Here is a 243793-nt window from a genome sequence, read left to right on the forward strand (position 1 = left end):
TTGATTCTTGCGTGATATTATGTGAATGGAAATGTTAAAAAACAAGTCAACTGAGTACATTTTAAACATCTTACTGACTTTATTCGATTCATGAATCAGGCGTCATCCAATCTAGCAGCCAGAGAGGAGCTCTGAAAGGCTTTGCATAGGAGAAAGGAGCTGGGACAAGGGCTTTATACTAGGCGAAGAAGGCGGGTGGTTATTGCAAAATTCCTTTCCTTTAGGGGCTGGCCGATTGCCTCACTGGTACTCATCAGGTGATTCCTGCCTGGCTGGGAGAACTGAAACTGTAATTAATGTAAGTCTCGGTTTGGTGACATGGGGGGCACAGCATAAGCAACTCCATTTTGGGCCTGTTGTCTTATTTTCAATAGAAGCTTGTGTTTGTTGGCCAAATGAAAGAGGCAGAGTGAGTTTCTTTGTTTGTTTTGTTTTTTGGAGAGGGAAGGGGTGTTTTTTGTTGTGTGCAGTGGGGTGGGAGGGAGTGCTAAAAGGGAAGAGGAGAGAATGGGGCAGTGGAAGGTATGGTGAGATCTGGGCCCCATCTAGTTGAACTAAAGGAGTAAGTCAGGGCTGGAGGTTATAGAGGTCCCGTCTTTGTAGGAGCCGGGGCGTCAGCTCAGCTCATAAACCGTTCTCCACTCCCTTTCCTACCCCACCTGCTTGGTCCCAAAGCTGCTTTAGCGCCCCGAGGTCTCACGGTGGCCGTTAGCAGCGGGAGACAGGAGAGGAGCGTCACCTCCGTTGTCTGGCTTTAGCAGACGGGTACGGGATGATGCCACTCAGACGCATGAGAAATATGGAAGGACGAGCAAGTGTGAGGGGCACGTGATGAGTCACACACAGAGACTGTTCACGAGAGGATCCCCCTTACTGTGTGTGACAGAGAGAGGCTTGGGCAGAGGGGAAGAGGGGTTCCCCCGGTTCCCCTGACAGGGAGCATGCTTCTAGGACTCGTTACCCTAAGAGTCAGGACCAGAGGCTGGAGCTACAGACAGATTCACAAAAGACCGGGAGGGCCCAGAGTCGGGAGAGGCAGAGCAGAGGGGAAGTAGGCAACATCGTGGCAAGTTTAAAACAATAAGAAAGGCAACAGAGTTCTCTGGAGGCACATTTTTTACCTGGAGCAGCGAAACGCACACACTTACAATCTCGGGTTCAGAAGCTGGCTGCCTTCCACTAAGCCGTACAGTTCTAAGGACAGGCTCAATGTCTTATTCATTTCTGTATGACAATCTCTAGCACAGTGTTTAACTCAAAGTTGGTGCTAAATCAATGTTTGAAAAAAAATCAGCGATGGAAACGAATGAGCTTGGAATGGTGTTGATGTTTGCTCTGCCCCCAAGCTAGAATGATTCATCGAGCTCCCTCACTTCCATGTTGTTACTGTTATCTGGTGACTGTTTATATCGCATGTAAGAAGTCCCTTGTTCTCTCAAACTTCAGGAAAATGGAAGCCTCCATTGAGAGGGACATTTTCCCTTGATTGTTGTCTGTGGGAAGTCACCCTCAGGCACATCTGGTGTCTCCAGAAAGTCTTCATTGCTAATGGGATTTTGTACTTTTCCTTCTGCCCGCCAGACGTAGACCTTAGAGAAACAGACTATTGCCATCTTCCCATTACGGGGAAATTTAGTCGCATCTAGACCTTGTCTGGTTAGGGTCCTGATTGTAGGTGGGCAGAGCAGACTTGAGCAAAATAAGCAAGGCAGAGAGGGGAGAGCCTGGGGCTAGAAGGAGGACTGAGCATTCCCTGTAAACCTCATCTTGGAGACTTCACTTGTCTGGAATCTATCAAGTGCGGGCATGAGGTCTGCCTCACCAGCTTCTTGGTCTCTCTTCACGGTCCCTCCAGAGGTCTCTGGTCCAGATTTGCTCCCATTCTTCCCAGGACTTCGCTACTGCTTCTCTAGCCCTAAGCCACGTTCTTTCCACTCCACATCCTGGCCTATGGGTTTCAAACTTATGATCAGTGACAGGCTGATGCCCTTTAAACAATGTTCATTCTTTCAGCAAACATGGATTGAGCCCCCAGTCTGTATCAAGCACTGTCATAGGCATTGGGACTATAGCTGTAAACAAGATGAACAAAATTCCTGACTTCATACAGCTTATATTCCAATGACGGGATTGCTACAGTATTGCTAAACAACGAACATGCCCAGAACTTTCTGGAACAGTACGCACTGAGAGTCCCTAAGCCAGGATTGTTTACTCTGACCCCCCTCTCACTGTCCCACAACTTTAAACAGGGAAAGCCTGGCCCACGTGATTCCCTGTAACACTAACCACCACACCAATACCCAACAGTGGAGGATGGCCTTGCTGTGCGCCCAGCACTGGGCAAGTTGTTCACGTCTACTGCTGCCTTTGGGCCCCTCGGACACACGCTGGAGGACCCAGGTGTTACAGTCGTGTCACCGGACCCTCCAAAAAGGTCCTCATTCAATAAAGAGCCTGGCTGGTTGTGAGAACAGTCAGCACTGTGATCCAGGAGGAAAGGCTCCGCCCTCCCATGACCCCAACCTCCCAGTATTGACCACAGGGGCTTGAGAAAAGCCAGGAGTGGGCAAGGGGCTTTCAGGATCTTTGAAGTGGGTGGGCCGAGTACACAAAACTGCCCGGGGCCACACGGTGTTTCAGAGAGGACAACTCCCCTCTTCCTCGTTCCCACTCACACCCCGCAAAGCGCCCTTTGTCCCTGGGTGTCCACTTTTTCTCTGAGGTAATCATTGCCTAAGTTTAGAGGTTTCATACGGTCTCCATTCTCCTGCAATGACAGGTCAACACAGATAGCCCAGTTTTTAAAATGGACAAAAGATACAAATAGGTGCTTCCCAAAAGGCATCCAAATAGCCAATAAATATATCAAAGATGCTCAACATCATTAGTCATCAGGGAAACGAGAGTGAACACCACAGCGAGATACCATCATGCCTCCACCAGGACGGCTGAAATGAAAAGGCTTGACAATGCCAAGTCGGGAGGCAGAACCACCTTCTGTGTTGCTGCTGGGGCTGTAAAATGGTCCACCTCTTGGACAATCGGCAGTTTCTATGGATGCTAAACATACGCAGTCATTCTCCTCCTGGGTGCATACCCAACAGAAATGAGTGCTTGTGTCCACAAAAACATAGAAACACACAGACGAGAATATTCCAAGCTGCTTTATTCCTAATAGCCCAGAGCTGGATCCAACCCAGTGTCCATCACAGGACAGTGAGCGAATAAATATTTTGAGGCATAGTCATATATGGCAGCGTCACTCAGCAAGACAAAGAAGCCTGCGATGCTGCAGCACACATCAGCCTGGATGGATTTTACGTAGTGTTGTGTGAGGGGAAGGCACACACGAGATTACAGACTGCACAATCCCACTTCAGTGCGGTTCTAAAACAGGCAACACTGGTCTATGGGAATTGAAGTCAGAGTAGCCATTTCTTTGCGGTATTGTGGGGCATTTACTGGAAGGAGGTGCTGTAAATGGTCTGTATCTTGATCTGGTAGTTACATGGGTGTGTGTGTGTGTGTGTGTGTGTGTGTGTGTGTGTGTAAAAGATTATCTGGTTGTACACTTAAGATGTTGCACTTAAGATGGCATGTAAGGAGTCCAATACAAATTTAAACCAAAGAAGGAAAAAAGGAAGGGATGGACAAATGAAAGAAATACCAACAAAACTCTGCCCTCTCCAATGCAAAATGGTATAGCCGTTCTGAAAAACAGGCAATTTCTTAACAAGTTAAACCTTCACCTCCCACGTGACCCAACAGTCCACGTTAAAGTATTTATCCTAAAGAAATGAAAACTTATTTCACCCAAAACCTGCATATGAATGTTTACACCAGCATATTCACAATGGTCAAAAATTGGAAATAACCCAAATGTTTTTCAATAGTGAATAAACTGTTACAGCCTACAATGGAATACTACTCAGCAATGAAAAAGAACAGACTTCTGATCCAAGCAGCAGCACAGGGGTCAGGGGGAGGGAGGATCTCAAATGCATCATATTGAGAGGAAACCCAGTCTCAAAAGTTTACATTCCATTTACATGACATTCTGGGAAAGACAAAAATATAGGAACAGACAACAGAGCAGCAGTTGCCAGAGTTTAGGGAAGGGAGAAAGGTCTGACTACGAAAGGGGCAGCACTATAGAAATCTGTGGGGTATAGGAATTGTTCTGTATCCTGTCTGAGGGGGTGATCACACGAATCTATACATGCATAAAAATGCATAGACTGACACCAAAAAATGTGGCTTTTACTGTATGCAAATTGAAGTATTTTTAATAAAAGCCAAAAAAAAACCCAAAACCCAGAACAACACTCTGCCCTGTCCTCCTGGCCCTGGTCACTCCTCTGAGCTCAACTAGGAAGGGCCTATGGGAGAGGCTTTCAAGGACTAGGATGGGGCCCGGCTCAGAGCAGACATTCAGGAGCTTAGTTTCCTACCTTACTGTTCTCATGCCTTCGGAATTATCACTGTCCTGTGAAACACCGTTTGCTCGTTGTCCATTCCTGTGTGTTTGTTTCTTCATCCTTAGACCTTACCACTCAGAAACAGCTGAGCCACCCCCACCTAAGGGAGAATTTGTTCTCCAAGGTCATGGCCAATGCAGAGTCCCTTTGGGGGACATAGGAAAACTTGTCACCTACTACATCCAGGGCTCCTCCCAGCGGCCGGGGCCAGGCCGTGAGCTGTGAGAATTGTGGGATAGGACCTTCACAGTCAGTTAGCCTTGATTGTGCAGAATGCCCCCCATTCCCCACAAGGTCATGTCCTGTCACCCCTCAGTGCATATACTGCTTTAAGACCCTACTCCAGTGCCACCTCCTCTGTGACACCTCCCCTGACCCCTGCCCTCCTCCTGTCTCCCCAGGAACATTCATCGTCTCAACAAGTAGCGACTACACACCTACTTGCTGGGAATTAGGGCTATGAATAGACTGGGAGGGACCCTGCCCGGGCGGAGTTAACCTTCTCCTAGGGGCGAGGGCGCAGGGATGGCCGTGGAGGCCTCGCCAAGGAGATACCACTTAAGCAGGGGCCGTAGGGAAGTCTTTCTCCCTCGCCTTCCTGAGCTCTTTGCATTCTTTATGGTCTCTGCTAGGAAGGACTGCCAGATGTAGCAAATCAAAATATCGCATGGGGCATACTTACACTAAAAACTATGCTTTATTCATCTGAAATTCCAGTTGAACTGGCCATCCTGTATTTTATCAGGCAGCCCGACTCCTGGGGTCTCCCTGCCCTGTGAGTTCAGGGAAAGAGGATTTGGGTACCCTCAGAGCCCAGCGGTGTGGCTGGCTCACAGTCGGTACTTGATAAACCAGGAAAGACTGATTCAGTAAATGGATTAATGAGCAATACTCCTTACCTTGTACAGTCACCCCCCCTTATCCTAGGGGGGTACATTCCAAGACCCCCAGTGGATGCCTGAAACCACAGAGAGTACCTAGCCCTATAGCTATTATGTTGTTTCCTTACATGCATACCTATGATCAAGTTTAATTCACAAATTAGGCACAGTGAGAGATTAACAACAATAACTAATAACAAAATAAAACAGTTATGACAATATACTCTTTCTCTCTCTCTCATAACCGAAACAGCTACTAAGTGACTAAGAGGTGGGCAGCAAATGCCATGTAGTTACGCTGGACAAAGGGGAGATGCGTGTCCTGGGCGGGATGGAGAGGGGCAAGATTTCATCATGCTACTCAAAACAGCGCACAATTTAAAACTTACGAATTGTTTATTTCTGGAATTTTCCATTTAATACTTTCGGACCAGGGTTGACCATGCATGGGTAACTGAAACCATGGATAAGGGGAGGCTGCTATCGTGCATATTTTATTTGCGTAGTGACTCCCCGTAACACAGTAACCTGCTCTGCAGTGGGGGAGTGGGGGATACCACGCTTTGTGCCTAACGCAGGCCTGGTTATGTGTGTGTGTGTGTGTGTGTGTGTGTGTGTGTGTGTGTGTTGGGGTGGGGAGGGCTTTAGCTGCCTCCTACATTCTCCACCAGTGCCCCCCCTACATAAGAAGAAGAATATTATTTTAACTGACATAATATGTAATATAGAAAACTGATGTTTTCTCAGTCATATGTACATGAATAAGCATCTTTGGAAAACATTGCTTTATTTACCAGTGTGCCGTGTACAATCTAAGAACTGTTCCATCAGTTCCCTGCCTTACCCTCTTCCAACCAAATAGGCTCCCCTAAGCCTCTCTTCTGTTGAAATTGTGGAGCTGGCACAACTAGCTGGCGGGTAGGTGTTTGTTATATGAGCCAGCAGCCCGAAAAAAGTCTTGATTCTGGGTGTACCTGTCTATCTCCTCATGGGACTAGTGCCCTGTTCCCAGGCCTGGCTCAAGGCAACAGCTCAGGAAATGCAGGTTGAAAGCCTGACCATCAAGAGTGACAGATCATACCTGACATAAAAGCATTCACCTCAAGTTGCTTCTGTAATGCTAAGGAAGGCCGCTGAGGAAGCGGACCCCATATTGCCCTCTGGAGGTCAGTGATCCCGCTGAGGCCCAGCCTAAGCCTCCGGTTCTTTAAGCTGCAGCCCAGAAAGGGTGTGGTCTGACTGCTCAGCAAGTTCTATGAATAAACCCAGTCTTCACTCACGTTCGTGAAAGGAGCACTGTTCCCAGGCCGCCTCAGCCCTGTTGGTTTCAACTTGAGCCTCTTTTGAGTTTTAAGAAAGGACAAGGAAAGGCACTGTATAGACTGCTGTACTTCTGACTTTTTTTTTTTCATTACTCCAAACCGTTGGATGTTGAAAACCTTGCATTTACTTGTGAATTGCCAGTCTGTGTTTGTGCATGGAGGAGGGTAAAGACTTGAAGGGTCAAAATTATTTTCATGTTCCTTGTGAAGTTTTTCCAGAACTTAGCTGTCCAATGAGCATCCTATACTGATTTCTGTGTAGGTATGCCATTATTTGGGTGTGTTTTTATAACCGGAGATGCTGAAAGCTGCTCTCCCCCACGGCATGTGCTGAAGTCAGATAAGCCAAGATGGCAACACAGCCCCCACCGGAAGTTAGGGCCCAATTTATCGATGGAAGACGGTCCGGATGAGCTAGGAGACTGAACACAGAAACATTGTTTGCATTAGAGACAGCTCAAAGACACCACATTGTTACCACACTATTTACTTGCAAGCAGGGAAAGCCAACAATAGATGTATTTCGTATATCAAAGGCAAAATTAGGAGTGAAATGTAAGCTAGAGGAGAAAGGAGAGACGGAAAAACTGAAGGCACGTTGAAAATAACGAACTTTGCCTTTTCGTGCTGATTCGCAGGCAGCCAGCTAAGAAGGCAGGCGGGATGTTCGGCCCTCAGCATCGGGATGGGGCATCGAAGAAGATAATTCCAGTAGTTCATGAGTGCTCCAGAGCCCCTGGGTGTGTCAATGTGCCACGTATGTGACAAGCTGCCTGTTGTGTGGGTCTGCGCCACAATCCTTACACAAATTTCTCAGTGGCAAATGAATGCAAACAACCTAAACACCCGACCAAGGGAAGCCTGCTAAAATGAATTACAGTGTATGTATCCCAGTACAAAATACCAAAGATCTTTTTAAATGTTGTAGCAGTTTAAGGAAACGTTGTAGTAAATGAGAATGTAATAACGTGGGAAGTTATGCCTGCAATACCGTGAAGTTGAAAATAAAAAGTAGATTTTAAAATAATATTTACAGGGAGTTCTGAGTAAAGATGGCAGAATAAACACGTGTGTATGCTTTTTTGGTTCCTCTTCAATCCCTACTAAAACAACAATAAAAGGAGTTTTTCCCTAAATAAGCTCTTTATGAGAATCTTAGCAGTGATATTAACAAACACAGAGTCTCCACAATTATAACAAATAAATGAAAATGTGCTTTAAAGCAAGACTAAAGAAACATAAACCTGGGCTGTAACTAAAGTCTCAAAGGGTGTTTTTTTTAAAGGCATACATATACCTGCAAAGACAGGGAGGAAGAAAGAGGAGACAAAAAGGACAAAATTTGGAAGCACATGGACAAAATGTGATCCACGTAGGAGAGTCCGCGGAGCTTTCCAGCATTATGTGAAGGCAGGCCAGGCACAAGAGGCAAAAAAGTCTACGTGGGAACAAGTCAGCAAGCTCCAAGGAAGGATTTGTTAAAGGAGGTGAAATTGTTAAAATATATGTTTCAGTTTGTAGGGAGGAGATAGAGTCAACTGGCAGAGCTTTTTGGATTGAAATAATAATAATAAACCTGAACAAATGAAACAAAGCAGTCATTAACTCCAAAAAAAAAAAAAAAAAGAAACAAAAAGGTAATCGGAAAAGGACTCTATCCATCAGGACCTAATCAGAAAATAGAAACTAGACAGTAATTTGAAAAGAGAAAGTTGAATGCAAAGAATTATTAACTGTAACCACGGATTGGCGTAAGGAGAGATTGGCTAATGAAAAGTGAACAGAACTCTCTAGGACATAAAAATAGCAGATACGAGGGCCAGCCACCACCCTTCCAGCTGAGACAGAGTGCCAAGGCTGAGATCCAGATGGCGGGAGAGGGCACAGTCGTGGCTCGCTGAGTGACAGAGAGTCGGGGTGATGCGGCCATGGAGGGACTTGCTGGAAATCTCCAAACTTCTCAAAATCCACCCTCTAGGATGCTAGGGAAAGCCATTTGTGGAGCAAGGTCTCCCTGGAAGTCCCAGGAGGGGTGCGGGGGGATGCAGCTGGCCCCTGTGCCCTACAGGACCCTGGCCACCTGCCAGCGGCACACCAGAACCAAGAAGGAAAGACCCCTTCCTCCTTGCATTGCCTCTCCAGCACCCTCCGCTGGCAAATCTTAACATGGTGCCATCCAGCAAAGGAAAACAATCTAAAAGGTCCAATATGATTTTCACAGAGCCAGCAATAAAGGGTGAGTTGGAGCTGAGAGATCATAAATTAATAACCGGCCCAAAGATCTTAAGATTATCATGAGAAATAAAATGAGGCAATAGATGTGATGCCCTTAGCAGGGCTTGGCAAACAAAACAAGTTCTCATTTCATGGTAGTTACTGTACTGGGTGGTTAGTTGGCTGTCAGCCAAGAAGGCTTTCAGTGTGTTCTTGGGCAGCTAAATGGACTATCAGAGAAAACAATGTCAGTTGTTTTCAGATAATCTTGGAGTCCTTAGAGTTCAACTGTGAGGTACACGTGGCAGTTAACACTGTGGCTGGAATGAAGAGTAAAATGGAGTGGGGAGAGACGAGATGAGAAAATCCAGCAGCAAATTACTGCCATCGTCGAGGAGATAAATGAGGCAGGTGTCAGTGAGTGGTGGCAGTGGTGATGACAATGGGGGAGCCTCGTGCCACTCCCTAAGGAGACACTAAGGCTCTGAAGACTGGCCTTAGCCATGGCGGTGGGTGACCCACGGGTCAGAAGGTGGATGGCCTTTAAAGGAAAAGTACGTTTCAGAGCAAAGCACCCTCACCTCCCCTCGTAAGCTGCCTTACTTGGGACGCTCGGACTGCATGTAGCAGGGACTCTGACCAGCCATTCATTCCTCAGACACGCTCACAAGTTGGAAGTAGACGGTTCCAGGTTTGGTGAGTTCAATGGCTCAGAAAGGATCCAGGTGGCAAGAATGTGGAGCTGCTGCCATTCTTATGTTGCTGGTATGTGTGTAAATTGGTGCCACCCCTTTTGAGAAGGGGCACTACTGCTAACGCTGAACATAAGCATATCCGGTGACCCAGCGGCAGCTCCACTCCTAGCTAACCCCAAACATTCTTGATGGCACAAGAATGCTCATGGCACCACTAGTTGTAACCGCCTCCCACCCCCACTCCCCCCAAAAATCTGGAAACTACCCACATGTCCATCAAGAATAAAACTCAGTCAATAAATTGTCACATAGCCTCCCAGTGGAATTCTGCTCGGCAGTGAGAATGAATGATCTCTAACTACACATGACATGGGTGCATCTCACAGACATACTGTTGAATGGAAGACACCAGACACAGAAGAGTACTATGCCTTTGGGAAACGACTTATTGGGCAGGGTCCAGTCAGGTTCCATGTATATGAGGTATGAAAGCAGGCAAACTTGTCTGTGATGTTAGGTGTTGGGACAGTCTCTACCTTTGGGGGCAGGTGGTGATCAGAAGGTGCTAGTTACCCAAGGGTGTTCAATCTATGAGATTTCATGGAGCTGCATGTGTGTAATTTTCTACACATGTTATACTTCAGGAGCTTAAAAATGCAAAAAAAAAAAAAAAAAAAAAAAAAAAAAAGAGGTACTTTCTAATTTTCCTTTCCGCCTTCTTCAGAGGGTTGGCCTCGTTTTTAGCTTCTACCGCATGGTTGTAAAGCAGCTGCCAGACTGCATACATAACCTCTTCACAGAGCTGCAGCCAAAGGCATTTTCCCTTGTCACTCTCCTTTTACTAAAAAGGACAACCTTTTCCAGAAACCCTCCAGGTGATTTCTTCTCAGGTCCCACCAGCTGTGTGGTGGGTCACGTGTCTGTGTTTCTAGCAGGATGGGAGGCTGGAAAAACACGTTCTGGCACTTCCAGCCCCTACCAGAGGCTGGAAGGAGAAGGAAGGGTGAGAGAGTGCTTACACGGTGGGAAACGGTGTCTACCCCATAGAATCACGCCATGCATACTGCTGAAAGAGTTAACCACTAGCCAGACCCAGAGACAGCTTCTTTCTGATAGGGAGGGCTAGGTGGGGTGAGCAGGTGGTCCCAGCTCCTCAGAGAACCACGTCCAGTGGGTGTCACGAGGCCTGACCGGACTTGGAATCCAGTCTCGAGTTCTGAGTCTACTTGAACGAGCTGGGTTCCTCTGGGCGGGTTACTCAACTCTGGACCTGTTTCTATGTCAGCAACACGAGGAGACTGGCCTAAATCCAAGGTCAGTACATCATTGCATGAGACGTCACTACTTTGAGGTCCTTGAAAGGAGGACATTGATCTGCTTTTGTTGGTGTTCTTGAGGTTGGTTTGCTTCCTTCTGTAAGCACTTCTTAAAAGCAACGTTCTCATAAAAATTCTCGTAAAATGTTCTCATAAAAATCTACCGTCCTGACAAATTCTCCATTCTCTCTCTCTCTCTCTCTCTCTCTCTCTCTCTCTCTCTCTCTCTCTCTCTCTGCCCCCCCTCCATCTCTCCTTCCCTCCCTGTTGGACCTAACTAGGGGGTAATCCATCCTCTACTACCCCCCACAACACACCATGTGAGCATCGAGTAGGTACTAGAAAGGGCCACCAGAATCAAATTTTTTTAATGTAACTAATACTTTCCTTGAACTTATAAAGAAATGGGATTTGCCTGAGAATAACTTACTAACCTACCAACTGGCTTCACTGAATAGGTGTACAAGTATCACCGCTAATGATGGTGTGAGTTTAGTTCAACCACCGATGTATGCCTCCTTACTCAGTGCTCCTAGCAGGGAACGAAGGGACACGTGTGCTCCTTCACTCACTAATCTCTTGTGACTCTCTCCCAGGCGCCTTAGCACCTTGGAACAGCATGAGCTTCCCTACAGCTCCCTTCAGCTTTCTTGATGTAGAATTCACTTCATTCGTTTCAGTAGGATCCATCGTCGTGGGTGTATTTTCTTAACAGAAGGAGGGGTCGTATGCTGTGTTTTGCGTTCGAGCAGGCAGGCATCTTGAGAGGATACTCTCCTTATACCTTGGGGATGGCTGTCCCGGGGCTTGACAAATTGTCAGAGACTTGGAAATTCTGAATCAGCTTAAGGAAAATGCTTACTATGATGACAGGACCAAGAACAAAGCCTCCAGGGCTCCCGATTTCCCATGTCTGTGGGACCTGTTCTCCTAAAACTTCTCTTTTGAGTGTTGAGTGTCTACCATGGACCATGCCCGGTGTTCGTGCTACTGAAGATGCAGATATGAAGAAGACACTGTCCTCAGCCTCGAAGGGCTTATAACCCAGGGGAAAGGGTCAGATATATCCCCAAAGATGTCAATACAAACCATATTGCAAGAGAGGTACAAACAAAGTACTGAGTCTCAGAAGCCCAGTTAAACACCCACAGTTAGAAAAGTCAGGAAAGGCTTCATGAGCAAGTGGCATTTGAGAGAGATGTAACCTTTTCACAGGTGGAGTTGGAGGGGGAGGTGGGATTTCCAGAGGAAGATTGTCACAACCATGGGGGCAGGGAAAGGGGACGGCCTCATAGAGCAAGCGAGCCCTTTAGGGTGGAGGGTAAGGAATTAGCAGAAAATGGGCCTGGAAAGGTGGACTGGTTGGAAATTCCAAGCAGTGGAGTTGCCATTGAATTCTTGAGGCTGTGGACAAGCCACTGGAGAGTCCTGCAGTGGGATTTCTCTGCTAAGGATGCGTGTGTGCCACCCTTGGCTGGAGGGGGACAGCCAGATTTCTGCTCTGATTTCAACTCGATGCACTTCAACACATCAGTGCAGAGAAGGGACCTGCATGAGGCAGGCATCCCCCAGGGGGAAATAAAGCTGAAGCGAAGTCAGACTGTGTCTTTTCAGAGCCTGGCAGTGTGGGGACAGGGAAGAGAGAGGCAAAGGGGGAGGTTAGACAAGGATATCTAGAACACAAGACATCCCGCGAGTTGTGAAAGAGTTTCATGGAAGTCTCGGCAAAATGCTCAGACCATCCTAGTGGGGCTCTGCCTGACCTTCCATTCTGTTGCTCAGTATTAGACTGGAACCTTCTCCAGGACGAGAACCAGGCCTTCTGGGTCTAGCTCAGTGTCGGGCACTTAGGAGCCGTTCACTGAAGGAGGGAAGGGGGGGGAAGGGAGGGAGGGAGCGAGGGACACCTCTCCCATCGTGTGTCCTCTGCTGAGGACGTCTGTCTTAAGTTCACATAGCACTGCTTGACTTTGGTTCATATTGTCCCTCTCGTCTCCCACCCGTCTATGCTCGCCCCACTCCTCCCTCCCTGGACCTGGATTCTTTCAGCGATCACAGAGTCTGTGCTGCGTAATTGAAGCCTCCTGTATTCCTTGCAGCTGTTTCCTGTGTGCTAGTCATGTCAACTCTTTGAAGGCAGAGTCCCCGTCTTACCTGACTGCATCTGCCACACTACCTAGACTATACTGACTGTTGATAGGTTGGGAAATAAGGCCCATCCCAGGAGGAGAGGACAGTGACTGACATCCTGGAGTGTCAGGCGCTGTGCTGTGTGTACTTTCCCAAAGAGCCTGGATCATGTGGCCTCGTGAGGAGAAAACTGGAGGACAGAACAATTTTGTCATCCGAAAATCTTCCTCTGATGTCCTTAAAGATGGGAGAGGCAGGGGAATCACTAGGAAACTGAGGCAGCGGGTGGCGCTGGCCCTCTCCTCGGCAGTTACAGTTGGACAGTCCACCCTTGCTGCTCTTGTCAGTTACAGGCAAGAAAGGAGAGGCCTTTGGGGCAAAGCATCTCAGGGGAACTGTTGATTGGCCCTTCAGCTTTATGACCTCCTGATCATAAAGGTTCAGGGAGGTTAGCTGACTGTAGGCCGGGCCGGCCTACCGTCAATTATTTCAATAATAATTGAAATAATCCAATTATTTCTCTAGGATCTCCTGATAGTAAGTGCTCAGTAAATACACACATGAGTAATAACTAACATTATATAATAATTTGCAAGTCCTTTCCACACATATTCCCTCATTTAGTCGTCACAACAACCCTGTGAAATAAGTACCATGATTAACTCTCATTTTCCAGATAAGATACTGTGAGCGGTTAAGTGGCACACCCAGTATCATACAGTCAGTAAGCTCTTTCCATGACACACTGCGGTTTAAATGAACTATACAGGCTGGAAAAGAAGTCAGCTCCATCTTTCCTGCATCACACATCTTATCCCACAGAGCAACGTGCATTACAGTGTTTCAGGGACAGGTAAACTTAAGTCCAAGCTTAGTATAGGGTGAATAAATGAACAGATGTTTTATACAGTGGCTGTTCTGTGTGGAGTCAATGGAAACAGCTTCAGGGGAGGGAGAAACTTTCGTTCAAACCATTTACAGGGAGTCTACTGTGGTCTGGTATTAGAGACCCAGACACGACTGCCCTGTCCTCGTGGGGCTTACAGTCCATCTCAAGAGACAGACATTAAACAACTGATATTGCAGTAAAACTAATCACAATTTTGTTACATGCAACTAAATGTCGCAGGGGGCTCTGCTCTGGTCCGAAGGAGGAGCGATTTGTGCTCACTGTGGGAAGGCTTGCTTCTTCTGCGCAAGGAGATGCATTTAGATAGAAGCAGATATTGAGGGAAATTAAAAGGGCAAAAGGAGGAGAAAAATTGCTTCTGACAAATAGAATTTGACCTGAGGGACCCCTAAATCTCCAGTCCCGCTACCTAGCTGCCTACATACCTAGGGAAATCAGGAAAAAGCGAAGGTGGGAAAGAAGTGAGAGCTCAATTTCTATGGGCGGGGCGGGGCGGGGCTGGGCTGCAGGAAGAAGGTGAGATTAGAGCCCGGGTGGAGAAAGTTAAGTGGGGCCTGACAGGAACGGAAAGGGTTAAGGGGGCGGTCCGGAGCCGAGCCGATAGGCCCGCCCATCGGAGGGCGGGGTCGGTGGGTGGGGCCTCGCGGAACGAGCCCTCGGATTGGTCGTGGGGTAGGCTTTACGCTAGGACGGTACCAACAGACGGGAGACGCGGAGGCGGGGGGGTGGGTGTGGGACAACCGGCTCAGCGCCGGGAGAGGTGGCCAGGGAATGGCTGGGCCAGGGGTGGGCGGGAGCCGTAGCGGCGGCGGCGGCGGCTGCGGCTGGGGGAGGTGAGCGCGGCGTGGGGCGGCCCCTCCCCGGAGGCGGCGGGGGCGGCCGGGGCCCCGCCGCACCGCACGGCGCGGGAGGCCATGGAGTGAGCCTAGAGCCCGGCAGGTGAGTAGCGTGGGGGCGGGGGAGGGTGCGCGACCCTCGCCACCCGCGCGGCGGGCGGGAAAGTGCGGCCGGCACGCGGGCTGGGCGCGGTGCGTGGCCCGCGCCAGGCAGGGACCGCTTTGGGGGCGGGGCGCATCCCTGAGGGGCCGGGGACCGGTGCCCCTAGACGTCCCAAGCGGCCGCGGGCGGGTCCCAGACGGAGAGCGGCCCGGGCCTCGCTGGCTACGAGGCCGGCTCCTGCGGGCGGTCGCGGCTGAAGGGACGCGGCCTCGGCCCGCGCCTCTACGGCCCGCCTGAGGCGCGGGCCTTACCTGGGGACGCCTCGGGCCGTCTAGGGTACTTCTGGTGACCAACCCTCGCTCCTGCATGCGGGCCCCTGAGGCGACTGGCCCCGGTACCGCCCTTGTGGCTCGCTGGGCGCCCTTTGCAGCGGCCCGGGGAGGATCGCGCGCCCGTGGGCCCACCTCGTGGCCCGGAAGCACGAGTGACCGGCAGGCCCCAGGCGGGAGGCGGGGTAACCGTGCCCCGGGGACCGCGGTCTCCTCGGGGCCGTGCCCCCCGCGCTCGCGATCGGGAGCGACTTAAGGAAATGATACGGTAGTCCAAAGTGGGTTGCGCTGGAGATTTTATTTCCGGGTGTGATGGCCCTGCGATTAAGAATCGAAACGTTCATTAATAATGAATGCGAGCAGTTGTCAAGCTGCGTCCTTGATTGTGGGATCTGATAAGAGTTTCATTCTAATCAGGCGTCTGATACCTGCAAGTCTTCTGGTTGGAACAGGAATAGAAACAAGTTGGAGGGGAAGTGGAGGGGACAGGGCATGGTTTGTCGTTACAAAACTGTTAGCCCTTTAAATGATCATATCATCACTTGGATAGCTGAAGAGTTTCTAGTCTGGGAATATGAGAGATGCGACTTGAATCTAGGGTCAGGTATCAGAATCGTCTCCACCCAGCCAGTTTCTCTCTGCAGGTTTGATTTCTCACCTTGAAAAGAAGGAATAGGAATGTGGGAACCTTTAGGTTTTAATTTGCAGCACTTTATAATATGTAATTTAGTCATTGCGATTGCTGTTTACTAATTATTCCTGTTCTCCTTGTGTTGTAAAGTAATGCATAAATTTCATTGGGGTTGATTTTTTTAAATTGGATTTGAGAACTGTGTGCTTATGTATTATTAATTCAGACGTTCAGTTGAGTTTATGCAGGACCTTTGAGCCAAGCCTTAGAGCACTTAGATGACATATTGTTTTTTATTATCGAGATGCAATCTTTGAGAAACTGAGGTACAGATGATAAAGATGCTAAATTATTTGCCCAGATTCAGAGCCAATCTAACATAGACTTCAAATTAAACTGTTTTGTGTTAAATTAGTAAGTTTTCTGAAGTTTGTGAAGATGATGGACTTTGGACCCTAGAACCATACAGTGGAATCAGTCAACAGGCGGGTCTTCCTCATTTGAAAGTGCTTTTCAAAGGATAAAAAAGTATAAGTATTCAGACTCAGCTTCACAATCAAGTGCAGTGATAGAAATGGATGGAAATAAAAGATGATCGAGAAATCTTGGCGCTCGCAGCTTTCCTCAGTGTGGCTGGTGAAAATGTGACAGTGATATATTCTGTTTGTTTCTCTGGAACCAGTAGAAAAATAGCTATGATTTGGTTAAAGAATGAAAATTTGAAAACACATGCCCTGCTTTTCTTTCTGGGTACTTTGAATTAGGGAACAAACATCACTCTTTACTGTTTCTATCATCTAATCCTTTATGTCATAGAATTATGTTGAATTGATAATTCCCTGACTTTTAGCATGTTCTTTTGATTTGCATTTGTAGACTCCAACTCTTTCACATAGCCCTAAAGCTGCTTTTTATCTTTTCTGAGTTTTGAATTTCTAAATAAAATTTTTCTTTCTTTACTTACAGGGCAGACTTCAGCTTCTTAGAACACTTTGTGTGACCGTCATTTCAGTGGTGTAAACTCTGAAGCCAGATACTTCAGCTCTTGAATTGATACCATGTTTCCCTGAAAATAAGACCTAGCCGGACCATCAGCTCTAATGATTCTTTTGGAACAATAATTAATATAAGCCCTGGTCTTATTTTAATATGAGATCTGGTCTTATCATATAAGACCCGGTCTTATATTAATTTTTGTTCCAAAAGACACATTAGAGCTGATGGTCCGGCTAGGTCTTTTTTTCAGGGAAACAGGATAACTTTTTAAAATGGTAACCAAAGTGCTTGTCTCTTAATGATTGCCATAATCACATAATAGAAGCAGGAGGTTGCTCTTTGTATTCTGTGGCCATATTTGCAAGCAAGAAAAAGGAGATGGTCTTCTGAAGCTGATGTCAGGTCACGCTGGGGCTAAGTGCCAAGTGGTTTTGGAGATGGAGTGGGGAGCGTAGTTGCAATAAGGAAATATAGTTTGTTGTAATAGTGATGATAACAGGTACTTTTTTCTCTGCGCCTAACACACAGGAAATACTGTGCAGGAAATACTGGGTGGTTGAATGGATGAATGGAAAACAGTATGAAGGTAGGGAAATATTCTAATGCATATACTAAATTGTTTAGTTTCTCTTTTTGTGGGGGGGAAAAAAAGCCAAGAAAAATGTGTCAGATTCCTGTTGAAAATATGCCGTTGAGATGGGTATCTGTAAAGGGTGTTACTTGCTGGAGCCGCCCTGAGATTTGATTGTGTGATTGTATGGTGCTCTAGCAAACTGCAGCCTGGGAGCAGCCTGTGTTGCTTCCATCAGGTGCAGCTTCCCAGACTTGCTTCTGCAGCCTTCTCTGCCTAGGCTAACTGAGCAGTTCATTGGTAGTCGATATTTTTGCATTAACAGAAGAACTAGAGCTCAGTAATGACCATGTCAGTATCATTGACCCTGATGGTCCATCTTCTCGTCCCCTGTGTTGATGGTGGGAGAGGGGCACCTCTCCGAAGTGCTTTAGCAGCTCCTCATTCCACACCTCTCTCTCTTTTCTCTCTTCCTTCCTTGAACTGCCTCTGTATCCCCCAAGGATTAATGGATTCATCAGCACAGACCTGGAGTACAGAACACAAGACCTTACTTTGCAACTGAAACTAGTTTCTGACCAACTAACAATGTCAACGTGACTGGTAGGAGCCATCTAGGAGACAGTATAATGCAACCATCGAACTTGACGATTCTGTCTTTCTTACCCAAAAGCAAAAGAGGAAAGGCCTGGCACTGAACCTGCTGAGTTTTGGGGTGCATCTGTCATCCCAGTATGAGATGAGAAATGGAGGCTGACATAGAAAATAGGTATTAAGCTTTGGTGTGTTTGGGCCTCTGTAATTTCTGGCAAGGTAACAATCCTAATGACGGGAGGATGTTAATTTTGGTACATTATATTAGGTTGGTGCAAAAGTAATTGTGGTTTTTGCAATTATTTTTAACCTTTTAAACTGCAATTACATTTGCACCAACCTAATAAAAGGAGGTCAGGGAATGTGAAATTATGAATGTGTAACAGAACCAAGTACAGGTGAGGCCATAAGGTCTTAATCATTCATTCCATGTTCTCAAATGCTGACTTTCTGCTTTATGTATATAGCAGTGCGCCATTTATCTACTATTGTTAGGGAACATATTATAGTATTGTGTGCAAAATTGTTATTTTAGCTATACTGTTTGTGGAAAAAATTTTTACAATGTATTACATGCTTTGTTTGCTTTTTAAACAAGATAGTTTAACCTTTGTTTTGTTGACTCAAGGTCATTACCAGCATCCATTACTGACAGAAATCAAGAGGGGCTTTGAGGCCATTGAGATATGTAGGTTGCCTGCCCCCCTGATTTTTGAATTCTTGAATATGCTTTTAACAGCCAATCTGTCTCTTCTTTCAGAGGTGGGAAAGCTGTACTTTTGTCGTTGTTAGTGTCCCTGCCGCCCTCTTTTTAATTTGCAGCTTCTGATCTTCTGTGGAGTAGCAACCCAGATAACTCTGCTTCCTGAATTTGACTGTAACAGCTAAATAGATCTAGTGAGGGTTTACATCTCTTCTCTGTTAATGGTTGATTTGGGCTGACCAAAGTCCTGTCGTTTATTTCTTATTCCTCATCCTTGGTTTAGATGGTGAACTTTGCATTCTGTATAAGTGTATTTATGTTCCTGTAGTCCTTTGTGTAGAAAAAAGAGAATGATATGGAAGTAAGTACTGGTGTTGGTTCTCGTTTCAGAAAGCATTGCCAGCGATACTGGAAGCTCCAGTTCCAGCCCTGTCTGTGTCGTTCTTGGGCAGTGTCTTGGACCATCTCCAGTCTTCTGTTAGCATTTCCAGATCATCTTTATGCCCAGTCCCAACCAATGCCAGGAACCAGGCTGGCAATAGCATTGCCTTGAAAGCTGGAAGCAGGGTATACAGAAGGCAGCAATTTAAAATTGAGCATATAAAATTGGTATACATAATTGATATTTCCGTGTTTTCTACTGTACTGTATATCTGAATCCATCCATGATAGGACTCTGTTTCCCTGTATCTGTAAAAAGAGACCATCTATAAACCAAAGAGCTGAAAAAATTCTTATAACCATAAAGATCACTCCCCTTGCTCTTCACTCTTTTTATTCACCAAGCACTTAGGGAGCACCTCTCAGGTGCCCTGCTCTGTGCTAGCTTACTTGGGGGCACAAAGAGAGTAAAACATATCCCCTGTCCTTGAAGCACTCAATAATACTCGTATAGTAAAGGAGATAGGCACACCAAAAAAGTGTGTGTGTGTGTGTGTGTGTGTGTGTGTGTGCGCGCGCGCGCAAAGGGATCGGGCCTAGAGCCACTCAGCTATAATTCAGCACAGACCTGCTTGAGGTGCTACTATTTCTAAAGTGATCTGTGGACTGTCTACTTGACACCCCTAGAACATAAGTTTTAAGAATGTGAAGTGTTATCGTTGCATAAAGTCTATATATCTTTTTAAGAACTGTAGTGAACTGAACAGTAAAGATGGACAATATGAAAATCTGAAGGAAAGTGTTATATTATTTGAAATGTGATATTTCCACACTATATAGGAATTACATTCTACAATACAGCCTTAAATGGTTATACTCGTATACTGACTCTAGAGCAGTGAAATACCTGATACTTGGGAAGGTTCATTATTTCTGGCCCATTTGAGACAGAATGCAAATTCTTAGGCATTTCCAGAGTTTCTAGATCAGGGAACACTGCCTGTGTTGATCTTTTTAGAACAAATCTCGCTAACAGTATGAGCTAAAGATTTTTTTTCTTTTCATTTTTCCAGAAAGAGTTAGAGGGTTGCCCTAAATCAAGGTTTAAATGGGACAGGTTGCAGGATTTGATTTTTTTTTTTTCAAAGAAGGCGCACACGTGATTGCCTAGTTCATTTTCACTATCACACCCATGGAGAAAGGCTTCCTTAATGCTTCATGAATGCTGGTGATGGTTTGAAGTTGGCTTCCTTCACGGGGAACTGTTAGAGGATTTCACCTACAGGATTCCAAATTTACAGACAGGAATAAATGTTTCAGTGGCAGTGAAAACAGGAAAATCGAACACTCAGACCAATTTGGGCTATATGGAAATGAGATTTTCTTTACCTGTAACTTTTAAGTTACTCTTAAGGCTTATCTTCAGAACTTAAAAACATGCAAAGCTGTCATCTTTACAACACAGAGCTGATTTTCCAAACTGAAGAATATTGTGGAAGGCTTTCTTCCAACCTTTTTTGTGAAACAGAATAAGTTCACTCTTCTCATGTGCCTCACTTACATCGAATGTGGTAGAATTAAACTTTGTGGAGGAGAGAAACGGGTTGGTCACTTTAGTGCCGCAGCCTCCCAGTCTTCTGCTTCCCATGGTACCACTCTGAAGATACCTCTTGCCTACAGTCTTAGCTGCTGCTCTAATTTAGGAAAGGATTTGGTTGAGGGATATAAGACTATTTGAACTCTTAGTGATACAATAGGTGTATTCAGCCCCTGACTCTGTAACCCGGAAGGCTACTGACCAGTGAAGGTTATTTTCTTTGTCACGCTTTCTCCTCTCAGGAAGTTGTCTTTCGGGGTTTGATACGGTAATAACGACTAACAAGTGATTACTGTGAATTGTCCAGGCGCTAATTTTAGCACAGTACTTGTGGTAATGTCATTCATTTGTAAGAACCCTGTGGGTTAGGTAACAGTGTTCTTACTTCATTTTTCATATGAGGAAACTGAGGCCCAGAGAGGTTCAACGTTCAGCCACTTTCCCAAGTCCCGCAGTAAGTGGTAAAGCAGGCAGACATTTAGGCCCAGGCATCCAGAATCCAGAGCACACACTCTTAATCCCTCTGCTACAGAAGAGTTTATATTTAGAATAAGAAGGTGAATTAAGAAGCCATTTCTTAAGTGGAGAATTAGCAGGGAAAGGAAAATTATATGTAGACTGATTAATGTTATTATTTGATTGTTTTTGTTTTAGTTGAAGATGACAAAGAAGTACAATGTGCGATTGTGGTGAGCAGCTGGTGGCAGTGCAGGGTAGGCGGGTTTTCCGGGGATACTCAGGGTTCATTCAGGTAATAAACACGGTGCCATTTGGTGTTGGAGGTTTTGACTTCCTGGATCGAAGCACAGTGCAAAGTGGAAAGGTTTCTGAATGCTCTTGATTTTACTTACGGTAATTGCCACTAACAATCAGGAGAGACTGCATTTATTTCTAGGGGGCAGCTAATAATAATACAGCATAATGCTCTAATGTCCCTGCCAATTAAAAAGCAAAAGGGCGGTATATCAGACTTAGCCCAGGGTGTGTGTTTCTAGTTTTTTTGTATTAAAGGGTTTTCATTTTTGCTTTTATTTATGCTTTGGCTGAAGTACAAAGGTTAGGCTTCATAAACTGGGTATGTGGGGTTGTGTGAGTTTGTGAGTGTGTAAGGTTAGCCTTGATTGCTCTAAAATATGTAAATAGAGTTCAGTAAATGAGCCAGTGGAGGCTTTTTTTTTCTTGTATTACCTTTCAAAGTTCTTAATTATGTATCTTCCTAAACATATGCCATTCCTAAAGAAATGGCATATAACTTTCATAATGATTTTATTACTCCATAGAAGGCATTAATAATCATTTACAAATAAGACCTAACAATTTATTGATTCAGTATTTATATTTAGTGGTGAATTTAATCTTTTCCCCTCCCTGAGAGAATTGTTTTTAGTTACATAATCTATTTCCCTATGTCTTCTCCCCCAATATTTTTAACGTCCCAAAATAGTTGATATGGACAGAATAGATGTGAGAAGGTTGGATTTTACAGACTCCCCTAAAATTTAGTGGCTTAAGACAATGATTTGTTATTTCTTATAATTATATAGGTCAGCTGGGCTCAGTTGGTTGGTTCTTCTGCCCACGTGGTCTAGGCTGGGGTCACATGTGTGGCTATATTCAGCTGGGACCTCAACTGGAACTGCAGTGCCCTTGGTGGCTTTATTTCTGTGTCTGGGGATCCAGAATAGCTAGGGGCTGACCAGGCCTCTCTCCACATAGGTCGCTCATTTTCAGTAGTCTAGCCCGAGCTGCTTTACACAGGGGCTTGGTCCCAAGTGGAAGCTGCAAGGTCTCTTAAGACCGAGGCCCAGAAGTGGCAGCCCAGGCCCGTCCACAAAGCCGGCCCAGATTCAGAGGGAGGAAAATAGGTTCCACCTCTGGGTGGGAGGGAGGACTGCTTGTTGTCTGTCTTTGTAGACAGTCAACCAAAAATGCGTAATTAAACTCAGGTCTTACCTCTTCTTGTACTCACCAAACCTTCAGAGGTTTGCTGAAAACAGCAAGTACTAAAGAAGTTTGTAAATGGGTCCTTGTAATTCCTATTCAGGATGAAGGGCGGGGAGCTCGTGTGAGTAGATATGATCGTATGCTAGTTATATAATAAACCCCACGCCCTTTGCCACACGTCTCCTTTGTTAATCACCCTCTGGATGAAATGTTCATACTGAGCATTTTCTGTATGGCACCTTACACTCACAAGGCACGTTACAGTCCATTTATGTGTTAAGAACTTGATTTGACCATTGAATTGGAAACATATAAAAGGGTTATTACTGAAGATTGCGCTTTCAGTTGCTATGAGCAAAGGTTAGAATTTCTCCTCTGTGATTTTAGGAGAAGTAGTCTGAGGTTGTCACTTGATCGGAGGGAGATTCCAGGGGCACTGCTACTAAGGAAGCTTGGAACCTCACTGGGAGCTTGTGGGAGCCCCCAGCAAAGTAGTGGGGTCGGGCCCGTTGTTCTCATGTTCCTCAGCAGCCACATACATTGAATTTTATCACATGATAGTTGAGAGACCTTGCACTGACGTGTTTTTCTGTATATGTTCCTCCAGACAGAGCCAGATTCTTGAACACTGTGGTAACCTCTCTCCTTTATACTAAGGGATTATACTAAGACCTCACTTGTTTCTGTGGAATCTATATCTCTTCTCCCAAAGCAACTTACTAGTCCTAAGATTGCATAAGACATTTATCAAACATGTATGATGTGTGTGTGTGTGTGTGTGTGTGTGTAGAATGAAAGTAAATGGAGCCTCCATAGCAAGCCTCATTTAGCTGATGGAACTGAGAGAGAAACTAGGGTTCAGTAGGAAATTTCCTTTTAAAGGCCTACCTTCCAGAATGCCAGTCTGGACGTTTATGCCAGCTTTTAGTGTGAAGACTTCTATTTGCACTGCCTCTTTTATATTTAACTTTTTTTGAGTTATGTTATTACCTTGAGTTATTTGTTCTTTGTGATAGGCTCTGTTCCACATAACAGAAACATTAAAATAAATGACCATAATATAACCTCACAGTGTTACACTGTTGGATGCATTTACAGGAGGAGGTGAAGGCATGAAACAGAGCAGTTAGTCTTCTGGGAATGCAAGTGAAGTTTTCATGAATATATACCCAGTGATACTGCTTTCATTTCCTTAGTATCTGAAATGGGAATCTTAGCAAGCCAGGTAGCAGTGTATATATAATATGCTGCTGTCTCAATAAGAAAAGAAGATAACATGGAAACCTTGTGTTGGGCAGCCCCCCCCCCCAAGGATGCAGGAGTGAAGTATACCCTCATTAGAGGATGGAATTATTCCGTATCGTGCATCGCATACCTTTTTCTGAAATAGGCACTTTAACAAACTCATAGACGTTTTGTAGAAATTTTGCTATAATCTCTACATGGTCCATTTCTTAAATATGTTTGTGCTTGTCCTGTGGTCTGAAGGAGTTGCAGCTTTCCAGCTAAAAGAAAACCTCAGTATCAGTAGCGTCGGTAGAGAAGTAGATTGGCAAACACAAGGATGGCTGATTAAGGATAGCCAGCATTGAGGTGCCAGTTGATACACACTCGTTTAGTACTAAATACCAAAGGAGAAGAGCACCAGAGTCTTAAGATACTTGCAGAGCCTCATTTGTGGTAGTTTGTTCGGTTGAGGTGAATAAGGCATCTACCCTTCCTATGCTGGGTGCTGTAGGGAATGTGAAGATAGTCAGGATCACTAAGGAGCCAAGATTGAGAGGAAGTAGGAACTGTATACAGGCAGGTACTGGACAAGGCCGAATGTGGTTACGTACTGGTCTGAAGGGGAGCGGTGTCCATAGAGTGTGAGGACGGACCAGATGGCTTTGGAGACGGCCAGTGGAAGACGGATCCGCCTTTAAACAGAAGACAGGAAGAAGGGCTAAGAGCAAGAGGAATTTTGAGGGAGTTACAGTGTGAGAAATGACAAGGGCAAAGGTCAGCCACACTTGAGGAGGGGGGTCCAGACCATGTTCATGGTCCGTTTGGTTGAAGCTGAGAAGAGTGACACCGAGCCCCGTACATTGGCTGAAGCCATTTAAGGTAGGGGTGTAATGCCTTTTAAAGGTATCTGTAGAAATCAGAAGAGGTGTGTGATTAGAAAATGGAATTTGCTGCACTGTCTAGTCTGCATCAGAGAACGTGGGGGCCTGGAAGGCAGTTCCTTCAATGATCCAATAGAAGCACTAGATTAGGTTGGTGGTGTGGGAAGGAAGGGCCGTTGTAGGGAACAGGGCCAAATTGTGATCCTGTTGTTCCGGATGTGGTGACTAATCACAAACATGACAACTTGCCTAGCCTCTGCTTTAAACCCGCCCTCACTGCTCATCTCCAGAGGAAAATTATGAAATAATCTAACAGCTGAACTCTTCAGTTCACTTCATAGAAATTTCTATCCTAGTTGAGTGGATGAATTGTTTGCAGCCCTGAATTGGTGAATGTTTTCTTCTGAGGCCTATTCAAAAGGTAATGAGGCTTCAAAACTTAAAAGCACATAAACTCGGATTGCAGAGTTGGAGTTCTGTCTGAATTTTGGAGCTGCTAGAACTTTCTATTGCGTTGGTGATTTAATTAAAAGAAAAAAACCCTCAGTATCCCTAACCTTTATTCTAAATGTTTAGAAGTGATTTGTTTATGTAGCATGAGGGAAGAATTTCTGTTATTCTAAATGAAATGAGCAGCACCATTAGAAAAGTGTGGGTTAACCAGACTTGGGTCCGGCAGAATGTTTTGTAGGAAGGGAAAGGCCGTTCAGCTGCCCCCCGGGTGCGGGAATTGTACCAGGACGGCAGGGAATTGCAGCTGGGGTCCCAGGAAGCCGGTGCTGACAGATTTCCCACTGCGGCCTGAGATACACAGTATTTCAATGAACAAATAATTGAAAAAGTTGTGTGTTTTAGGTCACATTGTGATTAGCAAAATCTCTTCAATCTGCTCTCCCAGCATTGCTCTTACCAGTCATCACAGGAAACTGTTTCACTGAGTTTCACCCCAAACTTGATACCATCACAATTTTATTTTGGATGCACTTGAATTGCCTTTGTTTCAGCTGATAGAGTTCTGTACGCCCTGGGAGATGATGACGATGGAACCAAACAGGTGGCCGGAGATAATTAGAATTAGAATTTGACTCTGACTTTCCACTTCTTCGTGGAAACTAATTGTTTAACAAAGAGTGGTTGGGTCTCACTAAGAATGAACTGCATGTCAGGGGGCTCACCTGCAGGGGTTGCCCGTAGAGCACGCTGTTGCTCTAGTAGACTGTTTTTGGATGTGTTGCAGCTGTTCTTAGGGGAGCAGTCTCCAGTTTGCATGGGAGGGTCTCAGCCTGGAACGTTTGCCCTATCTTGTATTGGTTTTATTTCTTCTGTTAATGGTGTGAGTTGTTCAATGGCTTAAAGAGTGCAACAGCACCCTGTTACCTCGTCGTCTTCGTCTTAGCCCAGTGCTGTGCTATAAGCATAGAGCAGAGCAAGCTGGTGTAGGCTTTTAAATGACCCTGTGGAAAGCAACCTGTCAGCATGCAAATGAGACTGAATTGTGTGCATGTTCTTGACACCCTTGCAGGAATCTTCTATTTGGAATATCGTAGCTTGAGAATTGGTCAGAGTGTGCTCGCTTGGCTGCACGCTCAGTGTCTGTGTTATGCGCCAGACCAGTCCAGACTTCATCGTGTTGCTATAGTACCAGGTTTCATTCGTTTTCTGGTCATGTTTTACTAATAACCAGATGGTATAGGGATATGTTTTCCTTTACTTAATTTATCCAGATTTGATTATCCATGTTTTACAGGGATTTTAATTTTGAAAAATAATTAGTGGGAAGCTGATTAAGTAGAGATACGTGTCTAGGTGTTGTATGTAATTACGTGAGCAGCAGATATGACACGTTCTGGATTGCTGTGTACTTGGCTTCAGAGAAGGAGTTATTATTATTCTCTATTCTCTTTGGCATTTTTAGGAGTTCCTGTCTTACAGTGTGTTATAAAACTTACATTTGGAGACGAGAAGAATTGAAAAGGTTGCAAATATTGGTGGTTTTGGGTGTTCAAAAGTCTTTTATGGATTTTGAAAGGTGAGATGAAAGTTAAGGAGTTATGCAGATCTTAATGTTTTACTTTTGTTGTTTTTTCTCATTGTTTGGTTTTTAGGAGTTTGTAGCCGTTCAAATGGCTCTTAGATGGCTCTGCACCCTGTTCAAACAGGAGTATTTGCTTTTCAATTTTCATTGTACCTGGCTCTTACCTGTTAAGTCCTTCCCCAGACTAGTTCATTTTAAATTAGTAGGTCTCCTCAAGCATGGGCTCAGCAAGGGTAAAAGGATACGTGATGTATCTGAGGTTTGCAAAAGCTTCAGGCGTGGAAGGACGGAATTCCTGACTGAATTTTGCTTTGTGCTTGGGCTTGCAGGAATTGTGGGAGGCGCTTCCGTGAAGAAATGGACCAGCGTGTATGATCATGGGATTTCCTTGCTAACCATCAATCACCACCTGCTTGCTCTCCTTGATAAGGGAGAGAGAGTGGGTCACGGGAAAAGGAAAAGAGGTCAACATGAAGCTAAAGCAGCGAGTTGTGCTGTTAGCAATTCTTCTTGTCATCTTTATCTTCACCAAAGTTTTCCTGATTGACAACTTAGATTCATCAGCTGCCAACCGGGAGGACCAGAGAGCTTTTCACCGAATGATGGCTGGCTTGCGGGTGGAGCTGGCGCCCAAGCTGGACCACACCTTGCAGTCTCCCTGGGAGATTGCAGCCCAGTGGGTGGTTCCCCGGGAGGTGTACCCTGAAGAGACACCAGAGCTGGGGGCAATCATGCATGCCATGGCCACCAAGAAAATCATTAAAGCTGATGTGGGTTACAAAGGGACACAGCTGAAAGCCTTACTGATCCTTGAAGGAGGACAGAAAGTTGTCTTCAAGCCCAAGCGGTAAGTCTTCATCTTGGAAGTTACATGTGCTAGTTGGTTGATGTGTGTGATTTGGGATTTGTATACGAGTGTTCATCTCCTCTTGGTTTTCTCTTCCGTAAAATCAGAGGGGTGGACTCAAAGATCTCTGAAGTCTTTTCCAGCTCTTAATGTTCTGTGAGTCTTTGAGGAGGGGAAATGTATAGGAACATGTTTTGGTACCGTATAAAACTGAACTTTTTATAGTTAGAGCTATCCTTGATTTCTGAATTTACCAAATGTCTACTGTGTGCCAGATTGGACATACAGAATGAATAGGTTGGGAACTAAGCAGTTAAAGTCTGGATAACCACACGTCAGGGATGCTGCAGAGTAGGGCTTAGCGCTGAAGCTGTGATTCTTTCATCTGGGTTTTGTTTTTGTAATTAAAAAACTTTCTTTTTTTAGCAGTTTTTGGTTTACAGAAAAATCAAGGGGAAAGTGCAGAGTTCCTGAATATTCCTTTCCTCCGTTCCCCAGTTTCTCCATTCTTAACATCTTCATTTGGGTAGTACATTTGTTACAGTGGATGAGCCAGTATTAATTTATCAACTAAAGTCCATAGTGCCCGTTAAGGTCCACTCTTTGTGTTGTACATTCTGTGGGCTTTGATAACCACGTAATGACAAGTGTCCACCATTCAGTATCATCCAGAATAGCTTCCCTAAGCATCTCCGTACTGCACCTCTTCCTCTCTCCCCCGAACTCCTTACAACCACCGATCTTTTATTTTTTTTTTACTGTCTCCATCGTTTTGTCTTTTCCAGAATGCTATATAGTTGGAATCATACCTTTTATAGCGTTTTCAGATGGCTTCTCTCACTTAGCAATATGCACTTAAGGTTTCTCTATGTCTTTTTGTGGCTTGATAGTTCATTTCCTTTTGTTGCTGAGTAGTAGTCCATTGACTGTATGTTCCACAGTTTGTTTGTTCATTCACCTACTGAAGGACGTCTTGGTTGCCTCTGAGTTTTGGCAGTCTATAAACATTTATGTGCAGGGTTTTGTGTAGATGTAAGTTTTCCCCTCATTTGGGTAAATACAAAGGAGTACACTTGCCGTATCACATGGTGAGAGTATATTTAGCTTTATAAGAAACTGCCTAACCATCTTCCAAAGTAGCTGCACCATTTTACATTCCCACCAGCAACGAAGATTTCCTGTTACTCCACATCCTCACCAGTGTTTTGTGGCCATTCTGATAGGTGTGTAGTGATATCTTGTTTCTTTTCCCACTGTAAGCAGAGAACTGGGCCATTTTAGTTACCTCGATCCAAAATTCGAACTGGAGAGTGGATTGAATTGTATGTTACTAGGCAGTGACCCCTTTGGACTTCTAAGGATTTATAGAGATAATTCTATAGTATAATTAATTTTTTTAAAGTTTTCTCTGAGTATATGAATTTGAAATAGGTTAACATGGTAATTCATATTCTTTTTGCCAGGAATTAGTTACCAGTGAATTTTTCTCAGAGTTTGTAATTTCTGAAATTTTCTGTGTGCTAACCTTTTTTTTTCATTCCTCAATGGAGCTTTTGAAAAAATTATAACACATACCTGTGGGTCTCCTACTGGAGTGGGAGAAGAAATATGGAGTAAAGATGTACACAATTCAACTGTGACCAGAGCAGTTGGCTTAGCTCCCTTTATTCCCCAACTCTCAGTAGATACCCTGTTTCCTCGAAAATAAGACCACCTAGCCGGACCATCAGCTCTACTGCATCTTTTGGAGCAATATCTTACATTAATTTTTGCTCCAAAAGATGCAGTAGAGCTGATGGTCCGGCTAGGTCTTATTTTCAGGGAAACACGGTAATAGATAGGCAGCCAGAGAACTAATATATTAAGATCCCAGAAATTGAAGTCATCTGCTTTTGTCTGGAACTGGGAAGTTTATGATGGAAGATGTGGAAGTTAGGACAATTAAAAAATGCCATAGGCATTTGGAGAATAGAAAAGTCCAATTGGCAGGTAATGTGGAAAAGTATGGTTATGTGGGCCTTGGGACCTAATTTCCATTGAATGCACACCATTCGCCAGGCATTGCACTAAGTGCCTTTGTATCTGTTAATGCCTGGACCCACATCACAACTGTGGACAGTTACAGTTCTGTCCAGAATAAGAAACTGAGGCTGAGAGAGAGCAGCTAACTTGAAAAGGTCACCCTGCAGTAACTACTAGTGGAGCGGCGTTTGGATCTGTCGGAGTGTGAGCAGCTGGTGGTGTCCCACACACGTGTAATTCTCTTCAGTTCTTTTGTTTGCCTTCCTGTAAGTGTGATGCCATGCCATGCCCATCATCAGAAATTGCTAGTTTAGTTTTGAAATGTGGTCCTTGGACCTCATGGTTTGTAGCCTGAGAGATGAGCAGCAGAAGCAGCGTGACAGGAAGGAGGCAAACTGGAAACAAAACTACGTGTGTATGGAAAGAGATGAGACGTTGGCATTTTGTGTTAAGTAAGAGGATATCCTCTCACAGCCACTGTTCGTACACTGGAGAAGTGGGGGTGAGATGGGACCACAGGAAGTGTCAGAAGCCAGTTAGTCCTGGGAGTGTGTCAGTCCAGGGGCAGTGTGGGTAGGCCTGCAGTGTTGGGACAAGGCCTAAGTCGGGGGAGGAGAGGCCAGCCTGGTGACTAAGGGAGGTGGCAGTAGATAAATGCCCCAACTAACCTTAGTCACTGTTGCTTCATCTCCTATCTCTCACTGCCATTGCAACCTTCCCATTACCTTCCTCTTCCAGACCATCCTGAAAACCACTTTCGTTCTTCCCCCAAATACCTACATGATCACTATGCTGCCCAGGTTTAAAATACCCAGGGACTTCCCATTGCTCACCAGACAAAACCCAGCCTCCGCGTCCTAATGGTCAAGCCCCTCCCTACACCCAGCTCTTTATGTCTGTCACACTGGTCCCCTACTCCCTCACCTGCCCATGTCCACTTCAGCTCCAGGGGACCCTCCTCCCTTGCCCCACACGCTGTCTGGGCCCCTGCACTGGGCGATTGTGCTCTTAGTCACTGCACACGCTGACCTGTGCTGATGACACCTGGCTCTGTCAGGCTCGGGGAGGTGGGTGTGCGTTTAAGTGCTTGTAGAAATTGACTCCGGTTCTGAAACACCCAGCAAATTGCTCTTCTGACCTGGGGGCCGTAGAGGCTATTTAGTCCTAGCGTAAGTGCGAATTAATGTCCTTGGTCCGACACTGATGTCCTTCACCAGAAAGATGGGAGGGATTTATTGGCAGTTACTGTGTGAATTTTGCTGCTGTGTCAGTGACTGAAGATGGATCACTCTCTGCTGAGAGGAGCGTCTGCGTTCTCACTGCCAAGGCGAGACATGCGCCTTCGGTAGCCACTCGTGGGCTCAGCACTGCTGGATCCTGCCTGTCCGGGTCCTCCTCTCACACACGGGAGGCAGACGGAATATGTCGGAACACAGTGACGCTTTTGTTTACAGGTTTTGCTGTACATTATAAAAGTGATTATTTTCCAATATAGCTGTGTCCATCTGGAAGAAAATTGATTGTCACAGGCACAAACTGCAGTTACGATGAGAAAGGAACAAGATGGCAGGGCCTGGGAGTGGGTAGACATGAGTGAGTGGTGTTAGGAAGTGCTGGAAGGAGATCAGCTGGTCCAGCTCTCGTCTTGCACGTGGAGAATGAGATCCAGAGCTGACTGGCCATAATTCACAGCCAGAACGTGAGCTGAGGATTGGGAGCTTTTGACTCCGTGCAGTTCTTGCTTTTTGATTCTTACTCTTTTCCCCATTGCTTCCCTCCCTTCCTCTCCATCCCGCCCCAGAGTCCCTAATTCCTTTAGGGTCTTACATTTCCCTGCAAGCAGCCTTTCGATAGATTGGAAAGCTCTCGGTTTCACTGACAGAAATGGACTGCATATGGTCGGTCACGTAGCTTCGTGTGGCTCCACTGGAGTCCGGAAACATCAAGTATTCAAGGACTGTCCCCCAGCTCTATGGGCAGCCTACAGCTGTGGTGGAGATAGAAGTGTTTGAATAGCGTCAGTTTCTGCTGCAGTCCTATTTAAAAATTGAGACTTCTAAGTTGGAGGTAGCCAGTATAATTCTAGGTAGCCTACGTAATGCTTTGATACTAGAAACAAAAAAATACATTTGAGTATATTGACCATGCTAAGAAGAAACTGGTGTCCAACCAGGTGGTGATGCATGGCTGTCTTCCAGCATAAATGTTTCATCACTTTGCCTTGAAAATGTGTTTTGTGGACATGGTTTCCCTTGCTCTAGTCCAAGGTCATTTATGTTGACCGTCGCTGCCTGCCGTTTCCCACTTCCCCACGGCCTTTTCAGCATTGGAGAGCCAAGTGTCCTTAATGAAGCAGCTCCTCTTCACTTCATTGTCAGCTTATTTCTGTCCTTGTAAAGCCTACTAGGTCTCCTTTTGATTCAGGAAATGCAGGTGAGCAGTAGAGGTCATAGGTGAAATAAGTGTCTTTTTCTTCCCGGTTAACAGGTTTAAGTTGTCTTTCTATGATTAGTAGAAAGAAATATGCCTGTTTTCATTATCTTTTGTTTATGTCGTGCATATGATGTACAATCATCAAATGCAGTTTGAGATGAAGCAGATCTTAGCAGTGTCCTCCCAGGCGAGCCCTAATATTGTAGACAAGGAATCTAAGACCCAGAGAAGAGTTTTGCTCAAGGTTACCCAGGTCAGTAATGACAGCTATGCCTAGCTCTCACTCCAGTCCGGTATTTCTTCCACTATGTCATCATGAACTTAAAGAGAAAGAGAAAATGCTATGCAAACAGCATCTTTTCAAATGCACTTTGCCTACTCATTAAGGCGTATCAGGACTGGTTTTTCCCCCAAGAAATTTAAATTTCTCTTACAAGCCTGGCCATAGCCATTCTGGTAAGCAAACATTTTAATAACACATTTTTCTCCATTTCTTCAGTTCAGTCTAATAAACATTTTAGTAAACATTCATTAAGTACCAACTGTAGGCTTAGCACTGTTTTGGACGTACAAAGATGGTCCTTGCCTTCCAGAAAATTACCTGGTAGTTTTCCTTAAACTCCATCGAAAGTCTTTTAGACGGGTGAAAATAGCATCTTCCGTATTTTTCTCATAGAATGACTGCTGAGGTAGAGAGAATTCTGGTTTCCTTCTCCCCTTGGTCACCACTTCAGCTCCCAGTGATGCGTGCTGATCCACGATGGCTCGGGGTTGACGGAGCAGGTGTTACAGAGCAGAGTCAGGCTGCTCGGGTTTCTCTTGTGCTGTCACCTCTGGTACCGGGGTGATTCACGTCTGCGTCTGTGCCTCCATTCGCTCTGCAGGTACAACCGAGACTACGTGGTAGAAGGGGAGCCGTATGCAGGTTACGATAGACACAACGCAGAGGTAGCAGCCTTCCACTTGGACAGGTACGTGTACTCAGTGGGCTGCGCTCATTTTGTTTCCGTTTAACAGTGTCTCGGAGACGGCCTGTGGACTCTTTCTCAAGGGTGCAACTCTAATAACTTTGCCTTGTCACCTACTTTGGATAGTTGATTGACTGATGCTATTACATTTCTGTGAGTCCCTCATAATTTTGGTGGTCCCAGGGATCCCCAAGTAAATTTCTCAACTCCAGGCTTTTTTACATCGTTTCATTCTGGTATGCCCTCTGTCGTTATCATGAGTAAAAATGTCCTTGGTAAGTAAAATGGCAGCATGAAAACCAGAATTCGAACTCAAATCCCTAAGTTGAACTGGTCATTCCTTGGGCCTGGCAGTAATGTTGTTTCATTTTTGTTTCAAGTAAGTACTAATACTGACTTATCCCTGTGTGATAGAAGCATACAGCATAACATATATAATGACTTGTGTTGTCCTTCATACGAAACATGCACAGCTTCAATAAACAGAATAATTCCAAAAGAAAAATAGGCATGAATAGTATATTTGGGTGGTACTAGGAAAATTAAGTTAACTAGGAAAATTAATTTTTTTTCAGCAGGGTACTAGTCAGGAACCTTGTATAACCCGAACTGTCTAGTATCCCAGTTGCTTTTCTGATCACCTCTTTTCATGAGGGCATATTGATAGACTTTTAAAGAAATATCACAGTATTTTTTAAATGAATCTCTAAGGAAACCAGAAGAAAATTAAGGTGAGTTTTTTGTCTTTTCCTGAATTAGGAAGGATTTTCTAAGTAAAAAGCAATAATTTAAAAAATCACAAAGAGAAAGCTCAATAGACTCAACCAAATTTAAAAAACAACTCATATGTCTGGAAACATCAAACAAAATTGAAATGTAAACAAACTAGGGGAAAGTACTTGAATCTAATGGAATCTAAGCATTAATAGCCTTAATGTAGTATAAATGTTTATGCAAATCTATACATATGCTGAAACTCTAGTAGAAAGTGGTCTGAGGACACAGTTAACGGAATACAAATTACTAATTGCTAATAAATGCGTCAAGGGGAGTTCATCCTCACCAGTAATTGAAAAAATCCAGTTGAAAATGGGGTACTATTTTCTCCTGCTGAAAAGACAAAGATTTTTTTTCTAATAATAAATACTTTATTGGCAGGAATACATTGAGATTCATATGCTGCTTCTGGAATTGTAAATTGGTTCAATCTTTCTTTTAAGAACGCTGGCTTTGTGTGTCAGAAACCTTAATGTTCATACCCTTTGAACCAGCAACTATCTTTTTATGCAACATCTAAGATATTTCTAGGAAGATATTTTGAGGAAGTACCCTAGAGAAGTCAGAAATTCAAAGATACATGTACCACTATTTTAGCTGTAGCATTTCCAGAAGTGAAAAACCGGTAGCAATCTAAACATCTAATGCTATGGGAAATGTTGAATGAATGTTTGTTCACAATCCCATGGATTTTTACTGCCTCTTCAGACCTAGTGGGAAAGAGTTGGGTGAATCATACCTCTCACTTGATGGGACACTAGAATCAATCTTTCTGAGACCTCATTTGGTTCCCTGTTTTCTTCATTTCCAAACCCCTGCCTTTTTCCCCATTGACAGCTACCAGCAGTGCATGAAGATCATTTCCCGTATCCATACCAATATTTTGTATTATCCAACATACTAATTTTTGTTAAACTAATCTATGTAAAGTGGTATCTCATTATTTTATTTTTTATTTCCCCAATTATTAGCAAAATTTAGTATCCTTATCTTTTCACAGCACAACACCTATTTGTTTACTTAGCGTGAGTTGTCTTTGTACAGAAATAATTACTATTGTGTTAATTAAATATAATGTTTATTTAAATATTATGACTTAATTAAATATTATGATTTGTCCTCTGGGGGTCTTGTATGTAGAAGTCCTTCCCTACCTCAAAATCTGAAAGACACTCTACCCAGTGCCCTATCCCATTAGCTCACTGCCACCCGGCCAGGCCCAAGTGCCTGTGGCATGGCTCCTTGGCACTAAGCTGCCTGCCATCTTGGCCTGGCAGTGGTCAGTGGGGAGAAAACATACTTACCATCTTTCTTTCCCATCTGCGGCTCCTGACACTTTCCTGTTCTGGGTTGCTATTTCTCTGTTACATTAGAATTTGACCACCTTCTCTGGCCACAGGAGGTTCTCTCAAGTTTTGTGTTATTTTGACAGAACTGTTGATCTCTTTGCTTTTGTGAGGTTGCATTTAGTACAGTCAGAAGCCCTGACCAGTGGATTATTACATGGCCATTTTTAAAGGCTTTCTAATGACATGGGAAAACGCTCATGATATAGTGATCAGTGAAAAACAGGTTATAAAACTGCATGCTGTGTGTATATATACACAAGAGTGAGTGTTTCTGTGTACATGTAAAGGAAAGATGCTCGTAGGCCAAAATGTCAGTGGTTATTTCTAGGCTGTGGAATTATGGGTGATCTTTATTTTCTTCATTATAAAATTTCTGTGTTCTGAATCCTGCCCCTCCAACTTCAGTGAATGTGTATTTTTTAAACAAGAAATTTCATTTTTTTTAAATGATTGTGCTCAACCATAAGGTTGTACTTTTAGACCATTAGAGAGAAATGTCTTCCAATGTATCTGTATTTAATTTGTCATGGTGGTTTTTCCTTTTAGATTTGCTCTGTATAATTTTCTGTCAATGTGCTGTTTTATCCAAAGTTTTGAACCCAAGTAAGGGTTTAGGCCCAGTGTTTTTTAATGCTTTGTTAAAATTTATTTAAAATTTTTATTATGAAAACTTCCTAACAAACAAAAGTAGAGAGAATAATATAATGAACCCATTACCCACTCCCTGGAACAAGCAGTAGATTTGCCTTATCCTTTTTGCTGAAGTGTATATTAAAACAAATTACATACAGCTTGATGTTAAACTCATAAATAACCTCTAAAAAATAGTTACTCACCTATCAACAAGTCCTTTACACATCTAACATGCTTAATCATAATTTTTAAGACTACTATTTAAAATATATCTCCAAAGATTTTTCTCTCCTGTTCTTCATCCTTCCAAACCAGGATTCTGGGTTTCCGCCGAGCCCCCTTGGTGGTTGGCAGATTTGTTAATCTGCGGACAGAAATCAAGCCTGTTGCCACGGAGCAGCTCTTAAGCACCTTCCTAACTGTAGGTAAGGTTATAGATGGGGGTAGTTTCTAAGTGAAATGGGGCGTCATTGAAAAAACTGGTTCATGACTTCTAGGAATTGAAGAACTCAGGGGAGAACAGAAGCAAATCAGGCAACTTGCTCTCAGGTTACTGAGGGAAATGGATCGAAAGGTAGATGGCAGGAAATTGAAAGTTTTCCCTAAGGTGTACTTGGTTGTGTCTGTGAGGTAGGAAGTGAGATCAGTTACTGATAGTTTAAGTAGCTGATAACTTTATTTCCTTCTGCTTGATCTTAAGCTAAATATCAAACTCAAATTCTGGCCTAAATCTGTATTGTCTGTATATCATAGGCTTGGTGGTTTTTTTCACATGCATGTACTTTCTTGGGAACTGTATCCTGTCTCCTTACAACTGAGGAAACCTTAAGGCAACTCAGTAAGAGGGTCAGAAATTCCCTTGTAGGGTTGCATTTCGGCCCGGAGATCACCACTGCCGCCTCCTACCCTGCAAGGGTTAGCCCAGAACTCGTGCGTGAACTGGCTACAGTCCCTCTGGCTTCTGCTCTGTTATCTCACTCCGAGGTAAGGGACCTGAGCTCAAATTCTTACTCCTGTTCTTGTGTGCGTAGTGAGAATGGGAAGAATCCAGAGGTGCTGTGGTCCCAGCCTCTTCATGGTGACATTTTCAATGACACAGTGCTCGGCATTATATGACTTGAAACAGACACTGTGAAATGAACTTCACCTTGCTTTGCTGGAGTGAATGGATTTACATTTAAAATGAGGTGAAACTGAATATTGAAAAGACTTGTGACAGATTCATCAGAGTTTAAACTTATAAGGCTGGGCTATGCTGTTCTTAAAAATAACCAAAAGCATGCAGTGGCACTGATTTGTTTCATGTATTTTCTAATCACGTTTGCTTGTTCAGTGTTATGCTCAGGCAAACATGGATTCCTGATGGATGAGAGGAGGCCACGAAGACTAGGCCAGAGTCCCTGCTCTCTAGAGATTCAGAGAGTAACTCTCATACAGTGTGTGAGGTGTGGGAAGGGGAAGGGCCAGAAAAAGGTTTGTAGAGGAGGCTATTAACACGGGGGCTGAGTATTGGAGAATCAGTAGGAGCACCCAGGCCGTAAAGAGGAAAGGGCATTGGGCAGAATGATAGAACTAGTGGGCATGAGACCATCAAGGCCTAAAAGCACACAGGATTGGTGGGTACATCTGGGGAATGAGCTGGATACACCCGCAGCGTAGAGCTGTGTCTTAGTTCAGGCCACTGTAACAAAGTATCGCAAACCGTGGCTGGAACAATAGAGATTCATTTCTCACAGTTCCGGAGGCTAGACGTCCACGATCAGGGTGCTGGTGTCTTTGGGCTCTGGTGAGAGCTCTCTCCCAGGTTTGCAGTCAGCCGCCTTCTTGCAATATCCTCACATGGCAGAGAGAGAGAGGTCCTCGTCCTCTCATGTCTCTCCCTCTGAGGACGCTAAGCTATCATGAGGGCTTCTCCCCAAAGCCCCGCCTCCAAATGCCAACACACCAGGATTAGGACTTCAGCGTGTGAATTCCGGGAGACGCTAACATTCATCCATAGCAGGCAGGGAGAGCTTTGGCTGGAAGTAGGTCTTAAATAATGGGCTGGCCTTAGCACAGTGTTTAAAACATGTACTACTAGGTCCCTTGATAAAATAATAACAAATTCTATGTATCCCTTGCAATTTGACAAAGCACTTTCACACAGTTGCCTTATTTGATCCTCTTGACAAGAGTACAGTAGATAGGGGACATTTAGCCACGTTTCATACCTGAGAAAGAGGCTTAAAAGAGTTAAGTGACTTTCCCAAAGTCACAAAGCTACTATTATAATTGTTAGGATTCAAACCGAGATTTTAAGACTCTAAAATACTTCATTTGCTTATATTCTTTTATATTCATTTATTCAACAAAATTTCATTTCCCTTCTGTGTGTCAGGCTCTGAGCTAGATGCTGAATATACAGAAATCAATGAGACCGTCCTGTCTTCAAGGAGCTTTGTCTCATGAGGGAGCCAGACATGGACAGGGGGCCTCTGGGAGTGTGGAGGGGACGGGGATGGCCTCGAAGTCAGGGCCAGGGTGATAGTGAAGGTGATAGGGTGCCCGAGTCTTAAAGGGAGTGCAGCAACCCCGCAGGAAGACGCAGTGGGAAAGCAGACTCCTCACCTCTGGTGCCGGAGGCTCCTGTGGCAGTCCAGAGCAGCCTATGGATCCTTTCTCAAAATACTGTTTTCAAATACATAAGTTATGAAGCCAAAAATATTGAAGTATTTTGTTATTGAAAATTATGAAAAGCAAATTTGTGATGCAGTCACAAGTGCTTCATTATTTAACACATTAAGTAACAAGAACTAGTAGTGATCTTGTAACTACCATAATTTGAGACTGAATGGAAGTGTGCTTTATAATATTTGCCACAGTGCTACTATGGTATGAAAAATCGGTGATTCTTCTGGTGAAAAAGTCAAATAATGCAATACTGCTATGGTTTGCTCCTTACCATAGTAATGAAAGGAAATGCTGTTTCAGGTAGAAGTTAATGAAAATTAAAATGTGGTTTTGTTCGCATCCGGTTCACGGGCTGACTTAACCCTGTCCCATGTGGAGAACAGCGCAGACCAGGGTGATGAGAAGAGACTGTGTAGTTTAGCTGCAGTGAAGGGTGCGTGGGGAGCTGGGAGTGAGGAAGGCAGTAGTCAGGGCAGTGGCACGAAGGGCCTCGGATGCCATGCTTACAAGTTGAGACTTTCTCCTGAGACACTGGGAGGCCCCTAAAACAGTTTGAACATGGAGAAATCAGGCTTGAATTTTAGAAAACGAATTGCGGCAGCATTGGGAAGGGAGAATTGGGAGATGAGAGCACTTGGGCTATTGTAGTAAATTCATATGCAGTACGAATCAGAAGTAAAGCAAGGACGGGATAGAAAGAGTTAAGAGATAACTCTAGAATGGAGAGAATTTGGTGAACATATTGGATAGAACATTCCAGAAATAAGCAATTCATAAGGTTTGAATTGTGCACCATACAAAATAGCATGATGAAATGTCGCACCATCCTGCTCCATCCAGCCTGGGACGTGACTCACCCCCTTCCTTGCCCGGTGTGTCCACACTGTAGATGCTCCCCACCCTCCCTGCACATGCCCCCTCTCCCTCCTCTGGGTGCTCTGGCCGAGATCTCAGCCCTGACGGAACAGAAGAGGACATTACTTCAAGCGAGTTCAGAAAGATTCTTATTACAGTAATGGACTCCTGGGAGCGAGATTGGATAGAAGGGACAGAGAAAGGGAGACTTACTTTTTCATATATCCTTTTGCACCTTTCAAATTTTTTTTTTTTACACCATGTGCTTTTATTACCTATACAGAAAATAAACAGATGTTTTAAATGTAAGTTCAGAATCTTGGTTTTCACAGTATCTGTTTACTTCTCTCTTCTACATTGTTTGGGGAGAACTTGGAATCTTCCTTTTTTCCTTAAGTGTATTTGGCTCCTTTCTCTCCTCTAGGAAATAACACTTGTTTCTATGGAAAGTGTTATTACTGCCGAGAAACAGAGCCAGCTTGTGCAGATGGAGACACAATGGAGGGTTCTGTCACACTTTGGCTTCCAGATGTGTGGCCTCTGCAGAAACACCGACACCCGTGGGGCAGGACTTACCGCGAGGGCAAACTGGCCAGGTAAATGCTCCGTGAGCCACGACCTGATTCACTCCTGTGCCTGGCTAGGTGCCAGGGGTTCTGTCTGAGACTGAAAAGAACGGTGGGGGGTTGGGCAGATCTGCTAGGCAGGGACTTTGTCTTCTCTGTGTTTACACCGATGGTTCTTGGTAAATAACCCTGGTGATGCCACTTGCCCTCAGGTGGGAGTATGATGAGAGCTACTGTGACGCTGTGAAGAAGACGTCCCCTTACGACTCCGGCCCGCGCCTCTTGGATATCATCGACACCGCGGTCTTTGATTACCTGATTGGCAATGCCGACCGCCATCACTATGAGAGTTTTCAAGATGATGAAGGCGCCAGTATGCTCATCCTTCTCGATAATGCCAAAAGGTAGGACCGGCAGGGCCACGCTGGTCAGGTAGGGGTTTCTGTGTAGACGAGAAGGACGTTTCTAAGGTATCCTGGAAAAACCCAGAACACACTTGACGAAAGGTCCTTCCCATTTCTGCTCAGGGTCTTCGCTGTTGGCACCTATACCTCTGTCTTATTTTGGGTTCTGATTTTTGAAAAATGGAAAAGTGGTTTTTTTCCCATAAGCCAAAGGCTTTTATGATTCTCTTTATAGACAACTGGAAACCAAGGTCATTGATTTATTACTACTCACATTCTTTCTTGACTGTGGTGTTTAGAATCTTGAGAAATACATATTTAATAGAACATGAAATTTGATTACTGTTAAATTTATTCTACCCAAAGGTTCACGCAATTTAAAACATTAATTTTTTGATAGGATGTTTTGCGTTTTTTTTTTTTTTTTTAAGATTTTATTGGGGAAGGGGAACAGGTCTTTATTGGGGAACAGTGTGTACTTCCAGAACTTTTTTTTCCAAGTCAAGTTGTTGTCCTTTCAGTCTTAGTTGTGGAGGGCGCAGCTCAGCTCCAGGTCCAGTTGCCGTTGCTAGTTGCAGGGGACACAGCCCACCATCCCTTGCGGGAGTCGAACCGGCAACCTTGTGGTTGAGAGGATGCACTCCAACCAACTGAGCCATTCGGGAGCTCAGCGGCAGCTCAGCTCAAGGTGCCGCGTTGAATCTTAGTTGCAGGGGGCGGAGCCCACCGTCTCTTAAAGGACTCGAGATGTTGAACCGGCAACCTTGTGGTTGAGAACCCACTGGCCCATGTGGGAATCCAACCGGCAGCCCTTGGAGTTAGGAGCACGAAGCTCCAACTGCCTGAGCCACAGGGCCAGCCCTGTTTTGCTCTTTTTATAGCAGACTTTTTGCTCTCATGAGATGAAGAGGAGTTGCTTAGTGGTTATATATAAACACAAGTTACTTTTATTTTTAATAAGATGTGTGGACACCACTGTTACCCTAGTTGTGCTTCAGCACCTTGCAGTATCTTGGCAGGAGAAAGGATCCCTGTACATGATTATAGTGGTTTGATGCTATAGTACAGGATGTTAGGAATCCTATGTCTAATTGGTCGTGCCCTGTTTGTTTTTAATTTTAGTGATTTGAGCTGAGGGAGCATGAAATTATCTAGGATCATATTTGGGTTTCTTACAGAATCTGCTTTTGCTTTGCTGCTAAGAAGGGAACTGGTGCTTCCACCGAATTCACTAAGCTTTCATTTCATTTTCAGCTTTGGAAACCCCTCGCTGGATGAGAGAAGCATTCTTGCCCCTCTCTATCAGTGCTGCATGTAAGTTACGCACATCAAACGCATGCGCCTGCATTGCCTTCCTTTCTAGGCGCAGGTCACAGTGCATCAGTTTTCTTGACCTTAAAACTTCCTAATACCTGAGCAGTGCTTTTCATGCTTTTCCAACCCAGAACCCCTCAAGATCCTGAGATGAGGGATCAGGGAAAGGTGGAGACAGGTAACCCAATACTCAGAATTCATTTCGAGTTTTATATGAATAGAAATTTTCAGTCTGTTCAATAATGTATATCCATCTTTGTTTTGATATCAGATTATAGTCCTCCCCCCCCAAAAAAAAAATCTAGTGCCCTCTGTGTCCCTGGTCGCTGCACTGTGTTTACCTTGTGGTATCAAGTCTTGTCATCACCACAGACATTCTGTGGTTTGCATATCTTAATTTGAAGTTGCATAAACCACAAATAACGTTTCCCATAGGTATTTAGTACCTGATTTTTTAAAAAGTCTGTGTTAGAGAACAAAGAAATTAAAAAGTAAATCAAGAAAATGAGATAAAGACTGGGCTCTAAGGAGCTCCTTTTCAGATCATGATTGCTGGTAAGATTTTAAAGTGTGAGCACTGAGTCAGCTGGGATCCACACAGCAGTGCAAGTCCAGGGGCATCACTTCTATTGGTCCACTCCAGACACACTGGGACCATGTAAGACTGCCCCTCCTGGCAGCTGGCCTTCTCTTCTCTCTTCTCTCCTCTCCTCTCCCCTCCCCCCCTCCCCCTCCTCCATTTTTTTTAGTAGCTATAATGTTCTGCAGGAAGTGTTTACCCAGGCAACCCTTAATTATCTTCATTAATATTGGAAAGCTGATACATACAGTCAAAAACCGTATCTTTGAAGGAGGATGTTTTTGTATTGATATCAATCTGGTCCAATCAGGAGAAAGAAAGGATATGATGGGTTAAACAGGAAAGTTTAGTATAAAGAATTAACTGTGATACAAGAGTGACTATAAAATAAAACTAGGGCTGAGAACACCCAAGGAAGGACAAACTTGTAAGGGGACCCCCTCCCCAAGGCTGGGATTTTGACCTCCGTGCAGCAGGTGTAGTTCAGCCCACTGGATGGCAGGTAAGTTTACAGGCAGGAAGGAAGCAGCTCTCCACAGTGCAGGCAGGGGACAGGCGGTCACCCATCCCGAGTGCAGGCGGGGTACAGGTGATCAACCATCTCGAGTACAAGTGGGGTACAGGCGGTCACCCATCCAGAATACAATGGGGTACAGGCAGTCAACCATCCAGAGTGCAAGCAGGGTACTGGCAGTCAGCCACTGGTGTTCATATGGGAGGGACAACTCAGTAGAAACGCTCTTGGCTGTAGGCAGGGCACATTTGTGGGTCTGCAGAGGAACTCGGACACCAGAATGGGGAGGTGGTTTTGGGGGCACTGGTTTCCATGTCAGGAACGCCTCAGGAAGGTTTTCACCAGGCCAAGCCTGCAAGATCACCAGGGCCTGCCCTGGGAATGTGGCCAGGGCAGCGCTCCATTTGGTGGCCTCCCCCACGCTCTGCTGGCCCACTGTGCTGCACCCGGAAGTGGCTGGAGAACCCCTTCCTGAGAAAGCTTAAGAGGAGAGATGCTTAAAGGAAACTTGTCCATTATAGCAGGTCATATATGAGCAGTGAATTTGGAGCTGAGAGGTGCTTAAGTGGTACCTCAGTCACACACGGGAAGCTCTGATCCTCTGGACGTTTGTAGTGTATTAGAATAGCGGAACCACACTGCTTCTGTGCTTGTTTGTCTTGCCCATGCTTTCACCAAAGATCGATCTTTCTAAATAGTTGCAGAACAGGCTGCCTTTTTTAGAGTCCAAGTTTTCTGCATACCTAGTAATTCCCACAGTACCCGCAGGGAGAGCAGTACTTTTCTTCTGAGAAAAACAAAAGGTCCTCTTTAGTTGGTGAAATAATTAAGGAAAATAGGTGGCCTTACAATAAACTTTTCCTATTCATAATATTAATGGTAAAAATTTTTTAATATTCAGAAATAGAAGAAAATTAAAATTACCCATTAAGATGTAAGGATAATTTCTGTTAACATTGTAATGACTTCATTCTAATTGTGTGTGTGTGTGTGTGTGCGTGTGTGCGCGCGCGTGTGTGCGCGCGCGTGTGTGTGTACACATTTTCTTTTCCCCACAGACTTGGAGTGAAACGGTTTTTTTTGACTCCAACGTTTCCCCCCACCCAACATTATATTACGGACATTTTCCCATGCCACTAAATTTTCTTAACTGTTTTTAATGTCTGTGTGGTATTTCCTTGAGTAGATGAGCCATACTTATTTAACTACCAATTGGTGGACATTCAGATTGGGTCACGTTTTTCCTGTGTAGCACAGTGAACGTGTGTGTAAATCTTTGTATGTATCTCTGATTACCTAGAAAAATTACCAAATATGGTAATGTGACGTACTCGTAATGATTTCTTTAGTCGAGATATTTTACCTAATTATTTCTTTGCTTTTGTTTTCCAAGCAGGCTTTAAACTCTATAGTGAGAGGTTTTAAACTCAATAGTGAGAGGTTTAACGTAACCTGTCCTGAAACTTTTTCTTCCAGCATCCGGGTTTCCACCTGGAACAGGCTGAATTACCTGAAGAACGGCGTGCTGCGCTCTGCCTTAACGTCCGCCATGGCCCATGACCCCCTCGCCCCCGTGCTCTCCGAGCCGCACCTCGACGCCGTGGACCAGCGGCTCCTGGGTGTCCTGGGCACCGTGAAGCAGTGCACTGACCAGTTCGGGGTGGACACTGTGCTGGTGGAAGACAGGATGCCTCTCTCCCACTTGTAATCTCAACACAAAATCAGTGAAACTGCTTTTTACAAAGATAGAGAAACAGCACAATCAATTCCAAATGGTGTGAGACGGACTGGAAATGGCCAGCAGCAAGTTGTGGTGTTGGGGGCAGGGTGGCCTTGGATTTCTGTGGTGTTTTCTGGAGTAGAAACTAAAGCAAAGACTACAAGTTCCGGCCACGGAAATGTTCCTGCTGAATCACCCAGGGACTTCCTTGGCACTGCCCATTCTAGCAGTGGGCATCAGCGTTGGTCAGTCTGAATTCTCATGCCAAGGGACAGACCAGGGTGCGACGTTCGGATTGGTTCTGGAGTGTGTGTTTTGAGTTCATCCTTAAAGTCCTTTTGCCACACCTGTGGATTTTCTGAAAACACTTTGCGATCTCCTGAGTCCTTTTTTACCAGGACTAGTCAAATTGGGAATTTTACTGCCTCCTGAGGAGTGGCAGCAAGTAGAACCTGGCATTCTTTTGAGCTAAAAGAGCATGCTCTGTTGGAGGGGATGTGTTTTCTAAGATAGAAGAAGAAGGAAGGACAAAAGCAGGAAAGATGTCTGGGCTTTTAAGGAATCCGGTGGTAGTGCTTCTGATCATTCTTAGAGGCGGGAAGGAGAGAGACAGATCCACTCGGGAGAACTGGAACTGGGGAGAAGACCGAATTAGTGAAAAGCAGGTTCCCTGTATTCACATTCTTAAGGTGTGTAAGAGTCAGTGTGACTTGTACCTAAGTCAAGTCTGCGTTCTCACAGTTGTGTCAAGATTAACCAAAAAGTTGTCTCTAGAGAACAATTGTTACAACTCAAACACGATTCTCTTATAGAGACTTTTTTTTTTTCCTTTTGCCCAAAGGAGGCAAATCCTTTCCAAATTAACAAAGCAAACTGAAATAATACCTTGAGTAAGAGTTAGGGTGCCTGTGATCTTTGCCATCCTGATTTCTCTTCTGGAATGAATTTCCACCTCTGCCTTTAAGGCATTTGAAGCTGCTGTTCCCAAGAGATTGGCAATCCTGTTTGTGCCTTTCTTCTGAGAAAAGCCAGCTCCTCCTCCAGATGCTAACGCACATCCTGCTGGTGGCTGGACCTGTCTTAAGATTTGAGCCATGCGGAAGACTGGAAACAAAGATTTTAAGCCTTCTGAGCCTTAAAACGAAGGAGGTTGTACCAGGAAGAGCCTTAAGATTTTGACTTATATCAAACCCTAATTTCATCATTTGAGCTTGTTCGGAGTTCTGAACCCATGATGTAGTACTGTTCTTATGTCTCACGTTGGCACTCCCAAATTTCAGGTTGCTACAACACAGGCTTAGTTCTGGGCTCTGGCCAAGAGATTTGCCGTGTAAGCAGTTGCAGCAGAGTATCGGACCAGAGGACGACAGGCCTGTGTGCCCACTCCCTGTGCTCCGAGCTGTGTGCTCTCATCCCGCATCTTGTCGGTGCTGTTCCGGTGGGTGCTTCTGTCAGGCAGAGACTAATATTTAAACAGTGTGGTTGAAGACATTCAGTGCCAGCCACTGGAGACCAGTTTTAAGCAACCACCTTTTTAAACACAGTTTAGAAGTTATGCCCCGATGTCCTGGCATTGAGAGATAACTGAGTAACCTGTAAGTACTTTAAAATAGCATGAAATTAGGATACTTTTGTGCTTTGTATATACATTTTGAGATGTACACAAAAATGGGCTCAGTTATAAAAAAAAAATGTATTGAATTTAAGAAGACAGATACTAGCACAGAAGAGTGAAATTGTGTTAAAAGGAGGCATTGATTCCAACTTTAAGCCCACATACTGCGTGTGTCCAGAGATTCACAACTGAGCTGGAGGATACCTTAGTGTCAGGGAGCTGGCTAGCAGGAGACGGGAGGGTGTCAGTGCCTCTCTCCTTGGTAAGTGTTAGTTGAACTAAATTATGGACTCATGTTCTTTCAGACACTTCATTATGCTGTAGTGGAATGAATGAGAACCGTTCTCAAACTGGGAGCTTTATTCGTAATGCTAAAGGCAGAAAATTCTTTTAAGGAAAAGAGCGGGAGAGGAAGCCGCTTTGGAAATGTCTCATCCTTGTTTAAACCATTGCTGAAAATGGATCATTTCATTCTCTTTCCCTATTGTTTTAAAATTCAGGATCTTAAAGGTGTTCAGATCTATAGTGGTTAAAGTTAGAATTATGCTAATAGAGTGGTGTGAGATGGCACTAAGCATATACATTTATGTTCTAAGTCAGGATTGGATTAAGCTGGAAAAGTATGTTTAGGTGAATCTTGCAGAAAATTGACCGTAAATATATAGCCCTAAAATTCACAAATGCTAGATTCGGTCTGAAAAAAGAGGTAGATATCTTTTTAATAGATTTGTAACACTGTCCTCTTTATGATTTATTTATTAGAATCTAGCACTATTACAATCAAACAACTCACTGGAAGGGTTTTTGGTCATTCCGAAGTAGGGTATGCCTAGCTAGTATCTAACAGTTGGTGTGGATACAGCTTAATATTATAAAACTAGGAAAATCAGAACTGGCTGCCATGTCTTGTCCTCTTACTTCTTAAATATGTTAAGTCCAGAGTTTGAGTGGGGAAATACAAGTACAGAGGTTTCATTCTAAAACTGCTTTAATATGAGGCTATATTGTGGGTTTGCCCCAAAATAATTTTCTGTGCAAAACACATTAATAGGCAGCATCTGATTTGCTCAAAGTATTGTTCAGTAATACATTAGTAAGGCAGCTCTCTTTGTTTGCACTCAGGATTAATACGTCAAATGAAATTTAAGAAGGAAATGGGAGAATTTGGGTACATTCATTGCATATTATTTTGGGAAAGATGAATCCTATACATGGCAATTTTTCAATGTCACCTGAGGGCAGCATGTTCTTCCAAAGAAATCCATCTTTTCTGAAAAAGAAGAAGGCTTTTGGCTTCCCCGTCCCATCTACCATATTCCTTCAACCTCCCTTCTCGATGGTCCCTGTATTGTTTGACCAGTAAATGACCACACCTCGATGATGGTAAAACAGCGTCTGTCAATGAGCTGTCTTGGATGAGTGAGCTTGAGTTTCAGGAAACGTGAGTAAAGCTGTATGTATATATATAGTCATATGTATTTTAGCAAGAAAAAACATATTTATTTTGACACAGGGAAACATTGACTTACGTTGCTGAAGAACTTGAAGCTGGCAAAAGGTTCTCAGTGTCCGAGAGTGGACCCTTAGTGACATAAAGACCATTCCTTCAGCAGATGCCTGCTGAGCCCTGGCTACGCACACAAATGAGCCAGGGCTGACTTCGTGCATCCTCTTTACAGGGAAGGCCAGTTTTTCTCCCTCCGATTCCTCAAGTCTGGGTTGAAAAGGTAGGGGCTGGGTACTATACTGCCACAGGTTTTTAAGGAACGAAGGTGTTACAAATACAAAACGTTTTGGGGGGAACTAGGAATAACTTACTGGGAAGCTAATTTATTTGCTTAAAAGAGAGGTTTAAAAACCACCACCCTGTTTTGGTCTGCCAAGGATTTCCTCTCAGAGCTGTTGCACAAATAGAGGTTGTGCTTGGCCAGATACCAATCAAGACAGATGTGCACCTAAATTTCTAATGTGTTCCATGGTTTCAATTCTGAAAACAAGATGAATAAAGATTTTAATAAGTATTGATGTACATGTTTTCCTCCTTTTTCCCCCATTTCAGGATATTTCCAGTATTTTCTACCTGTTTTGTTGGGGAACAGAAGATTACATCTTCTGCACCCATTAAACTTCCACAGGGACTGTTTCATGGTATCTGATGAGTAAGGCCCTTACGCTTCCCCACAAGTCTTCAGAAAGCCCATACCAGCTTTTGACCCGACTAGAATTTTCCACAGGATAATTCTTGGGTGCTTTTGTGTATTTACTGTGTTTCCCCGAAAATAAGACCTAGCGGGACACTCAGCTCTAATGTGTCTTTTGGAACAAAAATTAATACAAGACCCAGTCTTATTTTACTATAAGACTGGGTCTATGTAATAATACAGTTTAATATATATAATACCAGGTCTTGTATTAATTTTTGCTCCAAAAGATGCATTAGAGCTGACGGTCCAGCTAGGTCTTTTCTTCAGGGAAACACAGTAGTAGTGACTCCATTCTTGCAGCAGCATTTTTATTTTATTTTAAATTTTTACTGGGGAATATTGGGGAACAGTGTGTTTCTCCAGGGCCCATCAGCTCCAAGTCGTTGTCCTTCAATCTAGGTAGTTGTGGAGGGTGCAGCTCAGCTCCAAGTCCAGTCGCCGTTTTTAATCTTTAGTTGCAGGGGGCGCAGCCCACCATCCCATGTGGGAATTGAACCGGCAACCTTGGTGTGGAGAGCTCGCGCTCTAACGAACTGAGCCAACCAGCCACCCTCTTGCAGCTTCTTTAGAGGTAAAGAATTATGAATCCTGAAGAACTTGTCCGCACAGTATCATCGAGGCACGGAAGAGAAGACCAGGTGCCCTGATTATGGTTGTTAGGACACCCAGATTTTCAACTTTTGAAATGAAACTCTAGCATCATAAACCTCAACTAGACAACTGAGCAGATTCTGAAGACGTTTTTAGTTGACGGGTAGCAAGCACTGTTGTGTGCGCCGGTTTCTGGCATTCATACTTGAATACTGATGGGAGGCTGAAGAACGTTCTCACCTACCACATCCCATCCTTTTCCAGTCTTCATTTGCTTCTCAAGCATATTAGAAAGACCGCTATTAAAGCTTGAAAAAGGCAGCTGGGAGTAGGGGGAAAGGTGTGATTCCATTGGGGACAAATTTTACCCGTGTATTTACCTATAACAACTGATTTTTAGCAGCCTCTGTATTGGGAACTAGACACCAGAGTGGTCATAACCGCTGGTGTAGTACGGGTGGGTTTTGTAAGGTTAGTTGCTATATAAATCCCAGGGGATAACAGTACTAAGTCACAGTTTGTAAAGTATTTGGTCTTCAGCAGACATTTGGGCATTCATTGCGAGCTGTGGTGGATGTCATCCAGATGGTAGTGACTGTCCCTTTCCTCAAAGAGCCTGTAGTCCTAGCAGAAGAGAACTGCTTGTGAAGCACCTAGTGCCTCGGGCATAATGTAAGTTAATTACAGTGGAAATAAGGGGCAGGTAAGAGTCCTGGGGATCTGGAGCGTGAGAGGTAGGCAGGCCCTACACCGAAGCAGCATTTGGCCCAGGCTTGACGTGTGTGGGACCCCTGACTCCAGAAGCAGAGCCTCTGGGCCGGAACTCTGTTGTCAGCACCTGGGTCACCAGAAAAATCGGCGATTGTGCCGTCTCAAGAGCATAGTCTCATCTGCCTGCCGTGATGGCCTCTGCTCTGTGGCATGGATGTTAAAGGAGCTGTGAAACATTCATTTTATGTTTTTAGACTTTGCTTTTTAAAACATGCCAAGTTTACTTGGAGATAAAGACTTCCTTTTTACCCCAAGATTGTCTTCAAGGCAGGTGTGTTCTGACTACTTTCAGCAGGGCGGGGAAAATGTCTCCTGCAAAGATAAGTCCCATTCAGATGACTCAGTGAAGGTGCTGGGTGGCCATTTTCTCTTAGAAAGACTTCGTTACAATGCATATTGTGATGGAGTGTGCTTGGGGCCTGAGATTCTGCATTTCTAACAAGCTCCTGGGCGGTGCCTGTACTGCTGGGCCATGAGCAGCACAGATGGGGACTGTTTGCAAAGGAATGATAGCTGCTTGTCGTTTTCACAGCTGCCGCTAGGTGTCCCCATCATCCAGGACAACTGCTCTTAGAGTTCCAACCAGCAGCCTCCAAGCCCTGAGAATGAAATGTTAACAATTTATTGAAACTTAGAGGCCCCTCTAAAAACTAGTGTTTGGATTCATTGTTTCCATGTGGGACTGACTCTGGTGAAAAAAAAGTTGACTCTTTTAACACGTTGCGTACGACGAGGTTTAAATCCCTCATACCCCTCTGTTCCAGCAGGTTTTTAAAAGAAACTACTTTAAAATGCACTCTTCTCTTTAAAGCGTAAATGCTTCTATGTCATTTATTATTTTTCTATGAAATTTTTTAGGATTTACTCACCTATGATGTTAGTAATCCCTCCTGGTGTGATACTGCAGAAAGCAGCTTCTTTTGTTATTAACGAAACAAATAATTCAATAAAATGTGCAAAGTAAAAAGAGTCAACAGTAAAAACGAGAATTCTCGTTATCCGTCCTTAACGCATGGCTCAGAAAAAAAACACACGAAGATTCTCGTGATCCGTACGCAACGTGTTAAGGAAAAAAACGTCTTCTTGGAATCAAGTTGATGCCCAGGAATTTTCCAGCTACGTACTTTATTTACCATGAAATGCAAAATCAAAATCAAAATACCTCAGAAATTAGCAGTTAACTCTACATGAAAGTTACAGTAGACAGAATTATTTCCACAGTCTTGAAACTTGGAGTTTTAAAAGAAATAGTGTTAATACTATTTTACCACCATCAATTCACCTGTAAACTTCACTAGTATAAATAAAACCATTCAGGCCTGCTGCTTGCTTTTCAGTGTAACACTTGAGGTCTCCTAACTAAGGTACTCACCTGATTTCTGTAGCTGTGTGACTGAAGAGCAGATCTGGTGAGCTGTTGAGGCCGGAGCAGAGACCGGGCGGAATGGGTGACGCAGTGTGTGATGCTGAGACATGGCTCGAGGATTCACTCTCCTGTCGGGAGAGCCCAACCTCAAAGCCACCGGAGCCTGTTGTTACCTCGGTTCTTTGTCTTGAAGGAAAGAATTCAGTCAAGAGACAGAGTTTGTGCAGCACAGGACAGCAAGAAGTTTATTAGAGCGAGTACACTCCGACATGGAGTGGCTGACCCAGGAGAGGGAAGCAGCCTCTCCTTACATTGTGCGAGAGTTTTTATGTCTACAGGTAGAATTGTCTCCGCCTCTTCCTCTGCAGTACCTCATTCTCCCCGCTGACGTGCCTCGTTCTCCTTTCTTGCTCCCAAGGTTGTCTGAGCTCAGTACAATGGCCCTGAGAAGCAGGGCGTATATTCTGATAAGCAGGATGGTTTCTCTCTTTCTAGCTTCTAATAATACATCCCTTTGATTAGGGGCATGTGTGAGCCTGGACTCCTGCTGGGCTACTAAGGCCTCAGTGCCTCAGTTGGAGCTGCCGCAAGGGGCTTCCTAACCGGCCTAGGTCTCTTCTTCTGCTCATTTCTGTCTGTCTACCTACCCTATCGAGATGACAACAGTCAAGGCCCATGACTTCCAGACAGCAGTTTCTTCCTAGGACAAGATGGCTCTTAGGTCAGTGGCTTCAGTAACGCATGTGATTTAGAAGAAAATGTACTAAGTTCTGAAACCTGCCAGCCTGGTTGCATGCTCATGTTAGGAGAAGGGAGCCCTGAGAAAAGGCCAAGTCTTGCCAGTGGTGTCTGAGAAACTGCTGCGGCCGTAAGCACGTGAAAATTGCAAATACGGACAAGAAAGTGCACACGCTACCTCGCCTAACTTTTAAAGATGATTACACTTACATGAAACCTTAGGATTTACCCATGACTCCGTGGGTTTCCAAAACCCAAATCTCTCCAGACTGGAGCCCACCAGCTTCCTCTTGTTTTTGGTGGACTCGAGCTGTGGGAACTGCTGGTGATGTGCTGTCGTTTCGTTTCCCTTCTCAGGGCCTCCCTTCCACTCCGCGGGCCCCGCCTCCTGGTGAGGTGATGGCCGGGTTTCGTCTGGCAGGTTGGCCGGAAGTTGATCTGCCGACCTGGGCGGGGCACACATGAGTGTCATCCGGCGGCCTCGGGTGGGCCACCAGAGCTTCCGGAAAGTAACAGCCGGGTGATGACAGTGGCCATTTCAAGACTTTACCTCTTTACACCCACAGTCACCCCAGAATAGGCTCCCGCCCGTGGGGTGGGCGGCGCCTGCACTCGGCCTCGGGATGCCCTCCGCGCCAGCCTGGGTTTCGGTTCCGGACAGGTGCCGCCTCGCCTCGGTCACGTGAGGCCTGCGGTTCCCGTGGCAACGCCAATCTTCGGCCAGAAGGGGCCGCGGAGGCGGTGACACTTGCTGGCCCCGGATTTAGAGCCGAGCGACTTAGAACCGGGCGAGGCCGGGCGGCGGGTCAGGCTGCCTGCCCGGCCATGCCTCGCGGCCCGCGGCGTCCACTCTGGCTCCTGCCCCTGCTGCTACTGCCGCTCGCGGGTGCGTTGGGTCGTCGCGGCCCCGCCGGGCCGAGGGAGGCGGCGGAGGAGGCAGGCTCGCGACGGGCCTGGCCGGCCTTCCAGGGTCTGCAGGAGCGGCTGAGGGCGGCTGGCGCCCTCCCCAGACGGTACTGGACGCTCTTCAGCTGCCGCGTGTGGCCCGAGACCTGTGACCAGGACGAGGAGGCCTCCCCGCGGCCCCTGGGTAAGACCCGGCCACACGGCGAGGCGGGGGAGCCCGCGGCGGGATGGGGCGCAGCTTTCAGCTTCTCCTGCTCTGGGCCGTCGTTCTCCCGGCCACCCGGCAGGCGCCTGAACAGCCAGCCAGCTTTACTGCTGCCCAGCCTCTTGGGGACCAGGAAGCCCCATCACTGCCGTCCCCCACCACTGGCGCAGCCCCCTTATGCAGAGGATAGGCCTAGCCGCCCTCCCCCCACGTACCCCGATCTTGACTCCTCCAGACAGCTCATGCCTTCTTAATGGCTTTAAAGAAAGTGCCGGGTTGAACACCCCCGTCTCCACCCCGTCCCTTTTCCTGTGCTGCTTATGGAGGCAGCGCTTTGGCCGGGAGTCCCAGACCTGAGTTCTGGTTCCTGCTCTGCCACTTCCACGTTGTGTGGCCAGATGATCCCTGAGGCTCCTAGCAGTTTTTGTCGTAAATCTAGGTCCAGTATGATGGTAATCCTGTACTGGTGCTCTAAACGTCTTTCCTTTAGATCAAAAGATTTCTAATTTCCAGTGAATGGTTTTTTATTTGTTTTTTGTTTTGTGTTGCCAATGCTGGGTATATTCAAATTGACATTTGACAAAAGAATTTAGAAGCCTTTGGGGTTGGCTGTGATCAGATGATTTTGGAAACCAGCGCAAGTAGGAAGAATGATAATCACCAGCTACTGACTGTCTCCGGACTAGACTGCAAACTCGCAGGCAAGGTCTGGGCTTCTTACACCTCTGGTGCAGGTTTGTTGAGTAAATTGAGCCTTTGCTGGAGATACATCTATAGTGAGGCCATCTGCTTCCGCAAAGCTGGTGGTGCCCACTCGTGTCCATTCCCTGGCAAGGTGCAAAGAAGGCCCAGGGCAAAAGCAGTGAGGAGTGGCTCTGGAAGGAGGAGAAGGGACAGGAAGAAAGGTTGTGCTGGGTGGCAGGGAGGCAGTACCGGGCTCCCCCTTCGCCTGGGCTCTGTCTCTGTCTCACAGCTCTTCCTTTTCCAGGCTGGAGCCTCCCCCTGTTGGGCCAGCAGTACCTGGATATCCTGACCACATGGTACTGCAGCTACCGGGACTGCTGTGACAGTGGGGATTGTAGGATCTCCAACGACTTCAAAGGTTGGGCCTTCATAGCCCTAAGGGGCTAGAGATCTGTAGGGAGGGGAGGCAGTTCAGGGGGCAGGGCTAGGGTGCAAGGGGACCTTTCCTCATCCTGCCCACAGCTGGCAGCATCCCCTGCCTCTCTGTATCCACCACGGCTCCCAGTAACCCTATCTCCAAACCCTGTAAACTCAGGGCGGAGAGGAAGGCAGGCCCAGTAGAGGACTTTGTGCACACTAGCTGCCCCTAACAGGTTGTTGAATTAAAATAAATAAAATGAGGGTGTCTCCATAAAACAGGGAGTCCCGAAACTTCCAGCTGGGAGCTACCTCATGGGCCTGGGGGGCGGGGTTCCTCCTCCAGGCAGGACTCCGCCAACTCTTGTGCGGGGTCTTCAGGACCTTCAGAAAAGGTGATTCCATTCTCTCCTTAAGTACAATATTGATTTCTCAAACTCTTCAGAAAATAGCTCTTGGATCCCTTCTGCGGCCAGGCCTCCCCAGTGGCTTGTTCTGAAGCCCATAGATGGATGAGTGACCCCAGCGCAGAGATATTCAGAGGTGCTTGCTCCCTCAGGCTTTACTGGCCCTGGGTGCACCTCTCACTGTGGCCTCCTCTTTGCCGCCCCCTAGGCCTGGAGTCAGACCTGAGTGTGCGCCTGCACGGCCAGCATCTCGCCCAGGAGCTGGTCCTGACCATAGTGAGGGGCTACTTAGAGCTGCCCCAGCCAGACAAGGCCCTGGCTCTGTCGTTCCATGGCTGGTCTGGCACAGGCAAGAACTTCGTGGCACGGATGCTGGCAGAGAACCTGTACCGGGACGGGCTGCGGAGTGCCTGCGTCCAGGTGTTCATCACCATGCTCCACTTCCCTCACCCCCAGTCTGTGCACCTGTACAAGGTGAGGCTGGGCAGCCCAACGAGCAGCCCTCTGTGCTGGGAGGGAGGCCCTGAAGCCAGCCCTTCCTCGCAGGGGTGGGCCCTGGAGCAGCCTGGGGGTCGGGGCTGGGGGACAAGGGGCCGTTTCCACAGAACCTGGAACCCACACAGATGAGGCCCTGACGTGGGGAGGAAAGACTGATACTCCAGACCACCTGTCCCTGCACTGTCTCCTTAGCAGCTGTACACGAGTCCACACCCTGAGCTTACACAGAACCCATGGGTGAATTTCGTCGAAGTAGTGGAAATGTCCCAAGAAATGTGGAACAGAGGAAGGCAAAAACTTTCTCATCTCCCCACACAGACACAACCAGTTAGCATTTTGTGTACTTCCTTCAAGCTTTATCCCAGTGCTGTTTTATGTCACTGGAATTGTCACAGCAAGTTGCATGGCTTGCTTTTTTTTTTTTAAGAGGCATATCGTATCATGTGATTTCCCACAACTTCCCCAGATCACTTATTATAGGCCAACACGTAGAGGGACAAAAATTGTGCTGCTCTGCTGTTCTGGGTTTCTTCCGTGGAGATGCGTAGTGTTTAAAGCCGGACAACGACCAGAACCCCTCTGTAGCCTGCCAGAGAGGACTGCGTCCGTCTTTCGCTTTCAGCTCCAATATATGGAGTGTGATAACATGGGAAGATTATATAAGCCTCTGAGGACAGAGATTGGCTGAGTCAGCTGGCAGTTTCAGTGTGGCCTGGGAGGGCACGGGCGGAGTGAAGTAAGGGCCGGCGGCTGGCCAGCCAGGGCTTCCCAGAAAGAACTAGCTGGCCTTGGCTGTGGCAAAACTGCTGTGGATCTCAGCTTCCCCAGAGAACTGACATGTACACATACGCATTCTCACAGTCTCTCTCACAGCCCCCGTGTCCTCACACACACACTCAGGTGACAGGGCCTGAAGCCAGAGTTACAGGCTAGAAGTGGACAGTGAGTGTGAGCTCTGCCAAAACCCCCACCCTGGGCCAGGAGCTGGCCTGAGAACCCTGCAAAGCAGCATCTTTTCAACCGAGGGCTACCTGGCCTGGATGGAGAACCCATTACGAGTTGGCTGGGTCCCAGATAGGTCCTCCCCAAGCTTCCCCCCCGAGTTCTCAGCCCAGCCTGGGTGCCAGCAGGTGCTCTGCTCCTGGGAGTTCAAGACGGGTCTGGCCACCTCTGGGCACTTGAGCCTGTGTCTGTCACCCCTGTATTAGAGTGGGCCTCCTACTCCCTGGGAGGGTGAGTTGGCTGTTCTAGGGGCTCATCCTGGAGGGGAGGGAGCGGGCTGCAGCCTGTTCCCAAGGGCCCGCAGGCCCTCTCCCTCCCCCAGTCGGCTTTCAACCTCAGGGGGCTGGAGAGTCACCCGGGAAGCTTGTTGGAGACGGCTGCCCTAGCCCCTCCCAGGCAATCCACTGCGGGCGCCTGGGCCCCGCCCCCCCCGGGGCTGGAGGCGGGGCTGGAGGCGGGGCGTGTGCCTCCCAGCATCCCCCGCAGTTAGTTACCCGTGTCTGCAGGACTGGCTGACAGACCAGGTGAGGAAGACGCAGGCGCGCTGCCACCAGACCCTGTTCATTTTTGATGAGGCCGAGAAGCTGCATCCAGAACTGCTGGAGGCCCTGGGGCCACACCTGGAACGCCAGGCCCCCGACCCCCGCAGGGCCGAGTCCCGGAGGACCATCTTTCTTTTTCTCAGGTAAGGCCCGAGGGAAGACGGGACGTCCTCGCGGGGGCTGTTACCTGGCGTGTGAGCTGGCGGCGGAGCGCTCCACGCTCTCCGAGGCTGCAGACCCTTGTCAGCAAGGGAAAGCAACACAACGGCAGGGAGGAAACGAGCCTGGCTGCCCGCGGTAGCGGGGGCGGGGGCCTCCTGCCCGCATTCTGCCCCCAGGCAGCCGGCGACCAGGTGCCCCTCGTCCAGCCTCCGCCGTGGTTCTGGGGATGGGGACGCTCCCTGCGGACTCTCCAGTGGCGAGGGCCGCTCACCCTCGGGGACTCCCTTCTTAGAAGAGCGTTCAGGTTGTTGGCTTTTGTTGTTGTTTTGTAAATTGAGGTATAATCGACTTTTAACAGTATATTGGGTTCAGGTGCATGACTGACTCTTTGTATAAACAGGCGTTGGCAACGCCTTTTGGCGTGCGCGTCACAGGTGTGTGTTTTTACAAATTGAAGGTAAGACCCTCCACCAGCAAAAAGACTGGCTCACTTTATTGCGATACTTGCTTTATTACGATGGTCTGGAAACAAAACCACAGTATCGCCGGGGTGTGCCTGTATCGGGAAATGGTCACAATTAGTGTAGTTAACATCCGTCGTCAGACATACGTACAAAACTTTTCTCTTGTCCTGAGAACTTTTAAGATCTGCTGTCATAGCAACTTTCAAATGTGCAAGTCAGTAGTAACTATAGTCCCCAGGCTGTACGTTACCTCCCCAGGACTTAACTCCAGAAACTGGGAGTTTCTACCTTTTCACCTCCTTCACCCATTGCCTCTGGCAACTGCCAGTCTATTGTTTCTATGAACTTGGATTTTTTTTTTGTTTCGATTCCACATATAAGTGAGATTATGTATTTGTCTTTCTCTGACTTATGTCACTTAGCGTAATGTCCTCAAGGTCCATCCATGTCGTCGCAGATGGCAAGATTTCATTGTTTTTCGTGGCTGACTAGTATTCCATTGTGTATGTACAACGTTTTCTTCATTCATCCGTGGATGGACATCAGGTTGCTTCCATATCTTGACTATTATGAACAAGGCTGCAGTGAACATGGGGTGTAGATATCTTTTCAACTTAGTGTTTCCGTTTTGTTTGGATAAATACCCAGAAGTGGAATTGCTGGGTCGTATGCTCTATTTTTATTTGAGGACCCTCCACGCTGTTTTCCATAGCGGTTGCACCAGTCTACATTCCCACCAGCTGTGCAGGAGGGTTCCCTTTTCTCCACATCCTCACCAGGATGCCAGGATTTGTCTCGTCTTTTTAATAATAGCCATTCTAACAGGTGTGAGGTGATATGGTTGTGCTTTCATTTCCCTGAGGATCAGTGATGCTGAGCGCCTTTTCCTGTGCCTGTTGGCCATCTGTATGTCCTCTTTGGAAAAATGTCTATTCAGGTCCTCTGCCCCTTTTTTAATCAGAATGTTGGGAGTATTTTGCTGTCGAGTTGTATGAGTTCTTTAATATATTTTGGATAGTAACCCTTTACCAAATATATGATTTGCAAATATTGTCTCCCATTCAATAAGTTGTCTCTGCCTTTTGATGGTTTCCTGTTATACAGAAGCTTTTTAGTTTGATGTAGTCCCACTTGTTTTTGTTTGTTGTCTTTGATTTTGGAATTAGATCCAAAAAATCATCTAGACCAATGTCAAGGAGTTTACTGCCTATGTTTTCTTCTAGGAGATTTATGGTTTCAGGTGTTGTGGTCAAGTCTTTAATCCATTTTGAGTTAATTTTTGGGTGTGGTGGAAAATAGAGGTCCAGTTTCATTCTTTTCCACTGGCCAGTTTTCCCAACTGCATTTATTGAAGAGACTGTCTTTTCCCCATTGTATACCAGGGGTGCCAAAAAAAATGTATGCAAGTGGACACTTTGGTCAAGTTGCCAAAGCAGTAGTTCGCTGTAATCAGAAGTAACTGGACGCTGATGGTAACCACTTTGAGCACCTCTTGTAATTACAGAAGTCAAACGTGACTTGTGTACATCTTTTGTTATCAGTATATATTGCAATTTTAATAGTTTTCTTTTATTAAAATGTGTATACATTTTTGTGGTACCGTCTGGATTTTTGGTTCCTTTGTTGTGCGTTAATTGACCATATGTATGTGGGTTTATTTCTGGATTCTCTATCCCGTTCCATTGCTCTGTGTGTTTGTTTTTACGCCAATACAATGCTGTTTTGATTACTATAGATTTGTAGTATCGTTTGAAATGTAACTTACTGGGAATCCCGTTAGAAGAGCATTAAGTTTTCAAGTCAGCAAATTAGTTGAAAATCAAGTACAAACTACCCTTGAAAATTCTCAAGGTCGAACCAGTCAGAGGGTAGTTCCCCCACAAAGGCCAGCACTGCGTGTTCTGTGCCCAGCCTTGGAAGGTGTGTGTCTTCTCTGACCATGAGGAAGTCACTGGCTTGAAATTCAGGGTAGTGTGTTGAGTGAGCAGCACTGCCTGCCTCCCAAGTGGCAACCCCACCATGCAGGGCTCCGCAGTAACCGCTGCATTATACTTCCTGTTTTGTCCAGCTGTGCGCCCCAGGCTCTGGAAATGGCTTTGAGAAAAGAAAAGTGAACTTAGAGTTCAACTTGTGCAACCCTCTATTTTCAGGGAGGATCCAACTGGCAATGTCCTGGCCAAGGTCTGTTAGAAGTCAGGCCGGGGTCCCTGTTGGCCCACCCTGGAGTGGAAGGCAGACCACTCGCTCCCCCAACCCTCCCCCTCCGCAGGCCAGCACATGCTTGTTAGGGGGTTTGCCCAGCTCTAGGGTGTACCCTGTGCGGGTGGAGAACTAGGGGATCTGGTTTTACATCCAGGTTGGAGAGTGTGAAGGAGCCCTGGAGGCCAGATCCTGTTTCACTGAGGACAAGATGGAACCAGTTTAAACACCAGGCGGCGGTTTCGGTGCGTTGATGGCACCACAGGGCTTTGTGAAGGAGGGAATGGGGGCGTCCCGAGGTACTGGGAGGAGAAAAGCAGCAGTTTTCTGATAGGGTTGGCTCTGTATTATTGACCAGCTTGTGTGGCAGCCTGAAGGCAGCTCGTCCTGCCGCAGTGAGCGAGGCGGAGGGCGTGCAGGGGGCTGCAGACACCAGGCCTTCCCACCAAGTGGAAGGCAGCCGGTGACCAGCCCCCGCAGGGGTCCCTGTTGTAAAATGTAAAAATGCGTTGACTTGGTGCAGTTTCTTCCTCTGCTCGGCCTGAGCCTGACCTCCCCTCAACTTGGCTTCGGCCCGGTTCTCTGCACCGGTGCCAGGATTTCCTAATGTGACCCAGGTGACTGCTACCTCTAGACAAATGTTTGCGTTTGTAGTGTCTTGGTTTTGACACCCCCACGTGCCCTTTCCCCCAGTGTCCCAGACTTTGTGCACTGTCCGAGGTCACCGCTGGACCATGAATGGTGGAGGCTGGACCCTGAGGCCTCTGCTGCCCCGGGACGGAGAGGCATCGCCACACCTGTGCAGGGGATGTGGCCTCAGTGCCGTCCCACCCTCTGAACCCTGAAGGTTTTCAGGAGTCTAGGGAAGACCGCATATTTGAGCCTGTTAAAGAACAAAAGTGCAACTGAGTCAATTTGAAGCTCTACTTGGCTTTATTGAGCGATTCATAAATTGGGCAGCGGCCCATGCAGCAAACAGGTGCCCCGAGCCGCTGTGTAGGAAGGTTTGTAGAGGCAGAAGCTGGGCAGGGCAGGAAGCTATTAGCAAAAGAAAGGGTTGTTTCAGGCAAGGCTACCTTCCCTGAGGCGCACGGGGTCTTCCTGGGGAGGTGGGAGGCAAGGTTTGCCTCAGCTTCCTCTGGGGGAAGGAGAGGGCCTGCGTGGCAGATGACCTCACTGGTACTGACCAGAAAATTCCAGACAACTCCCGGAGAAGGCTGACACTGCAGGTAAGTCAGGTATCACATCCAAGCTCAGTGCCATGGGCTTCGGCACAGTGACTCCATTTTTGGCCTGTGGTTTAACAAGTTTCTAGACTTGATTTCTACAGTGTGTCATGGGGACTCTAGTGTTTGAAAGAAAAGCACAGCTGATTTGAAGTGCTGGTGTGTGCCAGTCACGCGTGTAAGGCCAGCAGTTTCCTCTGGAAGCAATTCCTAAGCCTGCTGTTTGAGGCAAGGGTTAGTGGTTTTGCGGGCCTGGCCTGTGGTGCCGTCTGATGGCAGAGGGGCGGAGGTGGCAGTGAAGCAGGGAATGGACTGTGGGCTAGAGCGCCCCAGAGCTGGGTACCAGAAAACTACCTGCGACTACTTTCACTAAGTAGAGGTGGCTCCAGAAGGCTCACGGGGCAGGACAGGAACTGCAGCGATCAAAGCTATTTTCATCTTCTCACTGAAGCTGCAAAGTGGAGAGGGAGGGAAATGAATGGCTGTTCTCAGAAAAAGGAAGGCCTTGTACTCCAGGGCATAGAAAATGCCTATCGAATGTGTATGTGTTGACCACTGCATCTAAGGTAACCTAAGGAGTGCAGCTTACATTGTCTAGTCCAATCATCTCACTTTACAAGTGAAACTAAGGCCCGGAGAGTAATAACTGATTGAGTCAAGTTTACATCTGTCTTTTAGGAGAGACTTGGCGGTTTGTTATCCGAGTCCTGCAGAGGCTGGAGTCCCCTTCCTTTGGAGTCTTAGGGCTGGTGGGATTACATGTTGGCCCATCCCAGGGAAGGGACAGTCTCTAGAGGTGCCTTCTGTCCCTCAGCAGATGACCTGGGAGGATGGAGAAGGGAAGGGAGGTGTTCCAGGCGGGCACTGTCTGTCTGGAGGTGGGCGCCAGAGTGCAGTCCCTGAGGAGCTGGCATAGGGGAGGGAGAAGGGCCCCGGGTAGGTCTTGGTGGGTGAGATACAGCCCGTAACATGGAGAGATTCAGAAAGAGGTGGAGACACTGTAGACACAGGTGCAGAGATGGCCATTAATTTAATACACATTTTCTGAGCACCTGACATGTGCTAAGAACAGTGGGTAAATAGGCTAAGCATCTGCTCTCAAGAAACTTGGTGTCAGGAGGCTTTCCAGGTAGAAATGGGGAGGTACTGGAGTCCTGGGGCACGGTGACTCCCACTCATCACCCCTTGCCCTGGATGCCAGCCTGTGTCCACCTGCTTTTGCTTGTGGGGAATAGGATGGGGCAATCCATGGGCGGTTCTTACCTCAGCTGATGCCATTGTGGCCACTCGCGTGTGCGCAGATGACGTGCCTGGCGGGTATGGGGCAGCCGTTTCCCTAGGTGCGGGGACGTCTGACGGAGCAGCTGAACTTGAGCAAGAGGGCAGTGGGTCACAGGGCAGGGTGGACAGCTGCCCCAGCCTCCTGCCCCCGCCTGGAGGCAGGCAGGGAAAGAACCACGGGCACACAGGACACACTCAAATGCTACCGTGCTTCCCTGAAAGTAAGAAGCAGAAAATAAGCCCTCGCGTGATTTCTCAGGAGGACATCCCATGAACATAAGCCCTAATGCGTCTTTTGGAGCAAAAATTAATGTTAACACCCAGTCTTATTTTCGGGGAAACACAGTAAAGAGACAGGTGAGTTAATGCAGCTGAGCGTGTCAGAGCTTCGTGAGGACGGACAGAAGGTACTGGACCCCCACTCCCTCCCTCTGTTGGGCCTGAGGAAGCAGCAGGGGCAGAAGCTGGTTTGTTTAAGGAGCTGTCAGGAGGCTGTCGGGCTCAGCTGATGAGAGGAGATGAGAGCAGCGAGGGGAGAGAAGTAGGCACGGGCTGGGGAGGGCCACGGAGGTCGGGCTGTGGCTCCAGGGCGCCACCTCCTCCCTCAGAGTCCCTGCTGCTGGCAGTAAGATTTCTTCTCACCCCTTTGTCCCTCATCTCTTGAACCCAGTCCTGTGCTCCAGACCCCAAATTTCAGCTGCCTAATGTCACAATGCCTGAGAAATCACAGCAAGTGCACGACACTGAAACGTGTGTGAACCCAGGCTTTGCTCGTCCCTTTACTCCCCTTCTGGTAAGGGGCCGGGCAGCTCAGGGCAAACACTGCTTTTCTGTGATGACCTCCTTTCTCTCAGCCATCAGTTACAGGCCCTGTCAATTGCGCCCCCGATACTAATTCTTAAATTCTCCTCTCCATCTCCTCTCCAACCATGGACTACTACAGAAAGCTCCCTCCTTTTCTGCAACCCTCCCACGCCTCTGCAGTCCAACGTCTGTGGCCCTCGTCTGATAGGCGCGCCACACCCTACGCTCCCGAGTTTCCTCAGTGGTTCTCTGTGGCCCACAACTGAAATCCGTGTGCACGGCAGACAAAGGCGGCCTCAGCCTCCTTCCATGCCCACCCGCCTCCAGCCCCTGAACCTCACAAGCCCCGAGTCTGTGCCGACACACCCCTCCCTGATTCACGTCCCACGATCATGACGCAGTTGCATTTGCTCAGAAGCCTCGTCCCTGGAACTCAGCTGCTCCCACCCTAGCACCTGCCACACGTACGCCTCTCCTACACGTCACACCATCTGTGCCCCTGCACCTAGCACAGTCTCCGTGTTTGTCAGAAGGGAGCAGGCAGGGAGGGTGGGTGGCGAAGCAGACCCACGTCTTTTCTGTACAGACCTTTGGGTTGTGACAAGATCTCCTGGGGGAGGGGAGGCCCCGGCCCCCCAACCTCCGTTCTTCCAGTCACCAGTCCATGGCTTCAGTGGGGAAGTTGTCCAGTGGAACCTAAATATGAAAGTAACATCTGTGAACAAGCTCCTTCTCTTTCAGTAACCTTGGGGGCAATGTCATCAATGAAGTGGTCCTGAATCTGCTCAAGGCTGGACGGGCCCGGGAAGAAATTCTGATGGAACACGTGGCGCCCCGCCTGCAGGCTGAGATCGTGGCATCCACAGGTAACAGACTCCCAGCCACACAGAAAAGGCGCCTCTGCTGAGCCGCAGGTGGGGTGCTCTGTATGTGGCAGAAGTGGTGCTTAGGAGGCAGACAGGGTACCCAAGACCACAGGGCATACCAGACAGTCATCTCGTCACGTGACGAGGCACAAAAAAAGTACCAAGAAAGCCGAAGTCTTTTTCTGAAAATGTTTTGAAAAAGAGGAGTTTGCCCCACCCGGGCAATACAGGCGGTGGCCTGTGAAGCCTGTGCCTCAGGCTCGGCCCCCTGTCAGAGGTGGGGTCACTCTGCTTCCTGCCATCGAACGAAACCGTACAACTGGCAGTCATCGCCCCCCTCTCTTGCCTCACCTGCGGCACATCCATTGCTAACCACGCGCTCTTTTCCCTGAAAGGAGACACGGCTCCCAGAGTTGTCACACACTTCAGACTCCTCCTGGAGTAGCCTGAGGTCGCACCTTGCCCAGACCTTAGGGTTGGGGACATCTTAAAACTCCAGTTGGGTGCAGCCTTCGGTCAGATTCCCATGTAACTTCGGTCTTCATTTCAGACAGTGGCTTTGGCCACAGCCGCCTTGTGCAGGAAAACCTCATTGACTTCTTTGTCCCCTTCCTGCCGCTGGAGAAACAGCACGTGAGGCTGTGTGCACGGGATGCGTTCCAGAGCCAGGAGCTCCTGTACACAGAAGAGGCCCTGGACGAAGTCGCCAGGATGATGGTGTATGTCCCCAAGGAAGAACAAATCTTCTCTTCTCAGGGATGCAAGTCTATTGCCCAGAGAATTAACTATTTCCTGCCTTGAGGGCTAGCTGGAAACTTCCCAAAGCTGCCTTCCTTCCACTACCAAGACCCTGGCCTGGCTGGCATCCAGCACTAACAGTGTAAAGGAAGCCGGAGCCAGTCCTTGAAATCACTTGGTGCCTTACTTACAGAGCCACACTCCAAAACGTGGGCCAGGCAGGGCTGCACGCAGAGAGAAACCCATCCCCAGTTTTGCCCGCAGACGCTTGAATGTTGGGCCTGAGGCTGCAGGATCCTCTGACAGGGAAGGGAAAATGAAATTCTGCTCACCGGTGGCAGGAGGTACGCCTTGGGGGTGCAGGTGGATTAGCTTGCAAGTTGTCATTCCCAGGGGAAAGCTGGGCAGCTCCTATCTGGGCAGAAGATCAGTGAAGCACCTCAGGCTGAAGAAAGAAGTACACAGAATAATTCTTTTAAAAAAATCATGTCAGTGCAGGTTAAGATTTGTTCTGCTCTGCAGAGTAAACTTTTTTAAAGTTAGGGCCTTGATTATGACCATGTCATAAGTAAACATTAAAATTTTATTTTTCTAAAACCTTCAGCCTCCTTTCTTAATGCGACCTAGCCATCCTGCTCACTCAGCAGAATTCCAAATGCCGGGTAACCGTGAGGACGGCGGGGGGGGGGGGGGGGGGGGGGCGGCGGGACATACGCTGGCGTTCAGAGCTGCCAGGGTGATCGTCCGGTCTGCCAGGTTACTTCAGTTTGCTTTGCTGGGCTGGACTGTTGGAACCGCTTACTGAAAAGGCCTCTTCCCCAGCATATTGATCACTCTTACATGTGAAAACGTCACTCCCGTGCTGCCAGCTTGAAAGTCGTTTTTGAGGCTTGAATGGCCACATGTAAACACGTACATTGTGCCTCTAGCTCCTGTCTTTTCCTTGCCTTGGTTCTTCCCTTTACCACACTTCTGGAATTGTATTTGTCATCCCCTCAAATGTCCCCTCTTATTTAAAACCCTCCCCACCTCTCATTTTGGCCCTGCTGAAATGGGACACTTGTGTCTCCCCCACTTGGCACCTGATTGCACTCATTTACTCAAGTAACTCCCTCCAAGTTAGGGCGTGTATAGCCCGTGCTGCATCACATACCCAATAAACACTCAAAACGAATTAAAGGATCTTCGTGTCACCATGGGACGAAAGTACACTTGGCCTACTGCACAGTAAGGCCCACTGTCTCAGGCTAGAACATCCCAGAAGGCTACGTGGGCCTCCCACTCCCATGACATACCCAGCTCGACATTAAGAGGGACATTCTATGCTTTACGTCTGAGCCACACAACTGACATCCTTTTAGCCCTGGCCGGCCATGTTTGATGTCATCCAGGGTCTAAACCTCTTACACCCGGGAACCAGGACACAGCAGGACGCAGTGGTTCTGAGCACATCTCTGGAGCCAGCCTGCTCGAGGGCCATGCCAGCCACCTACAATGTGGGGCCACAGGAAAGCTAGCAACCTCGGTTTCCACTTTTGTAGACGTGCTCATAACTGTCCTTACCTCCGAGTTGCTGTGAGGATTGATCTTTATAAAGTGCTCAGACAAGAGCTCTAGCTGTTTAATAATAGTAAAAACCTAGGAAAACTCAGTTTGGCACCATCCTCCGAGGCTGGGCTTTCCCCTCCGTTCTAGTTCTGGGGACTGATAGGCTGAAGTGTGTTTTAGTAACTAGCACCCGAGAACTTGCCGTGCGCCGTGGCCTGTGCTAAGCCCGTCACAGCTGTTATCTCGTGTCATCTTTAACACTGACTTAGGCACCAATTTCATCACCGTTTAACAAATGAGAAAACTGAGCTCTGAGAGGTAAAGTATCTTGTACAAAGTCACAAAGCTCTAGCCAGTGGGTGACGGGGGGTTCGGCCCAAGCAGCCCAGTGCCCCTGCATTCATGACTGGTTCTAAAACACTTTCCAGATTTCCTCAATGGACAATAGCCTCCGGTGTGGAAAAGGTTACAGTAATACAACGAGGGAGAACACGCGGGAGGGTCACTGAAGACTAAAACAAGACGCCCCTGAACTGAACCAAAAATGGGCCTAAGAAAAGGATGGAAAGTGGAACGAGAGGAGGTGTATAAGCTGACGTTTAACAGCCATTCCAACCGGACCTCACACGGTACCACTTCAGTGTATCCTGCGGCTGTGTAATTAAAACATGACTTCTCAAAGCAATGGCTCGTTTTTAGAAAATTGAAGACCAAGTCAAACAAGCATAGGCTGTTTCCTATTATCAATGCTACTTCGGCTCTAAACATTTGTAGAACTTATTTGCAGTTGTCCTCAGAATGGACTTTGAAAGAATTAAGTCTCATTTTACATTAAGCTCACATGGAGGGACAGAGGGACAGATGGACGGACACACGCATAATTACTCACCTTACGTAGCAGCTGGGCTCCAGATGATACCTCCGGCCATTTCCAAAAATGGAATCCATCAAAGGATGAGGGCTCACCCCCACGGAGCACATTGTAAAGAATGCGCCAGCGGGATGATGGCTAAAATCCGCTTCTTTACCTTACGTCTATTTTATATGGAGAGACAAATTCTGCTTACATTCCCTCTAGGTTAAAGGTTTGGGAGAAACACTCCAATCACAAGCCTCCTTTGCCAATAAAATATTGCAACCTTTATTTAAAATAAAACACAAGTTGGCAAGCCTTGTGAGACAACAGGCAGACAGCATTCCCCTTTCAAGGGCCTCATTTATTTACATCAAGTTTAACACTGTTAGCAGTTCACAGTCAGACAACAGGGTGAGAGAATTAAATTAGAAAAACAAAACACCTGAAAATATATTACAATAACAATTAAGAACGAATACCTGACAACACTGTAGTGTGACCACCCATGACTGATGTGTTTGCGGTTAGATCCCATGTTGTCTCACTGTCCCCTCAGCAACACACCCTCTGCACCCACCACACACACCTGTGGGCGTGACCTTTGGTATAAACATTGAATACGTTTTAAAAGATCTGAATCATGTTTTAGAACAAAATTCTGTCAACCACCACACAACAGACAAACTTCCTTTTGCCAAGCAAACAAAACCGGGGTTTCTCCACTGCTCGTCATTCCAGAACCAGATTGCAAAGAAGGAGAAGTGTGGGTTCTACCGGGGAGACGGGGCACTGAGCACGCATGAACAGCTCAGCCAGCCTGCTCAGAGCAAACACACCGATGAGGGCACAGCTTCTGGTCACACAGGCAGAGATCTGACCAACGCCTCTCACGTACGCCCCCCCTTTCCTAGTGAGCACGACGACAGTATGTATGCAACACGGACATAACATGTGCCCTCCATACAGGTCTGAGCTACGAGGGTTTCCAAACATACGCCCTGAAGAACCGAAGCTGATACCTCAGCGCCCTTTCTAGTCCTGAACACTAATTTCTCTGGAGGCCCCTCAGCCTAATCAAGGGGATTGCTCAAGGTCTCAGGAAACGTCTCATCATGGAGTCCCAAGAACAGTGGCTGTAGTGGAAAATGGCTCGTCACAGTGCAGGAAGGCGGGCTGATCTACCAGAAACATCCCTCTTGGCATTCCTGCCACTCAGCACATGGGCGGTACTTCTGAACCGCCGCACGGTATTTGGGACGCATCACTGAAGACCCTAAAGCACCTCACTGTCTCGCAGTCGCTTCTGAATCAAGGATGCATCTATTTTGCAGACCTGTGTTACTGTGTCGTAACTGCTGAAAATTAAGTATCCTTACACATGAAAATTTTATTAACCAGAAGTCCCGTTCTCCAACTAAAGATTATGGTGCTTAAATACATGATTTAAAACTCCCATCTGAGGCTCAGAAGCAAATCTAAACAAGCTCCAACCATACAAACTCTGTATTTCCTTTCTGAAAGTCTGCTAGCATTTGACAGTTCACTTCCACTGTGTCCAAAAGAATGAACTAGAATGCTCCAAGACCGCAAGCCCTGCGTGTACAGCTCAGTAGTGTAAGTGGCACATACAACCCAGAAACATGCTGCTTCCAGTACAAGGATGAGCTAAGAGCCGCACAGAACAGACAGGGTGTGCAGAGGCAGGTCTGAGGACATGGCGGGCTTAGCCTTCCCACGTCAAGGAGACATCCTTTCCCTTAGATGGTCCGCAGGTCTGAAGACCAGTTCACACACCGTCTGGAACCTCGGGCCGAGTTAACAGGGCCTTGCTACTGTGTTCGGGTCGCTCCGCAATGGAGAGGTTAAAGGATATACTCTTTCTAGGAGAGAGAAATGATTTCAAACTTATAATTGTAACAGGAGCAAAGAAGTACGTGCACCTGGAGGGAGGGAAGGGTCCACTTAGAGCATCCTTCCCCCAGCTCACCAAGAGGATGGAGAAAAGTGCGGCAGTTTGCCAGATCTGCACCCCACATGGGGCCATCCCATGAAGTTCATTTCTACCAGTTCCAGTTCAATAACCGTGCACCATCCACTCAGCCGACAACTCCTGAAGCCATGTTCGAAGGCACAAGCCTCCAGCAGTGATGAGCTGCCCAGGCCTCCCCACCCTGGTTAGCACAGGGCGGAGCCTTGCCTGACTTCCTTTGGATTTAGGACACTGAGTCAGAAATGAAGGAAATACCATCTTGCACACATGCTATCTCACGATGGAACAAAAACTTCCGGTGGATGGCACGAAAAGCAGCAGACCCAGAGCAGAAACGCATCTTTTTGGACATTGCAGTAAACGTCACGAAAGCCAGGCTGCCGCCGAGAGCAGCCCGTTCCACAGCCCTGAACCGCACCATGCTCCCCTGGTAACACCGGAGGCCGGACAATGGCGGGGAGTCCGGCGGTAACAGCAGGTACGATACCTGTTACTCCTGGCACCACTGGCCTGCCCAAAAGAGCAAGCCTTTCACGAGAGTTTTAAAAGTCTGGTAGTTGGAACTGAAACTGAAACGCAATCCCAAGGATGTACATACTTCTGCCTGTTAACACGGCGGTTTTCGAACCAGCTCAAGGCCTTCCTGTCCGGCCAGGCTACGGATGGCTGCAGTTTCCCTGGGTGGTCATGTGGAGGGTCCAGGCACCCTTGGGCTGCCCTTCCCTGCTCCTCTCCTGCTGCCACATACCCCAAATTGAAGCAGGCATTTACAAAAGAACTGAGTTACTTGTTTGACAGAAGCTAAGACAGAGAGATGGACAGCTGGAGTCTTAATAAATACCTAAGAAGAAACTTATGTCTAGACACCCACCTGCCTAAAGAGGACTGGTCCTAACAAATGCTTAGGGCAGAGAGATGGACCCCAAATTCAGGTAGAATAAGTTAATGCAAGATGATGAAACCCCAAAATCTCAAGAACAAAACTGTACACAATCCCGTCGGCCCAATGTGGACCCCTGGGGGAGCCCGGCCTGACAATAACCGTGACATCAGTAGCAAAAACGGAAGACGAGGGGAGCCCTCAGAATGCAGTGTAGCTGAAACTCAAAAGTGGCCACCAATGCTATTTACTCTTGGGCATTTATTTCATAAGCTAATAAATAGGTGAGTTACGTTCAGCTACTCTTAGAAAAAAACAAACACGGATGATGAATGTCAAACGCATTTATAACTGACAGGAAATCCTAAGTCATTCCCCAAACGCACTGGTTTTAGGGCCACCCCGTCTCCTCCTCTCACACCCATGCCCCCACCCCACAAAAAGGAATAAAAAACAACCCACGCAGGACATAGGTTAAAAAAGACACTGTCAACACCAACAGGTAATGTGTGTGCTCCCCCGCGTTTAGGATGCTAAACGGCTGAATATGTAGTGGACAAATGTTCAAAACTACAAGGGCCTCGTTCTTCTGGAGTCAAGGTCCCTGGAAGAGCCTGTCTGTTCTGGAGTGAGTGCCCACGGCCACTTTTAATGATTACGATTAAACCAGAAAGTTGGTCCCTAGTTTTCTGAAGTTACTCAGCACTGAGCTACAATTTTAGTAAAACACTCTATCTGCACATACTCTTGTAGCAGTTTCATATTTATAAATGTCACAAATTACATAGGTGACTGTTTATAGATCTGCATTTTCAGGTCCCCCACAGGTAAACACCTGTAAGTCAATCAGCATCTAATCAACTGTTTCATTTCCTAAATAGACATTAATAATACAACCTTATGGTTAATCACGTTTGATACTTTTCTCAAAGTGCTTTCATATGCATTATCTCATAGTCATTAAAATGACATGGAACAAGAAAGTTGCTTTTGTTTTAAGAAAAAGGAATGTAGGACTAGGTGTTTTGAAACTTGGTGTTTCTTTACTACAAAGTGCAGACGCTGTGCTGCTAGGTGTGTCCCAAAGAACGACGCCCTGTACTTTTTGAAATCACTGACTCTTATTGAAGGCCCACTGTGCTAGTGTCACCGTTACGCAACATTCAAGCTCCTGAAGGTCAGGTGCCAGGAGCGTGTGCTTAGGCCGCGTGCAGGCTGCACACTGATTGTCCATCTGAGCCCCTCTGCTGCAGCGTCTCACAGGCAGCAGGAATGGCCAAGACCCCACACTCCAGCCTTGGCTCCGCCCACCCGCCACTGATTAGCTGCTCTGAGATAATGGGCAAGTAACTTAAGCATCCTCTCTTCCAATTCCGTAGGCTGTAAAGAAAAGTGTCCAGCCAGTGCTGGGGGTCGGGAACACCTGGAGGGATTCTTGGAAACACATGGGCTGACACTGCACCCCACTCAGAAGTCTGATCAACGCACCAGATTTTTTGTGGGGCTTTTTGTTTTTAAAAAAAGAAACCACAGGGGATTTGTTTGCACATCCCTGGCTAAGACTCACTGGACTGTTTAATCCTAATCATGGAAGTTAGTATTTATGGAGTGCTCATTACGCCCAGGCACTCAAGCTGAGCATCTTACATAGATGATCATTTAATCCTTACAACAACCCTGAGGTAGTTACTTTTATTATCCCTGTTTTCCAATGAGGAAACTAAGGCTCAGGAAGGTTAAATGACTTGCCTTCTGGACTGGCTTTAGAGTCTGAACTCTTAATCACTATCTATACTGTAACCTCTCAACTCAAAAGCTCCATGACTTTAGTTAAATAAATATGGGCTGTGCCTGAGCAGAGTCAGCCTGTTTTATTAACTGGGCACTATTTTATTAGCCAACTTGCAATTGAATTATAAGAAAATTATAATTTAAACCCAAAATTGCAGCTAGGCAAGGGGCTCCACCATAATGGCCTCAATGTATAGCGGTCATCTGGAAAAACACTGGAAGAATTTCTCAGGGCCAATTTTTTTAAGGCTGTATCTCTGAAAATCACGATGGAAGTCTGTAGGAAAATATACGTATTTTAATTTTACACAAAGCCTTTTAAGAAAATACTTCATGTAAAGCACAATGAAGATGTATTCTACACCAAATACTGCATTTTAAGGTAGAAATCCAAACTGACATCATATTATCTGTACATGAACGGATTCATGCTACGGTAGCCCAAAGGTATGCATTTATGTACAAAACCACTTTAGAAAGTTTTCAACATTTTGTAGAAGGGCTTTTGCTCCTGCTCTCTGTTTTGCTTTTAAACTAGATAAAATCAAACTACATTTTTAGTTTCTAGAAGCAGTTTTCTCTGCTTTGAATTCAAACTTTTAAATTTACATAAGGTAATTTTAAAACTCTGGTCCTTTCCAAGTAGAAGAAGGAAAACCTCACCTGTAATTTTGTAATAAGTTGACAGTGCCTCTTTAACCTGAACCCTGAGCCGTCCACCTCTGACGTTCCAGTTCAGGCACCACGGGGTGGGGTGTGCTCACGCTCTGACAGTACCGAGGAAAAGCAATTCCCTTCATGACCTGATCAAGCACCCACCGTGGGCAGGCAGAGCCCGGTGCTGCCCTGAGTACGACACAGCCCCCACCCTCCAGACTGTGCTCCAGTGAGAACATCAGGGAGCTTAAGTACACTCAGTAGTGTTCCTCCAGGGTTTATTTTCAGAGCTCTCAAGGGTTAAGATCCCTTGCTTAGAGAAAAAAAAGAAAAAGAAAAAAATCCCCTGAAAAACAATTACAATCCCTCAACTTGCATCCCACAACGACAGGGATAAACATAAAAAAGCAGCATAATAATATTCTAAAGTTTTAGCTTTCCCTGCCCCACCCTTAAAAGGCTAATTGCTAAAACGATTTCAAGTTTATGGAAGTGTATGATGAAGGGGAGAAGCAAAAGGGGAGATGGGAGGAGGACCACTGGTTTAAATCCAAGGTAAAGAGGCTGTCTTCCCTTCCAACCACACACTAGCTGCCTGGGCTGCCTCTTCTGTGACAGACAGAGGTCACCCAACCTCTGCAAGGAGCACCCAGCACTGTCTCCTCCCTCATCCTTCTCTTGGCCTGGGGCCTCCTTTCCAGTAGCCAAGATAAGAAAGAAACAAGGTTTCCTTTCTTCCTGGTGAAAACTACACTTCCTCCTTGGTCAAGGAGGCCAAACTGTCCAAAACATAGTTTTTAACTCTTAGTATGCTAGCCCCATTAATATAATCTCAGCAGTTCTAAATGTCACAATCTGCTACTGAGCAAAGAAGAGCGGAAAAAACCATTCGATGTAACACTGCACTAAAGAGCTTTCTCCAGGCAGGCTCTCCAAGGGGTAGCTATGCCCGTATCTGTAAGACACCCATGAGAAGACGTATCGTTACCTTCGTTTACTAGACTAGGAGACGGGGCTGTGGCTTGACTGGATCGATGACAAGAGCCAGGAAGAAAATTCACTGTCCATCAATGTGGAATTCCTATCTTCCTAAGGTAATATTCCTTTGGAAGGAAAGAAATAATGTATTTATTTTTGTGTATTGGGTTCTCCTTGGGAGAAGGGGGTCATCAAGCTTTAAAAACAGAATGAAGTGGTAACTGGAATTAGACTTGATATCGAGAATATCAATATTGATTAGATTCGGCTCCCTGCAATCTTAATTAGCTTCCATTATTATAAATGAGTAGGGAAGGAAAAGGCCTATTTTTCAAAGGCAAAACATATCTGAGGGTTGTCATTAGGTTTCCAGGACCTAATGCTCCCTGGAAATGACATGTTCCTTCACTTATACTTAAAATACAATATTAAAATAAATCAAAGAGATTCCCAATATGATCTTTACAAACAAGCACAATGTTGGTGGGGGTGGGATATGACAGAGGAGAAAAGCATGTGAGGATAATTTGATTCATTTGAAATCCAGAGAAAAAATGCTTCTCCCTACTTTATGCCTAGATTGGGTCTCAGGTGACAAGGGAGGAGAAAGGGACAGAGGAACAACCATGAGGACCAAGCCAGTGTCTCCTCAGTCTCAGACCTCTAGGCCTGGCTATTGGGTTTCAAGAAGAGACCCTTTCTCAGGTATTTTAGTTAAAAAAGAAATACACACCTGCTCACGCCCTTACATAATATGTCATTATGGAGGGGCACTGTATCAGAAAAGGGATCCACTGGGCGAGCCTGTCCATGGCCACTAATGTCAACATCCACGTTGGTTCGTGCCCCAAACGTTGCCAGGAATAATGGAAGGCAGCCTGCCCAGCGAGGGGCAGAGAAGGACCACTGTAGAGACCCCGACGCCTGTGGTTTGCAGACAGGCTGTCCTGCTGGACTGGGAGAAGGGACTTCTGCTGGCTGATGTAAAAGTTTAGGAGGAGGCTGCAATCTCCCTGACTACACTTCCCAGCATTCTTTACTTCCTGCACCGATGCACACACCAGTGGGAAACAAGACAGGTGCATACGGATGAGGCCACATTTCCCAGTTCTCTAATTCTCGCAATTAGATTAGCAGTTCTTACTGCAGCAGTGACCCTGTGGAAGCACGGCTAATGGCTGCTTCCAACAGCCTCGAATGAAACTTCTCTTGGTACATTCCCAGCTTCCCCTTCTGCTGTTCCACCACATTCATTAGGTGAGTTAGAGCCCTAAGCGAGTCCCCGTCTGTGTGGTACGAGGGCCACAGCCAGCCCACGGGCTGGGCAGTCTCATGGCACCGCTGCAGGCAGCCCTGTCTAACACCTTGCGTCATCCTGGGTAAGGATGGGCTGGATTTGGTTCTTCACGGCACGACACACATGTTCCCTGATGTCCAGTGCAGCTTCCACTCCTGTCCACGCCTGCCTTACCCCCACCCAATTCCCCTCTCCTATGAGTTTTGCTTTTTCTGTTTGAGATGAACCTGTAAACGTGAGATCTCAGAGATCTGAGGTACTTCACATAAACACACTCAAGTATCAGTCTTTCATGTTTTGAAAAGAACACAGGAAAACGAGTCCCTTTCCCTCTCCCCCGAGGCTGGCAGTGGCTACCTCTGCACCACGTCCCTGATCTCCTGTACACACGACAGCAAGTTCTGAAGGGCAGGGCTTGCCCCGGGCGCGCCCGCGGCCGCTGAAGATACCTGCAGCTCCTGCAGGCTGAGTTCCAGTCTGCTCACAGCCTCTCGGAAGGCGAATTTGTTGCGAGTCTGAGCGATGCAGTCCACGTAGCCTGAGCAGTAGTCGAGCAACTGGTGCCCAGTGTCCACCAGCTGGCTGCTGGGCACCGGCTCCGTGATCGCACTGGACAGCAGGTCAGCACATTCGAGCAGGGCCTCCTTGCTGATTCTGTCAGCTGAGATCTTCTCAGCTGCCTGCCTGGTTTTCCGCAGAGCCACTTTCGTACCTGCTGTGCCATTGGCCATTTTGGCGGGCGAGATGGAAGACATGGGCACTTGAGGCACTTGAGGCGCCGGCATCACCGGCCTCCCAGGTTTCCCGCTGGTGGGCACTGGCCCCGGAGCTGCCTTTCTCCCCCCTTCCTGTGTGTCTGCGGCCAGGGCGGCCGGCTCCTCCGTGGGGTCTGAGCACGTGGACGGATGCTGCAGTAGTCTCATCACGGGGGGCGGGGGTGGGGCACACTTTGGTTTTACCCGTCGGGGTCGGTCCTTGTCACCAGAGGATGTGACCTGATGCTCAGATAAGAGCTTGAACTTATTCCCCTGAGAGTCTGTGCCAATGAGCTGCACGTCCGCTGGAGTGTGCTTCAGAGTGGGTGAGATAAGGACGGGCACTTTGTGGTTGTGAGTGGTTGGGGCGACCGCCGTAGCCTTGGCCGGAGAGGACCAGCCGGCCTGCTCGCCATCCTCCGGGACGCCAGCCATGCCAAGGCGGGCCCCACCATTCCTCTCCTTGTTCTTTGGGGCAGCTGCCACTCCAGCCACCCCCACCCCTGGAGAGTCCTTCTCTGTGATGGCTGGATCCCCAGAGGGGGTTCTCAGAGGAAGAGCCGCGGCCCCTCTGGGCAGAAGTTTGGCTTTTGGTCTCTCCCTGGTTGGAGCAGCACCTTCCTCTGATTTTTTGGGGAGTGTGTCATTGGCCCTGTCCATGTTCTCTTCTGGCTGAGAAGAGGTGGACACTGTCCTTTCCAGCTGGAGTTTGGACCTCTGGCAGTTCCTGGGAAGGGTCATTGCCATCCTATCCTGCTCTGGAAGCCCTGAGGACATGGAAGATGTAGAGTTTGACCTTGGAAAAGGCTTGGAGGTGTCATCACTGGCTGTGGGTTTACCCGCTCGTAGGCCCAGTGTCTTTTTGATTAAGCGTGGTGTGAAAAAGCCTGTGATACCAGACCAACCCCCACCAGCAGTGCCACTGCCCCCACCCCCACCCCCGTCGTCGTTACACAGGTTCCTCTGTGCAAAGCTCCCCCCATAGCACTTGGGTGGCACCAGATTCGCCTCTTGCTGGGTGGGAGTGAACGAGAACCCCTCGGCCTGCTGGAGAGGTGCAACAGGTGCGAAGTTACCCGTGAGTTCGTATTTCTTGTGGGGCTGATTCTCCATTTCTCGGAAGGAGCTGCTGCGTTTGGGGGGTGTGGGAGCATTTCTCTTTTTCATGAAGGAGCTGAAGAAGCCTCCCTTCCTGTCCCTGGTGAAGCATGTCTCTTTGGCATCTTCCAAGAGGCTGCTGGGTGACTTGTCTCTTTGCTTCCGAGGCAGTGCTGGGGACCCCGTGGGGGCCTGTGCACTTCTAATGAACCCTGATGAGAAACGTGAAAGACAGGAAGTCACTCCATTACACTTGAGTTACTAAGGCTGAATTGTAAGACTTTTGTCAGCATCTACTAAATGTCAGGTGTAAGCAGGACTTAGAAGAAACTAATAAGTACATTACCATTTCATACTGATTAGTGTTCCAAATGTGATCTGGGATATAAAAGGGAAGAAATATCCTGCCGGTTTTCACCTCGACCTTCAGCTTTTCTCTAAAAACTACAGTACGAGCTGGCCCCATCTATCAGGCTCAGTGAGGAAGTGTAAAGATGGTTTGGGACTCAGGAGGTAAGGAAATGGTGTGGGATGCAGGGCTGCGTGCCAGTGCGGAGACAGGACTGCCCACACTGGTAATGCAGAGTGAGGACCAGAGTGGTGAGTAAAACAGATGCCAGCCATACTCTCCGCAGGGAAGACGGGCAGGAAAGTGGGACGCGAAGCACAGTTCTTAACCAAGGCCTGTCTAGGGGCCCATACCTGGTGCGGAACTGGAAGCAGAATTTTCGACGGCATCTTGGGTGCCATCGATATTCTCCTTGTTCTCCACCTGCTTCTTCAGCGTCCGGGTCTTGGAAGGAAGTATAGGTAACCGGGGCAGGTATGGAACGACAGACGAGGAGGAGGCGGCTCTCCCAAGCTCCTCAGCAACCTCTGTGAGGAAGACAAGGGCACTGATAAAAAGAACAGGTTTATGACAGAGGAAAGGAGTTTTCTTTTCAGAAAAGGAAAGAACTGAAGCACAGAGTACTAAAATGTACAATGGAATCACAAAGTATGTACTCTTTTCTGCCTGGCTTCTTTTGCTCAGCAATATGTCTGTGGACTCATGCTGTTGCATGGGGCAGGAGTGTTTTCCTCACTGCTGTGTAGTGGTTCAAGGGTGTGAATATGCCAAAATTCACCCATTCTCCTCTGGGAGAATATTTCAGTTGTTTCCAGTTTGGGGCTGTTGTGTTGCTCGGGACATCCTGCTACATCCTTTGGTTCACAATTGAATGCACTGCCTCCTGGGTACACACCTAGGAGCAGGACTGGTGGGTCACAGGGTACCCATGAACTCAGCTTTGTGGGGTCCTGCCCAGCTATCTCCCCCAGGACTGTCCCAATCTACACTCCCGCTAACATTGTATGCAAGTTGTGATTATTCTGCATGCTTGCCAGAGTTTTACGTTACCAGGGTTTTTGTTCGGTTTTAATTTTTAGCCTTTCTGGGGTAAGTGTTTTGTTTTGTGCTTCTCTGATGAGCAGTGATGCTGAGCGGGCTTCACGTGCTTACCAGCCATCAGTACCAGCCATCAGTCTATCCTCGTTTACCAGGTGCCAGTTCAGAGGCTGAACAAAGCAAACAGATGTCTACAAACACTTTTATTTTTTCGGTTGCACCTTGTACTAAAAAGGAGGGTAGATGCATTCCATTCACTTTCATTTCATGCAAATCAGGCTCCTGAAAAGGTGTTCACCTATTAGCCGCCCTGACTAAACTTTGGTCATAGGTTCTAGGGCTTTTACTGAGGCAAAGACATCCTGTGCTATGCATTTCTAAGCAAAAATAAAGCAAGCAAGATCAACTAAATTGTGACATTTTACAATTATTTTACAACTTTTTTTGGTAATTATTTTTAAAAATTAACATCCCACAAGAATAGGTACATGGCACGTAAGTGAAGCCTGTGCGAGTCCTTTCTGACGCTGCTGGGTGCTGGCAGCTGTGCCCACGGCCACTGGCAGGTTTCTGAGGATAAAGCGATGCTGGGTGGCAGTGGCTGTGGGAAGGAGGGCGAGGGAGGGGGAAGCAGGGACATATGAAGCTACTTGAGTGCGTGGCTGCCACAGACCCGAGGTTGGCACCACCCGCTTTTCCATGGTTTGTTTAGGAGCCAATACGTCCTCTTATTCCTTAAAGTCTGAGGAGGCTTCTTTCACTTATAACGAATAAATACATCCTTTGAGGTAGGGACTGTCTGATCTGTGTCCTCAGAACTAGCATAGTCCTTGCCACAGATTAAATGCTTAATCAAATACGGGTTGAATAATGCTAAATTTCTCATTTAGCAATTCTGAATTGAAATTAGCTTTGAAAACTGGTAAGGGATGATTTTCTAAAAGGATATATAACATTTTCAAAAGAAGGAGAAATATTTAACTAAGCATTCAACAGAACTTAAAAGTTGGAACAAAAGTACCAGAGAAATGACTTCGACACTTTGACTCCACAGGGAAAAAAACACCCAGAAGAAGAGTGCTGGGAGAGGGCAGCTGTGCCCTCAGCAACCTGCAGACATTCCACGTAGCACAGGGCTAGGACGCACACACTTACTATTCAACCTCGGTGTTGGACTGTTCCCTTTCTACTTACCTAGACATCGTAAATCACCAAGGGAAGCAGACAAAAATCAACTTGCCTGACTGCTTCTTCTAACGTTTTTAAACTTAAACTTATGCAGTAAGTTCTGGGTTCAATTATGAAGAAAAGGAAAATTTTGAACAATATGTATAAAATGGAACTATATCCAAGTGTCTAATAGGCAAGTGTAACTAAGAATTTTGTATTTTTGGCTTTCTAGGAATAGTCTCTTTTTATAGCAAGTAGGTTTACTGTCTGACTCTTGCAGATAATTTTAGAGGCATTATACACAAAAGAAACTGTCTATATATGTCCATCCACTTGTTTTTTTAGATAAGAAGGGTTCTCAGTGTTCATATCATAACATGCTCATTCTAAACTCCTTTCCCTGTCAATATTTAAGAATATCATTTTAAAACATTCAACTATATGGATATAATTAACAGCCCAGGAGGCATTTAGATTGGTCATAATTTCTCAATATTATAAAGTACACTGATGCAATATCTTTGTTCATCCTTTTATTTCCGTAGACTCTGTTTCCAGAAATGGAATTTCTGGACATTGCTTTTATGACTTGGTTCTGCCTTTGTAGGTGTAGTTCAGGGCGTTGCAATACTTTTCCTACTCATTTTTTCCTCTTCTCTTCCCAACATAAGTGTTAATGCTTGAAGAACTAATGAACTAATTCTCTTTATGAAAAGACTGAATTTCTAATTAAAATATAATTTCTAATAGTTTTTCTTCCCCTTCTTCTGCCTCCCTCCACCCCGGCCCATTCTGATATAATGAGCCTTGTGCTCCCACCCCCACCCCCAGCTGAGACAGTTGTCGGCCACTCACAGCAGCTCTCACTGGCTGCCGGCCGCTCACGCTGGCCACTCATGGCAGCACACAATAGCCTGTGGCAGCACACAGCAGCCCACAGCAGCCCAGCTCCAGGGAGAGCTGTTGTTCACAATCTTAGCTGTAGAGGGCGCAGCTCACTGGCCCAAATGGGAATCGAACCAGCAACCTCCACGTTAGGAGCCCGGTGCTCCAACCACCTGAGCCACTGGGCCGGCTCCAAAATATAATTTCAACATAAAAAATATGGAGACACAAAGATATTAAAAATAGCAAAAAGAAAAGCAAAACAAGAATAATGAAGGCCAAGAATTAATTCAATATCCTGAAATGGAGTCCCACACTACAAGAGTCTATCATTTTTGAAATGGGATTACCACCACCACCACCACCACCCAGAACAAGCCACCAACAGTGAATCATCACATTTTCACCTTCAGAAATGCTGGAGTCATGGAACATGGTTTCAAAAGCTTGATGTGTTTCAGCAAAGGAGGGCCTGTCGGCAGGGCTCCACTTCCAACCTGTGTCACCAAAGAAGGAAATATGATCAGCTCCTTGCAGGAATTACACATCCAGAGGCACACCCGATGCATCACGATGTGTGCTTGCTAAGCAGAGTTACAGCACGTGCACAATGAGTAGTGAGGCAGCTGCTTCCAGCTTCCAGACGCAGAGGGTAATGGACCCACTTCCTAGGGCGGGTCCTTCTATGCAGCCTCAGTTAGAATCCCCTCTACTGTAGGAATGAAGAGGGGTGGGGCTATAGTTCAGAAAATGGCAAGTTTTCTTCCACTGGAAAAAGAAGTTAAACCTGTCTTCAAACTCACTCTAACCTGGTATATCATCAGCTGTACATATTCAGAAACGTAACAGGATATCAGAAAGAAGTGGCTTAGAGTTTACATTTGACAAAGACAGGGCAGTAAGTAATACCAATGAGAAGTGAGAAACAAGATTTATGCTCAGTGAGAAAACAAGATTTATGCTCAAATACAACTGCAATTTAATTCACGACTCACCTTCCTACTTTTCTCATCTTTAAGAAGTCAGATGCTTTTGCTTATTCATCACAGAGGTTACTTTCTGTATTCTCCCTAGTCTTTAGCAATCGCTTTTGTCTAGCTGAAAACAGTCCTCCCTACCTAAACTCTAAACCCAATTTCCTCATCCTACTAAACATGCAAATGTTTTTTGGAAACTGAGTCAGTATTTGGACACTGGATAACAATTCTTAGGATTCCAATAAGACTCAATGGTGTAGCACACAATACGCCAACTGGCTGATCAGTGATCAGCTCTATGTCATGAGCTTGAATTCAATCTAACAACACTGAGAAGAAAAATGTTTCCAATTTTGCTAATCACCCTAAATTGCTGACTTAAACCTTCAAAATTAAAATATGTGAAAATACTCACATGCTCTCATGAGTTCATAAACCTTAGGGGGACAGCCTTCAGGCTGTTCCATTCGATATCCTTTTTCCAGTAGATCATACACCTGAGACAGGTCAATCCCCGGATATGGCGACATTCCATATGTAGCAATTTCCCACAACAGTACCCCAAAAGCTGTGTAAGGGATGGGAAAAAAAAGGTTAATGTTTCTTCTCTGATTTATTATTTATCTTAGACCATTAGGAACTTATCTTTCAAATTTTGGGTGACATTCAGTTACCCAAAATATATTCTTCTAAGTCTTAGAGCATGACTTATCCTTGCAAGGTACCTTCCACAGGAACGCTTCAAGTATAACCTCAGGATGGTTTTCTTTAAATTTCCCATTTTTTATTTAGATTTCCTTTAGTACAACAAAGGAGAATAAACTAGGATAATATAAGAAGTCTGGGGCATAATCAAACTATTCTTAGAACAATCTGTGATCTAGTTAATGAGTTTCACAGTTTTTCAGTCAGCTAATATCAGAGGAGTAAATATAAAAATGGACTCATTAAAATCAGATAAAATTCACGCTAGAAAAAAGAATTTGCTTGACTTTGTCACAGGTTATTTCTGAGTTTGAAATTTCTGGTAAACAGTGACTTAGAATCCTACCACTATTTCTATTGGCCCGCAATCCAAATTTCCAGACCTGTTGAGTCCACTGAGCCTCTACTAAATCCTACTGCTTTTCAGGGCAGTAGAAACAAAATCAGTGACAAGGATAAATTCTAGGGGAAACCTCAGCATGCTTTCTTTGAAAAGAGGATGCTACTCTGTCCCAGTGTTCTGGAAACAAGCAATAAAATCCAATGTAGAAAGCAGGGAGCTCCACAGAGAGAGGATCATTAGAACTCCAGTACAACATAAGAGCAAGACTGTGAGTTCTTTGAAGGCAGAGACTTTTTTACTTTCTTCTTTACACTTCTTTCTATGCTAAGTGCCTGGTACCATGCCTGGCAGATAGCAGGGATTTAATAAATGCTTGCTGAATGACTGAAGAAAGATGCGGGTATAGGCAAAGGATACTGGTCATATAAAAGAGAAGCTCTAAAGAATCAAGAACACTTAGCTTTCCCCACGAGAACATGCCTCGCGCTAAGGCTCTCCTGCGTCCCTCGCTATACGAAGAGAAGAGCAAACACAGAAGCAGCGCCTGTGCAGAGTCCCATTCCTACCTCATGGACGTGACATGCCCGGGAGGCTATAAAATCACGCCCCGGCCTCAGCCATGCACCAACGGTAGTGTGGGTGCTGGCTGCTCCCTGGTCCTCCGCCAGCTTACAGGAGGGAAAGCAAGGTTTACAGAAGGGTGCGCCTGCAGACGGAAGAGGCACTAAAAACTAAAAGCACCCTGAATCAGGATGCGTGAGGAAGCATCCCAATAAACGCATTTTGGACTTAAAAAAAAGGAATTAAGAACATTTATGAAGAAAAGAAAGTGACACATGCAGAAAACGTCGCTTCCAACCTTACCCCAGACGTCGGATTTAATGGAGAACGTATTGTAGGCAAGGCTCTCCGGAGCGGTCCACTTAATAGGAAACTTGGCTCCGGCGTGAGCGGTATAGGTGTCTCCAGTCATCAATCTGCTTAAGCCAAAGTCAGCCACTTTCACCACATGGTTTTCTCCCACCAGGCAGTTACGAGCTGCAAGATCTCTGTGGGAAAGAGAACCCTAATGTGAGTCCATTCAGGTGCTAAGGAAAATGGTCAGGAATGCTCTACTCTCGGTTCTTTGTGCTACGTGCAGAGTTGAGAAGTGCTGACAGATATGGTAGTATTTTATGATCGCTAACATGCTAGAAAGCCACTAATTACACATCACTAGTCCAGCAGTCATCTAGAGGAAGTTATACGATGCTGGAATAAAGCAGGCTTCAGAAAATGAGTTCCTATTCATAAATAAGTTGACCCTCAAAGAACATAGGGGCTTGAGGCGTCGAACCCCCCTCCCTCCTGCACAGCTGAAAAATTCACGTATAACTTGACTCCCCCAAACACTTAACTACTAATAGCTTCCTGTTGACTGGAAGCCTTACAGATAATAAACAATCAATTAATACATACTTTATATGTTATATGTATTAGATACTGTATTCTTACAATAAACTAGTAGAGAAAAATAATACTAAGAAATTCATAAGAAAAAATACATTTACAGTACTATACACATTTATTGAAAAAAATCTGTGTATAAGTGGACCCCCATAGTTGAAACTCATGCTGTTCAAGGGGCAACTGCTCACTGGGGCAGGTGTCAAGTGAGCGACAGACGCTCCTCCACAAGGGTTCAAGTTCTAAGACAGAAAGCTCTTTTTTAAATTAAGCCACTAGATGGAGCAAAAGGCTCTTGGAACAGCAAAGGACCCTCATTAATACTTTAATCAGAGTACACAGTAGGTTTATAAATTTGAAATAACATTGTAACAGGCCCTGTAAAAAGGAAAACGACTTTCCTGAATCATCTGAAAATTTGAGGGAAGGTTCTCACATTCTTCCCTTTATTTGCATGACAAGCAAGGCAGCTTCATGGCTCATCGCAAGCAATCAGATTTTACACACCTATGGATAAAATTCTTCTTCTCTAAATACTCCATTGCAGAAGAGATCTGAGTGGCCATGTAGAGCAGCACAACTGCAGTCACCTCTTCTCGGCTGCATTCTCGGAGATAATCCAGCAAGTTCCCGTAAGGCATGTATTCAGTCACGATGTAAAATGGCGGCTCCAAAGTACACACACCTGAGAGTTCAGGATAAAGCTAGTTTTACTACTCCAAACCACTGAGGCAAGAATCAGCAACAGTATGGGGGATGTAATCAATAACGTTGTAAAGATTATGTGGGGGGAATATAATCAATGTTATAAAGATTATGTGGGGTGCCAGCCTGGCACTGGACTCATCAGGGAGATCGTTTCATGGGTCGTGTAGATACCTGATCATTGTGCTACACACCTGAAGCTTAAGTTGAATATTGAATGTCAACTATAATTTTTTATCTGTATTTATACCTAGTCATGGGATATAAAGTATAGCATAAGGAATTTAGTCAATGGTATTAGTAACAGCTATATACGATCTCAGAGGGGTAACAGATTGGGGGGGTTATCACTTTGTGAGGGGTGTGTCTAACTATTAGATTGCTTTGTACACCTGAAACTTAAAAAAAAAAAAAAAGGAATAAGCAACAGTTTGGAAAGTCTAGTTTGGCCATATCTTTTCCCTCCTTGCCATCAAATTTTCTGGAAATAATATAGCAGGGTTAAGAAGTTGGTTGATAAGGGACTATCTACTTCCATTATATAATCCTGGAAATTCATATTCATCTGCATATTTGCTGTTTGGGCAAAAGCAGAGTTACCTGTTAATTCCATAAGGGGTCAGGACAACTGCCATTTGGAGCGTTCTGCCCACAACTCCCATCCTCAACTGCTGCTAATAACAGTGCCTGCTCAACAGCAACCGCAGCTGTGCCCATGCTGAAGATTATGTGAACCGGCCTGTAATGCTTTGTAACAAGATTACAATTGTTTCCCTAGTCAAAGGTTTCACTGGTCCATGACAGATTCATTGTAATGAACCAACAAGAATCTCCTTTAAACACCCAGAGAAAGCAGCCCTAGTTTAAAAGAGCAAAGGCTACAGACACAGGTTTCTTTGTGGCCTGAACAGGTGAGCTGCCAATCTTTCAGAGCATGGCACTTTCTTGCTGGTAATGGTAAACCGATGGGTGTGGTCACAATTTTTAATCTGCTGCTTTCCAACAGTCCTTTGTTTAATGTCTCTTTGTTTTGTGAAATTAATTTGCAAGTTTTTGGTTTGGACTCATTCTGAGTGACTCTGAACTTTGAATCGGGAGCAATTAGCACAGCTGGGTGGCTCTACACATTGCCATCAATCCAGGCCACTGTTTCGCAGGTGACTGTTAAACACAAAGCCTGCTGTTTAAAATGACAACCATTATGGAAGAAGAGTCACACGTGGAGCTTCTACCACGGTGATTCAAAGAAGGATTTGGAGATAATGGGGTTTGGGGACCAGCATCTCCGAGGAAACCTGTGGCTCGTGCGTTCTGGCGCGCGTCCTCACCTAGCAGCTGTACCAGATTAGGGTGCTTGATTTCCTTCATCACTGCAGCTTCCTTCAGGAACTCCTCCACCTCCATGGTATCTTCCTGGACAGGGGAACAAGTAAGAAAGAAAAAGAGGAAAGGGACAAACCCCGTCTTAATCAGTTGAGTCAACTCACAATCCTAAAACTTCAGCTTTAAAAGGGGGCATCTCCTGAATATTTTAGCATATTGCTTCCAGAAATCTGATCATAACCTAATATGCTGTACAGAAGTCCGATTAAGAAAGAAAGATGTCCTTGAATTTACCCAATACATGAAACGAGTAAAAATTAGCAGGCTGAACAAAATTCAGCAGTTATGTCCTATCACAGCCGACACCTGGGAGACTTAGGTGATAGCTCAGTCCTCTGGCAGTTTGCTTCCGTGGAAAGTTCAGCCTTTGAAAGAGGAGGCAGAACAGTTCACTGTTTACATGTCTGTCTCCCTGACAAATTCCTTAAGGAGCAACGCATGTTTGCAAGGCCCGGCATAGTTTCACACTCAGAATATGCTTAATAAATACTTGCTAGAAAGATCTGACGGCTACTCATAGCTGAAGAGCTGCCCTTCCTAGTGGTGAGGCATGCAGGAGACTCTCCAGAGAACATGATGAGCGACAACCCTGGAATTTGATACCAGGATGCTTAAAGAGAGAATGGCACCAGGAAAAAGATTTCTGTGACTGTTAAGAACAAGAAGAAGTGATCTACCCTCATGGAGATGGGGGTAGCAAGAGGCAGGGAGAGAAAGGACAAAACCAGAGAGAGAGCAGGGGAGGGAAGGAGGGGGAGACAGGAGGGGGTGAGGGAGAGGGAGAGGTGTTCTGTCCAGCAGGGGTCGTTGTGAGGAGGCCCGCTCTGCTTTTGTAACTTGTAATTTGCTTCTAACCACCCACTGGACCTCCATCCACAGCCTGCAGAGACAAACCGTCCCCACACGTGGGTCCCGACACGCTGCAGTGAACAGTGGCACGAGGGTTGATCACCACAATTTGCTGATGTGCTTGGCACCCGTGGGTGGAATGTGTTCCAAAGTTAAAGAAGGGCATGCTGACATTCCCAAGCGATTCGGCACAAAAGAAAGAGATGCCTGAAAACTGTAATTCTCAGCAACCCACCTTCAATGTTTTCACAGCGACTGTCAGGCTGTATTTCTTCCAGACGCCAACGTAAACTTCTCCGTACTGACCACCCCCGAGTTTGTGCTTCATGGTAATATCTGTCCGTTCCATTTCCCATTTGTCATGGATGGGGGACACACCGTAAACTGTAGGCTTGTTACACTTGGGTGCAGGGTAGTGTAGCGTTGTCACCAGCCCATCAGCCACTGTGGAGTGATGGTGAACGAGCTCTGCCAAGGTGCTAAAGCGGCTCTCGGCAGTTACGTACACCTGGTGAGGAGAGAAGGAAAGCTAAACCAACTTGAAAAGAGATCAGAAAATTTTTAAAAGCCCGTGATTTCACTGGTCTGAAGATATGCAGCTAGGAGGTTATCTTACTGAGGTAAATGAAAGAATTAAATGCTGATGGCGAGGAAAAACACAGAACGTCAGTTTCATCTTATTTAAGCCACTCTTCCTATGCTTCCTAAGTTAGCTCTAGTCTTGAGAAAAAATTCCAGGATATTTCTCTGGATCATCAAGGTCATTGGTCTTCAAATATTTTCAAGCATGGAGCCCGTGGAACCCAGATATATCAGACAGCTAAAGGGAGAGGCGGTCTGATTAAAGTAGGCAAGAGGCGGAACTTAGCCTCCTGGAAAAGTATTTATGAAATACTCCCTCAGATCTTGCACAGAACATAATTCGAAAACCATTTAATTATTTTGGCAGAGAGGGTCTTCAAATATATAATTTTTATTTAATTAGGATGTGCTGTGGGTGTCTAGGACATTAAAAAAAGAGCCACAAATTTAATTTCAGTGAATTGCTAACAAAATAGTAGTTAATGTGTGATAGGCAACAAGAAATGTAAAGTTAGATAATCCTGGACCTTAATCTCCCAAAGCAGTTTATTTAAAAAAAACACAAAAAAACGAAAAGCTTGTACACAGAAAAGTATGCAATTAATAAGTGGAGAATTGCTGATTTTTACAAACTGAACTCACCCACGGTAACACCTCCCACCCCAAGAATTGCACCCCCAGCACCTCAGACGCTTCCCTTGTGCCTTCCCAGCTACTAACCACGCTGCTGACGTCTAACACCTTAGAATCATACACTATGTATTGTTTTGGGACTGCTTTCTTTCACTCAACTTTTTTTTGTTGTGGTATAATTTACATACCCTAAAATTCACCCTTTTCTAGTGTACAATTCAGTGGCGTTAGCAGGTATGTGCACAAGGCTGTCCACCCACCAGGATGGAACTGCAGAACGTGTCCATCCGCCCATAGCCCTGAGCAGTCATTCCCATGCCCTCCTCCCCCTCCCTGGCAATCACTAACCCCCTTCACTCAGCTTTACCTGTGTGAGCTTCACCTACGATGGGCACCGGCAAACTTTTCTGTAGAGGGCCACACAGTAAATATTTTAGGCTTGTGGCCAGAGCACTTTGTCGCAACTACTCAAATTTGCTTAATTATGAGAAAGCAGCCATAGACAACACATAAAAAAAATGGGTGTGGCTGTATTCCAATAAAGTTTTATTTACACACGAGAGCAGGCAGCTGGCGGGCCACAGTTTTTCCTGATGGTGTGAGCAGTATTACTGTGTTCACTTTGTTATTGTATGAGATTCCATTTTATGAATGTACCACAATTTATTAATTCATTCTACTACTGTTAGACAGTGGGTGTTTCCACTCTTTGGCTCTTGTAACTAACGCTGCTGTGAACATTCTTGTACACGCATTCTGCACACATATGCACTCCTTTTTGTTGGGTGTACAACCAGAAGTAGAGCTGCTGGGTCTCTCTTACATTATTATCATCTGATTCTATTTGGTTTTGTCAAGAGACACTCCTGGAAGGTGGTGCAAAAGAGAACGAGAATAATTTACTGTCTTCTTTTGTACCAGCCATTATGTTTTATGGAATTTATTTCATTTAGTCTTCACAACAGTCCAATAGGGTGGGATGGGAAACAGGCTGATGTAAGGTCACAAAATTCAGCAATAAATGCGGGGGCGACACAGCACACCAGGTCCGCTTGCTCCAAAGCCTGTGTGCTCTTTCCCTACTAAGCACATCACACAGAGGGAAGAATGGAAGAAATGATTTAATCTAAGTTTACTGTACAACAGAATAACTGGCATAACTATGCTTTACAGTTTATAAAGTAAAACAGTTCCATTCTAAAATGGCCGGTCTTTCCAACATGTAAATTGCTAAATGACTGGTTCATCTGTTTATATTACTAATCAACATCCATCTCTGTTTATATTACTAATCAACATCCATCTCAGAAGTCGAAATTCTTACTTTGTGAAACTTCTGGTAGAAATTATTGTATGTTTCAAAGATACAAGGTTTAATTTATAAATTCTACACAGTGTATACAGGTATTGGATGCATATGTGTATATCTGTATATCGATGTTGATTAGAACAGCTAACTTATCCAGCAATTTCCTTCAGTCTTCACCTTCACATCTAGGTCATGTTTTCAATTTCCATTACCATATTCTTTTGAAAAGAACAAGCTCTCAAGCTCTCAACATGCCAAACAGCCCAAACTCACACCAGCGATTGTTGTATTTCCTGTCAGACACGAATGTGAATATAGTTTCTAACTCTGCCCCATGGTGGGAGGCGGCTGTGGGTCTCACCTTGCCGTCCGCGGTGGTATTGATCCTGTAGTGATACACACGCCCCTCGTACCTGAGCGAGATGGAGAGCTGCCCAGGGCTGCTCTCACTTTCTCGCACCAGGAAACTGCCATTGATTAAACTGCTGAGCAGATACTCCGCTGCGCTGCGGGACACAGGCCCGTGGTACCAGGAATGTTTCTCCAGGCTGTTCACTGGGGTTATGTAGTTGCTCGGCACCCAACCTTGGCCATTCTTCGAGCGAACTTCACTCCACTCCCCATTCTGGTTGTAACCCAGGACTCGTAACTTCTCACCTAGCCACGAGAGACAAGATGTTAACATTTTATCCCAGTGTGTTGTTAAACTTTAAACTCGCTGATAAATGAATCAGGAACTTTTACGCCAAGAAAATGTTTTAAAATAAGGAAAACAAACTTGGCTGTTCATCATATCCTCACTGATCTCTTTAGCTTGTAGCTTAAACAAAAGAAGCATAGTTAGAAATGGCTTTCTGGCATTTACTACTGGTTTTTAAAGTTTTTACACCAAGTAAAATATGTCTTCAGGAAACTGCATGTATGGTAGTGAGATGGAATACAAAGATAGAAAGGTTACTACACGGCTGGGAATGACAGTCTCATTCTTCAAAAGAAAAATACAGTTCATTTTTTCCCCCCAAAACCGTTTGTCAAGGAATGTATCTTACATATGGTTCAATATTAACAAACGATTAAGGATTTAGGGATAAGCCACGTGAAATACAACATAACTTCTAAATTTCACTTGGCACCAAGGCAACAAAACCATCCATGTAAACAAAACAAAACAAAATAAACCAAAACAAAAGCGTAGGCCACAGAGCTTTCAGCAATGTTTTCAGAAAAAACCTGTTTGGGGGATGGGAGGTGAGCGGTGAGGACGACCACAACAGTCTTTTCCAGGACTCAGGTTTTACAACAGTTGTATTTTCCCTCCCCTGCCTCATGCAGATTGAATCACTCCCATCCATTCCTCTAAAATGAGTGTGTGGGAAGGAAGCTGAGTCTGATGCTGGAACCCAAAACTCAGATTACTCAGAGTATCTTTGCTCTCCACCTCAGCGTCCTTGACGGCCCCATTCAAGTTGTGAACGTCAGCTTCAGACTCTGCCAGCATCCAACTCGCCCTACGCTGGCTGCACAGACAAAACAGGCAGTGTGAGAGGGATGTCATCAGTGAGAACTGGGAACCTAAAGAATCCTCTTAAGGCTTTAGGCCCCTATCCCCAAGAGATGGATGCAAGCCTTCCCATAGAGTTCACACCCACTTCTCAGTGTCGGAAAGCAGAAAAAAGCCAAATCAATCACAAGCACGGGGCCCGGGAGTTATCAGACAAAGGCTACTGAGGAAAAACAAAATCGTTATTCTGGCAGCCATCTAACTTTTTCCAGTGGTCCACAGAAATGCTGACCAAAGGATAACTTCCCACCGTGCTTCCCCGAAAATAAGACCGGGTCTTATATTAAGGTTTGCTCCAGAAGACGCATTAGGGCTTATGTTCAGGGAATGTCATCCTGAAAAATCATGCTAGGGTTTATTTTCCAGTTAGGGCTTATTTTCGGGGAAACACGGTATCAGCCTCTACTATCTGACCCTGGATATGAGACATTCAATGAGAAAAAGCACAAGAGTATGTACTTACACACATTTTTATACACACACACACACACACACACACACACATACACACATACATACACACACACATACATGTATATGTATATAAAATATATATATATACAGATAAGAATGTGGGGGGAGGTGTGGTGGAAATGCACAAATGTGTAAATGCTCCCCAAACACATTTGCAGGGAACAAATCTTAGTGCTGCTAGAAAAACAAAAGTAAACGAGTTGCTCTGTAACTTTTCTCTTTTATTCCACAAGAACTGGAAGAAGTAAAGACTAGTCATTTCCTAAGTATATTATTGTCGCTTCCTTATAAAGAACAGGTATAGTGACAGGTCTTCGCAATTAGGATACAGTCAAACACCCCAGGTTTTTGTTTGTCTGTTTTCCTCTCTTTCTGGCAGTTAGGAGAAGAATTTTCTCCTGGAAGATTTTTGTTTGTTTTTTAAGGAGGGCGCCCCTCACAGTAGCCCATGACCCAGCCACTTTGGTGTTATCAGCACCATGCTCTAACCAGCTGAGCTGACCGGCCGCCCTCTCCTGGCAGTTTTGAGAACCATACAAGCTGAGCAGTGTGGACTGGTAGGGATATAAAGGCCGGCCCCACTGACACAGGAATCCTGGGCGACTTTTGTTTTTGTTTTTTTACTAATTTCGAGACTTTTGTTTTTTAATTCAAGCAAAATGTCATCTTCAAAGAAAAAGGAACTAAAATAAGCACTGTGATTTTTATTTTCAAAATATATTTTCTTGTCTTTAAAATAATAAAATAGCTTTAGCATGACATCATTTTATATGAGTAAGAACCTGGCATTTCATGGGGTATAGGAGAAATCACTGTTGGCCATCTGGTAAGCTGCACACTAGTGGTTCCCATAACTGGTAACTGAGGAATCAACAGACTTTCGCTATCAATGTTTCCTTGGTGACTGAGCTCTCCGGGAAACAACTGCCATGCAAATTATACCTGGGAAAGAATGTCCTGAGTCACCACTTACAAACTCCTCCACTCAAGTTATCAGTAAAGTGTAAGACTGTGTTCTAGCCCAGAGACTACCACAAACATAAAGCGTCTTTGAAGTCCTTTGCTTTATCCTAAAACTCTATGTAAAAATGTCCTTCAATGCATAAATACACACCCCACACATACACAAACACCATCACCATCCAACCCCAAAACTACCCAAAACCTTTAAGTAAACTGACACTAGGAAATCATGCCCTTTTTCTATGCCTTTGAAACCTCCTGGCACATGCATACATGCCATCACATCCACTCTCGGACAGATCTATAATCCAGTTTGAGAAACTCAGTATTAAGGATTTCTGCTTTTGATGAATGTGGCTGGATTTTAAAAACTGATGTATGTAAAATCTTTATTTAAGGGTAACGTCCTTGAGTGGAGGCCCATCTTTTTAACTTGGTATATCCACTCCCATTTAATAGCTCATTCTGAACCCTACAAATAAAAGGTGTATGTCTGACAAATAATCACTTGAGTTACAATTTTAGTTAAAGATTATCCTGAAATATATTTTTTCCCAGTACAAGGCTTTCTTAGGTTCAAATGACAAGAACAAGCTTAGACAAATTAGTGGTCCAATTCACGTACACAGTGACAATGGCCCATACTATTTCTCTCCCGTAAAAGTTCCACATTTTCTGTCCTTGTTCAAAAAACCAAAAATGGATGATTTTCCTTGGTCATGTTCTTAGTGTTCCCTTTTAGAAGAATGTACTACTGAAACAAACAACTAATCTGAGAGTATTACTGTAATGGAAACCCTTCGTACTATTCCTTCTACTAATCCACATTAACACAAATAAGAGACGAGGTATCCAGGCCAGTGCTACTCAAAGCGGGTCCACAGCAAGATGCAATGCTTGTGTCAGGATCTGAATCACTGGACCACTTTCTTCACACTCCAAGTCTTGCTCCAGAAAAAGAAAACGTCAGCTGAACTAAATAACTGGTACAGAATTCTGAGAATGAGGGAAGTTTATGTGTGTGGGTTTTTCTAAAGTATTTTATCTCATTTTATCTTTAATAGGCTTATGAAGTAGACAAAGTGGCAATATCCCATGCACAGATTTAAAAAAAAAAAAAAAGACAATTATGAACCCAAAGTTTCTGGGCCCAAATCACCTAACTAATTTTAGAGGCAGAATCTAAAACAGACCCCCTTTATTTCCTAACCACTAACGGAAACTGCAAAGTGCGAGGATGTCCCACAGAAGCTCACCTTTAGTGATGCTGAGCGTGTTATCACCACTTGCTACAAAATCATAAAGTGCAACGAAGAGGTTGGGATCACTCTCAGTGGCGCCGAGCAAGTTCTCCTTGGAGCTCCACCTGATGGCTTCGTTCAGCGCCTGGGGTTCCACCTCACAGCCGTAGGGGCGGTGCAAGGCTTCTGCAAGACACACAGAGAAAGGAATTCGGAGTAAGGTCAGCAGTTGGAAATTCATTTGAGTTCAGTACACATCACACAGTCTTTTAGCTGCTGGCATATATCTGACAGATGCTGACACAGACTGACAGCTCCAGGGTATAACATAGTTGTGGAATCGAAGCACGAGCAAATGGCACTGCCTCCTAAATGTGAGAGAAGATCTACTTGTTGAAAATAGAACAAGATAGTCAGAGAAAAACACAAAAGGAGCAGTTACCTGTGATTCATATGCATTCACCAAAATCTAAAATAATAGGAAAAGCAGTTTTCTCAAAATGAAAAACAGAAGTCTCAAAAAAAAAAAAGGCAGTTTGTTTGATAAAACATACAGGATGTTTTGTTTTGGTGGTGATGGTTTTAAGAAGGAACAGTTACTATAAATTTTCCCAACTACCCTCATTCTCTTACTCTTTCCATATAAAATAAATTGTGGAAAAGCTAACAGACTTTTAAGAAATATGTATATATTGTATAAATCCAGACTCTCCATTTACATGTAGAAATAGTGCTTCTAGGAAAAAACATCTTAAAATTACCTGTTAAATAACAGAAAAATGTTTTGCTTTAATGCCAAATATTCTTGGCATTCCAAAATACCTTTGTGTTACCATGCACTGTTTATAACAATGCAATTATTTTAATGAAAAAAAATTGCCCTATTTTCTTTTCTTAGATGGCACATTTTTGTAAAATATCAGTACTTAATTGAAGGCTTTAGAAAATATCATTAGCAATGGACATTTATTGAATTTCTACCGGGTATAATGGTTGAAGCCTTGTCAGACCTGGTTTCTTCCAAAATTTAGTCACACCACACAAACAAGTGACCCCTGTACCATAATTAAATATCATCAGCTTCTTACAGCCCAGGTCAGTTATACAAAACATACACTGGTCTTCCAGTCGTGATGTTCTTGATCACTGGAATTGTTTTTAGCAGCTCCATGCCACTAACTTTAGCCTATGTAATACAACACTTTTCTATTAAGTATGTCTCTCTCCCTCTCCCCTGCACTACTTTTTAACGTTAATTTAAAATTGGTGTTATCATATTTGAAGGAGCAACACCCTCGAATCTGTGGTTTGATTTCTTTTCCAATCCGCTCCATCTCTACTGCAAAGCCTTGGTTCAGGTCCCCAGCGTCTCTCACCTGGACTACCGCCTCCAGTCTTGTCTCCCTCAAAGCCATCCTCCACACAGCTGGCAAAGTGATCTATTCAAAACAAAAATTTGACCATGTCACTCTTCCCAGGGTTCTTCGATAGCTCACCATGCAGCTCAAGCCCCTTTCACAGGCCTGCGAAGGCTTTGGGGAGCAGGGCAACTACTTTTCCAGCTTCACCTCTCCCCACGTCAACCTCCAATTTGAAACTTGAACACACACCGGGATGCTTCTTCCTACCTTTGTTCACACTGTCCTGTCTACCTGGAACGTAATATCATGCCACCCTTTTCCTGACTGGCTGGCTTCTTACTTTGTAACACTCAGCTCCAATATTACCTCCCCTAGGAAGTCTCACATGGGCTCGCAGAAGCAGTTCACTTGCTGCATGAAATACCCTCTTTCTTTATCTTTATAATCTCCTCAATTCACGCTGACTTCCCAAACTTCACAAAGTGCTCTGTGGCATAAGAACAGTATCTTTTTTCCAGCGAAAGTTAAATAGGTGTTCAATAACTGTTGACTGAATGAATGACTAAATTACACAAAAATGTAAGTGATGGGAAACGATAAGATGTGTTTTACCTTAAAAATAGCACTAACCAATGTTTTAAAAATGTCTTCGCAACTGTCTACAAGAAATAGACAGAAATTCCTGCTGTAGGTTGGATCTCTTCTAACAGTTTTAGAGTTTATTTCATTCACTTCACCACATTCCTTCCTCCTAAACGGGAACACATCTATAAAATTCCATAGCTAATTAAATTTTATCTTACATTAAGAATACAACAAACCTAACGACATGCCCAAATGTCCTGACGAGTTAATGCGAAACAGATGTGTTGCTTGTTGTTTAAAGGTGGTTATAGTGAATGGGAACAGCTGTATTACGTCCTAAGATGACCAATTAGAACTACAAAACAAACAAAACACCGTATTGTAAGAAATATCCTTTCAACTGGCCACATGTACTATGTTCTTCTTCATTTTAATGAAACATCACCTACTCTAGCAGTATTTCCACTGGGCTATGAAAAGCCAATCCTTTGTTAACGTGAAAAGAGCTGCCAAAAGAAGTACAGAAATTCCCCATATTAGGTTCTATACTAAACATAACGTGATCCACACTGATAAATGTTTCTTGCCAGTGATGGTAGTTAACACGTTACAATGTTTTGTGATCGTTATTGTTTAATGATTATCAAACAGTTCAAGTATACTTCCTTCTTTTTAAATACAAGTTCCCTGTTTGAAATTATAAGAGGAGCAAAAATCAAGCGTAACAATAACTTTTGAACTATCAATGACTAAGGTAGAAACAGTAATCAGACACGGAAGCCAACTCTTAAACCCTATCAGGCCAAAAACAGCAAGTGCCATACGTTTACACCTTACTTTGTGAAACACAGTATATTAAAATTTAAAGTTTATAACACTAATAATTTTAGTGAACATCTACTATACACTAGACATCACGCTGAGCTTCAGACTATAAAGATTATAAACCGCTATGTGGACTTACGATAAAAATACTCCTCTCCATTCTTCCCCCAAATCTCCTTGTCACACCGAAGGCCCCATCACAGTTAATGGCAATTCCATCTTCTTAGTTGCTCAGGACAAAACTTTGCAAGTTTGAGTACAAACTCCTGGCTAGAAGATGAGTAAGTTCTGGGGATCTAATGTACAGCACGATGACTACAGATAATACGGTATGAGAGTCGACCTTACATGTTCTCACCACACACACAAAAGAAATGGCAATTCCGTGATGTGGCGCATGTATTAGCTAAGCCTCTGGTGGTAACCATTCTGCAATATAAAGTGTATCAGAACAACACACTGCAAACGTAAATTTACATAACCTTATATGTCAGTTATATCAATAAAGCTGGGGGCAAAACAACAAAAATCCTTGGAATCATTCATGGCTCCTTTTTTGCTCTCACACACTACATCCAATCCATCAATAAATCCTCTTGACACTTCCTTCAAAATTATATCCAGAATCTATTCGTTTCTCACCCCCCTCACTACTACCACCTGTCATCACCATCGTCCCTCACCTAGATTATTTCACTAGATTCCTGATGTCCACGCTTCTATCCTTGCTCTCTGTCTATTCGCAACACACCAGCCAGTTTTGAAAGCATCAGTTAGCTTGTGTTGCTCCTGTTTGAAACTCTCAGATGGCTACCTACCTGTATGTTAGAGTAAAAGCTCAAGTCCTCACAAGGGCCCACAAGGCCCTTTACAACTTCTTACCCAGTTCATCTTCCTGCTCCCCCTCCCCTAGTTTACCTCGTTCTGCCCTCTGGCCTTCCTGCTGTTACTTCCACAAGGCAGGCACACTTCTGCCTCAGGACCTTTGCCCTGGTTTACCTTCTGCCTAAAACATTCTTCCCTAAGATACCCGCATGACACTTCACTCAGATGTTACCCTCTCCCTACGGCATTCTCTCACTGTCCTATTTTAAAATACATCTATTCCTGACAACACTCCCACATCCCCCATGTCTCCTTTCCCAATTTATTTCCCTCTATAGCTCTCATTACCACAAAATGTATAATTTACTTATTTATTATATTCATGTATATTACCCTAACTCCCACAACTAGAATATCAGTTTTATGAGGACAGGGGTCTCTGTCTGCTTTCTTCACTGATAAATTCCAAGCACCCACAATGCATGTATATGAGGCTCTCAAAAAAGATTTGTTGAACAAATGAATCACGTGGACTGCTGTACTCACAGAGGCTGCTCTGAGAGGACAGAAAAAAAGCTCTGGAGTCAGAAGAGGTTTCAGAGAACAGAAAGCATTTAAATTGGATGAGCAGTAATTCTGCACTGGTGACAGAAGAGTGACAGACTGTCAACGTGCAAGGACGTATCTGTGACATTTAGTGCAGCTGCACTGAAGAGGAACTCCATCAAGCTCAAAGAAGGATTGTCAAAAGCAAGTCAGCTTCTTAAAAACCATGTTATTTGACAAAAGGAGAAAAGAGAGTGAGACCTGGGCACAATTTTAAGTATACTTAAAAGATATATTCAGACCAAACAACACTGTGCATTTATTGCTCAAATATACAGAATAATAAATACAGGATAAAAGTAAAATTTTGAGGCCAAAGTACTAAAAGAATCACAACTCGGAAAACAATCCTTTATTCCCCATTCCCCTTCTTCCCATCCCTGGTTTTATGATGTTTTTGGTCAAGTCAAAAGATCTTCTTTCCTTCCTTTCTTTTCTTTCCACTAACTCTTTTGTTCTCACAGAACTAAGGGTCAACTTCCTGTACAATCCGTCTGCACAGACTATCCACTGAAACGCTATCCTACCCACTAGCACAAAACAGAAAATTTTTCAAAGACAAAAAACATCTTAACCTTTTCCTGAGGCCAAGAATGAACATGTATAAAATCATAGAGTTAAAGAACTAAATGGGAGACCAAGCTAAGGAAAAAGGCAAAAAAGACAAAGACAAACAAATCCTATAGGAAGAGCAAGAAAAGGTCATCGAGTTCCCCAGCGGGTCTAGCCTATGCCACCTCCGTCATCAGTTTAGAACAGAAACATCTGGATGATTCGGACTGTGCCTGCCCAAATGCACCTGTGTCTGCTGGGAATGTTTTCTTCTTAAACAATGTGAAGTGACTACTATACACTAAGTCCATTAGAGAGCGAGTTGGCCTTTCATTATTATTGTTACAGAGGTAGATCACAGACGTGACGAGACAACAGAAGACTCTGACTTTCACTTACGGAATACAGGACCCAGGGAGCGGAAATACATTATGACTTTTCAGAAAAGGCAGTTTTATTACTTTTTTTCTACCAACACACTTGCAGGATGCAATAAAAACAAGGTTAAACACAGAAATAGCTTGTACAAAGTAAATTATCATGACGAAACAAGTTAAAATCCAAAATAAGACTCAAACTCAAATGCACAGATAATTCCTAAATTTAATGTTTAATTTTATTAAAAACACTTTTCACCAATTAGTCATTCAATAACTTTTATTACTGTAATTAGAAATTTGTTAGGTAGCAACTGGAAAAATTGTTGTACAAAATTTCTAGCTTAGGCATTTCCAAGTATTTTAAAAAGGCGTATCTTGCCAGAATTCTACTTTACCTGACTGCATATTCTCTAAGAAGTTAATACTTTTTAATACCTTTTAAAAACTACGTAAGGTGGTTGGGCAAACCATTCAACAGTTCTCAAAATACAGCTTAAGTTCTCCATATCAAGCCACATGTATCCTAAACCACAAAATATTACACATGACTCACTTATTCTTTTTTTCAGTAAATACTGTAAAACACCAGAAAAAAAAATACCCACATGAAACTTCCCTGGCCAAGGACGAAGACGGTAAGGTGGTAGATAAGACTAACTTTGGGAATCCCCACGCACACTTGATCACGGTGATTCTCCACCCTCCCCAACTCTCCCCTCTGAATCCTACCTGTCAGGTTGGGCAGAGCAGGTCCCGAGGCTTCACTGCACAGGCAGCGAAGCGACGTGTCCTGATCGCGGCCATAGCTGTTAGGTGGAAGCACAACTGTCCCGAGGACCATTCCGCTGCTCAGGAGCACAAAATTAAACTGCTCTCAGTCAAGAGAAAGTCTTAGAATTCCACTCTGACAAGCAAGATCACATACATGTGACACTGACTCATGTCCTCAGGGGCCAGAGGGAACCAATAGAAGGGTCAGAATGTATAAGCCCCAAACTGGGTGGAGGGTGACCTAAAGGAAGATGTGTAGTAATCAGCGAAGAATGAGTTACAATGGAGTTACATCAAAACCTCTAGGAATATTGTGAAAAAACAAACGGGTAACAAGGAAAATATGTAGGGACCAGTGTATATACTCGTAGATGGGATTTCATTCCTAAGTGGATGATTAAGTGAGACTGCAGAGAAAAATTTCCTTGAAGAAAACCTGTTTACAATAAGACACCACACTTTTAAAATAGAGGAAACGCCTAAGGAGACTCATCTTTCGCATCACTTAAAATAGTCCGAGAAACCACAAATCCAAAGTCAAAGAAATAGTTACAACCTGATTCATAAGCACAGAAGCCAGGAAATGACTGCCTTCACTAACAGTTTGGCTCTACAACTTAATATAGGTTAAAAACATGGCACAATAGTTTTCAACTTTTGAGTGTTAAAACTTTTAAAAGCCAAAGCCTAATATTTGTTTATAGGAACAAAGTTAAATAAAATGTAAGAACCTGAAAATGAGAGAGTATCTTATGAGAATTAAAGTAGTAACAACTACAAATAACTTTAGTGGATAACTTTAGTGGTATAATCTACAAAAATAATACAAGAATGTAGCTGTACAGCTAAGAACACTCAGTGACTCATTGACTCCACAAATGTTTATTAAGCCCCTACACATACCAGCCACTGTGCTAGGTTCCAGGTCAACAAAGGTAACAGGGTAAACGTATAGGATAGCAGGATTAAGCTGAAACTAAATTATAATGTAACCTTAGAGGAAGAATGACTTCAATGTAGGTGATTATTAATCATTTATGACAACAAAGCTTACACTTGCAATGAAATTAACCTTTATCAAGCCAGTACTGCCAACATTATGGGGAAATCAAGAGTTAAATAACTAACGGTCACTTCAGTTAATGACTCAGAATTTCAAATACCAGTTTGAAGTTCTCCTTCCCCAGGTTATACAAAATATAACGGAAAGGAGCGCCATGATCCATGTTCAATACATATCTATAGTCTATACCACGTGTTTACCATTTAATCGTCAATCTGCTATTTAAATTACCAATAATTAATAGTTACATTTTCAAATGCTCCTATAGTGGAACCAGGAGTAAAGAGGGGATGAATACACAAAATGTGGTACATACCTACAATGGAATATCATACATCATGAAGCCACCACCGTGACTTCTATTTCGGCAGAAACAGTTTTACCCACAGTGCTTTGGCACCAGTGCAAATGTCAACACAGGGATGTGTTGAACACAATCAAACTTTGAGAACGGCTGCCACTAGGATATGCACTTAAGTCAGTTTGTTTCATTTTATTTTCAATGTTTAAGTCTTGCTTTTAAAATTTTGTTATTTCATTATATAAAATATTTACATGTTCCAAAGGTGAATCTACAGAATGAAGCATACGCCCCTCTACCGTTTACTCCTTCCTTAGAGGTAACCTAAATGTGCACGCTTTCTCTTTACACAGTTTTCACAGAGTAAATGGACACACATTCACATCCCCTCCCCTTTTCTTAAACAGGAGGATACTTCACTCTCCCCACTTTGCTTTCCTCACTTAACACACCCCTGTAAGATCAATCCACAGAAGCACACAGACTCGTTCTCCTCCTATGTCCGGCTGCATATTTCACGTCAATCACCATACTCTTAAATGAGGACAGTTCATAATAAACAGTGAGAATTCTTTTTATTAGGGATTATGAATGTGAGAATGTCTATATAAATTTAAACAGCTCATTCATGAATTTGGAGAACTAATCAGTGCTGTTTCTGTGTTCGACTCCTATTTAGGCAACCAGACATCTCCAGTTATGCTATAAACTTACATACACAAACACAAAGCAACATACACTTTTTGCTAAAGCATGCTGATCTCCCTCTGAATTGCACTGTACAGAACATATTGAACAAGGCTCCCCTAAACAAACAAAAAAAACCCTCAATCGTTCAACATTTCTGTACAAAGCCACATATAGGCAATAATTACATTTCTATTTATAATCTGTGGGTAAGAATAGTTACAATAATGATAGGACATCCAGGAGCACCCTTACATTAAGTACAGCTGGCTGTACTCATGCAGCTCAAAGAAAAAGTAAAAGAAAAACCTACACAACTCCCACAGTAGAAATTAGGCAAAGTTCAGAAAAAGGCAAAGTCATTAAAGGCATAGAAAGAAGGCACAAAACAGCTCTGTGGGAATGAAATCTAAAAGACTACAGTATCTAAGTTAGAAAACTAGGAAAATGAAGACATACACAAAAGTATAATATAAAGAAAATATGAATATTCTTTTGTGATTCTACGCTTTTAATTATCTTAACTATCTAATACTTCTTAAACATTTAACCGAATGAAATGAAAAAGTATGCACAAAAAAACTAATCAACAAAAAAAATGGTAAATGAAAGCCTAGGAAGATTAAACAATAAAATTATTAGTGGTAAGGCATGTTTTCATTTTTCAAATGGTTTGTTTTCAAGTTTACTCTATAAAAGCGATATATGCTCATTATAGAAAATCTGGGAACTATATATGAATAGAAAGACAACAACTACATACATAACACCCACTTCTATATCCCCACTTATTAAATTATTAAAATAACATTGATACCTTTGCATTTGGCTCTTTTAATCTCCATTAGGATTCATTCACTCAGCCAATACTGAGTGGCTACTATGTGCAAAGCACTTTGCTGGGCAGGAGAAAATCAGGTGCTGGCAAAAAATCAAGTCCATAAAAGATACCAGGTTGGGGTGGGGAATTAACTACTTTAAAGAGGGTGACACTTAAGCTAAGGCAAAAGAAGGATCTGAACTGAGAGAATGTAGCAGCTGTAAAAACCCCGAGGTAGGAAAGAAGCTGATCTGTGGAGGAAATGAAGAGTGTGGCTGTAAGTGATGAAGTCAGAAGAGGCGCATGAGAAGGTGTTATCAGTGAGTAGACAGTGGCCGGCCAGCCCAAGCACTTAAGGATGTAGGATTCTATTCCAAGTACCACAGCAATCCATTGAACACTCCTAAGCAGGGAGGTCATATGCTCTGACTTTCGTTTTGTAAAAGATCGCTCTGGCTACTGGGTGAAAAAAAAAATGGATCAGATGGGGAACAAAATTAGAAACAGGAAAATAAGCAGCAGTTCAGTACCGAGATCGTGTTGGCTTGGAATAGAGGGTGGTGGTGAAGACAAAGAAAAGTGAAAGAATTTTAAAACCCGGTTTGGAGATGGAATTGATAGGCTTGCAGATTACCTGGATATAAGAAGACAGGGAGAAAATAAAAGACGGCTGCCAAATTGCAGGCTTGAGTAAATGGGTAGATGGCCATGTCATTCACTCAAAAGCAATAGCAGTATAAATAAAAAATCCCGCCATAGACAAGTAAATTTAAGGGATATAACTAAACACCTTGATATATAAATCTAGAGCTCAAGAGAAGACCCTGGGCTGCAAACATCGGCATATAGATGGTATTTAAAACCAGGGACAGAAGAATCAGACAGAAGTGCAGGATCATACTTACAAGGGAACAAGAATTTGAATACTACAGATTTCTCATTTGAAACTATGGGGGCTAGAAAAAGGTGAAAAAACATTAAGTGATGAGAGAAAAACAGTCAACCCGAGCCTCTATATCCACAAAAATATATCCTTCAGAAATGAAGGTGAAATAAAAATCTCAATTGAAGGGAAGACTCATTGCCAGCAGACCTGATCTAAAAGAATTTCTCAAGGAAGTTCTTTAGGCAGGAAGAAAAGTGATACCAGAAAGAAACTCTGGAACATCAGTAATAAAGAGAAACAAAAATGGTAAACAGGACAGACTATTCTTCTCCTCTTTAGTTCTTTAAAACATGTTTGAAGCAAAAAGTGTAACGCCCTCTGCAGAGACTCTTAACTGTATGCAGATATAATATGTAACAACTATAACATACAAGGGGGAAAAAGGAAAATTATGATGATGCTTCCGTAATTCTCTTGAGAAATGGCTAAATATTGAATCTATGCAGATTGTGAGAAGCAATATGTATACTGAAATCCTTAGAGCAATCACTAAAAAATCCTATACAAAGAGATACAGCAAAAACAACAGATAAATTAAAATGGAATACTAAAATACTACATTAACAATCCAAGAGAAGGCAGGAAAGGGGAAACTGAGGAATAAACAGAAAAAATAAACTGGTAGACCAAAATCCAAACATCAACAATTACCTTAAATGAAAACGGTCTAAACACAATTACAAGGCAGATTGTCAGAACATATATATAATATGATCCTACTATAGGCTATCTAAAAGAAACTCACTTCAAATACATTCAAGTAGGTTAAAAATAAAAGGATGAAAACATAATACCACACAGAAACTTGAACATGAACTTTCATAGCATTATTTATAATAGTCCAAAGTGGAAACAAATGAAATGTCCATCAATTAAAGGATGGATAAATAAAATGAGTCAGCAATAAAAAGGAATGAAGCACCAGTACGTGCTGTAACACAGGTGAACCTTGAAAAAAATAATGCCAAGTGAAAGAAGCTAGTCAAAACGAGCACATGCTGTGTGATTCCATTTAGCTGAATGTCTAGAATTTGTAAATCCATAAAGACAGAAAGTAGATTAGTGGTGGCCTAGGGCTGGGGTGTGGGGAGGAATATAGAATGACTGCTAAAGGTTATGGGGTTTCTTTTGGGGTGATAAAATGTTCTAAGGTTAGGCTGTGCTGCTGAAGAATTCTGTGAATATACTAAAACCATGCAAGTGTATACACTTCAAATGGGTGGATTGTATGATATATGGATTTATCGCCATAAAGCATTAAAAATATTATGCTATGTGAAAGAAGCCAGATTAAAAGTCTAAGTCTACACATGGCATGATTCCATTTATATGAAATGTCCAAAAAAGGGCACATATATAGAGACACATTAGTGGTTACCTGGGACTGGGGGAGGAACGCTGACTGACTGACTACCAACTAGTACAAGGGACCTTTTGGGTGAAATGTGCTAAGATTGGATTGTGGTGAGGGTTGCAGAACTACGTACATTTTTCACAAAATCACTGAATTGTACATCTCTTAAAACAAGATTTATGGAATATAAGCCATAACTCAATAAAGATGTTTTTAATAAAGCATAAAAGGTAAAAATTGAAATGCAAAACCAGACTTTTGTTCTCTAAAGTAATGAAAAGATAAGCTATAGACAGAAAAAATATTTGCAAATTATGTATCTGACCAAGGATATGTATCCAGAATATATAAAGAACTCTCAAACTCAACTGTATGAAAACAAGCCACCCAACTTAAAAATGGATAAAAATTCTCTTTACCAAAGAGGGTACAGGAATGACAAATAAGATGTCCAACATCAGCAGTCATTAAAGAAATGTCCATTAAAGCCACAGTGAGTTATCACTACATGCCTATCAGAGTGACTAACATAAAAAACTACTAACAATACCAAGTGCTAACCAGGACACAAACCAAATGAACTCTCAGACATACATTGCTGAGTGGAACGCAAAATAGTACAGCCACTCTAGAAAATAATTTGGCAATTTCTTGTAAAATAAAACATACACTTACCATAAGACTCAGCAATCCCACGCCTAAGTATTTATCCTGGAGAAATGAAAAATTATATTCCTACAAAAACCTATATACAAATGTTTATTGCAGCTCTATTCATAACTGCCTCGAACTGGAAACCTAAATATCCTTCAACAGATGAATGGATAAACAAATTGTGGTACGTCCATACAATGGAATACTACTCAGCAATAAAAAAGGAACAAACTACTGATACATGCAACTTGGATGGCTCTCAAAAGCATTGTGCCAAGTTTCCCAAAGAAACCAGTATCAAAAGATTACATTCTCCAAAAGACACCACCATTGTAGCTGCCGGGGGGTTAGGGGTGGGGAAGGTGTGACAAGGGGTTTTTTTGGGGAAAAAACTCTACTCATACATGTGCTTACCAACCAGCCCATTCCATCAAAGAAACTGGAAATTTCCGCCATTTACTCCCAGCAGCAATCACTTCCAGAGTTAATGCACATGACTCAGAGAAGAGTTTTAAAAATGTGTACAGGTCATGCCAGAACTTAGAATGCATCAAAAAATATAACCTTTTCTCTAGTTAACTGGACAGCTTTCATCTCTTCTTTGAACACACTTATTTAGATTAAAACAAAATAGACTGTGTCTTTACTTTTGATTTGTCCTCAAAGAAAGGATGAGCAGAACAAAAGTCTTCCCTTAATGTATGGCTCATCTCACAAACATCTCACACACAAAATATATAGAGAGGGTGCCCAAAAAAATGTACACACATTTTAAGAAAGGAAAACTATTAAAATTGTAACACTCAATATATACCAATAACAAAAGATGAACACAAGTCATGTTTGATATCTGCAATTACAAGAGGTGCTCAGAGTGGTTACGACAGTGTCCAGACACTTCTGATTACTGCTTGAGCAACGGTGACCAGTGTCCACTAGCATACATATTTTTGAGTATAAAAATGCATACAAGTGGACACTTCGGTCAGCGTTTTTGGGTATAAAAAAATATACACCAGTGAACATTTTGGTCAATGTTGCTCACGCAGTAGTTCGCTGTAATCAGAAGTGTCTGGAAGCTGAAGGTAACCACTTTGAGCACCTCTTGTAATTGCAGATGTCAAACATGACTTGTGTTCATCTTTTGTTATCAGTACCATGTTTCCCCGAAAATAAGACCTAGCTGGACATCAGCTCTAACGCGTCTTTTAGAGCAAAAATTAATGTAAGACCTGGTCTTATTTTACTATAATACAAGACTGGGTATAATATAACATAATACATCACATAAAACATAATATAATATATATAATACTGGGTCTTACATTAATTTTTGCACCAAAAGATGCATTAGAGCTGATTGTCTGGCTAGGTCTTATTTTTGGGGAAACAGGGTATACATTGAGTGCTACAATTTTAATACAGTTTTCCTTTCTTAAAATGTGTATACATTTTTTTGGCAACCTCTGAGTGTGTGTGTGTGTGTGTGTGTGTATATTCATTAGGCAATAAGGGTTCTCTAACTTTACCCTTTAGGACACCAATCACTGCCCTGCAGATAATTCAGTAACACAGCAACCCTTTCATGTGATGCTAAAAAATCAAAAAAGCTGTTTTTTCATGTTTCAGACGCATGGAGCTAGTTTTCCAATATACATGAAGAGACATGTCTATGTGTATATACTACACTCCCTATACTTGGGTCCTGGCTACAAGCTATTTCCTGCTGGCTGAACTCACATATTTCCAATTGCCTTAACTAAGAGAAAGAAAGAACTTATTCATTACTCTTATTTCAACAACTACTGGCTGTCCAAAGCAATAGAATTCTCTCTACAGCATGAATGTTAAAGGTAATAAGACCATACTTCAAATTACAAAATTGTTTTGGTTTAGTACTCATATTAACACACATTTTTAACAAATAATCTATAAAAATATTCTCCGCATTCAATCTGATTTCATTGCTGAACTTTATTTCTCTCCAGCTTAAAATAAGACTATCACTAAATTACAAAAATTACTGAAAATTTTTAATGATATAAAACTCTATGTTAAAGTTGTTTTTACTAGAAGATCTGTCAGTATCAAATTTTGAATACATAGTCTATAAGTACTATGTGAACACTCTATATTCACATGACTATGTGTACTATGCCTCAATGTAAAGTTCACTATGATCACTGGCTCAATTTATGATGTGGGGCAAAAAATCATAGGCCGGCAAAAATCTCTGCTTTCCCACTACCACGTCTACCACGGTTCCCCGAAAATAAGACCAGGTCTTATATTAACTTTTGCTCCAAAAGATGCATCAGGGCTTATGTTCAGGGGATGTCATCCTGAGAAATCATGCTAGGGCTGATTTTCTGGTTAGAGCTTATTTTCGGGGAAACATGGTACCAATAATGTCTTTCCAGGCTATTAATCCAAATATCAGGTGAGAGCTATCATGGGAGGGCAAGGGAGGGGTGGAGGAGGGAAGGGAAGGGATACGTTAGAGGTATCCAAAAGATAAAAACACAGAATCCTTCTGGGGTGAGATGTGAAATTCTGCCTCTGGCACTTATGAGCCTTGAACTGTGGGCAATTAATAACTCTGAAAACAACTAAAGCCACCCTATTAACAGCAGGTTGATGAAGATAAAAAGGCTGCTGAGGAGGAACGCACACCAAGCCCTATCTTTAGACATTAACAGTGATGTTTCTGCCTTTTCAAACTACCAGATTGTACTGGGTGAAAGCTGGTTCCAGTTTAATGTGGGTAAAATGCATATTCTAGATACAGATAATCTCTTTAATCTGGAGTCGTGAACCTGATGTCCAAGATTAAATACTTTTCCAGTTCATAGAGAAGGCCAATGCTAACCCCTTCCTTCTCCACAAGTAAGGTAATGCATGGTAAAATAGTTACAGAGCACATGAAAATCATCACCTCTTGCCGGTGACGGAGTAGAAAGTAGTCCTAGACAAGATACTGGCTCCAATATACTGACCGATTATTTCATAAATTGGAATTCTGATTAAAAGTCCTGGGTCACTATACTTTTTTATACTTGGCTAACACTAACAGAATTATATTCATCTCTCAAATAATCTGGATTGAATTGATGTAATGTGTTTAAATACAGGCTTCTCTGAAGCTGCTTGTATTGATACAAAATCATTTCTTACACAAGTTCTCTACCTTCTGCATCACGTCTATGTATCAAAACACTTAAATCGAGTATCAGGCTTTTAGAACATGTATCAGTGTATATCTGATTAGCATATTAGGATGTATCTAATTAGTACATATCTAATTCTCCTAATAATCCTGTCAGGTAAATAATTTATCCAAGATCATACAGATTTGCTCCAGTGTGACCCAGCAATCCCACTTGTGGGTATTTACGCTGGCGAAACATTCATGGCAGCTCTATTCATAATTGTCCCAAACTGGAAACAACCTAAATGTTCTTCAGTAGATGAATGGATAAACAAATTGTGCTACGTCCATACAATGAACTACTACTCAACAATAGAAGAGGAACAGACTACTGACACACACAACTTGGATGAATCTCAAAGGCATTAATGCTGAGTTTCCAATAGAAGCCAGTCTCAAAAGAAGGTTACATACTGTACGGTTCTATTTAAATGACACACTTGAAAAGACAAAACTATAGTGACAGATGATAAATCAGTGGTTGCCAGGGGTTAGCCGTGAGGGGAAGATGTGACTAGAGAGAGACTCAAGAATGTTTTTTGGGATGATATAATTGTTCTATGATTGTGGGGTTACACAAATCAACACGGGTTAAAATTCATAGACCTGTACAAACAAAAAGGTCAACTTTACTATATGATAATTTAAAAAATAAAGAGAAAAAAGGCAAAAAATGGGGTGAAGCATTTTCTGACCAGTTATATGAAAATAATAAAAAGTCATGCCATAAGTATGTCATCACAGAACATTAAATTTTAGTAATACCTGTTGAGATAAGAATTTACAGCTTCACTTCAGAATCTAAAATTTCCACATTTATTTTATACATCCTGTGTTTCCCCAAAAATAAGACCTAGTTGGACAATCAGCTCTAATGTGTCTTTTGGAGCAAAAATCAATATAAGACCCAGTCTTATTTTACTATATTAATTGTATTAATTTTTGCTCCAAAACATGTATTAGAACTGATTGTCTGGCTAGGTCTTATTTTCAGGGAAACATGGTAGTGAATACATACCCTTCTGTTCAGAACTGTGACACGAGTTTAGAGGACACTAAGGTCCTTCCTGAACACATAACATGTGTGGAATTCAGCATTCCAAGATTTTTGCATCTTAGTAGAAACACATCACTGCCCATGTTGTTTAGGCAAAAGATAATGAAATATCTAAGGGATGAAAGGAATGTGCCAACCCTCTTTCCCTCATGGACTTCCCAAAGCCAATGAAGCTAGCACGGGGTACGACGACTTCAATGCAAGCTCAGAGCTGACATTCCTAGGGAGGGTCTCACAAATAAACCTAGATCATTCCTAAAGATCTACAATACAATCCTCTGTAATCCAAGCAGTCAGCTGTTTCACCGACACTATGGAAGCATGCAACAACTGCGTACATACACACAGGTTTCTGTGCGTGGAATGTATATGAATGTGTCTGCACACATAAAGAAACAAAATAATTCAACCCACAGGAAATTCTAAAATGCCTAACTCTCCATAATAATTCATCAATGTGCTAACTACTCGAATATTTGTCGAACAGCCACTTGTGCCAACTGTAACAAGCACCAGGGGTCTACCAGCAAACTGGGAAGATGAAACCTGGCCCTCATGTATCACCTCCAGTTTAAAGACATACAAGTCACTTTTATTATATCAACCATCTGAAGTTGGCTGATGAAGGCACTCCAAGTAAAGGGTGACTAATGACAGCAAACTACACAGTACTGGAAACTGAAACTAAATTAGTATGGTGCCAGGGTTTCTGTTTGTTTTTTGTTTGGAAGGGGTGTGTACATGAAATGAAGCGCTAAGAAAATTAAAGTAGCAGACAAGCAAGGACCAGCTCTCGGAGAACCTTGAATGCCACAGCAAGAATTTCAGACTTGTCTTGTTGACAATTAGAAGCCATTAAAGAGCGGTAACAATTTCAAGAGTGTTTCTTTGAGACAAATATGTATTTTGAATCTACTAGACCACAGGAGAGGGAATAGTTAAACTAAGGAAATAGAAAAATCACACAATATGAATGAGGTAACTAAGATAATAGTGTTTCTCTAGCCACAAGAAAACAACATATTCACTTATTAACTCTTTGCCCAAGGAATTGAAAAACATCCTGCATAATATTAATAATTGGCATTTGTATTAAACTTTACTATTTACAAATCATTTTTAACATACACTGCTAACATTCACACTGTTTTACAAAATTAAAGATTGAGGACATCTGTTAATTGAAAAACTGTTCTTGTTCTAACATTCAAATTATATATAAATGACAGAGTGTGACCAATGGACTCACTAACTGAAAATAGTTCAACTCAGTTAGTGGCTCCACATCTCTTTCTGACCCTGAATCCACTACCTTAGTTTGGGCCACCTTCATTCTTCATCTGGGTTTTTGCAACGGTCTCCTCACTGGTCTTATTTAACATCAATCTAATACACATAAACAGCCAAAGATGATCTTTTTCTAGAGCATAAGAAAACCTGATCATATCACTACTGTTTAAAACATTCCAATGACTTCCCCACTGCACAGAAGTTTCCCCTCCCTCACATGGCATAAAAGGTTCTTCTGCAGTGACCTTGCCCTTACTCTCTTTCCCATTCTCTTCTGGCAAACATCTGACCTCTCACCCTATACTTTGCACATACTCAACGCTATAATTTTCCAAACCTTCTTTTACTTTGGCATATATTGTTCCGTCAGCCCCAAATATTTTCTGCCCATTGTCCCCACCCCCACTTTGCCTGGCTATAACTGCTACTGCTTCAGATCTCTATTTAGGTGTCTCATTCTAGTAAATATCCACAGACACAAGATAAAACATCTCACTAGAAGATGCACAGGATGAATTGGATGATTGTTCCCCATTTTTCAGTTTCTCCCTGTTATAGAATTATACCTCTATAATCTTGGCCAAAAGACTCTGCAGTTACCTACCACTAAAATAGGCAAACCCTGCCCCACTGAGGTTGCACTTGGTTATGTGATTTTCTCTGCCCAATGGTGTGGGCAGTATGCCAATTTTGAATCCAGGCCCTAACAGGCTTTAAGTGTCCCCCCGCCCCCCGCTTATGCTTCCTCTATCTCCATAAGAAAATTATAAGACATGCAGAGCAGACCTATGAGTGTGGAGCCAAATGCAGCTGAACCCAGTCAAGCTCAGCTGGAGATCAACCAAATCCCAGCTGACCCAGAGACTCATGAGGAAAAACAATGTTTTAAATTACTGAGACTTTCAGATTATTTATTATGTAGTGGGTTTTTTTTTTTTGAAGCAATAGCTGATATAATGCATTTGTAATAAATTTTACTTTTAATGATAAAAATATTGTTTTGATTATGTACTAATAGGTGCAAAGCATTATGATATGGTATTAGAGTAGCCAACAAAATACAACATTAGGATGAATTCTATGAGGGAAGTAGAACAGAAACACAAATCCAAAGAAAAACAGGAGTAATTTACATCTTTCAGCTGTTAACAAAGAGCCTGTTCATGCACTTTTTAAAATGGATAATGGTTAAGTGATAAATCACTGTGATATTTAGATTCCTGGATACATTTTTTTTAAATGATGTAACAGTTTTATTTTAAAATGTCATTATTTATAACATACCAAAAAGTGCATAATTTGCAATGATTTAACTTGTGATGAAACAGTTTTTAGATGTCACCCAAAACATGTGCAAGAGAGTAGACAGCCATTTTCTTTCTCCTGGGGTAGAGGTCCATGAATTTTAATACATACAATCACCACCTCACTAAAACTAATCAGAACTAGAGCTCAGAATAATTCACAGCAAAGTAAAAAGCAAATTAATTCGCCTTAAAAATAAGACATAATAGGTTATCAGCGTTTTCAAAGAGCAAAGACAAGAAGTAGGTATATGCAACACTTCGAGAAAAGGGAACTCCTTGATCAAGTCTTGTCAGAGGACGGTCACCAAGCCGGCCTTAGTGGATAGGTACCCTCCTGCCCTCCCCTCTTGTGCATCTGTCCTCTTACGTCCGCGTGCTGAACCCCTCACGGTACTCCCACCACTCTGTACGGACACGTACCTGAACGCACATGTCGACTGTCCCAAGTCAGTCTTCTCCTATCTAAAGGGCTGAAGGGATTTTATCTTTGATTGGAGAGTGGTACTAGGGGGAACAGAAGAAGTTGTTTACCGACACAGGAGCTAAGCAAGGGGGTTTACTCCTCCAGACAAACTCTCTAGAATAATCATGACCTAGAGCCTTAGAATTTAAAGATAATCTGTGGAATTTAAAGATAATCTGATAAGTAACTTCTCTGAAGATGTTAATGTACAAATAATCGTACTGAATCCCACCCCCAAAGCTTAAAATAATATTTACATCTTAATAGGTTACACAGTTTACAAAAAATTTCCCCAAAGAATTTTAGGCATTAACTAGTAGGCAGAGGGACACGGCTGGTGTTCTGCAGCTCCTGCCATAAAGTCTGTTCTATCCCTACCAGATATACAGATAGGAAGGCTGGGTTTTAACTCTGGCCAAAAAGCAGCAAATCTCTTCTAAAAATACTAAATTAACAGGGTCAGATAAAATGCCATCCAGAATGGGGAACTTTGCATTGTAAAATATGGATCTAAGAAGCCCCACCTGGACATTTAGAAACTATTAAAAATCGTAAGTTATAAAGAAAAAAATTTTAGTCAAAAAAAACAACTTCCATATGCCATCAAGGAATATTTTGAAAGCATGTTCTAGGAAATAACTGATATAATTAGAATAAGATAGCAACAAATTTTAAAGCTACAAAGGCTTTTTAATGGCTTTTTAGAAACAACCCTTTCCTTTGCACAAAACATTATCAAGAGTGAAAGAACCTACAGGTCAACAGAGATTCACAGTATATTTATATATATATAGATAGATACATATATGTATATGTATCTATGTATATATATATACACACACATATATGTATGTGTATATATGTATGTATAAATGTCATGAACTGTATTATTAAATATTATATCAATTATTAAAGTATCATTGTGATAAATAGGTCTGACCTGGATATTAATTCAAACTAATTGAAAAAGTGACATTCGGACACTAACTGGATATGTGACTATATAAAATCAAAACAAATTTTAAAAAGTAACTTACCATGACCCTTAACAGTTTCAAATGTATTTGTACGTCAGCAGTTTTATTAGTTTCCCCTTACAAATTGTGTGCGTGTTCGCATCAAACTTTATATAAGGAAAAAAATTCCCATGTTTTTATATACTGCCCTACGCATATGCCTTAAAAGCAGCTGCAGAACCTTCCTTCCGTTGTAACAGGTTCTCTTCCTTTGTCTCCCTTTGACTTGACCTCCCCATCCCCTGCATGCCCTGGGAACGTATTATTCCCCCTACTTCTACCTTCTCACCTTGCTTCAAGGAATAAGTTTACCCTACCCCTATCCCTGCAGACACGTGATGACCCCAAGCCTTTCCGGTACTATAGCTCGTCTTTGATATTCTCACTGAAGTCCCTGCACCTGTGTGTACACCTGAGAATTAGTTTGGAATACTCTGAAATACATACTTGTGTATATATGCCTATTCCTTTGTTCCGTCCATAGTGTAGTGTTAAAACCTTCCAACAACTTTTTTACGCCCCTCCACTTTTCTACTAGTTCTAAGCAAAAAGGAGAAGGTGGAGAAATATAAACGGGAGATTATTATCCCCTGATCTCCTCTTACTGCCTTTACCTTACTCCCTGTGAAATTTTTTAGAGCACTTTTTATCTCAAGAACAAGAGAAAAGATATGAGACAGTTTTTCTGTTTTGTTTTGTTGGGGGAAGAGGGCTTTTTTGTTTTGGTTTGGGTTTTGGTTTGGGCACAGATCGGCAAGGTAGAAAACATAAATGGCCACAGTAGGAAGTTATCTTTGGTTTTGGCATCCCTAGAGAAAATAAAGAGGATACTAGACCAGGCTGATAGATGTTCAGCTTGCTCCTTTCCCCTATTCCCTGGACCACCTGAATTGGTCTTCTGCTCCTTGCCCAAACTCAGAAAAGCCACCACCCTTGGAGCTGGTAGAGACCAGACTTCCACTGCCAAGAATGTTTCATGGTAGTAAAAGCCTAGTAAATATTTGGCGGCTAATTTAGACTATTAGAACAGACAAATTTGACGCTACCTAAGGAAATAAATTAGCTATTTGAGGAGTAGAATGGGGGAAGGGAACTGTTCTCCTTAAATGGATGTACTTAAGGAATAAACATCTAGCTCTTAATTTTAGTCTCCTAGCAGACAGATATCCTAGGCAGTTTTACTACTGTCTGGCATGCCACAATCTTGTAAGTCTAATAAATGGGAATGTGAGCTCATGCCCTAGGCAGTAAGACACAATGGCTGATGAAAGGGCATGGCGAAGCAAATTCATAAAGGAGATTACAGGCTAGACAAATTCTTACCAGTCTCTGCAATCAACAGAGGTTATAAGAAATTGATCAAAAGCAATTATCACTCTTTTTTAACTATATGCATAAAAGAGTTCTTACAGTTCTAAGAGTGTCTCACTTTGGGTACAGACATATAACTGTGATAGTCAAATGCTATTCAAGAAAACAAAAGTAATAAGGTTGTTGTTAATAGCAGCCAGTTTTAGTTTTTAGTGTTTTTTACATTTTCCTATCATCAGAATAAGCAGTTGTGCATGTTTTAGGAGAACACTGATTTTGATGAGCAAATCTAGGAGTAACTATATCAATAGAAAAATAAGCTTTAACAGCTAGGGGAAGAGATAGACTAGTAAAGAGTGGGTTTCTGTTACTTAGAAGAAAAATAGGATTAAAAACACTGAAAGAGATTTAAAAAACAAAAACAAAAACTGTAAGAGGCCTGAGCCCTGGTTGCAAGCTGGGCTGCTATATGAAGCATCTTGACTATTCCAAAGATGCCCTGAGATCCAACCCAACCCTTCTGGCTTCTGCCAAAGCAGCACAGAAACAGGCAAGTCAAGTTCCAAGAATAGTCATGACATACCACCCCTTCCAACCGGTCATCCTCAGGGAGACTCTCGGTCTTCGGGAGGCTCTTTCCTAGGACTAAAGGCCCAGTTCAGAAGGGCAGATAGCAGTTACCAATGTTTCCTTCCTTATCCACTGAAATCCAAATAAACAGAAGAATAAGGAACCCTGAATTTAACAGAATTCACTTAATGGCAATTGTTTCATGTAATTCACGGGGGTCGTGTGAATAGGCTAAAACTGCTACCTCTTTCACAAATCTCATTTTCAGGGGCTATCTGGAAAACATTAGATGCTAAAATCAACTTTTAAAATAAGTATATAAGGCGGTCCTTTTCTTGCAAAGTTGGGGAACACAGGTTATATAACCAGTTGGAAAGCGGCCTTTTGGTCAGGGAAGAAGAACTCCTCAGAGTTCTTCCTGCTTAGTCATCAGTAGCCAAGGGAAAAATTCCTGCTAAAACTTCTCCTTTGCCCATGATGGCCTATTGGGACATTACAACCTTCGAACAGAATGTCCGTAACACAAGATCTGAGACTTCTTGCCTCCCTACTCATTGTATGTCTAATACATTCTGTTATGTAATTAAGAGCTATGCAAATATACTTGTGCGTGCACACACACGCATGTATCATCAGGGATATAGTTATATGGAGTGGAATAAACAAATTTTAGCAATAAAAGGTTCAAGTTCCAACAGGCCAAAATTCTACTCAAAGTAACAACTGTTATTAAAGCTTGTACTGACAAGTTCTTGCTCATATGTCAACTAAATATACTTCTATTTCACAATTTTCATGTTTTGTTATGAAAGCTACTCCTCTTTCAGGTTCTAAATTTGCAGATATCCTTGATTCCTTTCTCCCCTTTATGTCAAGCTTTCATTAAGCATCTAGAGGTAATTATCTTTATGCAAATGGTGCTACACTCTTAGAAATACCTGCTTTCTCGTGTTAACTATTCTACATATAATATATATAACAATATATTATATAACATACTATATATTACAAACATTATGTCATCTATAATTATATATAAATACAATATTTATATATCACTAATGTAGAATCGTGTATAGCAAAACCTTTTTTGACATAAATTGTGCGAAAAATATATTTTGTTCAAGTTACGATTTTTATAGCCATATGGTACAAATTTGTAAAAGTTTGTATTTCAATGTAGATGGACCTGAAAAAGTCTTCGATAAACTAACTTTTATAGAGTGGTTCATATCTAACAAATACGAGTTAGAAAGTATCTGGAGACTCGAATGCACTTGTATCACCAGGTATAGAGAGGTTCTGCCTCCCATATGTATAGTCAAACTGCTCTTTAAAAAAAGAGGACGACGATGAAAACTGCAAATGTAAACATCATTGCCATTCACTGCAATGTCAGTCCCAGAATTTCAGAGATAGGAGAAACGTTATAGATTATCTAATTCGAGCTCCATTTTTAAGGGTGAGGTAACTAAAATACAAAGAGGTTAAGAGACTTAACCAAGATAATCTGGAACTAAAACTAAAGACCTCGTAAGTAGAACCGTCTTCTAAGAATGAATCCCAGTGCATTGCAAGTGGGGATGAAAATGGTGCAACCCCTGTGGAAAATGGTTTGGTGGTTCCTCAAAAAGCTAAACTGAATTATCGTATGACCCAGCAATTCCACTCCCAGGTACATACTCAAAAGAACTGAAAACAGGGATGCAAACAGATACTTACATGCCAATGTTCACTATGGCGTTATTCCCAACAGCCAAAAGGTGGCAACAACCCAAGCGTCCATCAAGAAATGAACAGATAAACAAAATGTGGTCAACTAGACACAAAAAGACAAGTATTGTATGATTCCACTTACATGAATATTAGAATAGGCAAATTCATAGAGGCAGAAAATAGATTCAAGGTTACCAGGGACCATGAAGAGGGAGGAAGGGGGAGTTATTGCTTACTGGTGACATTACATTGTAAATGTATTAATGCCACTGAATCGTACACTTCAAAATAGTTAAATGGCCTATTTTATGTTATACATATTTTATAACAATACCAAAAAAAATGTTTTTTAGAAGAGTACACCCCATAAAAGCTGATTTGCTGCAAGGAGATAGTTCTAACACGAAAGGGCTGGCTTATACTTGGAAAAACAGTGATCAGAGATGTCTTCAATCCCATACCCTAATTTTAATTTTTAAAACATTATTTAAATAAATCTAAATAAATTTGGTTTTTCACACAATTGCTGTTTACATAATAAATTTTTATGGTACTTAGATTCATGCCAAAAAAGCCCCTAGACATGTTTACTATGCTTATCCTTTCCTGGACTATTGTTTCAGTGAACCTAAATGATTTCACAACTAAAATTAGGAACAGAGAGTCAAAACTTACAGTAAAATGATAAAGATCCTGGACTTGAAAAAGGAAGAACATCTAAAATAAAATCTTCTCATAGAAACAAATAATGTATCACCCACTAAGTCATTAATTCTAAGGAATACCAAGATGACACAACTTTTGATGTCAAGAGTATAAAAGAAAAGCAACGGACAGTGGGAGAAACACAAATACATTAGCAAAACTGACATCTTAAGTGGGAACAATTGAATGAGTCACCAATTTCAAATGTGCAAACTCAGATGTACTGATCCAGACGGATGAGGCTTACAAAATCTTGTCCAGCTATTTCCCGTGCTCAGGTCATTCCTGCACGCGCAGATGAAGTCTGCAATTCTAATCTTCCTACCCAACACCCCAATCCCGTAACAAGCAATCATATTCTACTAATCATGATTTCCTACATATACTCATCGAAATACTGATTATTTCACAAGTCAAATGTCTGAGCAATTTCCTACTGTGGGCAGGAAAAGAAATGAAATTAAAAAGTCAAGAACACCTGAAACTAATACTGTGTTAGCTATATTTTAATACAAATCTTAGAAAATATCAAAAAAAGAATACTCAACATACAACATTTCCTAATGCAAACATTAGGAAACAGGAACAGCTAGCTACCTTGACGGCTTGTAGTTGGAAGTGCCTGTGAAGACCAGGCCAAGAGATGGGGGGATTCAAGTAAGTAAGACACGGCCCCTGGCCCTCAAGAACCTCACATACTATGGGAGACGCAAAAAAGCAAAGCATCTATTATATAAGAAATGTGGCCTAACCTTGTATGTAATTAAAAATAAAAACAATACCAAGCCGTAAAAAAAACAAAACAAAGAAATGTGGCTTATATGTTTGGTGTCACAGAGCAAGAGTGACGACTAGTATAGACAAAGAGGATTCTTGGCCTGAGTCTTACAGGAAAGTCACACGTTGGCCATGGAATGAAAGCTAGCATGTTAGTGTGTAAAAAAGTACAACTGCAATGTGTATTCATTCTTTCAAGAAATAATTCTGGAACACTTGCTGTGTGCCAGCCGCAGACCATGTTTAGAGAACTACATGCATTTTAGTAGGGCTGGAGCCTAGAGAACATGTATGAGACCGTCAGGCAGCAGATTATGAAAGCCTGGGTTGGACGCTGTGCTAAGGAGTTTAGGCCGCCTCCTGAAGACGGTAAGAAATCAATGAAAGCTGTTCAAGAAGTAACAAGACCGGAGTTGTATACAATCAGAAGCAGGCTTTCCTATACATTCTCTCTGGGGAGCTGGCATGAAGGCTCCAAAGGGAAAGGAAGGAAGAGCTGGTATGACCCACGTTTCACAGGTACTGTCTGAGGGAACATCAGCTGCTAAAGTCTACCACTTCTCTATTGTCCTGTTCTGTCACAGACCCCACTCTCGTGGAGTAAAAAGATTCAGTAGCAGGTGGGAGATGGAAGAGTAGTAAGAGTGAGAAAAGAAGAGTCCCTCTGGCCAAAGTGTGTAAGGGTCATCCACAGGAACTATGCATATTTTAAACAGACTATTATGTGAACAAAATAAAACTACAGAGTATATTAAAACATCTGATGTTAAATTTTACATTGAGTCTATTTTACCACAATTAAAAACAATTTTTAAAAAAGAAAAAAAAATCTAAAACCTAGGCATACTCTATTTCTATTCCAGCGAATATTAAAAATGGTGATTAGTTCATGTTATATTTAATTGTAATTCCCTCATTCTTCATTCACATGTAAAGAACTGTTCTAAGTCTACCCCCCGCCACAAACTAAATGTGTAAGAACACAAAGAATAAGCATGATAATTAATATCTTATTGGGGGAGCGAGGAGAATCACATCGCAAACGCACATCATCCAATAGCCAGCTATCCCTTCCCGGAGCCTTGCAATGGTGAAAACTGCTACCACAAAGAATGCACGTGGCTTTGGGCAGACACATTCTAACAGCCCAGCTGTCTGTCCAGGCGTGCTGCTGAAAGAATAGCACATTCCTACGTGTCCTGTCCCCCACCCACATCAAGCCCCCTTACAAAAGGGAGTTTAAACAAAACTGTCATGTTTAAGCCTCGTATGTGTGTGTGTGTTTTCAATATGATCAGTTAGGTAACAATAGTTACCTAATAGCATTGAACCCCTCTAGTATCACCCTTACCCCAAAGATAGTCTCTCAGGATTCCTGAAGAGGAAAATAATTCTGTTTGAGAAATACGTGTATTTCTCAAGTCTTGACTTGGGCCATTTAGGTTCAAAGACAGGATGACAAATACAAACTTAAGGAAAATCATCACATATGGTAGAGGAGTGAGTACTGAGAATCAGGGTAATGAGTCTGAGTCGTACGTAGCCAACCTACTAGCTTTATGATCTCGGGGAAACTGTCCAACCTCTCTGAGCTTCCATTTTTCATCTATAAAACATGAATAATGAAACTGACGCTTAGCTAGATTCAGTGACTTAAAACACACCCACACAAAAAATTGTAGTTTTTCAACTTCTACACTGTATTCAGGATTGAGGAGATAAAATTTATAAACCAAAAAGATAAATAAGATATATATTACATTTAACAGTCACTTCCTTAAGTATGCTATTACAAGAAAATTACTGCGTCAAAATTTTTAAGGAAGAGACAGAAAAGCGGTCTCAAAAATAAGAAAATAGTAGACTGTCTAAATTCTTAATCTACTAAAACTACTGGCTTGACTCTAATAATACATACTGATGCTAAATATGACCATTCTTACATTAAATTCATTTACTGTATAACTAACAAACAACCCTCTTTCAGTTCCAGGCATTTTTTTGATTGCTTATTTGTTACATGTTATTTTTACAGGAAACTATCTACAGGGCAACATTTTACTGTACCTATTAATAACTGCAGCTGATTTTTGTAGTGTGCTTTCTAGTTAAAATCTCCCAAGTAAATGAGGCAGGTACAGGTGTTTCTCCTACAGCAAGTTTTCAAAACTCAAATTAGCTATGACTAATCAAGGAACACAGTTTTTATTACACAAAATGCTACTGGTTAACAAGGAAAACCCTACATGTGCACCACCTTAAAGACACAGATGGTGGGTGCTTAGGGAGTGAGGTGTTCTTTCCTTTGCCACTGATAGTTGTGACTTTCCTGTCAATTATTTTTATTTTACAACCAACTGTCAGTATAGCTGGCTATGTTTGCCTGTGATTAGTAGCAAACACTATTTAAGAAAGCAATTTCTTTCACAACTCTTCCACAAAAAGCACATTTTGGTTACAAGCAGCTTTCATTTTTTCTTCCACTTTTGGCTGAAACCATTATATACTATGTTTCCCCGAAAGTAAGACCTATCCGGACAATCAGAGCTAATACATCTTTTGGATTTTTTTACTTATTTTACTATAAGACCAGGTATGGTATGGTATAATATAATATCATATCATATAATATAAATTAAAATAAGACCGGGTCTTATATTAATTTTTGCCACAAAAAACGCATTCAAGCTGATGGTCTGGCTAGGTCTTATTTTCGGGAAAACACGGTATTTTAGTATGCTTCACAGTGTCCATTTTGCTTTATTTCCCTTATCCATGATTTCATTTTTGATTCAAAGTGTCCCTATTCACTTAGATAGTAAGACATCAGACACAGAAGGTTTGCTAGCAAATTCAGAAATATTGTTCAGTCACTTAAAAGTTCAAATTTTATTATGTTGACATTTTTATATTCCATTTATTTTCATCACTAACAACCTGCTTGCTTTTAAAGTCCCTTTACGAATTTTGACTTTTAAATACTTTTTAGCATAGTGATACATGCTGGAGACACCAAAGCAGTTTCAAATTTCAAATGTCACCTAGTCCAATTGGAGAGGGAAAAATAGTACCCAAAATTTAATTTGTCAAAACTCTGCAACACAGCCTTTTTGGGAAGGTCTAAGAAAATAATTTATTGCATGCTGTAATATAACTATAAAAGGTACTGGAGTTTCTTTTCGGAATCTTGTATTTCTTCAAGATGCAAGTGATACTTGGGGGAACTGTGCAAACAAACTTAAATCATTAGAATTTAACCAGAATTCCCAAAGCTACCATTTAAAAATATATTCATTAGAAATACAATTTTATCTCTTACCCTATTCTTCAATAGAAATCAAATCCCACAAAGAAATGATCCCCAAATAAATCTGATAAAGCTCACTCTGTCTAGTACAGTGCTGCATATCCTATGACTATTTTAGACTCATACTAGTCACTCTGCTTTCACCCTGGCCCCCAAGAGTTTATTCTCCACAAACCAGCCAACTGAACTTTTAAATCTACCCGCCCACCCCGACCACAATAGATTCCCACCCTACTCAGAATAAAATCCTAATTCCTTATCATGCTATACAAGCCTCTAGACTTGGTCCTCAGCAATCCCTTTCATCCCACACATAACTTTTACGTTCTTTCTCCTGTATTACCATCTCCCAGCATTCTCCCCGAGCCCATCCTCGCTAGACTTCTCCACCATTCTGGAAGAATAAATGTCTCTGCTGTAAAAATATTCTCCAGAATTTTGACCTTGATGATCCTCTCCCTGGAATGCTTTTCTCCTAAAAGCCATTAAGTCTCGCTCCTTCAGATCATGCAATTCTGTGCTGAATGTCACCCTCCCAGAGGCTTTCTCTGACCGTCCTGTTCTAAACAGCACCTCCCCTCTCACTCTGTCCTTTCACCCAGCTTTATTTTTCTCCAGAACTCATCACATGATACAGCAAATAAATAAATACTTAGTGCCCCTCTCCACCCACTACAATGTCATCCCCATGAGGGCACGGAGCTTCATTTGTTCACGGCCATATTCCCAGTGCCAAAAAAGCACCTGGCAGGTGCTCAATAACTGTTAAATAAATGAAATTTTAAATGTCTGACTCTAGAATCCATGCTGTCAACTTAATTATTCATGCATACCAAAGAAGTCCTTTAAATAATAAATGTTAAGAGTGTCTTTAAACTGGGTATATTGATTGCCTCTAGGGAAGCGAACTGGGTGGCTGAAAGGAGAGGTATACAGCAATTAAAGGTATACCGCTTAAATCTTGAACTGTATTAATGTGTTAACACTGTATTACTGCATTAACTTGCTATTAATTTTAACAAAAGTTTAACATTTAAAAGTAATATCGGTGCCTACATAAACTTTCCAGTCAATTCTGCATTTTTAAGATGTGGAACACTAGTGGCAAAAATACGATTTTTCATGTTGTTCTGGGATGTTTTAATAAGATTCCTCAGGAATTTCTCAGCACAAGAAGTTACATGGTTCCTTCTCCAATGTTCCCTTACTCTTGTGCATTAACGAGAATCTCCTATCACGAGGAAGTTGGTACTGTCACCCGTTCCCTCATGTAGGGTAAAAGAGCCATCAAACAGCAAGCATGATCATGCCTTTACTAACTCATTATGGGATCGTGTGCCAAGGACCCTGTCATCAGAAATTTTGTCACCAAAGAGACCAATACCAAAGAATATCCAGGATGCGCTCTCGTGTCCCCACAACTTGAGCCCTAGCCCTGGTGATCGCACTGGATGGGAAGAAGATTGGGAAGGAAAACAGTGGAAGCATCTATTTAATCACTTTCCGTCATTCTTTCTAATCAAAGCTAATCCCCTATTTAGCAGGAAGTCACTCCCACTTTTCTTGCAAATAGTGCTTCTCTCAACTAACATGAAGGCCACCGGAAGAAGGTCCCTTTCAGAAGAGGAAACCCAGCGTGGTGACAGGAATGAAAGCTTCATGGACCCCTTCTAGACCTAAGGGCCTTCCCAATGCTTTACACCTGTGTTAGCTCACATAGGATAAGAATTATAAAACCAGAATTTGAAAAAATAAGCACTGATTTCTGCCAGCTATAAAGTAATATAGACTAATGCACTTCTTAACTTTCAAATTCAGATAATGCTGTACACTTTTCCAACGCCTGTACATTAAAATATTAGGTATTATATGATAGTATGACAAGCTCAATCTTTCTGTATGAAATAATTTTAACTAGGCACAAATCATTTAAATAATCTCCACTCTTAAAATAAATAAATCAATCACAGGACTTTTCCCCCAAAAGTACTGTAGTGTTATGAAAGAGCGAACAATTAATTAATTACTCCCTCAACTGAAATTAGAGTATTCGACAATCAATTGGAACCTGTCATATAAAAATTAAGTTTGGACATAAGCAAAAGCATTATATAGCCTCTCTTTTGTTTCTTTTCTTAAAAAAAAATTTATTGCAAACAAACAAAAAAGTATAAGAGCAAAAGAGTAACTGTGACACTGTGACATTTTGTCTTTCCTCTACAGTCAAAATGTAACAGAAGATGAACCAGTCATATTTATATACTGATTAGCCATTGTACACAATGGGGAACTTAACCATACTCAATAGTTACAGGCTGATTTAAGAAAAATGGTCCATAGGAATACGTACTGTGGCTCTCCTTTTACCACAGGTAGATACAGCTGGTCTTGGTCAACCCATCCAGATGCAAACTGAAAGAAAGGCTTCATTATTCCAGCACTCTCTAGCTCTTTCCCCATTTTGCTAGACAGACAGAGATAAAACAAAAACTACTATATCAGAATGTCAAATGCAATCCTACACAACACTGTTAGCTCCAGACTATCCTACCAAATTATCGCCCAAACTCTACTTAAAACAAATTCTCAGTGATTCCTATATATACCACCTTTATTTTCAATGGACAAATATACTTGTTCTTACCCCAGACTGCCTGACTCCATTTTCAAAATCATGCTGTCATGATGATATGCAATTTCACCTATCCGTTGTGCTACTAAATAACAGAAATGAAGTGAATTGACGAGTTAAATCTGAAAAGTCACTTAATCTTTAAGTACCTATGCGGTAGGCATAGAGGAATGAAATACACACTAAACAGAAAACTCGTACAATCATATCACAGACAAAAACCAAAAAATGGGTTACGAAAAATAAAGAATAAATTTTTTGTTAACCAAAGTGTTTTCCAGAACATTAATGAGTCTGATAATCTTTTCCTAATAAACAGAAGAGCCTAAATTCTTTTCTTGAAACTTTGCTATTTTAAAAACGCAACTCAACTTTTTATACATTTCTCTTGAGAGCATTAACTACTGTGTCTACTTAAATTACTAGAAAGAAATCAAGATATTAAACTCTCTTGAATACCTTTAATAGCAGTATGAATTATCCTCTTTATTATGTGTATCTAAGGTTATATTTCATACTTTCTAAGATAAATGTTTAGAATAATACACATGATATAATGGAGAAAATTGTAACAAACTCAAACCAAGTATCAGCTTTTCAGACCTTCCAACAAAGCACAACTTTACAAAATAAATAAGAACCATTACTTTCCTGCACTATGAAAGAAAAATAAAAACAGTTTTCTGAATTCAAAGAAATTTGAGGCAACACCACCAGAGAAAGTGGCCAACAAATTACACTATTAATTTCCACACTTTAAAAAGGCAGCAAATTCCATGATCTCACTTATATGTGGAGTCTAAAAAGTCAAACTCAGAAACAGAGTAGAACAGCAGTTGCGTCAGAGAGAGGAGGGAATGAGATGTCGATCAAAGGGTACAAAGTGTCAGTTACAGAAGATGAATAAATTATGGGGATCTAATGTCCAGCACAGTGTTTATAGTTAATAATAATGTACCGTATACTTGAAATTTGCTATTAGTGCCGATCTTAAGTGATCTCACCACACACACACACACAAAAAGAAAAATGGTAACTATATGAGGTGATAAATATGTTAATTAGCTTGACTGGGTATGCATTTCAATATGTATACATATAGCAAAACATCAAAATGTTGTTCATCTCACAATCTATACACATATCAAAACATCATGTATGTTGTATCAACATACATCAAAATGTAATATACAACGATGTTTTAATTCAATGTATACAATTCCTATTTGTCAATTATACTTTAATAAAACTGAAAAAATGCAAATTCTTCCACAAGTGAATATTATTGTCAAATTTATAGTCCAAACGTGTTCTAAAAGTCTACATTTTTCATGTAAGCAAAAGGGAAGTAGTAACTTTATTAAATAGGAGATAATTTTTAAACTATAGTGGCAACTGGATTTTCTTCCTAAGTACTGGAGTATCCCCTAGTGGACTGGTGAAGAACAGTTTTTTTGCTCATTAAATTGTCTTTTATCTTAACAAATTCATACCTACAGAGTATGTTTTTCCCCCCATGGTCAAAGCAATATTAACATGGGTTTTTGTAAATTTCATAATTTTCAATTCAATGGGGGCCCTGCAAGACAAATCTGTTTCTTGATAAAATATTATTTACAATGTTCTGAATATAATCTCTTCCAAGAATTGTGTTATAAAAGATGATCATGAGTTTAGAAATTTAAAATCAGCCTTCTTTAACAGTTTCCTAATAACATAACTTAAAGCAAAGGAAGTATGGAAATTAAACCACCTCACTCATCTAAATGTCAATATTCAAATTATGAATATTAAGCAGAGTGCTTTCTAAAGAGCCAGTGGTTACCAAAAAAGAATTTGACAAACTACTGATAGGGCTTAGAAATTATTTTTTTACATACCATATAATTTCTGGTAACATGTGGACCAAGAATGACTAAAAGCAACTTTTAAGGCATCAACATCTTACACAAAATAAAAACTAAACAATGACATTTCATATTTTTGCAAGTAATCAAGCAAAATCTACTGAAGCATACAAAGTATACAAAGCCTTTGCGATCATACTTGAACACACTGAAAATAATGTTGCCATGCTTCCATATGGTCTTCACCATTCTGTTTCCTCCGTCTGAAACACTCTTCCCCAGTCCCAGCCACTGACCTATTTGATTCCTGCCCATCCTTCAATTCCCAACTCAATCAACACTAACCTCCTTGACTAGGTAAAATCCACTATTACTGTATCTCATAGCACTATGTACCTCATCTTTTGCTGATTTATTTAAGTACTGGCTACTCATATTACAGGGTTAAAGAGTCTTACTATCTTTACAGGGTTGTTGTGAAGAAGATTAAGTGAACACGTACAAACCACCTACCGTGTTTCCCCGAAAATAAGACCTCACCAGACCATCAGTTCTAATGTGTCTTTTGGAGCAAAAATTAATATAAGACCCGGTATTATATTATACCCAGTCTTATATTCTACTGTGTTTCCCCCAAAATAAGACCTAGCCAAACAATCAGCTCATTAGCTCTAATACGTCTTTTGGGGCAAAAATTAATATAAGACCCTGTCTTATTTTACTGTAAGACCAGGTCTTATATAAGACCCGGTATAATATAATAATATTAATATAATACCGTGTCATATATATATATATATATATACACACACACACACACACACATATATATATATTTTTAATATGTTATTGGGGAAGGGGAACAGGACTTTATTGGGGAATAGTGTGTACTTCCAGGACTTTTTTTTTTTTCCAAGTCAAGTTGTTGTCCTTTCAATCTTAGTCATGGAGGGCGCAGCTCAGCTCCAGGTCCAGTTGCTGTTGTTAGTTGCAGGCGGCGCAGCCCACCATCCATTGGAGAGAGTCGAACCGGCAACCTTGTGGTTGAGAGCCCACTGGCCCATGTGGGAATCGAACCAGCAGCCTTCAGAGTTAGGAGCATGGAACTCCAACCGCCTGAGCCACCGGGACGGCCCCAATACCAGGTCTTATATTAATTTTTGCTCCAAAAGACGCATTAGAGCTGATGGTCCGGCTAGGTCTTTTCTTCGGGGAAACACAGTAAAACAAAGCCAGCCACCATGTACATACTATTAGTACTAGCCCCACTGAACCTGTCAGAGATAAAGTATGCTTCTAACATCTAAGACTATTCCTTTCTTTTATTGTGTTGTCAAAAACCACTTTATTGTCAGCATTAACACAGTACTAGAGTTGTTCTAATCCATTCCTTATCAAATTCTGATACCCCCCCTTCAAGAGGTAAAGCTTAATTCCCCATCCTTTGACTAGAATTAGACACTCACTTGTAACAAACAGAATAAAATGGAAGTAAAGGTGCATGACTCGGAGACTAGGTCATAAACACATACTATGGCATTCTGCTCCCTCTCTCTAGCATCACTTGCTCTGGGGAAGCCAGTCGCCATGTTGTGGGGACACTCAGCCAGCCCTGTGGAGTGGCCCATGTGCCAAGGAATGAGGCTCCCACTGGCAGCTGCGGCAGTGAGCGGCCCTGCAGCCCCAGCCAAGCCTTAGATGATCAGAGCTCTAGCTGGCAGCTTGACTGCAACCTCACGACACCCTGAGCCAGAACCACAGAGCTAAAAAATTTCCAGATTTCTGACACTGAGAAATCGTCTGAGATCACAAGCACGTACTGGTTGTTTTAAGGGGCTAAACTTTGGGGTAATGAGGTACTCAGTAACAAATACAACTAATATATTGTGTTTAATATGTTTAAAGAAAAAAGAGGACGATGATAATAAATGAAGAAACAAAAGACACTATGAAAAAAGATCAACAACTCAACAACAAAACAATAAACCTGATTCAAAAATGAGCAAAGGATTCGAACAGACATTTCTCCAGAGGTGCACAAATGCCCAACAAGTACACGCAAGGAGGCCCCACCCCACTAATCATTAGGGAAATGCAGATGGAAACCACAATGAGATCACCACCTCCTACCATCAGGACAGCTACTACCAAAAACATAGAAAACGTGTTAACAAGGATATGGTGACCCTGGAACCCCTGTGCACTGATGCTGGGAATGTAAAATTGTGCAGTCACTATGGAAAACAGTATGGCAGTTCCTCCAAAGATTAAAAACTGAATTACCACATGATTCAAAAAGTTAAAGTTGGGTCTCAAAGAGGTACCGGTACACCTACGTTCCTAGCAGCATTATTCTCGATAGTTAAAAGATGAGAGCAACCCAAGTGGTTCATCAATAGATGAATGAACAAAACGTGGCACATGCATACAGTGGACGAGCACACAGTGGGATATCATTTAGCCTTAAAAAGGGAGGAAATTCTGACAGTTACGGCATGGGTGAAGCTTGAGGACTTGGGTTAAATGACATAAGCCAATCACACAAGGACAAATACTGTGTGGTTCCACCTATCTGAGGTACCCAGAATACTCAAATCCATAAAGACAGGGAGCAGAATGGTGGTTGCCAGGGGGGGAAGGAGAAGTGGGGAGTTATTGTTTACTAGGTACAGTTTAGCAAGATGAAAAGAGGTCTGGAGATGGATGAGTGATGGTTACACAATGTGAATGGACTTTATGCCATTGAACTGTACATTTTAAAATGGTTAAAATGGTAAATTTTATCTTATGTGTACATACCACTATTTTTTTTAAAGATCAGACATTTCAAAGAGAATCAAACAGAACCTGCAGAAATGAAAAATATAATAACTGAAATTATAAATTCAATGGATGGAGTAAACAGCAGATTAGACCAGCTAAAGGACACTCTGAAGAAATACACAAAATGTGGCACAGTGATACAACTGAAAATATGGAAGAGAGGTTAACATGAGGACAAAACAAAAGGCCCAACATATATCTAAACAATGTTCAAGAAGAAAAGAGTAGAGAAAATGGGAAGAGGCAATATTTGAAGATATAATTGCTGAGACTTTTCCAGAACTGCTGAAGTTTAAGAAGCTTCAAAGAATCTCTAGCAGGATAAATAACAAGAAATCCATACCTCTTTGTAGTGAGAATGCAGAATACTAAAGACAAAAAGATTTATGAAACCACCAGATAGAAATGACAGATCATCTCCAGGAAAGATAATTAGCCTGACAGCTAACTTCTCAATAGCAATAATGGAACCCAGGGAATAATCTATTGTAAAGGCTGAACACTAAATCAGATACACTTCAAGGCTGAACACTTGAACCTATGACTGTGAGGGCCCTTCCGCCACCCAGGAAAGAAAATACACTCTCATCATCATATTATAGTGAACTAATTCTTAGCTTGATGTGCATATCCAAATGGTTATTTTTTCTCCAGAATAAGTATACCTGCTTGTTTCAGTAGGAGGATACATTTTCTTGTAAAATGTTCTACAGGTGATTTTGATACATAATCCTGGTTAAGGAGAAGAAGAAAAGGTATAGAGGGAGGGAATATAACGAGACAAAATATTAACAATTGTGGAATCTAGGAAAAGAGTAAATGAGAGTTCTTAATGTTTTTCTTAAAACTGTTCTATAACCTTGAAATTTTCAACATTAAAAAGTTATTTAAAAAATCATACGCATGACAGAATTATACAATGTTTTTAATGTGCCACTATCTTTCCAAAAATTAATTCAAAAAGTTCTACGTAATAGGATATCATGCCTTTAAATGAGTCCAAATTGTCCCATTGTTACTTGAAAGTATCGTGATGAGAGAATAGAGGTTGGATGTGTTTAATCAGTTACTGAAACTCACTAACATGCCAGTGTCAACTATTTCATGACAACCTCACCATAAAGGTATAGAAGCCATTCATCAAGTGTCCATGCCTCCCCCAACCCCTTCTTGACTTTGTACTTATGATACTCTTAGTTCTTAAAATAAACTATGTAAAGTTCCACTGGGTGATTTTGGAGATAAATTTAAAATTCCATTTTCTAAAACGTACTGGTTTTTCTCTTCTCACTAACCTTCCTATGCAACCTCATGTAGGACCAATAAGGGAAAGAGAAACAAAGTTTGCCTTCTCTCTTCTTTCCCCTTTAAACTTCTCCTCTCTCTCTACATCTTGACCAGCAGAAGAATACTAACAATGTGTGAGTCAGTATGTGCAAGGCACAGTGGTAGAAGCTTCACATAAATTACCTTATTTAATACTCAAACCACCTTATACAGCAGGTATTATCATCCTCATTTTATAATAAGTTCAAACGATCACACAGAGAATAAACCAGAACTCCAACCCAAACCTGCCGAGTTCCCACAGCCGTGTACTTTCTATATCACGGTGCTTGGAGTCACATGTGTTGTCTCACTCTCCGTTCTCCTTTCAGGATAATGTATTTCTATAAAGTACAGAACCTTAGCTGATAGCCTGACGTCGAGATTCAGTTTCACAAAAATAGAACCTTAGAAGTTTCTCAGTCACAAATTAAGAACTTTTTGTCTCTCCAACAGACTCCAAACTAACTTCTAGTTTCACTTATTCTTTCTACTACCCAATTTAGACAAAACTGAAACCAAAATATGACACCTGCCTATTGGATGTTTCCATGGAGAGGCTTTCATTTAGCACTGTGGATCCCAGTTGTCAATTTATCTGACCCCTGTTGTGTTGGGGTGTCCCCACACCATCCCCAGGTTCAGTGCTTCCCGAGGGGTACTCAGAGGACTCAGCAGAGTCGTACTCATAGTAATGATCTATGAAAGCAAAAGGATACAAAGCAAAATCAATAAAGGGAAAAGGCACACGGGGCAAAGTCCAGAGGAAACCAGGTGCAAGCTTCCAAGAGTCCTCTCCCAGGGGAGTCACCTAGGACACACTTAACTTCTCCAGCAAGGAGTTATAACAACATGTACGAGGTGTGATCACAAAATATGTGAATGTTTAAATTTAAAAAATGTATTACAGTAAAAGACACACTACCATTAACCCCCCTCACAATACTCCCCCTCGCTTCGAACACACTTATCCCATCATTCTTGCCACTTTCTGAGCTATTCTGGAAGTCCTCTTTCATGAGTGTCTAGTTGTGCTGCGGTGGCTGCCTCGATATCCTGAATCGTTTTGACTTTGGGGAAGAGCTAGAAGTCACATGGTACCAGATTGGGTCAATAAGGTGGATGAGGACAGGCTGTAATGTTTTATTTCAGAGAAATTGCTGTACCAGAAGTGATGTGTGACGTGGAGTGTTGTCATGATGATGATTTACCGCACACTTTAAAACACATCTTCTTTCTCTCAACCGTAGCTCACACCCAACTGACTGCACCGAACAAGTTGAAACTTGTCACACACTGTCACTAAGGTTCCACACACCACTTCCTGTATTGAAGATCCCTGCCTTTCTGCTGGATGGCACTCGGCAGAAGCATTCACCATATTTTTTTATCGTATAAAATTCTGTCTAGAGGATAAGCTCATTAAAGATTCAGTACCCAAGGTTTTTCTTGGAGGCTGGTCACACAGATACCCAATGCCTACCAAAATTCCAGATTCCCAGGAGGAAAGCAGGTGTTCAGAATAAGCTATGCAGTTTGTACAGTTTGGACATGGTGAGCCAGCTACTCTTTTTAGTTCTGGGAATGGTGGGAACCCTCCTAAAATCCAAGTTCCCAGATACCAGCCAAGGGCCAACCTTGTAAGAAGGCCATTCTAAGGATTTCAATCTCAAGCTTCCAATGGTAACTCTTTTCTGTACGACTGAGATGTTTCCTTTGGAAATAACATATTTGGTTTTGTTTTGTTTTTGGCATTCCCTGTTTTCTGTCCAAAATGTGCCCCCATTTCCTGTCATTTTAAGTAAAATTTCCTTTCCTGGGGTTTATGTTTATTTGTAATGTATCAGCTCTTTATGCCCAACTTTTAAAACTCTTTTACAAGCCACAAATACACTAGATACGCGAAGGAATGATTAAATTCTGTATCTTTCCTTAAGTAGAATACCTGTGAAAAAAAGTCCTTTTAAGATTTAAAGATGGTAAAAATTTAATCTTAGCACCCTGGGATAAATGTCATTTGATGCAATTTAATAGATCTTACTGATCATCCATACTGTAACCGAATCAATAACTGTTAACACTTTTTAAAGAAAAAAGTGGGCCTCAGTACCATTAGATCTCTACGTATTACCAGTTAATACACATTTTTACAAATTGGCTGCTAACACTGTGGGAGTGCTATTCTTTTATAAATCACCACCTAAAAACTAGACAGTAAACCCACGCTTCCTTCTTCTTGAAAGAAATTAAACTCATGACATTTTAAAAGGAATAGAATATCACCTTGCTGTCCTCCTCCACACTTTTATTTTCAAGAGTTAATGCCTCCAACTAAGTATGTTCTGTTCAAAGGGTCATATAAAAAGTTAACATCACAAGAAAATTTCAGTTCAGTTTTTTTTTAAGAGGATTTTAAATAGATGTATACAAATAAATACTTTCAGTTTTTGGTTATATCAGCAAATTAAGCCATGCTGGACTCTAAATGAATTAGTGATTGATCTGTACCCTGAAATAAATGCTGAAAGGTCTTCTGCCTTTTTTCCTGCAATCTCTTCCATTAATGTATGTCCTGTCCTTAGATAAACTTATTATGAGCTCAGCAGAAAGAATATGCACAGCTTTCAAAGAACTTAATCTAACTGAGGAAACAGGAATAACAACAAAAATTACAAGACTAAAGTATAAGTGTTAAACAGTGTGAGAAGTAAATGCAAAAGTTCTAAAAAGAGGCCCCCCAAAAGCCCCTTTCTCCCTTAAAATTTACAAGGTTCAAAACATGTAAAGTGAAAAAAGATAGTCAACAAAAAATTGCATGTTTGCTTTGTATACACTTTGGTTAACAATACAAAGCACATGCATGAAAGAGGGTTTAAAAGGATGCACATCTCAACTTTAATGATTGTTGACTCCAAATAGAAAGGTAGGTTTTCGGGTTTGTTTTACTTTTTGCTTATGTTCTTTTTTCCCCATAATGAAATATTCTGTTTTTATAATAAGGACAATTTTTTTCCCTTTTCCTTTAAAGAAATGAAGGAAAAGAGTAGTAAACAAATGGCTTTTTTCTCTTTTTTGTAGTTTAAAGCAAGATTTTTGTGTTTAATAAACATTCTACACTTGGACAAACAATAATATAAAATACAAACATTTGACACTTGGCCATTCTTCTGTTGGCTTTGCAAGCTGTCCTCTTAAAACTCAGTGGTCAAAAATAAATAAAACTAAATACTCCAGAAAAGATCTTCAAGTTAGAAAGCAGTTAATATGCACCATCACCCTCCCTATTAGTACGGACTGTCCCCTCACCGAGGTTCTCCTCTCAAGGTGACTTTCTTAGATCATTCCTCACTTCTATTATTTTCCCAAAGACCATCCTCCTCAAAGTAAACAACTTTTTTCCTATGTTCATTGCAAAGAACTACATGTGTATTATTGTTAGAAAGCTATCCACAGAAGCCCATGCATTCAGAGGGGCACCATGATATACTGGAAAGCACAGTGGGTTAGTCTTATGTTACGTTTCACCTCTGGCTGTGCCACTGATTATATACTATTTAATTTAGTATGACTAGGAGATAAAGGATTCTTTAGTGGCAGGTTATCTTAAGATATTTCTCTTTACACAACAACTGCTCAGTGTAAAAAAAAATTCAAACACCACAGACAGTAGAGTTACAAGTGGAAATTCCCTTTATAGCGCCACTCCCATCACCCACTAAGGGGCCTAAGAAAACAATAGGATGCTTTTTAAATAAAATTCTAATAGGATGCTAATACAGTGATAACTTATCTGTTCATTCACTGCTGTCTGCACTAAGAGGAACTTCCTCTGACTCTAACAGACTCTGAGTATCACTCAGATTCTAGAGTTTGAGCTCAATATGGTTACTACATAGAAATTTGGGTTTTCTTTCTAAGGGGGTGGGGGTTTAGTGTGTTGCATATAACACAAAAAGAAAGAGCGACCCAGTATTTAGCGACCACCAGTGCAAACTATGGTAGTCATTACTGCTCTCCGTCAAATATTTCTAGCTGCCCTCCCAGGCACACACGAAACTCCACCTTCCTCATCGTCTTGACGTGATGTAGGCCATATGGCTGTTCTGGGCCAATGAAATATAAAAGGAAGCGACGTATGCCTCTTCTGGCTTTTAAAGTTTCCACTAGTACTTGACTCACCCTTCTCTTTCCCTCTGCAATTGCAACTGCCCCACATTCTAGAATGATGGTGGAAGACTGTCAGCCTGGCTCTATGGGTGACAAAAGATGGGCATAGCCCCTCCCCACCTCCCGCACACCAAGCCCCCACCCCCAATACACACACACACACACACACACACACACACACACACACAGAACATGTAGGGTGAATGACAGACTTTTGATGTGTTAATTCACTAAAATTGGGGTGGGGGGAGCTGTTGTTATCAGCCCATAACTTAGTTATCCTTAGTCTAACTAGACAGACCAACTGATTCTAAAGTTAATATTAAAAATTAAGCAATCAAGAATGTTCTGAAAAAGAAGAGCAATTAAAGAACTAGCCCTCCTGAACAGCAACAAGAATAGAAATCTAAGATATAGCACTAAGTACACGTCAAGCACTGTCCTAAGCACTTAACTCATGCGTTCACCCCTCATCGCAGCCCCGTTAATAGGTATCATTATCATCTCCATCCTACACGCACGGACACAATCACAGGGCTGCTGAGTAACCTGCCCGAGGTCACACAGCTCAGGAAGTGGTTAGGACAAGACTCAGAGCAAGGCAGTTTCGCACAGAAGTCTGTAATATTCCTAACCACCGTGCTACACTGCACATTACAAAAATACAGTAATTAAAACAGTGTGATACTGGCACATAATTAGGCAAATCAACAAACAGAACAGAAAATCCAGAAATAGAATCAAATGCACAGAGGATTTTAGCTACAAAAAGGTAGATAAAAGATAGTTTATTCAATAAAGGGTGATTCGGAATTCCCTATATCCTGTCAGCAATTCCAATGTAAGGCATTTAGCTTATATCTATGCTAGCGCATGTTTAAAATGATACATATAAGGTTTTTTACTGCCACTGTTTGAAAACAACCTAATATATAATTCATCCATACAATGAAATGCTACACATTCATTCTCTAAAAACCAAAAAGCAAGATCTTCATTTACTAACGGAGAAGAATCTCCAAGATAAATAAAGTGAGGAGAAAAAAAAAAAAAGCAAGGTGCAAAGCAATGTATATGTTTCCATTGGTCTTAAAAAAAAAAAAAAAGAGTGGGGATAGACATGCACAGACATGCATATACACACAAGTATATAGTACATCTCTAGACATATGCACAAGAAACTGGATTTGGATTGCCAAAATTAAGTGGCCAGGGGAAAGGAGGTGGCAGAAACACTTCTGTACCATTTGAATTTTGAACCATGTAAAGGTATTGACCATTCATTAAATAAACAAAGGACTTAAGTTTTAAATCATTCAGCAGCAGGAATAAGTACCAAAGAAATATACTGAGAATTGTCATGATAAGAGAAGCTGAGCAGCCATCAGACTCCATATATAAGCTGAAATGGAGAAAGCCGGCTGGAAGAAAGGAAAACAGATGTACAGAGCAAAAAAGATGCCAAAACCTTGCAGCTCCTGAAAGAGAAAGATGGAGTATGCAGCCTTAAGGGCTTATCAGCCCCCGTTTCCATGAGACCCAGATGTACAATGATTTCTACCCATGGCGTGTTACGATCACCAGTGTACCCACATATAACACTCCCTTCCACCACCTTCTGGAGTTAGCCATATATATATACACACACACACACACACACACACACACACATATGTGTGTGTGTATATATGTATATATACACACACGCATACATACAGAGAGAGAGAGAGAGAGAGAGAGACAGAGAGAGAGTTTTATTTTCTTAAGGGCCCTACAACTAGCTTTTCTATCTATATGAACGAGAAGGTATTTTAGGATGATTTCAAAGTTTCCTTTACAAAAGAAGAAAGATTATAACTCACCTAAGTGCTAGAAATATACAATCAGAATGCTGATAACTATACCAAAAACAAAAAACTATACATTATACTTACCTATACATCCAGAAATATCGAACTCTGGTAATTAAATCTAGGCACAGAACAAGCCTAAAAACAATATACCACTTTGTATTAAGGTCTCAAAATTATCTCAATCTCAATATTGTCATAATTGTTTCTTAAATGCATTTAAAACTTTTGAAACTTAAGTATATACACCAATAAAAATGTTAGCAAAACAACCATAAAAAATAATAATAGCTACCACTTTTTGAGTATTTACCAATTACCATGCACACTTCTTGGAATTTTACATGTAATGATTATTTAATTCTCACAACGCTATGAGGTAGGTCCTATTAGTATGACAATTTTAGATGAGGAAAAAGACACAGAAAATAAATACCTTGCCCAGGAGTACATTATTTCTAAGGTCTCTTAGGGCTCTAAATTTCATACCTATGTCAAGATACTCAAATCATCAACTTAATCCAGGATCTAAACCCACAGTCTAAACTAACACCAGAGACCATGCTATTCACAGCATGCTTATAAATGGTTGCAGCTCTGACTGATGTTATAATTGAAAGCACTCAACTAGAAAACCCAAATGCTTCAAGAATTGCAAGTGTAAAAAATTTGTTTACATCAAGATCAGGCAGCAAACACAATGTCATTCCTGGTAGATCAGGAATCTCATAAATACGGTTTTTTCCAAAAATTATTTTCCAGGCAATAGTAATTACCTAGCTTTCTTTTATTACTATTTCTTTTAAATTCAATTTGAAAAAATATGTGAGAAAAGCACAAACACAGTACATGAAGGCTAGTCTCAAAATGAACAAAACAGTGATATTTATTAATCTTTAACAAAGTGAACTGTACATGTTATGTTTTGTTTTTGCTTGTATTGCATTCTCATGAAGGCTTTGGGAAGACAGGGGAGCATCAGAGCAGGATATCTCCCCACAGGTGCAGCAGGGAATTGGAAAACCACTAAACAAAGTCAAACTCTGCTTCCCACTGGCTGTGTGGCCTTAAGGCAGGAGACAATCTCTGAGCTACAAGTCTTCATCTGTACACCCAGGAAGGATAGCTCCCAGGCTTGTTTCCAGGATTAAATGAGACAGAATCAAGTGCACAGCTCACAAGCACCCGATGTTACGCTCGTATTACAGCATAATGGTGAAGGGCACAACTTTCAGTTAGACGTGTCTTATTTTGAGACCCATTTTCATCATTTCTTACCCAAGGACTTAATAAGACAACACTTGGTGCATTGAGTTTGGCACATAAATGCTGAGCAAATATTATTATATAAATAATATTACCAAAAGCAAAAAATAGGCATCAACAAAAGATAACTGGAAACAGAACCCAGGAAACTCTGCGACCAAGCTGTGTGTCCATGACTAACTTTTCATCTCTCTCTAAGCATTAGTTTATCTGTAAATCAAGTGCATTAGAATACATGAGTTTTAAGGTCTCTTCCAGCTCTAAATTGTTATACCTATGTCTGTCTGGCTACCAAAATCATAAATTTTATCTTAAAACCTCTCTCTCTCTCTCTCTCTCTCTCTCTCTCCCTCTCTCTCTCTCTCTCTCCCCCCGCCCCCCCCCGGGAAAGAAAAACCAAATCAGCAGAAGACAGAGAAATTCAGAGATTCAGAGAAATGGCCACAACTGCCAAGCTCTACAACTCCAGCAGAAGATTCTAATCAGAAAATGTTAATGCCCCAATATTTTAAATGCAAAAAAATTATTTTAAAAAGAAAACCTAACAATAATGAAAAAGTGTTAAATTTATAGTCGCTACCAAACACTGAAAATACTTATCAGGCATTTTGCGTCCCTGCCTGTCTCACAGGACTCTCCTGAGCAGTGCTTCTCCCACAGAAGCCAAACACATTCTAAGTCAGGAGTTCTCAACCGGGGCTGGGTGATACTACCTGCAGGGGATTTTGGCAATATCTGGAAACCTTTTTTGGTTATCACAAGAAGAAGCGGAATGCTACCGGCATTCAATTGGTAGGGACCAAAGAGGCCGCCAAACATCCCGCAATGCATAGGACAGCCCCACGGCAATCATTCAGCCCAAAATGCCAATATTACAAAGGTTAAGAAACCCTGTGACAGGTGATCGGACCACTCAACACAGTGACTCTCTCTGGAATTTGGAACTGAGACTAAGAAATGAGTTTACTATAGACCGTCCCCTGATTAGAGCAGATATTTTTTTAAAAACTGGAAAGTGGGATATGAATTGAATGCCTGAGAGAGAAGAATAAAGTGAGCAAACAGAAGCCAAAACAAGAGACAAAACAAATACTGCCTGAGTTTCTAGCAGCCCTCCACTTCCGGTTTCTGGGCCAGCCTCGCTGCACCAACTAGTGATGGAGCCCTGTGACTCTGAATGATCAACATTAGGAATATAGTCACCAAACTTAACATCCCCCTCAGTGCAGAAACATAAGTTAATTGGTAATTGTATGCTTTGTAGACACTAACCACATATAGTGACATTCCTTTATGCAAAGTGTGGAGAAATAATTTCTCTAGTTGCCCTATTAAAATATACCAGTGAAGAATTTCTCTTAAGATACTACAGTATACGTGTCTGTGTGTGTATACATGTGTACATTTATGTTAGGTATACTTTAGAAATATGTACCATATATACTTTAGGTATTTTATAGAAAGTACGTGGACAAAACGCGTGGCTACGGCTAATCACAAGGGCCAGAATTCATTAAGAACAAGGACAGGTGATGTCTCCCCTACAACCCACTCTACCCCCACCGTGCCTCCTTCGACCAAATGCCTTACAGTACATTATGTATCACACAAATGCGATCAGGACGAACAGTCATAATAGTGTAAACACTCTTCCAAAATAATCTCATTTTAAAAAGCTCTCTAGGAATCTCAGGTTTTAAGAAAGTAAGAATGTTGGTAGAAAGTCAGTACTGCAGAAATCATGATTACCTACCTAGAAAGAGAATTAAAGGAAGAATTACTAGGGGCAATAGGAGTACCGTAAGGCAGCCAGACCCAAGATTGACACAGAAAAATCACTCGTCTTCCTAAATGCTAGCAATAAGCAACTGGGGTATGTAATGCAGAAAGATTACACTTACAATTACAAAAATTATACAATGCCCACAAATAAGCCGGTCAACAAATGTCCAAAAATAATATGAAGAAAATGAAAACTCTTTTACTTAAGGACATAAAGGAGGACTGAGACTGGCAAAGGGACCCCATGTTCTCAGATGTAGGGACACAATAATGCAATGATGTCAATTCACCCCAAATTAACCTATAAGTCAATACATTAACTATCAAAATCCCATCAAGATTTCTAAATCTTAACAACCTGATCCTAAGGACCTTTAGAAGATATAATGTGCAGTAACATCCAAATAAATTTTGAAAAAGAACACAATGGGGACCTACCCAGATAAACATATATACTTTAAGCTTATCATTATTATAATTAAAATGTTAACGAGGTGCAAGAACAGATAAAGATGAATGGAACCATGGAGAGTTTTTAAAAGATCTGTGTACATATGAATTTAACACATGAGAAATATGGCTCTTCAAAGCAGTGGGAATTGATGAGCTATTCACTAATTAGTACAACAGAAAAGCATTAAGGGGCTTCCAACTTCAAATAAATTATATATGTATATACATAAAATAAAAATTTCAGATAGGTTCAAGTTGGTAATATGAAAAAATACAAAACAGAACTTTTTTAATCGTGTAAACAAATATTCATCAATAAGGAAATTACTAATATCTAAACAGAATGGTTAACATATACATTTAGAGCATAAAATACTATAAAGCTGTTGAAAGAATGAGAAATCTACACATACTGGCACAAAAAGGTCTTCCAGACATTAAAAACTAAAAACGAATATGGGAGGAAAAAAATTCATATAGCATAATGCCATTTATGAAATGATAATATAAACACACTAATACATATGGTAAATACATAGAAAGTTCTGGGAAAATACACATCGAACCATGAACAGTAGTTTCCTCTAATTAGGGAATATGGGTCATGGGTAGGAATATCAAAGGGGACCTTTATGTCTAGTCTATAAGGTTCTATAATGGGTTTTTGGGTGTTGTTGTTTTTTACATTGAGACACCTCTTCATATATTTTTAGACAATTAAAAAATGCAAATTTAAAAAATAAAAGAAAGCTACTATAACAAAAAGGTTCATGTTTCAACCTTTCTTTCCTATAAGAAACAGATGGCTGATACGAATTGTGCTTGTTAGTACTGCTAGTTTTAGGAAAATGTTTTCTTAGTAATTATCTGGAACCACAAAATACTAAGTGGCAATCTTTAGTCCTAACTCAGTATTGTTACTTCAATTTGCTGGAATTAGCAGAGCGAGAGGAACATGTTAACAAAATTGTATGTGTACACACTGTATATTACATTAAGCCACAGAACATTTTCTTTGACCTTGACCACATCAAGTGAAAAGGTTCTAAACACTCCCTTCTCCTAGGAAAGCAAACCAGGGAATATAAATTGCCTGGGCCGGCTGAGCTTTGTGTTCTGCTGGATCAAAAGCCAATCCTGGCAGAGTTCACTGTGGAGGAGCCGGCAGTACCACCGCCACAGACTCAGCACATTTATAGCACCCAGAAAGAATAGTTCTCATTTTTTTAAGCAACCAAAATTAAATTTGGCACAGCATTAGATTTAATGTGTATTAATCGATACACTTATTTGAGTCAAAGTTCAATCGAAAACAAATTGAGAATTTTTTCTAATTATAATTAGTATAATGAGCACAAATTTACAGATGAAAATTATATACTCAAACCAAAAAGGCAGAGATTAGTAACCAAGAGTTACTGTACAATATATCACGCTGCCACTCTCACAGACACACAACACAAGGCCAGTTTTTTTAGCTGTCTCATGAGCATGCTCACCAACATCTATTTAAGCAGCATCATTCTTTCGGACAGTCGTTCTATCTAAATTCTACCTAAAAATTCTCTGAGACATTAATATAGGTAATTACTGTAGAATAAATGAATAAAGAACATAAAAAATACTCTGGAGAGTTAAGATAATTTTTTTTTTTAATTCTGCTATCTTACCTAAAAAGGAAAAAAAAGGTCTGTATAAGTTGCATATTGCAATAATAAAATGAAATATATCACTTTAAGTGGCAAGATAGATTCCAACACAAGATCATTGGAGTACTTCATTTTTAACATTAGCATTCTATAAGTTAATGCCCCCCCCAAAAAAATTATTTATGTTTAGTCTCAAAACACATTAGCATATAAGCTCCTACATCTGGATATTCTATACATCTGGATGTACATCTGGATATGGAGAAAAAATAGCTACCTACACAGTTTTATCAAGTAAAACTATTACTAATCAGACCTGGTCATTTAAAATGTTTTTAATTGCTAATAACTATTACAGAAATATATAAAAGGACATAAAGTAAATAAGAAAAATTGTTTCCCAATCACAATTATTCTGCAATTACTCACTCCTACTATGTGGCAGGAACTATATTTGAAGGCTACAGGTAAAGAAATCAATTCTTACAACCTAGTATCTTAGAATCCAAGAGTCATTTACACAAATATTTATGCAATTGGTACCCAATATCATCAGTCAGTGGTTTTCTAAAGACCCTCTACCAGGATCGTCCGATAAATCAACTACAAATTAGAGAGTATATACTATAGCTAATATTTTATACTCTTCCACCCTTATAGAGAAACGTACATTCATCTTCTTATAGTAGTCCAATATACTATCCCTGATATCTGTTAAATCTTCTAAAAAGCAAACAGAAGGAGAGCTATAATCTACAACAGAGGAGGGAAAATATAAAAGCCTTTACATAAATATTAGTAACACTCAGCCTAGAGCTTAAGACAGTAGTTCAATGTTACCATGTGATTCCAAATAGTATTGAGTGCCCACTGCTCCCTTCGTTAGACCACAACATCTAAGTCTGAATACACAGAGTGTACAGATCTATCCCTGGCCTACCATTCTGAAAACTAGGTCAAAAAGCCTGAAAATCTTTGCACACACTCACGCACATATGTACTTACACATACCCCCAAAAGGTAACTAGGCACCATCATTTACCAAACAACACAATCATTTGGCATCCCAACTTCTCTGGTCTCTAATCTTTTTCAATTTGGGCAAGTAGGGTTTGATGGGGTTTAAACGAAAAAAGGGGTGTTAAGTACTTAGAACATGCCTGACCCACAGCACTCAATAGGTGGCAATTATTTCTTCCTTCTTCCAAGAACTGAGGCCTACCCTAAGTCTGTCGGCAGAACCCTAGGTGCCTTACTTCCCTTTCCCCTGATATTCAAGATTCTCTCAAAAGTATCTCTCAACAGACCTTCAATATATGAACCTTTAGAGATAAAAAGAAATGTTGAGGCCAAAGTGAAAAGTTACCCTCCTTCCTGCCACCAAAAGGTGACATAAGACAAGGGACACTTGCATGGGAACACTACCCTTGGGACAAATGGACTTTTGAACCTGTTTTAACACATTGCATACGGCGGGGTTTAAATCCCTCGTGAAGATTCTCGTGATCCGTATGCAACGTGTTAAGAAGATAGTTAATACATATGTTTTCTGACACAACTGACAGTCTTTGAATTACCTTTGATTTATTACTCTTCTTAATCTCATGTGACCAGTGGTTCTCAAAGTGTGGCCCCCAACCAACTGCATCAGCACACCTGGAAATTTGTCAGAAATGCAAATGTTTGAATCCCACCTGAAACAGAAACTCTGGGGTGGGACCCAGCAATCTGTTTTAACGCACTCTCCACACTAAAGTTTGAGAACAGCTGTTCTCTATGCTTTGTTGAAGTGCCTATAGTGAAACTCCAAATTTATCTACCCCAGAAGAAATCTGTTAAGGATGATGTGGTTAACATTCTGAAGTATTTTGAAATCTCATATCCATAGTACGAGAAAAAACCCATTTAACTCAAAATCAAGAATATAAAATTTCTAGGGCGGCCGGATGGCTCAGTTGGTTAGAGTGCGAGCTCTGAACAGGGTTGCCGGTTTGATTCCCACATGGGCCAGTGAGCTGCGCCCTCCACAACTAGATTGAAGGACGACTTGGAGCTGATGGGCCCTGGACAAACACAGTGTTCCCCAATAAAAATTTAAAAAAAAAAGAGAGAATATAAAATTTCTACTAAAATAAGCTTTTAACAAGAAACTTTATAACCAAAGTTAAAAATAATACAGGGAGGCACAAAAAGGTCTAAAGGATGTCAGATGAAGGAGATTACAATATAAAAAGTCATTAAATATTAACTGACAACAAATGTGCCAGATTAGAATGAAATCTCTACCTAAACTTTAGTTATTTGCATTGGCCTGTATTTCAGGTTCAGCCTCTCTGAAGGAAGAAAAAACATCCATATGGAGACAGTGAAAAAGAACCACGGACTGACTGTGTGTCCTCTAACTGCCACCCAGCCCCTAAGACAAATTATCATCAGAGAATATTCACCTTCAGGCTGAATGTGATTTCAGACTCCCACGATTTCCCTACCTTTTTGTTGCTTTCTAGAAGTCCTTTAATAATCAAGTCACTTGAGAGGAAAACAGAGTCTTAGAGAAAGCGGAGACTTAACATGTAAAGGCTATGACAATTCTACACTTTATCATGCCATCATGTTGACAATAGCAATGTTTTAGATAGTTCACAAAACATCTTGAGGTAAATAACAACAAAAGTGCTATTTATTGAGTACTTACTGCCTGGCACTTTCGTTAGGAGCCTTACATAATTTTATTATTTAATTCAGCCATCTGCTGAGGTGGGCGTTGTACACCATTGACTAATGTCAGATACTAGGCAGGATTTAAATCCAACTCTATCTAATTTGAAAACTCATGTTCCCTAAAGCTCTACACTACGCCAAGATTTGGAGGAAAAGGCTTGGGTTTCAGTTCCAGAACTTAACACGTTGCCCTCATACCCCTCTGTTCTGGCAGGTTTTTAAAAGAAACTACTTTAAAATGCACTCTTCTCTTTAAAGCGTAAATGCTTCTATGTCATTTATTATTTTACTATGGAATTTTTTAGGATTTACTCACCTATGATGTCAGTAATCCCTCCTGGTGTGATACTGCAGAAAGCAGCTTCCTTTGTGCAGTGGGACACGGCAAAAATCGCATATGTACCGAGTTTCACTTCTCACTTTTTTTGATGTGCACACTTTACACACCCGTGTGTGATATTTTTTCTTTCCTCTTCCCACTATGGGCTCCAGATGATGCGTGGCCAAATCTCCCGAGAGCCTGGCCGGATTGTCTTCCTTGGGGGCCCGCTGCATAGGCACTTTCACAGCTGGTTCCCTATCGCCACTCATCTCACCTCCCTGTCTTGGCCTCTCACTGCTCTCTGCCCAATCTTTTGAAATTCTCATTATCTGTCCTGAACGCATGGCTCAGAAAAAACGAAGATTCTCGTGATCCGTACGCAACGTGTTAACAGCTATGTGACCTTGGGAAGTCATTTAATTCTCTTAACCCTTCATCTATAAAACAGGAGGATTAATACCTGCCCCCATCTGTTTCAGAGCTGCAGTAAAAGACCACATGAGATAAAGGCATTAAAAGGTCTTCATAAACTATTAAAAAAAAACAACCTACACAAATATAAATTTATCATCACTCCCGATTTTGATAAAGAAAATGAATAGGAGAAACAAAACAGAATGGAGGTTGGAAGGGACAAGATGCTGGTTTTTCTTTTGTTTGGCTTTTGTTTTCTTTTTAAAGTATGCTGAAGACCCTAAGGAGAAACTTCAGACTTCGTAATTTACCTAAGACCTACTGTCAACTGGGCTGTGATAACAGCATCTGTACCACAACTTCTGTACTTCTGCTAAAAGTACAGAAACAGCTATATACCTGTAACTTATGTAGACTTGAGGTTAATAAAAATCTAACAGCTGATTTCTTAAAAGTTTAGTTCTCATAAGAATCAGTGACCACGATACTAGGTCATCATAATTACAATTCCCTTGCAACAGCCTTCCTGTTCTTTTCTACAGCATCATTTCCAACCTGGGGTGCCTACATCTTTCATTCTGCAAAGACTAAAACACGAACTATTGATCCAAAAATAAATAAATCAGATCACTCAAAGTGATGAGTTTAAAAGAAACTTTCTATTATTCAAAACTTCACAATTTAAAGTTAACTTCTAATGGTATTTTCAGCAAATGAGAGAAGTTGGAGTGAAATCACTCAACTGTTGAGAGGTATGTCAGATATTAATAAAGGTATTTAACCTAGATTACTAGTTAGAAACAGGTTCAATGGCAGAGTTAAGAAAAGTCACAAAGTACTTACCCCTTTCATACTAAAAACAGCCCAACTATTTTTATTTCTTCTAAATTACATTCACAAAAATTACTTTTAGCAAGACAAATTATTTAACAACTTACCCATATATTAACAAAAAAATACCATTCTCATTTTCAATGATACCCTTTCTACAGAAGAAAAATCATGGCCTCTGATAAACCATTTCTATAGCACATGTACATTTTTACTGATGAACTACATACAATATTTGATCTACATTTAAACCTACATGTAAACTCAACAGCCTGTCAGACCTAACTTTCATATATGAAATTATATCCTAAAACCTCAATACTGAAACTCAAAACAGCGATCGGTACACTAGAATTTGTGTGTAAATGTCAAATGATGTAAGTCCACGGAGGAGCTTCTGAATCTAATTCATTTGTTCATTCAATTGAGAATCTACCACATCTTTCTCTCTAAGCAGTGGTTCTTAAGGAGGGGCAATTTTGCTTCCCCCTGCCCAGCGGGGACATTTAGCAATGCCTGGAAACATTTCTGGTAACTGGGGTGGGGGGTTGTTGCCATAGAGGGATGCTACTGGTATCTCGTGAGTAGAGGCCAGGGATGCTGCTAAACATATTACAAAGCAAAGGGCAGCCCCCCCGCCCCGCCCCAACAAATTATCCACCCCAAAATGTCATACTGCCAAGGTTGAGCAACTCTGATCAAAAAGTTCATAAACACCCATCTGTCTACAAACAGTACTCACTTCACCTCCATTTCCTACATTATTTGCTAATTCCATTCTTTTCATACTAGCCTTTGGCAACAAACTTACCCTGTTCCCATCCTTCCATCAGCTTCTAACTTCCAAACTTGTCAATAGCATAATCATATCAGCCAATTTCAAAACATTACAGTCCTAGACTGATCCCTATTTTTAATCATCGTAGTAACACGTACGAATGTTTAGCTCTTAACTATGTGCCAGGCACTACTCCAAGTGCCTCGCGTATATTATTAACTTATTAAATCTAGATACTATTATTACTACTTTTATTATTCCCATTTTACAAGTGTGGAATCCAAGACACAAAAAACAGCTTGGCAAAGGTCACAGAGATAATAAGCAGCTGAGCTAGGTTTCAAATCCAGGTAGAATGGCTCCAGAGTTCATGCCCTTAATAAGTACTCCAATCTCTCTTCTGTCACCCTCTACATCAAATCATGAAGTCCTTTAAGTTCCACGAGGACAGGGACTCCCTTATATTCACAGCAACATCCCCAGAGCCCAGTACATAATAGGTGCTCAAAAAACTTTTATTTGCTAAATGAATGAACTATGTCTCAAACGTACCCCTATTTCCACTGCCTCCACTCAAGGCCAGTCTTTCAGCATTTCATACCTGGGTTTGTTGCTGTATCCTATAAACTAGCTGATCAAGTAAACTGTCAATAAACTCTTCTGCCACATTTTCCATAAGCCAGGCCCATCCATCGTATTCAAAGTTTTCTTCCTACCACTTCTCAATTAAAATCAAAATCTTAAGAGTGAGAAGGTACCTTAGAGATTATCTAGTCCAGATTTTACAGATAAACAAACCCAAAGATGGTGACTAAGTCACCCAACCAGGTGAAGCGAAGACCAGAATTTGATTCTTGGCAATTTTTGCTCTACGAGTAACTCCTGGGGGATTTACTTCACTCCTGACAGATGAATCCTCTCTATCCCATCAACAAATAATGTTCATTCTTACTGCCCATGCTCAAGTTGTTTCTCCTGCCCAGTCTGCCTTCTTTTCTTGCTCCATAGATCCAAATCCTATCTATCCTTCGAAACCTCTTCCTATTCCATTCTTCATGACCTCCTCCTTCTCTGAAAATCTTATGTCCTGAATAAGATCCTAGAGGAAGAGGATCACTGTAGCCTTCTGGGCCAAATTAAACGCACACTAACACTTTCCACAAAGCAAAGCTACTTGGATGATTTCTTCCCTGAAAACTATTCACTACTCACCCACTCTTTCTTCCTGTGTTTTAGGAAGTGATTTCAATAAAGATTAAGTCATATAGCGCCTTCATAAAATGTTCATATACCTGGAAGAGAAGCTCACTCACCTCTTTAACAGAAGTGTAATTCCTAAATAGCCCCAAATCACTTAATACCTCCAATAAGAAACAACTCAGCTTCTTCACCAAGTCCAAACTCAGAACTCTCTGATACAACCCCCCCAGTAGACACAGCTCCTTGATTCATCTCTTCCTTTGCATTACTTCCTCCAAACTCCATTTCTTCCTCCTCTCTTCCCTACACTGTGCAGTATAGAATACCCTGTCTCTTTTACCCTTTAGTATTTTCGATACGTCTCTTCATACAGAAATGCCTCTCCAACCTCAACTATCCAATCCTTTAGACAGAATTCACATCTCTCTCTTCTACCTTTAGGCCTTAGGATAGCTCAACCCCAAGAAGGTCAATTTTGTTTTTCCCCCTTCTCCACTCTTTCTTCCCCAAGAAAAGCGGTCTCAAACGTGACGTGGATGCAGCTCAGAGGAAGTGCAAGGATCCACTGGGCTGCAGGAAAAGATAAGTGTACTATCGAAAGAGTTTGGAGACAACTATTCTAAAATTACCTTGATAATGCAGCCAAACTAATAGGTTCCAGACTACAGAGAGGCGCACGGATGTATATACATGCACACACAGAAAGAAAAAAACTCCTGTTCCTATCCAGAGTCCTAACCATGCCCACCAACCTCTAACCCCTACCAGCCATCTCAGAATTGTGTCCGACTAGATCTAGAGAGAACAGCGAATGATTTGGCAAAGCCCTTCATTTCCAGTTTGGGGGGGGGGGGGGAAATCAAGAGTGCTGACACTGCTCATCGCCTGACTTACAAATATACTTTATACGCCACTGCCTCCTGAGATTCAGTTCCTAGTTCCCAATCCCTTGAGGCAAACTCACGTTCCCCTCGCTACCGACCGATTTCGACTATCACCTCCTAGACTGAACTCACACCTCCCTTCATCCTTCCCTCTCCGGGCGATTCTATCCACCGTCCTCCTCAAGCCGCACAGTCCGGTCCCAGGGTAGAGGACAGTCCATCCACCGTCCCTAAGACCACTTCTCCTTCCTTCTCCGCCCCCGGGAGCTGCCAGCCAGGCTGGAGACGGTAGGGGGGAGGGGTGAGACTCGCCTCCCGTGACTGGCCCAGATGGCAGCCGATTCCGCCCCCACTCTCGGGCACCCTTCCCCTGCTCGACCCCCTAGGTCTGCCTGTCTGCCTCCCGGCCCGCCGCGACCCCACCCCCGGTCTCCCCGGCACCCTCGTGCCGGCTCCCGGACACACTCACCATGCTGGGTGAAGATATTGAAGCCGGCCTCCGTGGTGCGCCCCGCCAGGTCCCGCCTGCGGCCGGAGGGCCTGGCTGCACTGCTGCCCCGCAGCCCGCGGGGTTGCGCCTGCTGGAGCCCCGGAGCCTCCCCGACGCGGCCCACCTGCTGCCCCATCCCTGTGCTCGCGTACTCCCGCGCCCCCGCCGACCCCCGGTCACATTCCTCCTCTGCTCCGGCTTCGGGCTCCTGGCGCTGCTCCGGCTTCCCCCTCCCAGTCCAGGCCCCGGCCCTGACCGGCGCGGCCACCCGTGGCTCCGCACCCGCACTCCTCACAGCAGCCGCCGCGCTGCCTCTCGGCGACTCACAGATCCTCCTTTTCCCTCCCCCTCCCGCGGCTCCGCGCCCCCAACGCCGCCGCCGCCGCCGCCATCTTTAAACCACCGAGCACTGGGAGAGCGTGGGACAGAGCGTCTCCCGCCCCCCACCCGACCAGTCACCTCCGCTATCGGGGGGAGGGCTTCCCGGCGGCCCCGCCCCCCGGCCCCGCCCCGCGCGCACCGCCCCCGCCTCCACGCGGGGTGGGGCCCCCAGTGCCCACCTCGTTGGCACGTCCACCCCTGCGTCGGGTCTTTCGGCCCCGCGGTCCCTTCCGGGCACTTCGGCCTCCCACGTTTGAATCCGCCTTAGCCGCTCCCTCCCACGTTCGGCTCCACACGCTACCGCCTTTTGGGGTGGGTGGATCCAAAGCCCTCCCTGTCCCACCTCCATCTGTCAAATCAATCAGTCCAGCAAGGCACTCCAGGTGCACAGCTTATTAGCAGCCACAGCTGGGACAGAAAAGGACAAGACATGGTGCTCGCCATCCAGGTGAGGAGCCCTAAAACGCTGAGGAGAATCCCTTTAAACACCCTCTTCAGCAGCAGGCCTACAGTCAAAATTATACAAAATACACATGAAGATGGTAGAGAGGTACATCATTATTTCACTGTTGATTTTTTTGAAGTTATTTCATGATGTTAAATTGCACTCGCCTCAGTTGTCTGCACTCTACAGACTCACTAGAGAAGCCGATGTGGCCCCCTTCCTCGGATTACATTACCATGAATTCCTCTTGAACTCTTTTACCATCTAACCACATGTGTGTTTCTGTTACCCTTACATGCTTGACAGTAAAGCTAATCTTCCTACTGGCATGCTTTATATACCGTGCACGGGGTCAGGTCTTCTGACGACAAAGGAGCAGGGAGGAAATTTATCTTTGTTAAAGATGAGAACTTACTCATCTTTAACAATTAGTCTAAGGAGAGTAACTCAAGCAGAAAAGTGTTTTAATACATGCACACACAAACATATACGTGCAAATATTCACTTATCCCCTGTCATGCCGGGTGTTATGCAGGGTCTCTGAGCCCGCTCCCCACATAGGAATGCAGGATATGGTGAGGCTAAAAAGGAACACCAATGGAGCCATAGATAGGGGAGTCATACCACTATAGTCTCTCTGGTGGCTGGGTTGGCGACACAGGAAATAGGATCCACACGATCTATAACCTGCCGTCCGCTTCTCTGCCAACTGACCAACCCCACTTGCTAGCTGCAATCCGCCGTGCTAACTGCAATCCGCGCTTGCTAGCCCAGCCACCATTCGCTGCCACGGCAGTTATATTAGTGGCCAATGGCTCACTGGTTACAGCTGACAGCCAAATAGCCACAGCTGATGGTCATCCGATCACAGTTGGTGGCCATTTACTACCCAAGCCAGCACCTTTCCAGGTGAGGCCAAGAGCCTGGAAACTACACTCCTGGCTCTGTCCCCACATCCCCCCACTACACATTGTTGCATCTGAATATTGGTCCAACTTTTTATTCTTAGAGAATTGAATAGTTATCCTCCTGCTATTCCTTTGGCTTTCCTATTTCCTTCGTAAGAAGTATCAGTTATTGGAGGTGCTACACTGAAAATTTGCTTAAAATTAGAGAGGATGAGTGCCATTGCAAAGAAGCAACAAAACAACCACTGGGAAGATAGGTTTAGGGGGGAAAAGTAGGTGCAGCTTTCCTTCACAAGTCTCTCAGAGAAGCAGGCTGACCTTAGTTGAGCCATCCACTGACATTGATACTCTCTACTATGAGAGCACTATGAAATTATTCCATTGTCATCTAGGGTACGGCCAGAAATAACTGAAATTGACCCCCAAAATGAGAACAGAAACACTGTGCTTGAGCACTAGATAGAATATGAATTTTCCACTTGGATCCAAGTTTTCCTGTGTTTAAAATTCTTTTTTTGTCTTTCTTTTAATTCCCAAAGTGTTTGAAACTACCGGGAAAAAAAATCATTCACAAGGGATAAAGGTGGTCATAGAGCCAGAATTTGGTTTGTTGTTTGATTTTTATTATCTGAGAGAATTTCAGTTTGGGGATAACAGCCTGGCTTCTCTGCTAATTCATGCATGGTATATAACAGATGAATATAGTATAGTGCAATGGTTAGGGGCAGGGACGGGACTCTGAAGCCAGACTGCTTGAGTTCAAAAGTGGTCTCTGATACTTCTTTGCTATTTGCTCTTCGGCAAATACTTAACCTTTTTTGTGCATCACTTCCTCATCTGTGGTGATGATAATAACAATAGTACCTACCATATAGGACTGTTGTGAGAATTAAGTTGGTGAACATATGTATAAAGCACTTAAAACAGTATTTGGCATATAAGGGTCATGTAAGCACTTAGTACAAAAAAGGTAATGTTTTCAGAAGTCCATCAGCTTTTCCAAGCATAATTTCTTCAAGTGGTATATACTTAGATCATGGAACAAATTCTACAGTATTTATTCAGGTAAGCCCCCCCCACCACCACCACCTTGCATTTAACTAAAAATAAAAATACCAATCAACCAATAAACACATGCAGAATCATATATCACCTTATTGGTCATTCCCACGTAGTTATCACCAGCTATCTACTCACATGAACGATTACATAAGACCTTTATTTTGCATATGAAGATTCCTCTACCACTGATTCTTAAGATCTTATCTAGGCTAAAGCAAATATCCTGTAAGTGGAGACTTAGGATACATGCATTTTCTTGTAGATGTTTTCCATTCTTTTATTTTCAAAGTGAAATGGGAACTTTCAGAATGGGGGGGGGGCAGTGACAGGGCGGTGACAGACTAGGGAGAAACCGAGTTAATTAGGTGTGGAAAAGTATTTCATCTCAGTATAACCAAGCCAAATATGACTTGCCTGAGAATTATATTTACACATTGAAGACAATCCAAAATAGTACCATCTAAACTGAATTGAAGGCAGCTAGCTGTGAGCTCCTGGCAGGAGCAGAAACCAGGTGAAAAAAATGTACCGGGGAGCTCCCAGAAGCACAGACAGCCTCACCTGAGTGTCGGCCAGGGACTGGCATGGAAGATCAGACACATCACCAATAGCAACAAGGCATACTGAAGACACAGATGCTCCTCATCCTGTGGAGCAACACCACTATTTCCAGAAGCAAGGCGTTTGTGAGCCAAGCTTCACTGATCCCTATCTCTACCAGCCTGCATTTCCAGGCTACCACCGCATTCTTCCGTTATCTCCTATATCTAGTTCTTTCTCTACAGCTGTATGGACACAGTGTTCTGTTTAGACTCAGGTCATCTCTCTGCTGGAGTCTCCTGCTACTATCCTTTTCTTCCTAGGTTCCAAAACTTTAGCACCAAGCAGTTCACTAAAACAAAAATATTTCTTCTTCTCGTTGATTTGACCGTGCTCCCCTCCCCTTCATTAGGTACCATGTCTGAGTTTTTCACCTAATGCTTCAGGATTAAGTTCCAGGACACCCTGGGTTATAATTGCTTAATTTCATCTCCTGTTCCTCAAACGACAGCCCCCTTACGACAGGCATATGTTTTATCCAATTAGACTATTTCTGGGATGTCTTCTTTTTTCGCTGACTTTTGCAATAATTATATTCTCCCCACTATGACTCCCAAGTGATTCCCCTTATGATATTTAGGATTCTACTCAGATCCTACCTCCTTCATAAGAAAATCTCAGACGTATCCATAGAGATGTAACAGTTTCCCTGGACTCTGTTCAGTCCATACCTAAAACAAGCACTGGTGGTAACAATTCTTTGCCTATAAATACAATTACCTTCCTCTACCTCCCCCAAATGTGTTTAATTTTGACACATGGCTGAGTATCATAGGGTTGAAAAGAACTTTAGTGTTCATCTGGGTTAATCTCCTGGAATTCTCTCGATAATAACGCCAGCAAGGGAGTCCATTTATTTTGAAACGTTCTAATTGTTGAAAAGTTCTCCCGAAAGATAAACTGGCACATGCCTCCATGAAACTTCCACCTTTTTCACCCCTGGTCCTAGTTCTACCTAATACGTAGCTACACAGAACAAATCTAACCTTTCTTCTATACAGTAGTCCTTCAAACATCTGAGAGCTGTCATGTTTCCCTAAATCTTTTATTTTACTTGTATACATGCATTGTCTTTATAGTTATGTTTATCTGTTTATATTATCTACATGGGATAAAAATGTTTATGTAGATATAATAAGTTGGAAGAAAAAATGTCATTTTATATGTAGCATTTTTTTCTAGCTTTATTGAGATATAATTGACATATAACATTAAGTTTAAGGTTTATATGTTGATCTGATAAAATGATTTTCACCATATCCTTAGCTAATACCTCCATCATGTCAAATAATTACCATTTCTTTTTTGTGGTGAGAACATTTAAGATGTACTCTCTTAGCAACTTTCAAGTATATAACACAATATTATCAGTTATAATCCCCAAGCTATACATTAGATTCCCAGAACTCATTCATCTTATAACTGGAAGTTTGTACCCTTTGACTGACATCTCCTCATTTCCCTCAGCCCCCCAGTCCCTGCTAACCACCATTCTAGTCTCTGTTCCTGTGAGTCTGTCTTTTTTAGGTTCCACATATAAGTGATATCATTTAGTACTTGTCTTTCTCTGTCTGCCTTATTTCACTTAGCATAATGTCGCAAGGTGAATTTATGTTATCTCAAATGGCAGTATTTCCTCCTCTTTCGTGGCTGAATAATATTCCATTGTATATACGTACCACATCTTCTTTATCCATTCTTTTTAAGATGTTTGTGCATGCAGTACTTTGAATTTTGTTAATGTGTCATTTGTCTCTGCATTGTTATCGTATTAAATCTTTTAAGGCCTACAGAGTGCCTAATACAGTTCCACTTATAGATCGAGACTTTAAAAGTTTTTTTGGATGACAGTCAGGAGAGGGAGGGTGACTCTTATCTGGCTAGGATAGAATAAGTCATTCTCTTTGGAGATAAGGAGATGGATTAAATGACCTTTTGTTGTTCCTTCTAACCCCCAAGCATCTGTGATTCAATATTTCTTCAATTAAAAATTTTTATAAATTATTAAGAAGCTATTTCAAACAATTGGCAAAGTGCTATATAAATGTTACCCATAGCAATAATAACATATATTCATTTTAAGTTTATAAATTAGTGCTCCTTTTCTATACTAATAATGAAATAGCCAACTGAACGAGCCGTTTAACCTGTAGCCTATTACTAATTAGTCTTCCTTTTCTGTAGTAATAATGAAATAGCCAAGTGAACAAGCCATTTAACCTGTAGCCTATTACTAGCTATAATTTAGTGGAAATGGGCCTGGTTTAGAATTTCTGTGAAATGGGTTGTTTCAATTATCTGTTGCGGCATAACAAACCATCCCAAAACCTAGTGGCTTAAAAATAACAGTGATTTATTACTTCTTGCAATTCTGTGGCTTGCTGGACAGTTCTTCTGATCTCACCTAGGCTCATTCATGTAACAGCATTGAGGGAGCGCGTCAGCTGAGCAGGAAGGTTCATACTAGCCTCATTCACATATCTGGCATTTGGTGCTGCTGTCAGCTGGGTCTTGGTTCTCCTCCATATGGCCTCTTGTTATGGGCTGAATCGCGTCCTACCCCCCCATTCGTATGTTCACACACACACACACACACACACACACACATACACAGAAGACCATGTGAAGACAACCATCTATAAACCAAGGAGAGGTCTCAGAAGAAACCAACTCTGCCAACACCTTGATTGCAGACTTCAGCTCAGGAACTTTGAGAAAATAAATTTCCGTTGTTTTAAGCCACCCTCTGTGTGGTCCTTTGTTATGGAGGCCCTAGCAAACTAATACACCTGCCGTTCTCCAATAGGGTAGATTAGTTTGCTAGGGCTGCCATAGCAATGTACCACAGAGAGGGCAACCGAGAACAACAGAAATTTCTTCACTCACAGCGTGGAGCGTGGAACTCCAAGATCATGGTGTCAGCTGGGTTGATTCCTTCTGACAGCTGTGAGGAAGAACCCGATCTCTGCCTCTCTCCTAGCTTCTGGTGGTGTGCTGGTAATGTTTTGGTTCCCTCGTGTGTAGATGCATCACTGCTCCCTCTGCCTTCCTCTTCACATGGCGTTCTCCCAGTGTGTGTATCCGCATCTAAATTTCCCCCTTTTTCTAAGGACATCATTCGTACTGGATTAGGGCCCACCTTGTGGCCTGACTTTCACCTGATTACCTCTGTAAAGACCCTATTTCCAAATAAGGTCATATTGTGAAGTACTGGGTGTTAAGACTTCAACATATGAATTTGGGGCAACAAATGCCGCCCATAAAACTGAGCTTTCTTATAGCATGGTGGTCTCGGGATTAGAACAGGGCAAGAGCAAGAGCTGCAAGACCTCTTGAGGCCTAAGATCCAAAATTCTCACAACATCACTTCCACCACGTTCTATTCATCAGAGCAAGTCTCAAGGCCAGCCCAAATTTAAAGGGTGGAGAAGTAGACCCGACTTCTTAATAGGAGGGGCAGCAAAATATTATGGCCATGTTTTCAGTCTTCCACAGGGTCTTATCCCTTTTTTTTAATGAGAATTAACTAGGAATCTGGCCTTGGGCTAATCATAGAATGATAGATTCTTAAAATCAGAAGGGACCCAGGCCTATCTTATTCTCACTACTGAGTACATTTCTCTGCTTCCATTTATCTTCCAGCCGCCCTACTCTTTCCATTCCATGGGCTGTCCTAGGTGAATTCATCAAGCCTCTGTGTCTGTGCTTATGCTGTTTCCTCTGCCTTGAAAGCCAGCACCCTCTTCTTTTATTCCCATCTTTTTATTGAAGCGTAATGTTCATATAGAAAAGTGTGTGTCTGCTACTTGATGAATTTCACAAATGAAACGCATCTGTGTCATCAGCACCCAGGTCCAAAGGCAGAATATTACCAGCACCCCAGAAACCCTCTCCATGCGCCCTTACACTGTCTACCCACTTCCTTCTCAATCCACAAATGTAACAACTATCCTGACTTTAATAGCATATGTTAATTTTTGTATGTTTTTGTACTTTGCATAATGGAATCGTACAGTATGAAATCTTTTGTGTCTGCTTTCTTTCCCCCAATATTATGTGTGTAAGATTCATTTATATTATTGTTTATAGTTGTGGATCACTTATATTTTTATGGCTGTATAGTACTACGTTGTATGAGGATATGTTATACCTTATTCATCCATTCTACTACTGATGAACACGAGGATAGTATTCATTTGGGGCTATTATAAGTAATGCTACGGTATTATGAATAGCCTAGTACATGTCTTCTGGGGACCATAGATAAGCATTTTCTCAGATATTTACCTAGCATATAGGGTATGTGATGTTTGGCTTTAGTAGATACTATCTAATAGTTTTCCAAGTGGTTTTACCAATTCAAACTCCCACAAGTGGTGTAAGTGAGTTTTGGTCGCTCCAAATCCTCACTAACACTAGATATTTTCCATCTTTTAAAATTTTAATGCATTTCACACTTCTTTTACTGACGAACTCCTATTTGTCTTTTTCAGATTCACCTTAGGAGTCACCTCCAAGAAGCCTTAACTAACAGGTAGGATAAGGTGTCCCTTCTCTGGACCCACATTAACCCTTGTCTCTACCCTAGTCTTTAGCAGTTATCTGTTTAGAGTTGTTGAGGTTACTGTGAAGAAGGACAAATGGGCCCATGTGTAAATTGGAACATATCTTTGGTGAACAATTTAGCATTACCTATCAATATATATACTTAGCATGCATACACAGTATATCAATTCATACATTCTTTTACCTAGTAATTTCTACAAATTACTTTTACATGTATACAAAAATACATGTTCAAATATGGTCAGAATGTTGTTTTTCATAGTGAAAAATTGAAAGCAAACTAACTGTCCCCCACTATAGGAATAGTTAATATATACTAAGCACTGGATAAAAAAAAAAAAAGAATGAAATAGGTATATATGTAAGGGCCTAAGAATATCTCCAAAGTATACAGAAAAAAAAATAGTCAAAGAACATGAAAGCTTCTCTGGATGGATATTAGGGGATAGTTCCCAGAAGAAGAAAGTGGGGAGGGGGAGCTACCATCTTGTTTGGGCAAACTTCAGCATTTGCTACGATGTTTATGCCTTCCTTCTGAAAATTCATCTCTTTGCGAGAGTGTCTGATATTTTAAGATTTGCTGCCAGTGCTGGAGCCACCATCCTTCCCAGTTTGCTGGGGACTGTTCTTGCTTTAGCACTGAAAATCCCAAATGGGAAACCCCTTACCAGGATGTTAAAAGTCCCAGTTTCTGCCCTTGCGCAGTAGGTTGGGGGAAAGGTGCAAAAGCCATGTGACAGCCCACAAACATAGAGGCTGAGAGCAACACTGTTTTTAGTGTTAACTGGCTCCAACACAAATGATCTACTTGCTGTAGTTGCTGGTTGCTGTTTTTTTCCTCTGAAGCTGATGTCGACAGTCTTGATTTTGGGTTCACAGTAACACATCATCCAGTGGAGTGACACAATTTAAGTGGGCAATTTCAGTGCCTTGTACCAATCCGGTTGGGGCTTTGCCTGCGAATGAACTGTTGTGCTTTGTATCAAGATAGTGCTAGTTTAATTTTTAATGTTGTGAATATTGTGACCGTATTTTCTAAGAACTCAGCTAGAAAAAGAACAATTACAATACCTACACCAGCATGACCTACACATCACTGAAAAAAATAAAAAGCTAAACAACGGTGCTATTTTAATGAGAGGTAGATAGAAGGACCCATATAACAGGATTAAAGGAGTAAAAACCCAAACAGAGCATACTGCACAATTTGCAGAAAAGAATTTGGGATTGAACATGGTGCAGGGAAGTGAGTACTGACACTGAGAATCTCATGTATCCAGGATAAGAAAGGCAAGTACTTCTAAATCAGTCAAAAGTTTTCCATCTCCCCCAAAGACATTCATACTCAGCCTAAAACCGTTTGCTGCTGAATTCACTTGGGCATACCAAACCAGCTAATATGGATTAACATGATTATCTTTTTTCTTCACTGTTCTATGAAACTGAGTGAAGTTATATTTTCTAATTCAGAGGTTGCAGCTCCGAGGTCTCGTTGGCAAACAAAAGGGAAAATTTTGATACCAGATATGTTGGCCCCTTACAGAGGAGAGCTGATTCTTACAGGTCCTTCCAACAATAGTGCTTTCTATACTATATTCAGAGACTTCTCAGATCACAGGAACAACAAACGTTCTCCCTGCCTCCTAGGAATTCTGATTTTTCAAAAAGGGGGTTTCAAGCCATCCTCCTGATTTGAAGATTTTAAGGAAGCCGCAGAATAACATAACATGAAAGATTGTTTATATGTTGTCCAAATATAAACTGCACGTTGGTCATCTATCCACGTATTCAGCAGACAATATCCATGTAAATGTCAGCAAATTCCATTCAGTCTATAATCTTCTTACCAAAGAAAATGAAAAAAGTCTTACCTGCTAAATAGCCTGCAATTGCATACCTTATACATAACACTGCTAAAGAAAGGGGAGGGGAGGATTTGTTTACCTGTGATATTGAGGCTTTTATAATAAAAGCAGTGATTTTTCAGTTCTCTTAAAACATGCAGAAGCACTGAATGAGATATTTGACTTCGTAGAAATGCAAAGAGATACTGTCCTTAGACATATGCCTAAGATGGCATATGTCATCTTAGATGTCATCTTCAAGATGGCCGTCATTGTTGCCTGCCCTAGAAAAGATGGTGGCCTGCTGTAACATCATATTCTCTTTTTTTTTTTTAACTTTTTGAATTTTTATTTTAAACTGTTACTGCATTTCCTTAATATTTTTTATTAGTTGCAGGTGCACAAAACAATGTACTAGGTTAGACATCTATCATTTATATCCCTCACACTGTGTCAACCCCCCTCCCCCATCCACTACCCCTCTGACATCGCATACAGCCATTACATTTCCACTGTCTCTATTCCTAATGTTGTACTCCGCTTTTTGTAACTATATACATAATATACATATATATACATATACATATATATACACATACACACACACACACATATATATATATAAACTTGTAGTTGACATTCATTATTGTTCAGCTTCAGGTGTACAGTGTAGTGATCAGGCATCTACATCATCCCTGAGGTGGTCTCCCTAACGAGACAAGTGTCCATCGGATACCCTACAAAATCTTTACAACATTACATTCCCCAAATTAACTTTCGTAACCCCATGGCAATCTTGTGGTTACTGACTGTGCTTTCTAATCCCCTCACATTTCCCCTTATCCCCACCCCCCTCCCATCTAGCAACCCTCAGTTTTTCCTCTATGTCTCTGAGACTGTTTCTGATCAGTTCATTCATTTATTCATTTTATTTTCAAAGTATGGGATACAACAAAAAATGTCAATTTCTAATTCACAAACAACAAACAAGTCACCAGGAAAGGACAGCCAAGTTAAACAAGACTTTCTCACTTTTGCTATTACTAGAACTGTAACTTATTTGGAATCCAATGCCAGTCTCACAAATTCAAATTACCTCTGTACTTTAAAACCGGTTTCCCTAAGGAAGAGAAGTTTAACTTGGGATGGCATCCAATGTGTGTCAGAGTGTGTGGTCCACCTCCCTCCTCCTTGAATCTGGGCTGGTCCTGTGGTTTGCTTTGACAGATGGATATGGCAGAATTGACTTTGTGATTGAGGCTAGGCCACACCACACCTTGCCTCATCTACCCTCAGCACCTGGAATGACCCCTCTTGAAATGCAACTGAAAGATGTTAAAACCAGGAAGGGTCAACTATAAAACTTGGAAAAATAGGATGGAAAAATTGATCATCAGTTTCACACTTATTTCCTTAAGTAATTAATACAACTAGCATAATAATCTAAGTTAATATATAATCTCAAAGCGAAATATAAGATACAAATGAAGAAATTGATAAGGAAATAGTATTCCTAAGAAGTTAGGCAAGTTAGACGGCAAGGAAAAAGGAACTATTACTGAATTCCGATCATTTTATTTTATTGATACGATTACATATTTAAAAATTAGAATCATTTCAAATGTTTCTGACATGTGAATTAGCTTGATTGTGGTAATCATTTCATAATGTGTATGTATCAAAACGTCATGTATACCTTAGATATATACAATTTTTATTTGTCAGTTATATCCCAATACAGCTGTAAAAACAACTTATGCCATAATTGGCATAAATTCTCCTAAGTAATGTGGAACTATGCGACCTTTGGGTATCAATTTCACTCGGACTCAGTTCCTTTCACTGTAAATGAGGGATGGGTTAGGTAAGTAGAAGACATATACTGTCGGAAAGTTTAACTACCACCCTGAGCATCATTACCAAAAAGTGCCTTTCCAAGTGTGAGAAGGGGAAATACATGATCATCAGCTTTAGGAAAAAGAAGACACATCAGCTGAGGATCTAGAAACTGATGGCATGGCCCTGCCCATGGACCACTGGCCGTCTTGGTACCCAGAAGGCGTCGTGTGTAACTTGAAGACCATTATTCTAGATAATGTAATAAAATAGGGAATGGAATGGTATAAGTATCAGGACACTGATTATTTGTAGTTAGGATTGTATATGAAGAAAATCTAACGTGCTCAGTTAAAGAGTTTTAGAATTGATACAACAAGCTAAAATGGCTAGATATATGTACAGACATGCACAGTAGCTTTCCTTTACAGAAGTAATAACGAATTAGAAACAGAGTTGTAGAGAAATAAATAAATGCATGAAATAAGTGGATCAGAAATGTGTTAAATGGGAAATATGTATAAAACTATAATAAAGAATATAAATAATAAGTAGAGTTCTTCCTGAGGAGGAAGACTTAATACTATAAAATATTAGCTTCTTTCTAAAACATGGATTTATCACATGGTAATCAAAACCCCTTTGATATAAAACAAACACCTTTTTTATATCAAATTAATAATACATATGTTATGTATATAGCTGTCATATATAGTCACAGTTTCTATACGAACATATAGTTTATACACACACATATTTGGGGATGTCTCATATAGCTGTATTCCAGTTTGGCTCTTGAAAAAGTTGCTCACCCCAGCATTGGCCATTCATTCACTAAATATTTATTAAGCTCTTACTGTGTGCCAGATACTGGGGGGGGGGGGGGGACGGGGCTAAAGTTACAGCTGTAAAAAGGCGAACAAAATTCCCTTCTCAAGAAAACTGGAGCATAATGGGGCATTCAGTTAAGACAACAGGCATTATAATATACTGTGTGATACGTGGGAAGGCAGGGGAAATGACCTAAGAGCACAAAGGATGGGAATGGGAGGATAACTATGAGTCAGCCAGGGCAGGCTGGGGGTGGGGTGGGGAAAGGGCAGAAGGAAGCATCCTCCAGGCCCTGAGTAAGGCCAGTGAAAGCATGGCACCGCGGGGAGCTGTGAACTTTTATATCACTTTTTGTTCTAGCATCAGCGAATATCTGTGAGTGTTTGCGTGTGACCTATGAGAGAGACACAAAGAGCAGCGGGTCATCATGTGAGTGATGACAACATGGTGGGAACCTAAGACGTAAAAAGTTGAATTTCAACATAGGAACAAAACAGCACCAGACCCGTCACAACTGTTGAGGTACAAATTCAGTTAACATTTTAAGTGACTTAGCTCAATGCCTTTATATTCTAATTGGTTTATTTTTAAAAGAATTTGAATGTGCAGAAAAGTTGAAAGAACAGTGTAATGAGTATCCATATTCTTCTCCATGTATCTTCACCAACTGTCGGTACCTTGCCACACCTGCCTCGTCTCTCTCCATATGTATGCACACACTTCCCTTTTGCCAAAACATCTGAAACTAGGTTTCAGACACCTCCTGCATTACCCTTAAATATGTCAGCCCGCATCTCCTAAGAACAGAAACATTCTCCTACTCAAACACGACAGCCAAACTATACCTAAGAAAATCAGCTCAATCACAAAAACCAACCTTCAGTCAACCCTCAAATTTCCACCACTGTCCCCAAAATGTCTTTCATAACTGTTCCCCCACCTATCACATTTAAAAGTTCTCCTGTACCCTGAGCCTGGAAAATACCCTGTCACCTCTTTAAGTCTCTTTCCTCCTCTTAACGATTAGCTATCCATTAATATTGACTCTACTTGGACTTACTGGATCTGTGATTTAGGATTTAGGATTGGATCTGTGAAGAAAACAATTTGGAAACCATTTCAGGTCAGGCTGCCTTATCACAAGTAACCTCTAGATGTCCTCCTTGGACAGAGGAAACCTGTAGCTAGTTGGTACCGAGAACTTCTCCAGAGCAATCATTGTAGAGATACGTGCCCCTTTTTCTCCAGTCGATATAAAGTGTCTAATGAATGCCTCAGAATTCTAAACAGAACACGAATAAGCTCATTGAATGTGGTTCTACACACATTTGCCACACATGAACAAGGTTTCAAGTTGGGAGCATGTGAGAATAAGAAATACATGGACAGGGCAAAAATAGACCAGTGTTAAGCATTCATAGACATGTTTCTCCTACTTCTGTCCCTTTTAAAAAGGATCTTTTCATTGCCCAATATCTTGTGCCTTTGTTATACTCCTCAGTTAAATGTGTAGAGAAACAATGGAATGAGCCTAAATAAAAAAGAAGCCGTAGGAGAGATGCCTGCCATGAGTGATGCAGGAGGTGAGAAGGGGGACCCAGGAAGGGTGTGAGTTTCCAAAAAGAGAGAGAGAAGAGTAATTTAGGAGTAGCTGCTATGATGAGTGGGACTATGGGGGGAAATTTGTAGGGAATTGTAAGGTATCCTGCTGTGTGTTGGGTGGTGTGATTCTATATTTATATCTGTCCTCAGATTTCTTCCAGTTAGAAATAATAAGTTATTTACTGCATACTAATTACTGTGCATCAGGCATGCGCTAAGCGCTTTTCTCATATAATCCTAATGCAACACGTTTCTCATCTAATCCTGATAACAGACCTGTGAGCTATTATTACCCCATTTTAGTATCTCCAAGATGATACTTGGAGAACTTAAGCATGTCGTCCATGGTCATGTAGTTAGTACACGGCAGAGCCAGCACCGCCAGAATTCTGGTCTTGTCTGAGACCAGGGCCTGTGTTCTTCTGTGTTCTGCTATAACGTCAATCATTTGTCACTGTCATGTGCACTCTGGCAGCATATGCAAATGCATAAAGTGGCCGCGTAGTCCACGTCCAGGTTGTGGGTCTCTGCTTGCCAAAATTCTGTGTGTCTTGGGAGTTGCTACTGTGACTGCCGTGTCCTCAAGTCCTTAACTCTGCAGGGTTTTAAAGTCCTTGCATGTTCTCAGAAGGTACTCATTCCTGTCACCACTTCTTTATTCATATAACGCAGCCAGTATACTTCTCTCTCTCTCTCTCTCTCTCTCTCTCTCTCTCTCTCTCTCTCTCTCTCCCTCTCTCTCTTTCTCTCTCTCTCTCTCTTCACCCACACATGCACCCCAGGCCCACCATTGCAAACCAGTGTTCTGAATGAGTCCTAATAAAATAAAGAGAAGAAGAAATACTTATCTTCCCTTTTCCTGAACTCTCACTATACATTATTCACACCAAAATTAACATTTCACCTCGCATTATAAAGTTGACGTGCATCTCATATCCTCGAAAAGGCCTAAAAATGCGGGTCCCAGCTCCTCCTCCCTCTCTTTAGTGAACTGAGCCCTAGAAAGTTACCTTGGTCACCTTTGTCCATTGACCCTGGAAAGTGACTCCCTCTTCAGCAATCACACATCCAAAAAAGGAGGTGTGCAGAGACCCTGGGAGGCAATGAGGGCATCTGGCTTCAAGGTCAGTAGGTCACTTATCGGGGGAAGATAGTGTAACTAGGACTTTGGTGTTGGGATTGAAAATAAAAAGTTGTCTGACCTGTTGAGCCGCGGAGCACTGTTGTGAGAGTACAGGCTCTGAGTCACAAGCCCACACTGACGAAGGTGACCAAACATCTCAGGTTGCCTGAGGCTGGAAGGTTCCCTAGGGTGAGGGACCTTCTGTGCTAAACCTAGGATAGTCCCAGGAAGTCCAGGACCAGCCCATCACCTTCACGGACACAGTGTTCCCGTGGTGTCTGGCCTGTGAGGTGATGGGTCTGGGAGAACAAAGCACCAATAGGATCCCTTTGAAAAGCAACCTCAGACCAGCTTATCACTGAGCGAAGGGGACCATCCTCCCTCAAGGCTTACCTTGGCCTGTGCCAAGATCAGGGTCAGGAGTGTACCAGTATCTTCTGTCAGTAGAGTTAGGCAGTGGTCAGCGCTATCACGTTATATCAGTGAGAAATAATAGAGACAGTAAACTGATCAACTTTAGGGGCTGGCCGGCCGCTTGGATGTTCCATTAGTGAACACCAGCTGTTCCCTTAAATCAGCTGTTGTCAAACTTCAGTGTTTGTCAGCATCACCTGAAGGGCTTCTTGCGCCCCACCCCCAGAATTTCCGATTCAATCGATCTGGGGCGGAAACTGAAAATTCAGATTCCCAAGAAATGGCCAGGTGAGGCTGATGCTGCTGGTTTGCACCCACACTTTGAGAGCCCCTCCAAATCTCAGTGGTTTAACATAATCTTTATCCACCCGACAGTCCAAAATATGTGTTTGTGGCTAGGTGGTTCTCTTAGGCAGCTCTTCTCAGAAGGGCGATTCACGTCCCCAAGTTCCATCACGTGGTTCTGCCATCTTCAATACGTGGTTCCCAAGGTTGCTCTGGGGATCCTCACATTCCAATCATCCAAAAGGGGGGGATGAACCTGAAGGGTCACTCCTGGGAGGTTTTTATGGACCAGGCCTAGACGTTACTATATTACTCAGACACGTGGCTACACTTAACCGCAGGGGAGGCGAGGAAATGTAGTCTGGTTATATGCCCAGGAAGAAGAGAACATGGGTTTGGTTTCTGCCACAGTCCACTCTTCTTGTCGTCAAATATTCATTCCACCCTTTTCGCCAACACATAGCATGTAGACCTCTTTCTCCGCCGAGAGAAACAACTCAATGTCTCTTCCAGTCATTGCTCCAAGCTCAAAATCCAGGATCTCTGGGTGACACAGTCTTCTCCATTGGGTCTGGATCTGGCTCCCCATGGTCTAATGACTTTCCAATTAGGAAAACAAGTGTTCTGTAAAATGTCATTTCCCCCTCCCCTATACATAAGAGTGGAGCAAGGACATACTATCCACAATAAAACAGACAAACACTCCCATTCAGGAGACAGAGTAACTTAGCAATTGTGAAAAACAGCTGGGCGGGCATTGTGAAGACCTCTCTCTTCGGGTGGGAGAAGTTCCTTGATTAGACCGTGGTCCTACCCTTTGGGAAGATTCCCTGCCACCCTCCCTTTTTTTCTGTAGCCCCTGGCTCCCCTTCTGAGACGCTCTCTCTCTCTCTCTTTTTTTTAATCCTTCATGGCCACATTTGAAGTAGACATTGGAGAGCATGCCATCTTTGGGGCTTTCATAGCGTGCTTCCTGCCCACACAAATTTAGAGGCTTGAGGGTTGTTTTTTAAGTTTTCTGGATAGGCAAAAGCTATTTTTAGACTAGACTTGTGGTTTCCTTATCAATATAATTCCCTCAAAAACTTAGATGTGTTTGATTTATTTGCTTTCAGAAAGACTCGGGTACCGGTAACTACTCCCAGAGTTATTTTTCTAGACCTAGGGTTGTCGGGTAAAACATTGGGTGGAGTGTATTGTTATTTGCTAAATTTGTCAACCGTATCTAGATCCAGTTCTCCAAGCTGTCTTACTTCTTTGCTTCTTTACTCCATGATTTGCTCTTTCACCTAAAAGGTGGTTACCTCCAGGCTTAGCAGAGAAGGGAACATCCTTAATCCAATTGCCACACAGCTATCATTGTGTTTACTTAGCAACCTTACTGAGCCTTGGTCGCTGAAGGTGTTTTCTACCTTATCCCTTAATATTTGGAGTGTAGAAGTGGTAGGATTTTCCAGCCCTATAAACTCATGATCTCTGGGTTTTCTTCATCCTCTTTGATCACTGCTTGAATTGAGTCCAGTTCTATTCTAGCCTAGATTTGCTTCTCTCAATAATAATAACTTGCTGGGTGGCTGGTTAGCTCAGTTGGTTAAATCATGGTACTAATAATAATAACTATTCTTTTCAGGAGAATACTTTTTTATTATTAGTGTCAGGTGTACAAAACAACATAGTGATTAGACATTTACACACCTCACAAAGTGGTAAGCCCAACAAGTTTACTACCCATCTGACACCGTACATAGCTGTTACAATACTATTGACTATATTCCTTATACTGTATTTCACATTCCGTGACTATATATTTTTTAAAATTATAGCTGACATTCAATATTATTTTATATTAGTTTCAGTTGTACACCATAGTGCTTAGGCATTTATATAATATATGAAGTGAATCCCTGCTAAGTCTAGAACTCATCTGACACCATTCGTAGCTTTTATAATATTATTGACTATATTCCCCATGCTGTATTTCACATCCCAGTGACTATTTTATAACTACCAATTTATACTTTCTAATCCCCTCAACTTTTTCACCCAGCCCCCCCAAACCCCCTCCCATCCAGCAACCGTCAGTTTGTTCTCTGTATCTATGAGTCTGTTTCTGTTTTGTTTGTTCATTTATTCTGTTCTTTAGATTCCACATATAAGTGAGATCATATGGTATTTGTCTTTCTCAGTCTGGTGTATTTCACTTAGCATAATATCCTCTAGGTCCATCCATATTGTTACAAATGGTAAGATTTCATTATTTTTTGTGGCAGAGTAACATTCCATTGTATAAATGTACCACAATTTCTTTATCCAATCGTCTATTGATGGGCATTTTGGTTGTTTCGATATCTTCGGTATTGTGAATAGTGCTGCAGTAAACATAAAGGTGCATATTTCTTTTTGAATTAGTGTTTTGGGTTTTTTTGGATAGATACCCAGGAGTGGGGTTTTGTGACCTAGGGGTTCTATAACCTGGATGGTATGTTAAATCACATTCTCTGGAAGCAGGCCCTGAATAAAACATTAATGTGTAATTGGCAAGAGTTTAAGTGCTAATGGGTTTGAGGTTGAATTTTCTGCTCTCAGCAAGTTATTATTATTATGCCAAAAAAACAAACAATCCAATTAAAAAATGGACAGAGGACCTGAATAGACATTTCTCCAAAGAAGACATACAGATGGCCAATAGACATATGAAAAGATGCTCAATGTCACAAGTCATCAGAGAAATGCAAATAAAAACCACAATGAGATGTCACTTCACACCTGTCAGAATGGCTATCATCAATAAATCAACAAACAAGTGTTGGAGAGAATGTGGAGAAAAGGGAACCCTGGTGCACTGTTGGTAGGATTGCAAATTGGTGCAGCCACTATAGAAAACAGTGTGGAGTTTCCTCAAAAAATTAAAAAATAGAACTACCTTATAACCCAGCAATTCCACTCCTGGGACATTTCATCTTTATCAAATATTTTGTCAGTACACAATAGGCCTCTATTTCCCTAGGTTTGGATATCTAGTTCTTTATTTCCCACTACTGATCCACTAAGCTGACGTCATAAATTTTAGGTTTTTGGTATGGCAACTGCTAGAGAGTGAATGTTTGCCCCCCACCCCCACCAATTCATATGTTGAGACCTAATCTGCAATGAAACGTATTTGGCGGTGGGCCTTTCAGAGGTGATTAGGTCATGAAAGGGGAGCCCTCAGGAATGGGATTAATGCCCTTATAAACGGGACCCCAGAGAAATCCCCTATCCCTTCCACTATATGAAGACAGCAAGAAAGATGGTCATCAATGAACCAGGAAGCAGGTCCTCACCAGACGCTGAATCTGCTGGTGCCTTGGTCTTGGCCTTCCCAGCCTCCAGAACTGTGAGAGATACATTTCTGTTGTTTATAAGCTACCCAATCTGTAGTATTCTCTTACAGCAGCTGAACAGACTAAGAATCCCACTTCAAGATACTAATGTCTGTATTGGCTAAGGTAAATCTATCTGCTATAATAAATACACCCCTAATTGCAGTGGATTAACACAATCAAAATTTATTTCTTCCTTAAATAACAGTTCATGCAGTGTTCATGGTACATGGCTCTCCTGCGTGATTCTCCTGGTCACCTCCCACTCAAGTGGGGGTCTAGGTACCCAGGTTCCTTCTATGTAGTCCCTAGCCACACAGGGAAAAAAAGAGCAAGGAGTTTGTGCGGACTAGAACTCAGTCACATGACCCCACCTAACAACAAGAGAAGCTAGGAGATACAGTACACCTTTACGCCCAGGGAAAAGAAAAGGGTTTGATATAGGGTTCCCAGATAAAATATAGGATACCCAGTTAAATTTAAATTTCAGATGAACAACAAGTACTTTTTAAATATGTGTATGCCCCATGTAATATCTGGGCAGCCTGTATTTTTATATGCTAAGTCTAGCAATCCTAGTTTGGTGATCAGCAAACAGTGTCTGTCACAGAAAGGATGTCAGGCTGACCCATTTGAATTGTGTAAGGCCTTGAGTTAACTGAAATCTCAGGAGAAGGGAGTCTGAAGAGGGAGAGTCTGGACTTCCTGATAAGTGAGATTGGGACTAGTGCAATTCATTTGGGAAGATAAAAAGATGGGGAAATATTTCTATCATGTGTGCATGGGGGCAATAAGTTACATTACCAGGGGCCTTATCCCAGGATATTTATGAATTCTTATCTAGCCCATACTTATTGACTAATTGAAACTCCTCAAGTGGGAAGTATTTGATATTTTGTAGACAATGGGTATGTTGCTGCTGACAGGCTAGAGGACATGGGTGGGTGTAGATACTTAAATGTCTGTTAATGTGGGGATAGCGTGGTCTGTGGTGAACTTGAGCTTGAAAGGATTCTACGTTGATGCTTTAAAACCAGGCAGACATAGAGAAGCTGGCAGAATATGCAGGAGAGAAGATGTGATAATATTAATTTTTTCTTTGGGATCCCCATTCCCAGAGAGTTTTGTGTAAGGTAGATATACAGAAGGTACTTTCTAAAGTTCCTCACTCAGACTCGAACATTTCTAAAGATACCAGCACTCTTCTTGAAGCATGGACTGTGGCAAGACTTGGTGTACAAGAAACTCTCGTTACCCCAAGCCTGGACAAGCCATTCATGACATGCCCTACGTATTATGTTGCAATAGTCTATGGGAAAGGCCATTCAACCTGTGAGGAAATGATTTCTAGAATCTGAGGATATTATCTGGTATGACCTTTCCACCCCCAGGAAAGAAACAAATAAACTTTTAATTAGGACAAATGACCGAAGTCCTACAAAAGAGGCAGATACAAGAAGGGGACAACTAGGTATACATATATGCTCCAGTGGTGGTGTCCTAATAGTTATTGATGATCCCTGGGTAGAAAATGCCTTTCATGAATGTGGTAAAGTGTTTGTAGGTCCTTAAAACTATTTGGGCAAAATAGTTTTTCCATTTTTAAAAAGTATGGTCATTTATACTTCTGTGAGTTTTGAGTCATTTAAATACCACTAAAATCAAGATATGGAACAGTTCTATCTCCCAAAAAAACTGCCCTGTCCCTTTGTAATCAACCCCTCCCCCCATTGCAGTCCCTGGTATCCATTGATCTGTTTTCTGTCCCTACAAGTATTGCCTGTTTCAGGATGTCACATAAATCATATAGTGTGTAACTGAGAGTCTACTGGTTTCACTTTAGGATAATGCTTTTGGGATTCACCCATCACCCATGTTATTGCATGTATTATCTGGGATCATGAAAGTTTAAAAGAAAAAAAAAATTTTGAGAATATAGAGAATCATCAGACCTCTCTAATGAAAAATTTTAAGACTAGACTCCAGAGAAATGAGAATCCCTAAATTAAAAAAAAACAAGACATCATACACATTTAGAGGCTTTGCCTCAAAAACTTATCCCCAATGGATGCCATAGAAATATCAAGTCATCGGAGACACTGCTCTTAATGAAAGGCAGAGATGTAAGCTAAAGCTGTGAAAACTGCCTCCAAGATTTCTAGAATTAAGGAAGCTAACTCTGAAAGAGGGGAAAAAAGACCTAATCCTTTTGAAAGAGCCATCGAGACCCGCCAGATGGTCTTAGCAACCAGTTGGCTATGTCAATTACAGCTCAGAACTTTCTTTGGGAATAATCATCAAAGACTCTCAAGGCCAGAAGGAAGGAACTGTCCAGCTATGGTCATGCTTTCATTTGCTCTGAAAAAGGTGGGTACCTATGTATATCGAGGATTGCACAAAGGAAAACCATGAAAACTAAGGCATGTTTTGGAGTTTTCCGGAAACAAGGGTGAACTCAGAGAAAGGAAGATCCCCAGGCTGATACCAGCTTTCCCTCCCTTCATTGGTAGAAAAGGATCCCAGCTGGAGTGAAGGCAGAGGCTGGGATGCTCACAAAATAATAGAGAATAGTTTCAGGGCTGGCCACATCCAAGCTAGATCCTCTCCTGCTTGGCTGCCTAAAAGGTAATTAGTATCCATTCTTTGAACCTCATGGCAGGAACCAAGGAAAGTATGGGAAAGAGGGCCCATAAATATAAACAAGGAGCTGTTTCTTCCCTTCTGTGGGGCCCAGAGGTTTAGGGGATGGTCATAACTCTGAGGATGAAGAAGGCTTGCCTAGATATTCAGACTTGAAAGTCCGCGTATCTTTCTGTTTGGAGCTAAATTCAAAAGTCACCTGCCAGGTTCTCAATGAGGAAAATGGAAAAATTATCCAGAACTTTGGATCCACAAGGTGGCAAATACCTGAGCGTATCCTGATTCTGGGTCCATGGCCAGCTTATGGTCCATAAAGCAGCAGTGCACGTGGATGGAGGCAATTGTTACAAAAGAACATCTGCCAGTGCCTTGGCAGAAGCCAGAACAGGGTGTCAGCCCAGCGCTCTGAACAGGCCAGCCGCCATTCTGTTGTCAGCATGCCACCTCATGATGGCAGCAAGAAATTCTGTGCACTGGTTACCTGGATACCCCAAGAGTCGTAGACTACAGGGATCCAGTATCCACACTTTAGAAGAAAATTCGGGCCTGAGTAAACCCCGAGCTTGGGGACCAGGGAAGTAGAGTCTCTGGTTACGTATACTTTTATAAAAACCTTGTCGTACCATATCTAGCTCTGCACCCTGTACAATGCTTTCTTCATTTCTCATTGAATTAAATCTTCACCGAGTGCCTATTTTGTACAAAGCACTGTTGGGAGCTCAAGCTCATTCATTAAACCCTTTTTGCCCTAGTAACTCAAAACACCAGCACCTATAAATGCATATGATTATTTTCTTTACTTATATTCTCCTTAAGCTATAGTGAGGAACTACTGAGTTCTGTGTAGCAAATTCAGTTTTTAGATGTCTTTATTCAGCTGAAGCTAAATTCCTGAAAAGAATGAAAACAGTCTTTGCGTTAAATGGTTATAAAATTATCTGGAAATTTGTAGGATGAAAAGGATTGTAGGGATATAATAAGCATGGGATACAATAACTGGAATATTTCTCTGGGTTCTGACTCCTTTTTCTTATGGTTTCTGTAGATTCCCTTCCCCCTTCTTTATTTTATTAATGGCAGGACATAAGTATGCAAGAACATAAGAATTAATTTCATCATCTACGAAATGTAAGTTTGTACTTTTTTTTTTTTGCTGTAGATTTTTTTTTAAATTAAAGTTTATTGGGGTGACAATTGTTAGTAAAGTTACATAGATGTCAGGTATACAATTCTGTATTACATCATCTATAAATCACATTGTGTGTTCACCCCCCAGAGTCAGTTCTCCTTCCATCACCATATATTTGATCCCTTTTACCCTCATCTACCACCCCCCAGCCCCCTAAGTTTGTACTATTAATAGGTAGTTTACTCTGTGGTTTTGTGATTTTATTTGCCATCATGGGAAACATTAGTGACTCATCCAGACTAGCTTGAACTCTGTTTTGTGAGCAGCTTCCTTTCCTAACTTCAACTACAAGAACATTATAAGACCCTAATTATAGGATTCTAATTCTCTTAATAACTCTCTAAGAGTACCATGAAATAAATTTTATTTTAAGTTGTTCAAGAAAATTCTTTATAATATATCCAATTTCTTTAATCAGCATAGACTCTACGGTTTATGCTGGTTCTGAGCCAACTTGAACCATTTTATTGTACCTGGAAAGCAAAACTGAACGGTTACCTAGAAATTGGCAAGAATGCTGCGCTTTTCTTTGCCATTTGAATTCTGTGTCTAAAGTGTAGGATCCCTGGGGATTGCACTCTCAGAACTATAAGCACTATTCTGAAGCTAATCAAAGGGAGAAATCTAATCAAAGAGAGAAAAGAGTGACAAATCTTCCATGAAATGACAAGTCTTTCTAAGATTTCTGTGACACTATAATTGTAATGCCAGAATAGTCTATTTTCTACCCAGTGTGATTGCAGCGGTTCTGAAAAGCTTCTCTACTAAAACAATGCTCTCTTGCCCTCTACGATCACCAGCAGTGGAAGACTGGAGGCCTCTCGTTTTTATACTCCTGCTTAGAGTAGCACTGAGGTATATAAGACCCAAATCGCTTTAGAAAATGCAATAAGTTGAGTTAAAATTCACATTGGAGGCTGATATCATAATACATTGTTGATAAGGGGGAAGATAGATTCCGGGAAGGTAACATGTTAGTCTGTGCCACTTGTGCTGATAAATTTCACTGTTTTACGACCTGCATGGTGAAAAAATATTACCTTTCATTTATTCAATATTTACCTCCCAGATGCTTTAAGGTTTGTTGTGGCCAAGTAGGCTAAACTGGCAAGTAGGGTAAAGTCGGAGGTCAGGACTCACAGATTTATCACATTTGGCTCTAACGTTTTTTCCACATCTGCCTTTGGCTATCCAAATCCAGACCTGGAGTACGTGTACAGTAGGTGGAGGGATTTCAGGGTAGGAGAGTAGGTTTTATTGTTTTATCAAAAGGAAGGCTCTTGGTGACACTTGGAATATGATTAGAAAATAAATGGATTTATCTTGGTTTGGGCCTTATAGATAATAAATTGTATGGGTCTCCTCAAAATGAAAATGATTCACCCACACACACAAAAATGGAGCCCTTGACACAAGGATTTATAAACAAGGAAGGAAGGAGAGAAAGGAGGGAGGGAGGGAGAGAGGAAGATAGTAAATAAAGGACAAATAAAAAAGTTTAAAAACCATGGAAATTAGTCAAAATTAGTTGAACGGTTAAGTACAAGATCATTAGGCACAAAAATGAGTTAAAAAAGAACTTATGGAAATTAAAACATGAAGTCATTTTGGAAACGTTAACCTGGTTTTCAGTATAATACTATAATACTAGAATATTATATTATAGAAAGCACTTGTTTATAAGAGTCAAGAGTTAAGCCTTGTATTCAAGTCAGGCTATTTCATTAACGATGTGGATGAAGTTGAACAATCCAATAAAACCTGCTTGTTTTCAGTTTCTTCATCCATAGGATGAAAAGATGGAGTGATCTCTGACTCATGTAACAGCTACCATTCTGTGTTGTCAGTCACCTGTCAAACCTTTAGTTCTAAATCCTATTTGGAAACTTTAATAGTTATGTAAAGACATTTCCTATGGTCCCAATGAGCACGTGCATTTTTAGCAAACCAATTTCTCGTACTTCACAACTGCACAAGCAAAGTAAGAAAAACCAGTGAATCTTTCCTGACCTGTACAGGTGTCATATTACCTTTCTATAAGAAGTAAGGAACATATGAGGATGTGGTTCCTCAGGCTGCCCCCATGTAAGGTTTTTAAAATGAGTGTTGTCAATAGGTAGCCTCTGACCCTTCTTTCTTCACCTCCTCCTACTTCCTAATGTTGCATATGGCCTTGACCCCAGGTGTCTCTGCTTTCATAATACTCTGCAGCTGCTCAACTCCCACCTCTCTTCTTAACCTCCTCATGCCCCACCTTTGTGTTCGCCCTTTAATACAGTGCCTCATTTTAAAATTCTTACCCACAAAAACAGAATCCATTTTTAAAAGTTCCTAATTCAGCAGGTATGAAGAGGTTAACTCTGATTGACAGAGTTCACATCAAGTTGTGATTCAATCTGCAACTGGTTCCGGGAAATGGGTGTAATTGGTGGAATTTCAGACTCAGCAGGCAAAGTCAAAGTGTTTTAGGGAGTAGAGGGAAATTTGGAACAGTACAAGAGGCAGACAGAGCCTTGCTACTCAAAGTATGGTCCTAGGATCAGTAGCAATAGAATCAGCTGGGATCTTGTTAGAAATGTAGAATCTCAGACCCTCCCAGCCCTACTAGTCAGAATCTGCATTTTTAACAAGACAAGGGGAGGTGGGTGGGGGTTTGTATACACATTACAGTTTGTGCATACAAACTGGTGTCCAGTATATTCCACATAGGCGAATACCTTCTCTCCTCTCTAGTTTAAAGCGAACTGTTGCTTATGAGACTGTATTCAAATGAAGATCCATCTTATGTTTCTAAGCAGCCTTCCTTCTAATTGTTGACCTAAGGACGTAATTGCCACAAATAAAGACTCCATAACTTAATACATTTAGAGAGGAGGAGGCATTACAAAGAACGTTCATTTAACACAGCACTGAAGGGAAGTAAAGCAACTGGGAATTAGAAAACTATGTAGGATATGCAGGTGTAGAGAAAGCAGAAGCCAGTGAGTGGTTGACTAAAAGATTTCAATCCATATGACAATCGAAAGAAGCTACTCCCAAGAACAGAATCACCACAGAATTGCTAGGACTGCTATTGGTAAGAGTGGGGAAGGGGGGTAAGTTGTATTTATGTTATAGATATTAATGAAGGCAGCTAATCCAATCCAACTAACTCTACAAGGTCCTTTACAACTTCCGTCTCCTGTCCTCTGTGAATCCTTCTCTGATTGTCTTTACATCCTTGCCTTTATTAAGGTGACCAACTCTCCTGCTTGCCCAGGACTATACTGGTTTTCTCACTAAAGGGTCTGTGTCCCAGGAAGCCCCTCAGTCCCTGGCAAACCAGGACAGTTGGTCACTCTCCCCCCTCCAACCCCCAAGCTGGAAGTACTGCTCCCTACTTTGAACTACTCTGAACTCTCACCATTTATTGGGCACTTGCCATATTTTTGGTTTACATGGTAATTATTTGCATACAAGAAATGTTTCCCAGATTTGCTTATAAATTACTTAAGGGTAAAATTTTTCTTTCATGATTTCTTGTACTCCACCCAGCATGAAACCAGTGTCAGACACATATGAACCACTTAATAGGTGGAATGAAGGAACCCTATTTTTAATAAATAATAATTGTCAGTTGGAAGTATGTCTGCCATGGAATTTCAATCTATTAAATCACAAAAGTGACACTTTAGAAATCCAAAGATTCCTACTTTTGCATTTAAGACTGTTTAAATGTGACCTCAACTTGAATTTCTAATTTTATCCTTATTCTTTCACTGTGCTCCTTAAACCATGATTGATGCAAGGATGTTAGGGAGTAAAAGAAGTCACAGAATGAACATGGTGCATTTTCCCAGAGACTAGTGTTTATTTAAAGATTTTTTTTTTTAAGTGGGGGTGGGATTGGGAGTGTGAGCTTCTGCACAAATATACTTTGTCAGATTTTTTTCATTTCAGGCATTATGGCAGATTAGATGTTCAGAGAAATCCTCCTGGTATAGAGTGCCTAAAAATGGTGAAACACACACACCCAAACATATCATTAAAATGTATGGCTGAACTGGAAGGAAAATTTGACATCAGCAATGCAATCAGATGCTGGCATTTGCTTTGGGGCCATCTGTCTACAAGGGTGGCCTAAAGCTTAAGTTTTAATGGGCTTAATTGGTAAGCAGGGGAGAAAACTTAAGACTTGTCCCCTCATGGTGGAAGATTGAATAGCAACCCGTACATGGATCTGGGAATCCGCTGCCTTCCTCCCCCCAAAGATACTTTACTTCAGCATGTAAAGTAGGAAAAGAGAAATACCACACAAAAGGATCTAGTCTGTCTCAACCTACGATTTGTTGGAGGAAAACTATGACTTCTTTGAAATTTCCCAACAAAAAACAAAATAAACAAAAGACTTGAGGTAAAAATATAGTTTAAAGTGGTGTTGGATTGGTACTGCTCCACCTGGCAGAAGCACCTGGCAGAAAAACAGTCTCTGGAAGAACGCACTTTAACCGTGGGCCTCAGAGACTTTTCAAGGAATATAAGCATATAGAGGGTAACTCTATGTTCAACTTTTTGAGGGATTGCCAAACTGTTTTTCAAAGGGGCTACACCATTTTACATTCCTACTAACAACGTAGGAGGATTTCAATTTCAGTACATCCTTACCAACACTTGTTATTGTCTTTTTTATTATAGACTCCATAGTGAGTGTGAAATCGTGTATCATCATGGTTTTGATTTGCATTTCCATAATGACTAATGATATTGGGCATTTTTTCATGTGCTATCGGTTATTTGGTCTTTGGAGAAATGTCTACTCAATGTCAAATCCCTAGCCCATTTTAAAATTGTTGTTGTTTTTTTGTCCTTTTATTGTTGAACTAAGAGTTCTTTATATATCCTGGGTACTACTACCTTCTGATAAAGTATAATTCATCTATTTTTCTATTGTTGCTGTGCTTTTGGTGTCCTATCTAAGAAACCATTGCCTAATGTGAGGTCACAGAGATTTACACCTATGTTTTTTGTTTTTTGTTTTCCCTAAGAGTTTTATAGATTTAGCTTTTATATTTATGTTTGGACCCATTTTGAGTTGTTTTTTGTACATGGTGTGAGGTAGATGTTCAACTTCATTCTTTTACATGTAGGCGTCCAGTTGTCTCTACATCATTTGTTGAAAAAGACTATTATTTCCCCATTTAAATGACTTGGCACCCTTCTTGAAACCAATTGCCCATAAATGTAGAGTTTATTTCTGGACTCTCAATTCTATTCCATTAATCTATATGTCTAAACGTGTGTTACAATATCTTTTATGACCTAATCAAATGACATATCATCACTTCTGCCATTTTCTATTGATTACGCAGATCATCTCTGATATAATGTGGGAGGAATTACATAAGGGTATGAATACCGGGAGGTGAGAATCATTTGGGCCATCTTGGAAGCTAGGCACCATATAACAATAACCATATAATTACCCAGATACATAAAGAAAAAAAAAATGTTCCCAGTAATTTAGTAATACAACAGTACTGCTAACTCTGATAAAAGCTTCAAAATACTTACCCTAAACATCATGTTTAATGGTGAAACATTAAAAGTATTCCTTTTATAATCAAAAACAAGACAGAAATGTCCACTCTCCCCTGTCTTACTCACCATTGTATTATAGGCATTAGCTGGCGTAATAAGGCAAGGCAAGGAATAAAATATGTAAGAATTTGAAAGCAAAATATGACTCTCTAATTCTTTGGCGATAGTAAAATGTTCTACATGAAAAACTGAAAAATAATCTGTGAACTAGTTAATAAGAGCAATTAGTAAGATTTATGATTTTAAAATGATAGCCTGATTGTAGCAACAAAAAGTGTAAAATATTCAAGATAAATCTGGCAAAAATCTGGCAAGATCTTGGAGAAATTTATAAAAGTTTATTGAAAGACATTAAGGAAGACTAAATAAATAGGGAGACCTAGCCTATTCACGAATAAGAAAAATCAGGCAAGAGGGTCATTCCCTACTAGATAAAAAGATCTTATCCTTCACTTGTAATAATTGAAACAATGTGGTGTTGACAATACTGCTGACAAACCAATGGAACTGATAAGAAAGTACAGAAATAGACTCTGCTATGGGAACTTGATACCACAGAGCTTTCAGTTAAGAAAAGATGCTCAATAGACCTATTAAAAAGAATTATCTCATATCAAACAAAAATAAGTTCCAAATGGATGACTAAAGACTTCAAACTGAGAAACAAAACTTGTAAAACTTCTAAAATAAAATTAAAGGAGACCTTGTCCTCTATGATCTCATGATGAAAGAATTTAAGACAGAAAAAGCTCAAACCATAAAGGAAAATATTGCTACTTTCTGTCATCAAAATACAGAATAAAAGGAGTGAAAAGGGCAAGAAACAACCTAGAAGAGACATTTGCAATGTATGTCACTGACAAAGTATTAGTACTTATAACATTTTAAATCCTACAAAGAAAATGCAATAGAAATAAAAGCAACAGCCTTGATGTTATGAAAGAAAAAACACAAACAGCCACGAAATACATGAAAGTGTTTGAGTTACAGTAGAAGATGCATGGCTCTTTATGAACTAGACTTACAAGTCACACAGAGTAATAACTTCTGCCATACTTGATTGAAAGTTACAAAAACTCACCCACTCACAGAGGAAGGGGACATAGACTCCACCTCTCAATAGGAGGTGTGTCAAAGTCACATTGTAAAAAGAGCATGTGGCTAGACAATATTTTTGTCACCGTCTTTAGAAAATGCTATCTGCCATAGGCACTGTTTATTATAATAAAATTGAAGATGCATTTATCTTATGACTCCCAATTTCTCTCCTGGATATTTAACCCTAGGAATATTCTTGAATCTGGTGACACAAGACTTTGTTATTATAAAAAAACTGAAAGCAATCAAAATGTCTAGCAACACTAGAATGGATAAATATACAAATATACTCTCCATAAGTGAAAATGAGTGAACTTTGTGCTCATGTATTGACATGCAATGCGGAACTGAAAAAGCCAAGTGTAGAATACACATATTATTTATGTCAAGGTCACAAAAAGCAAAGCTACTTAATATTATTTAGGAATATCTACATTTGTGGTAAACTAGTAAGTTATAGAGAAAAACAAAGGAATTATTAATATAAAATTAAGATAGTCGTTTCAGGAAGCAGAAGGAGAAGCAATCTGGGAGGGGCACACTGGGAGTTTTAAGGCTGTAGAATGTCCTGTTTCTTAAGTGGAGTGGTAGTTACTTAGTGTTCAGTTTATTATTAATCTTTAAAATATGTGCATATATTGCAAATACTCATACTCATTATAATTCTCACAAAATTTGAAAAATATGCATTTATAGAAAAGGCTTTATCATATGTATGTATGACGGAGTAAAACTAGTAGGAACCTATTTTTCCAAGAAAGTCTTTTGTTTTCTGCTCTGACAATAGATCTTTAAAACATTGTTTTTATATGATACCATTGATATGATAGACAGATACGCAAAATTTGCATTCATTTTAAAGAAAAAAACATGAGCTTTCAAAGACATTGCATGAGGACATGGGACAAATGCCTAAATTTCTTGGCGAGTGAGGCATTCAAGTTTATTCTTTCTCTGTAAGGAGATATTTTGGCAGAAAAGTTTGAGAAGCACTAGGTCTCCTAGCCAACTTGATTACTCATTATTTCCTAAACACAACCTGTGTTTTCTGACCTCCATGTTTTTGATCCTGCCATATCTCCAATATAAACCTTTCAAGTCACAAAATTTACTTGGTAAGATGGAGACAGTGACAAGACAACTTGTTCTTGCTCAGAACCAGTCGGTTTTGACCTACATTCTGTGTTCCCACAGAAGAGAGACAATCCACAAATGTTTGTGCAAGTCTGCCTTATGACCTGAAATTTGAAGATCTGAGTCCACTGTTTCACATTGCCTCTGCAATAGTATGAACTCAGCCAGTGAGGGTCACTGTTTCTAGTTGATAGCTGTTGGATGAAATTAATGGTTGCTTAATCTTATTTTTGTTATTTAAAACTTATTCACCCCCTATAACCTATTAGGGAATCTTAGTTAAATTCCTAATAGATGGCTATTCATTGTATTGCTAAAACCACCACAGCTATTACTTGGAGGGCACAGCTCTCAGTGGCCCAGGCAGGGATGGAACCGGCAACCTTGGAGTTATTAGCACCATGCTCTAACAAACTGAGCTAACCGGTCACCCCATTACTGGTAATGTCTACAGTTGGATTACAGTTGAAATAAAAGGTGGACTACTAGATTATTGCATATAGGATACAGGATCTTATATAGGTCTAGAGAGTAGCTTTTTATCCCTAAGTATAAAGTTTAATGTCTTCCTATCTCTTTTAAGACAACATGCCAAGAAGACATATGTCTCATTACCACACATTGGCCAGCTCAACTCTGAGTCGGTGAACCTCTCACCTATGTGAATTGTTAATTGTGCCAAAGGATGCACATTAGTGAAGCAGATTGAGTAAGGTTGTTCTCTATTGCTTATGCTTTATATGTCCTGAGGGCAAAAGACTTGACTCTTCATACCTGTCATACCTGCCTGTTTTGGGATTTCTTAATTCACCATATCTAGAGAAGTCTCTTCAGGTGTACCTCCCATTTCCTACATATGTGGTTTAGTTAATTAAAGTCAAAACCTATTTTTTGGTGCCTACAGTTATGGTGATAGAGACAACATGGGGAATCAAGAATGAGTAAGACCATCTCTTTTCTACTGAAGCAATACAGAATTTTTGTGTACGTACAAGTGTGTGTGTTTGTGTGTGTGTACGTGGTAAGTTAAAGTAGGTGTTAAAAAGCATATAACTGTAAACAAGGCAGCAACACATGCTGTGTGTAGGCTCACCAGTAACATTTATGTGATTTAGGACAAAAAAAAATTGAGGTCACATGCCTTATGTTTAAGTCTTTAAAAGTTATAACTCAAGTTAACACAGGCTATCAAATAAAAGCACATCCTCTGACTTCAACAAATGAAACTTTGTCACAACCAAATGCGGAACTACATGTAAAGCTATAGTTTTTATATGACTGAAAGAGAAGTGAAAGTCAAAAATGACAATTTAGGTATTATTGCATGTGTCTAGATTTTGGGCTGATGAGCTAATGATGAGGCATAAAATGTAATTCATATATCATCATATATTTATGCCATAACTTTTGTCTTGCCAACATTTCAACAAAATCATTAATCATGTTATCTTTGAGATTTTCCTTTATTTGTGTTCTATCTATTGTAATTATCTAGAGTATTAGCACAAAAAATGTAGTAGAATTTAAAGTGTATGAAAATAGAGTGTGTTGAATATATTTTCATTAAGAAAGTAAATGCCAAAATGTAAAATAAAAATTATTTTAATATATGTTTTAGAAGTTATTTTACATATAAAGTCTTGTTTATGAAAATTAAATGAACAAGTTAAAATTAATAAATATCAATGTTTTAAGTCAAAATTATTTGAATAGAGCTGACACTTTTTTAAAAATGTTTTTCTTTTTGTATGAGTTATTATATATGGTAAAGTACACAAATCTTAAGTATATAGTTTGAAGAATACTTACATTTGTGTATGCCTATGTAATCACCACCTAGATCAAGACATTGAACATTTCGAACACACCAGCAGGCTCCCTCATGCTTTCTCTCAATTTATAACTTGGGAAGTGGTAACCACCATTCAGAACTTCTATAATAATTTTGCCTGTTTTCCAAAGTGACTTCCCTGAGATATAATGCACATACCGTACAATTCTCCCATTTAAGGTACAATTTAATGGAATGGTTTTTAGTATATTCACAGAATTGTGCAACCATCACAATGAATTTTAGAACACTTTCATCACCCTCAAAAAGAAACTCTGTATCTATTAGCAGTCATTCTCAGTTTCCCCCTTTCTCCCAGGTCTAGGGAACCACCAATCTACTTTCTGTCTCTGTGGATTTACCTATCCTGGACATTTCGTAATGTTGGAATTATATAATATGTGGTCTTTTGTGACAGCCTGTCCCCCCCTTGTCAGAATATTTTCAAGTTTCATTGAAGTTGTGGCGTTTATCAGTTCTTTTTATGGCTGAATAACATGGATCTAGCACACTTTATTCGTCCATTCAGTTATTAGTTGATGAACATTTAGGTTGTTTCCACTTTTTTGGCCATTATGAATAATGCTGCTATGAATATTCTTGTACAAGTTTTTGTGCAGACATATGTTTTCATTTTTCTTGGGTATATTTTCCTATGAGTGGAATTGCCAGGTCATTTGGTAACTCCGTGTTTGCTTGCCAAACTGTTTTGCACAGTGGTTTCACCATTTAAACATTTTTGCCTTACAATCTATTTTGTCTGATAATAATAGAGCCATTCGGTTTTCTTATGGTTGCTTTTTGCATGATATATCTTTTCCCATTCTCTTAATTTCAACCTATGTGTATCTTTGCGTCTAAATTATATCTCCTGTAGACAGCACATTAAATTCCTTTAATGATTTTATTGACTATATATATTTTGAGTTATTTCTTTAATGGTTTTCTAAGACCATATCATCTTAACTGATAAGAATCTTCTTTAGATTTATAACTTAATTCCAGTGAGGTTAAAAAAAAATCTGTGGTGATTCAGGAACTCTTGAGGGTGTTTCCTCAGGTGTGTATATCCCTTAACTGTTATTACATCTATTGCAGTGCCTAAAATGCAATTTGCTATTTAGAGCTAGAGAGAATCTATAGAGTCGAGTCAGCAGTCTACTTACCTGGGATAGACGGCTCTCTGCCTTGTCTATAAAAAATTCTGTTTGTAGAACAAATGATGACACTCCCTGTGAGGTAACTAAGGCCATAAGAGAAGGAGTGATGTCTGATTTCTGTTTTGTTTGGGATCTGCCCACAATCTAGGGACTTATGCCTTCAGTTGGCTTCGTTAGTTCATTCAATACATTTACCAGGTGGCTCATACGTAATGCACTGGGTGCTTCCAGAATACATAAACAAGACAGGATTCCAGCTCTCCAAGTTTTCAGGGATATACCAATGAAGGTCCTGATTTACACTCTTGCTTCGCTGTCCTTCTCTTAGTCCCAAAACCTTGACTCCACATGAGTTTATGTTTTCACTAAGCCTGAGTGCCAATGGAGAAATTATCCACACTTGAGATGGAATAAAGGTTTATTGCTTGTTTTGTATCATTAATGGAGATGTGACCATTCCCAGAACTGAGATGTTTGTGTCTTAAAACCTGGTGTGGTTCCTGTTCAGTTTCCCTTTCTGGCTCCCTCCCTATGGAACTCAGTGATTTCCTGCAAAAGAGCTCAGTTCCCAAGCTCACCATTGTTCTTTGCCTTCCCCCACATCATCTCTGGGCGGTGGGACATTAGATGGCTTTTATCTTTGTGCTTTTCTGTATTCGATTTTATTTTCTGCAATAAGTATGCATTATTGCCATAATCAGAAAAAAAACACGTTGAAGCTATTTTATTGTAGAACCAAAACAAAACTTGACTGCTTCTTGTTCAGTTCTTTTAGGTCTCAGGAGGAGGTGAACTAGTTCAGCTTAAATTTTAACCCAAGTGAAGCTTTTCCTTACCTCATTTTCTTACCTCAAATGCATTTCCTTACCTTCAGTCAGCATTTATTCTATCCACCCACCTTGCTAAGCCAGAAATCCTGCATACAGTCTTAACCTCTACATCCAGACACTGTCCATCAATTGTCTCCTTAAATATTTCTCAAATACTGCCCCTTCTTCCCATCCCACTTGCTACTGCCCTAGTTCAGGCCCTTGTCATCTCTCACCTATATTACTCTAATGCCCTTCTGATTGACCTCTCCATCTCCACTGCATGCCCCTCCAGTACAGACTCCTGAATCATGACTCTGCCCTACTTACCAAGCTTCCTGCTCCCCGTTGTCTATGCAAGTCTGAGTCAGGATGTCTCAGCCTGGCCTACAAACTTCTCAAGCCCTGACACCAGCTGTACATCTTGCCACTTCTCAGTAAGTGCCCTCCACTTCAACAATACTCAAGTACCTGCCTATCTGCTACGTAGTCTGGCTCCCTTTTGTCTTGTTGGCTTTTAACCGTGTTTTACCTTTGCTTGTCCCTCCTCTCTTGCCTGCCAATTCAACTCTTCCTCCTACTGGTCTAGAGAGCTGGAATCAGTGAGCCTTCCTCCATTTCAGCTTTCCCTCTCCTATGATATTCATTCCATCTGGTCCTACTGTATCCAGAGGATAATAACATCAACTGTAATGATGAACTTTCACGTAGAAAAGTGTAAAATAACTGTTAATAGTATCGAGTAAATCTATATGCCAGTGTCTGTACTTGGACCATCGTAGGCATTATTAACTGATTTAATCCTTACAATGACCCTGTTAGTTAGGCAATTTTAGTACCTCTTTTTATTATAACAGTTATCTTATTGTCTTGAAATGGCTTACTTATTATCTATCTCCCCAGTAGATAGTTGTTCTTATTCAACTTTATATTCCTACAACTAGTACTATGTTTCCCCCAAAATAAGACCTAACCGGAAAATAAGCCCTAGCATGATTTTCAGGATGACATCCCCTGAACATAAGCCCTAATGTGTCTTTTGGATCAAACCTTAACATAAGACCTGGTCTTGTATTTGGGGAAACACGGTATAAGTTCTGTACATGTATTTTTTGGAACATGATGAAGCCAACATTCGAATTTAACCAAGCCTTGTTCCCAAGGATTGAGTGATGTGAGATTTTCGGGCCAGTGGTGGGAGAGGCTTAGAGTTTGGGCAGAGGATTTCAGGGTCCCTCCAATTATATTAAACGGTCTTCCGCCTTGAAGTAAAACCCTCCCGTTCACTTACGTAAACAACCCGGGAGTCATCTTGTTGACTACCTTCACACCTGCACCTCAGGAAATATCCTGAAATCCTTCAACTTCTATTTCCATAGCAACTACCCTAATCCAGCACCATCATCTATCTCATGGGCTTGTCCAACAGCTTCCTATCATTGGCTTCTCCCTGGTTCCATTTCCGCTCCCTTCTAAGTCATTCTCCACAAAACAGGTTGATTTAAAAAACAAAACAAGACAAAACTTAACAAAACGAAAATCTAAACAACACAATGAAGCTCCTGCTTAACTGTCCAACCTCAATCTCCTACCTTCACACGGTGCTTCAAACCTCCTGGCCTTCTGTTCCTCGAACAAGCTAAACTAGTTCAGCATCAGCACTTGCGCACCCATTGTCCTCTGGCCAGAATGCTCTTCTTCCCACAGTTGGCATGGCTGGCTCCTTCTCCTCATCTACATCTTAGCGTGGATCACCTCCTCACAGAGTCCTTCCTGGACCACACTGTTTTGTTTTCATTTCAGCATTTATCATGACCTACAATGATCTTACTTACTTGTTTCTTCATCGTCTCCACTAGAAACATAAGCTTCTAAGTGCAGGGGCTTCTTCTGTTGTAGTCACTGCTGTATCCCTAGCACCAAGAACAAAACACAATCACTGTTTTTTGAATGAATAAATGGAACAGAGGAAAAGACAAGAGTCTTCTTGGTGTATATATAAGGTGGCCAGCACAGTCTCAGCGGAAACGAGTCCCTGTGTTCCTACAGCTCTTTAACTAGTGGGCAGGGAGAGGGAATGCACCACAGGCACTGGGAACTACCACATCCTATTGTCATCCTGTTGGCGGAAGCAGCAATCAATCACAGTTGTAAAAGAGGCAAACTGGGTGGGTTGCCAGTGGCCGCCAATACTGGATTCCAATGAATGCTGCTCTGCCTTGGGGTGGAGAGTGGGCAGGGAGAGGGTACTTGTCCATCCTCTGTTAAAATGTCCACAGAGAGTAGTCAGTTCAGGTGAACCTGAGCCATTTGTTTAGGGCAGACGACCCGGTAATGGGTGGCCATCTTAACCTGGTTGGAGTAGGGTCCGAGTGATTAGGCAGGCTAGCTTAGCTGTCCTGGTTTGCAAGCTGCGAGTGTGGCCCTTCCGTCTCTGCTGCCCTCATTCGTTCCCTTTTCACCTAACTTTACCTACACTTTTGCTTTCGTAAAACCTAAGCGATTAACTGTTCTAGCTAATCTATGTCCTAAATCTCTTTGCATTTTCATTTTTTTCTTTGATTATTAAGTCCCCCTTTTAATTACTTGCCTCTTTACTTCACATATCTTACTGTCTCCTGTTCTAGTTCGTATCTTGCTTGAAGACATAGTCAAGTACAGTGTGCAAAGCCTGAAAGCATCCCATGACACACGCTTCTGACTAGTGCTTCTGTTTTGTTCCTCGAGGGGCAGTTCAAACTGCAATGATCCTGTTTTAGAAGCGGCTTCTGTGAAGCTCTAGAAGAGGCACCAGACTCGCTAGTCCCTTGCTACCACGCAGGGTGCCGTTTTTGGACCTGCAGGAAGTTGTCTCGGTCCCATTTCTGCCACACAATGACTCGCTGGGCAGAAATGGAAAGCAAGCTGCTGTCGCCGGTGTTACGACCTGCTAGCGCGTAGTGCCCCTGGTAGGGCAACAGGGCCAGCTGGGGGCTCTCGCACCGCGTACCCGCGCGCCCGGAAAGGGGCGGGGCGGCCGTGGGCGGTGGGCGGAGCCTGGTGGCCTCCAGGGCCACCAATGAAATCCTGAGCCCACGAGGGCCGTGCGCGTGACGCTGCGTAGCGGGCCGCGAGGCTGGGGGCGGTGGGGCCCCGGAGTCGGGTGCTTTATCTTCGTCTGCCGCGGGGCTGGCTGCGTTGCCGGCCTTGGGAACCTGGAGAGCTACCCGGAGCCGACCTTCCTACTGGCCTCCCTGTGACGGCTTCCCGGCTGTGCCCTCCTTGCCGAGGTTCCAGCTGCCGGGCTGCGGCCGCAGGTAATGCCCATGCCCCGGATCCCCTCCTCACTTCCCGTCTGGGTCCACCCGCCTCAGCCGGAGAAGAAGGGGATAGAGGTGATGGCTGCAACTCCGGCCCGGAGGGCCTGGCCTTGTCCTGGGCCGGGGGGCGGAGGAGGCGGCCCGGACTCGGGGGAGGGGAGGCTCTGCGAGTCCTCGGGAGTTTAGGGGATGGAGAGGGCGGGAAAGTTACCATCGGGCTCCCGGATGGCTGGCAGCCTTTTAAACCTTGGTTGGACGTTGGTTTGGTGTCCCCCGAATCCGGTGGCATCTCTCCCACCGGCAGTAAAGAAAATTATGACTTAGAAGACATTACATGCCTTAAAACAGCGAAACCAAAACTGCACCCAGCTTCTAATTGATTTAGGAAAAAACGTGTGCGAAAGGATGGATGACACTTCAAGACCGAAATCTGCTTGTCTGGGCACCAGAGCCTTTCGTCAAGCGCATATTGATTTTTAAATATTAGGATGTATTGAAGTTTCTGTCGTTCTTAAGTGTCAATAGCTATGCAGTTTAAATGTATGTTTAGAAGTTATTTCTAAGGGAGAAACAGCTATAAACTCTAGTCTCCATATCTATATATAGATTAAGGTCACTGGTCACTTCCTAATATTTAAATGGCTGCCATCTGCTTAAACTACTTTTTTTCCCCCCAGAGTGCATGCCTTTCCCTTGAGCTACAATTCAACTTGAAGCATTTTTTTCCCCTTTAAGTTGGTTGGTGTGGGTGAATGACTTGTAAGTGTGTTGTCTAGGCATGAGAATGAATTTTGGAAGGAGCTCTGATACTTTCAAGAGTAATCATTTAAAAATGCCTGTGTCTCAATGGGTCACACACTTAGAACTCTCAAAGATTCCATCTTCTCATAGGGTAAAGACCAAAGTACTCTTGCCACACTTCCCATCTCCAGTTCATTTGGGGTCAGTTGATGCCTAGCTCTCTGGGCTCACTGGCCACACTGGCTTTTTTTTTTGGTTGTTGTTGTTGTTCTAGGAAAGCCTCTTTCTTTTTACTATCTCCTTATCTTTAGGGGTTTCCTCCACCTCTTAGGTGCCCTTCTGTCCCTTCCTCCAACTTCTGTGCATTTCTCGATTATCAATCCCAAATATCACTCACTTCTTCAGGAAACCCATCCTATCCCAGTGAAACTCTCCTAGCACACTCAGTTTTCCTTAGCAGCAGTTAATCATCAATTGAAGGAGATGCATTAGTTACTTAGATGCTTTAATTGTTTCCTCTACTAGCATGTAAATTTCTTGACAGCTGGGCTAGTCCATCTTATTTATGTCTTAATTCTCAGAGTCTGGCCCAGCACCTGGCACAGGTACAGAATGAACTGAGTTGGAGGACAGAGGAAGGAGCTTTTGAATGGGAGATATTAACTAGGGAAGAGTACCTGTTTCCATTGGGAAGGAAATGGAAAAAGGTTTTAATTCATTTATTTTTGGAATTTATCACACAGGATAAATGAGTGCATTGACCATCCAGATGTAAATGAGAATTTACCTGTGTTTTGTAGTTTGACTAATTGACTTAATGACCTAATTCTTTGATATGTAAATGTTGTAGGGCTGTATTAGGGCAAACCTTTGGTTAGAAGGAAGAGGGAGAAATTTTGTTTTGGATTGATTGTAAATTTATCTGCAATTGTTTCTTTTCCCCTAGTGAACCTGGGAGTGGTTTACCAAAGTTCACCGAGAGAGTAGGCGCTCAATATTTATTTGTTTTACAGATTTATAGGTTCTTTTGAAAGTTTTATTAGTAAGAACGCTGTAGGCAGACTGCAGTTGACACGTCTTTCAACATGGTTCATTTATGTCTCAAACCAATTGTTTTTGTTTTGCTTTTGTTAAACAGAAAACCACAGGCCCAGAATGGTGTCATTCATGTTAAAAGGTCCTGATACCAAACCTAGACTTAATACCTGATCTAATTGCAGTTTCAACCTCTTCTTTTGCTCAGCCCGCTCCAAACCATTTGGAGTATACTTCTCCTAATAATGCCATCTTGGGCCCTTGAGCCATTCTCTACTGTTCCCATCCACTTCTATTTAGTTGAAGTGTACTATCTCTTCTAATAAACTACTCTTTCACCACTTAAAAAAAAAAAGAAAAAGAAACATAATCTTAATCAATCTGCCTGATAAGAACCCTGTGCCTTCCCCTCGGGGAAGGTGACCCTGCCTGAAGTAATCCACTCTTTTTAACTTCCTAGTCCCACCATTTTTTCTGCCTATGAAAACCTTCCATTTCGTAGAACTCATCGGAAAGCCCTCTGGTTGCTAGATGGGATGCTTGCCCATTTCACAAAATCACATAATAAAGCCAATTAGATCTCCAAATTTATTCGGTTGAAATCTGTTTCTTAACACTTTCTTAAGGCCAGTTAGACTATTATACACTGAACATTACAAAACCAATGCATAGATTAGATTCTTAAGAAATAAGAGTTTAATCAGTGTGTTGTACTCTAAAATAGTTATGTTAGCTTTGTTACCTTGGGTGTAAATGTTTCCACTGCCACTTACCTGCTGTGTGACTTTGATTTGAGCAAGTTTCACAGCATTTCCAAATCCTTTGCGTCTTTTAAAATGGAAATGGTAAATGAAATATGGGATGCATTGAACCCGGGTGCACAGCACTGCAAATGTTACTTAGTAAACACTAGTGTCTGGTGTCTTTATTGCTGGACCTCCTAGACTAACTAGTCTTATGATCAGTGTTTTCACTTCCTCGACTCATTTCGCAACAACAATCCAATATATTTCTTTGTCCTTGTTCCCGAAACTAACTGTAGAAGTAAATTGTGGCTGTTAATATCCCCAAATTATTAAATATCCCATGTCCCACCTTCCTTTTTCTTTCCTTCATTTTTTTGGTCCTATTTAAATTTTCAGTGATACTGACCATAGATTACCTCTGGAATCATCTAAGTTGGTTTCGAACATTTCTTGTTCCTGGTTCTCCTCTAATCGATCCTAAGCCTTGCTTTCTATTGTTCTTTGTCTTGTAATCTTGGGAAAATTACTTAACCACCTGTAAAATGGGATAATAGTACGTAGGTATTGCATAGGTGGTTGTGAGGATTAAAAGAGCCATAGTAAGTACTAGGTAAATATTAGTTTTATTATTCCCTAGGTGACCTCTTTCTGCTTTATGGTCTCTCCCTGGGAGATTTCCTGCCTGTGCCTGTACACCAATGAATCCCAGATCTCCATTTTCAGTCCGGACCTGTACATTCATCTGCCTATGGGTCATCATCACTTGGCTGACCCACACACACCATATTGAACTTATCTACTCCTTTCTCTTCTCCTGTAATTACTTAATTTAATGCATAGCCTTAGCTGAGTTAGAAAACTCACTTGGGATCTTCATTTCCAACTGTCGTCTGGCTGTGGCCACCTGGACATCTCACTGACGCTCCCACATAATGTTGGTAAAGTTATCCCTATCTCTTTATTGAAATCATTAGTTCACTTCGTAAACTCACGTCATTTGAGCCTTACTTCAGGCCTTTATCATTCTTCGTGTGAGCTCAGTGTTCTCCCTGCCAACCTCTGCTTTCTCTAGCTCGTCCTCCATGTTGTCCCGTGAGTTGTCTTACTAAAGACAAATATCAAGTCACCTCCTGTTTAAAAATCTCTATTAGCTCCTTGTTTCTGTGTGAAGGTCCATACTCCTTAGAATGGCTCCTCCGGGCTCTTGACCTTTTGTTCTTACCCTTCCACTTAGCCTGTGCACAGCCTGTTCCTTCTTTTCCTTTAAGATTTAACCTAGATTTTACCTACTTCAAGAAACCTTCACTGGTTGCCCCTAAACTGAGTTGGCCACCAGGCCTGTATTCCCTTCATACTCTATGACGTCTCAGATACAGTTTTGTAATACCATTAGGTGTTACAATTACGTTTGTATGTCTTTCGCCCACTAGATTTTCACTTCTTGAGAGAACAGACTATTGTAGTCATCTGTGTACCCCAGCGCCTGATACATTTTAGACTTCAATAAAATGTTTGAAATAATGAATCCATCCACCAAGGTCTGTACTTGGTCATGTTTTCCATAGTGTAGTCTCTTCCTCCCACCCTGTCTTGATGCCTAACAAACTCTGTTGCTTCTTTGAACTCTGGCTCTGATGTCGCCGCCTCCGTGAGTACTTGTTTAACTTCTCTAAGTAGTTATCCCTTCTCTTGACACCTTGTGTGTATATGTGAACAATGTAATGAGGTAGACACATTTTTACAACACATTTGTATTATTACAACAATGCAACACATTTGTATTATTACAACACATTTACCTAACATCGTTATAGAAAGAGATGCTTAACGTACCTTTAATTAGCACATACCATTTAAGTGTCAGAACTTAAAAACCAATTTCAGTGCACATTGCCTTCTTGCCTTCTATGTTTAAACTACCAAAGCCTTTTTTAGACATGCCACGGTCATCAGAGCATGAATTTCAGCTAAGATTTTCTTTGATACGGGATGTATTGATGGACTCAAGAAACAGAACTCCTTTGATCCTGCACTAAAAAAACCTCTGCTTGCTCTCTTTTTAATGTTGACACCTACTTTGAAGTTTTCTTTCTTTACTCTCATCTAGTATAGTTACACTTCTGGTAGTCACTACTTTTTTCTGTTTGAAAATGGCAACAGGGTTACCCCAACATAAGGTTATTGTTAGCATTAAAGGAGGTACTGTACACAAACGTCTTATCAGAGAGGACAGAAAATTGTAATTATGCACCAAGGGAACGTCCTAACAATTCTAATAATGTTTATTCTAATTATTTGAATTGTTTCAGCAGAATAGTTTCTCCAATTTGACAGGTTTTCCAGTGGAGTAAAGGGCATGGCACTTGTCAGCAAATTGTTTTTCAGAGTTTCTTAGACAATCTACATTTAGAATTGGGTCCTGTGTGGTAGGTGTTGATGAAAAGTCCTAAGTTCTAGGACAGATCATTTTTGTGTATATACAACTGAAATCCCAATCTAGGTAAATTTCCTTATTAACTGTTTTATATTTATCTTTTAATATTAATAAGTAAAACTAGAAAGAAAAGTGAACATGAGTTCCAACTCTCATACTAGCCTATTAATATTTGTTTCGCAAACAACCGTCGCTAGTATCTACTTGTTTTATTTCCTTAATGCATGTGAAAATGCTTGGTAACCATTTATCAACTCATTTAACAAATGAATAGTAGTGCGCCCTGTATTCCAGGCACGTTTCTAGATACTTAGGTAAAATGGTGAACAAGACAAAATTCTGCTTTTCCTGGGGATTCCGGTCTTGCGGGGGATAGATAGTAAGCGCTGTAATGTATCGGGCAGTAAGTGCTTTGAAGAAGAATAAAGCAGGGTCAGGAATAAGAGTAACAGGGTGTGCGAATGTTCACTTTAGTTAGGGAAGACGGGATGGGACACGAGGATGGGACATTTGAGTAGAGAGCTTGAAGGGAAGAAGAAAGCCTAGAGGGTATCTGGGTTAGATGTTCCAGACAGAAGAAATAGCAGAGACCTCTAAGCGGGAATGAGCGTGGCTAGTTAGAGAGATAGCAAAAGGCCGGAGTAAGTAGAGGAGAGCAAGTGAGAGAATTGTAGTAGGAGGTTGAGGGTGCCAGGGAGGGGGACGGGGAGGTGAGTGGCAGATCTTGGAGGACTTACTAGGTGATGGTGAGGACTTAGAATAAAATGCAATGTTTGAAGGGTTTTGTGCAGGGGGGTGACTTACTCTGACTTAACCTTTTAAAAGGGTTACTGAATGCTGTGTTAAAAATTAGACCGGAAGGGAGACGATGAAGAGAGGCCAGTTAGAAGGTTACTGCGGTGAGAGGTGGTGCTGGCTGAGATGATGGTGAAGGGGGTGGGCATGGTGGGAAAAGGTTAGAATTGGATATATATTTTGATGGCAGAGTAAAATGGACATGTTGTTGGATTAGATAAGGGAAGTGAAGAATCAGGGGTGACTCTTCATTTTGTTTTCGTTTTTGTTTGTTCAAGTCTGGGCAAAGAGTGACTGTGAGTCCCATTAACTGAGATGGGGCCGACAGTAAGAGGGGTAGAATTGGAGGGCACTTCAGTAGTTCAGTTTGGGTCATGTTAAGTTTGAGATGCCCGTAAGCCATCTACGGGAAGGGGTCAAGCAGGCCTTTGGATGTGAGCCTGGAGTTCGAGGAAGCGTGGGCCTGGTGGGGAGAGAAGGGTATCAAAGAATTGGTGTGGAGGCATCCGAGTAAGTGAGCTGGTGGTGTTCAGGGAGTTACATGCTGGCAATCAGAATTACGGACATGGTGCCGTTATTGGTGACAGTAGAATCTAGGGGAACGTGTGACTGGGACATAAAAACAGCTTGTTGCAGACAGGAGGAACTCAAGGAGGCTGCAGACCTGGGTAGGGGATGGATGGATATACATGGATGCTGAGGTAAAAGGAGATGGGGGAGTGAGGGGATGAAGGGCGTGACCAGCAAGACAGCACTACGTGCCACAGGCCGGCTATCAGTTGTGATAATCTGGTTATTTCGGGTATTTACGGAAGGGAAGGGAAAGACGAAGAGTGACCTAGAAGGAATAGGAAACAAGAAGGACAGTGCCCCCTCCAGGTCCTGTTTAATGGGAGCAAGAAAACACTGGTACACCTCACATCTAAGGACAATGATCATGTAAGCACTTAGAAACATGGAGCCTTAATTACAATTTGAATTTTTGTGTTTGCGACAGCTGAAGTCGTTCGCCTAGCTAGTATCTAGGTCGGTAAGGGAATTAAAAAGTTCACCTCTCCTTCGTCTCCCACCTGGATGATTGCAATTGTCTGCGAACTAAGCGGTCCCTTGCTGGCGCTCTTGCCCTCATGGTCTGCTCTGCACACAGCGGCCCAAATGACCCATCTGTCTAGAGAAAGAACCGTTGAGCTGAGCATTACTATAATTTGCCTCCATTTTCTGCAATAACAGCCACATACTGTTAGCTGACATGCCTGGCAGAGGAGCTCAATTCAGACATCATCTCCTAATCTTACGATTGACATGATTTGAGGATTTGGACAAAATTGAGGTGAGCTCTTAGGTTGGTGCAAACGTGACTGTGGTTTTTGCAATTATTTTTAACCTTTTAAACCACAATTACTTTTGCACCAACCTAATACTGAGAGTAATAATTATACTTCCTAACATCTGTATGTATGACAATAAAAAAAGTGTTAATCTTGTCTTGGAAACCACATGGTGTTTGAGCGGTGTTTGAGGAAGTATGTAATTACGCATATAGCACTTTATTTACCCTCATCTAGTACATAATAAAAGTAAACAAGTAGAATTGGAGGGATGGTATGGCTTAATGTTTGACTAGATCATTTAGCATACAGGAGGTAGATATGTAGGGATCAGATCACTTAATTTTTAAAACTTGCCCGTTAATAATAAAACATTGACACTTTAGTGTATGTTATCTTACTGTTTTTTGTGATCATAAACAGCAGTAGTATTTATCTTCATTTTCTAGATGAAGAAACAGATTCAGAGAGTTTGGAGGATTCACCCAAGGACATAATGACATGATGGAACAGAGACGTAAACTCCCGTGTTCTAATACCAAATCTGATGCTTTTCCACTGTATCACCATTCTCTAACTTCCTGCTAATAGAGGAAATGGAAGCCTGTGGTATTAGTCAGACTGTAACATGAAAATTTTGTTAGGAAGCTAGTGTTTTCTGGCTTACTTCTGAACTAAGTAGATTACATTGTGTCAGTGTAATTGTGCAAACTCAGTGGCTGTATTTCAGCTTTCAAAGCAAGGCTTTATTGTCTAGATGAGTTTGATGGATCCTGATCTCATCACCAAGGACTTTAAAAATTTTTTTTTCCATTTTTCTAAAGGGTACCCAGGCTTAAAATTTATTTGTTTATTTTTTGCCTCGTTAAGCATCATTTATTTGTCTGTCAAACTTGATTTATTAAGTATTTTCTCACCTCTTAATAAGTAATTTTAATCAGCTTGAGATAACGGATTTCTCAGCGAGTTGATACAGTCTCAGCCGAAAGCAAAGTAACACAGTTTTCATTAGCCTGTATTGTTTGCTTTGTATGACAAATGTATGATTGTTTCTTTCAGTTATTGAGATATTTGAAGTAGTTTTTGTATACCCTTAGGAGTCTTGGGGACCCCCCCACCCGCAATTCAGAACTGTTGTTGTGGAGCTTACTGTTGAGTAGGATGTCTGAAGCTGTTCACAGTAAAGATGATGCTCAGTGGCCTCCTCCCAGCATATAGTTTCCTCTTGATTCTCGAAGTTTCGAGCACCATATCCTATTACTTAGAATAATTGGTTGTGGTATTAACTGATACATCCACTGTCGGCACTAATGCATGCCTATTGTGTTCCAGAGACTCCCTATTAGATTGGGGGGATTCAAAGAGAAAAAACCATGTAGTCGCTCTCTTTGAGAAACATGCTAGTACAAGAGGCAGAGAATTGCTTTCTGAGTATAGTAGTGTGATAGGAATGGCGGGTAAGAGATGGTGGTCAAAGAAACCTCAGCAGGGGACTTGCGTCACGCAGTCTGGTGATTACAAAGTAGGCTGTGGAATCTGGTAGTTCTGGTTTTGAATCCCAGTTCTGCTGTTGAAGAATCAGACAATTTGGGGTATTTTTCTCATCTGTAAAATGAGGATAACACCTACCTCCTAAGTTTGTAAAAGTTTCATAAGAAAATGTAAAGGACTTAGCAGCACAGTGCCTGGTAGGTACGCAATAGCTGCTCACTAAATCAGAGCTGCTGTTTCTTCTGCTGCCACTGCTGTGAGTGTGAAAGGTGAGTAGGGGTCGCTAGATAAAGGAAGGGCAGAGGAGAACTGGCTTTCTAGAGACTGGAGAGTATATGGGAAGACATGGTGACCAAAGACAATATTTGGGGAATAAAATAGTAGTACCTACCTTAAAGATTATATTGAGATTAAAATACATAATACATGTAAAGCACATACGCACTTAAAAGTAGAGTCCCTATTTTTAATCCACATTATCCCCTCTATAATTCCTTCCTTTTGGAAACATCTTGGTTCTTTTTGCATTTTTCTGGCTCTGTTGTTGTCTTCCCTGATTTCTTTTCTGCTCCTTGATGTCCTGCTTTGAGGGCAGCCCTCAGAATTTAGTTGTCTGATCTCACTTCTCGAACAGTTTCTTTTGGAGGATGAGATGCTTCTGGCTTCCTCTGTTATTGTCACACAAGTGACTTTCAAATTTATCAGTTGCCCTGATGTCTTTCCTAGGTTCCTCTTAATAGGATCTTATTAAGATATATCCACTTGATATATTCATCTACTCTTCCAGAATTGTTTCATTTATTCAGTTTCAGAAAAAAATTAGAAGGGAACTGATCTAGATTTGTCAGATTTTTACTTTGCCAAGCAGTGATATTTAAGAAAACAAACTCACCATGTGCTACATTTCATACAGAAAAGGACATTTCAACCTAAAAGTTTGCAGAGACTTTAATCTTAGAATTAAAAATACGTAGCTTTAAAAATAATGTAATAAGTACTTCATCCTTTGCTTCAGACTGATGAAAACTTTTTATGTAGCAAAACACTGCTTTGGAGTAAACCTTGTTCTGTCTTGACATTGATATTTGGCCTTGATCATATTTCTTGGTGTTTAAAATGGTTCACCACTGCCTGGCTGAAAAAAAGTCCTGATTTCTTAGGTCCAATTTGACTCCAGCTCTTCTTTCTAGCCTTTTCTTCCATCACATTTCTCTGTTACCAACCTAACAAAAAATTCAGATAGTCAGTGGTGTTTGTAGTTTGGATCGCACCCAGGTTCACATGTGGCCCTGTCATTAGCTGTGTGATCTCAGGCAAGTTACTGTGCTGGGAAAGCATCCTAGAGCTGTGCTGGTACATCAGCTCGTTGCTGCGAGCGAGGTGGCACTTACCAGCTAGGTCTTCTTGCCGTTCTTCTGTTGAACACAAATGATTTCATTGACTATCAACATCAGACAAGTCCATTCTCTGGTCAAAATGGATCAAGACAAAAGGTGAACATTGTCCAAGTCACAAAATTCCCAGCATCCCCCTCCCCAGTCTAATGTGAGTGCTGGTTGCTCTTTTTCAGTTGTAGCTCCAGCCCTCCTCCAGTTGGCCTCCAATAGCGAGTTGTTGATATAACCAATCACAGAATTGTCCCTGCTTTCTGACAGCACCCAAGCCAGACTGAACCTCTGCTGTTTTGGACATTCCCCAAAAACCACCTACCCAAGTCTCAAATCCTAAATAAGTCATTTCTAATGCTCTCTTATTAAGACTCCCCCCCAGTTTCCCACGGGATGTATTCCTAATAAACCCAGTTTGTTCCACAACAGGTATGAGTTATGTTCCTGGTGTGTGAGTAGAGGGCTGGACAGGAACTACTTTGAGCCTTATTTTTTTCTCATCTGTGAACCAGGAATAATAACATGTTTTTGCAGAGTTGTTAGGAAGATTAGATGAGAAAAAAATGAAAGCACCCAGTAGAGTCCTTGAACTTAGTAGATAGTCTACAAATGCTTGTTTTTTGTCCTCTAGTAAAGCAGTCTGATCAGTTGTGGTCCCTGAACAAGGTCCGTGGACCTTGTTTTAACCCTTTCTCACTCATGGAGTGCTCATTCCAGACTCGGTCCAAATGCCTTTTCTGTGAAACCTTTACATCTTTTAATGCTCTTTTCTGTCTCTGAACTTCAGATATTTATTGTTTTTACCATTGACTTGATATTAGTCTTTATCTCTTGTTATTGAATTCTTAATTTTTCATATACTTATGCCTTGTGGGTTCAGCTAAATTGTTCTTTAAGAATGGGGGCTATGCGTAAATTAGGGCCTTTGAAACTAGCCAGTTACTTTATAGGGATTAATTTCTTCAAATTTTTGTTTACAGTGTCTTGTACTCAGAAAATGCTTACATAAAACCAAAGTCAAATAAAAGGAAGAGTATGTATCGTCATTTTTCACCTCCTAAATATGTTGATATGGTGAAATTTTCCTCAACCAGTTACTTTGTTCAAAACTTTTTACATCTTCTTTCGTAGAGAACACAATGGTGGGTAAAGAGATGTCTCTGAGAAATCGGCTGTCAAAGTCCAGTGAAAAGCCTGAAGAAGAAGAAGACCAGGGAAACCCTACAAAGGAGTCCCTAGAAGCACCCAGTAATGGTGAGGCTTTTAATTTCTTTTCTTTTCTTTTTTTTTTTTTTTTTTTTTTTGAGGTGAATTAATGAAATAGAGAACAAATTCAGTGCTCTACAACAGGGATTCCATCTCTTAGGCACTCTTTATTTTAAATGGATATGCTGGTAGGCATTGTAAAGATACAGAAGACAAAACTATATTGATAAAGAGACAAGAAAAGAACACTGGTGTAAGTGTCATTCACAACTACCTTAGATCCTATTGGTGACACTGGTATACATCTCACGGAGGTGAACTTTATTGACGTAAGTGGAGTTTGCAATGTATACTTTAATTCAGGATTCATCACATCAAGTTTTATATATCTGGTAATGAAGACATTAGAAAGTAAGCCCTTTCTTGTTAATTACATCCGCGAACATTTTGGGGGTTTCTACTATGTTCTAGAACATTCATCCATTTATTCATTCCTTCAACCACCTAACTTACCAATAGTTATTGATGCCCTGCTCGGTGCTGAGGCTTACAGCAGTGATCAGTACAGATGTATTTGTCCTCATGGAGCTCCAAGTCAAGTGTACGAGAAACACTGCCTCCGTAATTAAAATAATTAGATTATTACAAGTAAGTGCTGCTAATTACTTTCTTACTAGATGTAATGAGCATAATGAGAGTAATACGCAGCATACCTAACCTAGTTCCGTACCAGGCTATACATCTTGGGAGAAGGAGATTAGGGAGTTTTATACTTACATCCAAGTCTATTCAACACATGAATATAAAGAAGAGTTTGATGTTGCTTGTTAAGGTCATGGCTTATGCTTAAGATTGATAGACCTGTAAACACAGCTCCAGTTGATGTCACCTATTACATCAGGCTGTTTATTTTTCCGGTGACATTTGTATAGGTGTTATTTTAACAAGGATTTGAAATTTGAGGCTTGTTTGGTTAACAAATAGGGATGGAACTTTATGAGAAGTTGTGTGGCATCCTGAGACTTCTAGAGAAACATACTTTTGCTTTTCCTTCTTAAATGTAATTGTATCGAGGTGGATACCACCAGGAATATAAATGTTGCTGCTTAAGTTTGCATAATGAAGTTTATTGATTAGCTATTTATGAAACATTTGTGTTGCATATGGGCTAGTTTCAGTGTAATATAAATGTGAAATTTGACCCAACATTGGGTAGAAACATTCCCCTTCTATGATTTAGGGACTGTGTGATATAATCCATTTTATCTGTCTTGGAGACAGGAAAATTGCTTTTTACTGAAACTTTCTGTCACCAGATATGATTTTCTCTTTATGTTCCAATTTTGAACAAGTGTTTAAATTACTCTAATTTCTACATATTTTCAGTACTCCATATTGTCTTCGTTCATTAAGTTTTAATCATTCCAGTTTTTAGTACAGATAATAAAAATTGAGTTTTTTTAGCTTTAATCAAGAAGTATAACCTCCTCCTTGATTTAATGTAAGTAATGCTGATCTGACCATAGAATGTGTTTCTTCACTTAAGTATTTGTTCACTTTGGGGACTAAGCAGACGGGAAAGATGTGGCCTTGGACCCATCCCAATTAGTGTAACCCACCAACCAGGACCCCTGGTAGCTTATTAGAAATGTTCCACCTTACATTATTGAATACATTTTCATTTTAATAACATTCCCAGATAATTCATATGTGGGTTACGGTTTGAGACACCGATCTTTGTGGCAGTTTTCAGTTGGGGTGTATATTAATCAGGGTCTTCCAGAGAAACAGAACCGGTAGGCTATATGTAGATCTATAGAAAGGTGTCTTATGACGGATTGGCTCCGATGGAGGCTGAGAAGTCCCACGATGTGCTGTCTGCAAGCTGGAGGCCCAGGGGAGCCCGAGGTGGGATCCAGTCTAAACCTTACTTCCGAAATCCTGAGATTCAGGGCTGATGGTACATGTCCCAGCCTGAAGGCCCGAGAAGCAGGAGCACCAGTGTCCCAGGCAATTCAAGCAAGAGAGCTTCCTCGCCCTTCCTTCGCCTTTCGTGCTGTTCAGGCCCTCCGGTGTTGGAGAGGGTGGTCTTCACTCAGTCTGCTGACTCAAATGCTTATCTCTCTGGAAACACCCAGAAATAATGTGTCACCAGCTCTCGGGGCTTCCCTTATCCCAGTGGACACATAACATCCAAGTGTATGCATGAGAATCATCTGTCAAATGAATAGTAATCATCCAGCGAACAAAAACTGCTTGGACCCCATTATGGATCTGCTGAATCAGAATCTCAGGGGGAGGGTCCAGGAATGTTAAGTTTGGAAACGGTTGCTTGATAACACTGATGAGAACCACTGCTGTCAAGAACTCTGAGACTTAACTAGAACCACCTTGTGATATGTCACTTTGATATGTCGCAGCGACAAGGACTTTTTTATTCTACTCAGTTTACGTTGTTCTTGAATTTCTATGTTGTGGTTCCTAATTCTAGTAACCGCTGGGTAGGATGACTTTATGTCCTGATTTGCTCAGGTTAGTGTCAGTTTTCACCTGTGTCCAGTGCGATTCTTGCAGTGTATCCTTGCTTTCTCAGAAGGGTCCCAGTTTGTTTGATAAATTATATGGTCACTCCAACCATGGGGTTGTTGAATTAATAGTGACCATTATAGATGTTACAGTATTTAGTTCACATTTTCAGAAACGTATCATTAGTTTACCCAGTGAAATTATGATTAATTAGCTTTCTTGTATTTTGTGGCATTTGTTGAAATAATACCAGTTCTGAAGATAACTTTTTGTCTGAATTGAAAATAATATTATTACGTGATTTTAAAAGTAATATGTGCTAATAAAAGTTTTTCTTATTCTATGATGCACATGCAATAAAGTGTTCAAATAATTCAGAATATACAGAAAAGGATAAAAAAAAGCAGAAATGACTCAAAATTCTGTCACTGAGAAATGAATGTATGCCCTTCCAGAGACATTTCATTTCCATAATTAAGTAACATTTTATACAATTAGAACATTTTATATACTGTTAAGTAACTGGGGTCTTCCAACACATTGCAGACATTTTCCCATTATCAAGCAACAGATGAGTGGCTACAAATTATTGTATTTTATATGTCATATACTGTTTACTTGTTTCTGTGATGAATATTTAAGCTGTTTCTTTTTTTCTGCTATAAACAAATGGTAATGAATATCTTTACATATTTGTCAAATGTCTGAAAGAGTATTGCAGGGTCAAAGGATATTATTTTAAAATACTTATTTTGATACATGATATTGGATTGTAGCATTTACCTTTACACTCTCGATAGTTATCCTTCTGTGTTTTTGTCATTAATATGCCTATTCAGATTTTTTTTTTTTTTTTTTTTTAAAGATTTTATTGGGGAAGGGGAACAGGATTTTATTGGGGAACAATGGTCAAATTGTTGTCCTTTCAATCTTAGTTGTGGAGGGTTCTGTTCAGCTTCAAGTTGTTGTCCTTTCAGTCTTAGTTGTGGAGGGCACAGCTCAGCTCCAGGTCCAGTTGCTGTTGCTAGTTGCAGGGGGCACAGCCCACCATCCCTTGCGAGAGTCGAACCAGCAACCTTGTGGTTGAGAGGACAGGCTCCAACCAACTGAGCCATCCGGGAGCTCAGCGGCAGCTCAGCTCAAGGTGCCGTGTTCAATTTTTTTTTTAGTTGCAGGGGGCGCTGCCCACCATCACTTGTGGGAGTCGAGGAATTGAACTGGCAACCTTGTGGTTGAGAGCCCGCGCTCCAACCAACAACTGAGCCATCCGGGAGGCAGCTCAGCTCAAGGTGCCGTGTTCAATCTTAGTTGCAGGGGGCAGAGCCCACCATCCCTTGCGGGACTCGAGGAATTGAACTGGCAACCTTGTGGTTGAGAGCCCACTGGCCCATGTGGGAATCGAACCGGCAGCCTTCAGAGTTAGGAGCACGGAGCTCTAACTGCCTGAGCCACCGGGCCGGCCCCAACGTTAAAAAGCCAGTCAAATTTAGCAGTGGGGGGTTGTATACCAACTTTAGTGACACTAGCGTTAATAAGTTCTGATAACCCACTACCATCGGACCAGCCCTATTCAGATTTTAAGTCTTATTTCTTCCTTACTATCTCTTTTCATGACAGTGTATGTGTCATTTCTGCTTTTTCTTTCTAATTTGCATCTCATAATATGTTGTGGAATGGTTCATTCTAGGAGTAAATAGAAATAAGGACCCTGTGTATAACTTAACAGGAAAAACTAAAACAGAAAGTCTTATCTAGACCAAGTATTAGTACTGCCATTTACCAGTTGTCTTAAATGTGGCAATGTGATTTGAGTAGAGCTTGGTCTAAGTTCTTTTTCTTTATTTTTCTCATTTTCTTTTCTCCTCTTGCTCCTTCTTTCCTACCTCTCTTCTCCCCCACTTGGCCCCTTCTCTTTCTCTTTCTTTTTTCCTTCCATTCCTCCCAATTTTTTTATTGATATACTTTACATTCCTTTCACGTGATAAAGGCTAATCCCTCCCTGGGTAAACTGGCAGTCACTGAGAGTAACTTGCTTCCTAAGATGGCGTCAGTCACGCCAAGCACCAGAAACCATTGTGCTTAACAAATTCTCATTGTTGTTTAATTACAGCACATTTTTATCACCCCAAAAAGGAACCCCATGCCATTTTAACAGTCACTCTCCGTGCTCCCATTCTCCCACCCTGGCAACTACTAATCCTTACCCATTCAGCCATTGATGGACTTTTGAGTTGCTTCCACTTCTTGGCTGTTGTGAATAATGCTGCTGCTACGAACATAGGTATACAAATATCTGAGACTCTGCTTCTTGTTCTTTTGGATATATGCCCAGAAGTGGGTTGCTAGATTGTGTGATGGTTCTGCTTTTAATTTTTTGAGGAACTGGCATCCTGTTTTCCATAATGGCTGCACCGTTTTACAATCTCAGTGGTGCGTAAGTGTTCCCGTTTCACCACGTCCTCGCCAATACTTGTTACTTTGTTTTATTTTATTTTGTTTTTTAAAATAGTAGCCATCCTAAGGAGTGTTGGGTGATACTTCACTGTGGTTTTGATTTGCATTCCTCTAATAGTTAGTGATGTTGAGCATCTTTTCATATGCCTGTTGGCCATTTGTGAATCTTTTTTTTTGAGAAATGTCTATTCATGTCCTTTGGACATTTTTTAGTTAAGTGAATTGGTTTTTATTGTTGTTGTTGGCTTGTAGGAGTTCTTTTTATTTTAACAAGAGAAAATAACCAAATTTAATACATACGTACCTATGGGGACCCCACATACATAAGAGATTCAGCGACCCCACATACATGAGAGGTTCCAGGACAAAGGGAAAATGAGGTACATGTAACATTGTGAGCTGAGGATCACCTTGAAGCTTCAGTGGGGAGGAAGGTCATTGAGAGACATTAAGAAGACTGAGTTGGGGTGGCCAGATGGCTCAGTTGGTTAGAGCATGAGCTCTCGACAACAAGGTTGCTGGTTCAATTCCTGCATGGAATGGTGGGCTGCGCCCCCTGCAACTAAAGATTGAAAACGGCGACTGGACTTGGAGCTGAACTGCACCCTCCACAGTTAGATTGAAGGACAACTACTTGGAGCTGATGGGCCCTGGAGAAACACACTATTCCCCAATATTCCCCAATATTAAAAAAAAGTGAACACACCTTAAAAAAAAAAAAAAAAAAAAGCCCGAGTTGTAGGAGTTCTTGAGTTGAGTTGTAGGGCTTATATTCTGGAAATTAACTCTTTATTAGATATATGATTTACAAATATTATCCCCCATTCTGTAGGTTGCCTTTTTACTCTGTTAATTGTATCATTTGATGCATACAAGTTTTAAGTTTGGAAGGATCCCATTTGTCATTTTTTGTGTTTGTTGCCATGTTTTTGGTGTCATATCCAGGTAACCATTGCCAAGCCCCGTGTCATAAAGGTTTTCTCCTATTCTGTTCTCTTTTTCTTATAGGAGTTTTACAGTTTTGGGTCTTACATTTAGGTCAGTAATCCATTTTGAGTTAATTTTTTTGCATGTGGATATCCACATTGGTTTTTGTAGTACTGCCATCTGTGGTAGGCTGGAAAAATGCCTCCTCCCCCAAAGAGTTCTAAAACTTGGAACCTGTGAATGCTTCTTTATGTGGCAAGACCAGGAGAGATGGGGTGGGGGTGGGGTGTCTTTGCAGATATAATTAAGTTGGGAATCTTGACATGAGGTTATCTTGAATATCCATGTGAGCCTTGAATGCAGTCACATATATCATGAGTGGGAGGCAGAGGAGATTTGACCACACACAGAGAAGATGATATGGAGATGGAGCAGAGAGAGAGATTTGTGGATACTGGCCTTGAAGACATGTGTTATGTTCATAAGCCAAGGAATGCTGGCAGCTGGAAGCTGAAGAGCAAGGACCAGATTCTACTTAGAGCCTCCAGAGGGAGTGTGGCCTTGCTCTATGTAACGCCTTGATTTCAGCTCAGCCTCCAGAACTGTAAGAGAATAAATTTCTGTTGTCTTAAGCCACCATGTTTTTGGTCATTTGTTACCAAATGACCAAAACTAATACACCATTTTAACAGTTAAATCTATCAATCCATGAACATGGGATGTCTTTCTGTTTATTTAAGTCGTCTTTAATTTTTTCAATAATGTTTTGTAGTTTTCAGAATGTAAGGTTTGACACTTTCTTGTTGAATTTATTCCTAAGTATTTTGTTCCCTTTGATGCTATTGTAAATGGAATTGTTTTCTTAATTTCTTTTTCTGATTGTTGCTATTGTATAGAAATGCTGCTGGTTTTTGTATATTGATACTGTGTCCTGCAACTTTGCTGAACTTAGTTTTTAGCTCTAATAGTTTTTGTGTGGGTTTTATACTGGTATTTTATATATATGATCATGCCACCTGCAAATAACAGTTATGTTAGCTGTGGGTTTTGGGTAGGTGCCCTTTACCAGGTTGAGGAAGTTCCTTACCTTACTCATGATTTACAAGTTATATCTACTCTTGAATACCTTTTACTTTACCTCTTTGTTCATTTGATAGCTAATTAATTAGTATAATAATAATAACCACTAACATAAGTTTATCATGTGCCAGGCCCTGTTTTAAGTGTTTTATGAATATTAACTCAGTTTACTGTAGTTCTATTCAATTTCAATGTTGAGATCGATACATAGAGAACAACATACCTTTAGTAACAAATTTTGAAAGTCCCTTGGCAAAAATATGAAAAAAATTAATATTATTCTGTAATCTTGCCCCTTCATCCAGTATATGCAACTAATCATAAAACTTGCCAGTCCACGTAGAGCTTTGATCAACTGAGTAGGTTGAGAGTTCATTTTTTTCCACTTAGATAAAAGCAAATCATGTTTATTTTAGAAAAGGCAGATAAGCAAAAGTTCAAGTTTTTGTGATTTTTCCTTGGATTCATTCCTCGACATTGTTTTTAGGTCAAAGGGAATGCATATTTTTAAGATTATTTGGGTAGGTATTGCCAAATTGCCCTCTGGAAATATTGCACTCCCTGTATTGTCTATTACTTCAAACATTTTTCAGTCATGGGTGATGTGACCTTTTAAGTACACTAGATGGCATTTTGAGAGATGAAAAATTCCACTTGAAAAATGCTTCATACAATGAGACATTAGTACCAGCAGAAATAAAGTTATTGAATATTAATTAATACTTTTTATAGCTTTTAAAGTCAAAAGAGTAAGTTTGAATATTTTAGTTCATTACAGGAAGATTAATCAAAAGAAATGAAAGTTGTTAGCTGACACTTTCTTTGACAGCTTCTAAAAATTAAAAAAAATAACAAAATTATGCTTAAAAAATCAGCCTGAAAAGCTTTCAAGTTCTAAGCGTGTCAACAAAATATTGTCAATGATTATTTTATTCTGGGGTGTTACGCATTTGAGGTAAATTTGTGTTTTAGCAGAATTGCTAAAAATCATTTTGAGTACATTCATTTTTAAGTAATGGGACATTAGGCATAACTTGACCATTTTGAAAGAAAAAGAGGGCTATAATATGTTTTGCTTCTAACAAGATCGTTTTCCTGGTTTTTTTTCTCTATATGTTGCCAAAACCTTGAGCAAGAATATAATCATAAATTGTAACAGTGTCCTAATAGGGAAAATGTTATACAGTCCACTTTATGACAGTGTTTTTAAAGGTTTAGTTGCAAAAAATTTGTAGAGATAAAGTGTTTGGGGGAAGAGCTTGCATTCTTTTAGTCTTTGTTCTATCAAGAACATTTGATAATAACTTTATCAAAAATTAAATCTTGGAAGTCTAGGCTCTTAGAATAAGAATTGGTCTTAGTGGTCATTTAATTATGACCTTACATGCAACACATGCACCTGAAATTAAAGTTAGGTTTCCTACCTTCCAGCTGAAGGTAGGTAAGCGCCTTTGATATATAGATATAGATACCTGTATAGCTATATATGTATTGCAGGGTACTAGGTTTGCTAGTAGTTCAGATGAATAACATACTAAAACAAAAAAACAGTCCTATGTTATAAATAGGAGTTAAGTATTTACAGTAAATAAACAGTATGGGAGAGCAACAGGGTGAGGGATCACCATGCTTTAGAATGGAAGGAAGTGTCCATAGAGGTAGAATTTACGTTTGGCCTTTGAAGAAGAAACTGGGAGAGGGCATTCAAGCCAGAGGAAAGTTATTGGTTGCAAAGGCATGGAGTTAAGACAGTCGAGTGTTATGTGTGTTGGGTTTTGTTTGCTTGCAGAGAGGATTGTTGGGGTGGGGGGGCAGGTAATACAGATGGATTTGTGGTTTGTTTTCACGGACGGGGAGACAAAATCGGGAAGACCAGGAGGCAGTCAGAAGGTAGGGCTTGCAGCTTTACTGTGGATGGGGTCGTTGACTGACGACCTACATAAGTGGATGACTTAAACCTGCCAGTGCTTAGATTTCCTCTTGCAAAATTAAGGAGAGCAAATGTAACAGCACTGTGTGCAAGTCTATAGCACTAGATTCATTGAGGTATTATTTTGTCTTCTCGTTGATGGTGCTGGCAACTCTTCTGTCACAGATCCTAAGATAGCTTTACAGTGCCCTGCTATGTAATACATCAACTGAGAATTATTATGTACACGATCTCCTAATATTTCTATCAAAAATTAGCTCTTTTGATTTTAAAATAAGATCATATGATGTAAAAGTTTAATGATAATAAAGCTAATTCTTACTGCACATATAGGCAACCCACACAGTTGTAACAGGTGTGGTGATAAAAGAACAATAAACCAAAGTTAACTCTGATCGAGTAATCTTGTTCTTGTAATTATTTTGATTATAGGATAGAAATCTGTTTCCATAATAGCTTTCACAAAGTTGTAGATCAGTTGTGATTGGTATTTCCGTGTATTGCTTTTGTAGATTACTCATAATATTCCTTTAAAAATCTCAATTGCTTGTCCTCATGCCAAGCCTTATGGGGCTATTTCCTCGTCCACTAGTTCAAGATATTTTGGTGTCTTTAAAAAAATTGCTGCATGCCTATACGATCAGTTAATCTATGACAAATGGGGCAAGAATATACAATGGGAGGGTAAAGACAGTCTATCCAATAAATGATGTTTGGAAAACTGGACAGATACATGCAAAAAAATGACCACCTTCTTACACCATATATTTCGACATATTTATTAAGTCTCCCTTTTCGTATGAATATCTGTGTACTGACTCTTGTTTCTAGTTCAGATTCCATTTCTTTATGGTCGTGCAGACACGTTATTCGTTGAGAACTTTGAAAGGCTTTTGAAGTCAGTGGAGCAATAAAAGGTGATAGATTATACTGCTTTATCTCCCTTTTTGCTTTGAAGATGAATAAATATTATTCTTCCTAGGAATGCTTCTAAACCCAGCCATCTCATGGACATAAAGGGGACTTTCACATGACTTTTAGATTACTTACATCTCTGGACAAGGCGAGGCAGGGATAACGGTCTTCTAAGGCATAGTCAATGAGAGTCTTTTTAGAAACTGATGAGGATTTTAAAATGAGTTTGAACTTCTAGACAATAAAAATCTGTTAGTCAGTGCCTAGGCATTAGCTAATTCTGTACTTGCTACAAGGAGACAAAGAATATGTTTGTTAAAAGAACTGAAACTTGAAAAAGTGGTTATTAGCCACTGCTTAGTACACCTTAATCATCTAAGTCGACGTTTGGGCCATGATTCTTTTTCTTTTTAAATTTTTTATGATGCATGTTGCACAACTAGGGGGTAGAATACCCCTAGTATTTGTTCAGCCCTCAGTTACTATTATATTTGTATATAACTATCTTGCTTATCTCACTGGATTGTTATAAAGAACAAGTGAGATGACGTATGATAAATACTTCATAAATGTCGATATTTGTAGCAAGTTTAACGAGGATGAGGCTTTCAAAATTTGGACTTCATAATGATCCAAGAAAGAGAAGAGTTGCAGAAATGATTGGGAGTGGATTGCTAGTGAGAAGGCACAGATAAGAATCGGTAACTACTTTTCTAGGACATTTTATATTAAAGGGAAAAAAAGAGCATGGTTGGGTCGTAAGGCTCATTAGAAAGACCTGTTTGTTTTAAAGCGTTGTTTCAAAATTTCAGTTACTTGTAATTTTGACATTGTCACTGTAACATTTTTTATTATGTGATTTAAAGAAAATCTCTTAAAAATATTAATCCTAAGCAATAAATTCTGTGAAGTCATAGGTTTGGTGTTCAGTTAAATATTTGTTTCTAAAACGTTAAATTTATAACACTTGAAAGGTAAATGTTGGTAAGACCACAGATTTAAGTTTGAATATCAGTAATGACACCCAGGTCATAATTTCAGAAAAAAATGTTAAAGAATAGGTTGGCTCTGAATGTTAATGTGGACAATATAAATGGCTCAGTGTCTTGAGAACTATTTGAACAGTTTCTTAAAGAATATAGGAAGGAACAAGGCAGTAGTTTAAAGGGTTGGTCTTGAAAAAGAGATGAGCTACCCCTTCCTCTGACACAGGAACAGTTAAAAAGAGGATTAAAGATAGTGAAAATTAAGAAAGAAGACACTTAAGGAGTTAGTACTCAAAGCGATCAACTGAAGGTTGCTTAGTAGGGCTGGAACTTAAAGAAGGAGAAGGTGGAAAATGTTTGGAATTATGTTTGTGAGGAATGTCACAGAAATTCGTCAAGAAGCAAAGACAAATATTTCATTTTTTCTTTATGAGTTTCAGGTGTACAAAACAATGTAATAGTTAGATACCCTTCCCCCTATCTACTACGCCTCTGACATGGTATATAGTTGTGACAATTCCACTGACTCTGTTCCTTATTCTGTAATCCACATCCTGTGACATACTGTATTATATTACATTATAGCTGACGTTCAGTATTATTCAGCTTCGGCTTCAAGTGTACAGCACAGTGGTCAGGCATCTACACCGCCCATAAAGTGGTCTCCCTAATAAGACAAGCGTCCATCGGATGCCCTACCAAAAGATTTCATTTTTTATTGCAGGCCTGGTTAAGACGTGACAGCGTCAGTTTATAGTGGGCCCATTGCTCAGTGCATGGCAACTAGAAATCAAAAAGCAGATAGCAGGCAGTACCTGGGATGTGGCAAGGCGGGCCCAGGAAACTGATGGTGATGAGGGAAGGATAGAAATAATGACAGAGGGTTAGTAACTCTAGGCTGGGTAAGAAAACTGGTAAAGCAAAAGAACAATTTTCTATCAGAAGAAGAGAAACTGTTTCTCTGCGTTTCTCTTTAGAGCAATGAAGTCTTTCCTAGAAATTCCCCAGCAGATTGCTCCTCTCTCATTGGCCGGAATTAGATTACAAGTTACATAGCAATCTTCCTTTTGCCTCTCTGCTCTTTTCTACCCTACTTTGCGCCCTGGGAGGCTGACTGGATGGACTATATCAATAGGCCCCCGTGCCTTCTGGTTTCTGGAAGGATTTGGTCATGGGGCAGGAGTACGGCAGGAGATCCAAGAGCAAAGAGTAAGGTGAGCTTGGGTTCTCTCTGTGCTGGGTAGCCAGCACTTTTGTCTAAGGAGTTGAGTTCTCTTTGGGTTTTCTTAACCATTTCCCTCCTTTGCCTTTCAGGACTAAGGGTGGTAACAGCTTTCCTGAGGTTTGTTTTTAGCACTAGAATTCCACCACTGTCCTTTGTTAAACTCTGCCCACACACTTATAAAAATGCCCTCTTTAAACTCTTCTCAGTAAACCAGCTTGAGTGGGTCATCTTTTTGCTGCCGCTACTCTTGTTGATACTCATGCCAATTCTTAAGTCAGTCTCTGGCAAGGGGAAGCCAGAGAACCAACATGTTCACCAGTTACGTTAGATGATAAAAAATAGTGTGTACATTTTAACATCAGTTTTGTCAGCCAGATTTACAGTAAATTCAGTCATCTCGAGCAGGATTTGGCAAACAGTGACGTTCACTCATTTATGTTTGTAGTGCTTTGGGACCATATGGGCTACAAAGCCTAAAATACTTACTATCTGGCCCGTTACAGAAAAAAGGTGCTGCCCTGATTTAGAAGTACACCATTCAGTGCGGCAGTCACTGGAACTGGACTGGCCCATGTGGTCCAGTTGCACACTTACAATGTGGCTAGTCTGAATTCAGATAACACTCATTGTGAATACGTATCACATTTCAAAGACTCATTTGCACCTGTTTCTTTTTACTTTTTAATGTGGCTCCTAGAAAATTTACAATGACATGTGGTTCGCATTATATTTCTATTGGACAGCACTGACTAATCTAGAAAGTAACTGGTAACTTAGAAAGTAAGCAGATTAAAGCTGCCCTTAGGCAAAAGCCTATTAAATAGTGTCATAAAGCAAAGGGAGCTTGGCACCTCGAAGCATTTGACCCGGGTTCAAGTCCCAGAAAACCCAAGTCCTTACAGGTCTTCATGCTAATAATTCCTTTGCCTGAAATAATCTTTCTAGCACCTGCTCACCATGATTTTTCTTTTTCTTTTTTTTTAAAGATTTTTTTTCACTGGGGGAGGGGAACAGGACTTTATTGGGGAACAGTGTGTACTTCCAGGACTTTTTTTTTTTCCCCAAGTCAAGTTGTTGTCCTTTCAATCTTAGTTGTGGAGGGTGCCGTTCAGCTTCAAGTTGTTGTCCATTCAGTCTTAGTTGTGGAGGGCGCAACTCAGCTCCAGGTCCAGTTGCCATTGCTACTTGCAGGGGGTGCTGCCCACCATCCCTTGCGGGACTCGAGGAATTGAACTGGCAACCTTGTGGTTGAGAGCCCACTGGCCCATGTGGGAATCGAACCGGCTGCCTTCGGAGTTAGGAGCATAGAGCTCTAACCTCCTGAGCCACCGGACCGGCCCACCATGATTTTTCTTTATCATTTGAGGCTCAGCTCAAATACCAACCTCCTTTGCAAAAGCTCCCTGCACTCCCACAGCCACAGCCCTTCTGCGTGCTGTTATTTGTGTGTATTTCTCCTGAGATCCTAACAGAAGTGTTTGGAATACATGCCTAGTGCCCTGTATATATTGGGTCCTCAGTGGTTTTTATTTAATGAATAAGTATATAATTGAGTGAAGAAATGAGTTACCCATTTAATGAGCTTAGCTTTTTGTGTTTTCCATCTGAGTAACAGGCAGTAGGCGTGGTATGTATAGTAGTATAAGCGTAAGATTTTTACAGGAAGCAGATCTGGTGAGAAGCCATGATGCAGCAGCCGAAGGGGAAAGGCACAGCTCCTCCTTGGAGCTGTTTGGGAGAAGCCTGCTTGCTCTCGTTTTACTAAAGGTATTACAATAATAGCACAGGGCAATCAATACATTATCACTTTTGATTGACATAAAGATTATGTGTGGTACGGTACGTAATCTTTTTTTAAAAGATGGGAAGACGTAATTTTAGAAAAATTTTCATCAAAACTAGTTAAAATGAGATTTTTGATACTCCAAGAAGTAAAATTTAAATATTCAGTTAAATGGAGTAGCGTTTACAAGTGTTAGGTAGTCTTCCTGAAGATAAATGTTGCAAGCCTGATTTCGTGGGGATTCGAGGGAAAAAATCTAGAGTAGCTTTCCTTAAAGGATTTATCCTTGGGTCTACTATTAAGATATTATCAGTTACTGATCAGTTAACAGTTAGTGATATTAATGTTTTCAGTTAGTGATATTAGCAGATGTTTCAGAATTTGAATGACCCTCAATCCTGGCTTATCAGTTTCAGGGTCAGTATTTTAGAAATTTAGAAACCTTGAGTGATGTGGTTGGATGTCTAAGTAGTTCTTTAAATCTTAATGTTGTTAGGGTGTTACTCTTGGGCTTTTATGAGATTTAATTTTTTAATTTTCAAGTAGCAAGAAAGTAAAGCTTTTCTTTTGAATATTGAATGAAGTTAATTTTTAAGGTGCAAGAAAATAAATTGAATTGGCTTTTTAATATTATTTTCCTTTCACTTTAAAGTCATTTTGAGTGGGCCCTTCAGGGGCTTGAGTTGTAAGTGTGGGCAAAAACTCTCCCAATTTCCTAGTCCCTGACTCAGGAAAGTCAGTTATTTATGGAGACACAGAAATCTTTTGGAAGTGACGCACAAATAGTGAGCATTAATCTTTTACAATGTCTCCTTTCCCATCCCCCCATGGTAATTGAATTAGTTGAAGGGAAGAAGCTTCTGGGTTCATTTATTTATGAAATAGCTTAATTATGAAACCATGGTCTGATCAAAGATAGTAGAGAACTAAAGAAAAAAGTGTATTCTCATAATTCATAGGAAAATCAGATGAATATCTCACCCTCATATTTCTTACTTAATCAGTTACTAATTTGTGAATATCTTCAAAATTTCTCCTGTCCTATCCATCTCATTGCCATTGTTTCGGTTTGTAACATCATTTCTTGTACAGATTTACTGTATTTCTCTTATGGGGTTCTTCTCATTCTCTCCTGCCAGAGAGAGTGGGCTTTCCACTATAAGATCAGTTATTTTCCTGCATAAGATTCTTAGTTTCCTCAAAGCCTTTGTTATGGTTTACATAGGCTCTTTATGGTAATGACCTCTAGCCTCCTCCCCAGTCATCAACTCCACTACTATCGGTGATTGAAGATATTTTTCCACTAGCTACTGGCTTCTGTTGTTGGTGTTGATAAGTCAGGGACCCAGCATAATTTCAGTTCTTTTGTAGGTGATATTTTCTTTCTGTTTTTAAGAGGTTTGTTTTTGTTTTTTAAATAAATTTCTGTGTGACACAGTTTCACTATGGTATATCTAAGTGTAGATTTTATTTATCCTGCTTGGGATGCTTTGACTTTATTTGAGGATTGGTGTCTTTCTGGAATGTTCTCAGCCGTTATCACTTCAGATTTTCTCTATCTTTGTAGATCTCTGATTAGGTGCATTTTGGACCTTCTTATTCTGCATAGCTTTTTGTCCAAGCGAAGTATTATGAAAAGATATAGTCTAAATGTTCAATAGAGTATTAAATAAACTATATTTCAGCCCTAAAAACAGAATAGTGGGCCAATAAAATTGATGTGGAATAATATGTAATGACATGGGAAGATGTTCATAATGTATTAAGTGAAAAAACCAGATTATGAAACAGTATGCACAATGAGTCCTTTTTTATAATATGTATATTTGCCAAAGTAAAAGGACAAATGATACTTTCCAAAATATTAATGTTAGTCACTTGAACATCATAGGGTAATAGGTGATTTTGTTTGCCTTTTGGTGGGGCAGTTTTAAATTTTTAAAAATTTTTATATTTTAAATTTTCTATAATGAAGATTACTTTTAGAATTAGGAGGGGTTTTATTAAATTTAAATTAGCTCAAATATGCCCCAGTGTTCATTGTGGCAAAGTAAATATTTCTGGGAAATTGTGTCTTCTAAATTTGAGTGCCCGTCACGCTTTCCTTCAGGCAAAATATACAATAGCAGTTGTTGATACTGAAATAAAAATACTCCAGGAAATATTACTAAAGAGAACAGATGAGAAAATATAAATTCTCGTGAAAAATATACTACTTAAAAGGATCCAAGGTTACGTCCTCATAACTTTTTGCAAAGACGAAGACAACAAACTAGTTGTAGTCTTCTGCATCATGTTTCAGCATTCTACTCGACATCAGTGGTCATTAGTGAAATGCAAATCAAAACCACAATGAAATATCACTTCCCACTTACTAGGATGGCTATAATAAAAAACACATAACGTTGACTAAGATATTGCATGAATTAATGACTTGAGAATCTTTTTTCATGACTTAAAAAAATGGATTTTAAAGGTATTAAAATATGTGTTTATGAGAGTTTGTTGTTTTGTCTGATATTTATTGGTTTCCATATAGTATAATAGATAACTTGACCTTTCATCTGAAAAGGTAAAATAAGGAAATTTACTATCAGATTATAAAATTCTTTTTTTCTGGAAAAAGATACTATAGTATTTGAAAATGTGCTTTGAAAAACATATAAAAATGAAAGAGGTACCATGTCAAGATTGCTATGGTTGCATTAAACTTAGATGGATTCCAATAAAACTGTAACTCAAAGACAAATCTAACCTTAACAAGAAGTTGTAATAGCTAAAGACTATTTTAGCAAGCAAAATGAACGGCGTAAGCAGCTGTTAATGGGTACCAAGTTTAACAGGGTGGGCATTACCTTATGCATTAGCACTTAATTTTTCAATTATATTAAAACTGTTGCTGAAGGTGTAAATGTTTTGCCAGAGAAAAACTTTAAAAATTTTTAATAAATACATCAAAAGCTAAAGTCTAGCTAAGATATTATGTGTGAAGACAAATTTATTTATGAATAAATGAAAACTGCATTCAAAATGAACCATACCCATATTTTACTACAAGGGAAGACATTAATTAATTCAACTGCTTACTTAAATTTTAATTGTACCATGATTCAGTGTGAAAATACGGAATTGTCTACAAATCTGTGAGAGTAATAAATCACCATATATATGCTCGTGCAATGCATATGGGAGTCACACAGAGCAACAAATTCTCATAAATATTTTAATATCTAAAATCTAATTTTTTAAGTCATGAAGAAAAGATCTTCAAGTCATTAATGATTCATATCTCAATTAGTCGACTTTATGTGTTTTTAATTATAGCCATCCTAGTGAGTGGGAAAGGTATTTAATTGTGCTTTTGATTTGCATTTCCCAGATGACCAGTGATGTTGAACATCTTTTCATGTAGTATTGTCCATTTGTATATCTTTCTTGGAAAATGTTTGTTCGGAAACTGTTCCACGTTCAAGCCCGTGTGCCCGATGCTTCGAAAAAGCCAAAACTCAAAACATCAGGGTGTGAAATAAAGAAAGGTTTATTGGTCGAGAAGGTGCCAACTGAAAAGATGGGGAGACCTAATGGTGCTTCAAATCCATATTAAGAGAACACAGAATTCAGACTTCTTTTATGTCAAGGGAAGGGAGACTGGGTAGGGCCAGCAGGTGGAATACAAGGAAGAGTGGGAAATCTCCACATCTCTTTCTTCCCAGGTGTTTCTTGATATTCTTGACCTCCCCTCCGAGTCCACTCATCAGAGTTCTGTCCTGAGATTCCTGTAAATCTCTGATAAACAGTCATTGCTTCGTGCATCTTTTCCCATCTATTCAGGAGGCTGTTTTACAGAATTCCTCTAGTCAATTAGCATACCTACAAAAAGAACTATTTACCTGAAGGCCCTGGGAGAAATACAGGCTTGGATTTATGGTAAGAGTCAGATGGGAGAGAAGCAAAAGCATTCCACCCCGTTACAATACTTTGCCTGTATTTAAATTGGATTGTTTGTCTTTTAATTATTGATTTGTAAGAGTTCTTTATATATTCTGGATACAAGTTCCTGATCAGATTTGCAATTTTTTTTTTTCCAATTCTGTGGCGTGTCTTTTTACTTTCTTGATGGTGTCATGTCTTTTGCAGCAAAAAAAGTTTTTTGTTTTTAATTTTAATGAAGTTCAGTTTATCTACTTTTTAAGTGTTGCTTGTGTATTTTAGTAGTCACAGTTGCAGGATCTAATCTAGACAGTCTACTTTCCCGTGTGGTCAGAATTGGATCTTACAGCACCATGTGGTTAATATAGTTGTAATTACTGTGTGCACATACGAGTACAATAGTTTTGTTTTTCCTACTTAGGATTCTTATGTATAAATTTCCTTCCATTTATCTTCCCCATGCTTCATATTTAGGAGCTGCCATGTTTTGTGGTTGTACCTTAGTTTACATAGTCATTCTTTTTTGCCTGTTTATTTTTCAGCTTCATTATTTAAATAGTGCTTGTAGGTAGCTATATCCATCAAGTTAAAAGTTACATTTTTTTTCCTTAGGTCGGGTAGACATAAAACAGTTGATAGCAAAGAAGATACAGTTGACAGCAGAGGCAGAGGTAAGTAACTCTCTCTTCCAGAAACAAAAATGTACAGCTTTAGGGTAAGAGTTTTGTTTAGTAAAATTCTTAATGCTACATTGCTTAAAGAATTATTTATCTTTCTTCTCAGTTGACATAGTCCATCTGTGGAACAGGAAAGTAAGGTTTGTCACCTTGTCATCCTACACAAGAACCAGGCTGCCCTTTTCTCTTCTCCCCCACCTTTCACTTTCATTGTCTGACATTTACCATGAAACTGGTTTCAGAGAACCATGATCCAATTGAAGTCTACATGAACGTCTGTGCAAGTGTTTTGTGAAAGTATCTATCAGGGTTCACAGTAAATAATAGGTTTCCGGTAAACGTTGACTCTGAATCCAGTAGTTTCCCTGTATGGGCTGTAGAAGAAATAAACAGGAGCTCGAACAACAAGGTGGAGCCATTTCAAGCCGGGCAAACAGTTCTACACGTCGGAATGCAGCAGTGCCCTCAGGAAATTCTGGAGGACAAAGAACAATCTTTTTAAATTCACAGTCTAATATTGTGTGTGCCTGAATGTATCTTGACTTCAAATCCAAGGCAGCCTCCCTTTTTCCTAAATGAGATTACTTCCAAAATTTATTGGCCAACGTGAATATATAAATATCCAATAATGTAGATGAAATAACCCTGCTTTTATTTAGTCTTGTGTGCGTGCATGCACATAGGCGTTTATATAAAATAACAAGTTTAGATATTTTTGTATTCATATTTGAATGGGGTTCCTGAACCCAGTTCCAACATGGGGGCATGGGTTCCCTCCACTCCAACAAGCAAATCTTGGATGCGGGCAACGGTGTCTAAGAATTCAATTCGATTCTAATACTACGTACCCAGAGATACAACCAGATTTCACAGGTAAAGGGCTCAGTCCCACAAGACTGCCCTCCCCTTTAGAAGCAAGCCCAGGTTACCTGTGCTTCTGCCCATCTGGCTACACATTGGAGGGAAGTTCCATCAACCCCTTCCAACTCGGGATGCCAATCGCAAGTCTAGGTTGTCACCTTAACTTCTGACCCACGGGCCGTAAATCAGAGGTTCCCACAACCCCCTCCTTCGGTCCGATTAATTTGCCAGAATAGCTCACAGAACTCAGGAAAATCCGTTTACTCATTAGATTACCGACTTACTATTACAAAGGATACAAATCAACTGCCAGAGACAGATACATAGTTCAGTGTCCTGAACAAAGGTTTCTATCCTTAGGGAGCTTGGGGCCTGGCAGGTAGAAGCATTCTGGTTCTGTAACTTGGAGGACCAACAATTTGGCTTCTGAGGTTTTTATGGGGGTGGGGGTGGGGGTTGGGACTTACTGTTCCAAACCTCTAACGCATGGTTGGTTCTCCTGGCAGCCACCCTTGGGTGTGGTCCAAAAGTCACCTCATGAACATAACAAAAGACAGCTTTTTCACCCGTAACATGGAGGAAGTTCCAAGGGTTTTGGGAGCTGTGGGCCAGGAACTGTGAATGAAGACCAAATACCTTACAAATCACAACTCATAAAACAGTACATGCAAGATTATTTACACTCATTTTGGTATTTGTGTCTTTGGAATGATCAGAGCTAGTTTTTCAGTTTCTCTTCCAATCCTGGGGCTTACCATTTTCACTTTCATCTCATTTGTTGGAGATACAGCCTTTTTTGAGTCCTGGGACGATGCTATCACTAGACATTTCAGTATACGTATCTTAGTACAAGTATCTATTTGCTTGACATGAAAGATTCCTCCCAAATTTATTCTGTTGATATATTGGTGATTTCTACAATGTAACAGCTTATTGTATTGCTTTATAAGCTGGTATTCAAAAGGTATATTTACTATGCTTGAAACTGAGTCTAGATTCCTCGTTAATTATGTAACCAAACAGGAAGAGAGTTTGTGTGTGCCCCCCTTCCCACGCACAGCAGTGACAAACGCTGAACACTGAGTTTTGTAGTGGAGAAGTTAGAGGGGCTTTATTTGTAGAGTGCTAATAAGCAAGGAGAATGGGAAGCTGTATTGCTGAAAACCCGACCTCCCCAATGTCTCACCATCAGAGGGTTGTAAGTGATGTAGGATATTTTCTTTGTGCCGGGATCCTGTCTCGTGAAACCAACGAATGGAAGCATGGACCAAGGAGAGGCGAGGAGTTGTAAAAGTAAAAGAGGATAGTTTATGAAAAGTAATGAGGAAAGAGTCGCAGCTCTCAGAATGAGAGGGGGTCCCAACTGGGGTGCCCAGTGACTGAGGCAGAAGTTCTTACTTTCATACCTTCTCTTGCCTGCTTGGAGAAGGGGGCTTGCTCCTTCTAATGGAATTCCTCTGTCAGGTTTGTCCCGTTTGCCCACCCTAAAGGGATTAACGAACCCATCCCTATCTATCAGATCTGCTCCTGTGTCAGGCCAAAAGGGATTTATAGGATAATTTATTAACCTCAAGGTGCATTCTCATATTTTTGTCCTGGAATGAAGGAGACATTTCAGAGCCTGGAGTTTCAGGAGATGGCTGCCTTTGTTTATTTCTCCAGGACCTCCCTGTCCACCTCACAACATGCTAACTAACCTGTCTCATAAGGAGTTAGGGGGAACAGGTGTGCTGCAAGTGCTGGCTGGGCAAGTTTTCACTGGAGGACCTTGGAACTTGGCCGTTTATGGTAAGGGGCTTCAGCACTGGACTTCCCGGACAGCGGACCCTTTGCCATGTTCAAGTTCCAGCCATGTCCCGTCCTTTGGTTCTGGGGGAGGGGTGAGACTTTGGTTCCTGGTGCAGCTTGAGGACAGAGGTGGCACGTTCAGTGCTGCCTCTGTAAAGTAACTCAAGGATTGTATTATTCCCTGATCTGCCTTAAGGCAGCAGAACCAGTTTTAAGCTGGTTGGTGTGATTTGTGTGCTGTTTCAGTCGTGTGTTGCATTGTATTTTTCCTGATTTCCTTAGGTCACCAATGTAAGCCTGTAAAACTAGAATGATCAAGGTCAGTTCTGGTGGATGTCTTTTCCAATTAGTGATTTGTTGATACATTATAAGTGTTTAAAGACTTGATTATTAGGTAATTTTCATTGTCTGAGGAGTAATTTACAATTTTGGCTAAGAAAAGAAAAATATTTAACATACAGTTACATGTGCTGTTTTTAAGGGCCCATTCTTGAAGATTTAGTGATTAAAATAAAAATAAGGACATTTGGTTTTTATGGCTTATTAGATTATTTCCGACTTATTCCTCTATAGACAAATTGGACGCCTGGTTTTATTTTCCATTCCTTTTCAAGTTCCCCTTCTATTTCTCTTTTGCTCCTTCTCCCCTTCCCAGCAAAAGCACAAAGCCCTTATTGTGTTCATTTGTGCAGAAAGTTTCAAATAGGTGAAAGGGCAGTCCATCTCTGCTACCACTGCTATTTACTTTAAAAATCTAAAGTGGGAGGGGAACTTTTTTTTTTAATGCAGAATCACAGATCTGAAGAGGAAAGGGCTTGCAGAGTGGGAAGGAAAGGTGGGGAGAGAAAGAAGCAGAGGGGGATGGAGGGGATGTTTCAAGGATTTAAATGGAAACTTTGTTTTTAAAGAGAATTTTCTACTTACCTGCTTTATGTAGTAATCAATGAATACAATTATTGTTTAGTTTGGTCAGTTAGGAGGAGGCGAAGGAGGGAGAAAGAAATCAATGAAGTAAGGGAAAAGAGGCTGAGGGACAGGTAGACATTGGTTTAGCTGGTATTATTTCTTACTCTGTATGGTGCAAGTGGTAGGAAGGTTGCAGTGTTGGCTAGACTTGTACTAAGGGAGGGGCATGGCTTGAGCAGAGGTATGGAGGTCGGAAACGTATACTGTGTCTTGGAAATGACATTTGATCTGCATGATAGGAAAAAAAAGAACTGGAAAACTGGGGCTAGGTTGTAAAGGATTTTTTTCTCTACCTTCATGCCCTTGTTCATGAAACTCTTACTGCTTGAAATTTTCCTAACTTCCTACCTTTACCAATCAGAATACTGTATATCTTTCAAATTCTAGCACAAATATTGCCACTTCTACAGTTTCCTAACTACCCCAACTTGAAGTGATGTCCTCCCTACTTCGTACTTCTGAGTGCTTGGTTTATACCCTTAGTACATACTCTGTATCAAAATCCTTTTGGTGAACTTTTATAGGTAATTTGAAGTAGGAATATTTCAATTGGCGATTTTATATCTAATGAGATTGAACATCTTGCAGTGTTTATTAACTGGAATGGTTTTGAGGGAGCTGTATTGAGAATGCTCGGTACCTAATAATCTTCTTCACACCTTTCTTTAATATGAGATCTTCTGTCTATATATCTAAATCTTGGTATCAAAGCTGAGGATAATTTATAGAGTTTGGGAGATGCTGAGACCAGAAAGGAAGTGATTATAATGTTTTAGCATTTTAGACTGAGTAAACAGGGGAGCAGGGAGGAGATGGGAACTACATTTAGAAGGCCTATTATGGGCTAGGTGGCTTATATACAGAATCTTACTTAAGTTATTGGTTGACATGTGAAATGACTATCGAAACGATAAGTATGTGAATATTGTTTGGAGCCATGAAATTTACTTGTTCTTTTCTCTTGTGGGTTTAGAAGTAATTTTTAAAACAAATGAAAATCAGGAATCTTTCTAGTCATTTGTAATTTGGTGTCGTGCTCCAACCCACTTGTCATTCATCTTCATTGGAATCGCCCCTTTATCTTTAAAGTGGGAACCCTGGACGAGCTGTCTCCAAAATCCCCTTCAGCTCTAGCAGTCAGTGTCATAACTGTGTAGGCAATTTAAATTTTTGCTCCTAATTCACTATTTCCTGTTGTAAAGGGAATCAGTCGTCTGTAGATCTTATTGGGCAACTCTTTAAGCTCCACAGAACTGGAGTTGTCAGATAAAATACAGTGGGCCTAGTTAAATTTGAATTTCAGATGAACAACAAATGCTTTTTTAGGCATCATGCAATATTCAAGACATACTTAGACTAAAAAAGTTATTTATTGTTTATCAAATTCAAATTTAACTGCTGACCTATATTTTTATTTGCTAAATCTGGCAACCTACAAAGAACTCTGAAAATTTACATACATAAATAGAGGAGTTCATATTAAGGAAAGTTTTGAAAGGCTGTCAAGTACTGAGCAAGCTCGTTAGTCTGAAGGGAAGAGGAATGACAGGTTATGACATTAATGGGTTGAAATTAGTGGGTTGAACTGATTGGCTCTTTAAGGTCACTAATGGTCTAAATGCTGTCATAAAAAAGTTTTAAGGACTTAATTAAGGGAAATATCTGGTGCTTGTGGGGTCATACAACCTTGTGTAACACTGAGCCATGACCTTGTGAAATCCTTGGAATTGTGTTGCAACAAGACTTAAAAGACCTTCGGACAGTCCAAGGAGATACAAATGATTAGGTCCCTACTGCCTTAATAGAGAAATTAGCTTTGTTTTAACATTGTGTTCATTTTTTTCCTTTCGGTTGCAAATAACAGAAACCTACTTTGGCTCATTTAAACATAAAAGGAAATATTTGAAAGATATTCATGTATTTCATAGAATCCTGGGAGAGGTGGAACACTCAAGCTTTGGAAAGGGAAAGGATGTGAGCAGCAAGAGTTCAAATGTTTCTGAATTTTTCAATTTTAATGAGGTTTCCAGTCGCTCTTTCTAAGCTCAGAGCTTCAGATTTCTGAGAGAGAGAATTGGATTTTGATGAGAAGGACAGGGCCTTGTGGGGACAGCCCTCGCTTGGACATGGATGCCTGTCTTCACCTTTGAGGACACACCGTTTCCGGAGAAAAGTGAATATGTTGAGGAAAGGGAGTATCTTTACTATCAGTATTTGTAGGACTTTTATTAATGGACACAATTTTATAGAGGAAATGGTAGATATAATGTGAAAATTTAACGGATGAAAAATTACTTCCTAGTTCTACTTCTTAAAAATACAAATTTATTGCAGCATGTTTTGTTTGCTTCGTATAGCATTTCAAGTATTGTTTTTTCATATCAATACCTTATGCTATTTATTGCCCAACCATTAAATGAAATGAGCAAACTGTAATGAGTAAGACGCAGATGGTCTGTCTTCATATGAGTACTTCTCCTCGTGGTTTGTCACCCGTTCAAGTAACCTCGTCTACAAAAGTTTTTGGATAGTGTTGGTCTATTTGATTTATTGGCAGTCTGCTGGAGAGATGTCTTAAGTATTTTCTCCCCAGAAATTCTTTGATTATTATATAAGTTGAGGTTAAGATGTGCTGTAATAGTAACACAAAATAAACACGTATCACAGTGGCTTAAACAAAATAGAAGTGTATTTCCCTGTCACGTTAAATCATCTAGAGGTGGGAGGTCCAGAGCTGGTGTGGTGAGTCCGTGGTCCTCAGGGAACCTGGTTCTTCCTACCTCCCTGCCTCACCGTTCGGAGGTTGTGATCCTCCTTCTCATTGTCCAAATAGCTCCAGCCATTTCAGCTGAGGTTTGAGGAGCAGAGCTGATGTAGGGAGAGAAACGGGGAGAGAAACAGGCACCAGCTATCTTTTATTCTGGCGGTTTTGTCCAACCAATTCTGCTTATATCTTATTGGCAAGAATTTAGTCACATGGGCTCACCAGATGCAAAGGGAGACTGGGAAATTTCTTTGTTCTGGGCAATCATGTGGTCAGATATCAGGGATGCTAAGGAAGTAGGAATGGGTGAGGATGCTAGGTTGACAACTAACAGTCTCACCTACAACTGTCCGTTTTACTTTTCCTGCTTCTGAGCCGGTCAGATCTTCTTTTGGTTATGTCACTGTGATAGTTCCCCTTATACCTTTCCTCGTTTCACCTAACTATGTAGATGTATCAGTCAGTTTATTGTTCTTTATGATCTTATCACTTACCAAACATAGAAAGGTATGTAAAATAGCAATTATTGCCTACTTCAAAGATTGTTTTAAGACAAGAAATAGTATGTAAAAGCCTCTAAGACAGTATCTAGCATATAAGAGTCATTCAGTAAATAATAGCCACTGCCAGCAATAACAACAATAATGATTTTTAGTACCTTTCTTTTCATAGCTTCTAGAAAAAAATCAGGGCTGCTGCACAATAGTCACTGAATAAAGCCAGCGGTGGTAGGAGTGTTTCAGTGCCAAGGGTTGGTTTCAAAAGCTATTTGGAAATATGTTTAACACCTGTATAGTCTTCCCAGTTGCTTTGCAGAGACGGGATGTACACTGGGTAACAACAAGGCATGGTGTTTAAAGTCAGGTTAGGGACACAGACGTTACGACACCCCAAAATAGAAATATGTAGAATTTTAAATTGTTTTAGGTGCCATGAAGGAAAAGAATAAGATGCCGTAACTTGAGCGTGATTGCTAGGGGGAGACCTCTCTTGAGGAGACAATTTAGTTTAAGACCCAAACACTGTATGACCTGTTCTATTGTATTACCTGTTTTGCCCTGAAAGGTCAGGTTTCTGGTTCCATGCCACTGCAAGGTTAAAAGGTTCTCTGCAAAGCCAGGTAGTGAATCAGAAAAACAAAGTAATTCATGGACTAGCAATATGACCTGTGGAGTCAGAGTATAATTTTCTATACTCTGTATCCAGAGTATACATTTTTACTGTGCAGTTTCTTTTCTCTCAGCCTACGTTTTAATTTTTTCATGCCTCTGTGCCTTTGAAAGGGTTATTTTACCTATCCGTAAATGACCCTGCTCTTTTCTTATTTTAAGATTCAGTCCAAAGTAACCTCCGCTTGAAAGCCGTTTCAGAAGAGTTTTCTTTCCAAAATGCGGATCGGAACATGTTTATCACCTTGTGCTTAAAACATCATTGGCTTCCAGGTGCCCTTAGGATAAAATAAAAACTCTTAAAATGACTTCCAGCTCCTCCAAGATCTAGTCCCTGGTCCCTGTTTGCTTCTCTCGCTTCATGTCTGATCCCTCGTGTGTGCCTTTACTTAGTGTTCCAGCCAGGGCTCTGCTTCAGTGGTTCCTGTTCTTATTATCTTAGAGGTTGTGTACTTTGGCTGCTTATTTTAAAAATAAGATTTCTTTGAGCTCTGAAATATAGCGATTCTGTTTCATAGATTATCTAAGCACCTGCTTTTCTAGTTTCTAGTGAATTGCCTACCGTTTTCCTTCCGTTGTGCTTCTGTCCATCTGTCGTCATGCTGGGAGAGCCATAGCCCATGGGCTGGGTGTAATGAACATTGATAGAGATGGATGGGGAAGAGAAGCAAATTAGAAAGCCTGTAACCTTCAACTTCCTTTTCAGGTTACTGTTATCAGACATTACTCAGATTTGTTGTGATCATGTTTTGAAGTTCTGACTGAGGCCAGTTTCATGTTACTGAAGGAGACAGTTTTTCTATATTCCTCTTACAAAGGGAGTGGCAGTAACAAGCAGTCACTCTTTATTTTCCTCAGTACTTGGATACATGGAAGGAGGCCTGGGGAATGTAATTGTGTCCACGGCAGAGTTTTTCCTCCCAGAAGCAGCTGCTTCTATCAACTTGAATTCCTCAGAGAAAGAGGAAAGGGCTTTAAGAAATGGACATTAGACACTTAGTTAGTAGAACGCTATGTATAGGAAGGTGGTGCGTTTCAATTGTTACCTTTGATAGTAATGGCACTAAATAGTCGAATTGGTTTCAAGGGCAGCTTTACTATACATTGTCATATTTGTTTCTTCATAAGTTAGCTCTGATTTGCGTGGGGAGCAGTGGGAGCTACAAATATCTGTGTCCAGTACTGGGCTGTGCGTTTCTGCAGGGTTTTTTGTTGTTGTTTGTTTGTTTATTTGTCTTTGTCTGGGCTTTTAAAAAACTTAAGTTCACACAACAGTTTCGCAAGTTTGATGTTACTCGTCTCAATTTGGCGTGGAAGGAACTGCGCAGAAAAGTGACGTAGTTTGCCTGAGGCCACATACAGGTGGTGGGGGTAGAATTAGAACTCAGGTCTGCCTGAATGGTAGCTCATATTTCTTCCTCTGCTTTATTATCAGCACTGAAGACACCTTTTCTCTTGGTATTATACTTGCTCAAGTGTGGATTTCCATACTACTCATGTAAATTGTATTGCGGGGGGTGGGGGGAGAGACATGACTTCATCCCATTAAAATAAGGGCCTTTTTTTAGCTCAGCATTCCCAAGAAGTGTGCTGCATTGTCTGAGGTGTCAGAGGTTGGACTCACCGGTAGGAGAGGGGGATTGGAAAGAAAGTAATAAGGAGACTTAACACCTACTACCACCTTATGCACCAGCGCTCACACTATTGAGATAAGCCTGTGGCTGTTATTCTTTTACTTTCTTCTTTCTTCATTTTCCTATCACTCTGAACTGTTCTTTCTTTGTGGTAGTCACTATACCATTAATAATTTACGTCCTTGCTCATCGATAGAGGGTGAGCTCAGTAAGAGCAGGGTTGTGTGTATCATTCATCACCATAGGTGTTTTGTAATAGAGATACTCCTTGTTATCCAAATCTGTGTGGTCCCTGAGATCACATAGCAGGTTGGGATAACTAGGGACCCCCTTATGTATGGGATGATGGAAAAAGAAGAAAAGGTAGGAGGTCTGGAGTATGGAGAGAAGGGACTAGGAAGCAGGGGAAAGGAAAAGGGTGTGATGCATAAGGAGGGTGAGGGTGAGGAGATTGCTGCAGGTCGTCTTTCTGAATGACTAGAGCTTCAAGGTCTTTGGAATGTATGGCAAAGGCTCATCTGTGGGCGAGTAGTGAGTAGGCACAAGACCTTGTACCACAAGACGTTGACGACTTTCCGCTTGAGTTGGGTGAAGTAGGACCTGATGTCAGCAGCTTTTGCTGACCTTTGTGTAGCATTCATTGTGGTCTATTTAACCCAGCACTTCACTGGGAAGGAGACTGGTTCCACCGTGCGAGGAATCCTAGCTTTTTAAAAGAAATAGCTGGACTCCCTTTGCCACATCTCAAGATTCCAGGCTTGTTTTTCACTGTTGAGTAAAATTTCAGTGGACTGATTGATATAAGTCTGGGGTAAAGTGTTAAGACCTTATATGGTTTAGCCTCCTCCTGCCCTCCCCCCTTCTTTTCTGACCTCAATTCTTATCACACTTTGGTTCCAGCTGTGAAGTCCTACTTCTTGCTCTTTTCTCAAACACGCCAAGGGTGTTCGTGCCTCAGGGTGTTTTACACTCCTGCTTCTTTCTTCCTGGTACTTTCCCCACAGCTATCCACTAACTTTTGCCCTCTTATCCTTCGTTACAAATGGCATCTTATCTTTGAAGCTTTCCCTGATCTCTCTGAAAAATAGCACCACCGCCCTATCCCTCGGCTGTATTTCTTTGCGTAACACCCTCTGGCACTGTCTGTCCTGCTTACTCCCACTGGCATCTAAAATCCACCAGCACAGGGACTTGGTTTTGTTCATGGTGTGTCTCCGGCACCTAGAACAACACCCAAACCGTACCTACACTTAGAATGAAGGAAGGATTTCCCTTCTCTTTTAGTTTATAGTTTATTTCTACCTGGGACGTCATTTTTGTAGCTGGAAAAAAAAAATCTTTATTAATTAGTCCAATTCTAGACATTAAATGAGAAAAAAACCTTTTTTCGTCATGTAACTTTTCTGCGGGGGTTTGTTTTGTTTTTGGTTGGGGAAGCACCCAATTCAAAAATTTCAAAATGCTCCGCCTTGCACTGTCATATAAGCACCAGGCACTGACTGAGCCACTGGACTCTGGGTGGTGAGTATACAATGTGATATATAGATGACATATTATAGGATTGTACGCTTGAGACCTATGAAATTTTATTAACCATTGTCACCCCAATAAATTTAATAAAAAATAAATAATAAATTGTAGAAGGAAAAAATTTCAAAATAAAGGTGCCATATAAATGAAATGGAATAAACAAAAGGAGCTAAAATAAAATACTATTAGATAACCTGAATGTGAAAAAATAATTTTATAAAAACTATTCTTTCTCCCAGGAAACATAGATCTTCTTCTATATTTTGTCCTTAAAGTCATTCACATTTTCTGTTTTGGCTGATACTTTCCTATCTTTCTACTTTTTATCACATTGTCTCCTTCCGTCACTTTTCACTTAAAATTAAGTCCTCCTGGTCCTTTGAGGTTTCATCTCAACTCCCAGCTTGAAAAAGACATTTCCAGTCATCTCATCCTTGTTTCTTCGCTTGCTAAACTATTATATGCTTTTTGAGTCTTCATTGATGGTTATATTGCTCAGTTGACACTCTTCTATGTATTGTTTATATGTGTGTGTCTTGTATATTTTCCATTTACATCAGCTGTCTTGTGAAATGTGGGACCTGAGTGTATTCTCACTGCCCAGGATCCAAAAGGCATTTGGGAACTGTGGGAGACAGCAGTTTGCAAAGCCTTCATGTAATTCCATTAGATACATTGATAATTTTTGGCTTTACTTTGAAGGGACAGGAACAAACTCTTAGTATAACAGAACCTAGAAAAATGCTACTTCAAATATTTTAGACTTAACCTAAATAATTGACTTAGCGGAAAGAACACTTTTTTTCAGGGAAGAATTAGAAAGTAACACGTTATTTTCTTTTGTGTAGATGAGTCCTGCCAATTTAAAAATACCCAAATTTACAGTTTGAGCATCCACACTAGGTGGCCTATTATAATCTGAAGAATTGAGTTTTTTTTGCTTCATACTTTTAAAAAACTGGATGTTAGAAATAGCCTGGGACCAAAATGTATAACAATTTTGTTATGAAAATATGTGTTAGTATTAGATAAATGTATAGCTATGGAGGTAGGAATAAACATTATCGTGCAACTGTTGGTTATATATAGAGATGGCATGATCTAAAATATAAACAGTGGGTACTTGGGTGTAGAGGTTGCTTGAGAAGAAAGAGACTTAAAATTATATAATACTACCTTTTAACTTTTTGTTGTTTTCCAGAGAAAAACTTGAAGAGAAAAAAATATTGTCATTTTTAACATTTCTGTTATTTTGGTTTTGTATATTATTTGTAGGTGTTCATTTAGTGGGTAATTATTTGATATCTTGATTTATGTTTAAAATGGTATAACTTTTTTAAAAGACATAATCATGTTGCTTTTTAAGTAGCCACTTCTGAAATTACAGGTCAGCTCTAGAAATCATTTTTCTGTTTTCACTCCTGTGAACTCACTTAACATAGATTTCTTTGATCCAGCTCTGTTCAAGAGACCCCTTTAGAAAAATGTGAATAACCCATAAGCATGTGTTAGTTTCTCACGCCTTCCATTATTTGTTGTAAAATCCTAGGAATTGAAGCCATTTTTTATGAAGGAAGTTGGCACTCACTTTGATGATTTTGTGACCAATCTCATTGAAAAATCAGCATCATTAGACAATGGTGGGTGTGCGCTCACATCCTTTTCTGTTCTTGAAGGAGAAAAGAAGCACAGAGCTAAGTAAGTATGAGTATTAGTTTCTTTTAATGCAAACATCTATTCTAGTATAACCCAGAGGTCAGAATGTGGGCCGCAAAAATGTCTGAATTTATACCCTAGCCCCTTCTTTAGCTACATGTTTTCTTGGGCAGATGATTCAATCACTGGAAGGAGGGGCTGGGGGGAGGGGTTCCTTCATCTTAAATGTGGTTTATGACAAATGTGCAGACCTCATTTAAGACTATGGTGACACTTGAGTGCTTTACCTCTAAACCAGACAGTGACCCTATGAGGTAGCTTCTGTAACTATCTGTATATTATAGATTAGGAAACTGAAGCACAGAGCAGTTAAATGTCGTCCCAGATCACAGAGCAGGGATTTGATCCCAGGATCTGGTTCTAGAGTCCATGCTCTTCACCACGTCATTGTCCTGCCTCACTATTACCGTCTACACAACACTTGTGATAAAGTGCAGTGCAGTTAGTGTATGTTTTTCCAATTGGTCAGTCATCCAGAACAATGGAGGCTATCAAAGTCCAGTGTGAGCTAATTTGCCATTTTGTGCGTCTTGGTTTTAGGCCTCTGTGGTCTGTCAGGCTCTCCTGTTCTGGAGGACACTTTTACCCAGTCGTAGTTGATAGACGCGCTGGCGGTACTGCAAAGAGCCTTAAAGAAGATGATCATGCTAGATGTTACAATGTGAGCTTTCAGTAACTGGAGGCAGCCTTTCAGGATTGTTGGAAGTCCTTTGACATTAGGGAGGGCATCATGAATCCCAGGGCAGTTTCGGAGGACAGACCAGTAACAGGATGTGAACCCGAGTAAGTATGGCCGGAGGCCTGTCTGAGACCTTAGGGATGGATGCTTAGGAGAAGGAGTGGTTGTCTGGGTGTGATGCCAGAACTAGTGCCACTTTAGTCGGGTGTGTATAATATTTCTTCCTGCCTAACCAGATAGGCGTGCACCTGCCTCACAGCATTGTTCAGAAGGCGTAAATGAGATGACACCTCTAAAATCTTTATCGCAGTACCTGCATCATAGTAAGAAGGCCGTTAATTAATGTTACATGCTGTAGTTTGTGATGTTCTTTCTCTTATCCCTAGGTTTAAATTTCTTATAATATTATACTTGACGTATTTATATTTTGTTTTTTGGTTCTTTTTTGCTCTTCCCAGAGATTTCAGAGCACCTCCAGAACATGGAAAGATTTTTGTTATCAGGCAATCTCTTTTAGAGTGAGTATTTTTTAGTTGCTTTTGGTAATTATTAGTTTGAATTAAGAAAAAACAACAACAACTGGTTTTTAGAATCACTGCTTAATCTATGAATGCTTAATGAGTTTGTTCTGTGTTCATGTAAATCATTAGTTTTGATACTTGGCTGTCTCTTGCTCCTTCTTTCTGATCTAGTTTCAAAGGAGGTTCTTCAATCTAGTTTCAAAGGAGGTGTTCGAAATAAGAACGATAATCTGTCATCAAATTCCTTGAAGTTATGCTGCAGTCTTAGTCAAATAAAAAGATCAAGGAGGAGAGAAAGTGAAATATTTGTAAATGGTTAAACTTACCGACTTGTACGGGTTATACTTGGTTATCATTGACGTTACAGAAATGCATATGTATGAATCTTAACATCTTGGAAATAGATAGTAATATAGTATGTATTTAAGTGGAGGGAGTAGACTATTAAGAAAAGGATTTTTAAAAATCTTTTTAGCATTTGAAATAGTTTCTGTGTTCCCTGTTTTTAGCAAACGGCCATTTGCCTACCTTAGAAAACCATGGCTCTTGGAGGTTTTCAGGAATTTACACCATTTCTTTGAAGTGTTTGATATGCATGCTGTTTTCTAGGAGGCAACATCATTTTATCTGAAAGAGCTTATCCTAAGCTCTTCCATTAGTTTTTACCTTTTTTTTACCTTGGTCGTGTCTTTTACTGTCTCTACTTCAGGTTTAATATTCTGTGATTACTATTTGAGATATTTTTAGAGAGTGAAGGAAATATCTTCTGAACTGCTTTAAAGTAAAGTCTTTAACATATGGTGTTTTACAATTAAATATAGATTATTATTTTATTTGTTTAAACTACAGTGAGCTGTTCGAAGTGGACCACATCAGAACAATTTATCACATGTTCATTGCCCTCCTCATTCTTTTTATCCTCAGCACACTTGTAGTAGATTACATTGATGAAGGAAGGTAAGACAAGAAAAGGGATCTTTGGCTAGTTGATGCATGGGGTGTTGGAAATTTTCACTGTATTTAAATTTTGATAATGGGTGATTTAGTTAAATTTGCTTCAGGAAATCCCAAAGCAGCTGATTTGAGGTAGAGATTCCTTTCTCCTGAAAAGTTCAACTAAAAAGATTAGAAGTTCCATTACTTTTATTTTTCAACTGGTCTATTTTTATAGACCATAATTAGTAGTTTTTAGGTAATTTTCCTAAATGGAAGAATTTTGTATATATGATTTATCAGTTTTTCTACTATGGCATGCATTTCCGGTTGTTTCCAAAATTAAGTAGCTTATTGGAATTTAGTGTTTGAAAAATGTGATATTTCTTTTTAATATAAAAATCAAGTTGTAACTTTAAAAATGACAGTGTGGTAATTATACATTGAATTATTGCTTTATTAGAAAATTAAATTTTGAGATAGTGATACAATAGTATATATTAATAGGTTTTTTAATTGTATCTATTTCCTTCTGAAAAATCATCTTTTGTACATAACAGTGATTGCTATTTGTTGCTATTTGAATACTTTATTAACTTTGCCATAGAATATTTTAGAGCTTAAAATGTATTAATGTGAGAATCTAATCTTCGAAAAGTTCAAAGTCTTATTATTTTGGGTTATCTCAGGTATCTTCGGTTCAAAGACCATATTATCTTGGGGCTTTTAGAAAATGTATTGTCGAAATATGTTTTGAAGCAGAGGTTTAGAAGCAGTTCTCTATCTAGCACAACTATTAACATCCATGGTTTCAATGTATTAATGTTGTTGTGTTTCCTAAAGTTGAGGGTTTTGGGCCTGAAAGTTGTGAATGATATGAATCAGTGCATATTATAATTTTACTTCTGTGTTCTTTCTCTGTGCGTTTTCTCCCCAGGCTGGTGCTGGAGTTCAGTGTCATGTCTTATGCTTTTGGCAAACTTCCTATTGCTTTATGGACATGGTGTGCCATGTTCCTGAGCACACTCTCACTTCCCTATTTCCTCTTTCAACATTGGGCCAGAGGCTACAGCAAGAGTTCTCATCCTGTGATCCATTCTCTCCTCCATGGCTTACTTTTCATGGTCTTCCAGATTGGAGTTCTTGGTTTTGGACCAACATATGTTGTGTTAGCATATACACTGGCACCAGCTTCCCGGTGCATTGTTGTATTTGAACAGGTAAAGTTTTGAGTATTGCCTGATTCAATCCTATGCTCAGTTAAAATAATACTAGTACTAATAGTACTGTTACTACTAATGTTATTATTATAACAACAATAATATTGTACCGACGTGCTGTTATTACTAGTTGTATTAGTTGGATAAATGTTCATATCTGGTTCTTTGTGCTATTATATATAAAATGAAAGTGTTAAGCTAGATCCCCACAGCTCTTAAAATTTGTTCCAGCGTCAGTATTCTCTGATTCTTAATAATTGAAATAAACCATATTGAACTGTTCTGGATTAATTCAAATTTTGTTCTTGAACACTTTTTGTAGTAGTCACCTATACTATAATTAAAAACCTCACTTGTGAGCTGTCAGATCCATTGTTTGTCATATAATTCTTCCCATCTAAAGAACAGAATTTTGTTTATACACCTTTCAGAATGTTCTAACCTGTATTGCTCCGTTTGACTAATGGAAAGGACCGTTTCAGGAGACTTTCTTTGTATAGACTCTTAATTTCTTAATTTGTCCTATACCTGTAATAGTACTGTTAAACGCAAAATAATTTGAGCAATAACATGTCCTTCTTTAGAGTTTGTTTTTCGTTGGCTTTATTGCATAAAAGTGAATTTGAGTTGGTATATGTGAAATTAAAACATTCTTTATGTGACTATAATCTAGTGTGGTTCTGGGGTTGCTTATGTGAGATAAGACAATGATAGAAAATTCATCTTTTTCTTCCCCCTCCTTTTGTAGATTCGTTTTGTAATGAAGGCCCATTCATTTGTCAGAGAGAATGTGCCTCGGGTACTAAAGTCAGCTAAGGAGAAATCAAGTATGTAATTCCCTTATGTCAAAGGATTATTCCTAGGGTATTTCAACCTTTGGTGTTTATTGGGATGGCATATTACATTTTGCAGACATGTTTGAGTTGAAATATATAGGATCCATATTGATTTGGAAGACTATCTCACTATTTTTGTGATTGTTCCTGTTTTGCTTTTATACGTACAATTCAAAAACATTGATCATTAGACTCTTGTAACTTTGTGTAATTTTTATAGACTGTTAATAGACTCAGTACACCCATGTGTACTTATTACTGTTTTTGAATTGCTGCTTAAAGCTCTAGAAGTTCTCTATAAGTCACAGGAATGACTTCGTGTAGAGGGATTGGTGTACGAATACAAGAATAAGTCATCATTTTGGGAGATCAGGAAGAAACAACATGAACTAAGGAGAGATCGTTTTATTCTTCCCTCTTCTGTGCTTCCTTATTGCCCTTTAGTTTTGCTAAGAGAAGTTGAAGAGCTTCTGACCTAAGCATAGTTGTCCTTTTCCAGGCACTGTCCCCGTACCTACAGTTAACCAGTACTTGTACTTCTTGTTTGCTCCTACCCTCATCTACCGTGACAACTATCCCAGGTAATGGCTCTATGAAGTAGCAATGTGGTGAGTACCAGAAGTGTGGCATAGGTGAGGGGGGATAGGTAGGCAGGGGCCAGTGCATGTAGGGCTACAGAGAAAAAAGAATGAGTTTTCATTTTCTCACCGGCCTGGTGAGCCCCAAATGGTGGAGCTAGCAATCTGATTTGCTCTCAGTCATTCTTGACAGAATTATGCAAGTATTTCATATGCCAAAAATGATGTTCTGTGTGGGAAAATATTGTGAGGATCTGTATTGAAGTTCAATTATTTATGTTAGTTAGAAAACTTATTTTGTTGCTTCCTTTTTAGGACTCCCACTATAAGATGGGGTTATGTTGCTATGCAGTTTGCACAGGTAAATTTTTTTTAACTGCCTAAGGTTTGTTGATTAGTGGGAGGTAGGGATTTGAATTTATTATAATCATTTAATCTAATTAAAGAGTTGGTGAAGCCAGGTCTGTTGGGAGCTCTAGAACTCTTTCTGGAGTCTTTAAATTATTCCCAGTACAGTAAACAGTGTTTGTTTTGTCAACATCAAAAGTAATTTTCTTCAGTAAAATAATTTATTTTAATTTAAGTAATTCCATTTGGTTACTTCAGTAAGCATCTACATTTATTTTCCCCTCCCCTCCTGGTTATATATGTGTGTGGGTGTGGTCTGACCCACTCCCCAAACTTCTCCAACCCCTTTATCAGAAGCACACATCCCAAAAGATCCTATTTTGAAATTCTTGTCTCAATCAAATACCCATTTATGAAATAAATTATTTTGCTGTGGGTTTCATGTAGCAGGAAAAGCAAATTCTAAGAGGTCTGATCTTTCAGAAGTGCCATTTGGTAAAGGGTTGGGAAAAGGTATAGTAGAAACTAGGTATGAGTAGTATCTGAAGGGTTACAGCTTGGCAATTTTATATGCTAGTGTTCAGTGTAATATATGTGCTTTGAAAGGAAAAACACCACCATATTTCCTTATCAAGCCATCATGATTATAATTATATCTTTGTTGTGTTCCAGATTTTTGGTTGCTTATTTTACATGTACTACATCTTTGAAAGGCTCTGTGCCCCCTTGTTTCGGAATATCAAACAGGAACCCTTCAGTGCACGTGTTCTGGTCCTATGTGTTTTTAACTCCATCTTGCCAGGTAACATGGGGACTAGTTAATGTAGTCATTCATAAAGTTGCAAGGACAATAGAAAGCTATTATGTATGAGCGCCTTTGATTTACCTGCTTTTCACTATTAACTCCACACATCCATACCCATTTTGACCTCTTTCCATCTGTCTCATAAATGAAGTATATTTCAGTCTCAGGCCAATCTTCCCATTGGTCTTCTGACTTATACTCAAGTTTGGTTTCTCTGACTGTGGATAGTGCATATTTATGCTTTGTTTTCCCATAATCTTGCTCCTATTCCACCTATGCCGCTGGAATGGCCTTTATTAAAATCATTAGTAATTTCCTGATTCTAAATCCAGTAGATGCTCTAGCCCTTGTTTTGTTTGAGCTCTGTGAAGCATTGCATGCCGTCGACCACATTTTGAAATCTCCCTCGCCACTCTTTCTTATTCTCCTGTCTTTCTGGCCATTCCTCAATCTCCTAACTTACTTTATTCCACTTATTTTTTTTTTTTTCCCAGAGATACATGAGTACCTGTTGTATGCCAGGTGCTGAGGACATAGCAATGAACAAGACATACATACTCTTTACTCTTTGGAAATTTGCAATTTAATTATATTTCTAGTTTCTTTTACTTGCTTTTTCTTTCTTCTGTAACCATTAAATGTTGGTGAGGATTTTCATCATCACCTTCTCTTTAACTTTCTCTCTCTCCCAGAGTTCTTCTAGTAACCCTCCATGATTGCACCCCAAGATTTACTTCAGTAAACTCTTTTATCTGTCCCTCTAATAGGATATATGTTACATACTTGTGTGTCTTCCTCACTAGGCTACAAATTCCTTGAGATCAAGGATTGTATCTTATAGCCAATCAGCCATTCACAGTCTCTTCCATATTGTGTAATACATTGTAGATATTCTATACATATTTTTTGAATACATAAAGAAATGAAAGGGGTGGACATGTAAATGGACATTTTACAGTGTAGTGTAATATATACTATATAAGGAGGATGAAGAAAGTGCTGATGAACTTTGTATCATGTTGGAGATGCCATTTAACATTGAGTATTGAAAATAGATAGGTATTTGCCTGGCAGAGAAGTGGTAGAAAAGTGCTTTCAGGTAGTGGGACAGATGCAAAGGCATGGAGTTATTTTAGAACGGACTTTAGAAAAGTCCAGTTATGGATGATGTTTGCAACACTGGGAGAATAGAGTTGGAGATAAGTTAACCTTATCACTATTGATATTTGGGGCTGGATAATTCTTTGTTCTGGGGGGACTGTCTTGTGCGTTTTAGGGTATTTAGCGACATCCTGGCCTCTAACAACAAGATACCCGTAGCACAATCCCCATCCCTTGAGCTGCGAAAACCAAAAATGTCTCCAGAATTGCCAAATGTCTCCTGGGGTCGGGGTGGGGGTGGGGAAGGGCAAAATCTCCTCCAGTTTTAAACAACTGGTTTAGAGGAATGCATGAGGTCCAGATTTTAAAGGGCCTTGGGTACCAAGTTAAGGCATACATCTGGGCATTTCTGTTAAAAACAGACTGGGTCATTTGTCATCTGTAAAACCCATTTGGAAGGAAGTTATTGGTTTATAAAATTAAAATAATTAACTTTTAAAAGAACGTTGTTATCTCTGGAATGGGTAAGCTGGAATAATTTTTATTTTTTACGAAATAATTCTGGCTAAACTGATGATGACATGTAATTAACTGCTTGGTATGTGAGCTATTTGGAAAGACTCTTAATATTGTTTATTTTCAGGTGTGCTGGTACTGTTACTTACTTTTTTTGCCTTTTTGCACTGTTGGCTAAATGCCTTTGCTGAGATGTTACGCTTTGGTGACAGGATGTTTTATAAGGTAATGTATACTTGGACTTACTGTCTCACGTTTTATTTATGTCTTCCTTGTCAAGTATTTGAGCATTGTTGGCTACTAGCTTTTTAACATAAACATTGTGCAATAATTTTTTCCACAAGTTTTACCAATATTAAGTCTGAAATTCTGCTATCAATATAACTAGCAAAGCCTTATCGTCTACCTCTAATATCTGCTTCCTTCATCTAACATCTGATTTTTACTGGGTCCTGTTTTGGTGATTACAGAAAGAAAACATGTGTCCAGAAAGCATTATGAGAGTATGCTGACTGTTCGTTCATTTGAAATTGGCTGTCTGGTGCTGCAGGAATGATCTCAGCAAATTACTCCATTTAAGATTGTTAGACAGTTCATGAAGAAAATAACTTTTCCCTCCTTTATTTTTGAAAAATATTAATTCTGCTCAAAATAGTATTCTTATACCTCCAAAGTTGGAGTTAAGTTCTAGACTGGAGCCAGAGTCTAGAGTTTTGTTTGTTTGTTTGTTGTGATTTTGGCAACACTCCAACCCTACCACTCCTTTCTCAAAGAAATAGTGAACATAGGTTGAAAATTTTAGATGTCTGATTCCATCGGTCTGATCTAAAGTAGAGAGCAAGGTAAATATGTAAAGGAGCACCAGGATTTCAAGGTAGCGGCCACCTCACTCCTTGCACAGCTTATGTTCTGTTTGATACATGCACACAGCTATCTCCCTAGCGTTAGCATGCTGTCCAAGTCTGTGTGACCTTAGAATTCTCTCACTGTGTCCTAGCAAGGTAAGGGGAATTAGTGGGTTGCTATTTAGAGGAACACTAGATTTAATGATTCTGTGTGTTCTGTGTCTTCCACTACAACTTGTTTGATAATGAGACAAAATGAACCTAGGGAGTTGATCATATATAGAACTAGAATTGATATCATATTGCACACGGATAACCAAAATACCTTTTGAGAGTTTTCTGACTTCAGTGTATGGACTAAGAGTTTATCATAACACACTCTGGGTATCATGTTATGTGTGTATATTCTTTGCGAATATTCAGGGACTTTTGCTTTGGCTCTTGGTGTATGTGTGTAACGTACATGTGTATGTGGGTGTTATATGTGTGTAGTTTTATAACTACTTTTTTTCCTCAGGATTGGTGGAACTCCACATCATACTCCAACTATTACAGGACCTGGAACGTGGTTGTTCATGACTGGCTATATTACTATGCTTACCAGGACTTCCTCTGGGTGAGGAGCAAGGTTTTGGTGATGTTGTTCAAGAAATGGAGATTCTGTTCCAGAACGTATTGTTATTGTGTAGCTAGAAGAAGTTAACTTAGTCGTCTTCAATTCTCTTATGAGCCATTTATGTCGAAGAAACCTTCTGCTTTGAATAGTGCTTAGAGACCAGTATGTGCCGCAACCAGGCTAATACCATGTTTGTGCTCTAGGTTTTATTTATATAATCGCAAAGTAAGAATGCATGGAAGCGTTGAGACATTGCAATGATTCACCAGTAATCCAATAATGGATCATTTCTTATCAATCTCACTGCCAACAAATTATCTCCCTCTAACTTTTTTCATTTTTGTTTTTGTTTGTTTGTTTAAAGTGGAAAAACACCTATGTTTGGATTTATATCTCTCCACTTGGTGACATGTAGGTCTTCGAGACAGTCTTTAGAGCAGAATGTATTTAGACGGATGAAGTGTAATCTTGAGTCTTATGGTTGATTAACACTGGTTATCTCTAGCTTGCAGACTTGAATCGTTAAATAAGGGCACTGTTTGGCTTAATGACTCCTTGTTGTGGTGCAAATACACTGTATTTGAGTGTTCTTTCATTTGTAAGTGTAGTACAAGGCAAGTCTCTTCCTTCTAAATCTCAGTTTTCTTACCTATAAAAGTGGAGAGAATGCCCTATCTACCACGGTGTTACTCAAAAGGTTGAGATTTGATGTATCTGTTTACACACGAAAGCTATGTTTTGTGAACCATAGTGACTTACAAGTATAAGTTATTAATGTTTTTGGAAATATACCCAGATCTTTCAACATCAGTGGTTTTGAAAATGCCTCATTTTAGTAAAATAAGGAATTTTAAGAACAGATATTTTTTTGAAATAATTATAATATATTTGATTAACTCAAGGAGTAGATTGGGAAATCATATATAAATATAATTAAACAGGTGCCTTAGCATGTGGTAATTTTAAGTCTTATGTGTATAGTTCATGCTTAACTACTGACTTTGTTAAAATTACTTTATGATACTTTCCTTTTACCCTAGTTTTTCACTAAGAGATTCAGATCGGCTGCCATGTTAGCTGTCTTTGCTGTGTCTGCTGTAGTGCACGAGTATGTGCTGGCTGTTTGCCTGAGCTTTTTCTATCCAGTGCTCTTCGTGCTCTTCATGTTTTTTGGAAGTAAGTATCTTGGCATGCCATGAGGATGGAGTGAGATGTTAAAAGAGAAATTTAGAAAATCAAGTATAAAGTCAATGCAGAGAACTAGATCATAAGTAGTAATACATCTCAAGGCAATATTTGCTTATTAGATGGTAAGAACATTCACTTTGAGTAATTATACACAGCTTTGTTTCAAGATGCTTACACTTCAAAGTAGGGAAATGAACTCAATAACTTCTTGAAGACTTGATAACCCTGATTTGGCAGCTCATAAAAACTATAAAAACAATTTCCCCATCTTTCAACTCTGTCAGCTGATGAAGAAAACTAACCCTTTTTTGGGTCGGGGGGAGAGGGACAAGTCAGAATATGAATGATTCCGTGAAACATGTTTTCACCTGTTCTGAATATTATCTGATTGCCAAGTGGTCACTGATTAATAAACTTCAACCCTGGAACTTCATTTTTATTTATAGGAAGAGTGGCCAGAATAAAACACATATACACAGAGTTGGTGCTCATTGTCATAATTAAATGATTACAGTGGATATCTGAGGCTGCTCATCTCCTGATAAATTATGTTTCGCTATATATATTTTTGGTTTTCTTCCTGACTTTAGTGGCTTTCAACTTCATTGTCAATGATAGTCGGAAAAGGCCAATTTGGAACGTTATGATGTGGACTTCCCTTTTTGCGGGCAACGGAGTCCTCCTGTGCTTTTATTCTCAAGAGTGGTATGCAAGGCAGCACTGTCCTCTGAAAAATGTGAGTCACCAGTCAGGCTGGAGTGGAAAAGCGACCTGCTTGTCCCCTGTGAGGGCTGGAGGGCAGTGTTAAGGGGAAAGAGAGTAGTGGAGATTATGATGAATTAATGTTAAGCGGAGTGCAACATGGAGTAAAAGCATTAGCTTATTCTGATCTCACTGCACTAGCCTTGAAAATGTTCTTTTCTTTGGTTTTACTTTGAACTGTCCTACTTTTTGGATTTCTTCTTTCTTTCTTCGTTCTTCTTCTTTCTTCTCTTTTGCTTTTAGTGCCTTTTCTTTAGTTCCTAATTTTCTTCCTGTGTCCGAAAAATGTAGGTGTTCTCCAGGGTTTTCCCAATGGCATGTGTACCTACCCCAACTGAAACATGCATTTTTTTACTGCTTCTTTTCCAAAGTAATTAATTATTTGAAAAAAAATGTACATTCTTGCCTAGGATCCCATTTCCCTTGATTCTTTTTGTTGTTTTATTTTTCATAATTATGTAAGAATGTCATTTTTAGAGCATTAGCTTTTAGCTGCATATGGATAACTCCCAAATATTTAGGGGATGCCTTCTTTATATATCAGTATTTCTCATAGGCACTTATAACTGAAGATGTCCACAATCAAAATAATCAGTTTCTCTGCCAAAGCTTCTCCTACTGTCTACTCTGCTTTTGTTATGTTGCCCTAAGGCTGCCTCCTTATTTCCTATTAATCCCCTTTGTGCCTTTGAACTAACTGCTCTGGACTCTGAGCTCTGTCTCTGGTCACTCTGCTCTTTACACTCAGATTCCACCTGTCAGATTTTATTTTACTAAAATCCAATTTGGATGCAACGTTTTCAATGACACCTTTCAAATTCTTGAGCCAGTGTATTTCCTATTTCTAAACTTTTGTACAAAACCTTGTATTATAGTAATTTGTGTATATATTTTATCATCCTTAACCTACCACCATTTAGAGTTTAGGCAAGTAAAAGTAGGGCTGTGCTGAAATAAAATACAAGATAACAGAAAGAAGTAATGCCTGTTTGAAATTTGGTCAGAAGTCCATGCAATTGTGTAGAATTTACTAGACTTTAAAAGCTTCATGTAAAGCTCCTTAATCAAATAAATCTATGCTATAGATAAAAATAGTGAACATATTTTGAATTATTGAGCTGCTTATAGCTTAGAGGTTACTGAAATGCTGGGAGGCATTTTAGAGGTGTACAATATGTTACATTAACACCCCTTTTCTCCCCCCATACTTCACGCTCACAGTGCACACAAGTAAACTACTCTTCTGTTTTTCCTTTTTTTCATTGAAGCCCACACTTCTAGATTATATCCGGCCACGTTCCTGGACTTGCCGTTACGTGTTTTAGAAGTTTGTACTTTGTTTCCTCCTTTGACACTGAAGACTGGGTATTCTGCCCAATTTGGGGCCAGCATCTGTTTCCAGCTGTTACTGAAGTTATCTGTGTTACTTGGACCACTCCACACTTTACAGATGATTCACTCTGTTCCTAAGTCACCTGAAGACGAGTTGTTGAAAGTTTATTGGAATCTTGTATACTTAAGCAGTACTTTTTGTCCTTTTTGGGAAGGGAGACTTATAGCTAACATAATGACAAATTTTTGCTGGGTCATATTGGCTATGCCTCAGAAATTATATCGGTTTTGTTTCTTGACTTTATTTAATTAGAGACTGAACATGTTTTCTCGATCCCTGAATTAGCCAAAACACTTATGAAGAAATAATTTAAATACCTCTGGCTTAGAAATTTTTCTCATGCACACTGTTGGAGTGTATACTAATTAATCATACATTTGGGAAAGAAAAGAAATATTATGGAATGTTTTGCTGTTTTTAATGGAAAATATTTTCCAAAGACAATCTTTTTATATATCCTCATTTGTATTTTTTTTTTCCAAAAAATTCAGTTCTACTCAATTTTTACCTTGTTTTCATTATACAGTGTAGGTCTTGATTTCTGTGAAGCAAAATTATACCTTTCACCTTGAATTTTTGAGTTTGCATTCGTAATATATATATTGAGGGAATAGAAGTAGGAAGGGAAAGAGAAAGAAGGCACGGGACACAGAAAAATATTTCCTCTTATAACTTCCAAAGTAATTTTAAAAAAACTTTTTTAAAGTTTTTAGAGTCTTGCAGAGTCAATCATGTGTTTGAATTATTTTATCCTGGAACTTATATGTGGAAAATAACTTTTTTTAACTTTAAGGTAATAACTTCTTTTAAGTTATTTAGAAGTATCCTTCCTTTGGTACAGTTATTTTATTGTCTAATAAATACTGACTTGAATTACTTTGCAGACTAGTAAGTCTGTAACATAGTATTAATCATTTTCATTAACATTAAAGTGATTATTAAAGATCCAGAAGCTGGCTTCTGCATTTGCTCAATTATTATACTTTGAATGGTAGTATACTTTAGACAAAACAAATTAATATGTGATCATTTTCAAGAAAATAGACTCCATTACGTGATGTTTCCTTGTTATAAGATCCCACTGCTAATACAATGTGGTGTGGAGGAATTACATTGTTTGTATTTATGAGGTGTGATTATGTTTGTAAAGAGTTCAACTTTCCACCCAAAGAAGTGAGACTTAGGAATTACCCAAAAGATTATTGTTGCTTGGAGCAGCCAACTGGAGAGGTTATCTTGGTATTCTCATCACCCTCCTGCTATCCAAAAAGTTGTCGGAAATCTTTTCTGAATTGTTTTAAAGTCAGTTTGAGTCTCTCAAGAAGGTTAGTGGTTCCTTAATAGCCACACTTAATTTGTACCACAAGTGCCCGTTTAGTCACCTCTTTTATTTCTCATACCTTTGGTAATGAATTTAGGCAGTTTTCAAACGTCAAATCCAGCTTCAGCAGACTAAAGGTGCACCTCAGAGGAGGTTATTTTTGAAAAGGTTCCACATGTTCCTACTCAGTAGTTATCTGCATAGTGGTATTCTAATTGTAAAAAGACAGCTTTAACATAGCTTCTGATTTCTGGCATTTTTATTAAAAATCAACATGAGTCAACCACTTGAATTTATAACTCCATTTTAAATATGAGGGAGCTGAGAAAACTAGATTGGTCTAAGACTTGGTTATGAAGTGAGCAAATGGAATTCCTAGGCCTGTATTTCTGTTAATTACTGTAACTGTGTACTCTCATCGGGAGAACGTTGTCACTTTGTACTGATTCTGAATACTGTATTTGTTGGACTGATGAAGGCTATTTCAAAAACAAAACAAAACTGTCATCTTCCTTTTGTTTGTTAGTGATTTTTTTCTGCCCAAGATTTTTAAGTGACAACAAATAATATGTGTAATAACTGTCGACTCTTTAGAATGACAAGACTGTCCTAAGAAATTTTCCAAAATAATGAAAGGAATAGCCACTTTCTATGAAACAAACTAGTTTGATAGCCATGATCTTATTGCTGGCTGCTTTTAGCAAATCTTTACACAAATAAATTAAAACTAAAACTTCTTACTAATGTGTTTCAGAAAGATTTATTGATTTTTTTCCCCCCTCCTTTGCTAGTAGGGGTGAAAATTATGTTTAGCTACCAAATGATAGTTCTTCTGAAAAGTAATGAGTTTAAAATTTCTTCCCTAAGAAATTTTAATGATAACTCTTTTCGGTGTGTTATCCAAGACAATAACTAAGATCTCTAACTTTGTCATAAATTAGTTAAATGCTTTTATTCTCAATCCTGGATAATGAAGGTAAATGGAGTTTTCTTGGTTTTGGTGGATTAATTTGCAGTTGCCTAGTGAAGTTGCTTGCCACATGTTAGACTTTAAGTAGAAAACTGAGGCTGTTTTTAACCTGTCGATACCTACAACGTTTGGAAGCAAAAGGAGTGGAGAAACGTTTTCTTTTTTCAATTGGTGCAAGGTAAAAGTGGATGACATTGGCAGGTTAAGAAAGTACAGTGTGTAAATATTCTGTATTTGCAAACAGATTATATTATAGAAGTAATTCATTTCATATAGGCAATTTTCATAATGTTAAAATTATATTTGCCTGAAAAATTTAATCCTGAAGTCTTTAAAGAAAACAGAACATTGTGTGTTTAAAAACTGGTCATGTGGGCTGTGTAGCTTAAAAATACATAATTTATGAATTGGTGAAGTCTTTTATTCAAAAATATATCTTTGTTTTGTATGATCATAAGTAATTTTGAGTAAAGTTCATTGTTTTGCGTAGGGAAAAATAATGAAGATAAACTAATATAACTATTATAACCAAGTAGCCTAAACCATTAAAAATAAATTGTTACACTTAAGCCCAGCATGTAATACATAAAATATAGCTGCTTCAGGTTAAGATGCGGGGGGGGGGGAGGGGGGGCTGGAGCCCTTCTTAAGTTTGCCACACCCATGTTCT

At 41.3% G+C, this 243793-nt stretch overlaps 4 protein-coding genes and 1 long non-coding RNA gene across 15 annotated transcripts; 4 read left to right on the forward strand and 1 right to left on the reverse strand.

Moving 5' to 3' along the window:
- The first annotated feature begins 14731 nt into the window (after positions 1 to 14731).
- Positions 14732 to 48065, forward strand: FAM20B (FAM20B glycosaminoglycan xylosylkinase). Of its 3 annotated transcripts, none has more exons than XM_019731030.3 (8): positions 14732 to 14888; positions 27107 to 27624; positions 32964 to 33050; positions 36122 to 36231; positions 39756 to 39927; positions 40110 to 40301; positions 41556 to 41615; positions 44186 to 48065. In XM_019731030.3, the coding sequence occupies exons 2-8, from the start codon at positions 27248 to 27250 to the stop codon at positions 44415 to 44417; spliced, it is 1230 nt and encodes a 409-aa protein (XP_019586589.1). In that variant the 5' UTR covers positions 14732 to 14888; positions 27107 to 27247; the 3' UTR covers positions 44418 to 48065. The 3 variants fall into 3 exon arrangements, with proteins under 3 accessions (XP_019586589.1, XP_074178392.1, XP_019586673.1); XM_074322291.2 differs by lacking the exon at positions 14732 to 14888 and adding an exon at positions 15306 to 15485; XM_019731114.3 differs by lacking the exon at positions 14732 to 14888 and adding an exon at positions 26663 to 26771.
- Positions 48066 to 52214: 4149 nt separating this feature from the next.
- Positions 52215 to 66234, forward strand: TOR3A (torsin family 3 member A). Of its 3 annotated transcripts, none has more exons than XM_019731225.3 (6): positions 52215 to 52804; positions 53814 to 53927; positions 54542 to 54807; positions 56340 to 56518; positions 63253 to 63377; positions 63928 to 64712. In XM_019731225.3, the coding sequence occupies exons 1-6, from the start codon at positions 52540 to 52542 to the stop codon at positions 64176 to 64178; spliced, it is 1200 nt and encodes a 399-aa protein (XP_019586784.2). In that variant the 5' UTR covers positions 52215 to 52539; the 3' UTR covers positions 64179 to 64712. The 3 variants fall into 3 exon arrangements, with proteins under 3 accessions (XP_019586784.2, XP_074178394.1, XP_074178393.1); XM_074322293.2 differs by lacking the exon at positions 63928 to 64712 and adding an exon at positions 66092 to 66234 and having other exon boundaries at positions 52353 to 52804; XM_074322292.2 differs by lacking the exon at positions 63928 to 64712 and adding an exon at positions 63773 to 63891 and having other exon boundaries at positions 52353 to 52804.
- Positions 60111 to 148882, reverse strand: ABL2 (ABL proto-oncogene 2, non-receptor tyrosine kinase). 6 transcript variants are annotated; one of them, XR_016022736.1, is made up of 16 exons: positions 148450 to 148882; positions 93955 to 94017; positions 92594 to 92764; positions 88701 to 88996; positions 86051 to 86323; positions 84912 to 84996; positions 83386 to 83563; positions 82297 to 82481; positions 80800 to 80952; positions 79815 to 79904; positions 76668 to 76841; positions 74562 to 76177; positions 72826 to 72940; positions 63729 to 66698; positions 63100 to 63207; positions 60111 to 61922 (listed from the first exon to the last, which is right to left on the reverse strand). XR_016022736.1 is itself a non-coding variant. In XM_019730271.3 (13 exons), exons 1-13 carry the CDS (start codon positions 148604 to 148606, stop codon positions 72905 to 72907), a joined length of 3477 nt encoding a protein of 1158 aa, XP_019585830.2. In that variant the 5' UTR covers positions 148607 to 148882; the 3' UTR covers positions 66781 to 72904. The 6 variants fall into 6 exon arrangements, 5 of the variants coding, with proteins under 5 accessions (XP_019585830.2, XP_019585624.2, XP_088657718.1 ...); XM_019730271.3 differs by lacking the exons at positions 60111 to 61922; positions 63100 to 63207; positions 63729 to 66698 and having other exon boundaries at positions 66781 to 72940; XM_019730065.3 differs by lacking the exons at positions 60111 to 61922; positions 63100 to 63207; positions 63729 to 66698 and having other exon boundaries at positions 66781 to 76177.
- A 172-nt stretch (positions 148883 to 149054) lies between these two features.
- On the forward strand, positions 149055 to 161460 carry LOC148756615 (uncharacterized). The gene is made up of 3 exons (XR_016022742.1): positions 149055 to 149299; positions 156360 to 156400; positions 161304 to 161460. It is a non-coding gene; the product is annotated as an uncharacterized LOC148756615 (long non-coding RNA).
- Positions 161461 to 186250: 24790 nt separating this feature from the next.
- SOAT1 (sterol O-acyltransferase 1) lies at positions 186251 to 242893 on the forward strand. 2 transcript variants are annotated; one of them, XM_019731472.3, is made up of 16 exons: positions 186251 to 186463; positions 197556 to 197678; positions 215999 to 216057; positions 228325 to 228473; positions 229629 to 229688; positions 230541 to 230648; positions 231562 to 231844; positions 232593 to 232671; positions 233180 to 233261; positions 233574 to 233619; positions 234279 to 234408; positions 236156 to 236253; positions 237391 to 237489; positions 238530 to 238665; positions 239268 to 239413; positions 240708 to 242893. In XM_019731472.3, exons 2-16 carry the CDS (start codon positions 197564 to 197566, stop codon positions 240762 to 240764), a joined length of 1647 nt encoding a protein of 548 aa, XP_019587031.2. In that variant the 5' UTR covers positions 186251 to 186463; positions 197556 to 197563; the 3' UTR covers positions 240765 to 242893. The 2 variants fall into 2 exon arrangements, with proteins under 2 accessions (XP_019587031.2, XP_088657722.1); XM_088801596.1 differs by lacking the exon at positions 215999 to 216057.
- Positions 242894 to 243793: the final 900 nt, after the last annotated feature.

Source organism: Rhinolophus sinicus, chromosome 11, assembly GCF_057876585.1.
Source record: "Rhinolophus sinicus isolate RSI-liver-muscle chromosome 11, RSI-T2T, whole genome shotgun sequence".
Classification (NCBI taxonomy): Eukaryota; Metazoa; Chordata; class Mammalia; order Chiroptera; family Rhinolophidae; genus Rhinolophus; species Rhinolophus sinicus.

What these genes read in the sequence shown, in the direction of transcription:
- SOAT1 (XM_019731472.3), top strand. Translation starts at nt 197,564, where the DNA reads ATGGTGGGTAAAGAGATGTCTCTGAGAAATCGGCTGTCAAAGTCCAGT. An exon ending in CCTAGAAGCACCCAGTAATG is followed by an intron (nt 197,679 to 215,998) that starts GTGAGGCTTTTA and finishes TTTTTTCCTTAG; the next exon opens with GTCGGGTAGACATAAAACAG. An exon ending in CTTACCAGGACTTCCTCTGG is followed by an intron (nt 237,490 to 238,529) that starts GTGAGGAGCAAG and finishes CTTTTACCCTAG; the next exon opens with TTTTTCACTAAGAGATTCAG.
- FAM20B (XM_019731030.3), top strand. Translation starts at nt 27,248, where the DNA reads ATGAAGCTAAAGCAGCGAGTTGTGCTGTTAGCAATTCTTCTTGTCATC. An exon ending in CGCGAGGGCAAACTGGCCAG is followed by an intron (nt 39,928 to 40,109) that starts GTAAATGCTCCG and finishes ACTTGCCCTCAG; the next exon opens with GTGGGAGTATGATGAGAGCT. An exon ending in CCTCTCTATCAGTGCTGCAT is followed by an intron (nt 41,616 to 44,185) that starts GTAAGTTACGCA and finishes TTTTTCTTCCAG; the next exon opens with CATCCGGGTTTCCACCTGGA.
- ABL2 (XM_019730065.3), bottom strand. Translation starts at nt 148,606, where the DNA reads ATGGGGCAGCAGGTGGGCCGCGTCGGGGAGGCTCCGGGGCTCCAGCAG. An exon ending in TCGCTGTGAAAACATTGAAG is followed by an intron (nt 84,997 to 86,050) that starts GTGGGTTGCTGA and finishes TCCCCTGTCCAG; the next exon opens with GAAGATACCATGGAGGTGGA. An exon ending in AAGAAGAATTTTATCCATAG is followed by an intron (nt 82,482 to 83,385) that starts GTGTGTAAAATC and finishes TCTTTCCCACAG; the next exon opens with AGATCTTGCAGCTCGTAACT.
- TOR3A (XM_019731225.3), top strand. Translation starts at nt 52,540, where the DNA reads ATGCCTCGCGGCCCGCGGCGTCCACTCTGGCTCCTGCCCCTGCTGCTA. An exon ending in GGCCTCCCCGCGGCCCCTGG is followed by an intron (nt 52,805 to 53,813) that starts GTAAGACCCGGC and finishes TTCCTTTTCCAG; the next exon opens with GCTGGAGCCTCCCCCTGTTG. An exon ending in AGTCTGTGCACCTGTACAAG is followed by an intron (nt 54,808 to 56,339) that starts GTGAGGCTGGGC and finishes CCGTGTCTGCAG; the next exon opens with GACTGGCTGACAGACCAGGT.